At 36.0% G+C, this 243,249-nt stretch overlaps 1 long non-coding RNA gene across 1 annotated transcript; it reads right to left on the reverse strand.

The window, feature by feature from the left end:
- Positions 1-43,392: 43,392 nt before the first annotated feature.
- On the reverse strand, positions 43,393-173,616 carry LOC117244064. The gene is made up of 3 exons (XR_004496465.1): positions 173,531-173,616; positions 80,488-80,568; positions 43,393-46,846 (listed from the first exon to the last, which is right to left on the reverse strand). It is a non-coding gene; the product is annotated as an uncharacterized LOC117244064 (long non-coding RNA).
- Positions 173,617-243,249: the final 69,633 nt, after the last annotated feature.

Here is a 243,249-nt window from a genome sequence, read left to right on the forward strand (position 1 = left end):
AATTTTTTATCTTTTTACAGACTGCAGAGCTATCAGAATGCCATAACTAGATATTTCTAAAATCTTCCATCTACCCAAAGACGTGTCTGATGCTAATTATTGCAAAGTTTTGTTAGCATCCACCAAATAAGGCAGTAGACATCACAGCACAGAACAAGTAGATGCTGGCCTTAAATTAGAACATAAACTCTCTCTGTAATTGACAGGAGTGTAACTCTAAATCTGAACTTTGGATGGTCTGAATTCAGAAACTCTGCAAACATGATGGGAAAGGAGGTTTCAGGCAAGAAGGAAATATTTAGCTTTTCTTGGTTTTATTAGGAACCATAGTTGCCAGCGGATATAGAGGAACAGAAAAGCTCTAAAAATCTTGATTCTGGTCCTTGCTTTGCAGCTGGGCTTATAGCTCTTCTTGAGACAGTCACTTCTTCTATTCCTTTCTGTATCTGTTAATACAAATAAAGAGAATTACTCCTTTCACAAAGTAATATATGAACAGTGTTATGCAAGATCTGTTATTATCAGTATTTACAATATTTTCTCCAAAAATACCAGGGTAATAATTTAAATCATTTGACTAGGAAAAAAAAAAAAAAAGAATAGCTGTACTGAAACAGAATATATTGGCATTGAGAAGAGCACATCCTTCAGAGGACAAAAAGAACAGATTTGAGTCTCAACAGGGTGCTCCACAGGTTGCTTAAAACTTTCTAGTCTTGAAGAAAGCTTTCACCTGCTTCTCACCCCTCAGTTGTTCAAGGTTTCCTTTGTTTTGAACCACTCAGCCATTGCTACAAGACAGCCTTTGTACTGAAAATATTCTTCCACCCTTGCAGATAAGCTAATATTTAAAAGGCTCTGTTTATCAAGTGATTGGCACATTTATGCTTTTTATATAAATTAATCTCCTGACATCTCCAGATTAAAGTACAGTTTTTCCTGGCCTACATCTTCACACTTCTTGCAACATGCTCCTTGATCTTAGAAAATGCAAAGTGAAGCTAATTCAAATTTCTGTTCAGAACAAGGGCAACATTTTAGTCATGTTCCTTTTCAGTCTGTTCTGCTGCCACAAAAACAAAATCAAAGGTCAAAGAACACATAGAAAGAATCCTGCTCTTTTTGACTTCCCTTTCCAGACCTCCTGGAAGTCACAGTATCTTCTTGAGATACACATTAGGCACAATGTGGGAAATGGGACAATCCAGACTACTGAAGAGCATGGTGGTAGACCAGAAAAAAAAATAAATACTTATTGCATATCCTTTTACCTTTCTTAAATGTGGCCCTGAAATTTCCCAATGAACTTTGCAAATTTATTTGGTGTCACATCATGTAATTAAAATACCATTTCTTCCAAATTTTCCTCACAGTGACAGATCTCAGTCCAGAACTGTGCTCCTGTTCTTTACCCCCACTACATGACTGTTCTATCAACAACTTAGTCTTTAGCAAATCTGTTTGCTATATTATAGATGAATAAAGCTAAATGATGCAAAATATTGAAATAATTCCAGACCAAAATTTTGAGATATATCTTTCTTTTGTGCCATGCTTTAATCTGAGTCATTTTGATTACAAGTAGATTTTGATGCTGTTTCACTTCTTGCTGACATGGACCATATATTTGTAATTTTAGCTAAAACTTATGGTAAATAATTACAAAATTTTCAAAGTAGTAAAATTTTGCTGGATTTAATGCCTCTCATGTTCTTGAGATTCTCTTCTCCATGGTACACAGAAAATATTCTTTTGTGATATCTGGTATCAGAGAATAGAAGAGTCTAATACTTTATTACTTTACAGTTCTGTGATACTTTCACTGTACTATTGAACCAATCATATTCACTACCAGTATTCATTTTATATGAAAAACTGAAATGTCCCATGAGTAAGTTCTGAGACCTTTTATGTGGTTACTGTTGCTAAGGAAACCACATTCTTGATATCCATGTGTCCAACATGTCAGTCTCACTTTGCATCTCGCTATCCATGAGCCAACACTGCAGCATGGAGTAAAGAAAAAAGAGAAGTGAAAAGCAAGACAAAAGAAGCTGGAACCTGTTTCCTATCAAAGTATATTTGCATACCTGTTGAAGTTAATTCTGGGTTCTTCTATGTTACATCTGCCTTGTTTTTTTGGTACACAATACTTGCTTGTGAAACCGTCTGTAAAGGTGCAATAATGGTTCTCTTCAGGCAGGAAAATAGAATCTGTGCTAATCATCAATAGGCAGGAAGATGGTCCTTTCTGAAGTTCCAGAGAGGAGAATCAAGTCCACATAACTGTTCTTGAAAATGCATTTTGTACAACATTCCACAGCACCAAAAATTAGTTTCTGGCAGTAAAACCAAAAAACAATGCTTTCTTTAATTTTAAATTAAAAATTAACTTAGACCAATACTTTGTTATTATTATTTGTGGATGAATGTATGTACTCCCCTATCATATTTGCTTTACTTATAATGCAGTATGCCTAATTCAAATATACCATAGAAACTTTTTTTACCTGAAAGTCTAATGTTGTTGTTCTCTCTAAATGCCTCAGAAGCATAAGACCATATATATGAGTTTCTCAGAGGGTCAAAATGCAGATTTTTGTGTACTTTGTTCCTTGAAATTCAAAGAACTGGGTGACTAATATATATTTATAACTTCAAAAATCTCATTTTTTTTCAAATGTACCCACACTGACCAATGTGTCAAAGCACTGGGTCAAAGACAGCAGAACTAGCTCTAGAAAAGTGGCTGTATCTACACACAAAGTAGATGTGTCTGCCTATCCTGCCCCCATCCTTGGCACAAGTCCTCTGAAGAAGCGTCATTATTAGAAAAATAAAATTATATAGGTAATATAATAATATTATATACCTTTTAGTATTATCCTATGCTGTTTGGCTCTTTAAGCTCAAAGCATTGAATAAGATCTGTTTTATGCCAATTTTCAGTGGGATTGTTAGCATGGGTTGATGCTTCAAAGGCATCCTGTTAAGGGCCATAGCACCACAGGGAAATTCATTTTGGAAGAGACATCAGGAGACTTCTAACTCAGCCTTCTGCTCACAGCAGGGCCAGCTCTGATGTCAAGCCAGGCTGCTTAAGGCTGGTTGTGTCTCACCATGTCATGAAAACCTCCAAGGATGGAGCTTGGAGGCTGCTCTCCAGGCAGCCTATTTTATTACTTTACTGTCTTCATGGTGAAAATGATTTTCTTTATTTCCTCCTTTATTTGTTTGGGCCCTTGTCTCTTATCCTCCAACCAGTGTGCTGCTGTGAAGGATCTGGCTCACTTCTTTTTTCCACTCCATGGGCAGGGGCTGCTGGTCAGGCTGCTGAAGTTGCCTGTTCTCCACACTGGACAAATTGAGCTCCCTCAGATATTTTGCATGGAGTAAATGCTGTGGGACCCAAAACTGCACACACTTCTCTAAATTGCTGGTGTATTTTTACATAGTTATGTAAAAATGTAACCAGTAGGGTTAAGAATATGTAACCAGTAGGGTTAAGAATATTTTTTAAAAAATCACAACAAAATTTCCATTCTTCCAGTCTTATGTTGTGCTGTAAGTCTATCTAAACATCAATTTACTGATCAGAAAAAATTTCTTTTTTAATATTGCTGGATGGTCTGAAGTGGCATGGAAAAAAGAAAATCTGGAACCCATGCATAGTAACCCTCTTCTATGAGAAGCTGGCACAAGAATGCAAATTTAATCTGAAAGCTAAAGGAGTAGCTCACAGAGACTGATCACAGATCTACCAAGGTAGGAACTTCCGACTTGGCACTGGATTCCAAACTGATACCTGGCATTCTGCCATTATTTGTAGCTTATTATGCCCTTCCTCCAGTAGTAAACTAATGAAATTAAGGCCTGTCAATTAAATTTCTCTCTATGTCTCTTGTTAATTTATCTGCATGTCCAGTTCAACTCTTTCCTAGGCTATTGGGTTAGCCTGAGTGCTAGCAGGCACTGAAGCCAAAGACATTAAGCACAAATGTTATACATGTAAACAATTTTTTTTTAAAAAATAGGAAGTAAAAATAGGTAATATAACAGCACAGAAATTAATGTGATGATGTCAAAGTATTGGCACAATTTCAGATGAAGTAAATATGAAAATAATATTATTATAAAGGAAAGATGTGTAGCTATTAATTTTTTTAATTTAGAGGACTTTTTTGTTTTCCTTCTTATAACATGTTTTTAGGGCATGTAGTGCTAAAACAACTAGTGTGCTCTTGCTGTGGTTGAATATAGTAATTAATAGGTTCCTGTGTGAGGTGATTGTCTAACACACCACTCATAAAAGTTTCAGTGCTTTAACTGGTTAATATATATTCATACCTCAAGAACATACACTTAGCGTTACTGTTAAAACACAGTTTCTTTCCCTGGCTGCACAACACTATGCACAATGGTGTTTTACTATGTGATTAGGACTCCTGGGCATTATGATATTATAAATTATAAAACGCAATACAAAGGGCTTTAATGATACATTTTGCATAATCTTAGTTAAGCGAACATGAATTGAAATAGATTTTAATTTTACAAGTAGAGTCTTTGTTGACATGATCTCCATCGTACAAATCATTTAGTTATGCAATATTTCAATAAACTTGTTGTTTTGGGGTTTTTTTCCCTGCCAGCACCTCCAGAAAGCATCCTTTTCCCAAGATTGTTTGAAAACTTGTTTTCTCTAAGATTGTTTGAAAACTTTTTTTCAGCCTGTATTTATGTGAAACCTTTGTCCATCATACTTATGCAGGGGTTATATATGGAGTGAATGATGTCAGCATATTCCTGGAGATCAGTACAACTTTCAGACTGAAGCATATGCAGATGCTTAGCCCCAGGCTACTTTCAGGTTCTGCATTACTAAAAAAGATTGTACAAGAAGGACTGTTGAATAAGGAGTGAAGAAAGGTCTTCTTCAGTGTCAGAGAAATGTTAATATAAGGCCAAATGGTCAAAAAAATGGGTTGCGGTGCAGTAGCAGAAAAGTTGTTTTCCATTACACACACAAAAAGGTTTGGAAAATAAATACATCTACCTTTAGAGTCTTGGAAACTGTGTATTAAGACTAAATTATTTCTCTGAGTTTGCCTTGAAACGCTGGATGACCATGAAGATGTCTTGCCCTATATGTAAGATGCTGCATAAAGTTCTTTAGAGAAAAAGTGACATGATATGGCAAACAGACAAGTAATAACTCAATGCTTGCATCTTGGATGATGTTATTTGAATAGGCTCCTACCTCACCAGAGGTTTCATTTTGAGTATGAAACTTGGATAAGGCATTTCAACAACATGTACTTATAAACATCATGCTTTCTTTCATATTTTTGTTAAAACTACTGATTTATTTTGCTTCTCAGAGAAGTAATAAAATAATCATAGAACTTGCACCTTTAAATAAATCCTTTTTGAGAGTTAAATGGGAGTTTTTCCCCACAGTTTTGAGTAAAAGTGAAATGTATGTCCCATTTTAAATGGTTTGTTTTAAGCTCTTTGGGATACCTTTAAATTTGTCCAAAAAAATAAAAAAAAGGGAGCCAGTGAGCCAGTGGTTTTGTTTCATTCCACCTGGAATGCTTAGTGACCATCTGTCAATTGAATTCCATCCAGCACTCCTCCAGTAGTAAAATAATCAATAGCAATAGAAGTAATAGCTGAGTATCAAATTGAATAATGGCTTGTATTCTAACCTGATGACATCAGTATTCAGTAATTCTTGAACCTTTCAACTCAGACTGAAGTTTTCAAACTTCAACTCTTGGCCAATGTACATTGGGCTTTTTTTTCAGGATTTTTTCTCTTTTTTTTTTTTACTTTGTTCTACTTTGCATGTAATTTTCTTCAATTCTTTTCTGAAGTTTCAAGGAGAAAAAAGTTAGGGTTTTTCAAGCATGTAAAAAATGAGAAAAGACACTCTTAACAGTAAACAATTACCATGACACTTTTTTGTAATCACTCTACAGCCAAAACAGCTGGGGGTTGAAAGTTTAAATTTGGCAGGAAAACAGCACTAAGGAGAAGTGCTTTTGAGTGTTCTGGAGAAAATTGGTTTTGATGTGATTCAGTTATAGGCTTTTGAAACTCCATGCACTGAGCATGTAACTCTAGTTTCTCCTTAAGTTTCACAGCTAGATTTTTCAATGGACAATTATATTGGTTTAGATGCAAAAGTTTCACCTCGGGACATATTGATTTTACATAATCTCACAGAAAATCTCTGCAGTGGGGTATTCCCAGAAATGTAAGTTCATGTCAGAGATAATGTAACTTTACTCCAGAATGAAAATATCCATAGGCCAAAATAATGCTGCTATTCCATGTTATAATTCTGAGCACAATTAGCACCTTACTTTTGTGTCTATTACTCACCCAATAAAGTAGTGTTCTTCACTTCTGTACTTCTTTTGGGGTTTCAGTCTTCTTAAAAGCCATAGTTGACAGCCATGAGGGCTGTGTTTTGTAAATTTCAGTATTTTTTTTCTTTTCAGACCTGTATCATTCTCCAACTCCTGGAGTGTTCTTTTACGTAAAACAGATTGCTTGAAGGCACACAGATGACTTTAAATATTTCTGCACTTCACAGTGAATTGCTCATTCACCTGAGTGTTTAACTATGTCAGTATGTTCAACATTATCATATTTAATTGGATGGTTCAACAAGATAATATGCCAGTGCACACACAATTCAATGCATTATTGGCTCACAATAAATAAGGCAACTCTCAAATAAAACACAGGGGATTTAGCAAGAAGAAATTATGTATAATTGAGAGAGACATGAATGCATTGGTGATTTGCTAAAGGCTGATAACTTATCAATTCTTACAAATTTGAAAATTTGTAAAAAATAAGGCTGTGAAAGAGAATGCATTTAAAAACCATAATTAAGACGGGCAAATGCAGTCTCCGTTGTTACTGATCCGTTTCGTACCCCGACTTGCATGTGCAGAACATTTAAACTTACTCATTTTTGCTCCAAAGGTCCAAAACTTTATATTTTAAAGCCATTGCTCTCATCCCTGAAAGGTTCTTCTTGAAGGTGAAAGGTCCTCCTTGAAGGAGGATGCTGGCATCAGCAATGCAGCTATTTTCTGTTCTTCACTAGCAATTTGCACAGTCACTGCTGGCCTTGATGCAAGACCAATGCTGAACAGAAACCAAGAAAAAGGGGTGCTAAAAAACAATGCAGATAAGCAATCCCTCATTGCTCGTGGAAACTTTTTGAGAAATCAGTTATTACCATTACTCAGGGATATCACTGGATCTGCAGAAAATAAAGCACAGTCTTTAGGCTAATCAGTTTTGTCTTAGACTATACAAAAACAGGTTTTTAAACTTAGATGAGGAGCAAAATTTTAAATAGTATATTTAAGAAATAATTCCCTTTTCCATTCTTTCTACTGTTCAAATGGATCATTTTCATCTCAGTTAAATAAAAAAATGCAAGGAAAGAGGAATTTTTCAGCTAAATATCAAACTGTCCTGAAATTAAAAATGCTGCTTTTTTGCCCTTTAGGTAGAGTTTTGGGTGTTTCATTCTGCTTACCAGCCACTACTGAAACTCCCTAGTAACACTGCTGCAATTATGGACCATTTTTTTTTTTTTTCCTTAATAAGTTGTTGAAATGAGTAAATAACATCTGCATCAGGTGTATTATCAGAGCTGTGGACATATGGAGGTCCGAAGAATGAATAGAGTGTCCAAAAAATTTCTGCAATTGTATCACATGAACAAAGTGCTATGTTTGTGTATTTGAAATTCTGGCACAAAAAGATTGTGGGGTTTTCTGTACAAAATACATATCTTCCACCAAAAAGGTTTTTTGAAAGCATTTCTATGTCTAAAAAGAGCACTGATAGAAAATTCACAATAACAGCTAAAAATAAGACCTGTACTGTAATAAACCTGGACATGGGCCTCCAAAAGGTCCAGCTCACAGCCACAGATAAATGTACAGTGATGCTCATGTCATAGCTTTTCCTCTATAAAGTGTTATCTCATTGTTTTTTGTATAGAAGATATTTTTAAAATAAAATTTATTGCATATGCAGACAAGAATAAGACATGCTAGGACATGTCTTGGTAGGTTGTTAATGTTCTTAGTCAGTCAGAGGCTCAGTGATGAAATCTGAGTTGTGTATCATAGGATACTGATGGGAACTGAGCTTCCTGCTCCGTCCTCTGCACACTTTGGCTGCCATATGTAAATAAATCTACTGCAGACGTGAGTGTTTATTTATCTATTATGCCATGCCATCTGTGTCAGTTGTGCTGTGGACCCTCTCTGTCATTCATACATAAGTTTGCAGGTGAATGTCTCAGCTGCAAGACTTAATGGAACATTTCAAATGAAACCACTTCTGAGTACTTATAAGCAAATTTTATTGATCTCTACAAAGCATTTACTGATGTTTAGATTTGCCTTTTACATTAGATAGTCGTGGAAAAATTCCTTCAAACTGTCACATGTAGCATCTTGAAACTGAAGTTCACACTAATTCCATTTAGTTTCACAGGTCAGAATGCTGAATTTGCTTACTTTTTGAGGTTTGACCACATCATATTTTGTTCAATGGGTTCATTTTGTGCTACTGCATCTGAAAGTCTATGCATCAGAGAAATATTTTGAAGAGTTCTTTCTTATTTTACCCATGAAAAGTATCAGTTGTTACATTGCCATATTCTAGGTTAATCTATACATCAATCCAATTCTGAAGGTTCATTTTCTTTTTATATTTTTTTCTAACAGAAAACGTTGGAAGGGAATTTATAATTATCAAAGAAGCAAGATCTTGAAACAGCTTTTCAAGGGGACAAGGCAAAAAAATAGCCCCCTTTACAAAAGATTTGTGATCTAAATTAAGGAGTATGTTGTTGTAATAAAAGAAGGTAAGATTCATTGACGTAAGAAATTCTTCTGTACATATTCCTGCTGTGGATCATCTAAGTCATGTATTAAGACTTTTATCATGCTCAAAATTCAATTACAAGTCTTGTACTTTATGATAGAGTTTTTCTAAAACAGCTACCTTTAGCACTTAAATGCTCTATTGGTTATTTATCTGTAAACCATGAAAACCTTTTCCCTCTTTTCCATAATTTTCATCTATTCTTCTTATCTTTATCTGTTTAAATAAGTAATTTCATGCATATTTGAACTGTATATAGGTATGGGTTCTGTATTAGTTACAAGCATGATTCACATTTCTTCAGTAATAGATCCAAAAAGATGAAGTACCCTGTCCCAATGAAGCTAAACCCTGATATAAAGGCTTTCTTCTGCTTTTCTGTCTGACTTATTCTATTATCAGTCAATTGTATCATCGCTTAGAATATTCAAACATTTAGCAGTAAGAATTCAGTTCAGTGACTTGGATTATCATTAAATAGTCAGATGGATGCATAACTGAAAATCTGTCACAGTCATCTTATTTTAACCCTTTATTTTCTACATTTTTTATTCATCTGATATAAGTAGTTTGGGAGACCTAGGATGTGATTTGTAGATACCATGTAAACAAATAAAAGTTATTATTTTATGTCATAATTTTCACTACCTCTTTATCAGCATTTTTTAAACAATCATCTATCTTAAGGTCTTAACAAATAGATTAAAAAACTTTTTTGGGGAAATTGATAAGTAGACTTTTTGCATTGAAGATGAGCTGATGAGGTTTTTTCTTCTTAAAAGTGAGGTATTAAAGTAAAATGGTGTATATAGTAGTTTACTTTATGGTCTATGATATATATGGTATATATTTATTTATATGGTATCCAAAAATGCTGTCCTTGGTATGTCTGAAATGTGTCTGGCTCTGTAGCTGAGATCAGAGGATGCACTGAAAGTGGGAGCACTTTATGTGTGCTCATTTAGAGACCTTCCAGGCAGTCACCAAAATGCAGCTCATTCAAGAAATTAAAAAAGAGTAGGTGAGAGGAGGAAGGAAGGGGAATAAATTCTACTTCATAATCTAGGACTAGATATGATTGATCATCGCTTTCAGAAACCCACTGGGCACTTTTGATGTTTTGTCATAAATTAATAAATAAACTAGGCCCTATCTCTCAAACTGAAATTTGGCAGAAGGCAGTTAGTCTGGGTCAATTAATGTCAGAAAATGAAAATCATACAGTAATGACACACCTTTTAAAAGAACATTTAGTATGTGTGTCTTAAGCTTTTAAGCAAGTCAAGAATTCCTGAGATTAAGCAGATCTGATATTACCTTATTTTAATCAATTTTTTTTTAATATGCAGTATAGATGACAACTTCCCCTCTACATGGTTTCTACTGGTTTTGTCTCTTAAGCAGGACTTGCAAACCAGCTCCCTTGAACTACAGCCCAGAGCTATAGTTAGAGCTTCATCTAAAGCAACTTAAATGACTTATTAAAATATGTTATATAACAAGTTTATTCTTGGGAAGTTAGCAAGAGACATTTAAAGACATGAATGAGAAAACAGGTCAAAGTCAGTAACTTCATAATAATTTTTTCCAAAATTATTGTGGAACTGGACACCACCATAAGCCCTGGGTGAAAAGCAATTCTAGGCTACACTTTGGTATTCCTATTTTTCCAATATCAATATGAGGAAGCATAGGCAAGGGGAATAGCAGACTGAATCTTTAGACCAGGTTTCTGTTGGTATAACAGCATGGAATCAGCTGGCGTGAATGTAACACATCTCAACCCAAAGTAGCATATATAAATCTACATTTTCAGTAGGCCTAAATAATATATGGACAGACACAATACACATACCTATACCTATACCTATACCTATACATATACATATACTGTCATATTCACTTAAATACAAATAAAGCACATGGTATATAGGTCAGACATTTTCAGGACTAAAAACATTTAAAGTTTTAGATTAACATGTCCATCCTGTTGGGACTACTGGAAGTCAGAATTTGAAGAAAAGAGCACATGCTGAGATTTGGATTCATGGAAGAAATCCTGGATCAACCATAGGAAATATACATCATTAAGAACTCTGTCGTTATGTATTAACAGCATGTGGACATCTCCCTTTGATCAGCAGCCTGAGTGCAAATCACCCTCATATCAAGGTTTTAAGCAATGAAAATCTATGCTTCCTGTTTCTGAAAGAATGAATTTCAGTCACTGTGAATTAAATGGAAGACTAAAACTAACCTTTGTGACAATTCAGCAATAGAAAATCTGTTTATGTTACTTCACACCTCTGTAAGAGAGAGTGACAAGCCTGAAGTTAAGGAAGAAAACCAGCACTTTCACAAAAGGAAAAAGTTTCCCATCTAAAATGCCTGGCTCTTTAAGATGTGGCTTACTTGCTCTTGAATGCCATCCCAGAACTGTTGTTCCTCTCTTGCTAGAGGATGTCAAAGTGATGTCGTGCAGAATCATTTCCATTCTTGAAAAATGTCCTCCCTGTAACATTTTTATCCCTTCCAAATGACACTTATTCTTAACAACTCACCACAATATTTATCTCCTTGAGACTAAGATTATACCCTGGAAAATGAAGGCTCTTTTGAAAGCTTACCAGTTCCAAATCAACATGTGCTGTAACCAGAAAAAAAAAAAAAGAAAAAAGAAAGAAAATAAATTTGAGCTAAAGCCAAAGGAGCAACATTGGAAGGCTGAATCAGAGGACATTTACATTAAAGCTTGATTAAGTATTTAGTACTTCTTGAGCTTCATGTTGCCCAGGGCACTTTTTGTGTCATTTTTATTGGTCTCCCACCTCATAATTTATAAGTCTTTGTATTTTTGTTTTACCTCATTACAGATGCTATTCCTTATAATGTATTAACAAACCAACAAAGCATCTGCTAGCTACAGTTAGTGCATTTTTCTTTATCCATTAACATTTACAGTATGTTAGATCAAGCATTGCAGACACATGCACATAAATGTATAGAGAGAGACACACATACTTGTCAGGCATTCAGGAAAATTGAACAATGCAGAGTTATTGTTGCACATCTCACACTGGGCTCCTTATCTGCATTATAACGGCTCAAGAGATATGCTCAAAGATGCTCAGAAATTCAGGCTCCTTTTGCATTTTCAGGGCTTGCAGTTTGATGAATTTGCTCTTTTAGTCTCCTGAATTCCTTTGAAAACTGAAACACTAATATCATTCAGGCTTTGTATGTCTGAACAAATTTTTTTCCCACAGGAAGGTCAGGACTTGACCTATGAAGTCAATGGAAAATGGAAATTTCCTAAACATGTTTGCCAAGAGTGGCTGTTGACAGATACTTTAATTAAAAAAATAATCAGATGGTGGTACTCATCCATCCATATTTGGGATTGTCTGTCATAATTGCCCTGCAGGACCAATTTCAGGTACAAAAGAGGTATTTGACAGAAATTATATTTTCAAAAATTACTATTCTTTTACTCTCATATGAAGATCACTCACTTTTATTTTGTTATTGGACTGATTAGCTTCAGCTTCTGATATGCCAAAGTAGTACACAAATGTATTACTTACTTTCTAATATTTCCTGAATAGGCTTTTTGTCATTTAGTTTCAGTCATCCCAGAGCTGGTATCTGCTTCCATCCATGCTGCAGACTCAATCCAGCCTACATTGCATATAGCCAAGGCTAGGGGCCCTGGATCAGCATGTTCTACAACTCCACATTCTACAAACAGGGCAGAGTCATATAGAGGTTTGGATGGCATTCCACTTTCTTACCGTTCTTGTAGGTAGAACCAAAAACCCCTTCTCATCAGTTTTACAAACCATGGAGATTATATACTTCATTTCCTAGTTCTAGACTTTTCTCTCTGACACCCATATACTCCCCAAAATTCTCAGCTCTCACAAAATAATTAGGTTTTATTCTAAGTTGTTATTTTGGTTTCTATACTAATGATGTTACAAAGCCATTTTATTACTGTCCCAGGATCATTTCCAGCCTATAGACACTACTTCTCCTGGGGATGCCAAGACACTCATATGTTTGTCTTTTATTTCTCATCTGGGTTATTGTAATTCATTACTTGCTGGTCCACTTGTCACTTTTTGTTTCAGTTGCTTACAGCTGGTGCAAAATTTGGCTGCTTGATTGCTTATGAGATTTCTAATTACATTACTGCGATAATGAAATGGTTTCACTTGCCTCCTGTGAAATGGCAGATTGCTTTTAAGAGTTTACTCCTAACAAATAAATATACACAATAGACCATTTATTGCTCTCACCATTATAAAATGACCATTCCCTTGATTCTGACTGTCTTTTGGATTATGGGAATTTCAGCTATTCTTTTTTGTTGTTGTTGTTTCATATATCTGCAACACATATAACTTAGATTTTGCAGAGTCTTTATTAGACAAGTATTACTTTCTCGATTTCATGACCTATTTCTTCTCCCTACTCCTGGTCATTTATTTTAAAACATAGCAGGTACCAAAGAAAGATATATGTCCATATTCACTGATATTAGACAGTGAAACTTTGCTTTGATTAGGAACCTTAGATTTCCTTTGAAAAGGTACCAGAATATTTTTAACTAAGTTGATGGATGTAGTGATGTGGTCTATAGCCTATCACTTATCCTGAAATGTTCTAACAGAGCAAGGCTGAAATAGAACAGCACTGGAAAGAAAAAAAACAAAACAACAACAACAACAAAAAAAAAACAACAAAAACATTTCAAACAAAATTGGAAGTACATCTGATTAGAATTTAAGATTATTTTTACTTAATTTCAGATTGATTTGAACTTAAACTTACTGTAAAGAGCAGACTACAGCTGCAAAAAACCCAAGCAAGCAGTGCAGTTCCTAGGGTCATTTACAAATGAAACCTTGAAGAAACATGTAGGCAAGCACAGTGGCAATGCTTTATTTCACTTGCTTGCAAAAAGATCCCTGCAATATTTAACTAGTCAGTAATTAAGAAGCCTAGCTGTACTACATCAGAAGTCATGTAGATTGCAGAGGTTGCATCAAATTAATATAATCATGCTGGTATGCATTCCAGGTAATTTTGCATTTTAAATAATGTGTGAATTTATGCTCACCCCTTCTTTTGGTGCAGAAATCTTGAAAGGATGATGAGAAGATTGGAATACTTCATCACACAAAACAAACTTGGAGACTGACATTTAGAAAAAAAAAGGATAAAAACAAAAATATGAACAAGAAGGTAAAGAAGGTTCTGATGAAATTCTGTAAAAATAATTTTTAAAAACTATCTTTAAGAAAGAGAATGGGGGACAATCATTCAGCAATAAAATTGCTCACAGCAGGTATAAAACAAAGAAAAGGCAAATCTGTTTTCTGGAAAGCAAGGCAAACTACAGAAACCACTGCCACAGTGTATTTTGGAGGAAACTGCCAGCAGTCCAAGTGAGTTTCAATAGTCAGACCTGGAGGATGACTCCTTTGATGCTTCTTGAGCACAGTCATCCCAGTTGAAACCTTAGCTAATTTCTGATGTGCCAGAAGCTCAGACACATACCAAATAAAGAATTATTTTGGTAGTATCCTATTTCTAGCACTTTCACAAAGCATCATCTGGTAGACAGTACACATTTGTTCTGACTTAAAACCATTCTGTAGTTCATAAACACAGACACTCACTACTGTATGCAGAAGCATCAAGTTGTAAAAATGATTGTGACTAAGCCAGTGAAATAAAGCAAAAGTAATACAGTTATGCCTGCCATCACATATAGAAATCAGAGTGCCAAATTTACATTAAATGTCACCAGAACCAGGAGAGGTCAGACAGAGATGAGTGCTCTTGCAGTAAATAAAAATTGTTGTGCCTTCTCTCTTGTCAAACCTGGCTGCCGAACCCTTATTACACATTACAATTACTTCTGAGATGGAATACAGACTTCATGCATTATATTTATTTCACTTCATTTGCATGTTAAATACATAACATTTGCATTTCTACTAAAGCGATGACACAAACTTGTAACTCAAAAGATGTACTTTGATTGGAACTTGTAATTATAACACATAGCAGAAGTAAGATAAATTCTCAACGTACACTGGGAATTTTGTACAAGGGGGCCGGTGCTGCTTCACTGAATCATTTCTAAAAAGCACTGTGGAGGAGTGAAAATGAAAAGATATCCACTAGCCAAAGGGAGGCATAAGATAAAAAGCGCTTTTTAAAAGAAGTGGAAAGTATCCCAAAATTAAGCCTTACTGAAAAAGCAATCTCTCAGAAGTGCTCCAACTTTAAATGCTCACCTACCTGACAGGAACTGGACATTTAATCTCTAATAAGTATTGACATATAAGAAATCAATGTAGTTTTGAAATGTAATTACTGAGCAATTTACATGAAAAAACCTTTCAGTATAGGAAATCTATCACTTAGGTAACGTTCTTGTCTGCAGGAACTTTTAAATATTCTCAATTTGAAAGTATGTCTTAAAAATGCATTGTGACTTTGCAAAATATTTGCTTTAAAAACATGTTTTATGATTAGATTGCACTCCTCTTGAAAATAGGAGATGAAGAGGAGAGCAGTTTATTTCTTCAATATTTTTTTCCTCTTTGCTTTGAACAAGAGATTTCTACTAAGAATGGGGGCTACACAGAGAATACTTCTGTAAGCTTCTGAGGTCAGGGAACGTCCAAATGTGGGATCACCCAGCCTGGGGTCCCATTAATTTTAATGAAATTTTAGCAGAACTCCTATCCCATCCATTAATTTTATAGTCAATACAAAGAGGGTATGGCAGCAGAATCTCTTAACCTGAAAGTTTTGATAAAAAGTACTGCAGAGCCTTATAAATTTCCTTGAACACTATTATGTTTCATATTAAACAGAGTATTTGTATGAGATGTCATCTATCTAAATTGCTCTGTGCAGTCATTTCACTGGTAGCTGCATTTGCTACGACAGTGTTTAAAACCTTCTGGAGAACACTGCTTTCCAGAACAAGCTCCTCTCACGCTGAATATGTGCTGCTGTAGTTATGTATCATAAAGTGTAAAAGCAGAAGTTCTAACATGACTTACATACCAATAAAAATATTTGCTAGTAACCAAGGATGTGATGCTCCTTAGCAGATGCCTGTTCAGTGCCTCTCTGTAGGCAGAAGAGGCCAGAAAAGTTGGCAGTATTTTAACTTGCATGTTTTATGTACTTCAGTAAGAAATTGCAATGACTATTGCTCCTATAACCCATTCCATCAAAAATATTTATGTCAGCCATACAAAATTATAACAATATAGCACTCCTGGAAGAAACCTAAGCCTATGTATTTCAGCTGTCACTGGGAAAGTCACTGGATAGTCCAAAATAACAAAAGACAAGACAACAGGTCAGCGAACATATGGTGAAAATGGTCTGGATATATATGGTATCATAATGAAGACTGAATAATGAAGAAGAAAAGGTATGGATTTGGATTTCATTGTTTTTTATTTTGTTAGAGTTTTTTCTGCAGTACCAAAACTATCATATTTTCTGGCAATTCGGATTTGTTTTTAAATACTGTAGTTTGAATTTTACTTTTGTATGTGAAAAAACAGAGAGAAAAATGTGCTATTTCTTGGATGACCTATCTCAGAATTTACACTTTGTACATTCTAGCCAGGAACTTATAAATATGCAACAGCTATAAACAACCAAATCTCGATGTAGCTAAATAAAACTTTTTAAAAGCCAACAGAGACAACTACAAGGAAAATACTTATCCTGACCTTACTCCTTTCACATTTTGACTGAGTATGAACTATATTCTTACATTTGACATGAACATAGATGCGCTGTTGGAAGGATGTCTCCCACATTGTCTGCTGATGTATCAAATTGTTATAAACTATTTATTTATAATAAATATTTTAGTATTTTTGAAATAATTATTGGACATCTCCTCCCAAAAAAAGATTGAATGAAAAAAATCACTTCTGGAGAACAGGATAACTTTTGATCAGGACAGAGGTAGGAAGCAAAGAGCAGGTATTTTGGGACCTGCACCTCTATATTCTATATATCCTAAATATGTCCAGTGAGCACTTTTCCACCACTCTAGATTAAAAAATATTTTTTCAAGTGGACAAACAGATTAAAAATTCAAAGAAATAAAAGAAAACTTAGGCTGATGAGGAATAGGAAATTTTGGAAATGTTTAAAATATTTTGCTGAATATAAAGATTATTTCCTAGTCTGTCCTAACCTAAACAAATATTAGTCTCCATAATCTTTCCTGCAGCACCCATGTGTGATTATGGCAAATACAGGTGATGTCAAGTGTATAACTAAATGAACCAAAGTCTTGGGCATACTTGGGCAAAGAAAAATACAATTAACTAATTGTTAGGTATTACAAGGAAAATACAATTAACTAATTTTAATATATGATATAAAAATGAACACTTTTTACATATCACTAATAATTTTACAGAGAGTAAATGAGTACCCAGAAGAAAAATGGAGACTGCCCACTAGGCTTTGGAAGGGGAAAAAGTCTGTAAATAAAATTTATGGAAAATATAAGATGCTAAAAATTTCAAGGGAGATATTGCACTAAACGTGAAGCATTTCTTTTGCACAGGTATAAACATGCTAACTTTGGAATCATTAAATATTAGAAAGATAATACCAGTACCAGAAATATCACTGGAAGTTTAATTAACTAGAAGAATATATTTAATTGCAGCTGAAGTAAATAAGTTTCTCTGGACCATGTTTCTCTACTGATTTTTATGTAGAAAATATTTCTTTCTGTTTTTATCAATCTAATTTCCTGGAAATTACTACCTTCATAGTTAGGAATAAGCAAATCTAGAGTCAGAACTGGAGAGAACATCAAGAAATCATTCAATTCATCTCTTCTCAAGTACTATCTATCTGTTATCCTCAGTAAGTATATGGCTAGCCTATTCTAAAAGATCTTCAAGTAATTAGACTCTATCACTCTTCTAGATGCTCTTCTCCCCATTGCTGATGATCATTATTAGTAGGATGGTTTAACTAATGCCAGACCTGATTTTTCACAATTCTGTTCTCTTACTTCCTGTCCTAGCCTATCAGACTTGGAAAACTATTTAATCCTTTATATTTCTTTTTTTTTAATCATGAAATATCTCATATCATCAAAGATAGATATCATCATTCTTCCTTGCCATCCCTTTCTTTTCCTTTTAGACCTAATGTATTTCTTCCTTTTCTATCAAGTAATCTGGACATCTGATTATCCTTCTTGACCTCAATTTTTTGACATTTTTATGGAATACAAGGTCCATGTCAAGCACACAGAAGCTGAAGCCTGCCCAGTGCCAAGGGCAGAAGAGCCTGCCTGATGCAGAGAGGAAGAGACAAATCCTTCCCTTGCTTTGCAGGGAATAAGTGTATATATACACTACTATTGTTATAATAAGTGTATTAGCAGGCGTACACTGCAAGACATGTTTCGAGCTTTTGCTTGAGGGACAATGTGTTATTAACACATGTTCAATGTCTGACTTCTTTTATAACTCTTAAACCCTTCTGTACAACTGCTGCCTTGTTAGTTGTTCCCAGATTTCTTGGTGCAATTCTGAACTCCTTAGAACTGAATTTAAAAGTCCTCCTTTCTTGATGTTTTCTGCACTTCCCGTATCAAAATATGTTCATCAACAGAACTTGCCTCACACTCAGGGTCCTAGTGCATTCCCTTCTCAACATATACTCAGGCTGCTCAAATTTCCAGTGAGCAACAAATCCCATGGAAGATGTAATAAAAATTTGGGGATTTTTTCAGACAAATAAATAAAACTACCAAACGAAAACCAAAATTATCTTCCTTTTCCTTGTCTTTCGAGTTCTGTAGTACCTTACAGATCTTTTGATGGCATTCTCCTTCTTTTACCTAGGGACTTCAAATGTATTTATACCCTACACTATTCTACTAAAGGTACCATGCTCCCTTATTTCTTCCTAATATTTTCTTAACTTCCTATATTCCTTTCTCTATATTCCCTGAACCAGATTACATTCTTACTCTAATTATGGAAATTATTTCATGGTATCCTTTTAAATTTTCTATTTCCCACATATCTTGCACTTACAATTGGTATGCAGACACTCAAAATCTGCATCTCTGTCTTCCTCCCTTCTTTAATTCATGCTGTGAATAGCCCAGTACATTCTGTTTTCAGGATCTTTGTCAGTATTTTTCATATTATTCTGTGGCATTTTGTTACTCTTATGTCAATCTTGGGAGTAAACTTAATATTGTTACTCATTTTCATAAGATGTAGTTTAATCTCAGTCTTATTCCATATCATTGCAAGGCTGACTTATCCAGGTGGTCTGGTGTAACCATCTCTGTGGGGTGCTTCCTTCACTACTACAAAATTAATGTAACTTGCACTGCTATACCTTTAGTAATACTTTTTACTTTGAAATTTTATTTACCAAGAGAATTCTTCTTAAAAAAAAATGTTTATCCAGGCAAAGTTTGACAGAGCAACACAGGAGTTTTCCTCTAAGTGTTAAATTAGAGCTTCCAAATGAAAGGGTTGGATGAAAATCCAGCTGTGCCCCTCAGATCAGCTAAATGCTTCTGTAGTCATTATACAAGATTGATGAGAACCTCCTTGACAGATCCTCCTTGATTTGGACAACTGAAGTTAACAAGGCTTATACTCAAATTATTCTCACAGCACTAAATAAATACAAGCTTTTAATTGCTTATTATGCTTTAATGATCCAGTTGAACATGTTTTGGTTTAATTGTTTTTCTTCATATTTGACCTTTTTTTATCTCTTTCTTCCATTTCCAAACTGTAAATATATTTATTTTTTACTAGTCTTCATGTTCTTTAAACTTCTTAGATGTTCCAAAATAGTTCATGATGCTGAAAACCTTGTAACAGTGAACGTACATGGATTGCAGTTATCATCTTAGCTGTACTGTCAGAGTAGAAGTTCCTTTTACTCTCAGGCCAGTAAAGCCTTTTTAGACAGATGCTAAAACTGCTACTACACTGTCTTCCTATTACTCCTCAGCATTGAAGACCAAGATAGCATTAGGCTGGGGCAGACAGCCTGGTCAACTTTAGAACATACTCAAAGACATATCAAGCATGGAAGTTTTTTAGAGTCAACAGCACTTTTATGAAAACATATTAGGAACTGATTATAATGGATGACTCTGCCTGAATTAAGGTGCAAAAGAGACCATTTTTATTTATTTGTTTCTTTCTTTCCCTGTTTATTTATTTATTCATTTATTTATTTTTATTTATTGCTGAAATCAAGAGCACAGATTTTATTTAAGAGTAAATGTGAGCTACATAGATAGAAAGAAAGTGGGGTGGAGGAGTCAAGAATGTAGGGGAGGGGAGGTTAAAGAGAGAGAGAGAGAAGTAATAGATATCATCCCATGTGGATTCCTGCAGTGTCCCACTGGTCCTTCTTCACCCTGGCCTTCAGTGGGGCAGGGTTCCAGAGTAGCTTTTTTGGAGGTACCACTTCTGTGCTGTCTGGTCCTGGGTATCCACAGGGTGCAGGGGCTGTTCCCATAGCCTGAGATGGTCTGTGCAGAAGCACTCACTGCCTGTCCCACACTTTGCCATGGGGGGAATTTTTGCTGGGGTGCATTACCCAGATCTGCCCCACCAGGCCTGGAATGAGCATCTTCCTGTTGCTGCCTGCACTTATCTCAAGTTCTGCTGTGGTGGCTTATCTTATGGGGACAGTGTTTTGAGATATGCAACCACATTCTTTAAGTCCTCACAAAACACACATACAATAATATAGAGAGTATTTTTTTCTTCAGGAAAACTTCCTTTTTATTTGCTGTAATTTGAAATTAGTGAATTTTACTGTTATCTTCTGGTAAATCAAAACTGATTACACTTTCAGAACTAGCTTCAAGGAGTGTGGCTGCACACCTTTCAAAACCTCAACTGATTTGGAGAAATCAGTGAATTGTTTCTATATATTCAAAGGGAATAACAGAGACTGTTCCACAGAGTAATTCCATTACATATATCATTCCTTACAAACACACTGAGCCATAGTTAAATTAATGCAGCTGTTGTTTGTTCTTTTTCATTTTCTCTCCCAGAAAACAAACAAATACTATTTTTTTCTAATTCTAGTTAAATATATCAGACTGTAAGTTTTTGCATCAGAAGCTACCTGCTCATCCTGTAAAGCAACCAGTGTGGTGAGTTTGAACAATTAAAAAGACCTTAGAAAACGCTTGAATTGAAAAATTGTGAAATGATGACCAAATAAAATAAAAGTTTCATCAACTCATCTACCAAGCATGGAGACTAAAGGGTGTAACAACAGTTTTGCAGACCTAAAAATATAAGAAGAGGAAATTTTAGTGAATAGGCTATTACATGTATCAGGAAGAATGAACTAGGAAATCTAGCTAGAATGTGACATTTTAGTGAGGAAGAAAATAAAATGATTCCTTTAAGAACAAGAAGAGTAAATGTTTGAAAAGTGTCTCTGGGAGTGGGGTAGATTCTCTGTGATACACACTCTCTAAATCAAGTTTGGATGCCTTTCTGAAATACAAGCCTGGGTTCAGTCAGATGGTTTAGGTTTGGTGCAGAAGCTGCTGGAAGTAATTCCCTAGCATGCATTATGCAGCAGGATGAGCTTTAAAATCTACTGAGAAAATGTTTGGGCAAACCTAGCAGCTTGCACACACTGATATAACTTTTTAAAAGCCAGTTGAGTTGTATTGATTTACACCAGCTTCTGATCTTGCCCTTGGAATATAATTTACTGCTGTCATTATGCAGTAACACCCAGACCCTGCCTGTTTTCCACGCCGTAATAAGAGCAGCTGTCTTTGCGGTTTGGGGCCTGATCCAATTACACTCAATGGGAAAACTCCCATTTAGTGCAGGCACACAATTAGATGGTTACAAATTGGTCACAAATAAATTCAGACTGGAAATTAAAACTATTCCGTCTGAGATTGTTTTTTAGTTATCTGGTAAAACGCTGGAGTAGCCTTGCAAACAGATTAACAAGTCAAGGAACGTGTTAAAATTAAGACTGGAAATAGGGAAGGGACTGTGTAACAAACAGAAAAAGGGGTCTGCATGTATTTCCACTGTACCCTCCTTGTCTCTGCTAATTTGTAGCACACAGACAGCACTCAGCTGAGGCAGAAGGGAGTGGGACTTAGAGGTTTGGGGTGCTTGATGTCACAGTGTCTATAGAAGGATTTGAAATGTGCCTGTTGTTTCATAATACTTTTTAGGTGTTATTAGTCCTCCTGATTGGTTCTTTTTAGGCAGCAAAAAAACATGCAGGAAGAGCCTTCAAGGTGTGTAGTAGCTATAAGTTTTGTGTCTTTACAACTTTCCCAGGGCCTGGAAAGTGGCAGTGGTCCAAGGTAGACAGGAGGGTGGACTCCCCCTTTAAAACAATGAGATGAGCTGGGTGTGTGCTTTGGGGTCCTGCTCACTTTCTCAGGGTTAAACTATTTGCCAGATTTTATGTCTGCAGGAATTGCTTTCCCCGGGTCACTCATAGTTACTGTTTGAGGTTTTTTTTCTTTTGCTTCATAATATCTTAATTTTCTTTAATATACTACCTCACCACTTAGGAATTTGGTGATATGCTTGATCTTCTCTCTTCCTCTGGCATATTCTGGTTATGGGAGTTTATTTTGGTATTTAAATATGTTGTAAACAATTTTTAGGGAAGTGGGAAGTGTTTTGTTTTACACCATAGGTTTTTCTGAACCATTTATCTACTGTAGAGTTTCCTCTAGCTGTGATACAATTGCTGAAATGAAAGAATGAAAGAAAGCCTGTTTGGTCTTGTTTTTCTATTTATGTTGTCTACTGTGGAACACCGAGTATTTTATTTCTGTACTTTATTTCTGCCTTTTATTCCTGTCTTTTTTCTTTTTTTCATTCCTGTCTTTAAGCATTCTGGTTTATCTTTGAAAGACGAAGAGCACAGTCAGATACAGTCTCTGTGAAAGGAGCCCAGACAAATGAGCAGGAAGAATTCTGATCCCAGGTAATGGCAGGACTTTTCTTTATTTGACTTGCTTATTATTCTACCACCTCAAATATTACTGTTATTTCTGCCACACAAAATAGAAGCTGAAACACTGTAAGACCAGCATCAGTGCTTGCCCAGAGACAGCTCTTTGAGTAAAAAAAGGTATGTAATGAAAGTATATAATTAAGGTACCAGAGGTAGATTTTACCTGGCTAAATATAGATATTTATAATATGAGGTTAGTTATATCCAAAAATATATCCCTAAACATAAATCAGAGCTCTACTGACATGGAAGTGCCAGGCCACTAAAGGAATCTGGGGTGCTGAACTTGGACATGGGTATTGCTACTGCAAGCATTGAAAGTCAGGTTAGGTACATTTAATCCTAAATTCCAGTACTGACCATTTTAGGAGATATGAATATAATACACTGTGCTTAATATTCAGGTTCTTTGTTTTTTGTAGCTTATACAATCTGATGTTTAAAATAAATAGTAAAGATGACTTTTCACCATGTAGGAATCTGGCAAGGATGGGAGGATAGCCAAGGTGAAAATGTGCACTACTCTGAGGCGCTTTAATACTTGCCATGTTTTAAGTAACATGACCTGGAGAGTAAAAACATATACAGAGTACTGTGTTTTCCTTGTGAAATATCAATCACTTGAAAAAGTCACTCAGCAGAAGCTGGAATAGATTAAACTTGCCAAGCTGAGGGTGGGGTAAGAGAAATTTCTTGAAATTTCTCTTGAAACTTCTATCCCTGTCCTGTCAGGGAGGCACAGCACATGCTAGGAACAACTAAAAGTGTATGTTCACGTAAGACATGCAGAGCTTCAACTACATGTGACTCAAAGTGCTTAAATGGCAAGCATTATACACACTTATATTTGTTAATAATATAGAAAGATAAACCACTTGATAATTTCTTTTTGCATTGCTCCCATATTAATTTCCCAGCCTAGAAGTATCAGAATAACTGTAGATGAGAAGTAACAAAGAATGATTTCTGTCTGTTTCATTTTTGTGCATGAGGGGAGTTTACACAAAAATGCATCCTATTTTTACTCATTATGTATAATTTTACACCTATTTTTCCCATAAAATAATGCACATACATGCACATCTTGATGCAATCGCTTCCATTCCTCAAGCACCTATATTATCAGTGCCACAACTGCTACCCTTCAGATAGCTTTCCATTCATTATATAATAGATAAATGTGGCTGATTCCAGTGCAGCTGAATTGTTTCCATGGTTCGATTTCAATGGTAAGGGTTTATTCAGCAAGGCATTTAAGCCTGTGTTCAATTTAAAGCAATTGGGTACTCCTAATATATCCTGCAAATTAGGCATCTGTCTACATCAGTGGGAATTAATGATATGCCCACATGTCTTTTTCTGAATCAAAGTTTAAATTTAAGGATACTCAGTGAAATACTGGTAAGGATACTAGCAAAAATTCAGTGGTGGCCTCAGCAATGGCCATTGGAAACTATTGATGCTGCTTACAGAAGTTCCCAGAGCAGCTTTTTGTTTTGTTTTTTTTAAATGTATTTCCTAATTTGTGTTAATAAACGAACACATGATTAAAAAATAAAAAAGGTCTGTGAAAATAATACCAGGTGAAAATAAATCTTTCTCTAGTTTTACCTGCTAACATTACTTTAACTGTGATCAGTTCACAGACGTTACATTTCTGGGCAAATTGAAAACCAGCCTACAACTCAGTGAAAACAGTGACTATTTCCAAAAGCCAAAGGTGAGCTTCTTGCACTAAAACAAAATTAGATGATAGTTTAATAAATATAGTTAGCCATGTAGAATTTAAAAGTAAAAATGTCAGAGCACATACTGATTGAGAAATATGCAATATTCGGATTTTGACAAGCCTGGATGGCTTGTGGGTGCTCTTTTAATAAAGAATGGATTGTCTGTGGGAATCAGAGAGATATTAGGAAAAGCCCCACTGAAATCAAGGAAAAGGTCTGCTCACCACACGTAAGAATAATATATCACAAAGATATACATGATTATCCTCCAGAAGATTTGGCAAAGCAACAAAATATACATGGAAGTTGTCAGCCAAAGTTCCTGTGGCAGATCAGCACAGGAATTTGTATCCCTCTGAATCTTGTGCTGGGAGATGGGCACAGCCACAAACTGCAGAGCTGGAAAGGACAGGTGTAGTGAGGGCTGCCACATCTGCTCATTCCATTCCTACTTTATTTAGGTATGAATAATGGAAGAGGTAGGTGTTACAGCTCAGTCAATTAGAGCACAAATAGTCCCCAGAGACAATGCCAAATACTGCATCATCTCTGTCCCCAGCTGATGGTGCCTGGTACACCATTCCCACTTGAGAATCTGCCCTGTTTTATGGCTTTAGGCCTGTGCTGGCCAAGATGGGAATATTTATACAGAAACTATGGAAAGAAGATCAAAAGAGCCACTGAAAGGTTAGGAGAAAAAGGAAACTTTAATGAGACAATAGAAGTGCAAAATCCTTGAGATATGTGACCATTCAGAAACCTTAAAATCATTGCAAAAGACAATCCTAAAGATATCATTTTGGCTGACTGCTGAAAGCAACCTTTTATTTAATTATATATCCAGAGGAAACAGCTATATCCATACTTTGGAACTTCTTTATTTTACTATAATGTGAAATATCAGATTATTATTTTTAATAAACATTATTGGGGTAAATTAAATGCAGAAAACATATCCATATTCTGATAAATATAAATTCAACTTATATGGAAAAGTAATATTTGATAACATGTAACACTCTGAAAGCTTAGGCTTCATTCTACTAATGGTAGTGATCTAAAGGCACCTACCATTAAATAAAGATTGGTCAGCTATAGCTGTATCATGTCTTCATATGTCCTTTTCATTTATATATCATCTCTGATTTAAGTTCAGATTAAATATTTCTGAATTCTGGCTATATTGACACCTTCTGCAGTATGGAAGTAGCTTCAGTTCATTCTGGTCTTTGACTGGCCAAAACTTGAAGCTTGTTTTGCATTTACACTTCTACAGTTTCAGCCCCACCCAGCCTGAGTGATAAGGTTCATCAAAGTTACCCAGCAGCAGGTATAAAGCACCATGCCTGGGGATCCCCAGTCTGACTGAGCCCCCTTTTATTGCTTTTACAGCACAAACCAGAAATGCAGCCGTACTAAAGGCCAACATGATAGCACAGAGCATGACAGAAGTGACTGCTTTAAGGTCAAGGATCTGTACATGTGTATCTCAGAGGAAAAATATACCCCAAACACAGGGAAGGTAGACCCCAAATATTATTTGTTGAAATATTGGGCCTTCTATTTCTCTTTAAAAATGAACAAACAAAAAAATCCCAAAAAACAAAAGCAAAAAGGAAAAAAATTCCAGCCAAACAAACAAAAAAACAACCACTAATATTTCAGGAGGGTGTTTCTAGGGATAATTTTTTAATCCCCCAAAAAAATACAAAGTAGACTTAATTAGCAAAATATGATTTTTTCTCCTTCCTTTCTCTGACAGGATCATCCAGAAAGATCATTTAGTTGGCATGTCATAAAGCATGAGGTTTCCTGCTGAATGAACCAGAATAAAATCCCTTATCTGGTATTGTACCTCATTAATGTTATTCATTATAGTTTAATTTTGTTTTTACTGTACTTCAAGAAGTTCTAGCTTAAAAAAAAACAGAATGAAACTTCCTGATCCCAGAAGGACTTGCACATTAAAGGCAGAAGAAGGACAAGATGAGAACAGAAATTATTTGCTTGAGTTGGCCTGGCAAGGTCTGGAACCCCTGAATTATTGTGTCACCTTCCTAGGAACCTCTCCGGGTTCCCGATGCAGACTGATGAAATATTCATTATTTAATTTTTTAAAAGCAAAATTAATACATTCTTCATAATCCTTGTGTTTCTGGACTGCCAGAATATTCTGGTCAGAGAAAATAGATCAGAAATAAAGAGACAATATGTTTTATCTCAACGATATAAGTATTGACAAGATATCACTCTAGCCTGTGTTAAAAAGAACTATCACTGTAAGACTAGCCTAATTCTGTGAATAAATATAGGACAGAACAATTTTGCTGCAGTCAATAAAACTAAGACTAGTTAGTAACTTTGAAATCAGAAATGCAGTTGTTTGTGCTGGAGCTGTAATTTACTTTTCGTAAAACTACATGGGAACTGCTTTAAAAAAAATCAAACTTTAAAAAATCCTATTGGTGGTTCTGCATCCTGCCTCAGCCACACACAATAGCAAATACTTACAATGAGAATAGCTCCACTGGAGCAATACTAATACATTTGCCACAGCTCCCACTCTGTCATTATGCACAGGAGCCTGCACTTATCCCTTTTTAAATTGGAGACTCTTTTAACCAGGAATCCCCAGGATGAAACCGAACCATTTTCCTCACGGCAAAACAAATCCTTCTCTGGTGAATTTTGTTATTGTTTATTGTTACAGTGTTTTATCAGCACTAAACTGTATGAAGGCTTCAATTAGTTCTTGATGAATGATCCCATAAAATCATGTAGTTTCATTTCCCCTGCCACCAGATATTTCACTGAGTGTTATTAAATGAAATATAATTGGGACGGGATTCAAGAAACTTAGAGTCTTCCTGTTTTCCTTTTGGGCTTGAGCATTACAGTGTGCCTCAAACAATTCATTTTATTAAACAGGATGGTTTTTTGTTTTAAACTGACAAATTCTCTGCAGTTCAAAACAAGTTTTCTATGCAACTAGCAGTTAACATAAGAGTAGGAACATGCAGGTAGTACAGCCATTTTCTGCCCCTTTCTCCTATGTCATAGCTTTGTAAATTTTGCATCATGAAGACTAAGTAAGAGTCACTGGAAAAAAAATTCCTCCCAGCTCCTGTGAATAATAACAATATGGTTATATTGTATTTGTCTTGGATGTAACTCCATTGAATGCAACATGATTCCAGCAAGGAATACAGCGTTTCATACTACACATTGAACTTATGGTTCGTTATGACTTGTGTTCTGTTTTTTGAGAGAGTTTGCTTCAGCAGAATCCAGAGAGCAAATTTTCTCATCAAGTAGTTTAAATTTCCACTAATTTTGTCCTTTTTCTTAGGTTTCATACCCAAACACAGGAATTAACAAACAGAAGCATTAGTTACATCACTGTCTACAGTCACATTTCTGACACCTGGACTCCTTGAGAGCTTTACAGCAATGGAAAGCTTGCTCTGAACATAGTTGTCTCTCTTTTATCAAATTCTCCCACCTGGCATAATTGCTAGCAAAAAAAAGTTAGCAAAAGATTGCCACATCTGGATGGAGGGACTAATTGTCAGATCTCAGAATAGAAGGAAATTCTTCTAACTTGTTAAAGACTCCTTGCGGCCTGCCCAGAGCTGTCAAAGTATCCTTTGACTTGTCTGTTCACTTCTTACCCTCACACTGGCAAGTAGATTTAGCCAGTGGTGCTGCTGGATACACACACTGCTGCAACTATCAGTGCTTCACAGCAAAACACAGTTAGTCTGCTGATGGGATAAATGTTTTTATTGGTATCAGACCCAAACATCTAAGTAAATTCCAAACAGAATATGCCATTTTCAGTGAGGGAAAAAAAAAAAAAAAAGACAAATATCATGCTATTCTATTCTATCATCAAAGTGTAAAGATATTTATCATATGCTGCAAAAGACTTTTCCCCTCCATATAGTGGAAGATGAGGCTACTATCAGGCATCATATTCTTGGCACACATTTTTGGATCAGCTTAGTAGCAGGAAATCAAACCATCAAACATCACTAAACATAAGATACGAGAGGTTTAGATTTTACAGTTACATCAGAAGCTATAAATCATACAGCATTGTGAAAGAGAAGGAGCTAATAAATACATGAATGGAGCATGATGTTTTTGCTTCTACAGGTAAAATTTAGTTATTCCTGTCATTTAGTTATTCCTTGTCTTCAACAAGTCAGAAATTTTACTAGTAAATCTCAGCATTTGAGTTATAAATTCACAGACCCTGGAGGACAGGAAAAATTCTGTTCTACTTAGTTGTATTATTGAATGATGATGCAAAAACATGCAAAAAGCCTCCCAACTATTCTTCTGATTTGGGGACTCAGGTGAACTGACTTCAGTTACCAGTTTTGACAAAGGCACTTTTGTCAGACAAGCCATTCTCCACCTCAGCAAAGCAGGGCTCTTCTGCCTCCCAACAGCCCATGATAAATCCCCTGCTGCTTGAAGGACATGCCCACACCCATATCTGGAAAGGTACCCAAGGACGTTCATGCGTAGCCCAAGCCACCTTGGCATCTCTCCTCTCCTGGAGGCAGCTTCCCTCCTTGCCCAGCTTATCTGGACATTCATGGTGTGCCTGGAAGGTAATCAATCTGGCAGCTGAAAATGGCTTTAATGCCCACATTAGCTACCCCTACCCAGTAAAATTCTTACACAGAGGAGGAGGGTGGAGGCCAGTACCCCAAACCCTTGAATATTTATTTGAGAAAGTACCTCCTGAAAGGACACATGCAGCAATGCTACAGAGGTGATGAATGTGCTTCTTGCCAGAGTATTTGGACTCCCAGTTAACCAGCAGTACAAGTGGATAACTGTGCTCAGAGAATATTTCTTCTTAACTCTCGAATACTTTCGAGAGATCAAAAGAGCTGCACGAGCCAAGTGTTACTGGTGTATTATATTGAGATCAGGTATAAATAAAAGAAAAAGGAAAATAGCAAAGTCAAATTGTTTTTCTCTGTCATTCTTTTCTTTTAATCAATATTTGTTTTTAAAAGTAAGAGAGTTCTACAGGGCTCTGGTTAAATAAGACCCTTTCTGTAATTATAAATGTACACATGTAAGAGTCCTTTTAAAGGAAAATAATAGCCTACTGGGTATTTGGGAGAGAGGGCTTGTTCTCTTACAAATTTCCACAGTGCTCTGGGAGTTAGTCCTCTGAGGATTCATAGTGCTGGTGGGCTCCCACTTTAAAGAACTTCAGATTGCTGAGGGTGGTGTTTCCCCTTTGAAGACTGTTACATTTTTTAACAGATCCTCCTTTGAAGATATTCATATCTGTGGGGTTCTCCAAAAGAGTTGGGGGAAAAGTCCCCTGTTGATGCTATTTACCAGGTTAGAATTTCAAACTTGGGAAAAATAGCTGATCCCTGAGAGGAGGATGCTCTTTTTGAAGCAGTTCAGATGGTTTCAGCAGGCTTTGCTTCTGAAGTTCTTATTGCTAGAAGGTGTCTGCCTTTAAAACTTTATAGTACACAATGTCACAGCAATGCTATGGAAAAAGTAGCATTAATTTTTTTAAGGAAATATGAAATACACTGCTAAGAAAAACTTTTTAAAGGCACACAACCTCTTTGCTCATTTGACAAATGCATAATTTGTGTTAAGTGTAAGGATTGTGCTCTTTCTTTTGCAATAACGTCAGCAGAAAGGTTCTTAACATGCAAAATCTCCGATGGACAGCACTTGACAACTTTTTTAAAAAAAAGGAAGTTCTGCTCTTTTAAACAAACTGTGTTGAGCCTTACCTGGTTCATATTATTCTGGTTCATATTTGGGCAACCCAAGTAGTCCTCTGGCAGAAGCAACATGTAAAGATTAACACTGTTAAGGTGCTCTTAATAAGAACTTCCCAGAGAAATATTTTAAAACATATACCATACGGAGAGAGGGGTGATAGAAGGTAACAGAACAGTAAGGAAGCACAGTTTGAAATTTCTAAATGTAAGGAAGGCACACCAGATGACAAAAGCATTTTTTAAAAATATATGCTTTGTAAGGCTTTCTGTAATGTATCAGAAAAATACTTTGTCCTCCATGGTATTTCTAACAAACAACTTACAAGTTAACCAAATTCAAAATAAAAAGCTAGTTCTACTTATTTTTTTTTAAAAATACCAGACTTGTTACTACAAGCAGTCTACTGAAGTATTCTCCACCAAGGCCATCATAGCAGAAGACAATATTTCTACTGAGATTTCTAATATCTGGATGTAGTACAACTGAACTTGGATTAAACAAAGGTAAAGGACAAATTGATGCAAAGACAAAGTAAGCTCTTGGTTGTTGGAGGAAAGAGCAGAGCAGCGACACTGATAGCTGCTCCTTCAGAAGACAAGTACGGAGTTCCTGGAGCTCCTGTGCGTTTTCCCAAGTAGGTTCCAGAGGGAAAAACTGAGGACAATAATACAAAATATTTTCCTAGCAAAAAGTGTGGCTTTAGCTCCTCAGAAACATATGGATTATAAAGAAACTCACTTCTTAAGATCTCATCAGGATACACATCTCAGCAAACTGCATTGGCCATTCAACAATGAGGAGCTATGTTGCTTCTCTAAGAACTTGCATCTAGGATTCCAAGGAGTTTACTGATATGAAAGGAAATTTAAACAAATATCACTGTTTTATCCAACTAAGGGCAAGGTAGGTTTTGTAGGAATGTTCTCTGTGGGTGCTGTCATCATTATCTCCTGTCAAATATAAGGGCATGAAGGTGCACATACTCACATACAGAAAGAACACTTGAACAACACAATCCAACAACAAAAAATGCTAACTTCTTTGTGTTTTGACAACTATAAGCTTATGTAGACATACAGATGATACTCTGGTGTGGTATTTGTGTTAGAAAAGAATGATTTCTTGCCCTGAAATTAAAGAACAGAAAGCAGAAAAGATTTGTAAATGGTTTCCCAAATAACCTTGTATATTTGTCTTCTCTTTAAAAAGGCATTGAGCAAATAATGTTAGATGGTGAACACACACAGAAAAGCCAAAATGAAAAAAAGAAACCAGCAACAGCATAGTATATACTGATTAATGGATGCTATAGATATCTTACTGCTCTGTCTGCTTGGTTAGCTTTGTTTCAAATCTGATACAGATCTCATACTGCACAGCCGATCCTGAAATAGTCCGTGTTCCTTTAAATTCAGGCAATGCATCACTTTCTATTACCCTGTGTCACATCAGTCTATGACTGTAAAGGATGAGTTATGTGGACATGAACCAGCATGAGGGCCCAGTTCAGGCAAATCTTTCATGAGAAAGTCAAATATTCAAACAGACAAATTCTTTCTTTTTATTACAGCCCACATTGTTTATGTAGAAAAATTTAGAAAGGAAATTACCTGCTGCCTTAGATGTTACAGTCTGCTATGGGTTGTTGTTTTTTTTGACAAAAATTCCTTGGAAAGCATTTTCCCAGTAGCCATTACAGTTACATAGTGCCCTGCTTCCACTGGAAAAGAGAATCCATTTACCAAATATTCTTTAGTCCTTAGTTCAAAACTCAGAAATACATGATGGTAGCTTTGTAGAATTACCTCCTTGGCATTGAAGAGGTTTATTGCCATTAATACCAACAGCCCTCAGCATTTTTCTTGTGGTACAAAGAGGCACTAAAATGGGAGTGCTGACAAGGTTTAGTGGAAAAGGATCTCTAAGGCTGTGGTCCACATTAATCTTTTGTATTAGACCAGCATGCAGTTAAACCTAAACGTCCTTAGCATCAGTGTAAACTCATATGTTAGCACAAACTCTGGTTTTAGGCTACAGCACATCGGCCAGGTTTTCAGAAAAAAATTCTGAAAGACACAGACAGACCAGCAGGATGGAGCCAAATGTCTTCAGCTCTTTTGCCTGGAACTTCACTACAGATTGCAAGCAAGTTAAATAACATTACAGACCATAATTTAAAGTCTAGAAAGACTTTCCATGTTCTAATCATCAAGCACAAGAATTCCATTCTGCTGTCATCCTTAACTACTGTATTTATTGATGTTATGCCTTCAGAAATGGAATTTTGGGCCCCATGAAAAAGCACTCAGAAAGAGTAAGGGAACATAAATTTTCTAATTATGAAATATGAGTAGAATAATCACTCTTCTAGGAAATGGCTGATTTCAAAAAGACCAGCAAAACTACAGCAAACCCTCAGCAAGCCCTACAGCAAACTCACACACATATCTCAGAGGAGAAAAGGGAGAGGAAGAAAAGGGGAAAAAAGCCCCAGAGGAAAACAGTAAGGGTGGCTCCCCAGAAACCCTGCTTCCCCCCAGCCCAGCTGAATGTGCAAAATGTATCCAAGATGCCATCTCTGTTTCTCCCAGCAATCTTTCCCCGTTTGCTTTCTCATCTTGCCATACATTTGATTTTGCACTAATGTTTCATGTGAGCAGAGCCCAGCTGCTTTTCCTGCAGCCTAAGCCCAGCATGGGAACCATACCCAAACTGTTCACAAGGCAAAAGTGTTTCAGGGGCCTGTGCTGACCACCACTGTGTTACTGCAAGGAAAGCTGCAAGGCTCAATTCTCTAATGTTCACAAAATGCCTTGACTACAGCAGAAACCCATGGGATTCAAGCAACAAAAAAAGTTGGACTACTAGCCTCAAAAACAAGTCACCTGCACACACAGTCACCACACATGGTGTCATAAACATACATTTATTTAGCAAAAATGATAAAATTTGCTCTTGGTTTCATAGGCAAAGCTAAAAATAAAACAACAGAGGGACACTCTTCCAGGATATCTTTGTCTTGCAAGAGAGACGAGCATGATGAACATCAGCTAAATCAAAATGGATGAATTTTGGCTCAGTTTAACTGCACTCCCAGGCTTTCTAAAGAGATTCTTCTGTTTAAAAGTGGAATTTTGGACTGAATCTCAATTTTAATGTCTGCAAACTGGAGAAAAAATGGAAAAATTCTCAAAAACTCTTTCTTCCCTCTTGTAATAGGAAAATATAAATTGGGACATCAGTGATTGTAGCATTAAAAACCTGTAAGTGATCCTTTTTCGGATAATTTTTCTTCATTTCAGTTTCATTCACTGCAAGGAGATTCTGCTTACTTTTTTCATAGTAAATACATGTGAGTGTGTACAGTTCACAGGGTTATGTGAACTCTGTGTCCAGAGTTATTGTTATAATTCTGATAAATTATTTCATACCTTATTTACAAGCCCATATCTTTCTGTCCCAGGGATAATGAGATACAGAAGGCACCAGTGTTACTTGTAGGCTGAAAGGTACTGAGAAACCCAGGTAAGTGCTTCTTTGTGGCTAACTTTATATTCTTAAAAAAAAAACAAAACAAACACAAGTAGATGATAGCTAAGTGGTCACATGGCAGCATTATGGTGTAAAAGGCACTTGTGTTAATTTCTTAGATTTTTATCTGAAGCTGTTTTGCTCCCGAGGAAAAAAAAAATATGAGAGAAATAGGAAGCTGTGTTCTTTTGAATATAAACTAAAACTGAGGCCATAGCACTACACAGGGTGTAAATCCTCAGTCCGCTTCTGTTACATAGAACCATCAAACTTGCAAACTCTTCCTGCTCTTGTGTCATGCCTTCTTAACCAAGGGAATAGTAATGAAGGTTTCTGTGGCATTTACCACTACTAAACAGCTTACATAACTTGCCACCCCTCCAAATTCAGCTGCCTCCTAATGGGAAGCTGGTTCCATAAGACCCCCTCCTCAACAGACCTTGCTTCTTTATGGCAGCTTGAGAGCCCACTGCCAGGGGTGGGTGTTTTGCACAAACAAATGTCAGACTGCATCTGGTGGGGTGACAATAGCTTCACACGCATTTATCTGCCTTTCATTACTTTGTATCACACTCTCCAATTCTATTTACATTAGTTTTTATTTAAGATGAAATAAGGCTTCATTGATGCATCTTAACTGCGTTATTCAACACCCACCAACTCACTGACAATTGCACATCAATACATTTTAGTTAAGCATCTGTTTCCTCATTTGCTCCCTTGTCAAATTTGCAATTTATGTCTGCATAACTTTTCACTCTGTAGCTGCACTCTGCATGAAACAGGTAGAGAATGCACAGCAAAATGCTACGCTTGTTCTTCAGAGCAAATATGTTCTGCAAGTTCATGCTGTGAAGATCTGAAAAGTTCTTTAGGGTTACATATAGGTGTGAAAACTGTTGCGATACTCTGTTGAAGACATAGACTTAGCTAGGTAATAATTAAATCATTAAAAAAAATTAAATTAAAATTAAGAGACCTTAAAAAAGAATAAAATTAAGGCCTTGTATTCAGATAAGAGACTTTCATATCAGCAAAAAGAATTGTTGTTTTAAAAGAGAAATAGAGAAGATAGAATTTAATAAGTTCTTTATTGTGAAATTGAATATTTAATTGTTAAAACATCCTTCCTTTGTATCCCCCCAAGTAATTTCCCTCCTCTTTCTCCTTCCCTGAAGAAATCAGGTTTTTTCCCAAGTTTATATCAAACAAAAAAATATTTTTTCTTGTGGCAGCTGAAAAGCTTACTATCCAAATCCTGAATATTTTATAGAAAATAAAATTATATTTATTTTTAAGTGCATTCTACCTTCAACACAACTGCATCCTCACAACAAATCTATTGCGTTGTCCTGACATAGTTACTGCAAAGGTTTTTCCTTTGCTGTCCCAAGGGCCCAATTGATTTATCTGCCAGAAGCCCAAAGCCCCAAAATAAGATCGCTTTGAGTTTACAGAGGTCATTTTTCATTGTCTAAATAAAAATTTCTAAACAAAAATCTCTCATCCTGTTAACCGCAGGGTCCTTATCTCCCCAGAGGCTACAGAAACCTGAGAGAAGCCATTTCAATTCTTTTATGAAGAAAGATAAAAGCAAGTTTTCGATTAGAAAGCCAAGGAAAGGCTTCTTATTAAATGGTGGTAACAGTAACTAGTCGAAAAGGCAAAACCGTTCAAGGAAAGGGGGAAAGAGGGAAATCATTATGCATGAAGCAAACACTGCACATGAGGCTGCCAAGGCAATCTCAGGCAGTGACATTCGGGAAGGGAAGGGAAGTTCACAAGCCTTTGTAACTAGTTATGGTTCGTTCCCACCTATTTAAAAATAACTGTTTCATCGGGCATGTTTTCTTAATTGTGTGTCCGTAGATTTATCCACCAACATTAACTGTGTGCTGGAGCAGTTTTGTATGCAGACCCACTTTCTCTTGATCTGTCATCATTCAAAGCACTTACACAGCACTGACTGGCTCTTGAGATGGCTTGTGATTCCAGCCCTGGAATAATAGATTCTGCAGTGCTAAGCTAAAAGTGAAATTATTAGAAGTTACTTCATATTCAAAGTTGTGATAAAGTGAGATAAACAGAGACATTAATGGTGATGCACTGGGAAATGATCCAGACCTCTGAAAGGAAAAGATCTCTGCTGTTTGGAAAAAATTTCAGCATATATGACTGAGGTACCCTATTCATGTTTCCCCTTCTCCTTCCTACATAACAGAAGAAGAGAAATTAACAACATTTAGGACACTAGGTAATTCTTCAGGATGCCAGCTCTAATTATCTAACCTACCATTTAAAATGCCAATTTGAAAAACCCACTTATAATTCCTGATGAGGAAAAAAATCCAGGGAAGATTTTGAGAGCGCTTTACCCTTAATGAAGACAGGCATTCACAACTCTGAGCATTTAAGATTTGCAACTGAACTATGTTACTAAATGTCTAGGTGAAATCACCCCATAAATGTGGGTGATAGAGTCACATCCATCTCCAACAGTGCAAAAATCCACCCTTGGATTTACCTGTGATTGTCACTGCTAAAACATACCGACCAACACTCTCTGTAGTCACAGCATACTGATAGACAGCAGTTCTTCTTCATCTCTTATATCCTGAAAACAATTTGGAAAACTTAGGTGAATTTACCCACCCCTTTCCAGCTCTTTCCAGTACATCCTTGAACATGGTGCCTTTTTTTAAATGGGGAGAATATCCTTACCTATCCAAGATGAAACAGTGCTTCCCTGGCCTCACACATAATTCAACAGAACCAAAAGGGAATTGTATTTCCCTATTTCCCCACTTCCTTCCCCTGCATATCTAGGAGAGGATAAAAGGTAATTTTTCTGCCCCAAGTTTATATTTGCAACTGAATTTATGCTCTTTAATGGAGTAAAAGAAAAATTTAGTTTACCCAATTCAAATCAATAAGAAAATTTTACGTTTCTAAAGGCAGCACATCTCATCTACTTCAGTGAGGTCAGGATTTTACCTCTAACATGTAGCTTTGTGATGTTAATAACTTCAGCAGACACAATTTAATTTATGCAGCCATCTTTTTTTACCTGTATCTTACTTTTATGTATTTCTATCCTTACAATAGAGATATCTATCTCTAATTTTTTTTTAAAAAGCTATGAAAATTAGATTCCAACTAAACCACAATTTGCCATGCTTACTTCATTACTTTTCATATTTAAATGTATCATCTGTGCAAGGAACAGTCTTACTATTCAGCAAAGTCCTGATCTGACCCCTAGTGCAGTCGTTGGACCCCCCCAAACTCTGACTGCAGCAGGAGCTGGATCAGGTCTTAAATGTGGGGCTTCTTAAGATGCCTCTTCCTCGTGTACTCATCTAGTTGTTGAACTAGGTATAGCTGAGAAATGCATGACTGTTTCAGATAATGCAGGTGCCTTGTAGAGTAGAGATCACAAATTTGATTTTCTGGGGGTAAAATATGCTGTTTCCCAAATGTGCCTTGTTGCAAGAATATTTTTTTTTAATATTATTTTTTGATATTATTGTTATTACTTAAAAGTTCTCTGAATATCTTGTACACCTTGTGTATGTTGGGAATCAAAAATGTTAAGGTGATTCAATGTGTCTAAATTGAGCAAGAATGATGAGAGGAATTAAAGTTTTAAAATGCTTACCTTTCATTTTAGGCCTTGAGACAGTTTTCTTCTTATCAAGGAAAGAGTTAGAGAAGAAAGAAGCTGATCACACAAACATCAGAAACCACATTTAAAAGTTTCTCTAGTCTAAATAAGGCATGGTGAGACCTGATTTTTGGAAGACAAAAACAAGTAAATAGAAAATAAGGCGCATATTTATCATGGTAAGGACAATTAGCCATCAGAACAGCAGAAAACTCTGCCAAAAATTATGTCAAGATCCATCACCTTTCTGAAGGGTACAGCCTTTTCTTTGCAGTCACGGAATATAAGGTAAGGATGAATATCAGGATGTCCTACAGCCTCTGCTAAATAGGAGGTCTGACAAGACAGCCCCTTCTGGCCTTAAAACCCTTCAAAATCCAGGAAACCCAGGAACACTTTCTGCTGGAGCACATTTGCTACAACTGTTGTGATTCACCCTCCTTGCTAATCTCTGGGGCTCCCTGCCAAACACAAGAAAATAAGGTTTTAAGCCCAGAAGGATTTTTACAGTAACACAAGATATTGATCCCTGTGTTGTTTTCAGCAGCAGCTTGTTTTCCTGTCCAGGTTCCTTAGAATCCCAGTGTGCCCAGCAGGTTAATGCTGAGTAACTGTAAGATGTTAGGAAAACATGCCACACACTTTACTACAGAGTTATGTGATCCAGAGGCAGCACCAATGACAGTGGCATAGATTCAGGCCAGTGTTTGTGTTTATTAAAATCCGGTTGCTTACTGAAGTTCCAGTGGTAGCTTACAGTCGGCAGCACCATTCTATGCTAATTTAGGTTAGTAAGGGTTGTGCCACCCTCAAAAGGCCACAAAATGAATGGAGGACAGGACTGATGCTTGGCAAGCCACACAAACACAATAAGCTACATATCAATAAATGCAACAGGCTGCAATCTTACTGCTTAGAAAACAGAGCAAATCTCAGCTCTGTCATTTTGATAGAAAATGCTGTGCTCTGTTCTTCTTTCCTTGGGCCTGAGTAAAAATTCAAGACAGGAGAGAGGAATTGATTCTTCTCACTGCTTCAAGATACCTCTTGGTCTTTTAGTGATCAAACTGGTGCTCAGGAATAACATAGCTCTTTGCATCAATGAATTTTCTATCACCTATTAGCAATGAGAGTATCAGAGTGCTTTTAGACAGTTTTAAAAATCACTTGCAGGAACTTTTGCCTGATTTCTTCTTTCTTTTGAGTGCAAATAAAGGCTCCATCAAAATAAAAATTTCCTGAGCATCAGGAAACAGATATCCACAGTTATTCAGAGCTCTGTAATTTAGCCCAGAGCCTCTGCAGGTGTGACCAATACAAAATTGGTTAAAGGTTACATTACTTCTAAACATACCATGGCTCTGATGCATCTTTGTTATTTGTTATTTTTGTCATTGAGAAATACAATGTGAGTAACTTCCAAACTGGGCTGTTGTCAGCTGATACTGTTGATCTGTGCTTTTCCTCTCCAAAGACTATGCAATTGTTGTCATATAGGTTTTCCTAGAGCTGTAACCATTCAACAGAACTCCAGAAGTTAATCCTCTAAGAGAAAACTACTGTATGTATTACAAGACCAAACAAAGACTGTGGAGGCTGGTCTGTATCTGTTCTTGCCTTGCTGTATGGTTAAAATAGCAATGAAAAAAAAAATTGAATTTTCCATTTTGCATATTTTAGAAAAGTCTATACTATGAATCTTTAATATCCTATTGAGTTACAGCCTTTAAACAGTCAAAATGGAAAGGTGGGAGGGGGATTTGTATTTGTTACACAAAGGGAACAAGGCTGATACATGTTTTCTGATATGGTGCACTGTCTTTTTAATTTCTTTCTGGAATGTTTGACCATGACTCGCTCACATGTCCAGGGTAAACATGCACCAGGCTTACGGTTAGAGAGGAGTTTCCTTTCTGGTGAGTCCAGCAGGACTTCAGGGGGTGTCTGGAGCCTTTTTGCTGCAGAAAGGGCCACAGAGCATAGTCAGGATCATCTGGGCAAGTCTTTCCTAATCCATTTCTACTCGCAACACAGCCCTCAGGTTCTGCAAGAATCCTGATCTCCTCCTCCTGCTAGAGGAAACAACTGTTGTGTCCCATGACAAATTGACCTAACCCAAGTCTCTGGGCTCAGGGTAATGTTTTCCTGGTACAACAGATGCAGCTTGTGGTTTAGAGGATATCGGATGAGATAACTTGAATGTCCTCTGAAGCTGTGCAACTTGTTGGCATTTAAAAATCATAGACATATTAACAAACATCTGTTACGCTACACATCATAACATTTATTGTAACATACCCTACAATATGCTGCACCGTGTTAGTGATAATAATAACTATGATAATTACACGTACAAAAAAAAGGATGTGCAACTCAAAAGCATTAAGTAGAACCAAAATATAAATCTCTCTGACAGAGTTCTCATTTATAATGTAAAACCTTACATGAAAGAAAAACACAAACAGCACAAGACATCTGAATTGCAGCTCCGATTGAGATCCAAACAAACTAAAGTTAGGTGTAAGGGCAATGTGTACCTAGGGACATAAATAAATAAAAGGAAGCAAGAAAATAGCCTCTTTTTACATCCAGACAGTCCAGAGAATAATAATGTGCTAGTTTTTCAAATCCAAGTACCTATTGAAGATTGTAATGATTTCAGTCTAAAAAGCAATGCTGGAAAGCCTCTTCAGAGATCGCAGGCTCCCACTGTGCAGAAACATTGTGTCACTGCACACGGGTGTAATGGAGACAGACAAAAGAAATAGTTCAAGGAAAGATGTGGGGAAGCACTGGATGATGTACTTTCCCAGAAAACCGAATTACAGTTTTATCAGTGAAATAAAAAATAAAAAAATAAAAAAAGAAAAAAAGAAAAAAATAAGAAAAAAAAAAGGGGGGGTGGGGAGATGGGGGTTGGATGCTGGAGGGGGAGGACATGGTTGAATAATTTCTTGCCCTAAACTGAAAATGCTGCCTCCAAACTGATTACACTGCAAGCAGAGAAACTTAAGGTGTCCTTTTATTTTGCCAGAAGTGGGACCACCAATCTGTCATGACAAAGACCGCAACATGCTTTGTGATTTTCCACACCTTCTACAGTAACCTACTCTTCCAAACTGATCTCTGCAGTCTTCTCTACCGACCTTTCCATACAGAAAAAAACTGAGAAGCACCATAAAGGCTGTGTTAATTATCCTTAAACTTGTGTGCTTGCAGCTTGTTTTATTCCATGTATTTAACTTGCCTTAAAAAAATCAGCATAGGTTGTTACACAAACAAAAGGCAAATTAAGGTGAAATTACTCAGAATACTTTAGTTCATACAAAGATTTAATTCTGGATTATCATTTGAAGATGCTGAACATCATATAAAGCATCAATAGTAATTACATTTTATTTACTTTCAAGGGCTGATCCTATATAATATTTATGAGGTATAGAAAAATATTGTACTTTTAGGAAATTAAGTTTTTCAGGAATACATATCTAGGTTTCTTGTTTTTTTCATAATCAATTCACACAATAAATCCATTTGACTTCATGTTTTTAACTAAAATGCTGAGAAAAATCATGACACTTTTATTAGAGGTCAAAAGGACAAGAAGATATTTTTAAAGCCTTTTTTTACCATAAAAATATTAACACCTAAAGGGAAGAACCTATATAACACTGAGTTTAAATTAATCCATTTATATGAGAGCTGCAGAACAGCACTGACAGAAGGAGGTGTGAAAGGGGAAACTCAGGATCCCTCTTTTGTTATAGGAGGACATTCTCCATTTTGATAAATACAAGTGTCAAAGATTGATATCTAGGCCATTGTCAGACACCTGAGAAAAATACACTAAGAGGCTTCTTTCTATACTGGATAAAGTTATTCCCAACTCTGAACCTTTACTGCTTTGAGTACAGTCAAGGTCTTTGTGTTTCTTGACACTTTTCAGTCAATACTTTTTGTGAGTAAAGTCCTAAAGAAATGGAGATGTATTTATAGAAATAGCCACTGAGAAGTTCCCAAGGAAAGCAGCCAGGCTATTGCCAATACCTGGATTCCCAGGCCTAAGACACACATTTTGCTCTTGGCAAGCAGCATTGAAGGCAAACACTGACAGAAAGGAAACTTCTGGGCATCAATCTGTCCCACAGACGATGGCTGGGATGGAGGATGCAGGACAACCTCTCTAAGCATCTCAGCTGCTGAAGCAGGAAAAGAAGCAGCAGTAATTCTGACTTGGAGACATTTATAGGACATTGAAAGGGAGAGGAAATTCTTTCAAAGACTAACTTTTGCAGCCCTTTTTTTTGCAATGCATTACTTCATTTCAAGGTCGTGGCACAGAGCAATGATATTGGATCTGGATTACATGCAAAATACCACTACTAAAGAGGTTAGAAATTTAAAACAGAAGAAAAACAGAGGAAATTATACTGTGCAAACAAATGTGCAGTCATACTTTGTCAGTAATGCATATATGCAAAACTCTTCAGGTGCAAAAATCTTCCTTTTATAAGCCATGCTAAAATTGAATGCTCTCTGGTGATTCAGAGCTTTCACTTTCTCATCTGATGTTTGTGCCACACAGAAAGAGAGCCCAGCCTTTCACTTTTGCCCTTAAGTACCTTTCCTAAATCCCAGCTGGGTGCAGCAAAACTCAGACTGATAATCATATTTATCAGTACTCATAAGAACAGAGGTCTCTAACCTGCCACTATAATTCCTCCTGACTATAGGTTCTAATAATCACTATGAAATTTGGAACATAACTAAATAATTTTAATCCTAATAACATTAGTAAATATCTTATTTACACCCTGGAAACCATTCCAGCAATGTGTGTTTTATTTCATTTTCTCAGGATTCCAGAATAAATAAAAATATGAGGAAAGCAGAAAGTAAAAACAGAAAAAAAAATAGCAGGATGTTGCTGCCACTGATGTCTATGGCAACTGGCAGAAATCCCATGCATTTTAATGGGAGTAAGATTTTCAATTTTTAGTACTTGTGCCCTACATATCTTTTGCCTTCAGCTCTTCTCGACAGCATTGACTACATGATGTTCTGAAAAATGAACCTCCAAAAATGCAGTTTTGGCCTGTTGGAAAGGTTTATTCTTTTTTTTTTTTTCTTTTCTTTAACTTATGCTCAAATTTCAAACATGGGCATAAGGATTATATTTTTATTTTACTACATAAGGGGAGTGAACAAGTCTTGATGCTGACAGAACACTTTATGTGATATTTAGCAACAAAGAAGGAAACTCTGTCAGCCCAGAATTCACAGGAGCACCAGTTGGCTAAATTCATGGCACGGTGTGGGAAAATTACCTCAACACTGTCTACTTTTGCTGATTTTTCCTTATGCTGACACTTCTGATGCCCTGAAAGTTGCTGTGCTCACATCCTCTGCTGCTGGTGTCAAAGAACACTCTCAGTCTTCACATGCCAAGATGAGGAAAACCTATTGCAATGCCCAAAAGACTTAACTCCTGTCAAATATATTCATTTAACACAAGCACTCTGGTCTATAGCTCTGAAATCTAAAAGTGATGGCATGAAGCAGGAAGGAAGGGAAAAACAAGCAGTAGCCTTTAAAAGAAAATCTTCAGTTAATGGGTAAAGACACTCCAGTTCATTTTAAAAGGAAAAGATAAAAAATATTGGCCACGAAGACAGATCTAGATTTTCAGATTAGTGCTGTACATAAAGGATTTTACACAATCCCACTGAACAAAAGTAACATAGAAATAACTGCCTCACATGAAAAACAGCCTACTTGATTACACACTTGAAGATATATATAGACCTTCTTGTGTCCAGACTTCTCCCTGAAGACTACTTTTATTACTCGAGTTACTTTTTCAACATTAGTGTAGATTTAGTATTGTTAAATTTTGCATTAAAAAATAAAAATAAAAATTGTTGAGCTATTTGGGTGCAGTATTAACTTTTTTTTTTTCATTTTTGCCAAGACTATAGAAGCCCAGTGCATAGTGAAATTCCTTCACCCTGTGCTACAGATTCCCAAGGCTAAGCCACAATCTCTCTCTACTTCTTTTTCCTCTCCATTTCCTTAAGTTTACACATATGGGAATAAAACATTCAGAACAGGGCCAATAGCAATCCTGTCTCATCAAGCTCCTGACTCTGTGAGGCCATGAGAATGTGTTCCTACACATGTAAAGATTCCCACTGGTGTTAGCATTCCCTCATGTGTCAACAGAACAGAATGGAATATCTTGACTTGGAAGGATCATAGAATCCAACTCACTGCTCCTCACAAAACAACCAAAAACTAACTCAGAAGACCATGCAGGCCATTTGTTTGGTTTACCACATCCACTAACTGGGTTGGTTTTGGGTTTCATGGCTGCAAAGTCCCTGCCCTACTTCTTTCTTCATATTGCCACCCAATTTTACATCATCTTGCAGTATACACATACATATTAATAGAAAATTAAGAATAACCTCAAAAAAGAGTCAAAGACTGTGATGAGGCTTCATGAAAAAAACCTACAAACAACTGCAAGGCATATGAAATGATCTATCTCTGCAGACCAGGAAGTGTCACCTGAAGGTCTGCATGTACCTTTGAGCTCTTAAGTTGGAAAGAAGTGGGTTAGCTGGAGTTAAATCATCAGGCCTGTGAGGAAAGCCCAATGGAACTGCACCTGTTTAACCTTAGACCAAAGAAAATGGAAGGAGGCATTTGAACAATGACTAGAGTGTAGAAGATAATTATTTATTTGCTTAATCTGTTCTGGGTTAAAAAAAAAAAGAAAAAAATAAAAAGGAATAGACCTAAGATTCTGAAACAAAAAATAATTTTAATAAAGCACTGGACTAGCTTCCCTGTGCAACAGTGACATTTCACCCATTGAAGGTCTTACAGAGCAGGCAGGGTAGATTTGAATGATATAGGTTGACATTGATTGTACAGTGGGACCATCAAATTTGTGATTACACACAAAAATGCAAAAAAACACTTTCACCCTTATTATTTTTTAATCATTTATTCTTGAGAAGAAACTCAGAAAAGTTTTCAGTGCTCAGGAGGGACTGCATTGTCTCACATTCCTTCCCCTTTTGCCTTCTCATTTTCTTAAATTTTATTTTCATAATTTATTCCAGAAAAGCAACCATTTATTTTCCTTCACAAAGCACCTTAGGGTTCAGGTAAAATAAAAGCTGGGTCTGAATGACCCTTACTTTCACATGACATCACTTAATAAATAGGATTTTTGTAAAATACCTATATTTTGAGTCATTTTCCCATACAAGTATATATGTAAGGGTCCAATATTTTTCCACCCACTTCATTCACAGAAGAGTGCAGTGAAGTAGCTGGTAGCAAAGGAAACTTTCTGGAGATTGTCATTCAAACAAGGACACACACACAGCTTTTGTGTTTGCTTGAAGACTACCAGCACTTTTTATACAGCCAGAGAAGCAATTTTATAAGCAATGAAAGCATTTCTACTGAAAAAAAAGATTTTTTGAAAATACAACACATACTTTTTACTAATCCTAATAATATAGATAAACTTGCAGGAACTTTTGAAACAAGAACATAAGTGGATACAATGAAATGCATATGAGGAATAGAAGAGAAAATAATAAAGATATATTCAAAATGTATTATCAGAAGCAGGTAATTTTGTGAGTTCTCCAAGACTGAAGATTTGAGATTTGATTCAATCGCAAGTGATCTGTAGAGCTGCTGTGAAATTTCCTATTCTTGCTCACATCAAAAACTAAAATTTGCTTTAATAGGGGTTGAAGATACACAGAGAAAAAAACACTGATTCTGAGGGGTTATGCTGCTGGCATTAGACCTTGCTGCATTTCACCTGGGAAACACTAACAAGTGCTGCATTTCTTTAATATCTACCCTCTGCAAACAAAAATTGCTCATTTAATTTTAAATGTAGGATATGACCACAATCTTGTTTAGGTAAGGGACTGCCTGACACTTTAAAACATTATTTGCTTTACATAATCACAGTATTGTACCTCAGTATGTTTGGTTTTCCTCAGATCATCTTTGTAATCAATACACCAAAGGGAGTCAGTACAGCAGAGGGAATGCAACATTTCCTGACATCACCTATTTATCTAGCACAAAACTGGAAGGATTTGGAAGGCAATGAAAACAATTCATAGAGAGCAAGGTCTGGCCACTAGTTCTGCCCTGGCTATACGTGTTGATTCCTTAATTCACCAGGAATCTCTCTCCTCATCCTGTTTCTATGTGCAGTGCTGGATTTGAGCTTCTCTTTGCTATGTTGGGAGTTTTCTCTTCTTCTTGTATTTGTTCTAAATACTGAAGCATTTTTTTAAAATACTAAAAAGAGCAAACAAACATGCAACTAAACCCAAAAAATCAAGCATGGCACAGTAGGAGAAGAAAGCTTCTGGGGAGAGAAAGCAAAACTGTGTGACAGATGGAAAAGTCTCAATGGATGAATGGTACTACTACAAATAAGTAGCAGGCAGCCAGAGGGAATCAAATAATGATTATAGAAGAAAAATGAGGGTTAAAAATTGGGGTAAAAAACCTTCAGCACTGGCAGAAAATTCTAGAGGAGTAATGTACAATATTTGTATAAGGGAGGTTTAATAATATGCTTTCCACAAACAGGGAAAGCAGTAAAGACAAAGAAGCCAGACAGCTGACAAGCATGCCAGTGTGGACAGTATAAAAAGCTCAACATGTCCTTGGAGAGGAAGGAACGTACTCCAGGATTCGGTCTGGCATGCCCCCAAACCTGAACAGATTACTTTCTGACGATCAATACCTGTAACCACCAGAGGCCTGTTAGAGAGTTTAGAAAAAAAATAGAAAAAATCAGCTTCAAAGAGACCTGGTCCCAAGCTCACATTTTATTTTTGCCACTGGGTGCTGAGGTAAGAGCTTTGGACAAGGCTCATTTTTCATCTCTTTATAGGGCTGCGGATTGAATATGAAGTGTCGCGGCATGTTCTCAGGGCTTCGCTCCGTCGGTTTCCTGTCCCAAAGAGGAGCACTCTCAGGATGACACTCGACCCCTTTGACCAAAGCTGGTATCAGATCTTTCACAACAGCCTGATTAATGTCTCCTTTAACATCCATGACTCTTATCCACCTATAAAGAGAAAAAAAATAAAATCCTTATAGTTTTCTTAATTTAAGTCCCGTTTCCTTTGGAGAGAGACGGATAAACCAAGGTTCCTCATTTAATCTGAAATGTCACTGATCAAAACTTATTATAACCAGCTTAGCTATTTTAGAGAAGTACAGTGGGCTCTTTTCACATACTACAGTATACCTGAATAGAAATTAAATCTCAGATTTTTCCCAATAATATAATTTAATCAGAAGCATATGCTGAAAAAATGCATTTAGACATTACTATGAGTAGGAAGATATTCATACATGTTTCAGGAGTCACAGAGTTCTGTAGTTTGATGTGTCCAATTACAATTCCACCTTTTCCTCTCTAGCATTTACCTTAATTTTCTTTTGTCTTTCCCCCATTCATTTCTCAAATACTGCAAGGCAATGCATATTTTCCAGAAATCACTGATGCAATTTATTAAGCATCTACCTTTGTTTTTGTATATGAGTGATCTGAATAAGGGAAAACAGAGAAGAACAGAAAATCTGGCAGTTTTTGAAGGAAAAGGAAAGAAAAGGAAAGAAAAGGAAAGAAAAGGAAAGGAAAGAAAAGGAAAGAAAAGGAAAGGAAAGAAAAGGAAAGAAAAGGAAAGAAAAGGAAAGAAAAGGAAAGAAAAGGAAAGAAAAGGAAAGAAAAGGAAAGAAAAGGAAAGAAAAGGNAGAAAGAAAGAAAGAAAGAAAGAAAGAAAGAAAGAAAGAAAGAAAGAAAGAAAGAAAGAAAGAAAGAAAGAAAGAAAGAAAGAAAGAAAAAGAAATTGTATTATTAATAGCAAACTCCAGGATGATGAATGAAAAGAACAACAATATCCTTTAATCATAAAGCACTAACATTCCAACAGTGTTGGTAAGTGACTGGAGCAGTGAAACCATTTGAGACTTAAACAGATGGATTAGGAAAGGTTCCACTGTGGGTTCCTGGAGAGATTTCAAAACAGCAGCCTGATTAACTAATGCACAAAAAGCAAGTGATTCTTCCAATCAATAAGATTTTATGTAAGCATATTTGAGTTATAATATTTAAACACAGCAGACAAGTGGGGAATCAGGAATTCCTCATGTTGGGCTAGCAAAGCAATAAGTTTTACTTGAATCTGGAGATCTCTTTTTCCCAGCAAATCTCAAAGGGATTTTATAGCTAATGTTGTCACCACATGTTCATCAATATATTAGCATCTCCTGATGGTTTTGTGAAAATGATGGTGAGTTCCAAGTCCAAAAGATGCTATTTTTTTAGAAATATTTTTTATAATATTCCTTTAGGGAGAACTTAACCAGATTTTCATTGAATGAAGGAAACTACGCATAAAATTAATCTTTTATTACCTTTCCTAGTGAGTACCCTTTCGCCAAATAATTAGAGAGGGAGTAAAATCAGAAGCCCAGGTCATAGGGGCTGATTCCCTTCAGCATGATAACATTCATCCTAGGTAAGAAATGGAAATGGAAAATGATAATGGTTTTATATGGATATGTTTACATATCTTTATTTCAAAATATCTTTTACAGGAGGCTATAATTTTTAAAGGAATTACTCACAATGAATGCTATGTTTCTCTTAAGTGCCCAGTTGCATAGAAGTATGATATTTCATAAAGGTTTCTAAAAGTGAGCAACCGTAGAGCTTTATTTATTATTATTATTATTATTATTGTTGTTGTTATTGTTATTGTTATTGTTATTGTTATTTCTAATAACTTGAAGTTATTATCCAAGTTCTATCCAAGTACAGAAACAATCAGTTACAAGGGAAATGTCAGGTTTTTGTATGATACTTGGAGTTCTAGGCCATGGTCTCTAGAACTCTGTTTATAATATAATCAAGAGACATCCAAATTCATTCTGGTTCCCAATATAGGCTTCCCCATCCCAGCTGAGATCTGGCTACAACATATTTGATCTTAAATCTTACACTTATTCAGACAGGAATTTTTCTTATTTTGGATCATGTCATATCCTTTAAGAAACACTTTGATAGTTTTTTCTAAAGACTAACTTAGCATTTTGAGTTTTCACATATTGGGGTATTTAATAGGTTTTCAGAAGTAGTCCTTTTGAGACTCTTCATGTCTATCACCAAATTACATCCACCTATAAAAGTCAGAACCACGAGAACACTGTGGAAGTACACACTGATTAGGAACCTCAATGGAGTTTCAAACCACCCCCCCTCCCCCACTAATATTTGACCAAGTAAGAAAGAACTTTTCAGTTTTTCAAGACACTTCAGAATGTCTAAATTAGTTATAAATGTGTCCTGCATTTTTGCCAGTATACAAAGTAGTCATTACATGTGTAATATTTGTCACTGGTTTCTTGCCTGCAGGTTGTAATTGCACATTTTGATGTCTCAAGGACTTTACTCTGGCCTGAAGTATCAGACTTCTGTGCTAGGACTTGGCCCTCTCTGTCAAGGAGTTTGGACTCCATGACCTATGGTTGCTGGCTTTCCTGGCTCTCCTTTAAATTGCCAGCTAGGACCTCTGCTTAGTACATGTGAAGATCTGAATATATGTATATATTTGCCTCAGGGTTTACAATGCAAATGTTCTTCATTAATTGAAAAAGGATACTGGGGGAAAAAGTGCCTACAGCCCCAAAACAATAAGTTTCTTAGCCTGCACTATAAGAATAGTATCTTTCAGTCCCCAGGGTATGACCCTCACAGGATTAAATGTCATTCATAGTCAGGGTGACTAAACAGTTGACAGAAGCTTGTAGTAAACCTGTTGTATTCAGTAAAATCCTCTGGAGAAATCAAAGAGAGTTCCTTCCAATTTTCTACATGGGGTCTTCCCCTTTCTGAGAGTAAAGCCCTCTTTATCCTTCTCAGTCTACATATCACTTTTAACTGCAAAGTCTTTTTTCTTTTCCTCTTTACTAGTCTGAATTTCAGACTGAAGGTGGAAGAGGAGGAAGAGCATTATAAGAAGTTCTGCTCTTGCTTTTCCTCTGGGCCAGTTTGTCTCTAACTCAATCCCCACCATCAGCACACGTTGCGTGTGGTGTTTGGAGCAACAGCAGCATAAATTCTCTCTGCTTTTTCTAGTTTTTCAAATTCTGTGACATTTTGTGATGATCTGAGGGCATGTTTACAAGCAGTAAAAATATACTGATGTCATGAATAGACTAGAACCCAGATGCTATGATTCAACTTCAGCTGCCAATTACTGCTATTTTGAATACAAACAAATCTGAAAGTAAAAACATCAAATTAAGGATATTAAATATGCTAAGCAGATTTTGAAGTATTACCCCATTTCTACTTTAAAGGGAACTACAAATTCAAAAAAAGGAATGGAGTTCTTGCCCACAATTAAAACAGTAAATAGTATTATATTCTGTGTAGCTCTTAGGAGTTTGGTCCCCCACAGTTATCTGTGGGATGCTTCACACTGCCACAGTAGGGCAGTTCAACATTTCAACCTCTTACTGTAAAAATTAACCTGTTTTTTCTAATACATTTTGAACTCTGTTCACAGAAGCCCACATTGCATGAAATTCACAGGCCCCCACAGAGATAAAATAATTCTTCTTTTTGGTGCACCACTGAGGAATGCTAAAAATAGTTGAACATACCAGGAAAAAAAATCCTTTGGGGACTGCAATGTCTTTGCCACTCTGGAAAGGAAAAAGAATAGATAAGCATATATGTGTTCAATTATATCCAATTTCTGTATACTACACCAAGTAGTTAGTCTACATTCTGGAGATTCCTGAATTTCCTACCTTTCTAATTATTATACTTGTTCTGTATTCCAAATGTAGAAGAACACTGAATTAATCTTAATTGCTAAATAACTAATAGCTGCTGTTATTTTCATTTACTGTGAAAACATCTTAAATATTAACACATGTAAGAGGCATATAATTTTGTTTAATATATAGATATATGTGCACATATCTAAATGAAGATGCACTTACATGCAGGTATGTGTGTGTAAAATTCTTTGCTGTGAAAAAAAAAAATCCTCGCCATCTTGCCTTGTTGTCTGATTCAGATTTATTTAGGTGGAGTTTTTTATCACTGGCATGATACTTACACGGAGAGGTTGGATTGACATAAACCTGAGTCTATAAGAGGACAAAGGTTTTTCATTAAAACCTTGTTGATTAGCCCTAAAAATGACACTGGTGACCTTGGAGACAGCACTAGTTTTCTTCACTAGAAGCATGGAAGATATGAAACTGTTAAAGTCCTGATGTGCTTATACACACAGATCTCAACACTTTGATCTGCTCTACTCTCTTCTGAGTTATTTCTTGGAATATTTTTAAGGAAGATGTATCAGCAGTAAGACCAGTTATAGTACATTTCATCTTGAAATGTACCTGTATCTTACAATATATGTGAAAATCTTTGAAACACGTTTTTAAAAACAGCACTACAAACTTACCAGAAGTTGAATGAAGGATATGTTCGTTTACTGGCTGTGGTGAATTTCTTTTTGGATGCTATGTGTTTTAACAGCCATTTATTCCTGTCTATATGCCTCACTGAGTGGAAACAGTTTTATTAGATGTTGTGGCAGCCTTCAGATTATATTCACACAAACAAACAAGATATTACTTGGTGCCAAAACACTTGTATGGGTACTGAACAATCGTCATTAAAGCAGCCAACATTAAGCATTCAGAAATGGTTAACACTCCAATGCATTTAGGTAGATATAGGTTTTTCATTGTTTAAAAAATAAAAGAGGTTTTAAAACTGGCTTTCATCAACCTACGGATTTTTTTTTTCCTGTTTAATGGAAATATTCTGCTTGTGCACAAGATACCATCAACTCATCCTTTAAAAAAGGGGATATGTAAGAGTGGAAATGTTGAAGTGTCCTTTAACAATTGATATTAAATATTATCCCAAATTAAGAATAAATATAAATGACAACCCCTGTTAGATATTAAATCTATATGTAACACGCTTTTTAACATTCGCTATATATGAGAGTAATCATAATTTTATTTATGCAAATGTTCTTGTAGGAAGCACCTGTAGTGAACATGGTGTTGTAATGAGATATGTAGGTCATATCATGGAGAATGACTGTAAAATTTAGCCACTTGATGCACTTGCAGGTGTGAAACATCTCAAAGGCTCTGTTCTGATTAAATGAATTTCAAATTCTGTGACAAGAATTAACATGCCTTGTGCAGGACTGGGTGCTGAGCATGCAAAGGTATTTATAAATTCCTCTTGATGCTCTTAATATTAGGGTAATCAGTTTGCTCTTTCCTTTCCATTTGTAATATTTATTTCATGTAGTACAAGAGATTGCCATTTCAAACTACCTGTGTTTTCTTGGCTTAAGGAAAAGAAAACCTTCGGGGTTTTTTAGTACATCTGTACCCTAGTCACTGTCTTCACTGTTATCTCTAAATCATGAGGCTGAGGACAACACAAGGACAGAATTTTTATCTGCATAGTCTTTGTATAAGGTTCTGGTTTTCATAGTATTTTACCTTTTTTTCTTTTTTTTTTTTTTTTTGTAATTTTCACACCAAAATAAACTTTAACTGAGAGGTTTCAATATCATGCCCGCCTGTCACCAGACCAGTGGCCAGCAGAGGGACATGCTACTCCCAGCCTCTGCCTTCCATGCTCCAGGGCTTGCCAGCCTTTCATCTCCTTGCAGACCTACCACTCAGACCCAGAGCAAGGCTCAAGTTACTGCATTTCTTGCAAGATGCCTTCACTCTGTCTTAGTGCTCCACTTTTCTATATCTTAATCTGACTCCTATAAAGAGTCTAGAGTTACTCAAGTCTGAATGACATTCCTAATCCACCAGTAGTTAGAGCTGAGCCATGTCTCAAGGCTTTCCTTATCCCATAGTCCAGAAATGAAGCTTGGTATCTCTCTCAGAAGAGCCCAGGCTTTATCTGGGCCATCAAGTCAGCCACAAAACCATGCAAGTTAATTGGAAGCATTAAACTGAGAAGGATTCTTAATCAAGCCATGACCGCTATTAGCAACTGAGTACAGGGGTAAAGGTGGATAATAATTTTTCACTATACATAATGATTGTCTTAAATTTGCACATTAGGCAAATCTTCAAACAGTGCATGGGGTCACCAGAAATCATGCTCTGAGGTTCAGTAGTTGCACAAATACACAGAGAGCTTACGTGAACCAGAGAAATGAAACCTGTCCAAGATCCCAAAAGCTCCCAAACCGACATGCAGCTTTAAAGTGAGCAACTGTAAGATGATTTTTTTTTTTCCAGATCAAATACACAAAGTTCTGGATGTAATTCTGTTAAGCAGTTTTACATTTTGCCACAAGAAATTATTTTTTTCCTCTGTGCTAAGCTTTAATATCCTTTCTAATGTATTAATGTGTCCCTGGAACAGACACTTAGAGACTCCTGCACACTTTGAATATTTCCACTTTAAAGAGGGTTTTCAATAATTACTGAGATCTATGTACCACCTCTCTAGCGCCAGAGTTTGTAAAACACTAAAGAAAATGGCTCCTTGCCCAAACCATGTCCAACAAGAAAAATCTTGCTTCAGGTCATCCCTCAGCTAAGGAAAAAGAAAAGGTGGGACCATATAAAACACCTCTTGGAGATTAATGCAAATATTTGTTTCCTTTTCAGTTGATTCACTTCTCAGAGGCTTGCATTTGAATTTTAAGTATGAGTAATTCCTGTGTGCCAAAGAAAAGTTGTGGCAATACCAGTAAACTCCAACCAGATTCTTTCAAAAAGCTGTGTGTTCCCTTGCCTTCTTTTTTGTCTTTAAATGCTATAATGCAGCTCAATATAATGGTAGGAGTTCATGTATTAGAAGAGTTAATTTCAGGCAAACAAGATATGGCTTTTAGTAGAAGGTTCAACATGTAATATCTACACTCCAAGTCTGTGAATAAGCCTGAGTTCAAACAAGCCTCACATACTTTCATTTTTATTGCAAAGAATTTCCACATGAAATGTCTAAATAAGATTGCATGTTACCGCCCTATAATGATTCATAGTAGACAGATAGGGCTAAAAAAATGTCACTGTACTACTGTTTTGTAAAAGAACCTATTTATTTTGTAATTTGATCCTTTGGACATCTCTCAATGCTTAGTTGAGTAACTTTGGTTAGACACTTTGGTGCTTCTCAACTGGAAGAAAATCTTGAAAACTAGTCCTGCATAGAGCAGCAAATATCTTCTAGTGCTCTGATCACATTCCTGTACTAGCATGCAACTACAGAATTATCCCACTCGCTGCATGGATCTCAAGTGCACTTTCAAAATGAGTTCTCTCTTTCCTATCAGCACTGAAACTGCTTGGTAAATGCCTTTTACAGATCTATTGACATACATGCTTTTAAAATAATAACTTTATGGACACTCAAGGTAATAAAATAAGAGTTCATGCGAAAATGTAACTGACCATCTGCTTACTTGTGGGTCTGAGGTGGGCTTTACACAGAAGATGGCAAAATGAAAATGTGGTGTGCAGAAGGATGTGAGGATTGATTTTCTATGCAAACCTGATGAAACTCAATGGGGAATTTTGTAGTTTGATGAAAACAAAAATTAAAGTTAATAATAACAAAATAAATTGTTGCTTTGTGATTTAGTGAAACACGTTTAAATAAATTTTAAAAATCGTGATATATGAAAATTACATTAGTATAAATAAACCACAAAACCACCACAGCATGCAGGCTAAAGTGCAATAAGAGGCATATCATCCCTTTAGGTTGAATAAACCCCTCCCAAAAAAGACGAAAAAAAAAGTGCATGTACAGACTGAGTTGTGAAATCTGGTTTTTTTAAGGGATAGGACTTTCTAAGTTTTGTAAAGTGCATCTAAACGTGCATTAGCACACGGCATGAGGAACAAAGAAATTTGAGGTGTGCATGCTGTTGAAGGGCTAGGAACTCACTGGGATCACATGGTTGTTGTGGGATAGCTTCCACAACTGCAGGGCTGCAGTAGGTGGACACCAGACCTTCAGGAGGGACGGGCTAGGATGGAAAGGAGGAAGAGTTTACCTGTACATGAAAGCTACAGAGATGCCTGGAACTCTGCCTAGGGTGAACTCAGCCAGCTGAGACTTTGTGGGTCCAGAGTAGGGAGCAGGCAGACATTAGCAATGTTGCAGTGAGTGTCTGTTGCCCTCACTACAGTGCAGTGTTGTTTGGTGAACCCCTTTAGGTATCTATGACTGAAGAGAGATGCACAGGAATCCAGGACTTGGGATTTTGCATTCTATGCTGACCACAGAAAAATGCTCAAAGTGAGGACTAAAGACTTCTACTTAATAGTTTGTGCTGTCTCTGAGGCAAGCCAAAGGAGCTTATGCAGTAACTAAAGATAAAGCAACACTAGAAAGGAAGAGCAGAACTGAAAGTTTGTAGTCTATATTGCAAATAAGTCAATGTATTAAGGAAATGTAGCTGTACATTTCCTAGAGAAAAAACATATTTTTTTCTATAAGTTAAATTATGTTCCATGTTTTCTGGTAACATCTATTTTAAACTACACTGTACTGTAAAGCCAATATTTTAGAATGGTCTAAATTAGTCTATGGTGATTACCCACATTGTGCAACTTACTACTGTTTTATTAATGCAAGATTAAAGATAATACTTTATGGGAAGAGATAACAGCAGAATTAACCTCTATTTACCTTGACATAATAAAGATTTAATAAAACATGGGAAAATGTCAATGAACAGCATAATTATTCTAACATGAAATTTAAATGTAACTTAATTTTGTATTCTGCATGTTTATTGCTTTAAGATTAGTCATCATTGTTCTTTTCTCCCTCTTACAATGCATACTTAAAAATATTTCAAGCAGACTCAGACAACTTGCTTATTAAACGTATACTAATTTATTTTCAGTTTCAGAAACATTAAACCTAAAATCCTATTTTTTTTTGAAAGATATTCACCAAACCCCTGCCACCAATATATATCTCCATATCTCACCCTTGTCCAAATTTTTTACTATTGAATCAAAGAAGATCCTTGCAGTTTTATTATATCAGACAGGCATCAAAGGGGCAGAACACATAGGATTGAAAAATAACACAGCTGCACTTTGCAATGTAGTGTTCTGTATCTGGCCGTGTTTTGTTGTTCATGTAATACTTTTCAATAAACAAAGATGTCAATCAACTTTCTTTGCAGCACATCACATTTCAGATTTAAACCACTTCAGACACAGAGCTGCCCCAAGCTCACACGTTTAACAGATAAAAATTCAGCTTTCTGTCAAGGCAGAATACAGTATTGATTGTAGACTGTATTTAGGCTGGTGTCTGTTGGAGCTATATTACTTTCAAACTCATACAAAGTCCACTATAGAGACATAACACAAAAAGTGTTTTTTTTCTAGTGTAATTTTTTTTTTAACTTTCTACATTGATTAGTGGCAATTTCTAAATAAATGACAAAAAAAAAAAAAAAAGCAGCCAGGGTTAGAGTCTATCCAGAAATCAGTGATGGGGGAAGTTACAAAAACACGATAGTAATCATGAAAACTTTGATCACTTGATTTGATTCTAGTGCTTTGTAAATTAGCATAATTATTCAAACATGCTTCATTAAAAATCACGACTGTACAAGTCCTTCAGTTTAATGATCCAAGAACATACAGAATGAGATAAGCTTTAAATAAATACATCAACTTCATACTAGATGGCCATGTCAGAGACTGGTAAGTTATTTATTTTAAATAAAATACTGAATGCACTCTTGTTCCTTGCCCAGTGTAGGAGTCTGATGGTGCTAACAGGTGCAGCAGGTTAGCTAGTATATTTTACTGTTTATCCTCACATCCACCTCTACTTCTCCTGGGATCCCATAAGGGTGGATATCATGTCACTCCTAAGCTACTGGGAGATTGGCATAAAATCCTAGTAAATCTCCAACTAATTACATTTGAACTGTAGGTGTCACAGTTGATTTTGACCTTTAAAGTTTGGCAGAAGTTTGACAGTCTTGAAAATGGCCGCACACTCTGCAATACCTTCTCTGTCAAAATTTAAAGGAATGAATAGGCTGTAAAATTAAATATGCATAAAAAAGTAAACAAAATACCCTCTTTATTAATATACATTGTCACAGAAAAATCAAAAAAATACACTTATCCATGGCAACCAAAATCCTTGAAAATATTCTGACATTCTCCTAAAATTCTAGCTAACAAAACACCAGTTGGCATCATTAGAGGGTTAAGAGAAACTTAACGAATTTGAGAGAGGAAAGGGAAAACTAAATCCAAGTTAAGCACTCTCTGCTTAATTCCAAGTATATGTATACCTTGAGACATAGCAGGGCAGTTCTTGTGAGTGGCTGTGAGTCAGGTTAGATTGTTACTCTTTGGCTGTTTCGTTTCAGACTTTGCCTTTTTAAGTATTGGGTAATGGATTACCAACATTTTATTATATACCACAACAATTATCTCTGCAGTGAAGTATTATTTTACAACCCCACTTCCACCAAAACCAAACAAACCAACCCCCCCACCCCCTCACTAAAACCCCCAAACAACAACAACAGCAACCCACAACTGGCTGCCCAGTTGAAAAATACTACATAAAATCTTTCCCTGCTGGCTTTTCCAGCCATGGTTGCAAATGTCCTACTGTCCAGACTGAACATCCCAGCTGTCATCCAGAGAGTTTTAAAAACTGAAACAAAGCCATGTGTCAGCAATACTGATAGCTGGCTGAAAAACCTTCATGGAATCATGGAATTGTAGAATGGTTTGGGTTGCAAGGGTACCTTGAAGATCATCAACTTCCAACCCCCCTCCTGTGAGCAGGGACACCTTCAACTTGACCAGGTTGTTCAGATCCACCACATCTAGTCTGACTTTTTTATTTTAAAAATTCAAACAAAAATTTGCAAGTAAGGGAATGAAGAATATTAATGCTTTTTACATTTTAAAAATTGGCCTTATTGGTTCATAAGCATCTATTTAAATGAATATACTAAAATACTTTTGAAGGAAAAGGGGATGACTTTGGAAAGGGTTAATTATTTTTTATAGTTGTCTACAAATCATTATGTTTCTGCAAATTCTACATAGATTCTTTCATACAGTTTTGAATTGAGCATGTCTTAATCCGTTTTTGAATCACAGTAGCAGATTATTAAGATCATGTGTTTCATACTGTCTACATGTTGTTAGCTATTATTATTTGCAGAGAGGCAGTGTTTTGAAAACTCTCGAACTAAATGTTTTCTTTCAACTTTGAGGATTTGGTAGTTTAGGGGGAAAAAGACACAGTAGGTTATTGCAAACTCACAAATTGCGTGGGAGACATAAGTCTAAAAATAATAATGCACACTCTAGTATTGTCTGTTGCTCCTTAGGGAAGACTTCATGTTTATCAGGTCACTAATATAAAGAATTGGAGAATAAAAGATTGAGTTTACTTTTTTTTACAAAGAGAGGGTAAATACACTTAAGAGTTGCAAATAAGGGAAATTAATTTCAAAGGAAAGGTCAAAAATAAGAAAGAATATCTCTAAACTTATTTATCTGTTGAGGACTAGCTATGCTAATTATTTCACAATTCCAGCTACCCTGTGGGGTTGGCCACAAGAATTTACTGCACAAGACAGGACTGGCATTCTCTGGAGAAATCCTGGTGCGATGTACACTGTCCTCTTTTAAAGGCTACCCAAGCACTCTCCCTCCCATTGGAACATGAAAAATAATAAGAAATGAAAATGTTGATTACATTTCTTTCCTCCTCCATGCTGTAATTTCCAATTCCTTCTTTTCCTGGCCTCAAGAATGATCAAGCACTAAAACATCACATGGTAATGCAGAGGATTAGAGCATTTCCCACCACCCTGCCCCAACCCAATTAACCTCTTTTAATTAATATTTCTGCTGTGTTGCTTAATTTGCACTTCTTATTCTGGCTTTTCATGACTTCTTTTTCTCACATTCGAAGACACGCAGGTAAAATTTGTCAGTAACAGTCTTTGAAAACCAAATACTTTTGTAATAACAATTTTTAGATTATAATGGTTACTCTGCCATGAATTTAGTATAAAGACACACATGATGGAGAAATGGAGAAATTTACAATGAATATCTTAAATTCAGTGGCATGCACACATACACTCAGTTTATTTAGGGAGATCCTACTGGGAACACTATCACAGGTCTACAAAAGAAAAAAAAAGCCACAATAAAATTTAAAAGTCCTTCTATCATAGCAATGTGAGAGGTTTTCCAGTTTTAGTCTTTGGGCAAGATTTTCTTGCCGTATCGCAATATTTTTTTTCTGGCGACCACAGGGACAGTATTTTTGTTCATGCGGGAATCCTAGATCAAATGATAGCTGAGAGACTATTTTAAATTTATGTAGCCTCAATTTTCAGCCTACAGGTCATTCAAGCTCAACATTTCATTAAAGAAATGCTGTCAATATTTCCCTGATATTGCCACAGGTTGACATATGGCATTATTCCAGAGTAAGATTTTCACACATTAGTGACTGGAAAATCAAGAATATTCCCCAAGATACCTGAGGTATGATTAATTCTCTAATAGTCTTTCTGTATCAGTTTGAGAGGAAGAGAGGGATCTTCCAGGGAGGAAAGAAAGTGGCAACACTAGAAAGAAGACAGCCTTGGCTTCTTGCCTGACTTGGCCAGCTGCCCCACATGACAACCTTTGCCATCCTGAAGCCCAAATAAGATGCCAGCAGCAAGGCAACAGCTTGTAATGTACCCTGAGCAGAAATAATGGCAACATTATTCCATGAAACCATCCACGAGAAAGAGGAGTTAGTGCTGAGGGTAAAGTAAAGGTGAACGTGTTCTATCTGTTGGGCTAGGGATGGGAATCTGTCACTGCTTTTGAAGGTTAAAGCAAAGTTAGGGGAAATAAAGCAGTGGTGAAGATTTGATAGAAGAAACAGATGCTCAGGGATGTCTTTCACTAAGTTGAATACTAAGGCTAACTTTCACATATATGAAATAAAGAAAGCTGGACAGATTTGACATCTGAATAGGTCCAGGTCTGCTCCTGATCAGGTATGCAATGGACATCTCAGCAAAGGGGGAACAGTTGTCAGTGAGATTGTTGCTGAGACACCCAAATCCTCCAGTCTAGAGTATCTATTTTTGTCCTAAAATAATTGCCCTTTAATAGAATAGAACACATCAACCACACATGAACTGGCAGGCTGAAGAACAATTAAAACACTTCCAGGACTGAGCTTTGCAAAAACACCCTCACTTGTTTCCCATTTTCCCAAATTGTTTTGTATTTTTGAGACATCTGCAATCAAGGAGCTAAATGGCTAAAATAACCTAAAAACAAAATTTGTAAAATCATTTTCTTGCTGGCTAAGCATGCATCAAGCAGCACCACTGATGAAAAACAACAGTTGTTTTTTAAGCCCTAAAATTTGTAACAGAATTTGTACTGAACTGAAATTTGTAATGGAAATGCTGACAAGGCCACTAACCAGTGCAGATTTAGCAGTGCTGCTACAATAAACATAAAGTAAAGCAGTATTAGTCTTGCACACAAATTAGAGTGTCGAATGTACGAAGGTCTACTGCCTCCTTCTAACATGAACTTCATCATCAGAGAGTTGGTTTGGATTGCTAAGCACAGGAATATTCTTACAAAAATGAAAATGAATGTCAAAGACAGCCCATCCAACACATTAATTTCTAGTTTCAGAGAGACAGGATGTGCACAGCAAGACAGAGACAGACACAGAGAAAGGAGTCCTAGTATTATAAATATACAACATATATTTAACCCATCACATCTCTTACGCTATTTTTCAGTTGTTGTCAATGTGGTATAGGCAATGTTTTCATACCCCTGTGTATTTATATATGAGTTTCTCTTACTGCAAATTACCCTTGCTACAGAACAAACCTTTGCTCACGATGGGAAGTACAGCTTTGTTCCTTTCTGCAGTGTTTTTCCCATTCACTGTGGGCTCAAGATTGCTGAGCCAGTGGAAGAGCAGAAACCAATGCCTTTAAGTGCAGAATACTGACAAAGAGACAGAATGGAAACCCAGCTCTTTTTAAGTGGAAAATTCTGCTCTGGAAAAGAAGGTGTGTTGTGGTTTAACCACAGCTGTCAACTAAGTCCCACGCAGCCACTCACTCCCACCGCAGCAGGGAGGGGGATACAAACAGAAGAATAAAAGTAAGAAAACCCTTGTTTTGAGCTGAAAACAGTTTAATGGGTAAAGCGAAAGCCATGCACACAAGCAGAGTAAAAAAGGGTGATATCTCACTGTTTCTTATGGGCAAGCAGGTGTTCAACAATTCCCAGGAAATCAGGGCTCCATCACACCCAGTGGTGACTTGGGATGACAAACACCATCACTCTCAATGTCTGCCTCCATCCTTCTTCTTGCCTCAGATTTATATGCCGAGCATGATGCCTTATGGAGTGGAATGTCTCTTTGGTTAGTGGGGGTCAGCTGTCCCAGCTGTGCCTCCCCCAACTCTTTGTGACTGCCCCCCTCCAGTCTACTCACTGTTGGATTGGGGTGAGAAGCAGAAAATGCCTTGACTCCACACAAGCACTGCTCAGCAGTAATGAAAACATCCCTGTATTAACAACACTGTTTCCAGTACAAATCCAAAATATGGCTCATACAAGCTACTGTGAAGAAAACTGATGCTATCCCATCCAAAACCAGTGCAAAGTGTCTAGGATCAGCCACTACAGACCGTAAGGTCACCGATAAAAATAAAAGTTCTAAGTGCTGTCTGCCAGAAGTGAAGCAAACCAGAATGAGATGCACATTAGCAGACACAGACCATCTCATGGCATATAATAGATATGCCAAATTTCAGAATTTTGAATGGGAACAGTTGTAGAAGTTATCCCAGAGACTCAGTTGCACATCAAGTGCAAGGCCATCCCCTTCCCTCACCAATCTCCAGCACTCAAAAAGAAGAAGCTTGTGAGGCCATGCTGGGCCACAACATGATGTGAAACCAGAACAGCATAAAAACCTGGCAGAAGTTGCACACATGTGGCATACACCAAAGACAGAAACATATTCTCTAGGGTTCAGGAAAAAATGATCCTTAAAAGCCAGTGCAGCTTTGCTTGTCTCTTGAATGATGCCATTCTGGGCGCTTTTAAGCCAAAAATGATCAGTAAAACTGGTATTTGACTGAAATAAAATTGCAGTGCATATACAAATACAATTAATAACTCAATACATAATTTCATTGAAGTTGTATGAATTTTACCAATATATTTCTCAACAAGTATTTTTTCTGTGCAATGACTGAGTGGATGCGAAACATTTTGTACTTTCCAAATGAGCACCCAGGGTATATCCTCTTCGAGGTTAGAGGCCTAACTGTCTCATCAAAACAGCATTTTTCATGGTTTCTGCTTGTACTTTCCAGCAATGTTCTGATATAATAAAAGTATAGCTTTTTTTGTCATAGCACTTATTCATCCAGATTCAATTCAGTACATACACATTTCTGACGATAACAGAGATCAGAGAAAAAGATTGCCCAACCATATTCCTATTTGTCAAAGGAGATGATCTTTCTTTTTAAAGAAAATTTAAAAATAGATTTTAATTTATTTCTTCTCATTTTGATCACAATCAGAAATGACAACCAAGATAGAAACATAAGCCTCAAATTCAAGTTTGGCCTGAGCCCATATTCAAAGTTTTGAGATACTTCAGGGCGCTAATTTCAGGATTTTGATTTCTATCCTTGCAGAGATGAAGTCTCACCTCATTGAGCAGATGTAGGAATAAGGCAAAACTCCAAACCCCACAGGTCTTTTACATTCAGGGTGTTTGGGCAGATCCACAACCACAAATTTCTGTAAAATTGCATGTAACTCCATGGCCAGTGTGATAGTGTAACTGAATAATGTTCACAACTGATGCTGCCTAGTAACCAAACTGCATCAGCTTTTCAGATCAACAGAAAAGTTTCAGGATCTGAGCTATACTGAAAAGAAGAGCATCCAACCAATCTATAAAGTTCCTATTGGTCTTTAAAGCAAAAAACATCATGAGTGGGTTGTTAGACAAATTTAGCAGCAGGGAAGCCTGCAGCTCATCAGCTTTCTCTTCCTCAAAAGTACTTATTGCAGTCAAGAGGAATTATTGCTGGGATTTTCCAAGCATGGCGATGTTTTTGTTATAATAAAAAACTCTGAACAATGCAATTGCACCCCCCACAATTATCATTTTAGTTTCTCCACTGCAATGATGTACTCTTTATGATGTGCAAAATTTATACTTTGACTGGCAAACTACAATGCACGGAAAGAGACCAACATAATAATGGCTAGTATTGTTCACCAGATGGACAGAGCAAACCTGAATGAGGCACACAGACTGGGTGAACTGGTTTTCTTCACATACTTGCTTCTTCTCACATTCTTCATGGGAACAGCTTTCCCTATAGAAGCTTGTTCATTTATTTATGATGATCACAAAAATATGATCACAAGTTCATATTTTGCTTTGAAAGAAAAAGACTTTTGCAGAAATGCTGGTCATGCTGTTATCAACAGAACCCTTCTCTTCAGCTCAGGAGTATCTCAGCAGTGTCAATACTTTCACAAGAATTTTCTCAATAAGCTCCAAATAAAGAAAGAGGCCTGAATAAAATCTGAAGACAAAGCTTTCAGAAGTCCTATCTGCATGTGAGCACACCTAGATGTTGATGATCTATGACCCTGTGAGGAAATGCTGGGGAAATTTCCTCACAATCCTTGTAGATATTCGATCAGGTTTCGAGAAAAAACTCGTAGCCTCTACTGGGCATCTCTCTCTTATTCCTAGCCAATATGTGGAGTAGAAGGAAAGACTTCCACCAGTGCCTGCACACCACCAGCAGTCTTAGTGTATACACTCAGTTTTCACCTTGTTGGTAACTATTGTCACAATCTGTCTTCCCTACACATCCAGTAGGAAATATCTGGCCATCAGCACTGCTGAGCAGCACCATAAAGTAATGAATTGACATAATGATCAATAGTGGAAGGAAAATGGCTGCATCTATCTCTATAAGCAAAAGAAAAATAGAAGTGTGACACTTCAAAATTCAAATATTCCTTCATTACTTTCATTATTAAGTATCTGAGAAAGGTAGACAAGAAAAGTCAAATCCAGAAATGGTCATTTCAGCAGAAACAATTGGCAGTACAAGAAATAATCACACTTTGCCTCACTGTTGATTTGATTCTTGAATGTGCTTGGTGCGTAAAATAATGCAAGCCTATAATAACAGAAGACAGGTAAAAATATTTCCATTTTCTGTTTTGCTACTCCCTGGCTGGAATTCCAACCTCCAGATATTTTTTATTTACAACCTGCAAAACAGATACAATAGAAAAGAATCAAACTGTGATATTTAATTAATATTTGTAAAGCAATAGGACATCAGTAGACAATAAGAATTATGTATTTGCCAAGTATACATTTTGTTCCCCACAAAATACATCTGTCAATATTTGAAGGAAATGCAAGATGTCTTTTATTCTGCTCTTGGAATGAACCTATTTCCCTTTATAAAATGTGTTCCATTTTATAGCAATCTTCAGAGATTGGTTCCCCCTATCTTCTTGCTGATTAATGCCTGAAAAATGCTTCTGTGTTTAAAAAAGTGGCACAAATGGGGTGAGGACTGCCCTGAAAATAATCACTTTACAGGCATGTTATTCACATGATACTGATAAAGCCCAGTGTTGTTTCCCTTGGGGTAAAAGAAGCTTCCTCCTTTACCATACAAATAGCATAAAATATACAAATGAATCTTGCATTCAACAAGTCAAATATTCTGCATGTTTAATTCACAAGTTAACAAAATTCAGACCATTTTACAAGCTACAAGCACACCATAAAATAAAAGACGCAGCACATGGAAGATGCTATACTTTCTCTCATTGATAAATTATTTTCTAGAATTCACATTAACAACCACATTGCTGAAGTGCTCTCTAGCCCTCCAGTGTTACAGTTCAAGGTAATATGTGACAGATTTGAGCATCCTTAAGGAAGAAAATCTCCAGAGTGTGTAGATGGCAGCTTTGCTCACTGGGAAATTACAGTGGCTTTCATATATGTTACAAACCTGCAGTTACACTGATAACTTCAAAGGTGGAATATTATATATCATGCTAAAATTCTCCACCAGCCCATTATGTCCTTTCTTTGTTTCTTCTGTGCTTGTCTTTTTTTTTTTGCCTTTTTTTTTTTGCCTTTTTTTTTTCTTCATTTAGCTATTGCTGGCTTGCCAGAGATCTTGAACTTGAGAAAGGTTAGACATCACAATGCTGAAGCAGTTTGTGAGCATCAGCAGATTTAGCTTGTAATTTCATTGATCTATGTGGGCTTGCTGTTTGCAAACCAGCTGCTGCACTGTTTCCCCACAGCTACTGATCTGAGTAGCATTGATTTTTTCCCTTACATTAACATAGCATTACTTCTTTAATGGGCATTAAATGACTGGATGTAAATACAAACAGGGCTTCAACAACAAAAGAGAAAAAAAAAGCATTGGGTCTTTTTATTAAAAGAACTCTATTAATATTTTTCAGGAAAAAAAAAATTAAAGTATGAGGTATCGATCAAGATAAATGCTATTTTTAGTCTTGTAATTTCTACACATTTTTTTGCCAAGAAATAATTTTTCCCTCTCTGTGTTTACTCTTAGTCCAAAATGTTGCATTTACAAAGATTGCCTTTTTCCTCAGTAAAAATGGCAAAATAGATTTTTTCAAGCATCATAGAAAGCAACACAAAATTTCTTCATTGTGCTTATTCTAAAATTAGATGAACCCACTTCAGTTTGAAGGAGATATCATCTGTTAACTCTCACTGTTTAACTGTTTTTCAAAAATTAATGGACTTCAGTTTAGACAGAGTGGATGTGAAATCTGCAGCACACCAAGAACTGAGTATCTCACATATAACATACTTAATATAAGGTCATAGTCTTCCCATATGCTACTTTAGTCCTTTAGTGGGTGGTGTTTTAAACAACCTTACAGATTCAAAATTCAATGCAGTGTAGAAAAGACAGTAGGGAAGAAGACAAAGCAAATTATAAGACCCTGGCCAAACTCAAACCCCAACCCCCAGAGCCAGTTTGCTCAGTCGCTTATGAATTAACACAATCAGGCAAGGGCTCCAGATCATCTTTAGAAGTAGGTGACAGCCAGGAGAGGTATCCATACCAGAAGGACTGAATGCTGCTCCTACTGACACTTCATGCAGAAGAAATGGGATTGAGAGTGCTGGGAAGTAGCAGGCAAGAACTCCCAAAGAGCACCAATGGTAGGTTACAACCTTCTGGGCTGCAGATGACAGCAGGCAGCAGTGTCAGTGAAATAATTAAGAGTGCCTCTAAAGCACAGACACTCCAGCAAGATCTAACAAGAATGGCATTTACTTTTAAGTATTTAAGAAGGAGGATTTTTATCTTTTATAATAAACGCAGGTCCTGTTCTGGCCATGCAGCCTGACTGCCCTCAGGAAAAGGTCCAATGACCTGACAGAGGGGAATACCTCATTCTTATGTAACTCTGTCTACTCCTATACTTAGAGAGAGCAAATCATTCCACATGTCTGCTGCCGGGATATCTATTGTATCCTTACTCAGAGAGCAGGTGAGTTATTCTCAGTAGAATATGATGATGTAAAATATGGTACTGGAACTGAAAATAACCCATAAAATGAGTACCAAAATTTATACTTATACAAGGTAAAATATATGTGTTGTCAATCTAACCAATCTTTCCTAGTCTCACAGGTTTCTTGACTTGACAAGCTAATGTTAATGCCAGTTTTAGCAGATATAATTTCCAAATGATTAAAATAATATTAAATAACACTGGCTGCAATGTGAACCCTTAGAGCATCCTACTATTAACCTCTTTACACTTAAAGGAGAAGACTTTCAGTGCAAGTTTTTCTCCATCATTTACTCAGTTTTTAGCCCTCTGTGAGATTTTGCCCCTTACCTCAGTTATATTCTTCCTTTAATAGTCTTTTATGAAGGACCATTTCAGGAATTTTTTGAGAATCCAAATAAATTATGTTCACTAGGTCACCCTTATCTTCTAATTTATTAACTTTTCCAAGGCACTTTAGCTGGTTAGAGAAGTATGCTTTCCTTCTACCAACACTGTGCAGGTTTGACCCTATTAGGTTATACTTATCCATAAGCTGAACTATGTTATCCATAATTAGACTCTCAATCAGTTTCCCCGGAAGCAATGCAGAGTTCAATGTTCTTAATTCCCAGGATCTCTTTTTGGTCCTGTTTTAATAACAGACACCACATAAGACATTTTCCAGCCATCACTGATCTGTATCATATTCTCCTGCAAGTGTCTTTTTAATTCTGACATATATTCTGCTATCTGCATTAAATTATTTTCCATTCTAAATGAGTCTAAGAAATTACTCAGCACTTCCCTTGAAAAAGACTACAAATTTCACTGGTGCTGCTCTGCCTCTAATATATTTAGTATAATATATAATAAAGAACAAGGTGAAATTCTGTATAACTGTTGAACTCTTTTTCCCATGCTGAGTACATAAATATAGTTTTAGTTTGATATTTTTTTGTTGGTTTTAATTATTTTCCCCCTACAAGTACTCAGATGAGCAACTATTCACTACTTCCTTCAAAGTCATAAAATCAGTTTTGCAGCTTTGGGGGATTTTTGGGTTTTATTTTTGTGGATAGACATGGACCACCAATCTCAGTGGATTATTTTCTATCTTGGCTTTAAGCATTCTTCTTGGACAAAGAGTGAAAAGGAAGGATCAAATCCTAACACCACCATACATAACAACTGGTCACATTCACCAGCAATATCCAATACCAGGAGTTATTAAAACTGGATTTCATATAAATCCAACAAATGACAGAAAGAAAGAGGTTGTGAAAAGGTATAGATTTGTATTCTGGTCTTGTAGAAGATGTTCTCGGTCTATGCTTTAGGTACACAGGTCTTAATGATCAGGAAATATTGTTGAACACGATTTTTAGTGAAAAAGCATTGAAAATTCCCACTGAAATGTGTACATGGCTAAGTAAAGGTCAGTAAGCTATTGAGTAAACCTGAAGTGCTCACATTAGAGGATTAGAAACTAAGAATTTTCAGCATTCAGTGAAGTCAGTGGATTTTCCTCTAGAATTTGAGACATACTGTCCCTAGCAGTCAGATCAGAGTTTGAATGGATGAGAAAATTGAAAAGGAACTTTTAGTGAAAATTATGGGTTTGGTTATGAGCCAATATAAAGTCACCAAGTATGAAAGCCCAGGTTTCAAACTATGCCTTGCTTCTACAACAAAATCCAAAGGACATTATCTTCACTGGGTTTGAATTTCATTACAAAAATATCACATCGCTCTAACTCTAATTGTTAAGGCACATTACTGCTGCCTTTGTTTTCCTTTCAGATAGAAGTTTCAGTTTCATCTGTGTTCAGAGATTCTATGTGCTGCACTGTTAAGCACAGATTTCTGCTTAAATTATTATTCTATCAGCTTTAACATATGAAAATAGAACACATTTTAATGTGTGTGTTGAACATTAAATCATTTTTGCTTCAGGGAAACTCTGGTAAACAGTAACTGTCAAAAAATTATAATGACAAAAATTAAAATAATAGAAAATAGTCTGTAACAACAGCTTTTCTAATCACATTAACAGAAGTTCAGTTCTGCATCTTCTAACTATTCCTTTACAGAAAGCAGGAAGGTTGAGTAAGAAAAGCTCAGGTACACAATTTTACACCATTGAACAAGAAGAGCTGGAAATTATCTTTGTTACCATTCTTTTCTTGCTTACTGCGAAGTGTACATCAATCAATGTAGGAAAAATGGGACAAAATTAATACTGGTATATTTTTGTTGCTATGACAATTAGATTTTCATTCAGAAATTTTAATATATTAATATATTTTACACAAAAGTACCAGAAAATATAAAAATATCATTTAAACCCTGTAAACTGGACTAACTTCTGGAAGTCTGCATTAAGTGAGAAAGAAGCTGATCTGAAGAAATTAAACTGCAGCAGAAATATTGACAGGCATATAGATTGAATTACATGAATATGAGATACATACAGACTTGGAGCAGTTCTGCTTAGATCAATGTCAAATGAATTTCAAGATTACCTTAGTTTGGTTTTCATGGCTCGTTTTATTTTAGATTTTAATTTGAATTAGTAGTATGAAATAAAATCACTATTTATTAACTTTCACATACAAACAAAAAACCTCTAACAAGTAAAAGCTTATCTGAAGTTAAAACCTTCCATTTTGTGGAAGCCAGGTAATGATACAGTTTATCACTCTCATGACACACGTTACTTAAAAGCAAGAAGTAAAAACTGATTCTTAAATGTTTCCACCTATTAATGTGGCATATAACCAATGTACAGAGGCTTTATGTGTATGGTGAGGTTGTATTGCCCCCTATAGTCACTCTTTGTCATCTGGGAGGGGAGTAGGAAGAGAAAGGGAAGAGTGGGAAAAATTGCCAAAACTACTACACCCTCAATTTGGATTCATACTTTGGAAAGGGCATGATGGGGAACAGTGGACAAACCTTAACACTGCTATGCAATTCAATAATTTGAATGCCCTATTCTCCAAGCACATACAGATGAAATAAAATGTATTCTCAAATTCAGCTTAGAAGACCTCTGCAGCCCCTGTGGTCTGGCTGTGGTTTTGGCGTACATGTTGGATGCTGGTATCTGCAGCTTGTGCTGGTGGTGCACCAGATGTTCCAGTGTACCTGCCCTGTGGACTTAGAGGTGGTTGGCTTTGATTCACCTGCAAAGGCAGGAGGTCCCACGGGTGATATCTCTTTTCCTCTCAATGGGCACATCTTTGGATCTGAGCATAACAGGGCCATTTAACTCCAAGGTGCAAAGAACTCTAAAGTTATGCTTCAATTGTAGAGTAAACAGAGTGCCTGCCCTTTGAAGCAGCTTCAGCACAGGGACCAGAAAGAGAGAGAAAAGGCTCAGATAAAGGTCCCTCTTCAGCAGTGGGAGCAAATGCAAGGAGCACAGACAATTTGTTCATGCTGCCCATGGAAAGTGGGGTTGTTGCTGTTTTAGGCCTATGAGCCCGGATGGAACAGAATATTTCCCAAATCTCTGTAGAACCATTTGCTACTCTTGGCTACCAGCACAAGGACAAAACTGCATTCCTGATCTTAGATTTCTCCAGTCAAGCACATCTTTATTAACTTTGCTGTCAACTAAAAATTGTTATCTGTCCATAAAATTAATTAAATCTCAGCTGCTATCCTACTACTCTTCTCTTATGAACATAATTATGCACAGTATTCAGTATATATTTTAATAGGCACAGACACAATATAAAAAAAAGCATTAAATTCTTTAGGATCTCTTAAAAATATCTAATCAACTACTGGTGTTAGTGTGCCAAGGACTTTATAGAAATGGCAAATATTCAATAAGCTCAAGATCAATACCATCCTTCGTTGGGTGCAATACGCTGTTATTACTTTTCTTATTTCTGGGGACAGCTTTTCTACTACCACAATTCCAGGTAAAACTTCAGCTAGAAAAAGTTAGTGCTGCTCCTAAGAGCTGATAGCTCTCATTTTTTGAATCTCTTACCTCTTTACCTCTGTTGGCACAATCTTGTTCATAGTGACACAAGGGACTGATTAGATAACTTGTGGAGCTGAAATCCTATGTTTTGTCTTGCCATATTATTTTTAGTTTGGTTCAGTTGCTGAGGCTCACCATGTAGCAGCACAAGGACTTGCAGAAGGGATAGAAGAAAAAGAAATAGTAACAGAAGATTATGGTAACTGCCTAATTTTATGGAAGTGATATCTTGTGCCAATTGAAGGGGGCTTTTTTTTGTATCTATGCTTTCAAGAATATGAGTTGTCTTTAAAATGTCTTTATATTTCATTTGGTCTGAGAAAAAATATTAGGAGTGTTCCCATCCATGCAACTTAACAAATATTCTCCGTCTAGACAGAATAGTCTATAGTCCTGCAAAGTGGAGATGAACAACTAGTTTAGTTTTTGTGAATATATGCCCAGACAGAGTCCCATATTAAATCTTTATTTTACTATGATGACTAGAGACTCAATAATGACTAAGCTACTGATGAGATGTGATTGCTGCTTACCCAGCAGATCAATACTGTCTCACTGCCTCCTGATGTGGAGGGGTGTATCCTGAAAGTATTCAAATCTTTGCTTACCTTACTCTTCTCTGCAAGCTCTCTGAAGCAGGATCAGTTTTTTTGTTCTATTAACCCTGTAGCCAGCATGAATTCTACTACTCATGAAGGTATGAAGTTAAGCAGAAATATCTTCAAAAATATACCCCCTAAAATTGTACAGCATTCACCAGAGGAGTCTCATCTTCTATTTGTCTCACCTAGAAAACCGACCTCATTCTTGCACTTTTTCTCTCTCATTTTACTTTTCTTCCATCTTAATCTATACTGAAGTACTGTTTCTTACTAGATATCACTGTCTAGTAGTTCAGCTAGCACAAACTTCTAACAGTTCAGACTATGTTATTTTCTTTGCACTCTGTTTTCTCTCAGCTATGATTCTACACAAACACATACACAACCCCATTCAGTTATTTCACTGATTAGTTCAAAATTCTGTAAGAGTGATTGTTGCTCATCTATTACCTGTTTTCTTTTTGTCTAAATTGCATCAAACATTTTTCTTCAACCAACTGTGTCCAAAGGACATACAAACAGTATGTCCTGCTGCTCAAGAAATGGGAACATCCATGGTGCTGGCAGCATTCTGTGCCTTCATGTTAAAGAACCAGAAATCACTGTGTGGCACAGGCCTGGCCCCATAAATGTGTAACCAGCTTTCAGCTGCAGTGCACTACCTAACTGGTGCAGAAGACTATGAGACATTTGGGGAAGCAACATTTCTGAATGCCAAACATACAGAGATGAGCCACTAAATCTTATGAATTATCCATGCAGAGCAGACAGAACATTTGTTTTCAAGGTCAAATGAGAAAGATCCCCTGACCTGTGTGGTAAACTATACGTTAATATATTTATCCGTCTTTGGAATGTAAGGGACAAAGTCAACACAGAGAGGAATGAAGCAGTGGGGTAAGTCTGTCAAGCTACCAAAATCATTATGCCATCTGTTTTACTGGCATTTTTTATGTCTGTGCAGGGCATACTCAATGAAAAATAGACCTCTTATTCAAATTTGAGTTTCTTCCAAACTAGAATGCAGTATCAAATATATTTACATTCTTTGGATAACTCTTAATTGATTTTGTTTTATGTACAGCTTTTTCCATATTCATTTAGTCACCTCAGTCACCTCATAACTAATGCAACAAAAAGTAAAACAAATGAATACTAAATTTCTTAAAGGGAAATTGCAATAGTGTCCCTTAAATGCTTCTGCACTTTCCCCCAGCCTTCATCAGGCAGGATACTGAAACTGGCATGATTATATCAAAACAGTTTGTTTTTTATGGCGGTCACCACTAACATTCAAAGGATAACAATTCAGAAAAGAAGAAAGGTGGTCAATTGAATCCTCCTGAATACTTTGGACAAACAACACTCAAGTTTGGTGAAAATCCTGATGGGCTGTTGAAATACATCTCTTTGATGGTTAAAGAGAAGGCAATTGTACTACCAGGGAGCAGCCTAGAGAATGAATACTGACTGGAAATGTCAAGTTTAAACTGTTTAATAGTGCAAAGTATCTCAAAAGTTAATGCAAATCCATCCTAAAGCCCTTTACATTAGCAGAATAGGGCAAAAAGGTCTTATTGGGACTCAGAGAATCACAGTTCCTCTTGCTTTAATAAATGACTTGGCTCCTTTACAGGGCACTGTCCCTGCCTTGCATTTCATCAGCCCCGTCATAGGAAAGTCCGAATTTCTGACTATTCTTACTAGCCATTTTTCTCCCTTCTGCAGTCCCAGTGTGAGAGGCAAATTAATCTTTTCCATTCCTCCCAATACAGTATTTCAAAATCTGAGCTGGACCATGCACTTCTGTTAGAGGATTCTACCCAGCAATATAAAGGCTATGATGCATGGTAAATGCCATGTAGAAGCCTACATATATTACAGCTTTTCCTAATCATTGGGATAACATTAGATAAAAATAATTTTGAATATTTGCATCTCTGATGAATATAGAGTAGTAGGATCTTACAACAAATATTTCAGAGTACTCATCACTGTGCTTTTTGATACCTCTAAACAGGCAGTTAGTTCAATTTCTTATATATCCATGTCGTTTTTCTTTCATATTAATATTCCCATATGACAAGCACATTACATAAAACTGCTGAACTGATTTTCAAAAGGAATCTAAGTTTACATAAATTGTCACATTTCACAAAATTAAAAGAAAAAAAAAAGATTCAGTTCCATCTCTACTAAGGAGCATTGAGAAGTATACTAAAGGAGGAAAAATTATAAGATAGAATGAATCATGTTGTTTTTACAAGCAGCTGTGAAAAGATAGCCAGTAAAAAGACTGATCAAGAAAAAAAATCCAATAGCTTAATATATTTTCTCCTCTGGATGGTTCAAGTTTAGAAATTGAGCACACCCTTTAGAGAAATTGAAACTAAGATAACTGCACTTGTTATACCACAGGTACAGCATCTCCAGCATTAGTGAAAAATGTCAGTGGTCTGTCTGTCATAGAGATGTTTTCATTCTGGGGACACACACCAGAGAAAGAGAAGCACAAAGTACAACATTACTGATCAAAATTGTCAACACTGGGGTATCTATTGAGAATTTTAGATATATTCAGCACTTTATTGGTGCCTGCAACCAGACTCTTCTCATGCAACAGGTTCTCACCCTTTTCATTCTGTGATATGACTGCAATAAAATATTTCCTTTTTGTTTACTATATTGTCCTAGCTAAATCTCCACTACTGTCTACTTCATTGTGAAATCAGTTTTTATTTTATTTTGCCTTTAAATGTTGGGTTTCATTCTTGTCTCTCCTTTCTTCTTGCCCTTCCCTTCCCTTCCCTTCCCTTCTCTTCCCTTCCGTTCCCTTCCCTTCCCTTTCTTCCATTTCCTTCAGTTGCCACTGTCCTTCCTATGTCTAACTGCAGTAAAGTACATACTTCAATTTCACAAAGAAGTGAATACAGAAATATCCTAATTTTCCAACGCTTACCTATAACTCTGGGATATCACCACATGATTGTATTATACAATGTGCCCATGCCCTATAAAGCAGTCCAGTTGCTCTTTATTGTGTAGTTCAGCTTTCTTATCTGTTGTGTTTTGTTCAGTCTGATACGATAGTGCAGAATAATAAGAGCATTAAAATTGCATGATTGCAGTATTGGAAAAAGACCACTGCTGTTGGTCAAGTACTAATGAAAAATGGATGCAATTCCTCACCAAATTTGGACAGCCATTTTAAAAGCAGTCATCTAAAACCAGGCAGTGTTTAGAAATGCATGACTACAATGTTTACCCATGAAGAAAACAGTGTTTCTTTATAATTCCAAAGAACCATATGTCTCCTTTAGTGGATCATACCAGTTTCTTTTGTGGAGGCTAGTAAGGGTCATTAAACATCAATGGGTCTCTGAGTCCTTCTTCAGAGTCAATGACATTGTAGGCTTCACCAGGGATCTCATTTCACTTCTGTACAAGATCTTCAGGGCAAGGGAGGCAAATGAACTATGAAAAACATAATCACTGCTTTTACTGTAGCTTTTTTTCATCATAAAAATTCCATTTATTTAAATTCCATTAAAAAACACATTTGCTTCCTGAAAGCATAAATATATACTTTTGTCATAATTTTTCATTTCATAAAAAGAGTTTTATGATTCTTTTGGAGAAAAAAATTCTCAATAATAAATTTTTCACAAAGTTGTTATACAAAGTTTGGGACAAAGGAAGTGATTAACAAAGTAAATTCCTCTAGAATAGTTTCTCAGATGTGACAGGAAAATATTTCTCAAGAACATGAGGGAATTAGTAGTCTAACATTCCTTTGCAGAAATGACTCGAGCACCAAGGTTCAGCTTCTCAAAAGTACCTGGGCCTTTAACTCATATTTTAATTTAAGAGAGTTAGACACTCAAAACCTATGAGGATCTAGAATTCAGGATGAAAAGCCTTACAGAAAGTCAAGGGGATTTGAGTTATCAAAGGCCAGATTTTTTAAAAAGTACTTGAGGAACTTAGAGGCAGAGATAGGTGCCTAGCTGGTTTTTTTCCAAGTAGAGGGAAGAAGGGTTAAGTCCCTAACACTCCCTGAGATTAGTGTGTTCTTAGCAAGTGCTAACTACACCTTTGGATCTAAATACCTTTTTAAAAAGTTTCCTTGAACTGGTTTTGAAAGTGGTTTTATCATCTGAATGCAATGATTTATCCTATGCTTAATTCCTGGCCTCCCAAAGATTTCCACAGACCTGCTTTACACAGCTAGTTTTGTGCCACAGTCTTGATGGAAATGGACAGAATTGGAAAACAAAATTCTTATTTGAACAAAATTTAGTTGGCATCTGGATCCAGAAAATCATAAATTTTGAGAATTGAAAATAAAAGGCAAGCAGCCCACATCACCAGCACATCTGTATGAAGTCATACTGTTAGCAGTGCCAGAGTCTGACAATATGAATTACTAACTTGCTTTCACCGTGTTTGCCATGGGAAGAATATGAGGGATACAACGTACAAAGAATTCCAACACAATGCAAACCTGGGAAGATGCAGTTTCAGATTTTGATTTCTGAGGAAACAACTTTTTTTCTGGTTGCAATATACCATAGTTATCTGCAGCTCTGTTTTTTTAGACTCTGCCAATTTATTTCTTGCTTTTATTATTTACTCATATAGTTATCTAAATATAAATTTCCCTGTAAAACTTCTCAGTATTCACCCTTTAAAATGAATCTGCTCTTTAGTACTGAAAACGTTAGTTCCTTCCTGAGTCATGTTTGATTTTTTTTCCTGTACTGACTGGCTTCTGAACACAGTGCCTGATGGTAAGCTTTGTCAAGAGATGCTGAGATATAAAGAACAACAGGTTACCTCATAATCTCTTCTTGTTAATGCTTGTTCTGGTGAGCACCTGCTGTCTTTAAAAGGGATTTGAGTGACCCAAGATTAAGAAGTCTCCCTACAACAATTACTGTTCTTATCACTGAAGAATACTCATACCAATGTGACATCTTCCTGATGGTTTCAAATTCACAGACAGAGGGAGAGATAAGAGCCAAAGAACCATACCGTGTGCAATTATAAGAAGACATCAAACCAGTCCAGTACAATTCCATTTTGGAGAAGAGTAACGCTATTAGACTAATTGATTTCTGCCTGGAAAGTAACTATTAGGAAAAAACACCCTCTGATTTCCTTTAAAGAAATTTTAAAATGCAGTGGCGCCTAGAGTATTTCTAATCCCCTTTCTGGATCAGCCTTACTGGGCAAATAGCATAAGGGGCACAGGGACACTAAATGGATCACACGACCTAATATCAGCAGTGATTCAGAGAAGACATTAAACCTTGAGAGTACCACAGACTATTCCTTGCTACCTCTTTGTTCTAAAACATATAAAATATGGACTTCTGTTCTACTGAAGTCAAATTTGCCATTTGCCATTACCTGCCATGACACCCATCATAGTATGTCCCTTACTCCTCAAAACATTCTTCCAAGCCTGTTTAACCACTGAGCTCCTATCACCATCACTTGCATTGACGGTATTTGTTAAAAGCTGGTTCTTTGAAACATTATCCAATCATCAATATTTTGAAAATTAATGTGGGAGGATGACATTTTCAAGAAGATTGTACCCATTGCACCCATTGAATCCATTCATCTTCGCTTCTTTCCAACACTCTAGGCACAAAAAAAGGACATGAACTATAATTCTGTTTGTTCTCCTCTTCCTCAACTCAGGACCCTAGAGATGGCATCTTCAAGAAATAGAAAAGAAAATCAAACCTATATATCAAAAAGAACTGTTTCATACTAACTGAGAAGGTGAACTTCCTGGGAACCCTCCTTTCTCCAATCTGAGGGCATGTTGAGGTCTCCAGATGATCAGTCTTCTAGCTTAGAGCAGTAATGTTTACACCATCTAATTCATTTGCATGTTATATGAAGTAAAATGGAATTGACCTAATTTCATTTCCAAGCAAAGAAAAAACAACTAGCAAAATTCACAGACTGGTTAGAATCAGATATTAATTATTTCTAATCAGATGTAAATGATAGGTTTGCCAGCAGAAATAAGTGACACAAGGAAACAGTGAGAAAGGGTAATTGAAGATTGGCATTCTGGATTTCCATGATGGAAAGCCAAGATGGCAGTGTGGTACAGCTGAAGAAAGTTTTGGCTGTCCCAAGTCAAGAAAGCAAAATTATCTGACATTGATTTACTTTCGCTTGGTTCTGTTTAGGATACCTCCAATGGAAGAGGATACAGTTCACTGCTTATAAGCTCTCTATTTAAAAATGCATTAGAATATTTTTGCTAATAACATTTTTGCTATTTTCATGCTAATAATGAAACTTGAAGGATAATCTCAATATAACTCCAAAGTACATTTTCGCAGCTGTCTTCCTGACTGTAGAACATCTGATAGCCATTGATTATATCCACAGTGGTAAGGAAAAAAACACAAACAGCAACCAAATTAATTAGTAAGCTGCAGCATGCTGCCAAAAGCAGGGATGGCTAAACATTAACTTTACTGGGGTCTGTGCATCTACCATGTCAATGAATATTAGCAGAAATTGTGTCTGCTACATTGAAATCCCCGGTGATACACGGTGATCTACTGAAACAGACAGAGACAAGAAGGTAGACTTCTGTTTGTCTGCATTGGACACAGAAATCAAGACTCTTCCAGTGATCCACAGACCAGTTGCTATACAACAAACCCCACTGGCTCTGTCACAGCTTGCTCAGCTGTTGTGCCACTGTGTAGTTAAGAAGCCTTTAATCTTCAGGCTGACATAGGCGCAATGAGTCTACAGACTAAAATTTCATACACAATTTGGCTGAAAGCTAATTACTGCCTGTTATTCTAGCTATTTTCCTCAGAACAGAAGAGTGGGGGGACAAAATCAAATGCACTGCTTTCACTGCCTCATGCTTTGTGATATGAACTGCAACTGTGAAAATGTAAGTACAGAAATAAAGCCATTTCTATGTTTCAAGAGTATAAAAGATTGTCAGATAGTCATAAAATGCTGCTGGTCAAGATGTATCCCTCAAGATATAGGCTTAATTTACTCCAGATTAAAATTCTGTTCTCCAGGTTCCAGCTGAGGACATATTTTTACAATAGTTTCCAGTGAAGTGTGCATTTTCAGATCTAAGCAACGGTCCCTAAAATGGGGCTTTGTGATACTGGAAATGAGTCCACTAAAGGCAATTAGGACACAAAGCTTTATGCTCTTGTGTGTAACTCTTGAACTCCAGTGGGACTGCTCAGATTGTGTAGAGTGAGAAACATGAATGAGCCTTTGCAGGATGAGGGAGTTAGTGTAACATCAGTAATACCATCACAATATCCTATTTAAAATTTGAACAAGCATAAAGATTATTCTAAGTGAAAACTGTTGTTCATTAAGTATGGTAGATCAAACAGAATGAAGTAAATATGACAAGGGAACCAGAAAAAACCTGCAGTAAAAGTCAAGTATGTGGATATATATATAGCATGGTTTACCAAAGGTAAAAGAAAATACAAATAAGCTAGGAGATAATGTGTTTCAAAATTCAATAATCATGGAGAAAATATAAATTAATAAGGAAAATTAATCTTCAAAAAATAATATTTGTGATGTACAAGATATTTGAGTCACATCCATACATATATGTTTTTGAAATGGCAAATCACATTTTTCAACGACAAAAAGCTTTTTTCATAGACAATGGTATAAGAGATGTTCTTAATGAAACAGTTGCACTGTCTTCTGTCACAATATCCTTTGATGACAAATTGTGCTTCAAAGTGAGAGCAAAGTTAATTCAGATTCTTATTCTGAATTCCCCCATAGGAATCCATACCTTTTTCTTTTTTCTGACTATAGGCAGAGCCCAAGCAGTGGAGAGCCCATGAATAAAGCCCACACTTTCCAACTTCTTTTTTATGTAATACTTTTCTGTTTAATGTAGCTATTTATTGGACACTGATTTAAGTACTTCCATATATTTATTTATTTCAGTTTGGAAAATGACAACCATTTTGACACATTTTTTTCAAGTAAACTGGGTTTCAGCGTTTCTCATCATGTATTCATATCCACCACCATTTCTTAAAAAAAAATAAAAAATTAAACTATAGCTTTTGTGGGAGATTTCATTTATTTCCAGATAATCCATTAACAGTTCTTCCACACTGTACACTTGAAAACTGTTTTGCATCTGTATGTTATTTCCTCCCCAGTTTTTGTTCTCATTGTCGGACTAAATCAACTGAACCCAATCCAAACAATTTTCTAAAGGACGTTGAATTATAAAATAAACTCATTTGTGCATCATAGGAAACTTGTTCTATGACAGCCTCCTTTACACATCAGCCCCACCCTTTCCAATCTTAAAAAATATCTTTGGAATCAAATTTGCAGTTATATGAGTTCCATGTACTTTTGATATTCAACTAGTTTCAATTGTGCTTCCTATCTCACCATACTTACAAGGTAACTTACAAGTTTCAGAAAGGTCAGATTCACTAGAAAGCAAGCAGATAAGAAGACAAGAACACAATCATGCTGTTCTATAAATCCACCTATATCATTAAAGGTATCTGCAATTCCCACTGCCTTCTTTCAGGAAGAACATGAATGACAGTATGGAGAAGACACTACATCCTGAGCACTATTTCTGAGCCAGGGTCACTTTGGAATAGCTCTGATTTTCATAGCAGAATGCCAGAGTGCTGGCAGAGACATGCTGTTGAGCTGCTGGAACCCTTGGTCCGACCCAGCACAGCATCTCCCATGTGTTTTAATAATGAAGTTAGCCTCCCGAAATGACCAAAAGAAGCTTGCTATTCATTTATCACATTGCATCTTCACATGCATTCAGCTTTATTTTTGAGGCAGTAGCCAGCCATGGCTGACTGGACCCCAGGCTATTCTAAATTATACCAGGGCTAAGAACACTGTAAATCAGGCAGGAAACTTTAAAGCCACCCTTGGCCACAAGGACCATCAATCCTTTATCCTTATTAGTCACAACTGGAATCCAGCCCAAATGTCCGCATTGTTAAGCAAAATACCATCTCTGATGACCAGTTTCCCTCAGACTTAAACTAGACCAGTGACAAAACAGCTTTCCTCCCCCACAACCTATGGAGGTGAGAAAAACCAGAGAGAAATAGGATGTTTACCATAAAAAAGAATTTATATGCGAAAAAATGTGCTCCTGCTACAACCAGCAGTCTACAGTAGAATATTTTTAGGATACAGATAATTCTGGCTTAGTTCCACAAAATAAACGGTAGAGCTGCCTCAATTTAATTACCACCCCATGAAGAAATCTGACAGCCCCAATGCAGTGCTTAGTAAGCATTTTACCTCAGACAGCTTGAAGATGTATTGTAGAACTGAAATTACAATACATACCATGACTTGTTCTGTCATCCTACTTTGGGAATGCAGCTTGCATGTCTCTATAATGAGCTGTCTGATATTCACCCACTTCACCTGTGGCAAACAGGAGTAAAATGTAAGTAACCATAAGCTGGCATATTAGTTGAATGCAAGCTAAGATACTCATTTTTGGCAGATGGTTTCAGATTATTCTAACTAGCTCTACAAGTTTAATGCATAATTTACTTATATTTACATTTTGAAAACATTTTGATATTTCTAAATTATTAATTATTACAATCTGGGGGAAAAAAAACAAACCAAAACCAAACAACCCATAAATTCAGTTCTCTTCTTCTCCTTTTTACATTTCTGCTTAAAAAATTCCTGGAAAGTATTTTAGGGACATAATTCCTACTACCTCTAGAACATGATAAAATATGTATAATTTAAGAACAAATATGTGCTTCCTATTAAGAAAACTCTGCAAGAAAAATGTTTCTCTGCTACAGTCAAAAACCAAAGAAGAAAAACAATACATTAAAAACAAAAAGTAATACAACATTTTTTAAAGCCTACACTAATGCTGTTCTGTCTTACTTTGTAAATAAAAGTATTTATACTTAAAAGTATATGCTAGTCTGTACTTCTGTGAGTATCATGAAATTATGTACCTTAATTAAAAACTCAAACAAGGGATTCATTTTTTTCTAGCAGAAGAAAGTTTGGAATTTATTTATTCATATGAAGTCTTACAGAGAAAATGGAGAAGCTTTATTTTCTTTTTAATTATGCCACTACATCAGAATTGGACTGTGTCACCCTTCCTTTGGCTAAGCGATTTTTAGGATGGGTGTGGAAAAGCAGTTAAGCCCAGGCTAAATTTCAAAACACCCACCTCAAAAAACTATTCATATTTATAAGAAAGCCTGCCTAAAGCATCCAAAAATCAATGAGTTTTCATTGAATTAATCACTGACTTAACACCACTGTGAGTTAAGTGTCATAGACTGAATAACGCTTAATGCCATCTCAGAAGACAGCAACTGCAGAAAAGAGATGATTCTTATGTTTCCCGTTTGGACTCTAAGAAAAAGTCATTGCAATAAACACAGATAGAAAAAGACATTTTAAATCATATTAGAAAGATTGGAGTCCAGATAATGCTACTATGGCACTCTACACTACCTGTAATATAATCAGTGGTCATGAGTTTAGAAATTATTTGGAAGATAATTTAAAATTTAGGATTGAAATATCTTTATAAGAGCAAAATACTAACAACTTGTGCTATGTTCATTTATGCTTGGTCTTCCTTTTTCTGTTTACTGTACCTATGTTTGTTTAAGTCAGCAGTCCTTTCCTTGAGATTGCCTCTGAGCAAGTGATAAGATACTCAAAAGTAATTGTGTAGATCATACAGCAGAAAAAAAAATTTGGCATTGTATACTTAGCTGTTTCTGAAGACCAACCCCTCTCTAAAACAGCTCAAGTTAAGAATCTAAAAGCCAAAAGGTCAAGAATCCTAAAATGTTGAACTGAAACAAGGCAAGATAGATTACACAAAAAAACCTGATACTTAAAGGTCAGAAGACAAGATGATCCAATCCATTTAAAAGTTCAAATACACTTGAGAAAATCACTTCCTATATGATTTTTTTTTTATTTTTAAAAAATAAGTGGAAACATCTGCAAGATAAAATACAGTTTTGATTTGCCAAAAGTTGGCTCCCTTACAAACCCTGTGTAAAATTGATTGGATTTGTATCTTACCCATTATTTTGAGTATGAACTATTTCTCAAACTTTATTTTCTTTCTCTTACACAATATATTTGCTCTTTCAAAAATAGAAATGTTCCATCACTTTTCTTCAGGCTGACAGGGTTACAGAAAACAGAGGTACATCAGGATTTTGAAAGCACTTCCACTCCCAGTCACTATTACTTGAAAGCAAGAGTTTTAACTCTCAGAGGCATGATGTCCAAAAAGAAACAATACTCTGAAAAAAGATGAAAAATTGTAGATTACTTTCACAGGCTCTTATTCTACAGGGGAGAAAATATCCACATTCTAGCCAGGCTTCTTTGAAAAGAATATTTTCCTTTTATACAGAGATAAAAAGCAAAGCTTTCAGGTCAGAGGCTATAGGGGAAAAGAGCTAATGTCTCCCCTGCTTTGATGTTACAAGTAGTGCCTCGTTACAGAAGTGTATTAGAGCTACCAGTAAACTGAGCCAGCATATTTAATAACCAGTTTCAGTACGGGTGGCATATGGATCATTCTGTACATAACACAGCAAGCAGTCACGTGCATTACCAACAATGCACAGACCTTTACTTTTACATATTTACATTGCTTTAAATTATGGCATAGCTAAAAGGTAATTTTTGATTTACAGATCCTGTAGGAAGACTTCTTATAAGTGTATCTGTAGCAACTATGGACAGCAAACCAGGATTAAGAGTTCCTCTCTGGGTAACATGTAACACATATAATGGGGTTTGTACTGGTGTGTAATATCTGGAAATGGCACATTTCAGTCTGTGAGTACTCAACACAACAGTGACAAATGGTATTTGCTGTCTCATTTGCTTTTGAAGCTGAAGGACTGCAGGTTGGAGGAACCAGCCCAAAACAGCATGGGCTGGTGCCCCTCTCTTTCACAGGTTCCTGGGAGCTGAAGGACCAAATGCACCAACTTGTATTGGCACAGACTCCTCTAACAGAGCAATTTACCTATTAACTGTTGGAACAGTGTATCTCAAAATTCAGAATGTGCTAGAAGGACATCAATAAATATTACCTTAAAAATCAACCAAAAATTAAACCTTTGGTGTTATGTAGTACCAAGCTACCATATACTACTGTAATAGCCTTAGGGAAAAAAAAAAACAAAAAACAACAAAACAATGAATTATTTTTTATTTACTTGTTTTTGTACCCATGTAAATTGAAACTTGGTAGGAGTACTAATCCTCAAATTAACAAAAATAATGTTTATTCTCTTAAGTACTTGATATCCTCCAACAGACTACAACATACCATAAAGCATATTTTTTGACTGAATTTTCTATAATTTGGGAAATTTTGTTTGTTTGGATATTATTAGTGAAATACCAATTGCTGGGTGAGACTACTGATTATGCAAATATGAAAATTACATGAATACTTGTATACCCTGTAGTTTGGACACTGCTTAGTAGACAGAGAGATTGTTCATCAAAATCTCTCAAAAATCCCAGGTAATCAGAAAGCCGAAATGCAACGACTCTATATTTGAACCACAGGTAGATAAACCCTGGCAACTTTTCTTGTGCAGGGACTTCTGTAACATCTCTAGATTTCAGCTAGAAGTGAGCCACTGCAAGAAGGATAACAGGGGTTTGTGAAGGAATTTCAGTAGCAAGTCTCTGAGGGAAAGATGGAAAGCATTCAAAAGAAAAGGAAAACCAGTAAAAATACTGGGAATGGGAAAGTGAAAAGAAATATGAGTTCAGGGAAAAGCTAAGAAAAAGGGAATTAAAAAAGCTAGGTATATGAGGAGTGTGGATAAAGAAAGAAAACTGCAAAAAATAAAAAATGGGGAACCTTAAATAGAGAGGAACAAGGGAAATACCAGTTTCACTAAATGTTTCCTGGTATAGCAGCAAAGAAACAAATCACTCTCCCTATAGGTTCAGGTACCTGCCACAAAAAGTCCAGGAGGAGTTTTTGAGCATGATTATTCTTAACAGATTTCCAAATTACATTTTTAGCTTTGTAAGTTTTATTTATAAATATATTTAAGATGAATTATTCACTGGAAACATTGGAGAGCACAATGTCCTAAATAACCACAGCTTTTCTAGACTCGCTTTCCACACAGGTAAGATAGTTTTTAACTGATGATACTGACTTCAGAATGTTATGAAATTACACTTTCCCTCTGCTGGGAGCTACACCTCCAAAAGCACAAGTAAAATATGCTTTAAAAAACCCAAAACACAGGTGTCTGAAGGGAGCTCATCTTCCTGTCCCTCCTACTGTGAACCCACTGTTCCTTCTGAGGTCATATAAACCCTTCACCACATAGACATAAACATGTTCTGTATGGAAAAGAGGCAGAGCAGAAAAGGCTCACAAGCCCCACTACAATACCATCAGGAGCAGAAAGCTGTAAACTGGAACCCAAAACCACAGCAGCTATATTCATCTCCTGAGGTTCCTCAGAGCTTTTAACAAGGACAACAAAAAATGCAGATTTACTTTTTCAGTGGAAGGTAAGACACACAAAGACTATATTTTGTTTCTCTCAAGTGATTGCAAGTAATGATGTTGTGATGGACCATGCCTCTTTTTCTGTTTCAACATTTGTTTTGGAAACCACCAGATTTTCCAGATGTTTAAAGGCTAACTCTCTATTAACACAATTGTGAAACTCTTAAAAACTCTCTGCTCTGATCTGCCAGTTTTTCATCCTGCCTCCACACCAATTTCTGCCTTACTGCTGTAGTATCTGCAATGGCAGGTGGGCTCCCAAATCCCTTTTTCTTTTCATATGTTAGCATAACTCCACACCATCTAGATCAGAATGATTTTTTTAGATTAATTTTCTCCCCTTTCTTTTGGAGAGTGCCCATTCTAGGTCCCATAGCAGGACCAGAAGGAGCAGGTGAAGGTTTCCAGGTGGGAAGTAAGCAGGGTGATACAAGGAGCAACTCATAGCAAGGTAGGGTGCAGTCATAGGGATCCCCAGCAGGTTGTTGTGCTTTCTCCCCCTTTCCTCCCTCTTTTTTGCCCTTGTTTGTTCTCAATAATGAGTCACTGGGAACAAAGACTATCCAGTGCATGTTCTTGGGGAAAAGCAAAAATAAACAAACAAAAAAAAGTAAAAAAAAAATCTCTACTGCTGCCAAGAAATAGTGATGAGACTTTGCCTTAGAAAGCTATGTGACTTATAAACAATATGCGACTGCCACGTGCTAAAAAGGAACAAGGTCTCTAGTGAGAAAGAAACGAGGTGTTATTCTTAAAAGACAAAGTCAGGAGATACAAAAGGGCATACATCATTTCCCTCTGAAATTGTATGATAAAATGACAGCAAAAATCAGCTTAGAAGCAACACGTGAACTAGCCTTCTGTGCCTCCTGCTCTCTTCCTTCCAAGACTAAATGGATCTGTGTCTCTCTTTTGTCATATTGTTGTAACTTTCATTCAGTCTCCCCACTTCACCTTGACCGCATCTGAACAGTGACAATATGTTTCTTGTTCTTCACACTTTTCCCAGCAAGGATCACTGACAGCCTCTTACTTTGTATTTTCTCGGCTTTTCAGGCAGGGATTTTTTTTTTCCTTCTTTTTCCCCCAGCCATCATCACTGCTATTTGGAGAGAATTTGGTTCAATTTCCATTTTAAACATGAAATGTTTGAATTAGCTCATAATGTCTCCCAGCTTGCAGAGGAAAGAGCTGGTCTTTAAAAAAAAAGTTTCATTTTTTACAAAATAAAAAATGAAAAGCTGCAGAATAATCTTAAATCATTTTATACTGCACATAGAACTTCAAAATAATGAGACCTCTTCAATTTGAAAATGATTGGGGTTCTAGGCATATGAATCAGAGAGAGCTGTAAAATTATTAGAAGACAGCAACATCTTTCGTAAGCACTTCAATTCAGAGGTGATCAAAGATTCTGGACTTGCAGGGCAATTTACTTGGCATTTGCAGGAAAGCCTCACTCTTTCAAACTGAAGCACTCTTAACACTATGAAGAACTTCAATAATTTTAAATTGGCGTGTACCATACATGCCTAGAAATCCAATTCAGGTTTTAAATAAAAACACTATAACTTCAGAAGTATGAAGAGCCCACCCACAACAGAGGACTGTTCTAGCCTTTCCAATTCAGCCTAGCTGTTATTTCCCCCATGCTAGGTTTTCTGGCATGAGGAGCTGCTGATCATCAGAGGTGAGGGAGGTTTTTTTTCTTTTTATCCTTGCCTTCTGATTATTTATGAATATTTTCCTAAACTCAGTAAACTTTTTTGACAACCTTAGTTTGCAAGCTGATTTTCAAGGTGTGAATGCTAGTTTTAAACAGTTTTAAATATTTTAAATTAAAAAGAGAAGACAATGTTTAAGCCAAATCAAAGATGTAATATGTTCCCAACCAAAACTAATTATGATGCGTTTAAGTTTGCAAATTATATATATACATATATAAATAAGATTTAGTTGAGCTTAGGCTTGCAAATAGCTTAGGTTTGCAAACAGCTGTTCTTAAGGGAAACATAGAGTACACTGAGTTCTGAAGCAATATTGATAGAACAGGAAAATAAAATTAAATTTTAAAAATTAAATTTCAAAATGTAATTTTTAAGTCCCCTGAACAAGACAGGTCCTGTGTTGACCCAATAGATCCTTTGCTTCCATGCAAGTTGTCCTGCTATGTAAAACAGACTCCTGCCACCAGCAAACTTGAGATTCCTCTCAGTTTTTCATAGCGTGCAACCACCTTTCCAATCATACTGGCCAAACAAAAACCCTTCCTTGTGGATGGTCACATAAGAGCAAAAGTCTATAGAAACTCAAGGATTTTTTCTTTACTGACAGAGAGGCAGGGCAGTGTGAGACATATATGAGGCAGCCCGTGGTATTTCAGGAAATATGTGGTTTTGACACTCAGTTCTGAAAGTCATCCGTTCAGCTCTAACCACGTGCTAGAAAGACATCAACACAAGTTTGAATAGATCTTGATAATGCTAGGGACAACTGGTGCATCAGAAACAAGTTGGTGGAGGGAATTGATCAGATTAGGTGACCCCCAAATGTCTCCCTCAGGCTTTAGAACCACACAGAAGTTGTTTTGTTTCATGCAGGTGATGCAGTGATGGATGGAAAAGCCCCAGACAGCATAATAAACTTTTGTCACAAATTAATAAGACTTGCTGCCATTATTTTAGATTTTACCCCCTGTAAGTAGCTTCTCCAATATACAGCATACTAAAATACTTTTATTTGGGAAGGAACAGGAACTCATCTGCTTCCATCTCCAAATCAACAGAGAACCAGAGATCAGGTTGCTCAGGATTCTGCACAGTCAAGATCTGAACATCTCCAAGGATGTGGTTTTATAAATCACTAATTCTTCTTCATGTTCTTCCTTTTTTACATTACAGTATCCTAAAATTAGGAAATTTTAAATTTTCTACCTGAGACATTGATAGTCAGGCCTGTTTCTAGGGATAGAGCATCTCTATGAAATATTAATGTGATACAAACCTATGCAGGTGCCCTTGAATGTTTTTAGTTCTACTGGAGTTCATGTGATCTATGATAAGAATTCTGTTCTGCTCCCCATGGGTTATAGCTTAGCCTCAAGACTTAGTAGTGGATGTGTGACTTAGTGTGAATTTAGTGGAGACTATCATGTCTATAAACCCTTACAAAATCTCACACAAAAAAAAAAGGCATTAGCAGGTTTCTACTGAAAACTATGCCAGGCTCACTGTCAGACAGCAAAAGTGCTTACAAATATCCATCATAATGTTCTCAGGCTTATAAAATTAATTTAGCCCCTTGTGGTGCAGACTGACAGGAGCTAGTACTGAATGCATTTTAAAGAATGCATCCTCTTTTCTCAAAATTATAAAATTATACTAAACCTCTCCAGATTCTTTTAAATAATGAAATCTGAAGTATTTGTAACAGGACAAAAGTGTGACAAAGCTTGAGGACCAAACCACTGGACACAAGATTGTATCTTAAAATTGCATCTTAATTATTTCCTACCCAATTTGACTTTCCTTTCCTACATTTGCTTTCTGTGAAGTTTGAAAGCAAACTTGTTTTGGAAATGATAGGAGAAGAACTGTATTCATGGCTTCAAATGGGAAACTACATGTTCACTATTAAATGTAGATGCAGTCAGAAAAATATAAGACATTACCAGTAAACAAATATTTCCAATGCCTTAATTTTTCATATTTTAACTGCAGTTTTAAATGAAATTTAAACATCTTTAATGTATATAATTTATTTCAGGAAAAAACACCCACATTTTTATCTTGCAATAGCATTTAATGCTTTGATGCTTATCTATTGAAATAAACTATATGGGAGAGAAATGTGTTCCTACCTTCCATGAAGCTGTTTGGCACTGTAAGACAAGGTTGTTCAAATAAAAAAGTAGTTGATGTTACTAAAACTATTTTGCGTGGTAGCAAGATGACTCCTATAATTTTTGAGCCAAAATCTTGAAGAGTTCATGACAAGACAAAAATCTAGAACTCTTAATCTGTGGATAATATTTCAGCTTCGTCAGTGTTGAAGATTATAGTTGTGCTTTGAGCAGTTTAATCCAGTAATTAAGGATTCCCTTTATGCACACAGAAACTATCTGAAATCAGCTGCCTTCAGCTTTTCCAGAAGCCTCAGGCCAGGAGGAGAAAAAGGTAAATAATGTCAGAAAAAGTGCATAAGCTCAATAAGCTCTACTAATAACTTCATAGATTTCCCTTTAGGATTCATTCAACCTCTTAATGTTTTAAAAAACAAGCTGCCTAATGTCCTAAAGTTTTAAAATGTGGTAATAAAAGTTTTTAAATACTATTTTTCAGTACTAATTTGAGAAGATTTTGAATTAAGAAGAATGGTTTTCCAAGTCAAAACCAGCAGATCTCATTTGGTTCTGCTGTAGTTTTTTTTTTAAAAAACACTAATTTTTTGTTGTCTCCATGCTTGAAACAAAGAAAAGAATGAGAATGTTTTAAAAGAGTGAAAAAAACTAAAATAAGGCTGCAGATTTTCACAATTAATCAATTAGATGAGTTGTCCCCCTCATAAATAAATAGCTCTTAAGACATAATCAATGAAAATTGTTTTCCATTCTAAGTGGAGAATGTATTCCCCTCTTTACCAGATCAACCCATCAGATAACAACAGAATTTTGAAAAAGGAAGGATTGTGGTTTGGTGGGACCACCTGGAGAGAACAGTTCAGAATGGGAGATGAGCTGAAAAGGGTTTTCCACACATCCCCTCGCTGCAGAGGCTGTTGAATGCTTCCTCTGCTCTCATCTATCAGAGCTACACAGGAAAACGGCTGCCAGTGGGAGTATCCCCCTCTGTAAAAGGCATCAGCATAAAGCAAGGCTTAGTCTGCTCAGACTTTGTGCTTTTCTAAGGACTAAATTCCTCTTGAGTGTTGAATAATTAGAATAATTCTCCACTTATGACAGACTAAGAGAAATTACTTTAGATTTAAAAGAATTGAATTTTGTTGAATCTGTTCTTGGTACATGTTTGCACAATTTAGTCCAAGTTGAATGATCTTAAACTAGAAAAAAAGCATATATTTCTTCTTGCTAATAGATGATTTGCTCAAAGAAGTTGCCAAGTTGGATTATAAACTGGATCCTGAATGGAGTGATGGGCAGCGTAAAGTCATTTCTTACATTTCCAGTGCATGATCTCAAGATACTCTGGGATTTTGGAGAGTGTAATGCTGCTATTTGACTTAATTTTTACCTCCACCAGACCCTCCACCTCATACAAATGTAGAAAGAAACATTCTGGGGGTAGGAAAAAAATACAGAAGACCTTGTGTCCTGAAATGCCTGCTCTTGCTCTCTGGACTAATGGGTGATGTGAGGTCATTGCTCACCAGTTCAGCAGCTCATTAACTTGCATGGTGGTGGGGTCCCTGGGAAGCCAGGAGCCCTCTCTAGCACACCAACAGCTCCTGTAACCACACGGGCACATTCAAATTGTGGGAACTAATCCAAGGCAAGCAGCACTCCATTCTGTTTGGTTTTGATGGTCATCACTGACCCTCTCACAAAGCCAAGAATAACCCAGAGTTTGTGACTTTTCTGCTGTAACCAGCAGATCCCCACAGTATGGGAGATAAGGAGTGAGAAATGCTGGAGGGAGTTGCTCCAGAGATCTGATCTGAGGGCTTTCAAAGTTCTTCCAATCGTTCCCATAAGAGAGCCAGCAGAACAGTTTTGAGCAAGTTTCACGACGTCAGTAACACATTTCAAAATACATTTCATTTTCTCCCTGATGAAACAAGCAATAAAACTTTAAGGTCCACATTAAAGGCGGGGTTTTGTCTGGTAGATTTTTTTCATTCATATCACTGCAAGACACTTGCAGGTAGGTGTACAAAAACATAGAGGAGAAAGAGAATTTGAAAGGCACATTTTCCAAGGGTCCTGCTCTCCCTGCTATTGTGTTTCATTGCCATTCTCTAATTAGAAGAAGCCCTTTTCTAATTAGAGAATCATAGAGCCACAGAATTGTTTGATTTGGAAGGGATCTTAAAGATCACCTACCTCCAAGCCCCCTGCCATGTAAATCTTCTACTTAGACCAGGTTGTTCAGAGCTCCATCCAGCCGAGCCTGGAACATTTCCAGGGATGGGGCATCCACAGCTTCTCTGAGCAACCTGTTCCAATGTCTCACCACCCTCACAGTAAAGAATTACTTCCTAATATTTAATGTAAATCCCCCTCTTTCTTTCAGTTTAAAGCCTTTACCCCATGCCTTTACTACACGCCCTCTCCAGTTCCCTTGTAGTTCCCCCTTGTATCCGCCCTTTAGGCTCTGGAAGGTGCTACAAAGTCTCTCAGAGCCGAAGCCCCGGCGGCAGGGATGCGGCCCCCATGCCGGCAGCACACCATGAGGTATCGCTGGAGATGTTTGGCACCCTGAGCAGCCGGGACAGGCGGCGGCCGGAGCAGGCGGGCGGTGCCCGGGCGGTCCCCAGCGCCCCCGGGAGCGCGGCCTGAGGGAGTCTCCGGCCGGCCCCTCCCTGCCCGCCTCTGCCGCCGCCCCCCCGTCTGCCTTGGCCCCGCTCCCACGGGAAGCGGCGGCGCTGACAGCACGGCCGTGTCACTCCGGGTCCGGCTGTCACTGTGCCTCGGGCCGCTATTGAGGGCCGTGAGCGGGGCGGCCCCGCCCGGCTCGGCCGCCGATCGCTATCGCGGGCTGCGGCTGCCCCTGCCATGAACCTGCCTGCGGGAGGGGGCCGGCAGCGGGAGGGGGACGGCCAGCAGAGAGCCGCAGATACAGTTTGGTTTCTTTTCTTATTTCCCTCTCCTTTCTCCGGCGCTCAGTCTTTTGTGTCAGCTTTCAGAAATGCTCTGTTTGACTGGCAGCCTGTCACAGATCAGTTACCACCTAAAGCCGCTTGGCAGGGAGAGGTGACGGCCCAGGAAGGGATCTAAGTGGGTTTATCAGTGCTTCTTTACGCCTCGTGAGCTCCTTGACACAAAAGGAAAGGGTATTAAAGATCTAAAGCGAGCCCAAAAGCGTGAAAGCTCCTTATAGGCTGCGAGATGTGGATGTGACTAAATTTTTAAATATTTTGAGTTGATGCTATTCATTTTGCCAATAGAGTAGAAAGAATTTTTGTTACAGAAATGAGTGTATGTTCCACTTGAGTGAGATTTGGAAAAGGGAGGAAGTCCCTAAATATGTGCTTGGAATATTACAACTATCCTGTATTTACAACCATGCATCTGTTTTAAATATATATATCTAAAATCTGTTTTTTTGGGTTTTTTTTTTAAATTAAAAAGAAACAAATCCCCAGTCATTTAGCTTATAGAACGTTCAATTCCTGCTACTATTGCTAAATTCATTTAAGAGGGTTGTGTTTGTTTGTTTGTTAAACTTTAAATGTTATGACATATTAAGATAGGTTGGCAATTTTCAAATCCTATAAATGGTAAGCATGGAAAAGGTCCAGAATTCATTAGGTATATGGCATATCTCCTTTCAGGCTCTTTTATGCATGGATTATTGTTAAAGTAGTGTATTTTTAGCATGCCAATGGCTTCTTACAGCACATTACTACAACCATAATGGTTAGACTATAGGCAGCAGAGCACAAAGCCTTTTCTTTTGTTCCTAATTTAGCAGATCTCAAATTATTTTATTGTCTGTTTTCAATTAAAACAAATATTTCTATGGGAGACAACATTAGCAAGGTGTGTGATTTGGGGGTGAAGAAATACAGAAAAATCCAACCTACATCCTGGTGGCCAAAATAAACAGACTTTTTCGTGCTCTATGTTAAGGAAATTTTATGCATTTTAAACCTCACATAATCAGAGGGTCATATTCCAGTCTTGGTGAATGTTAATGAGAGCTATGCAGGGATCAAGAATTGTCATGTTCAAGATTACCTTTTCTTCAGTTACTCAAAATACTTATTATTAGATTATTTATTAATTTTATTTTTCATATTTTTATACATTTTGTTCTGAAAGGAAGTTTTTAAAGAGTTTGGGATCACTATAACATGGGAAGGGGGAGTTAAAATACAAAAAAGTAGTCTCAGTCCTTCTCTTGATTCTGTATAGTCACCCAACTTGTTTTTCACATCATTATAGCCCCTCCTAGCCTTCACATCTGCTGTCTACCATTTTCATTGCTTATAAGCAGCAGGTGAATGGCCCAAATGAAAGATTTAACAAGCCCTCAGTGGAGCTGCTGCCTTGAAATTTCACTCCCCTACGCAATGCTCTTTCCCTTTGTTTGTCTGAAATAAAAAGGGTTTTTCTCAGATCATTGTCTTGACTGTTGGCTAATATTGTCATCCTCTATAAAGTTCTGTATCTGGCTACAAATCTGCAAGTGAGTACTGTTAAAATATTTTCATGCTATTTCCTTAGATTTGTAAGGCAGAGAACTCAAATCATTCTTCCCACCCCGCTGTAATTAGAAACCTGCAGAAACTCAAGGAACCCTGTTGACTGGTGCAAATATTAAGCCAGCAAATTAAGTGCAATATGTGCACTTAGAGTTCTTATGCATTCTTTTCCAAGTGAACAAAAAAAATGAGATGTCTACTTGACCCATGAAAATGGAACAATTGATTTTTGAACAGTTCTGGTTAAATCCTGCAGCAAACAAAATTTGAAAAGTAATACATCTGAAAAACCAAACATGCAGGGAAACAAAATACACTTAATTGTTCCATTCACACCTAAGATTTAAATCTTTCTTCTTCTATTTTTTTTCCTCTGTAAAAATGATCAGACTTTGACTTCATTTCCAAATACACTTGCAAGCACAGCACCACATCTCCTCTCCACCAGATCACCCTGCAAGGACCACAATTTCTCAAGCTGCATCTACAATGAACTTGGTACTTCCTCTGCAGGGTTCACCAGAAAGACTACTAACAAGATGAACCTGTTGCCTTTGAGGCGGATTAAGGTAAACAGAAAATCCAAACTCATCACAACATTAACTGGGGTAGAATGTCATCAAAACAAAGCTTTTAAGTCTTAAACTGAGATTTGAAGTTAAGAACTTGCAAATCTAAAACCTAAACTTTAGATGGTATCTGATTTTATCTGAGATATTATATTATATTATATTATATTATATTATATTATATTATATTATATTATACTTTAAATAAGCTTCAGACTAGAATTAGGCTAAATTTATCAATGCAAAGAATGAGAGAAGGTGAAAGACTTGTCAGAAGTACACACAGCAGTTGCAGGCACTCAGTATGGCAGCTGGGGTTCTTTGGAAGAGCTGGAGATGAAGACCCCTGCAAATACATGTAGGATGTTTAGAGTGCCTTCAGGTGAAACTCATAAGTACTGATCATAATATTTTCTTTATAATATTCAAAAAATAAATGTTGACATTAATTCTATAAGTGCATACCCTTTCTCAGATTATTCAGGAACATCTAAAGCAAAGATCTGCCCCAGCTATGGGGGTGATTTGTCTCCTTTATCAGTCACTCTCACCTTTCCCTAGATAAACTGCAGTGGAAAGCAGTCTTGCTTAGCCAATATTCAATGCCACAGCTGGGCCATGGGAGGCCACAATTCCTTGTTTTCCATCAGAGAGGGAAAGAAATTTCAGCTTTCCAGTACCCAAGACACATTCAGGCACAACTGATTAAAAGTGGGCTGTGCAGCTTGGTCAATGTCAAAGAGGAAAAGGAGTCCACAGAGGAGGAAGGGAGGGAAGGAGATGGAAATAAGAAACTAGGCAAGAAAGGTGCTGATTTTAAACTCTCTTCCTCATAAACACCATCACTTCTTGAGCCACAACATTTAGCCTTTTAGCTGCTTCACATTGGCTGCTTTTTCTGAAGGCTGCATTTGAAAATGAGCTTTTTAGTCAGATGCTTGCTAAAGCAGCAAGTGGCAAGAGAGCTGGAACTCACAGCCTGCCCTTCACTGGCCACAAGCTGTGGCAAGTGGCATGGGGTCAGTGGCAGGAGCTCACTGCAGGGACTTGTGGACACGTCATCCCAGCTCTTCAGGGAGGGGATGGCAGGCAGGAGGACCCTGGTACTGACAAACCAGCACTCAATCAGTCCAGCTATGAAAGAGATGGGGCAAAGAAAAGGCAAGTGACATTATTTCCGTCTGTTTCAATACAGAAGCTTACACCACAGTAAATTAAGATAGCCACTTGATGTAACAGGGCATGCTGATAGAAACTTAACCAACCATTCTTACTCCAAACCTTTACCTGGTGAAGGCAATATCAGTTTTGAGGCTTTAAGTTTCTGACAAAATGAAACAGAGTATTGTGCAAAAAACATGTAGACTTTTTTATTGTCAAAAATGGGAATTTCAAAGACACAGGGTGTATTAAAAACCTGTGGTTTGGAAACAGTGACAACTACCATTGCTCAAATGTGAAAAAAACAGAACCCTTCTAATCCAAAAGTGCTACTTCTTTACCTTGATGTACCGGAACATTAATTTTAAAGGCACAAACTATGTAATAGGTATAAAGGATAAGTATAAACACAATAATATCATGCTTACCAGTAATTTTTTTAGACATGATTAAAACAGCTGGTATCTACCACACAAAGGCAGTTGTATAACAGAGGCAGAAAACCTTAATCCTGTCTGCGAGGCCTTTAAAGTTTCCACTAGGATGAAGGGTGCTATAAAAATATTTTTAAGCCTGTAACTAGCAAAAATTACTTCATTATGATCTCATGTGCTGCCAGAGCACCAATTAAATTGACTTGATAATGTTATGATTAGGCAGTACTTTTCATCAGTTACAAAGCTCTTGATTGAAGAAGAGATTTGCAACATTGAAAGAAATGACCTTGTGATGTGGATTTTTATCAATGACTTTTTACCTTGCTGGTTTCCAATTACATGACAAATAAATAATAGTACTTGCAGCTTCTATTATACTTCTGAGGATCCCAAAGTACTCTGCTGATTAATTAGCTTCACAAGAGCTGTGAGAGTTAGATACATGTTATCCCATTCTTATTAACAATTCAGAATTCAAATGTGATATCTTTACCCCATTCAAATAAATAGCAAAAATCCTCTTGACTTTAGGAGGGGTAGGATTTCACTCAGACAATTTAAGCAGTTTGACCAAGGTCAGAAAATATGTCTGCAACAGAGCTGGGACATTTCTCCTTTCTCACTATAAACCAGCTCAGGAAAAAGGTACCCAAGGAATTACACTCTATCCTGCATTTCCTTTGTCAAAAAGTCATGTTTAAAAGTCACAACATACCTCTATGAACTGAATTTTAAAAATAATTTAAGCAAATTTGTTTCTTGGAGTAAAAGAGAGCATATGTTCCACAAAGCATTCTTTCAAGTCCTTTTCAGCCAATAATATAGAAGAAAACACTTGCTTTTAGTATTTATATGAGCATATACATTGAATAAATGTGTATTTGTATTAAATATGTTCTAATATTTGTCTCAGCAGGAATTCATATAAGAAAATCAATGTACAATACAGCAGTCTACTTGGAGATTCTCAGCACGTGCTAAGGCAAAATCAAAATTAAGCAATTACATCATAATAAAGAATAATTTAGAAAAAAATCATTTGTGTTCCTTGATGCTCTAAAATGTGTACTTCCTGGCTACAGTTCTTTCTCAGAGCTAATTGCTGTTTAGGATACAGTGCTGTGGGTGTTCTACATATTGCACTGCAGACTCCTTTGAAGACTTATAGAAAAGAAGGAGAGATAGAATTTTTTTTTCCACTTTTCAATTATGGAACAGAGTTGAGACAAAAACAAAAAAAAAAAAAAAAAAAACCAAAAAAAAGTTCTGGACTCAGTTCAAAAAATGTGGTACTAGAGCAGCGACAGCTGCACTGTGTTACTAGTTGTCCATCAGGCCAGCTGCTTTCCTATCAGAGGAGGAATGGAATCTGAGCTACCTTCTTGTATTTGGAATGAATGTCACCTCACCAACTAATCCTTTGCTGAAAGAAAATGCATCAAAAAATTCCTCCTTTTTGGGGATTACAGACAAACTCAATGCCTATCCCCCAGTTTGAGCTAAAAGAATTGTGACAGCAACCCTAGCTCGTTGCTTCTTTCCTCTTCAAAAGATATTCCAAAGTTCTTGCTGTGAATGCAAAAGACTCATCTTTGATTATTAAATGTGGATAGAGTGGTGAAATTTAATTTCTGAACTGGTTCTTCTCTTGTAGTGTTGGTGGAAGCAGAGGAGACCCTGCTTCCACCAACCCTGAAAGGAAAAATGAACTATTGCAAGAGATGCATCTGTGTGGAGAATGGGAAGGTGACACTTTCAGATAGTTATAGAGACCTATGGGAGATAAGACACTTTTGGCAAAAAAAAAACCAACCAAACAAAAAACACCAAGCAACCAAAAAACCAAACCCAACTAAAAAAAAAAAAAAAAGGGAGAAAATAAATCCTAAGGGATGACTGCACAGTAACCAGTATGTCAGAAAAACCAAAGCTGAGGTTTGCTAAAACAACTACAATTAAAAGCAATTAATTAGATAGTGTGAATCAGAGCTGGTTAGTCTGCAGGGTACAATAACCATTATGTGGGTAGACTAGCCCAACTGGGCCCTGCATGGGGATTACAAGATTTCTAATGCTATGACAATTTCACAATTAATCTATTCTTTTAAAACATCTTTACTCTTGCAATGCCTTTTTATTATAATAAATTTACATTGTAAGTTTGAATTTTTTATATAATATGAATATATTATAATAAGTTATGTTATAAAAGTACCTCTATTATACAACCACGTAATTTCATTTGGTCAGGATGCAGTAAGTGCAGTAGTAGGGAGAGGGAAAGAACTTTACAATCAACATTTAATCTGGCTGTCAACTCAATAACAGAAAAAATATTGAAGCAAGTTTTCATGGTATCCACAAAGGCTCTAGGCAACGTGAACCTTGGATCTTAAATTAATGCTTAGAGACAAAGCAAAGCATAAGCCATTTTACAGTTGTACACTGGTGGCTTTATTGGTTTTGACCCATAAATGCCAAATTTCACATAAACTGTGGTGTAACATAAAAGCTTCCTTCAAGTAACCTTTTGCAGCCAGCTCAAAAGTCAGGTACTGTTCTCCACTGGATTTCAAATACTGGAATCACAGAGTTGTTTGGATTGGATGGGACCTGAAAATCATCTACTTCAGAACTCCCTGCATGGTCAGGAATGCCACCCACTAGATCAGGTTTCTTGAAGTCCTGTCTAACATGGCCTTGAACATTTTCAGGGAAAGGGCATTCACAGCTTCTCTGTGTAATCTCTTTCAGTGTCTCATAACCCTCAGAGTAAAGAATTTCTTCCTAACATCGAACCTAAATCTCTCTTTCCTTTTAAAACTGTTCCCCCTTCTCCTATGACTATCTGCCCATGTAAAAAGTCACTCTCTCTCTTTTTTATAAGCCTCCTTAAAGTATTAAAAGGCTGCAGTGAGGTATTCCTGGAAGACAGAGAAGATTCTCTTTTCATTGCTGAACAACCTCAGCTCTCTCAGCCTGTCCTCACAGGAGAGGTGCTCCTGACCTCTGATTCTCTTTGTGGCTTCCTCTGGACCTGCTCCAACAGGTCCATGTTTTTCTTATGTGGGGACACCAGAGTTGGATGCAGCCTTCCATGTGGGGTCTCATGAGGACAAAGAAGAGGGAGAGAATCTCCTCTTTCTCCCTGCTGGCCAGCCCTCTTTTGATACAGCCCAAGATAGAGTTTTCATCCTGCCCATGAGTGCACATTTCTGGCTCATGTCCACCGGAATTCCCAAGGCTTTATCTGCAAGGCTGCTCTCTCTAAGTCCTTCTCCCAGCCCGTGCTCATGTCTGGGATTGCCCCAACCCAGGTACAGCACCTTGCACTTGGACTTGTTGAACCTCACAAGGTTCTTGTGGACCCACTGCTTAAGTTTGTCCAGGTCCCACTGGATGCCATCCCATCCTTCAGGTGTGTCAACTGCACCACTCAGGTTTGTGTCATCTGCAAATTTGCTGAAGGTGCACTTGATCTCACTCTCTCTGTCACCGATGAAGACAAAAAGTACCAGTCCCAAGACAAAGCCCTGAAAGACACCACTCATTACTGGGCTGCATCTGGACACAGAGTCATTGACCACAACTCACTGTGCCCATCAATTCAGATCCTAGGTAGAAAATCACTGCTCTCCACCCTCCAAGAATTACTGTTAGGCAAAGCAAGTTCTCCATAGTTTCCACAATGGCATGTCCACAGGGCATTCCCCAAATCCACATGCATTGTATTTTAGTGGGTTCTAGCATATTACCAAATTGTTACAAGCAGTGTAGACTGGTTATGCCACAAAAAACTACCAGTACACACAAACAGGAATAAAACTGTTTTAAAACATTTTTTTTTATGGACACAAAAATGAAGACAAAATCTGGGAAGACTCTGTGCTGACAATTCACAATTAGGCTTTGAGTAAGTGGAGATGCTTTTATGACAGATATAAAAATGAAACAAAATCCCCACAAGATTTTCCAAAGTTTTTATTTATGTTCACAGAACCTGGAAAAAAATCTGAAGACATGCCTGTAGGAAGACACGTTACTACCTACTGGAATATTAGCAATAGGATTTATCACCTCGCTCCAAAGTCTCCCAGCAAGAAACTGTGTCCCACTGAGTTCGGCAAAAATAGATAAAAGGTTTGACCTCCAGTCTCTAATAACAGCAGTGGACACCAAACTAGATCATCTGGCTGGCAGGGTGAATTAGCTTGACCACTAAGTGGGTGTGATTAAAATCAGGAATGGACAGACTTTCTGATAGACAATAAGAGAAGAACAACATAGATCACTCCATTTCATGTGTCTTCTGGCATACCATGATTCACTTTTGGAAGAATATCTTGCAAGGCTGGACAAATAAATCATAAGATCTAGTTGTCTGCTAAGGCTGCAGCTGATGAAGGAAAAAACAGATTGTGCATGATTCTATTAAGACCAAAAATGGCTACTTGATTTATTTTTTTTTCCCCACAGGAAACTTCTATGCTGCAAAACACAGAAAATACTAAAAAAGAAGCAAGTAATTCACATGTGGCATATATATATATATATATAAAGCTTTTTTTTTTTTTTTTCTTGGATATTTCTGTCTCTTCTCCCTTCACCTGTACTCTTCTCCTTTATTGAATGCAATCTCCAAGAAGCTTAAATCAAATATACAAAGTCACTAAGTTCAAGCAGATTTGAAATTAGGTGAAGAAAGTTCACTCAAACTTACAGACTGTACTTTTGGCTTCAGCAATTCTGAAAACAAAGATAAGCTATATCCATAGGGGAAGAACCTGAAGCAACCCCTGAAATGTAGATAGTCTTTTCAAATGCAATTGATTTTAATAAACTTCTCTTAAAATGTCCTTTGACTTGCTATTGGTTGATAGGTGGAATGGGGCAATACAAACCTCAGGAATATTATCTCAAATAGTTTCATACTGGCATTCTTACAATAATTTCATTAATATTCAAGATTTGCTATCAAGACTATGGTTTATGAAAATGCTAGGCTCTGGTAGTTCATAAGAAATACTCTTTCTGTATTTTTTTTCTGTTAATTCTTACAGAGCATCATTTCTTTTAACCATCTACATCCCAGCTCAGATGCTGTTTCTCTTTCCAGCAAAGGATTGCATCTTTTATTTGGCCAAAATAATCTGATAATCCATTTTTTACTTCTAATATGAATTTGAAGCACTGTCTGCATCTTTAAAGCTTCCAAAAAAGGCTAAAATGTGGTTTAAGTAAGGATCATAGGATGGGTAGCATTCAAACAAATATATGCAACTGATGTTGCTATGTTTGCAATTAATATAGCACTGCAAAAGACAATAAAATTAGCTGAAGCACTCAAGAGCTTAATTCTTAATTCTGAATGTACACAAGTTTTAAACCTTGGCAGTTCATACAAATGCAAAAAATTAGTAACAATTAGGATATATAAGATGAAGCTTCATGACCCATCCAAATATATTTTGAAAAATATTTTGCGTAATTCATATTCTGATACTGAGTATTTTTAAGCTAAAGCATTTTACATTACAAAGAACATTTAGGAAAGCCTCTTTACTTAAAGATTCTCTCCCTAGAAAAATAGTCAGTGGCCCTTAACCATGTTGTTATTTCCAGCATATATGTGAATATATGTGCTGGAACTTCACCCTCGTTAGTAAAGAACTGCATCCTTAGGTCAGAAAAACATTATTTTCCCAGATGAATGGAAAACAAACAAAGGTGTGGGGAGAAAAGACAGGAAAAGGTGTATAGGTTGAAATAGGATGCAACAGGAATGCATGAATTAAGGATGTGAGGAGGTGGAGGGAGGAAAAGGGAAAAGAATATGTGCACGAGGCGATATTAAGAGTTAAAAAAGCCCTGCATGACATGAGGGACTAGAAAGAAGAAAGTCAAACCAAGAAATGGTGGGAAGCACTCTGGTGAAAAAACCATCTGGGGGCTATAGGAGAAGAAACTCCCTCTGACCTCACACATCAGTCCTAAGTGTAACCTGTTCTTAAGCACAGAAGAGAAATAAAACCTGAACAAACCAATGATGTTTATAAAATCCATAGTTTTCTATGGATACAAGATGGACTTTTGGACAAAACAGATTTTGTAAGTGAATACATAGCTACGTGTGAGCACAAACTTACCAAACTGTTAGCTTTGGGATTTCAGGTGCAAAAATCAGATATTGAGGGTGAAGGAACTGAAGCCTTATTTAGCCTCACAATTCTCTGTTGCCAAAGAGCCAGAACTTAAGTAGTTCACACTGCAGTTTTTGCAGCCCAAACTAAGCACAGACCAGCACTATTTTATAAAATCAATACAGAAATGTCATCTCCAAAATCCCTGCCCACCCTGCCTATCCCTATGCCAGGTCATGTCCATGATAACAAAATAAACTGCAGCTGATTCACACTGCTCCTGCAAGGGGGAGTATTTTTGCATCCAAACCTTTACCCTTGCCCTTTTTGTTGTTGTTGTTGTGGTTAGTGCAAACGGCAGAGAGAACTCCTTCTGCTTTATCAAATGGTTCATTAACAACCAGTGCTGATGAGTTTCTAATGACATTGCCCCAGTTGTCTGCAGCCTCCCTTCATTCAGGCCTGGAGGCAATAACACAAGTTTCATCACCATCACCACCAGCAGAGACACACTGGCTGTAGTGACCAGAATCATCAGGCTGTGTTAAACTAGCAAGACAAGGGACAAAGGGAGAAATCCTGATGGTCAAAAGTTCTACAAAAGACACTCCTGACACTCCTGAATCCTTGAGTATGTTGCTGTTAGATTTTACCTAGCATAAATAAAAGAAGTAAACATTCTCTCATAATCATAGTATGTTTCTAACAATCTTCATTCTTTCCAGCATTAAATGGGAGCTAAATGTTAGATACTAAAAGCTAAAAATTTATTTATTTGAGGTTTAATAATTTTTCTCTGCTTGTTTTATTATTTTATTATTTTAAGAATTTATTACAGTAGCTATGCTGCTTAGAGAAAAATTAACATTTTTTTCATCAAAAGAACTGCAAAGATCCATGAGAACATGGAAGAAAATAATCTCACAGGTACTAACCTTATACTAATCCACTACTTCATAGTCTTATGCAGTCTGCAGAGTATTAGAAATCCTTGTAAAAACGTGACAGCTTCAGAATTTTTTAATAGTTTTGTGAAGTAAATCTGCAGTAGATAAAGCCAAATCAAAGCTGATGTTTTTAACAAACAACGCTCATAATAAAGATATTAATGGGTTTATCCCTTTCCATATGTTCTTGCTCATTGTTTTTGGTTTGCTTTGAATTTAAATGTTGATGTTTTTTATGGAAGTATCATGAAAATACATACATAACAGTTTATGGGAAAAAACATCAAAATACTACATGCATCAACCTGAGCACAAGCACTGGAAGGAACATATTTATTTTTGAAAAACATGAAGATTGCAGAGGAATGGAATGTAATGGATGGAAGAGATGTCACTGTACTGGAGGAAATAGTATGTAAAAAAGTGTGTTCCCATGATGGGCACTCCCTGGCAGATTCTATCCCTATTTTCAGGCTAAAGAACCTTCACTAAAAGAATTCAGTCCTGTCTTTAAAGTATTGTTCTGACTTTTTTTCCCATGGGACCACCCATGGGGTCTCACAGGAGCCCCATCCCAAAGGTGCTCACCCACCAGGAGATTTGGAGAGCATGCCCACATCCTGGAGAACATTCCAACACTGTACATTGCTGGCACATATAAATAACAGTCTGTGCTCTGCTTTACGGTACTCAGAAACTTTGTCTTCAAGATTTAAAGTCAGATGATTATGTTCTCTTCAACTGATAACTACAAGAGTCTGAAGTAATCCAAAAGGGTGATGAGCAGCCATTGAACACCTGTGGCAAAGTTTATACCTGGCAGGGAAAGGTGCAGTCTTCAGCACTGTCTATAGCAGCATGAAGTTTCCTTTCCATTTACTTATCTAGGATTAGGAAACTCAGCTGAGCACTTTGACAGTCACAAGCAAATATCCTCTTTAGAGATGCTATAATCATTCCTAAATTCCTCAAAATATTTTATTTCCACCACTTCCATCATGCCCAGGAGGAGTCTAAGAGACTGTTCTTCCACTGAGTAATGTCAGACACAGGGGCATGTTGTTGGTGCCATTGTCTCTTCCTGACGAGAAGGAGAGTTGAGTGTGTCCGTACAAATAAAGTCACATACTCCAAACACAGGTACAGCAAAGGCAAGAGGAGACAAAGTTCTGTTTCACATGTCAGTGCTCTTTGCAAAGAGTAACAGATGGCTGTACTCCTGGAAAAGGACAGACCAGAAGTACTGCAGTTCAAGGGCTGTATGGAGGCTATTCCCAACACAAATTATCTACTACGCTTTGCACAATTATCAGAAATGCTGGAATATCCTAAAGATTCCTAAGTTGTTTAGTGATTTCCCTCTTCTCATCTGGGTGATATAAAGGAATTTGTAATATTCTTTAAATACAAAGGCTCCATTTGAATGTGTTCTTTCATTCTTCTCATTGTTCTTTCTTTTTTAAAGTGGATATTAAATACTTTGGTTTTAATTCTTGTTTTAAACTTTTATTTTCTAATAAAATTATTATCCTATAGTAAATATAAGCAGAAGTTGCCTGTTCAGGTTTCAGACCCAGTCATTTGACACCGAGATGGCAAGTTTAGAAAATCTGAGTATCATAAGTCAAATTATTACCTGTGGCAACTCATTCTAAATGTGAGACAGGAAAAAACTTTTTGCTTACTAAAACTTCCTAAAAACCAGATGGGTAACGAAACTAGCCTTTATGTATGAAGATTCAAATAATTTTATGCAATGTCATGAGTCCTCCTTAATAAATTACAGCGATTAAATTATAAGTAATCTAAAAAAAGTCCCCAAAAAATAAACCTAAATCCAGGTACTCAAACATAACTAAACTCTTAGTTTAGACATATAAATTTCTTCTTCATTAAGGAATAGCTTAGAATTATGATTGGTTATTATTTCAGGATCCAAACTCCTTTTCTTGCATGAATGTGTGGGGATAGAGGAACTTCTGAGGTTAGGAATTAACCACTGTAGATATTAATTACAGTACCTCAGTAGAAATTGTTCTATATTTATTATTAGTCACTAAAACATTATATTCCTCATTAGAATTAAGCTGTATAATTAACTTTTTTATTCTTAATACTGTGGTAAAAGGAGGCTTGACAGGATGGAGCATATTATGTATTTTACAAATAATTCATTCAGTAATTGGATTGCTCTGAAAATCCTTTCCCTCTAGTTTAAATTTAGTATTTATAATCACAAATCTTGGTAAATATAAAAATGCAGATGTCTAAGCCTAGGCAGAGTGCTTTTAGTTCCATTTATCTTTCTTTCCTTCACTCTTCTGCACCTAAGCGTGTTTTCCTTGAGACAGAAAGAGGGATGCAGGATGAATGCTGGACTCAATCTTGCACATGTTTTCTGGTTTTGTTTCCTCACATTTGCTTCTTCAGAATCCTAACGTAACACTTCCCTGCACTACCACATGTTAAAGGCACAGTTCTTGAACAGTTTTATTTGGACAGCTATTAAGATCCCTGCATAAGAAATCCTCCTCCTCCTCCTCCTCCTCCCCACAGAATTCTTAGCCCTCATTCCCCAATGTTAGTCGAGCAAAACTGAGTTTCTTTATACACACGGTGCAACCACCAAGAAATCAATTCTGTGTGTTTTCCTCCCTTCAACACTTTTAAAAAGGACTGTGATCAGTTTTTGTCTCTGTTTCTTTTGCACATCCTTTTCTAGCTTTAAAGCAGTGCTTGAGCCCTTCCCCTCTCCCCTGAAAAAAAAAAAAAAAAAGGAAAAGGCAAAACAAAACAGGTAGAATTCCTCTGTTACTATTAACACCTAAAAATATGATCATGAAACAAAAGCTTTGCTCCTCTGTCCAATTTGATGTCTTTTTCATGCTGCCTCAGTGATGGCCAAATAATTGGTTGTTCACTTGTGTCCTTGTCTCCCCCGACAGTTCCACAGATGCCCTGAACAATGCTCCAAAGACTGCTTTCAGTAGGGGCAAATCCTCATTAATCATTCCTGGCTGACAGCACAAGGGAACACCTGCATCTGGCGCAGGGACCAAGCAGTGGCTTCTGGGAGCATGCATTAAAAAGACCAACCAATTCAAGTTGTGAGAGTAGGCTTCTAATAGCCATGTGAAAAATCCCTCTCTCACTGGATTTTCCTTTCATTAAATAGCTAAAATTAGACCTGTGGCTCCTGTTGAGATTAAAATATCAATGTATTCTAAGCAAATCAGGAAATGAACAGTACTGTATGTTATGATAAATGGCTGCTAAATTCTTTATGTCTAGATCAAGCAATGTTAGCATTAAATACTGATGAACTGTCACATAATTTTCATTTAGAAACGACTGCACTTTGAGCTTCATGTCCTGTGGTGCTCATAAATATTTTCTCCTGCTATATTTCACAAATAGACTACACTGACTACACAGATATTTTTAGCATGTAGTCCTAAGACCATACTGTGTACAAACTGTTCTCTGTGTAAACACATCAACCTTCCCTTACAAAATGTTTATAGTGTTAAAAGGTACTGTAGCCACCCCGGTGCTATAAAGCCATGTTCCAGCTTTCTATTACAACAATTTCTTAGCAGAATAGTTGTCAGGTGGGGGTTATTAAATTATTTACATTGTATTTAGACTATAGGTTGGTATTTTCCTCCTGAGGCAAATGGGAAAGGAGTGAGGAAAGAAAGTATAAGTTGCTTTTTTTTGTTTGTTTGTTTAGTTTTCATAAAAATGACATGTTTTATCTAAACATATAGGGCCATTAAAACCTCCGGTAGGATTCCAGTTGATTTCAATGGGCTTTGGGTCAGGCCCTTAGGCCCCGCATCTGCTCTGTGATTAAATAAGCACATCTCTTCTCACATATAAACTGGAGAGAACCACCATGGGCTAGGGATTACAGACGACTAACAAGGTATTTTTTTTTGCACATATGACTGAGCACAAGCAGGCTTTGAGTCTGTCCATAAAATGTGTTCACATCTCAAACAAGCAGCACTCAGCTGACACAAAAACTGTCTTTTAGAAAGCAGTCAATTATCACCTATACACCATGGTGAAGATTTTAGCAAAGGTCAGAAGGGTCAGATGGGGGAGCAAAGGGAAAAAGCGAGGTAGGAAAAATAAAACCCTGCTGAACTCTGAGCATTAAAATGCCACTAGTATGAGATATGTACAGTTTAAAAGAGCATAAAACACATCTGGGCTACGAATTGAATATTTAATTTGAGAAATACTTTCCTGCAACCTGATACTGAGGGAATTGATTTGGGGAAAAAAAAAGAAACCTGAAACAGAATTTTAGAGTGTCTTTTATCTTTTTCCTTAACAAGAAGGAAAAGTTTGCATATTCATTTGCAAAGTGAAAGTGCATTTTGTACAAGCAAGAATAAAGTTTGCATGCAGTAGATTTAAAAAAAAAACACCAAAACCCAAACACTGGTGACCAATATAAAAACTATAAACTGCCACATTTGGGAAAGCAATAATTAAGTACTGATGCATATATAGCTTACAGACATTTTCATAACTTCTCTTTGTATGTTTAATTCTGTTTTTTTAAAGTTACTGAACAAAACTTCAAATATTTTTATTTTTTTGCACTTTGTTTCTGTTAGAAATAGTGACATTTGATAGAGAAGTACTTTATTTCTACAGAATGCAGTACCATCATCTGCACAGTATGAGAAATGATACCATCTAAATGCTGTGGGTTAAGGAGATAAATAAGAGGAGCTAGCACAATACAGACACATACCTGGCCAATTCTCTGAAAGCTACCAACACATGAAATCACTCTTCTCTACTGCATTCTCCTGTGCTTTCACAGAAGCAACAAAAGGATCTGTTCTTTCAAATTTCATGCGGGTGTGGTAGAAATTTAGGTTATAACAGATCATTTTCATTTGAGAATAATATTTTCATAAGCTCTTTAAAAGTCTCAGATCTTTAAAGTTCCTGTTGGGACGTTATGCAAATATGTACAGAAGCCAGGTAAATGAGTGACTGTAGATGTGATGTAATTATGTTCCCATCTGTTTGTAGGGGAAATGTGCTGACACATACAGTGGGCATTGGTATATCTCCTTAGTAATGTACCTTGGCTATAGATAGATAAGAACTACTGAAGGTAGGAAATCCCCTTCCAATTTTTTTTAAACTGAGATACTTTGCAACTTGTCACACATGCTGGAAGCTGGAATGCAAATTCTAACTGCCCTCAGGCAAGTTTCATTAGGCTTTCCAAAATCTTTTAAAATTTGCTGTGTAAATAATTTCACATATAACTTGACTTCTGTTCAAAAGTAACAAGTTTCATGTATACTTCAAACATAAGGGGTGGGGAGTTCTTCAAAGATACATAGTTAAGGCAAAAAACATGTAAAACATTATCTTAGTTGTTACTAGAAGCTCTGATTACTGTATCATATTAATGTTTAAAAATAACTTTGAAAATCTGTTACTTTTGTCACAAGTATCATTCACTTCTTTCAGGCTGGGCAGGAAGAGGAGAGTAGCGGGAGTCACACCGACTCCCACACTCATCAATTCAAACAAATAAAACTACCTGTACCTTACTTGCAGTTAAATTTTAAAATTTCTTTAGACTGCTCCAATTTATAGTAATTTTTAAAATCTCATTTCATCTTGTCTCCCACTTCTTTTAAATCTGTAATTAGTTGGTTCTCAGAGGTGAACTAAAACTTTCCATATAAAATTTTTCATGTCAACTGTTATACCAGTGTCAATGCTGGCCAAAAAAGTAGGCTCCTCATTCCCATGAGGAATAAGAACAGAAAGCCAAAATCCTGTCTTCTTCCCAGTCTTTGTCAGCCTTTCTAAGTTGTGTGCATAGATCATACACTGCCAGGGATAAAGTATCAGGATAATCACAAAATATTCGTACTAGAAATGGGGTGTCCACAGTCAAGATACAACAGCTTTTAGAAGTTGTCTCTATCTTAGTAATTACAGGTTGTATGCATAATAAACTAAATTTGTTACCACCCTTCCAAGTAAAGGTGGCTTCCAAAGATTGTGTCTTTCTTTTTTACTTCATCCTTATTCCCTAGCCTCTGTAAGAGTTATCTGGAGACAAATTTTTATGGGCTGTGTGTGAAAGGAATGAGGGTCTGCTCAGCTTAAATAATATTAGAGCAATTAGTGTGTCAGAGAAGTAGTTCTTGCTTTTTTTCCCCCTATATTCCTTTCCTATAATCCCTAAAGTATAAGGAATAATTAACTGAAATCCAATTAACATTGATTTAGAACACCTGTTTCCAAAATCCTTTGACTAACTTTTTCTTTTCTTTTTTTCCTTCCTCTTCACTCTGTTTTAAGATGAAATACATATCCCTATTCAGTTGCTCTTAGGAGCCCAGAGATTTGCATTTTCTAGACATGAAGAGAACCTGTTGTAAGAGAGCTGTGAAGATTTAAAAGACCAGAAGAGGCTGGTATGTATATTACAGCAGCAGTAAATTTAACTCTTCCTTTTCCAAACTTCATTCTTCCAAAAAACCAAGTTTAGCAATGCCTTCCCCCACACCTCCAAATTTATTTTTCTTTAGACCTTTGACACAATGATGGAGTGATGCAAAGATTTCTGGCTAAACACTCTTGCCACAGCCACCATGTCAGGATAGGTGTGAAAGGCAGCACATCCTGCATGACAAAACACCCACTACCCCTGAAAAAGGATTTTCCTGTGCTGTTCCCTGCAGGTCTGAGCACCTTTCTCCCCCATTAGCTAGGTGTCCTGCCCTAGTGTTCTGCAAGTCCCCTTGTGGATGTGGTGTTCTTTCTTTCTTTCTTTCCTTTCAACTACACCCATGCAAAATAAAACAGGACCTGGGCTGAAGAATGACTGATTTCTAAAGCACATAACTGCTCACCAGCAACATGGAGAGGTTTAATAGGATTTGTATTTATATATTGATTAGGCACCTGTAAAAATCCCCACCCTGACAGTTTAGACACAGTGAAGACAGCGATTTAGTGAGACACTTATTACCATAGACCTGTTTTGAGATTAGACATAGTAATCAACTCTAAGCTGTGACTGTAGAAGTATGACCTATTAAACACATTTTGAAATCAAAATATTTTTACAATTTAGGCGTGGTGCCATAATCCTCTGATGTTCAACTGAATGAAAGAACCCTTTCTATTCGGTACTCGGAAATCTTTGTGCAATATAGCTGTGTCTTAAACTATCATGTTTTACAGAGAGCAGAGGAACATAACTGAAGACCTCTTACCCCTCTTCTTCCCTAAAAGTGTTAGATTTCTTAGCTGAAAAATTAGACATCAGCAAATATTACTCAATCTTAATTTCTTATGTACTAAGCAATTTCTTATGAATCATGTAATGCATTCAAGGGATAAACTTGTGTGGATACCCATTAACTGTATCAGAGGGGCTGTCTCATTATATGTCTTGAGCCTTTTTCATTAGAGGAAATCTGCAAACAAACCTTGAGTGTTTAGATTATTTTGCACCATGCTGTATGTCTAGCCACAGATTCAGAAGATGCCTACTATTTTTAACAGGATTATAGAAAATATGAAAGGGTTCTTCCTTAAATATTGACAGCTGAGGGGGGAAAAAAAGATTTTTTAATACAGAATCTGAAAAAAGTGGCAGGAGGAAACCTTTTGCCCCTTTTGCAGGAGAGCAGCTGCATATTAAAGATCTATATTTTTGAAGAACCTTTAAAAAATTACCCTTAGCATTACAGTGTTTTATGAGAAGTCTGTGAAATTCAGAAATAGATGTAAAATAAGGAAAGAATGAACAAGAAATAAATAACATTACGAATAACTAAGTTACAAATCAGTATTGAATTATACAAGCTGTTAGAGAGATCAGCCAGAGGTGGGTGGGGAGGAGGGTTATATATTTCAAAGATTATCAATTCATTTCCTGAAAAACACCTGTGTCTTTACAAAGCTTTTTAGCATCCCTGATGGTACCTTACAGTTACTATGAATTGAATTAATACATTGCATGCGGTGGATAAAGGTTTCCTACAGTACAATATTTACTGCTATGATCTCTCTTACCCTTCTGCCTTTTGCTGTCTCTTTTGCAGTATGTGATTGGTACACAGTTTTTAGGGTGCTCTTCCTGCTAATGTTAAAAATGCACGCTGCTGTTAATAGTGGAGGGAGATCCTGGAGAGATTTATGACAACACCTTCCATGCCTCTATCTCCACACATGAGCAGGACTAGTGCAAGGCTCTGTGCATACATAATACAGACTTCACAGACCACAAAAAGGCCACCACATCCATCTGTGAGCTGCACACACATGAATGACAGATCCAGGCTGAACATGTTGAAAAGGGTCTACACACTGATGTGCATCTGCTACCACACCAAGGCACATTTCTAGGTGTAGGACAAGAGGCACATCATAGGTCTTTACAAGACCATGTATCGATGACAGACTTCAATTTGAACTAAAAAGCATCCTCTCATAAGAGAACTGCATGTGCTGAGACTCCATGGAATGAAACAAAGAAGGGAATGCCCCAATGATAAAAATATTTGAAAAAAGCCCCAAAGAATAAGGTGTCTGTCAGTTAAAAAAACTAAAACATTACTCAAATAAACAATGGGGGATGTTTGAGACTTAAAATGTATATAGAGAAGACTTAGGTACAGAATTTTTGATAAAAAAAAAAAAATCTTTAAACTGGTTTTCTTTCCCTGTTTTCTACAGGACTTGAGCTCTTCCAAGTGAAAAGAAGCAAAAGATGTCTGGGTATGCTGGTTTGATTCCCTGAGTCAAGTATATTCTGACTTTGAAAAAACTATATTATGTGTGAAGGGCAATTTATTTTTCTTTTATTAGAGAGAGAAGAATTTAAGAGACACACCTCTGTCTCACATAAACAAGCCTGAATATACAAGACTGAAGAAAAATGAAAAACCTTTTTGTTTTACAAGTCCTAACCAAACTCCCATTTCCACAGCTGTGTGTTAGAATGGGTTAGAACCTCTCACCTTTGGAGATGGTGGCAGATACATATGCATATCCTTAAACTGAAGGAAAAGGTAATTTCCAGCTGCACCTTACCGTGTGCATGGGACATAGGAACAGAGAGGCAGGCAAATAGGGGACTTCTCATCTCTGCTGTAAAGTTAGCTTTACAGCTCTGCTGTAAAGCAGACTTTTCACAGACTTTACATATCTACTGCCTTTTAAGAAAGGCTTTAATGCATGGAGGCAAGGCAAGGCAAGGCAAAGCATGTCACTACATTTGCATGAAATATTAAAGGTACACTAGCCAACGAATGAGCTAAAACTGAAATATTTTATGAAAGCTCCCTAACAATGAAACACACCAGGCAGCACAAGATACGTCTAATCATCAGGGTGCCAATAGATTAGGGAGTTAATTAGAGAAGGAGATCCTCTTGGGAAGAGCCTGGATAATCAGGATTCTCTTGTTTTAATATTGACAACGAAAGAGGGAAAGTTAATGGTAATGCAGTCACTTTTATTTAATGTTCTTCTTAAATGTTACTATTTCAGTGCCTGCTATCCAAGTAAAAAATTCTGTATGAATTCAATCGCAGTTCAGCACCTGCAGGTGCAAACCCCAAATAAATTACTGGGGAAGGGGCAGATGCTGACAGGATTGCAGTCTAGACTCCTCACTCTAAATCCATTTAGTGCTATTAACCATGACTGGGTGTAATAGCTTTGTGTACATTAGCACCAGGATAATTTTCCCTATTTTTCTAAATATCAAATGTGTGTATTCATACACACTATATAAAGAAAACATCAAAGAGAACAAAACAAAAAGACTAGCAAGCCTCTTTGCAATATAGTCTATATTTTCAAATGTTGACTAATGAAAAAAAAAAAAAGTAGACAGGGTTTCTTAAAATAAAGCAATATTATTCATGGACTTAATGGTGCTACCAAAGTATTTCCTTTTAATACAAAGAGATTTTACACACAAAGACTACTCAATTTAAAAAAAAACGTTAAGAAATGTACACTTCCACTGCATGCAAACAGTAATAGAAACCCGACACAATCAAAAGATAATCTCATTTAAGTGAATATGTTTGCTGTGTAACAACCCATATTTTATTGAGTTGCCCAACACTTTTGAACCCTGATAAGGAAATGGACCTGTTCTGAGGGCAACATAGATATTTGCTGCAGACATTATTCCTGTTATATACATCTACCCTTGTTTAAATGCAATGTAGAAAGGCAATACATAAACATAGAGAGGAAACAGAGGCTATGCTGAAAGTGATATTGAACTAGAGAGCCCTCCTTTGTGAAAGGAAATAAAGAACAAGATTATCTGGAAAGAAGAGAAAGCAGCACCAAAATGTAGTCAGAGCCAGGAGGTGCAAGAGAGGGACAGACAGAGAACAAAGTGGGTGTGTGGTGGCTGAGAGAGTCAGGTTGCACTCAGAGGAGGCAAAGAGATCTGAGGGTAAAAAGCCAATTAATGGATTAAAGGGTAAGTATCCAAGTTCTGAAACAGAGGGGTGATAATATAGGCAGCTAGGGAGAGGATTAGAATAAAGAAGTGATAACAGTATTCAGCTGAGAGGGAAAGCTGTCAAGAAGTGAATGGGAAAAGAAGGTAAGACAATGAAAACAAAAAGCTGTCATTTAATCAAGAGCTGTGATGGTAAGAGCCTAGACACCAACCAAAAAAAAAAAAAAAAGAAGAAAAAAACCCCACAAAACAACACAGTTTGGTTTCAGCTCAAAGTGTCCTGAAATCATTGTTGGGGTACAAAGACAGATGGAAGACTTGGCCATGACTGTATAAAATCAAGTGGGTAACAATGAATTCAGAGCAATTACCAGATTCAGTTCCTCAGTGCTGTTTCTCTGAACTATTTGCCACTAGGCAGTTGCTTATCCCAAGTGTATACAGCTGAGGATTTGCAGCAAAAATACAGTGTTCATTTATGGAGCTGGATAAGAAAAGGTGGGTTATGCATCTCTTGTAGAGGGTTCCACAGTGCCAAAGGGTTAAACGTTACTTTTATAAAAATTAATAATTTCCCAGATATGTATTTTCTTTCTATGCAGCCTTAAGTTCCACAGCATCTCTAACACTATCTCAAATGTACTTTGAACTTAGCTCTTTTTGATTAAAATATTTAAAATTTGATTAAAAAACTAGAGAGGCGTGGATGGGGACTAATTTCTTTGGAATTTCTATTTTCAGTTCTCATTTGCTTCTTATTCAGTCCTCTTGCTGTTTACACTTCACTGACCTGGCAGTATCTTGTTTTCTTCTTCTGTGTTATTTATTAATGTTGCACTGTATTCTATATATTAAATCTATTTAAATCTATTCTATATGCTAAATCTATGGGGATAATTTAGAGATAAATAATAGCTGTCACATCCTGTTTCTTCCAAGAGAACATTTAAGATGACTTCAGACTTGTAGAAGTTTAGCAATACTCTCAAGTGACAGCAGGATGATTTTAATACAATCTGAATGAGATAAAACTTTAGATCTTTTTACCAGAAACATATTTAAGCAATTATAGCAGTATATGAGAAAATTTTAATTGAATCCTTTTGATAAAGGAAAAATATTTAATAAACAGAAGTTCTCCCTTGGCTTTGAAATTTTAGATCCTTATAATGCTTTAACCAGTCTTAAAATCCATCTATTCATGTATTCCTTACTTTTTTCAGTCAATGGAGAAATGTTTATCTTAGTAAGATTCATATAACCAATCACAGAATGATTAAAAATGGTGAATGGCCACCATGGTTTGATTTTGGCTAAAGTTGCTGACATCTATCTTCTACTGATGTCACTGGCCCAGGGTCAAAATGAATACATAACTTCTGAGGATTACAGCATAGTAACCCAAAGACCACAACTATATTGCTGCACTTAACAAGTCCAGACTATTAGAATTTATGGAAACAAAGTTATTTTCTTCCCTTTCTAAAATTTCTTCCATTTAAAATCAGTAATGTCTGACCAGTCTTTACTGTCACTAAAAATATAATCATCATGAATCATTGTCCATTCTCAACCTCTTCCAGACACAGGATACTTCTCACTACATTTCAGGGGTTTTTTTCTTGCCTGTCGATCCTACCACAGTACTTAGGAAATGCTTTGGATTAGGCAGGACTGCCTATGCCTCAGTTTGGAACCACAAGTGAGACTGGATTTTGAATGCTAGCAAGTGTATTTTTGCTAAATGAGTGAATTTGATACATAAATTTCCATATTGAAATTTTTTTAACATACACTCACCCACCCATCACATACACCCTTCACTAACCAGAAGCTATCACAGGAATGGATGAGAGGAATTTTTGAGACACAAAGGTTGATTCTCTGCCTGGGTTCTTGCATAGCATGTAGCCCTAGTAGTGAGGAAAAAATATCCATTGCACCTCCCTACCCCCAGTCTCTCCCTTACCTTGGAAAAATCACAAGATTCTGAACAATTTCTGTGTAATCTACTTTACTTCCTCAAGAACTGCTTTTATTTTTTAAAAAATTTTGCTCAAGTGTAACCTTGTGAAGAGACTGCTAAAGTTCTGGGATTAATATCAGCCAACATCTGGGCACAGAAAAGTCTATTATAGAAAAATTTTGCTAAATTAAAATAGCTAGGTACAACATTTTATGAGTTTTACATAAATCCCAGGGTAGATGGTAAATTGTTTTTTCCCAGTCTGACAAAATATTTGCTTCCCAATTTGGAATTTGATGTGTGGTTTTCTGGAAAACTTCAGGCTAAAGAGAATCTAAGAATAGCTTAGCTGAAATTTTCTCTAGAATAAAATGTGTTAACAATGATAGAATGGGGTGATTTTCTATCTCATATTCAGAATAATTTGTGAGAAACTTCATTTAAATGCAGAAATTAATCAGAGATTTAATCAGAGATTATTTTCTCCTTTCAAGTAGAAACAGTTTCCTCAGTTTCAAAGTGATCTGAAAATTCTGAAATTGTTTAAAAAGTTAAGTGAAACATAGGGAAAACTGTGTTAAATTTTTATTGTTGCTATATCCGTGCTAAATGTTATTATAAAAACATTTATTTTGTGGAGAAATAACACAAATAAATAAACACTTCCCTGAAAACAGTATTATGATAATATATAGGGGGAGGGGGAAAAGCAATAGTACAATTATTTCTTGGCAATATCATTTTCCAAAAATAAAAAGCAAAAACCAAAATTTTTTAGCTTTTATATATTGGAAGCTTTTATTTACAAACTGAAAAACCCAAACAAAAGCCCCAAAAAAGAAACAAAAATAAATCAATAATGATTAAAATGCCATGTTTGGAACATTCCATGTGTGACTCAACTGAAGTGAGTTCATCTGCAGTTGAGAGTTTCCAGTCTTTGCAGCAACTCTCTGATATGAATGATTAAATAATAATGATTTGTCAGGACTGAAGTTCTGAACTCATGTGACAAGAATTATCCCAACAAACTTAGGCCTGTGACTTGTATTTAATGTAAGATATTTTTCAGGGTTGCCATACAGTCAACAGCAATTCCCCAAAGCAATATTATCCAGGCTTAAGTTAATGAGTTGAACGATCCTCTCTCAACAATTATTTTACCCTAAATTTCAAAAATTTCACAGCCTAAACCTACAGAATCTGAATCTCTTTCAACCATTTACAGAAGACAGCCCTGCATCATCTAATGCTAATATTAAAACTCAAAATTTCACATTCCTGATGATTGATCACTGATAGATGGCTTACAGGTGGATTATGAAGGCAAAATGCCATAGAACATTCCAGGAGACTATGAAAAGCATCTGGAACTAATAAATCTGGAGCTGAGTTTGTGCTGGAAAATCACTCTTTAGAAGGCCACTGAGAAATCTCATGACCAAGTTTATACATATTCACTATAGCAGGCCATTTTCTTCATGGAGCTTTAATTCCTTAAAGACTGAAATCATATGCCACAGACATCTATTTTCTGTCCACTGCCCGAAAGGCATCTGGATTGACTAGACTTCTAACTTTGACATTACAATCAAGTCTGTGTAGCTGGAATCCCCACATCCTCATTTTACAATTTTACATTGTAAAATAACCATCTAAGAGACCTGAAAGGACCTGGGTCACAGCTGGGATTGTTTCCACCTCCCCCCTCATGTTTAAGGTAACCTCTATATCACACAAGGATCAGAAGAAATTTTGAAAATTGAATATAGAATTAAAAACACCCAGCTACTAATCTAAAGGTATCTAATGCAGTCCTAAATTGACATCTATCTTTGTTAGGATATTTGATTTTTCAGGACAAAAAAAGAAAAAGAGTAGTTGTCTCGTATCCAGACAAGAGAAGGAACTGGCAGAGTGCCACAGCAAATTACTGGTGAAGTTGAAGATGGGAATTAGAAGAAAAGAGGTATAGGGGGAAGGGAACTAATTATACAAGACAGAAACAGGTTATAGTTACAGATTTATCCCTTGTCTGGGACTGCTAAAATTTTTCATGGCTCATTCTTGAGGCCCACCTTGTTTAATCAGAAAAGAAATCAGAACTGCTTGATGAAATATGCAGATGACAATGTTGAAGGTATTTTTCAATACAAAGAATTATAATATCATGCAAGAAAAAAAATAGAAGATCTCTAGGACTGGAATAATGGAAATGAGTGACATTTAACTGTACAGAGTGCAAGGTCAATCACTAACAGCGTAGTAAGAATTTTTGCATTAAATTTGGAGCTCATCAGATGGAAACAGCATAGGGAAAAAAAGATTTAATCTTTTGAACAATTAATTTATTAATGGGGAGCATTACAACATGGCTAACAACAACAACAACAAGAAAAAAAAAAAAAAGTGAAAAAAAACCCCTAACCACCAAAACCCAAACCAAATAACTCCAAAACCAAAAACCAAACACTACCCTGATATCCAAAAGGCACTAATGTGTTAACTGGACTGTGCTCTCAAACAGATTTGTTTCTTGATATGTTTATTAAAGCAAGAGGGAACTATTAACAGAGTTGATGAGAAGAACTGTTATCTTGACCAGAATAGTATGGATCTTATAAAAGAAAAATATGAGGCTGACTTTAAGTAGCACAATGGGGTCTGAAGAGCAATAAGTGGTCTTATTTAGAAAGGAATTCACCTGGGAAGACAAAGCAACACTTAAGATGAAGGTACAAGAGCAAAAGAAAATACTATGTCTGTGAGTAAGGTCAGGTTGGAAGCTGGGGAAAAAATTGTCATGTAGAATGAAGTTCTGCCAGCAATATCTCAATAAGACCAGTCTTTCTAAAGTCCCAGAAGGGATTCAATATCCTCATTGTTCCTAAGACCAGAAGTATGGATTATGATTCCAGAAGTCCCTTTTATTAGGAGAAGCCTTCTGAAAGCAGAGTAAGCCTAAGATCTAACAGCTTACTGTTTGTGCAGATGTTTAGACAACTTATTTAACAGTAAGAGGTACTTCCAGATGTATGTAGTCTACATGCATGTGGCTGAAAGCACATACAACTAATTCTTAAGTCCCAGCCTTACCACCTAAAGTGAACCTGCTTTCCCCTATGTGTATAGTACATGAGGAATAAAGGAGTGGAGTGTCTCTGTTTCTTTCAGTTAAAATAATAGCAAGACTCAAATGCAGTGGGCAAGGGGAGTAGGTTGTGCTGTATCCTGGAGCAGTATATCCCAAAGAATATTCAGCTGTTCTGAAGCACAGTTGATTACATATAACAACATTAAGGACAACTGAATGAGAACTTGTCTCAAAGAGGCTGTTCAGATAATCTTTGTGAGCTTGACGAAACTACAGCAGGTGTTTTAGTCTTGGCTCTGACAACCGCAGGCCCTAATACAAGAATTTGTCTCATAAGACTCTTCCAAAGTAAAGATCCAGACATAGATTGCCTTTGGAAGGTAGCATTTCACAAGGTATTCTGCACCTCTTTATTCTCCCATCCCTCCTCAACTTGCAAAAGCAACACTGAATTACCTAATATTGCAGAAAATCATTTCAAGAATGTAGTCTGGAATTTCCCAGTCATGACCTAATTGGCTGAAATGATTTAAGCCATCTATCAGAGTGGATCTTCTAGCAGATAAAACATTGATAAGCTAATTTAGTGCCAGTCAAGCCATTTCTAGAGACTCACTGTCTCATGATGCAAGGTGGGAAAAAAGTAAATTAAGACTTGTAGCTTTCATAAGGGCCAGAGGAGCTTCTATTCTTTTGCTTTTGCTGTTTTTCTAGCTTTCATAGAACCTTGTTCCTCCCAAAACTTGAACAGGTCTCTCTGACAACCAAAATCAAAAGTGAAACCACCATTTGCTGCAGAAGATGCTTATAACAGAGTATTACATTTCCCTGGTTAAGATGGTGAGAAGTCAGCAATTACAAAGCCTCAGGGCACAGAGTATCCAGAATCCTGACAATGTATCATTTGCTTTGCTAAATAATTCCCACATTTGGACAGAGAGGACAGTCAGTAAAGACAGTCACAGGTTTTGGCACATCTTCAGAGGTACTTATTAGAGTTGCACCATTTCATTTGCACAATGACTGTACTTTCTGTCTGGGCATTTAAGAGACAGAGCAGGAACAGAACTTGACAACCCAAAAAGACCCCCGATGTCTTGCTTCAAAATTTGGAGGGATCTGCTGAGTTTTATTCTGCAAAGAGCAACTGAAGATGTCAAATGATGTGTCTTCAGGGGACTGGCTGCTTTGTGACCTGGACATATATGGATAAGCATCCTGCCTGAAGTGCCAGATCAAAATATGAAGGAGGAAGAACAGCAGTCCGTGCTACTCATCTTGCTACCAAATCAAAGGAAAATTGCAATTTGTATGAGCTCTGATACATCATTTGCCAGCAGCTAGTAAGTTGCCTAAGTAGCTGAAGGAATAAATTTCAAGTGAAATAAAGGAAAACTGCCTAATAGGACACCGGGAAAGAGGTGAAATGTAGACTTACACATCTTAACAGAAATAATAAAGGTGTGGGCAAAGCTGTCAGAGTAACTTCCCACCGCCAGCGAACTGTGACTGAAGGCACTGATAAAATTGGTGGCGAATCAGAAGAAATATCTGGGCTTCATGCAACATAAGCAGTTCCTAACATGAAGCAGCGGATATTCTAGAAATGGAAGACAATGGAACACAAAAAAATCTGTATTTTGAAAATTCAAAGCAACTAAACATTTATTTGTTGAAGTAAAAAGGCCCAGGCTTTTCTCGTCCTCTGCCTTCTCATCACAGAAGGAAACTCAAAAGCAGGTTTCATGAAATTCTCTGTACTTCTCATCCCCTTGACGATGGAAGTTCAAAGAATGCAAAGAATAATAAAAGACATTAAATAAACAGTTTTTACAATGCTGTGCATAGGGGCTTGATCTCTTAACATAGTCACTGAGCTGTAAGGCATGCTTTTTACTGTCTGGAAGAAAAGGCTGGGTTGGACACCACCCAGATGCTCAAAGCTACTCAGGTCTGAGATAGATCTCACAGATTTACCTCTTCTGCCTCTCTTAACAGAATTTATATCCCCAAGCATCTTCTGAGAGGTTCTCTGAGGTAATTAAACTTCTACTATGACCATTTGATAAACGTATAACTTGCCACCATTTATGAAGCAGTTTAAGAAATCCACCAAGTAAACCATGAACAGGATAAAAACTTTTAAAATAACAACAAAAGTGTCATAGACAAAAGAAGATTTAAAGCAGAAAAAGCTTTACAGAATACATGCAAGACTAAGAAAGAGTAGGACATGGTTTAAATGCAAGGTGCATTTACCATGTATCCATATTTTACCACGTGTTCTGTCCATTGCAAAGCCATGGACACAGATGCACCTGAAGGGTAATGCCAAAGCAAAAGGACTCATTCACACCCACCGCAGGAAAACACATATGGAAAATCACCCACAGGAAAGGCAGTCATTTGAATGTCAATGCAATCATATGCACAGTTATATAAAAAGCAAATTTTTTAAAACCTGTAAATATAGCTAACAAATCCTATGCTGGATGGTAGAAGTGTTAAGACAAAAGTTGTATCATTCCTATCACCTACAGGAATGATATGAGTTGATAAAGCACCTTATACTCAGTGGGAGATAATTTCTACTAATTCAGAAACTGACTTAAGAAATCAGAAAGAATACATGCTGTTCAAATAAAGAAGGAATCCTTTAAGTTCCCACATTTGGAAGACGAGAACAGTCAATAAATAGTACAACAAATTAGAGGGAGATTTTAAAGCTGAGAGAGATGTCAATATAAAGGAAAAGGAGCAGGAAAGGTCTTTCTGTAATTATGGATAATATTTTGTGCTGTTAAACTAAACTGCATATGTTCGAGGCAAAACAAAACAGGACCAAATTACTGAAATCTGAATCAAAAGAAAAAAGTTATAGTTTTCACTACAAGTATCTCTTCTCATAACTAAGCAGACACCAAATTAATCTTCAAAGTCATTCTCGGGTTCACAGAACTAAAAGTGCTAATGCTCTTTGCAGGCACAAAATATTTTATTATTTTTTAATATCTGTGGTGGAAGTTTGAAGTTAGTGAACTTTACAGTCTGTTAATGTAAAAGGAAAGCATGGAAGGAATTTCAGGATTTGTCTCTCAATAAATTCCAATTAGTTTAAAACCTTCCACATATGCTGGAAAATGCAACTGTATGACTATCTTTTACCTTGTGTCAAAATAATTTTACATAATTACTACTTAGGAAGCCTTGGGTCAAATTTTCCTTTCACTTAAACCAGTGAAATGAGACTTGAGCTAAGTTTCTTTGCTGTCTCCAAGAGAATTTTGCTCCCGGTCTTTTCATTAAGTGCTGTGTTTAAAATAAAAGACAGCACGTCAGGTCATATAAACGTAGCCATGTCTGACAGTACTGTAGTCATTACACAAAATCAGAATCTAGCTTACTATCACAGCTGATTGTGAATTTTTAAGTAGTATGATCAGAAAGGAATAAATTCACTTCTACCATCACTTCTATCATCACTAACAGCATACAGGGTTTTTCCTCCCATCTTTCTACCATAACTTTAAATAGTCTTTTTTGCTACATATGATGTATTAGTTCTTTTAAATGTCCCTGCAAATGTCACAGGATAATGCAGAGGCTGAAAGTCTTATGTAAAATTTAGGGCTCTTGTTGCCTTATTTCTTTTAAATGGAAAGGAAATAATATTTGAATGCAATATGAAATTTATTTATATAAAATTAATAGTACTTGTGGACATACATTTCAACAAGAACTTTGCCCTTAGCAATTTTTTGTACTAAAATACACTGTTTTATCTGCACCATCATGTAAATTTCTACATGTAAGTTCTCTGCACACATTTGGATGGACCTATGTGAAAATCATGCATAAGGAACACAAATGCTTTGTTTCCATTTGATCTTTTAAGCTTTCATAACTATATACATATATTAGATACAAAAATGCTTTATTTCTTCTTTAGAAAATCCCCCTAATTCCATTGTCATTCTCCATTGTTATGACAAAATCTCCTTATCCTATTCAGCCACAGCTCAAAATTGCATGCACGTATTCATACAGATACAGAAACACAGTAAGGCATAAGATAGCTTTGGAAATCAGTGCATAAGGCATCTCAAAGCAAGCACAGCCAAGCATGTCTATGAAGTTTTGCAGTGATGACACTGAAGAAGCTTCTGGAGCTACACAGGAGCATCCAGCATCACCTCAACATCCCCGTCCTCAAGGCAAAGGTAAGTTCCCAGCCCAGTCTTTTTCTGCCTGGTTCCATCTCCTTGCTATTAGCTTCTCTTCTTTGAGCTGTCCTGTTGCCCATGGCTTTAGCCTGTGTAGAGGTTGGCTTCTGTGGACTGCCTCTCACTGACCATTGCCTCCAGAAAAGTGAGCTCTGATCATCTCAAAAGAGATGTTCAGGTTGTGTCTCTTCTCTTCTTAGCCAACTGTTTTCACAAAACTTGTAGGACCCTCAAACTTCTAAGGTGTCCAGATTTTCATCAGAATGTCCAGTGGCTGGACATTAATAAATCAATAAATAGATTTATTTACCAGCAGGCTATTGGAAAGCATCCTTAGGACACAAAGCTAAAACCAGAAATATCCACATATTCCTGGAATAGTGCACATTTCAGGTAGCAATGTTATTCCTGTTTATATTCTTCCTACATTTCCAATGCAATGGAAATTTGCCAATGGAAAGTTAATGAGGTAAAATTAGTGCTGCAGCAGCATGACAAAGGAAAGTACTTAATTACAGCTACAGATCTCAGCTGATCCATTGCAGCTACTAGTCATCACTTTGTTGCCTAGTTCTGCATTTCCCCTACCCCAATTTTTGCTCTTTCCTTCAGACCCTCAGAGCTGCATATCTCACATTATCTCTCTTCTGCTACAAACCTCCCCACACAACTGAAGACCCTGCAGGAACCACCTCATCTGTCTCAGTGCAACCACCTCAGCTGTGTGACAGTGCAAACAAAATAGCAGCTGTCCGCCTCAGACACTCACCATTCATAACAGTGTCGTTTCCCAGGAGGTCATTAAACACTAAATATTTAGGTTAACACTCTACTGAGAATAAAAAGGAAATCCACTCAGGCTAGTCCTCAGATGTAGAATGAATAGTTGTTTAGCACTTGATACACCAAGTATCTGTACCGAGAAAGACACTGCATATGTACAGTATAGAAAATTACAACATAACACCTTTCCTATGCATCATGAAAATGCAGATACTCTCATTTTTCTGTATGCCCAGCTGTGGGGATGGGTGGAAAGAGGTGGAATAGGTGAGAAGTGTCTTTTCCTTATTTTAACTCCTGTCATGTATAAAGGCAAAAAAGAGTATCTTTTTATCAGAGATAAATCTGCGGGTTTAGCAACTGTCAGGACTAAAGCATGTTCAGCTTTGCAGAGCATTGAAAATTATGCTCTGTAAGGTTCACACATTACCACTAACCTTAGTTTAAAGATAATAAAAGGTTAGGGAGGAGGCAGAGATGAGGGGCTTTTCCCTCCTAGCTAGGAAACAAAGCAAAAACCAAACACGATGCTTGCAAAAAACCTGTATTCCACAACAAGTCCTTAAGACTCCCATGTGCTACATCAGCAGCAGTACATCCTCGATTTTTATTGTAATCTTGTGGCTTTTTATTTGTAACTTATATGAAAAGAATCACATTGATTGGGGCAGATTTAACTCAGTAAAACCTATTCTACTGAGATTGTCTGTGCTAGGTGATTTTATCAAGTTCTCTTTTGGTTTCATTTTCTTCCTCATCCCTATCCCCAGGGGAGATTGCAGCCCAGCTTGCAGAGCAAATTGCCCTAAATTGAGTTCTTTCTCTGCCATATACAGGCCTGCCTTTGGCTCCTCAGCTTGAAAACTTTATGCATTCTTATTTTTCTCCATCTTCCTTAACACCCTCCTTCTCTTTCCAATTAAAATGGAGAAGTTTGCACCGATACCTGCTCCCAATTAAATGAATACTGCATTACCAGCCACACACTCCAGATCTCCTTTACCCTCCCTTCATTAGTCCTATTCCTCTGAGGTTTCCTGGCTGTCTGCCAGGGACTTATGGCAAGAATTCAAAATCTTGTACACTTTATCCCCTCAAAATCATTCTTGAATTTAAGCAGCCTGCTCCTTGGGCCCAGCATGAGAAATGCTGCTAACAGATTCAGAGGGGAGGGGAGAAAAGAAAGAAAATGATTTATTTAAAAGGTTAAAAAGCTCCCATAAAAGAAGCTAAGCTAAAGGAGGTTAAACTTCCGGGCTAATTGGCTTCCGTTTCCTTTTAAAAATTCTTTCTGGAAGACAACAAATGACAGGAAGGTGTTCCTGTTTTATTTAAGTGTATTCATGCCTACAGAAAACGCATCATTCTCTTAACACCTCAGGCATGTTCACTACTGCTCACTCAAATTATACACCCAGCACAGAAAAAAAACCTAAGCAGTCAGAGGCTTAAGCAGCTGGGTTGTTGGGGGGTTTTAGGCCTTTTTTTAAAAAAAAAACACCATCTAATTTTCCAGCAAATGTGAGCACTGCAGTACCATGGCATCAGCCACTCTCATCTGACACTTTAAATAACTAACATCATGTCAAGCTGTCAGTAACGATAGCCACATTGGCAAGTCTGAAAAAGCAGAGGGAAGTACTGTATCCTCACATTACTACTTAAAACTAGATAAACTCTCCTCATAGACCATGCAACTTTGCTGCCTTTATTGAACGCTAATTTTTCAAATGCATAATGTAGTGGCTGAAGGCCCTTGTGTGGAACTATGGTTTTTCCCATGACCTGATTTGAAGCAGTCATTTAAAACCTTTAATGCAAAATTCTGATATTAAGGGTCTGATGCTTGGTGATTGCTTGTCTCAAAATCATACTCACAAAATCTCCTTCCCTGTAACTCTAGAAGAAGCTTTTTTAAAAAATCTTTTAATATGTTACAATATATTTGTAGCAACGTCGTAGTCCTCACAAGAGAGATTTTTTAGCAACCTATAAATTGATTTACCCTCTCTAGTAAAGCCAGGTAAAACATGGGGTTTGCAGCACCAAATTACTGCCCTCTCTTAGCTGACCATTTCTCACAAGACAGCTTCCCAGGAAATTCTGAATTGGTGAGATAGTTTGTAGGAGTTAAGGGGTGTGTGTGTGTGTGTGTGTGTGTAGGTAGGTGTGTGGTGGTTAAAAGTCTGCCTTGAAGGATTTCTGTGACTTGGAGGCTTTTAATTTTCTCCATCTCTTCATTTCTCAGCCAATATTTCTTGATGCAGGATGATTCCTGCCTAAAGAAAACAGTCTCCTTGGAATTTTTTTTTTTTAATTGAAGGAGAAAAAAGATCTATTATTTGTGAAAGCCACTTCTGATCTTGTTTTTTCCCTTTAATTAAAGGCCTCTTTACTAATTACTGCTTCTCATTCACATTTACAGATGGAAACAGAAAAGGGTATTGTAACTGAGATCTGGCTGTAAAAATACCACATTGTAAATAATACAACATTTAGGTGTTTCAAATCTCTCTGTAATATCTTATGGCATTTACTCAAGCCATGTGTACAAGTAAGTGACAGTATTCATCCCTTTCCTTGCAGACAGGTAACAAACAGCAAACTGTGCAGGGTCAGAACCAACACACTGAGAGCCAACAAAAGGAAAAAGAAAAGTAGCAACTATGTAAAAACACACAGTGCATATATAGCCCTCCAAACAACCTAAACAATACCTTCTATCAAGTTAATAGAATATAGTCTGAGAATTCACATGAACACCATAAAATAACAATTACTAAATTAAACAAAATAAACTCACTATGTCTATACTAGAAAGTCTCAGAAAGTAACAATAAATATCCAAATGCTAGAGTACCGTTGGGCTACATTCAATATTACTAATAGCTTCTGCTCAGGAAAGGCCACAGATAATACAAGCCAAGAATGACTGTACTCAAGGGCTGCAGGTTAAATAATTCATGGATAAGTAGCATGGGTACATTGTACTACAGTACTTTGTGGATATTTGTGTGACCTGCAAGCACCACCAAGCTATGGATGTTATGTAAAGTGTTGTACAAACAAAACAGTAATGTTGCATTCAACAACCATGCTAATTTAAATATGGGCCTTCAAAAATATTCAGGTCAGGATTTAAATCTTGGGGTCTTTGTTGTTCCTTTTCAGCAGAGTCTGTCACTATCCAAGAAAAAAAATATAATCCTCAAAAAATATGTGTCACTCTGGCATTTTTAAGTTTGATGCCATCCGTCAGCAAGCAACAAGACCATGACCAGGAGGAAATGTCAGTGTTTAAAAGTTAGCTGCCAAACTGAGATAATTTTTATGTTTCTGATTCTTGGAGTGAAATCAAAAATCTCTTATTCAGTTCCCAGGTTCCTTAAGTAGTATATGGGGAAAATGGGGTATTTTAGAAGAAGCCAGTGAGACCCTGAGCTGTAAGCTATCTAAAATTATTATATTCCACAAACAATTGCCTACAATGTATTTAGGGAGAAAAGACCAGCCCTTTACCTATATTCTCAACCCTCCTAACTCAGGAACTCAAGCAGTACATCTGCCTGTAAGAGACCAAAGCCTTGAACTTTATTGCTGTGTTCTCACTCCTCAGACTGGAGGCGTCTGTCTTTGACACAGCAAATCTGCTTTGGCAGTCCCAACAGCAAGAGTGGAGAGCACACTTTCCATCCAGAGTAGCCTTGCATCTACCAGTGTAAAAGACAGATTTTGAACAGAACTTAAACCTGTTCAGCTAAAGGAAGGAACTAAACCCAAGTTTAAAGATTAAAGAATTTTTTTAAAAACATGTCATTCTAAAAAATAGTAAATTGTTCTTCTATTAACTTATTTTAGGAGTTTGATACTAATTCAAAACCCACATTTTGGTAGGAGAATACAGGAGTTACCATGCCATACAATTAACAATTACTGTGAGGTACATTTTCACACTGCCAACTGATTCCGTTTCTTAAAATTATACACTGAACCCAATTGTCCCTGAACATCACCTGGCTTGCATCTGGTGCAGACTCCCAGTTTCAACATGGTCAGTATTGGGATGGTCCTGAAAAAGCTCGCTAGTGCAATTCTATGTAGCCAGGGCATTTCAACTTAAATAAGAAGCCCAAATCTTCCTACTTAATCCAAAGGTTAGATGGCAGCTAACTGCGGACTTTCAGTTTTAGATTTGGGTATTTAAGTTCACTTCAGACCTGGGTATCTAAATACCATCTTTCTTTTGAATCTTACAATTTTTCTTTTTGAATCTGCACTGGTTTTACTAAAAGTTTTCCAGTTTCCTAGATAACGTCACACTACAGATGAAATCTATATTTACCAGATCAAAATCTTTGTCATACCTGTTAGCTTCTCATGTCAATTTCTATTTTTATGAACAAACTTAACTTCTTCTGACTCAGGAAAAAATACCTCTATTTTTAAATAAAAAGCACTTCCTGCAGAGTACTAAAACTTAATTTAAAAAGTTGGATTGAGAGAAAACAGACCACTGCCCTACCTTACCACTGTTTATTGAGAAAAAATGTTACTTAAATGAAGTAACCTTCATTCAAGTACTTCCTCGAATGAAGTAAACCAATTTTTCCTTACTCTGAGAAAATCATCATTATAGAACTTCCAAGTCACATACAATATGTGTATCTACAATCCTGGTAAAAAAAACCATACAAAAATAAAAGCATTTTCTTTCAAACTCAGAGATCTCTGACTTTCTATTTTGAGACATGTTTACCTTCAAAGGCTAGATGAATATATTTACAATGCTCTTTTAAGGAACAGTAGAACAAGTGTTTCTATGAATTTCAACTCTGACACACTTTTTCCAGTGTCAGTTGCACCATATGTTTGGTTTGTTACTTGTCTCAATCTGCAAAAGGCCCTGAATATGCTCTTAAAGACACTCCTCAAATGTTGAACAATTGAATTATGCTTAATAGTTCTAGATTTTGTTGGCAAGTTCAAAGAGAATGAATCATATCCGCCCTAATCTCATCAGACCCTATCAACAGCAGAAAGGAATAATTATTTGTTGATTATGACACAGTAAATCTCCAGCACTGTGGAAGTATTTCATCCAACAGTTCTAAAACAATCTCCCTTCCCCTCCGCATGCTCCCTTTTTACACCTACAAAAAGATCAGCTAGAATATGTAAGGCTGCGGAAAAAAAAATTAAATAATCACAATACATTACAACTATTAAGAAAAAGCAGTGAAAAGAAAATATCTACTATACAATTGAGAGTACAATGGTGAAGACTTCAACAATTTAATCTTCAAAAAGCATGGCAACTTCCTCTGTATCACAATGTTCTATTTATAAAACATAATTATAATCCGCTGTTGCAATTATTTTTTTTATTCTAGAATCCCTTTCCCTTAATACCGTGTTTCCCAATACAACTACTATTTGAAGGAGGATCTAGAGAGAGGAAAGCTTTGAGAGACAGGAGGATCTAGAGAAAGGACCATTTGACATGGTCCTCCACAATATCCTTCTCTCTAAACTGGTGACAGATGGATTTGATGAGTGAACTGTTAGATGGATAAGAAAGTGGTTGGACAGTCACATTCACAGGTGATCAATGGTTCTGAGACCAGTGGAATCACTGAGAAGTGGTGTCCCTCAAGCATCTGTGTTGGGACCAGTGATATTTAATATCTTCATTAAAGACATAGAAGAATCAACTGCACCCTCAACAAATTTGCAGATGACACTGATTCATTGGTGTATCTGACACACCTGAAGGGAGGGATGCAATCCAGAAGGACCTGACACAAGGTCAAGAAACCTTGTTTCTTAGGTTTAACAAGATCAAGTGCTGCACCTGGGTCAGGGTGGTGCCCAGTACGATCACAGGCTGGGGATGGACAGATCAGAGTAGTTCTGCTGAGAAGGATTTGGTGGTGCTGGTGGATGAGTGGCTGAGCATGACCTGGCAAGGTGCACTCAGCCCAGAAAGCCAAACGTGTCCAGGGCTGCATCCAAAGCAGCGTGGCCAGAAAGGAAAGGGAGGGGGTTCTGCCCCTCTGCTCCACTCTGAGAATTCACCTGGAACCCTGCATCCAGCTCTGGGCTCTCCAGCACAGCAAGGAAATCAACCTGTTGGAGCGAGTCCAAGGGAGAGCCATGATGATGATTAGAGGGATGGAGCACCTTTCTCCTTTGAAGAAAGGCTGAGAGAATTTGGTCTGTTCAGCCGGGGAAAGAGAAGGCTTTGAACTGACATCATGGCAATTTTCCAGTGCCTGAAGGGAGCCCACAAGAAAAATGGGGAGGGACATTTTATGAGGACGTGTAGTGACAGGATGTTGCTGTTGGACACGAAGTAAGTCACACAGATGCAGCTCAAGGTATGATGAAGGAAAGAAAGACTTTATTCCTTCTCTCACAATTTATAGGTTTCTGACCACAGCCAGGGATTGGATGGTCAGGATAACACTTTCCCAACCGCACTGGCTGTGAGAGATGTCCATCAAAAGACGTGTATCAGAAAGAATGTACTCATATCTATGTTTACAGTTACTGTCCTGGGAAAGTCTTTAGAAACTATGTCAACAAGCTCCAAAAGCTGAGTTTTCAGGGCGACAACAGGACAAGGGAGAATGGCTTCAAATTGAAAAAGAGTAGGTCTAGATTAGATACTAGGAAGACATTATTCTCTGTCAGAGTGGTGGGGCACTGGAAGAAGTTTCCCAGAGAAGCTGTGGATACCCCATCTCTGGAAGTGTTCAAGGCCAGAGTGGATGGAGCTGTGAGCAACCTGGTCTAGTGGAAGGTGTTTCTTCTCAGGGCAGGGGTTTGGAACTAGATGATCTTTAAGATCCCTTCCGACCCAAACCATCCCACAATTCTTTGATTCTTCTTACAGTAGTGTGTTACTGGGACTACCTTCAAGTATATCAGGTTTTCTAGTAAAGCTTCTTTATTTCACATGCTAACTAGTAGCAAAAGTCTCTTTGATGACTCCAAGAAATGCAATTACAGACCTTTGTCTAATATAAATTAGTAAAAAATCTTACAGTTCTGTAAGACATTTCTGTATGTATTGGGTTCATATGAACTTTCTTAGAAGTCTGAAGGTACTTTCCATTTCCTAGTTTGATAATTAATCGTTATTATGACTATTCTTAACATCCCCAGGGGAAAATACACACTTCATAGTACTAAAAAATATGACATTTCTGCTACAACTGTTATGATCCTTTCAGAAAAGAAAACTGAGGCATATAGTGAATAACTTGTTCATGGTCATACATCAAGTCTGCAGCACTGACAGGATTGAAATTTCAGGTTTTTGAAGCTCTGGACCTCAGTAACCAGTATCCTTCTTATGATACATTTTATGTCATAGAAGGTATCGAGAATACTCAGACATGTTATGAAGCATATAAACATATAAAAAATAAGCAACAACAAAGTAGCATTACATGAACCCATAATAAATAATGTCACTGTGTAATGTTAGAAACATTTAAACTTCTATTCTCATAATTCAATCACCAGGTGTAAAACTCATGGTGCTACTTACCTCTTGAACCTGAACCACTGGACACACTTAAACCACAAAGATCTCTTGGTTCTACTTGTGCATTGTGTTCTCAAGTGAAGGGCTGCACAAACAAGACACAGCATGCAGCCTGGGCAAAGAAACTCTGCTAGCCAAGGAAAAGCCAGCCCAGGTACCAACACCACAATTTTAGAAATAACAATGCCAGGATAAACAATGCCAGGACAAAGCAGTTCTTATTAGCTTGGCCTTTTAATTTTCTGAAGAGTGTGAGTGCAAAAGTGTGAGTGGGAAATCAGTGTCAGACCTGTGGCCCTACCAAGGCACAAGAAAAGTGCTAGAAATGGATTGCAAGTATTTCTGGACAAAGTGTGAAGGTCTGGGCTCACTGGGCACAGATAAGTGCATGTTTTCTGGCTACTAGAAGTCTGGGATCACTGTGATTTTACTTGTCAACTGTCACTCCACTTACCTACTTATTATTAAAAATTATATATTTAAAATAAGAAATCAGGAAAACTAGCTTAAATCTGTGTTTATGGCTAAAGAGTAAAGTGCTAATATAATACAGAGAGAGGCAAGCCAACTGGTCAGTGGTACTTTTGTTCTGAAAGAGACAAAACCTCCTTACTTCTGCTGATATCCTCTCATCACTAGACAGCAGCAACTTACAACCAGCCAACACTCAGCAAAAGCTGTCACTTCACAAACAGACAGCAAACCAGTTTCTCTATACAGGGAAACATTCCTGTCTGATCTGCTGAACTGGAAAGCATTTTTGCACAGAAGCGAGATAGCACTACTGATCATCTGACCACTGGACTTCTCAGGGAAATAACACTAGCGTAAGTAAAACTAAACCAGAAACAAAACAAACTTGATGGTTCTCTCCATTGTTAGTAAATTGAATTGCCTCAGTTCAAGGTTCAGCAAGCACCAGTGCTTTCAACAACAAAAGGAGACAGAGGCCACCTTGCCACAAGTAAAAGCTGTGGAAGTGGAGGAAGGAAATTCTGTTACTGAGAGCTTTCAGACTTAGCTGCTTGCAGAAGTGTAGTCAATGGCTTGTACATCTCCTATTTTCCTCACATTGTTGGTTGAGTTCCTTCAGATTTCATAGAAGTTCTTTTATATGTAGGTCCTCAGTAATCAAGACAAGTTAAGAGGTACACATTAACTTTTAGTGGCTCCATTGGATTATTCCCTTGAAAAAGTTATAGACCTTGAGTATGCTCAGCATTGTTTACAACACTCTAAAAACATTTCCATTTATTCTTCTAATTACTACATGCAATTTAGTGCTTTTTTTTTTTTTTTTTTACTACTGGAAAAGACTTATTCCCCCTTCAATTAAACAAGTATAAATCCAGAGTAATTCCACTGAAATCAGTGAATTAATTCAAAATACGTTTTATGTGTTAAATTTCATGATGATAAAACCTGAATTCAAAATAAGAACTCATCATGAAAATATTTCATGGTAGGATTTTATAGTCTCTGTTGTATTCATAGTCTTCTACTTACTATTTGAATCATATATACAAGTATTTTAATCAAACAAGCTTTGAATTAAAGAAATACATAGCTTCAGAATCAGCACTGGTCTAGATATTCCATTTCAAAATCTTTCACTACCATTAATAATTTGCTAGTTTTTCTAGAAGAGAGGCATTAAAAAAAGAAAAAAAAGAAGTGTTTAAACAATGTAGATCTATCATGAGGCAACTTTGGGGTGTAATCATCTTTAATCATTTTTCAATTATTTACTAACCATAAAAGATGAGTCACAGTGATCTCTGAGGTTACACACAGCTTAGAAAGACTGGTAGGATCATATAAAATGTCAAGGAAGAGAGCACAGGTATGTCAGCACAGTTGTTTTTCCTTAAGTGTTTCTTCATTTTACTAGATCCAACTGCTTGAAGATTACATGACCTGTTCATTGTGGGAGAAAAGAGCTCAGGGCTAACCATAGTTTATCAAACCACATCTGTGAACATCTCTAAACAGAAGAGCTGTTTCAAGTCAAAAAACATAGCACAAATGTATTTCTTTTGACATGGCTTTAGACTATGGCAGTGCAGCAGGATCAAAATTAAAAACTTTTGCATAACTTCTTGCAGAGCTCATTTCTGAGATGCAGGATGTCATTTCAAAAATTTATCCAAATTCAGAAGATGAGAAGCCTTCACTCGATCAGTTTTCACCATACCACCAGATGTTGCCACAGCATTGGCAAAAAACAACAGGATCACAACATCAGTGATAATTTAGATACCAACAAAAAGTTCACATACCTATCTGTACTACTAGAAGAATCAATTGCCCATGAACAAAAACCGAGAAAGCAATTTATTATAAAATAGAGTAATTGACTAGACTAGTTTTGTTATTTCATAATGCATCATTTGTAGTTAAAATAGAGGTGAAAAGCAATAAAATATTTAGAATTATAGATAAATCACATAGCAATAACCACATATGAAACTCTTATCAACTACATGTCCTAACTTCTGCTCCCCAGATAGTAATACAACTTTATTTGCTTTGATAATAACACATGCATGGTGGAAAGGAGTGATGAATCACTCGTATCCTCCATACTTCAGTGAACTGACCAAACCTCTCCAGGGAAGTGAAATTTTGGTCACACATCTTTAGATCACGCCTCAATACCAATTATATTCTAATGCATTTCTTGACACTTCTGCTATAATAAAAGGGGAGTATGCTCAGGGGGTTTTTTTTGTGTTTTTTTTAACAAGTGCTTCCTCACATAAGTGAATTAAAACATCCAGAAAACAAGTCATTAAATGACCAATGCAACGTAAATCTTCACAGGGAGCTGTGACCAACTCACAGACAAAATAAACAAAAACATTACCTTCTCCCAGTCTTTAATAAGATATGTCATAAAAATATTAGAATGCAGGTAGTTATTTAAATTTTGTTATTGAAGAAAATGTGCTGTAAGGAATAAATTCTCCTGCTCTACAAAATGAAATCAATATAGATTTCCCTATCGATATTGAAGTGCCTATGTGGAACTCTAAACAATGTTTAGCCAGCATATCAATGACTGTGAAATCTTGGCATTTAATGTCTAAAATTAAGCTAATCCCAAATGAAACACCAAGAAAATAGATGAGTGTAAAATCTTCTGTTTGGGAAGGCTGGGTGTCTTTCCTTACAGGTAGCAAGTGCTGCTTGAGTTAGATTGTACTCATCTTGGTTTGGGATGGTGAATTCAAATGGCATTATTAGCTAGAGTACTTAAAATAATTACCCTCAGGAAATGCCTGCCTCCCTCTGTTGGCAGTAGGGTGAAGTTAAGAAAGCTAGGATCCTCACCTAGAAACATCTAAGTACTCTGTGTTTACAGATTTTCAAATTAAAGCAAATTTTGGTTCAGTATAACATTTCACTTCTCAAATGTAACTGCTGAAAGTGAACTCACAGAAGAAATATCTCTGTTAAATCCATTTTCCCTATTTTGTAAGGAATTAAAATTGATGATCCATTTGCAGTTCAGATGCAGTGATGTGGAAAGCTTCCATTTTTTAACCGAGCCTTCCTGAACTGAAATATGACTTAATGCAACACAGTACCCTCCTTATTATTTTATTAGTTACAGATTGAAACACAACCCTGCACAAAAAGAACATTTCAGACAGGTAGCATGATTTGGGATCTGTGCTTTTAAATGGTTCAGCTTTGGGAACAGTTTTGTTGTGCAGATTATTTGCAGTAACTGCATACTATAATACACAGTGCTTGGAGACCCTTATTGAGCAACATATAAATAGAAATTGCAGAACAAGAGTAAATGGTAGTGGAAGAGTACACAACTGGAGAATTTAAGATCTCTGGTACACAATTTGAAATAGTTCTGGAGAAGAGAATACTTATTACTGAGTTAAAACTGTGTCAAGAAGGTCCAGTTTTTGACAGGTCATTGAATGAAAACAACTGGCAAAGGGAATCAGATTGTCTCATTCTGCATTTGCAATCAATGCCAATTGCCCATGTCAGAGAATACCATCAAAAAATAACCCTATTACTGACAACAGCAGATTTTAATGCATTTCATGTGCTCAGTAATTTTCAGCTAGCTCAGATAAAAGATGCCAACTATGAAATTACATTACTAAAATTTGAGTACTGTCCTGTCTTCTGAGGGGCATATATTAAATAGAAAGTTACCTAAAGAAAGTGTAAAGAATTTTCACTTTATTTAGATGTTGTCAGTCTTAACTAATGCAGTCTGTGATAAAGACCAGATTGTTAATAAAATTTGGCAAGAGGAAGAAATTACGGAAAAGGACCTCAAACGCTAGTTTTAGGCCAGGAATTACAGTGGACCAGGGACCATTTTCTGGTCCTATGGTCAAATGGCACAGTGTGACTTGCATCCATACAGCTTCTCTAGGTCTAAAACCAGACTGGCCACATGCAGACTGCCTACTGAGAACAGAGCTTGATTCAGGCTACTCACCCTTCTACAGGTAGGGTTCAACTCTGACAGAGTCCAGTTTATCATTTAATTGCAGGGATGAGCAAAGGGGAGCTTTCAGGTCCATGCCCCAACCCTGTGTAGCTTACTATGATAGGTGGGAGACACAGATTAACCTGGTATCATAAGCAGAATGTGCTAAGCAGCAGGAATCATTCCCTCAAGAATAATGCTTATGGAAATGGACAATATCTTAAAGTATAAATAAGACTGAAAATCCAGACTACAGAAGAGATACCTAAGGCATAATAGCACAAAATCAAAGCCACTTCGGTAGAGACCACAGACTTACACAGTCTATGAAAAATAGCACAATATCTGTCAGATGAAAAAAGATTAAAAACATGCACTCGTTAATATCAGTGTGTGGAAGTTTGCAGGCACCAGTCAAGTATGCACAGCACAGCCAGAGAGGCTAACTGCAGCATGACTTCCTTGGATGTTTTTTGGGTTTTTTTTTTTCTGGCAGTATTGCCCATCATCAGAAGATAAATAGACTGTCAACCTGAAAGTAAATGGGACATTTATTAACTTTAAGCTGAGCATTAGAGCACTGAGACAGTGGGATGTCAAAGACAGTGTTACCAGCATTAAAAGAAAAGAAAGAGGTAATAAAATGTAATTAAAATATCTGAAAAACAGAGGTGAAGTTAGTAAACTGCTAAAGAAAAAATTGCAGCAGTAATTTGCAGATACAAAGCCTTCTCTTCATCAAATGCATGACATTATTGACGGGTGAAGGAGTCTAAATAAACACAGGGAAGTTTGAAGATTTCTTAGGTACTGAGAAGCTCCAAAGAACAGAGAGCAGCTGAAAATCTAAGTCCACTGTTCAGATTCCTATTAAAGCTTGACTTAGGCAAAAGGAACCAAATTAACTGAAAGAACAGGCTGCAAGCACTGTTTGGAAAAAGAAAGAAGGGTGCTTTTTTCCCTTAAATTTAAATACATGAAACAGTAAAATGTCTACTCCCAGACTAAAAAGACAAAGGTATCATTGTTTCATTTCATTTATTCTATTTTTTTTTAATAGAATACCAGGTTATTGAACTAAAATCTTAAACTCACCACTGTGAAGAGCTGCAGACCCAAGGAAACTCAGTGTAAACTAAGCTGATTATACACTGGTCAAAGGAGTGAACTGGCAAAATTCTCATAAAGCAATAGGTCTCTCTTTACTTTACTCACTCTGGCCACTGACAGAAGTTTAGTCCAGTGTAAATAAATTGTGTGTGTGTTTAGTCCACAACAAAAAGATTAATGCCTTTATAACAGAAGACCATAATGCCTTTATAACAGAAGACCAGTTTCAACTGGTAAACAATGCAGCACAGACCCAAGACCATCTTAGGAAAGCACCACCCTGAAAGTATGCCTACTAATTTTAAATTAAAAGTTGATGATTTTCAAACTAATTACAAGCTGAGGGAGACTTGGTTGCTGCATGAATATTTTCTAGAGCATCTGATAAAATTTCATTGGAATAAAATCCAAAGTTTGAGTTACTATCAAACTGATTTTTAAAACTGTCCCATTACAGAAGAAGTGTAGATTGCAGCAGTTCAGGATGCTGATATAATTGTTAGTAGTACAGCCTAGCCAGAACAGCATTTTACAAGCCTTGAAACAAAATCAAGGCTTGAATTCATACAGGAACTTCAAATTATCAAAATGGGGAGTTGGAAATGTTATTGAAAAAATATTTTAAAACAGATAACTGAAAGATAAATCAAAGGACTGAAAAATCCCAGAGACAGACTAGACACGTTTGATGTTGCTCCTGAATAGTGCCATTGGAGAATTTATTCAGGCTTTGTCACATGTGCAAAAATACAGGCTCTGACAGTCCAAAGAAACCTATATGGTGGGACAGAATAAATTGTCCCCTGGAGTAAAGTAGTCCTTGATTTACTTAAACTGACTAGGGATATGTTATGTATTAATTCTAGACTATGATTTAAATTTTCCTGAGATAGCATTACTAGATTCCATTGCAGTTGAACAGGTGATTATGCAAATGTGTTTTTGCTAGACATAGAATATCTGACACAGTGTTTAACACTGGGCCACAGTTTACTAGGGAGGACTTGCAACAATTTACAGTGAAGTATATGACCAGAGTAATGATCTTTAAAGGGCTATTTTAGAACAATCTGGATATAAGGAACATGAATATGTTTAATTTAAGCCTTGTTAAGTCTGCCTATTCCCTTCAGATTCTGTTCTCTTAACAGTAACAGGAAAATTATTGTTTCTTAAAAGAGTTAAGCATCCCTAGCCAAAATTTACTTTTTGTGGAAAAGTCAGCAGTAACTCCTTTGCTTGTTTAAGAGCCAAAGAAACACCCTAGGTTTGTAAAATGTACCCTGGGTATGGCAAGAGACTACACAATTCTTCTTGTGCAAAGCACTGGATAAGAAACTGCTGTTAATTACCAGGGCCCCTGAAGAACAAACAGAATGATGGGGATGACATAGTGAAAAGGTAGATCCATTAAGGAAATTCCCCTGGGTCATGGTTATCAGGACAGTTACCTGCTTGTTCTCTTTCTGGCTTGCTTGATTTTACTCCTCTGAGCACCTACCTATTCTGGCACTAGGTTAATAAGTGCTCCACTTTAAAATTAGATGCTTGGCTACACCATCTCTCTAAAAATTGTAATAAAACAGTGGGTAAGCTGAATTTTGGATATTTGATCCTATCAATACTCCGTGATCATTGGAACCAAATGACTTGGCTGGCTTCTTTTGAGAACAAGATATAGTCTTATTTTTATGCTTATGCTATGTAAAGGCTTAGCTTCCCCTAAAAACAACAGAGGCAAGATAAAATTATGCATTCAGTCATTTACCAAAGTTATCTGTATTAGCTCAGTTTTCATAAAAAAAAAAAATTTCAAAAGAGAAGTTTTATTTATTTATTTTTTAAAATCCTTCAGGTTTCTTCTCACTTTAAGCACCTATTTGTACACCAAACTAAGATGTCAGAAGCCATAAAGATAGGTGGGTTGGTAAAATATTTATCAAAAGCTTCTGGTTTCTTACTTGCTTAAGAAGGAGACCAAATGGGACAGGCAATAGACAAACCACAGTTTAGAACTCCATGGTTGTGTTAATGCATAATTTGTGCTCAAGTTTAAAATACTTGTGTGAGGGTGAAGCATGATATCACCCAACCTGCCAAGCAGCCTGTTGAGCTGGACACCCCCCTGTGAGGTAAAATGTTTCAGTCTTAAACCTGTCAACAGAAAAGGGAAAAAAAACAGATCTACTTCATGTGTGTAAGATGAAGTTACTAGGTTGTTATGAAAAAAGTGGATAGCAACACCATGGCTACTGCCACCATTCTTTTAAGTAGAAGCAGAAAATTTTTCCTCCCTATTCAGGTCTGTGCTTTGGACATACCTATAACACCTAACCCAGCAGAGACCTTGCAGGATTAGTAATCAGTTTTCATAAACTTTAGTAAAGACATATCTATCTACCTTATTCATGGGAAAATAGAGAATCTGGAAACTTATATCATGTGTTTGACCTGCCAAAGTTATCATGAGAAGTAATTAAACCTTAAGGAGGTTGCATTACTTCTGCATACAACCTGACTGGTTGAATGCAGGCACTTCCACAGTTAAGCTGTTCAGAGAGGAAATGTCTCTGAATCACCCTGAGGCTTAGGTGCTGGAAGAGTGCACCCTCTAGTACAGAAGTGCCTGAACTTCTTGGGTTTGGTACAATAACTTAGATAATGAATGAAGGATAAAAATAAAAAACACTATAATTTTTACACTTGAGAACTACAGGGACATGGTCATAGTGCTACATAAATGCCATATCCAAGGGCTTCACTAGGCATAGTCAGAAAAAAAGGGTTTATTTCATTTGGATTAGAAGTGTAAACAAGCAATAATGTTAAATTTTATTCTGACCAATTGGTATGATCCACTTATAATGGATGCTTCTCCCTGAAATGAAGTCACTATTGTACTTATTGTACTATTGTACAGATTTTATTTAAGAGTAAATGAGAGGTAGAGAGATTGAAAGAAATAGGAGAGAAGAGGGGTGAAAGAAAGAGAAAGAGAGAGAGAAATTAAGGAATAGACATCATCCCATGTGGATTCCTGCAGTGTCCCACTGGTCCTTCTTCACCCTGGCCTTCAGTGGGGCAGGGTTCCAGAGTAGCTTTTTTGGAGGTACCACTTCTGTGCTGTCTGGTCCTGGGTATCCACAGGGTGCAGGGGCTGTTCCCATAGCCTGAGATGGTCTGTGCAGAAGCACTCACTGCCTGTCCCACACTTTGCCATGGGGGGAATTTTTGCTGGGGTGCATTACCCAGATCTGCCCCACCAGGCCTGGAATGAGCATCTTCCTGTTGCTGCCTGCACTTATCTCAAGTTCTGCTGTGGTGGCTTATCTTATGGGGACAGTGTTTTGAGATATGCAACTGCATCCTTACACCAATCTATCTTCTTCTTCCAGAAAAACAGAAAAGCTGAAATATTTAAATTTTCTCAAGACTAAAAATAAATATTTAGCTCTGGGGTTGTCTAGCTCTTGTGTTTATGCTTAATTTTAAATTAAAAGTGTATGCTTGAAATAGAAAATATAAATGCTTTGTTTTTAAATACCAAAAGTAGCCAACATTTCCACTGCACAGATTTCAAAAATAAATACCTGCTTTTTTTTTTTTTTTTTAAACTGCTCATGTTTGGTTTTTTTCACCTGAGGCTATGAGGCATAGTCTTCCTTTTAAAATAGAAATCTTTTAACTTACTAAAAACTCAAGTTTTTGAGCAAATTATTATTATTTGAAAGAGCCTTTTTCTTGGATCTACCATTCCACTGCTACCACAAGATTGTCTTTGTAGTACTGTAGCTGCTAACAATAAACTCACTTTTTGTACTAAAAGTCTTAAGGGAGCTATTGCAATGAAAAACCAAAACAGCAGATGTTACCCAATACAAGTACTGGTAAGTATCAACTGAAAAATAACACACAAAAGAGAGCACAAGCACTCCTAAGCATTAGGAGATACAAATAAGCACAAAAGTGTATGCTATTTTCAAGAAAATATGGTACCCAAAGGCACTAATAAACTCTATGGACTAAGTAATGTATTTAGCAGTGTGAAAACAAAGCCTTTAGCAACTTACAGGAGTACAAAAGAACATCAAATCTCACTAGCTCTTTTTCTTTCCACTAAATAACAAAACTGATTTAAAAAAAATAAAAAGAAAATTCTAGTCTGATGACACTCATGGTACAATTTAAAAAAATATAATTAGTGACAAAGAGTGAGAACAAATTTTAAATGAGAAAGCCTTAATATTCTCCTTATGCCACTGGAAAAGTTTTAGCACAGTAATAGTCGTATTGTTGCTATCTAATGGCTTCAATTCATGCCCAAATGAAATTCTTGGAAAACTGTAAGGTAAAACTCAAGATTAGATTTGCATGTTTTTTAAAAGTATAATTACACTGAAATTATGGGTAGAGGAACGATTACTGTAATGACATTCCCTTGGTACAGGAACTGTAAACTGAAAAAAAAAAAAAAAAAAAAAAGAAAAAATAATTAAGATTAATTAAAGTTTTGAGACTCATTGTTTTCAACAGAAGACAGCCATGACAAAAATCAGAAATCTTAGAAGGTGGCTCTTCTTCTGGCAAATGACTGATGTAGTTCCATAGACCTCATGTTGAATATTTACCTTCTAGATGACCCTTGTCCAGGAGATGAAACAGATATAATGTATTTGGAATTTTGAAGGGGCATGTCAAAGACGAACAAGAGATTTCTTGTGTCAGAGTGTCTTTCATGAGAACATGAAAGAAATTTCTGGGAACCTACTTTTTTTGTGTCCTTACCACAAAGTTCACACTGTGACCAAAGCATTTCCAAAAAAATTATAGGTAACCCATTCACACTAAAATTGATGCATTAGGCAAAGACTGTCCAAGGCCTAAACTCAGAAATTTGTCCTAATCTTTTTTTAAAATACCTTACCCATGAGAATTTCTGCTCTGTGTGCAGGAACACTGGTGGATTGGCAGTTGCACATGAAGGAAGTGGAGAATGAATTAGAATAGCTATAGTAAAAATATGCTTGGGAAAAAAAGTATAGGAAAAGAAACTTTTTTAAAGAAAGCACAGAATATGGGGAAATCAGGGGTAGAATTAGAAAATTAAAGAAAAATCGGAATTGCTTCTTTTGCTCTTCCTTTTGTTCCTTTCCTCCCAAAAGACAGATATTCCTCATGGCTTTGGAATGTACCCACTGGTGATGGGCTGTAAATGGAGGATGATGATCAGAGCAGGCTGGTCCTTAGGCTGAGTACTCATTAAGGACCTCTGACCCAAATGGTTTAATTGGTTCAAAATGTTTAACAGAAGTATTTTTCCATGGACTGAATTTTACTGCTGTTGAATTTACCTCCTGTTGAATATTATGAGCATAAGAATATGGTACAAAGTCAAAGGGAAAAACTGGAAGCTGTTTCTTGTGAACTGTGCTCAAAACTGGAAAAATTAACAGGAGGAAACGAAAGAGTTTTCTCCCTTTCTCCAATTTTTTTTTTTTTTTTATGTCATCTACCTTATGCACATTGATAAAACCAGCACTATGAGCTTGCATACCCTTGCCATATAAGAGTTTTGGCCTCTGACAAAAAGTGAGCAGCAGACTAGGAAGGAACATGGAAGATGGCATAAATGACGACTGGCTTTTTTTCCATTTTCCTATTCGGTAATTCCCTGTTTTAAATAAACACTGTTGAGTAACTCACAGAGGCTTCAGAGTACGTATGAGAATGGCTTTCCAACAGCGACAGACAAGATACAGAATGAAAAATTTCACTGCCAGGCAAGAAAAATTTGCAATAATTTTCTGTAATACAAGCAGACTTTTTAGCACTTTTATTGCAGAAGCAATTCTAAATAACAGAGCTTGTCTTATAATAGCATTTCTATAATAATGGTGTTTTATAACAGAAGTGCTATTATTACAGAAATGGTATTATAATAGTAGTATTATTATTGTAGAACCTTTTCCATAACAGGAGTGCTAAATAAGCCCATTTGTACTACAGAAAATGATTGCAAACTTCTTCTGTGGTGCTGAAAATGCCTAAGTCTTTATGTCTAATGTGATCCAGATTTTCAGAAGCTTCATGGAAGTCTAAAAAAATTCTTTCAAAATGAGTCTATTCTGCAGACCAACTGAAAGCCTTGGTATGGCTCAGCAAATGGTATATCTGTCACCAAATTTTAAAATCTAACTCAAATTCCAAACCAAAAGTGGTTCAATGCAGAACTTAGCAGAATATATTTTTGGTAAGACTAAAACATTTTCAGAGCTGGAAGCACTAAAATGTTGGAATATCATCTGAGGTGATAAAAAGATGTAATATTCAATAACAGTTACACAAAAAATGCTTTGGAAGAAATTTTATTTCTATATCAACCACATTAATATAAATTTCCTTCATCATTCAATAAAGTATATATTGCTTTGCCACATACTTAGAAAGCATTCATCTAAAGAATTTAACTGTATATATAGGAAATGAATAAGTAAATTTTAGTTTATAAAATCCAACCTCTTTTTATTAAAGTTATCTGGTAATACTTCAGTGCTGAGATTCTAGTGCTGTATAGAGACAGAAAGAATTTAAGTTCCAAAGCTATTGACCTTTTTAACATTAAAATAAAATCCTATATACTTCTAGGTTGATACAATCAGATTATACTATCTGGTTAAGGTAGAGTCTATGAAACAGTAAAGTAAGAAAATTCAATAAACTCATATCCTCTGCAGGCATTTTTACATTTTTTAGACTGTCATGAAAGCTTTAGATGTGTGTTTGTATGAAATGAACTTATTTTATTATTGATTTCAGGCAGAAAGGAGTTTTGCTGGATCTTTTTTTGCAGCCTTCATGGCTGCATAATTTTCTTTACGGCAGTAATACAGCTTTTAATCACAAATGAAAATTTTCTTAAAATATCTTTTTTTAAGAATGAAAGACAATTTATGACACAGAAAGACCTAGTTTAAAATGCACATTTAAGATATAATTCTAATGTAATAAAAAAAATAAAATTTATTGATTAGCTTTTCAAAGTTTCAAAAATACACATTCTGAAACTTGGCATACTTAGAACCCACAGTCAACAGAAATTATATATTCACTTCAAAAATAATGATAAGAGATTTGCAAAATGTTCTCAAAAAAAAGCCACAAATCTAACCCTATCTGCTATTTCCTCTGGGTTTATGATTATGATGCTTAATCACAGGAAAAAATATTTTTATGGTAAAGTATTTTCCCTCCACCACGGTTTCTTTCCACACATACTGAACTGAGGATCACTCAGCCACTCTGAAGGTTTATTGTAAATTTTGCTGTATATCTAAAGCTCAGCAAAGTGTTTTTTCTCTCTACACTTGCATTTATTTCTTTCTCTCTGTGATTTTTAATTATTTCCACTCACTACTTAGGTTCCCAACAAAGTTCATCCACATTCTGCCTTTACTTCTTTGCTCCTACCGATATTTTATTTCACAGCCTTCCTTGTTTTACACTGCCAGTTTCAAAGTTAATACAATGTCTGTATAACTTCTCCTTCAAATCACTGTGAAATCCTGTGAAGTACCCTATGTCAAAATACTACTGATGGGCAGAATTACTGATAATATTTTCAAATGTAATTGATAGCAGGTAGAGCTTTTCAGTGCATCTTGTTTTCTTGTTCTTTACATTATATAGGCTCTTTGTGACATGGAATACCTAATTCTTTTTCACATAAAAGAATATACATTTATTTGTAAATAAAGACAAAGAGAAAACAGGGAAAATACCAGAATGGCACACACTTCCTAAACAGCCTGTTGGCAGCACCTTACATGCAGGGAAGTTTCTCAGGTACCCACTCATGCCATGCTTTCTCCTGCCAATCCACTCTTGCTCTACTTAGCACAAAAATCATTGCCATTCTTTTCAGTTATCCTGCAAAATACTGTCCTCAAATATTTCATTTTGTTTTGGCATGTCTTACATGTCATTGTCATACATACGTGTCTTGTACACTTGACTGCTGTAAGTCCAGTCCATGCCTAGCTTAAGCCATGTTCATACTTAATTTAAGCCATCATTTTATTATTGCCTCATAATTCTTTTAAACTCCTGATACATGAATTTATAAATTAGGAAATGAAAGTAAATGCTTAATTTTTTTTTTTCAGTTTGTTAGCGTAATATTAACTACCAAAACAATATGCTCTCCCTACCAGGCTTCCTATGCCCCATAAGCAAATCCAATTCAAAATGAGATCATGGTACAGTGACCTCATTCTGAATGTTACCTTATGCTTTTGGCAGTCCAGAAGAAAACACCCCTAGCTTTTGTGCTGTGTTTCGATCTCTTTGAATTTCTCCAGGGGGTTGAATATCTGCTGAAAAGCTCTCTGCAGCTCTGAATATACCAAAAGAGGAAAGGGAAGCAAATACGGGGTGGGGGAGGAGAAGGGAAGGGTGCGAAAAGTGAGGATTAGCTGATGTAAAAATGTCAAGCTGCCTGCAGTGGAGGCAAGAAGGGGTCGAGGGTAATAAAGCCAGTTAGCAGAGCAAAGGATAAGAAGCCATATTTGAAATAAAGGAGTGATAATTTTAAGCAGCAAGGGTGAGATTAGAATACAGAACTGCTAATGGTATGCAGTTTGGGAAGGAGATGGTGGAGTACTGGATTGAGAAAGACAAGGCAAAACCAAATACAAACCCTAACATTTTCCCTAAGTGCTTAAATTAATGATCCTTTCTTTCTGTACTAGCCTCCATGCTGAATGATGCACAGATTCCTGATTCCTGTGCTTTCTTGCAGTAAAATTCTTGCACATATGAATATTTCTTCCTCATTTCCAAGCAAACTCTTTCCTTTGTCTTTTATAATAAGCTGATTTACTGGAATTCCTCTTGACTAATCTTCTATTTTGCATGGTCTTACAAATATTCAGTGTCAAGTATTACTTTAAAATAACCCTATTTTCTATTTTGAAGTACATCCTATAATTACTCATTTTATTTTGTAGGCTATTTGCTGGCATATTACTAACTTGTTTCCATATTTTACACAGCTTGCTACTTGATAATAACTGTGCATAAAGGGCACAATGCAGAATTTAGGCTTTATTTAGATTCTGATTATATTATTCTTTCTTTTTTAAATACTTCAGTCACTGAATACACTGGCTTTGCTTTTTCAACAGCTTTAGTGGCCTTAAAGAATAGAATATATACAGAACATCCCAGTCATCACTGATTTCTAGAGCAGCTTTGAATCCTCACACAGTCAGTTTATGTCAGGGGCAGACCTGTAACATAGATCATCAGCATTTAAATACCTAACACCACCTCTGTAATTACTGGAATTTACTCACATATCTGAAAAAATATGTTTGTAAAAAAAATAAATTTGCATCCTGTTTTGCTGTGTCCTTTTTCAGAGATAACTGGATTGAATGTAAACAACCAAGGATTCCAAGCACAAATACACAGTATTTGTCAGTGGATATACACTAAGGCTGAACTCTATATTCCTAAAATTAAAACTCAGATTGACTTCAGAAAGATCAGCATTCACCCCATGAATACAGCATCTCATGTTCATTAGAGAATCAAGAAGAAAATTCTTTATCACAGTGATTCTTTGACAGGGAAAAGTCAAAAGTATTATCTCAAATTGAGAGAAAGTAAAAGGTATTTTGAACAAATTGGTTAGTTGAGTAGCAAAAAATCACCATGACTTAGGAGTAACCACATATATTATTAAAAGAATTCACACATAAAATTGCTGGTATATTAACAGTGGTCTTTAAATGTCTGTTTAAATCTGCTGTTGTACAAAGGAAAGGAAGATGGCATTTAATAATGGCAATTCATTAAAATGTCTCCAGAGGTGATCTGGGAACTAAAGACTAGAAATTCTGAATTCTTTATCAAACAAACTGTTACAAATTAAAATTATGTATATGTTAGTAAACACAGGGAGCACCAGAAAGCATTCTTTTTATAAATGGGTGCTTCATAAATCATTTAGAGGATTTTGAGATGTATTATGTGGTTGATCTCTTGGATAGATGTTCCTCACCAAAGGATTTAAAATCAAACTGCAAAAATTGGGGGATAAAATAGAAGATGCTTTTAAGAATTCATTATTGATTAAAAGACAGCAAACAATATTCCAAATGAAGACAGGCTTTCTTAAACTAATCTTAAAAATGGGGTAAATATTGAGGTGAAAATGCAATGGGATGACCCAACATTATTCCACATCGTGTACCTATTTTTTGGCAAGAAATAGGTACAGAAAGAGTACAGAATTTCAAAATAATTTAGAATTAAAGGTCATCTATTCCCACTTAAAGCTGCACTATTTTGAAGTCAGATCAGGTGGGTCATAGCTTTTTATGGCTGAATTTTGAATATCTCCAAGAATGACAGTTACAAAAATTCTTTGCAGCCTATTCCAGCATTTGTTTACACTTAATGGAACAAAACAAAACAACTTTTCATAGTCTAATTGGAGTTTCCTTTTTCCCAGCTCTGATCTTTTCACAGTGTACCTCTGAGAAGTCTCAGGCTCTGAGACTGTCACTGACAATGTCATACTGGTTGTTCAAGCCAGTGGCAAGATCCTCCCAGGGCCCTCTTTCCTTAAGGCCAAATAAACTCACCTCTCCCAGCTGTACCTTCCGTGTCATGTCCCCTTTAGCAGAGCATAAAATCAGGCAGGGCAGCAGCAAAAGTGCTGAACAGAAAGAAAAAAATACTTCTCTCCACCTTTGCACTATGCAATAGGCCTTCATTGCTGTGAGGGTACCATGGTGACTCATATTCAACTTGTCCACCCAGATCCCCAGATATTTCCTACAATGTTCTTGTTCATCCTGTCAATACCCAGCCAACAGACAACAAGGTATGACTCACTGATTCATCAAGAGACCTACTGATAAAACAGCAGATGGATTTCAAAGCACTTGATATAAAGAATGCAGGTCGAATAGTCAAAATAACTTCTTGGTTGCCACTCAGGAAGGATTTTGAAGACATTGCAGACAGTTCAGAGAATCACAAAACTGTTTATGTTCTCTTCTTGAGATCAAGCAAACAACCTTTTAGCCTTTCTAAGCAGCATGAAAGGCGCTTCAATTCCTTAATGATCGAGAATTGGACCAAGCAGTCCAGATGTATCTCACCAGATGAGTAGACAGCAAAGAACACCTCTCACAGCTTTCTGATAATGGCCTCCCTAAGGCAGCCCAGGATGTTCTTAATGCTATGGTTTAGTTGACAAGGTGGTGATTTGTCAAAGGGTGGACTCTGTAATCCTGGAGGTCTTTTGTGACCTTAATGATTCTGTGATTGGCCTTCTTTGCTGTGATAATGCATTTCTTGTCAATGAGGAGCTTGCTGTCCACCAAGGCACTAATGTCCTTCTCTGCTGAGCAGCTTTCCAGCAGGCTAGCCCCTAGGGTGTACTGGTGCATTGGGCTGTTGTTCCCCAGGGGCAGGATTTGCCATTTCCCTTTGTAAACCCTCACAAAATTCATCTCAGCTCCATCACTTCAGCCTGTCTACTACACACCATTCAGTTTCATACCCTCTGCAAACTTGTTGAAGGTACACTCTGCCCCATCATCCAGGTCACTAATAAAAGTGCTTGGCAGCATTGGCCCTGCTACCAACCCCAAGTGGACCCACAAGGTACATAATTAGTGACTTGCTTCCAGATGGATTCTCTGCAACCAACCACAATTCTCTGCACCTCTGAACTAATCTGACCTGCACTTTGACAACTTGGCTATGTAGAGACCATTCCAAAAGCCTTACTAAAGATAAACATCAATTGTTCTCCCTTCATCCACTAAACTAGTCAGGCAGTGACTTGAACAGACTGGCAGTGGTCACAGAGAAGGTAGAAAAATAAAAGAAATTAACATTTAAACAAAAGACATCACCATGCACTATTCAAGAAATATCTCTACCTAATCAATATAACATATAATTTTCAACTGCCTTTTTTAAGAAAAAAATAAAATAGCAGTAGAAAAGTAGAAAAAGGCAACAATAGTCAGAAGCATGGTAGTGGTTTAAAAGAGAAAAAGCTTAGCGGATAGGACCTGACATAGACAGCATGACTGAGTGGCCATATAATAGAAATCCAAAGTCATAAACAGAGGGAAAAAGAGGAGATTGGAATAAGTCATTATATCTCATAGAACTAAAATTACAAACACTCAGTGACATCATCAAACAATAGATTTTTTTTTAAAAGAAGTACTGCTTTTTACAGCACATAATAGGCTGTGGAGCTGCAGATATTCTTTCTGATCCTCTAGCAGCATAAATGACTTCTGAGAAGAACTAGACTAGTTGACAGAGAATAGGTACATCAGCAGTTATTAAACACAGCAGTTCAACTGACACCTCTCACTTTTCTAAGCCCTAAAGCACTGATTGCTGAAAATGCTGGAGTGAAAGCAATCCTGTGTGTTCTTACTGTCTTCTTTAAGTATCCACTCCCCATCTGTGTAACAGACAAGGTGCTGTGCTAGATATACTTTTGATACAACATATTTTGACCATTCTTATGATTATTTCCTGTTAACTAGACCTATGAGCTACAGAGAAAATAAAAGTTACAGTATCGAAACTCTGACTATATTTAGTAAAGCTGCTTTTAGGGCTGCTCCACTGAATAAAACTGTCTGCCTTCATACAGTGTGCCTGAAAGTATAGTCTAAAATTAATATGGTGCATGCTGGCTTCTCTGACAGTAGGTCCTAGCCCTGGTAGCCATACCAGAGGTTTTGTTCAGATTATCAGTGGATAAAAGAAACAGGTGAGGGATGGGCATTGGAGAGGGCTTTTCACAGCCATGGATCTGCACCATATAGTGCAGGGCTCCAGAGCAGAATAAAAAACAGATTCTATGGAAATGTATGTCTGTAGCTAAAGCACTGTCTTCATTCACCCATTATTTTCAGCTACTTTATCAATGACCTAACTTTAGAATAAAACTTGGTTTTGCTTTGGACTTGTGCCGGGTTCAGATGCCAAAGGACCCCAGACATGTTCCATATACTTTTTTTTACCCATTCTGATAATACTCCCTATTTGGTGGCTACAAACCCTGGGGTAGAGAAACAAAAGGAAATGCAGTGTACATATGACAGAATGTTCTGCCACCTATTCCAGGGGAATGCAGTCCCATACAATTTAAACTTGTAAAACATTGGAATAGTTTGGCTGAGATATGTCTATCAGAATACTTGTTTCAAGATGTTGATATTGAGGAAAATTTCTATACCTAATACCTAAAAAAAAAAGTCATAAGTACAAGGACAAAACTGTAGTATAAATCCTAAGAATTTGATGTTTTATAGATTTCTCCTGATATAAAAAATAATGGTGGATTTTTTTCCTTGCTCCCATAAAATTGATTTATAATATATAATAAGATCCACATTTCATAGTCTGGCAGCTGGCAGATAGTTCATGGAAAAGCTCTTCTTTGGGATTTTTTTTCTAGGGCACTCTATTCTTGTTGACAAGCAGGCTTCAACTGCAAGAATCTGACTGTTCCGATTTTGGAAGGGATTTACAGTACCTTTTTCAACCAGGTTCCCTTCAGCAATTAGTCTGCTGTAGAGTTCCTTTACTTCATCTCCCAGGTGCAGTTCACAGTCCATTTACAAAGCTGTTTCCTCCCTTATTGTGCAAAGGTAGCTTTCTCATTTTTCCTTATCACTTTATCTTCTATTTATGGCTAGAAAATTCACCAGTTATTAGACTTCTCTAATAATTATTCTCTTATACCAGTCCACATGAACTGGAGAGAATGTGTGCTTGCCAGCATGATGATTTCCTAGCTTTATTCAATAGACTCCAAAAGTCATGCATTAAGATGCCAAATCTACTGAATGCATGTCAACAACTATAGATAAAATTGATGTATTAAATTGGTTAAGGAAACTGCACCATTTGAAGCTCGTCTTTGGAATGTCTGTGAGGAATGATGCACTAGAGGTATTAAGAACATACAAAATAAAAGAATTTTTAAATATTGTCCCTTTTCTCCCCATCTGAAAAAAAAAAAGATGGCTTGGTTACTGAGCTTGAGAGGAGTGTGACTCCTCTTGAGGAAGGTATACTACTCAGACACTATAAAACTCTATTGTATTCCATTTCCTTATATTGTACTTTTTTCACAAAGAACTTCCCACACCCTTTCAAAGCATGTTTTTAAACCATTGATTAATCATTAACTTTTCTTTCATTCTAAGCTGCAATTTTGGTGTTGAAAAAACAATTTTATATTTTTCAGTGTTTTCTTTGGCATTTAAAACCTAGCAAAAGAGACCATTCATTTCGTATTTCTGATATTTTCATACATAGCTTCATTTCACTATTATCACTTAGAAACTCAAATATGACAAAGACATCAGTAGCTTAGGTATCATGGTAATTTTATGAGGATTCCAACCACGAAAATGATGATAACAGTTAGTGCTTATTGTTTATACTAGATCACATACCAACATGAATTAATTTTTCATGCATATGGCTTTTTTAAGATCTTTGATACAGGTGTTTCCACAACTTCTTAGAAACACCAGTAAGGCAGTAGTGAAACATTGTCTTAATATTCTGTGATGATAACAGGGAGAGAAGAGGTGGCAGCTCTTTTTTCACACTCAAGGACTCTGGGCTTCTTGTACCTAATCCCCAGCAAAGTTTCCCACATCTTAAGAAATTACACTTTCCTTGTCAAACTAGTCAGAAGGATTTCATGCAAGTACAAGATCATTATTTTAGCTTCTCTCATCCTGCAAAGGAATCTTTTTACTGCCTGCATGTAGGAAGGCAGTCTGTAGAGTAGTTACACAAAAGCACTCAGCTCCCTGCTTTGTAGTACATACTGCTCTGTCTTGTTAAAGCACAAAAAAATAGGGCTCAAAAAGCATCTGGGGTGATCAATCTGGTCACTCAACATAAAAATAAACGGATTCTGTACAGTCCATTCATAAATACACCGAGTTTCACACTAGTACTGTTTATTTCTGTTATTCCCATGGTCAGTAATTCCTGAATTGGGGTCCCAGAACTACACATTTAATAATCAATAATTTCCTAATTAATAACCTCATATTAATAACCTAATAGTAGCCTAATAGTTTCCATTTTAGATTTATTAAAAAATAGAAAAACACATCTTTAAATTTCAAATCTCAACTTTTATTGCTAAGTTTACAAGGCTAACTGGTTATGTGAGCACACACCATTCATTTACTGCCTTTGTTACAATGCAAGAAAATTAAAAGGGAAAGAGGCTGTAAATAAAAAGGCTGTTATAGATGGATGTCTTCTAAGTGATATATATGATAGAAATGATTAGCATTAACTGATCTTCGTAAAAGAATGTACAAGTATAATTCATTATAATGGCTTAGAAGTGCAATTAGTGAACGATAGTGTAAATGACACTGTTGTTCATAGACCTACCCATAAGAGTAATTATATTTTGAAAACTACTTAGTGAAAAATTGATTGCATGGGTCCTATGGGCATAGATAATTGAGATAAAAATATGTAAACAAATGCCCATTAATAAGTTTTACAGCAAATTTATATATTTACATGTTTAGCTAGTTTGGAAATACACATAAAAAATGAGAGTTTTCTGGTGTTTCATTTTGAAAGCACATTTAAGTGAAAAAAATATTTTATGACTTTGCAAACAACATTATTGGATTATTCTTACATTGCATAGATTCATTTACATTTTTCCCTCACTGTATCCTAATATTTCATAAATAGTAAAGTTCAGGAAAAGAACAAACAAACAAACTCAACTATCCTTAATCATTCATTTTCAAAGATTTTCTAGCTGTGTAGCTTCAGAGTGGCACATACCAGGCCAGAACAAAACCTTCCTAGTGATGATTGCAGTTATTCCTTGGGCAACAGGAGCTATATTTGGGGTATGATAGTAATATAAACTATAGTTTTTACATAATAGTAAGTTTGACAGTATCTAATTTAGTATGTATGTTTGAGAACTTACTGAAAATACCTCATTGGCCTGTTTCTATTTCATTAACAAGTACTAATTTCCTGTACTTTTTGAGATTTCCAAAAGCTTTTATTTGATGCTGGCACTTTGCTCGGAGACTGTTTTTTCTGAAGCTCTTAGTGAATTAATGCGCAGATATTTGGTTATTATATAAATGAGGTTTAAATTGAGTTTGAATGCATAATACCATATGATGTGCTTTTTCCCCATGAAAATGTATTTATCTGTTTATTAGGCAGTGTTTTCAGCTTACAGCTTAACTTACTCAGTTGCTGAATATAGGAGAAAAGACTACATCATCTAAACATATAACTTCAAGCATTAATTCCAAGAATGAACTTGACATGGGAGGATATGAGACTGATCAAGAAAAAACTTAATGCTGGATAGCAGTGGCAAAATATTTCAGTTTTATGCCCACAGGAGCTCCAGTGCAAATTGTTCCTGTGAATCTAAACCTTTCATCAATCAGATGTAAATTATAGCATGCATGACTGGCTGCCTTTTCCATTCTAGAGATCCCTACAGAGAGCAGGAGAGCCAACTGCTACAGAGGCTCAACTAAACTGCAGTCTTTTTGCTCCCTAGAGCTTATATACCAACATGTCAGAAGAGCTATATTCACTTGTATTCCACATCAGGAGATCTTTAAAAATCATAGCCAGTGAGTCAAGCCAATATATTCTAGAAAAAACTTATAATGCAGGGAACCAGGAAGAGGACTATGGGGGAAATGTACTGATACAGCACTAAAAGATTTTCTCCTAACAATATTTTTCTAACTACATGTCAAAGCTTTGATAACTGGCTCAGAGAAATTGAACGTAAGAGGCTGGATTCTCTTTTGGTATCAGCTGGGAGAGAGTTCATTTTCTTCTTAGTAGCTGGTACAGGGATGTGTTTTGGATGAAGTATGAGAATAATGCTGGTAACATACTGATGTTTTAGTTGTTGCAGTCCTCAGGCTTTGCCAATGAGGAGCTGCACAAAATGCTAGTCAGGATCATGGCCAGGACAGCTGTCCCAAAGTGGCAAAGGGATAATCCAGAGCATAGAACATAGAGCATAGAACATACATATCTGGAGTATGTAAACTGGATGAAGTGGCCCATGAGGGGCCAATCACTGCTTGGGGATGGGCAGGGCATCATTTTGCGGGTGGTAAGCAGTTGGGCTGGTTTTATTTGGCTTAGTCCTCCCACCTTTATATTACAATTGCTGTTGTTGTTGTTGTTATGTTTTTGTTTAGTGGGATTTTGATGTTTGGGGTTTTTTTAACTTTATTTTGATTATTAAAGTGTTCTGACCTCAACTTATGAGTTTCATTCTTTTTCCCCTGATTCTCCACCCCATTTATCAAAGTGGGGCAGTGAGCAAGCAGCTGTATGTTACTTAGTTGCCAGCTGAGGTTAAACCATGACAGATAGTCAGAGAAGGATAAATTCTTAATAAAGGATAGAAGCATAATACTTGTTTCAAGTATTCACATGACTGTCATAGACTTTTACAAGTAAAAGGAGGGACAAAATCAGATTTTAAGGACCAAATTAAAAATAAAGCATCAGTGTTGAACCACTAACACTGAATACCTGAACTACCATGCAGGAAAACATTACTGTGACTGAATTTCAGCCAGAGAAAAGAAAGCTGAATTTCTTGCTGTGCTTGCTATCTACACTCACCTAATTATAGGCAGAGTTAATGTATGAACAGACCGTATGATCTGTAAAAGCAAACCACAAATGTCAAGCTTTGTAAAGTAAAAACAGAAGATGACTAGAATATTTGAGAGAAGGTGCAATATAATGTAGTATTTCTCAAACTTCCTAGCAAATTGTGACCTCCTTTTGTCTCACCAGTTGCCATAAAACTTTCTGAGTCAGCAGCAGCTCAATTTCTGCAGAGTAAAGGTTGCTAACAACTAGCTGAAAGTATTTACATTAACCTAGCTGTCATAGAGCACTTAAATGGCTGCTTAATTATAGGTGGTTAGCAGATAGGTAGCCAAGGTAAACAGTTCCACTTTGTAATTGTCTCACCTATTATCACTTCTCACTCCCAATATGAATGCTTCTGTGACCTATTTAGGGACCAGTAATAGATGTTGAATGTGGAGATGATAAAGTTACTGCTCCCATCCTGTAAGTCATGTGACCCTTTCACATGTTTTGTTTCTTCTCCAGTCCTTGTTGGACTTGCCTATTTATATAGTAAGCTTTTGAAGAAATGAATTCTTGTACATAGTTCCTGTGACATGAGATTAGCATTCAATGTTTCTCAAAACACACTAATAGTACAAACAGCCTCTCAATAATGATGTTTTGTATAACTTTAGTTATTCTAGATAACAAACCAAAATGCAAAAGTTTTAGAAAGGTGGAAAGTACTTTGTTTACTTCTATGCCTTCTTCTATTTGTCCTGCTAAATGCTACTCATTCTTGTATTATAACTCACTGAAATATAATATTGCCACCTGGTAACAAGACTGGGAACTGAAATTTCAATTGTTGTTAGGGTATTTAGGTCAAAGGCCTGGCATGAATTATTCAGTTTTTGAAGAAGACTTATGCTGAGCCACCAACAAACCTAATTGCAGAGACTGAAGATACGTTTAATGTTTTCTGAGTAAAAAAAACCAAAACCAGACACCTAAATTTTTCTCCTTTGTGATTGTTTCTGAATACTGTGGACCTTTATCTTTGCCTGGCAGGTGGCTAAGAGCCTGTGTGATACACAGTGGTTACTGAAGCCCAGTTGCTAGTGGGCCAACATCTAACTATTAAACTTCTATTCCAACTAATGTCAAAATTGGAAGGACTCTGCAGGAAGTCAATTATCTGAAAAAGGAAGAACATATGAAAGATATTTGCAACGAAAAGCTGGAAAGCTTTAGCTGTCACTTTCTTTACTGCCCCTCCCACAGGCAAGTCTACAAGCTCTCAGCTACAGATCAGGCCATTTTCCTTAGAAAAATCCCTGCCATTTTCCTGTATATTTGACCTTTCCAGGTGTTTCTATCTTTTTCAAATCAAAATATTAATTGCTTCCTAAGTCTTCCTTAAAGTGAGGTGACAAGAGCTATCTTTCTGCGGGGATAAGCAGTATTCCCAGAATTCAAATAAGTGGCATCTTCATGTATTGATTCCTCCTACATTTTCTTTAACTAGGGAATACCTTAGAGGCCTCCACATATTTGAGTAATTTTCTGCACTTCTGGGATGTTTACTTCTCTATTTATTCACTTTTTTCTCAAACGGAATTAAATTCTGTATCTGTGACCCCATGGAAGAGTAAGAGATTAAAGTTTCTGTTGCCTTAATGCTTTCTAGTGAAAATTACACAAGTTGATTTTTTAAGGAACATTTTAAAGAAATAAAATTGTGACATACCTATTCCTTATAAAAATAATTGGATTCCAAATACAAACTGGAACTCTGTGAAGTATGTATTAATTGAAATTCCTTTGTTCCAAATCCTAAAACCTATGGCCCTGTGTGAAGGTTTTAAAACAGAACCTCCCTGCAGAAAACAAACAAAAACTTTAAAATTCTGATAAATTCTTTAGGCTTCTAGAAAGGATCCTAACACTTGAAAAAGAGTAAAAAGTTTAAGTTTTGGTAAGTTTACTGATATATCCTCTCTGTTCTCCCTTTTAGCTGACATTCTAGAGGCTCAGTTCTGTCAGGAACTCTGATGAAGTGCTATTCATCTCTTCTTTCCTTCCCACATACCTTCTTGCTCCTCTGCAAAATCCAGCCTGAAAGTCATTGCAAGTTGTTTGGTGATGAAGATACAAATCTTCGGCCTTTGCATTCTTTCAGCTGTCAGTCTAGACCCACACTGCCTTCTGAGTAATACAAAAAGCAGCAGCTCATGAGATTCAAGTCCATATGTCCCACTTTTGATGTCTTTAGCTAGCTCTAAATCCACTTTGCTCTAATTTTACAGGTTAAATAAAACTAAATTAAATAGGATTTTGACTAATACCTAGAAAAAACACTTCCAAAATATAATAATAATTAAATATTTGCAAACAAATTGAATAACGTATATAGTCCTCGTCAGATGTAGCATCAACCTGTGATGTCAAAACAATTTTTAATGATCAAAAAGAAGTTGTACAGGAGAAATACTCTTCCTTGATTTCTTCTAAAATGTTATCACCAAAGATTCTCTTCAAAGGCTTATATAGAGCACATAAGAATAGCTTATTGAGTTCAGAAAATGACTTTTTTTCAACTTTCCAATCCTTTGGGAAAAATATATATGTATTCCTTTAGATTTTCCTCTAAGGTTAGGAACTCAACAACTTTCTCTAAGTTGTTCAATTGCTTTTGTTCAATTGTATGTGTATCATGCTGATCCTCTTCAGGAAAACCTTTGTGTCAGAAGCACTCTTGAGGGCATCAAACCAATGTATTACAAAATCAACATTTTCCAAATATACCAGAGTTTTGGTTTTGTTGGTTTTTTTTCCTGCAGATTCAAAAATTGCTGGTAAATGACTAGTCATTTTGCAAGGGTTGATAACATTTTCAGTTTTAAGCAGACTACATGAATTAGGCAAGAAATGCAAAGAATATATAGCAAGTGTCAACATACCAAAATAAGAGAATTTTAGAAGAACTGCTTAATCATATACAATCCTATACCCTTGTTTCCTTCCCCCTGGACAAAATGTATTCTCCCTAGAAACCTAGCAGAAGGCCCAAAATCAAAGCACAGTACTGGATCAATACCTCTGACTTTAGAACCACAATTCCTGCACTTGCAGATTTCACTCAAAAATCTAGTTGTACTCACTAACCTTTCAGAAGTTATCCAAATTCCAGAGGTTTTACCAACAGTGAGAGAAAAATGGTTATTATTGAGGAGCTCACTATTACCATATCTTTTTGATGATGCTCAAATATTTCAGCAAACCATTTCTTTGTCAGCTCTTGACAAAGTAGCCAGCTGTAAGACACAGTTTCATAAAGATAACCCTGAATGGATTGGAATGAATTCCCTTCATGAGATCTAGGAATCTAGGTCAGCAGCATCTAGGTTATGTAGAAAATCACCCACAATATCTTCCCTATGATGCCCACAATCTAACTGTGTTTTCACTGGGGAAGGGGTTTAAAATACCTCTTTTTTTTCCTTGCATTTGGTTTAATGTGACTCTGATTTTAGGAATTTTGTAACTGTTTACTTTACATTTTGCTATTACAATACTTGACACTTAAAATTTCAAAATTCTTGCAATTGACACTTTTATTCATACATTTTACCACAGACTATATCTTACAAAATTCTACCAGAGACTTCTGTTTATGAACCATTCTCAAAATTAATATTACATTTTTGAAAGCCACTCCATTATGATCAACTTACATTTGCTCTTGGTTTAATGGCATATTGTTCAGGATAACTACAATTCTAAGGATACAAGAAACTATAAGAATAAAAAAATACAGAAGCATGTGGTTTTACATGAAAAAAACAAATTAATTCCACTGCAATTTTTTTTAAGTAAGAAAAAATGTTAAAGTTATGTTTATTCTCATTGGGGAATAACACAAGAAATCACAGGGATGGTACATAACTGTGAGACCAACAATCTGAATAAAAATTTTGTGCACAGTTATCACAAACACAAAGTTGTTACAAACACTCCTCTCTCTTTCAGCTTTCTTCCACTGTATCCCTGCCCTGAAAGAGACATCAGCTCAAATGAAAATCTATACAGAGAACATAGACCTGGAGTCACTCAAGTACACTTCACTCAAGAGTTGGATGTAAGCCAGCTCCAGTCTGGAAGCAATCTAAGCACGTTCATACAGTGTTGCATGCAGATTTATAAGCCCTGCCTCTCAATGTTGATGTTCCCCATGATGTTCACTAGAGGCTTTGCTACTGTTATTTATTTTATTTGGAATGCACTCAGATGCAATGGTGATGAGCCACAGAACAAAACCCTGTGAGAGAGAGTGACAGAGTGTGAGACAGAGATGAGAATGAGAATCAAAGCACTTTTATTACATTTGTCTCAGTTTGAAATTCATAATCCTGAAATTCTCTGAACAATGGACTTAAACTACAGTCAGCAATTCAAGAGAAACAGATTCCTCACATGAATCTTTTGGTGTGGTGCCAAAAGGTCAAAAACATTGAATACTAGTTAAATGTGTAAGTTGAGACTCTGAAGAGAAGCCACACATTCTGAAGTGGTGTGAGAAATGACCACGAGCCCTTTTAACACTAGTTTCTGTCACAAAGCAAATCTCTAACACCAATCTCCTGATTATACTTCTCTATTCCACTAGTTAAAAGTGAAAGGGAGGAAACTGCATCTCTTACAGCTCAAACATTCTCTGTTCTGCTCTCAAGCGACCTTAACATATCCAGCTTTGGGCACCTAATTTTCTTCCCTTACTTTGGGATGTTGCAAAATTGAGAAATAAATCATAATAGTATATATTTTACTGTAGTAAATGCTTTCTTGATCTATTCCTTTCACACATATATATAAGTAATATACTCCACGTTTACATTCTGTTTCTCCATGTGCATAAAATTGCCACAAATACAATGAGAGGCACCATTTTTTCTTTGTATCAGATAAGAAAAAAGATTTAAACCTTTTTATGGAGTGATAAAATAGAAACAAATTTTATAATTTATGGTTCACAGGATGCAACGATTGACATTATATAGAAATTTAATCAGTCTTGCAGAGCTCACAGACATATCACAGTAGGAGGTTCTTTTGACATTTCATGGAGAACTAGGCAAGATGAGGTACAATATGTCTGCATATTTCAGTATGGTATGTGTTTTCTGAAGCTTTTATCCTTTCAGCAGTCACTGTCATTTTGAAGAATTCATTCCTTCAAAAAGTTCTAAATACATGAAAGACAAACTCAAGATTTGTTTTGAGCAAAACAGTGTTACAAATACTTGCAGGGGTAGCCAATTCCTTTCTGATACAGACTTCAGAGAACTGAGACACTTCTTTAACACCTTTTCTATACCTCTTGAAATCTGTCAGGTGCACAGCACCTGGCTGTAGTCACATAATCAGGCTATAACCCTAATGTCATACAGAGTTATGACTGGGAACATTTTGCCGCAAAGTCTATCAAGGGTGCAGGATGGAAAAGTCAACTCAAAGCCTTACCCACCCACAGCTACCTAGTTTCTACATTCTAAGCAACAAAGAACAGAGACAGAAGAAAGGGCTATTAAAAAAAAATATAAAGCTATTACTTTCATGCTAAATTTTAAAACTCTTATTAGCAGTATGCTGGTTTCTGTAATGAAGAGAGAGTGCCATAATTCTACTTCATCCAGCAGAGTTCCATTATTGTTGATTGAAACAACTTTGCCTATGAAACAATTTTATATCAGAGTGCCATAATTACATTTATAACTATTTAGTAAACCTACTTATACCATTATGATGTAAGTGTTTGTTGGACAAAACATCTGAAGCCGCAGATATTTTATCATAAATCAGTGATTATGACTGTTTTTTAGAAATTCTCATTAGGAATGTAGGAAGATACATAAACCTTTTGATAATGTTATCTGATACATTATTGAATGTTTTGCTGCTATTATCAAACTAATAACCTAATTTTTCTCATTCCCTACCATTTTTTCTCATATCCCAAAGTTTTGGGTTAAATATACAACCCACAGAATTCACTTTTTTAATGGACTCAAATTCCGACTTCACAGAGCTACCTTAGGAAACAAAGTTAAATATAAAACACTAGAAATAGCTCAAAATATATATCTGGCCAGATAACCAGCTTAATACAGTACTTTGCTATATTATTAGGTAACAATCTTTTTTGAGAATTTGAAGTAGAAACAAGAATCACAGTCATAAAAGACTTTGATTGAAACCGGGTGAAACTTTTTTTAAAGAAGTTTTTTTCCCAGTAAAAATATTCATCATTTATTTCTTTGTTTTACTTCAAATTAAAACTAAGTTTTTTAATTGCATGTAGAAAATGTATAAACCCTGTAAAGAGCCCAGTCACAGTAAGCTAATGATTAAAGGCTGGGCTCCCACTGACTGATGGCTGGCTGGAGAGGTTTTCATTGCTATCTGCTCTGTTTTCAAAGTTATCATGAGCCATGGATAGAGCCATGAATATTTCAATAAACCCACAAACACAAAACCAAACCTAAGTATAGTTATGTGGTAAAATTCTGGGTTAAGTTATAGCAAAGACAGAGTTACTCTTGAGATTTCAAATGTAAAGGTCTAGTTGAATTATTACATTCATGGATTAGATAACTTTGTCCTTTTATATCCTTCCAAGTACTGTACGCTTATTTTATTATAGATAATCAAGAAAATTCCATTCTAAAATAAAACCCCAACATGGTCACCTTTTTTTTTTAACTTATTTTTTGGTTCAATATAATTAAAAATTTGTCACCAAACTACCTATTTAATAAGCATAGAAAGCAGGCATGATCTTAGAAGTACTAAAACCTATAAAGCCTAACTTTTTTCAAGCTAACCTGCTCCAGGATAAGATAGCAATTCATTTCAAAAGTTTTGTGTGGCCTATAAAAGTCTACCTCTGGCTTCTGTAAACAATTTTTTAATTTACCATTGTTAGACCTGGGAAGTTGCAATTTGGGTTTGCATGTCAGTATTTGTCAACAAAGCACAAAACTTCATCTGGAGAAATAGAGCATGAAATCACTTTCTCACCCTGCTTCTGTGCATCATACCTAACAACACTGCAACTTCAAAAAACCCCACACCAATATTTAAGTGGTGTAAAAATAAGTTGTCAGATTATTTTCTCAACTCAATATCAAATCCAGAAGTACACACACTTCTGTTAACAGCTAGAAATCTGAACACTTCATTGCAACTGCTACATCACCTTTACCTTCTATTTTTCATAATTGAAAACTAAAGCTAAAAGAACCTCTAAAAATTAGCATGTTTAAAATCTACACATCTGTAAGAGCATAGAAACAAATAGAGACAAATTTCAGCTGTCTAAGGATGAATAGCCACTTATTAGTGAGAAGCACTGTTGACCACTGAAGACTTAAATTTGAGTAAAAATACTATCTGGCTTCTGAGAAGAGAGAGCTAAGCAAAACTAACAGGGTTTAAAAATTCATTGGGAGGTTCATGCAGGTTTCCAGAAGAAGTACCATTCCTCTTTCTACAACTTTGACATCAGCAGGGCCTCATCAAACTAGCCATCTTTCACTTCATGTAGAACCTCACTTGTGATGTAGCACAGCATAAGTAAATAAACGATGAAAATGTGCTGTGTATAAGGCAATACTTTAATTTAGGAAGAGAATTATTCACAAGGTTTTTGGTTTAAGACATCAGATATACAATTACAATAAAAAAAATAAAAGCAATGTTTTGAACCAACTTGAGTAAGTTGTTGAAAGATTATTCCAGGTTTTTTATTTAGCAACATCCTGTGACTCATAGTTCTCCATTTGCTCATCTGGCAAGATGCAAGTGTACCAAGGGAAAGCCCATCTTAGTTTACTCCTTTATGTGAATATTACAATATATGGAAAAATCACTGGTCAATCCTTTCTTGCTTCTGCTTCTTATTCAGGACTTCATATCAAGTCCATCTGGTTTAGGGAAAAAAAAACACTGAAACCCCCAAATTACAAAAGAAACACACAAAAAAGCCCCACCAACAACAAAATCTAGCCACTGAAGAAACCTAACTATTCAAAGTTATTCAAAGGAATCTAGGACACTTAAAAGAGATCTAGGGTCTGCTTACTATAGAAACCACTTAAAGGCTTTCAACCACTCTGGAAGATTTTTCAGGCAAGCAAAGAAAAGGTCTCAAATGAAGGCTCCTCTCACCCTATTAAAAGGTGACCTAAAAGGTTACACTTAAAAGTATAAATTTAAATTAAAGTTTATTATTTTTTTCATGGTTTATTCAGGCCTTCTTTGATTAGCACAGTTGAAAAGAAAGATATATCAGTCAAACAGCTCTGTTTTTGTCTTCTGCTTTGTATTCAGGTGTCCTCTATCCGGACTTTTTCCTTTAGCTCTTTGCTTTTTCTGTTTACTCCCTCTATCTTTTTCATAGTTATTGAAGGAAAAAAGGTTTTAGGTTTTAATCTCTACTCCATGTTTTCCTAAAGTAAGAGGGAAATTATTGTCAAAAAGGGATAGAGACTGGATACTGTGGCTAGCTGAAAATTCTTGTCATCTGCTCCAGAGATGGAGCCATAATTGTTATTGCTTTTTGCCTGGAAGAAAGGTATAAAATTGTGGATCTTTCCTGATGCCTCTTGCATCCTTAAACAGACTGCTCTAGTCACCAAGGTTCCCAGGCTGGACCCATCCTGAATATTTAATTCATGTTTAAAGAGGGAAGCTCTAGCACAATTGTAAACACAGCTAACATTTTTGTGGGGATTTTCAAGTTAAGGTGTTCACACGTTGCTTCAAATCCCTAATGTAACTTGGAACTTGTAAATTTTGAAGGAGATGAAAAGATAAACATAGGAGGAGTTAATAATACAAAATTCAGGCTCTTTGCATTGGATCATTAAGCACAATTAGTTGCAGCGCCCTTGTTACAAGGCAATAAGAGTAAGCACTTCAGATGTAATAAAAGGCAGTACATCACTGATAACCAATCTATATTCAGCTTACTACCACCTGTAAATGCAAGCAATATGTTTCTTTTAAAGAGGCTTGGAAAGTGCTTCCCAGGATACCTTTAGGGAACATGTACTTTTTGAATTAATTAATCACTGGATGTCATCACTGCTCCACTCCACTGCATATGAAATAGCACTTCTCTGGCACTTGAAAATCTTAGTCAGAAGGAGGTTCAAGTAAAACAGTTTAAGATAAATATAACTTCAGTGCAAGAGAGATTAGCAGGAGTTAATTCCAAATGGAAATGGGGAAAATATCACTGCAGCTTTTATATTGCAGATGAGTTTCCTTCATTCTTTGCATTATTTTCATGCATATCAGCTTAGAAGATTTTTGGTTTTTGTCCTTTTAGCAATATATTGAGTGAATGCTCTTTCAGGGAGGTGATCTTGGCAGACACACATTGCAAGAATAATAGTTTTTAAGTTCTCTACCAATGTACATTGGCCTAAGATCGTGGTCAATAGAGCATTTTATAGTGAAGAAAGACAACATTTTTCCAAATAGGGGGTCTTTTTTTGTCATATGTACAAATAGAGGTAGGATACCAAAGCATGAATTTTCACTAGTGACCCTAAGGCAGAATGTGAACCAAGGTGTCCAGAGGGGAAAGGCTAATGCACTAAACTACTGCACCACCAAGTCTCCTTCACTTTCCAATTATCACAGAACCTCTCCTACTGCTGTGACATTCTCCTTGCCATACAGGTCAAAAAGTGAGTTACTGTCAAAAGTGATTAATCTATCGGCTGGCTCAGGAATTCCATAGACTAAAAAGAGTGGTGCTTGTCCCAAGTATGGGTGCAATACTACAGATTTATTTTCAGGCTTTTTATATCTGAAATCATGACTATTTTCTCATTCAGATGTGTTGTCATATCAGATTTAGAGATAGCTTATAAGAGGAAAAAACCTCCATGGTATCTCTTTCATAATTAATTTCAGGTTTATAGGTCCTACAAACCAAAGACCTCTGCTGAAATCCCTTTATTGCTAGTGCATAAGATGATGTACTTATTGAGACTTTGTTTCTAAATATGTAGCCATATTATAAATTTGACCCAAATATACTTTGGGGCTTTTTTCTAGCACACTTTTTAGTTATAAAAAGTAAGCTACTTATGATCTCAGAAAAGCAACATATACTTAAAACTCAAAAGGTCATAATAGGTTTTTCTTCCCTAACTTTCCTATATCCTGCAGATCATAAAAATAAGTTTCAAGTGACCCTCTTCAATGATTCACAAGACTAGCTTGCTTGTACAAAATCCCCAACATTCATGCCCTGATTAAAATCATATTTTCACACTTAACAGATCTAATGTTGAAAAGTCATTTTCCCAAATACTCTTTCAATTATATGAGATTTCTCTTCCTTGAAGGATTTAATAATTTAGTACTAGAGATTAAACAACACTGCATGGTTTCACTTGGTTTCAACCTGTGAACCTTTTTTGCCTCCTTTTTAAGGTTATTGGCTTTATTTTGTCTGAAAGTGTCACACAAGCTTACAAAAGATGCTAAATATTTATGAAGTTCTGGGCCTCAGTGGTATGAATCGGTGAGTACAAAATTAGGTGTTGAACAGATTAACCAAAGTCTCAATTTTATACCAACAGTTAGCTGCAGTTATTTTTGTGTCTAAAGACTTTCCTTTATCCTAAACTTAAAGACACCTTCCAGCACTACTTCAGGGAAAAAACAAACTAACTAAACCAAACCAAATCAACCAAACAAACAAAACCCCAAACACAGCCTAAAACATATACAGTTTAACTTCAGTACTTTAATACAGCTGATCCTTCTGACTGTTCTGTAAATAAGGTCTGTAAGTCAGAATCCTGCATTAAAATTTGCCTCCAGCTTAAAGAAATATTTCCCACAGGACTCTACCAGCAACATTGATCCTACTGCAGTGGTATCAATGCAGTGTCATCTCTGCCCTGCCAATTCTTTACATTTGCTTCATGCAGACTTAGTGGGTATATAATAATGCTTATAAAAATATTCATTTGCTTTTTACCTAAATACTTCTTCAAAAGAAGTTCTGTAAATTTGCTGGGTATTGATCAAGCAGACGTTTTACTGTTTTACCTTTATATCTGTTCTTCAGACATCAACTAATGAAGTGTCGCTAAAAGAAAACACCCAGCGGAATCACAGAACCATTGAATAGACTGGGTTTAAAAAGACTCTAAAGATCATCCACTCACAGCCCCTATGCCATGGGCAGGGACACCTTCCACTCATATTATGTAATGTTGATACATCAATCTTTAAAAAACAGTATTTTTAAGGAAATTTTAATTTTATGTATTATATGTTGTTTACAACCAAGACTTCACTGCAAAACTGATTCACAACAGAAAGAAAATTAATAATTTCTTAGACTAAAATAACACAGTAAAGACCTTAGGTGCAATTTCCTTGAAATTCCATCACATTTTGCTTTAAAATATCTAATGCTAATGTTTTGGTCTGAAAAATATGCTGTAATTAGCTAGAACTACATAGTAAAATAACTTCTTAAAGAAGTTCCAAAAGCTACTTTTTTTTAATCAGTTGAAATATGTAGATAATATGTTGTTTTGATTGCCTGTAATATTTAGCTTTCATCAGCTGCACAGAGATTTGCTGTGATTTAGAATCCCTAGAATTTCAGCTAACAACATGGAGTTTCTTTGGAAGAAGGAAAACATTTTAAAATAGCAATTACCACCATAATTGCAAATACCTGAAAGTTTTTGAATTTTTGATGGTCTGATCCTAGGCTTGATTTGCAACATCGTTCTTGATTGCATTCCTCTGTAAATCTTCTGTTGACATTCAGGGTTTGTTGTGGGGGGTTTGTTTGTTTGTCTTGTTGGGTTTGTTGTTGTTGTTTTGGTTTGGGTTTTTTTCTTTGGTTTGGCTTTTGTATTACCAACATTGGTAGAAACTCTCATCCAAAATTCGGGAAAGAGTAAGTGAATAAGGAAGGATGAAGGTAAAGAATTAAAGGACTTTCACACGAACATTCCATTTTTTTTTAAAATGGTTGTAGATTATATTCCAAAGGGTTCTTCTAAGCAGATTTTTAAAGTTACCAAATATTTTTAGTGGGAATGAAAATATCAATAATTTCCCTAATAGTTTCCTTTTAACTGCTATTCTTTATTTAATTTCACTTCAGAAGTGAAACAAAACAGAGCTAGATCTCCAGCTCCCTCCTCTCTGCTTCTAATCCAAAGGAAGCCAGTTCTTCCTCAGGCTAAATATCCACAGTCTTAAGGGCATACTGCATAACTGTAACTCTCCCTTGATCAAATTTTTGGAAAATCTAATTGCTTGGTACCATAAATTGCATTGATAAGAACCATAAAAATTACCATTAGCAAAAGGAGATCTGTGAAAGGTTTCACAGTATTTTGAAAGGACTTTGGTATCACTAATAGCATGCAGTTTGTAAAGCCCTTTCACATTTGATAGCACTTTATATTGCATTTATATTTTATATAAATGCATTTATATTTTTATTTCTCAGAGAGGGTAACTACTTATGGGGTAGTGTATGCCAATTTAGCAAGAACAAAAACTGACTATTCCCAGTGTTCATAATACAGATTACAAAATAGTATCAATATACATATAGAGTATACATTATATTTGACAATATTTCAGTACATAATAACCATGAAGAAACTGAGGGAAATCATAGAATGACTAAGGGCATGTCAGAGACAAAGATGAAACTATTTTGGGATGTACAGTCTGATGAGTCATCTTTTATGACTGGTTAAATTCTAAAAAAATTACTTTCACTCTCCTTTTTAGCCTATTTTTTAAGCACATTCACATTTTTATATATTTTCTCTTCAGACATTAAAGAATTTTCTGACAGAAAAAGACAAAAATGACATCTTTCAGAAGTGAAGTTTCAGTGTCAATATCTTGAATACTTTTCTTCTTTTTTTTGTAAAGTTTAATGTAAATGCAATTCAAAAGTTGAAGAAACTTTTTTAATTGCCTCACCTTCAGATTTGTAGACTGCATGTGATAGATTAAAAATCAGTTCTTTGTTTACCCTTACCTGCAAGGACAGGAACTTACTTTTTTTTAAGTCTGCATTGGTAAATTTGAACACAGTTTTGATCTTCATAACATTTTGTAAGTGCTTTTAGTACTTGTCCAAAAATCATTAATAAAAAACAAAAAAGGCAGAGAATGTCACCTGTTTTGAAAGTAAGGACAATATAAGACAGGTATACTAATTATTATCTTCAGGTTATGAAATTTACTGAGCATATGGCAATTTACATTTACTTAATTACATGCAGACTTAATTGGTAAGTTTACCTATGCATTTACTAATATTTGTTCTTAAAAAAAAATCAACACATTAAGGGTTAAAATTAGAGCACAATAGAAATATATTCTTTGACAGGAGAAAACATTTTTTTAAAATCCTAGTTAAGGGTGCTTCTTACTATTATAATTATTTCTAAAGATGCAAAGGAGCAGCCTAAAAGACTTAAATGGTTTACCAGCTGGTAGTGGATGTTTATAGAAGGACTTTCACGAATCACACATTTTCTGAACTGTTGCTATTAAATGTCTGAAATAGTTATTTTAAAACTGGAATGCTGTAAAATGCCCAGAACACAGGCCCTTAGTGGAGTGCATTGCCCCTCATAAACTTATTTTGTAAGAAATAATGCCTAATTCACCAAAATTTTGAAAAAAATCCTTTAGATATGCCTAAATTCATTGGGATTATATAAAAGAGGCAATCCCTCTTTTAAGAAGAGATCACGCATTTGTACCAATTTCACCAACTGCAGAATAATGAAACAGATGTAATTGAGTGTGGTTGAAGATCACTAAACTTTTAATGTTCTCATGATCAGATCAGTACTCGCCTTCTTTGGTGACATAATAATAAAGTCCTTGGTTTTTTTCCCAAGGAACATTTCCAGAGAATCACAAATAAGATTTTCTTATGCTTTACTCATTCGTGTAAAGTTTATAAAGCATCCTGGAATCAAATATGATTTGCTTCTTTTAGTCTCTTACATCTATCTAGTTTTCAATCTTTTCCTCTTTTGTTTTCATAATTTTATATAGGTTTCTTTTAGTTTATATGAATATACAGTATCTAGTAAAATGGGATCCAGATGGTAATGAATTTTTCATACTAGATAATAAAAAATAATATAATAACACCAGTAGCATAACAGAACCCTCAGTCAAAACTGTTAATTCCTCTTTTCCTTGAAAAAGGTGCTTGTATTAATTTTAATAATGTAAGAGATGTATTTTGTTAGCTAATGCCCTCTGTGGACAACTATATACAATTAATTCAGCACCCAATTACAAAACTGAGAACTTTTCCAGCTTCTTCACCTGGAGACCACACTAGAGCCACAGTCCTCTTGGCTCTCTTCACGAAGATCTTCATACACCTTGCATGTGCAGTAAGGCAACTGGAATCCTTTACTTTTAATAACATTCAATCTGCCTGTCAAATCAAATTATTGTCTCAGTGACAAGTCATAAAGACAGCTTGAACACACTGTGAGTCAGGAGTAATAATTGATATTATTCCCATGCTATGAACCTGGTGCTTCAAATGAGCATATCCCAACTATACTTTAGAAAGATCAGGAACTGCCACTTGTAAGCCTGGCAACTGCACTAAACTCATGATATAAGTTTATATCTAATTCCTCAGAATTCCTCACCAATGCACTTTATTAATGTGATTAAATCACATTCTTTGTGAGGCAGATGTGTAGGTGAATTTGTATTTAGGTTAGCAGCAATTTGGATGCTTCCTTCAAATAATCCACACTAGAAATATTCACATTTTCTTTTGACCTAACCAAAAAACTTCCTTCTATTTTCATGATGAAATTCTCATTCAATTTTAAAACTTCTTCTGTGAGATATCACAGACATTCATGTATTTTTATACATTTTTTCCATTTAAGAAAAAGGAAATACCATGTCTAAGCTTCTGAAAAAATATTAGTCCCTATATACATTTTTCATGTTCTCTTCCAGAAGTTTTTTCATGAAATTCTTAAGCAGTTCATAATGTGATTTGTAATTTTCTTTTATAAATTGCATGTCTTGTCAGACATGAATGTGAAAGACATAAAAATTAGTATTTTTTATTATTGAGCTGTTCCTTTCCATCATAGGAGGAGAAAGAGACATTTTTGGCCAAAAGTCAACATTACAAACTGTTTAAATGTGCACTTTATAGAAAGGAAAAATCTTGCTGGCAGGTTTCTTAAAAAAAAATCTTCCTAGGTGAATTATTTCTTTGCTGGTCTTTTGCATAGAATAGTGCAGGTTCCAAAAAGCCTCCCTGAATATTCACTCCTGTCCTTCCTAGAAAAAATTGAGTCTAAAATAATTATTTTTTTTTTAAATAGATAAAAATAAGATCAACCTCAAAAATTCCATGAAAACAAGACAATTTGATAGTGTAGCTCAATGAATTCTGGCTTTCTTTAGGCAGGATTAAAAATCAAATTAGAAAATTAATTTTTCTAAAGAAATAACAAAATGTTAACTCTGCTCTTTATATCCTCTAATGGGCACAGCAGACCACTCCCAAGCAAAATAGTCAAGATTGCTCTTATGATAAATAAAAAGTAATTTAAAGTGATAACTTATATCAACATGCATCTTTAGATAAAATAAGAAGGAAAGAGTAAGATTTACTAATCAATTGAGGCATCTGAAGTGGGACTTGGATCAAACAGTGGTATGTAATGTGAAGACATAAAAAGATATACATAAGCTTTTATCACCAATACACCTAAATTGCCTAGGTTCTTTTTTCCATGCACGTCTAAAGCTACACCAGACCAGCCAAGGTGAGTACTTTGTTACCTAAATCTGACTTAAATTCACAGACTAAAAAGTGCCTTGATGTATCTTCACTGGAGCACACAAGTTCCCTCACCAGACATTTCACAAGGAGCCCTGGTACCTGACCTGCTGTGATAGATTCCCACTGAAGTTCTCCATGTATGGAACTTTTAGTATGCCATGTGGAGACTCACATGGTCTAAGTGCTTTCACAGCTCCAATGCCCTGAATAAACTCATACACACACATATTCCAAACAACCCTAAAAACTTTCAACACAGCAACCATGAGAGATTCTCTTTTAAGCAGCAAAATGTGAGTTAGAGTGTTGGCATTTCAGTCATCAATACCAACCATTAATTTCAGACGTGTTTATTTTTGTGCTATTATCAACATCCCCTATATTCATAGACAATAAAAATAGCATTTAGGCTTAATGGGAAACAGCATATTTACAGGATATTAATTAACTATTGAGAAAAAAAAAATACTATTGCTGACAGAATTCCCCAACACCATCACAAAAGGCACTATCAAAATATGCAAACAAGCTCAAACAGATTCCACATTGCTAATATGGAACTAGTTTATCCCACAAATACACAGTGTCCCCTGCTGTGATGAAAGGAGACATGTCCCACACATTAAAGTTGAGCTGAACAAAGAAAGAGGTTTTAAGAAAAAACCCAATTGTTATAAAAAGAACAATCTTAACAGCTCAAATGACTACCAGGGAAAGCAATACAGCCTTGATATTTAAATGCACCGTCAATTTGATAATGAAAAAAAAATGCATAAGAAGGAATCAGTGTCATATACTGAAAACTATATTATTTGCTGATGAAAGTAACCATCATAAGAGATTTTCATAACCATATTCAGTGATTTCACAATACACAAATCTGCAACTTGTACAAGAAAGTACAAGTACAGGGTACAAAACTTGTACTTGTACAAGCGTGCATAGCCATGCCATACAAACAGAAATTACAGCTGCTCACTGAATTAAAGTCTCAAGTAAACAATAAAATACACTGCTTAAGGAGGCTGTTGAAAGACCAGCTGATAGGGTACATCAAGAAAACATCACAAGGAAGTGGGGTAGATACAAAAATAATTTTATATTTCAAAATATCATCCTATTGAAATAATCAGGGGAAAAAAAACCTATAAACTATGAAAAATTCATATACATATAGTCAGTAATTTAAAAACACTCCAAATATTTTTGTATTGATTTGCAATTTTTAGTACAAATTAGATGATTCTGACCAGAGGGTTTTTTTAAAGCTACACTTAAAAAAAAAAAAATCACTTTTCAAACTTTCAGTTATCTAATTGCAAAAATGTCAAGAATTCATTTCCAAACTGTATTAGGGAAGTTCTACTGTTAACTCATACTAATGCCACTTCTAATTTCAAATCATGAATTATTTCTATTGAAAAATAATTTTGATGGAGAATTACAAATCAAGTTCTACCATTGGCTCTTCCGAGGCTGAGAATAAATTTTAACTGTAATTCTCAATGCGTTAATACAGCCTTTCCTTAAAAATTATTAATTTCATAAAAAAGAAGAAAAATACTAAGCCCTAATTATCTACCAATAATATTTTTCAATTGAAAAAAAGAACTTTTTCCATGGCATTGTTACTTCAATTTAGGAAAAAAAAAAAATCAATCAGAATATTTACCATCTCTGCAGAAATTCTAGTTTGCTAATTTGTGCAAACTAGGCCAATTGAAAGCATGCAGCTCAAATTTTTCAACTTATTTATGTCTGACTTCTTTTTTACCATGTTTCTCCTATTCGTTGCAGCAATAGGATGTTTAAAATGTCTTTGGAAGAAAACAGCCACCAAAAAAAGGTGGAGAAAAACGTGGAGAATATGTTCATTGTTAAATACCTTCATTATTACATATTGTGATATCTATCACAAGAAGCCAAGCATAAGAAACCAAATAGTAAGAAATTTTACTTCAAACAAGCCTTAAGAACATATTAATCTAATTATTTAAATGAAGGTAAGTCTCCACACAGCTGTTCAAGAACTTCAAGTAGTTAGAGGAGCATGACACATCGGAAACAGCAGCATTCTCTCTTATCTTGTTCTGGAGTTTGTATTACTATTATACATTTCCAGGATTGCACAGCTTTGCCAGTTCTGACAGTCATGTCTGATTCTTGGTTTTGCCTCAGCAGAGCTGTGGTACTCATGAGTAACCTTCTCCCCCAGTTCCCTACAAGGGTCTGTTTCTTGCTCCCTGGTGACACCAGTGGTGGCCTCATTGCCGTGGTGTCTGACTCTTCAGGCAGCACTTGCTGCTCTAGCAGCTGCTCCTGGCTCCTCAGGGAAACCTCGGGAAGAGTATATTGATTCAGCTAATTCATTTTAGGATAGCAAACGATTTTAATGGAGGAAAGATTTGTCATGATATGCATGCTCAGTCTGATTGGGGAATGGATTAAGGCCCCAGTATCAAAAAGAGACTGCTTTCAAGAAAACCTTTTTTTAAATGGCATGACCCAAATTCTCTGTTCAGAAAGTGTGGATGACAAGGCTTTCCCTTTGCATGAGCAATGATTTCACTAAAAGCTTTGTTTTCATATGATCAAGAAAAGGAGACATTTCCAGCTTTAGAATACAACATATAGTAATTGCAGAAAGACTAAACCAATAGTTTTCTTTTAATAAGATGACTGATGTGCTTGAGGAAATATCCATCTGGATTTCAGCAAGGTATTTCATGAAACAACATGCGTGAAATGTTAGTTAAAGTTGAAAACACTTAGGCAAGCAGTGAAATTGAAAGGTGGATAAAAGATTGACTAAAGAAGAAATGACAGTAACTTGTTCTGAAACATAAAACATCAGGCTGAAAGACAGCTACCAATCCAGATGCAAATTTTGGCACAAGACATTATTTACAAATTGGAAATTAAAAAAAAATAAATTGGAAAAGCAAATAAGTCTGTAGAAAAAAGTCCAAGAGAAGATTCCTATCAGAAAAAGCAAAAACTTCTAATATGGACACTGCTAAATTTATGATGCTAACATGAGAAAATTGGAGACCAATTTTTTTGGCCTTGGGTTTCAAACATTGTCACTCCTTCCATTCTTTTACCAAAGTTTATTCTTTTAACCATCAGTGTATCATCACATTCTGAGTGTAGCCCATGCTTTCTTCTTCTTTACCCCTAAATTACCTGATTTGAATTTCCCAAACTAATAATCTTAAAATCTATCACTCATGATCCATTGTAATAAGGTCCCTCACTCTCAAAAGTCCATTTAAGCCGTTTTCAGTGAAAAAGTAATTAGAGCAGTCCTCCATTTTCTCTAGGTTTACTGTTGTGCCTTTTCCCCTCTCATTCTTCCTAGTTGCCTTCCTTGATTTTTCATCACTTCCTCTTGCTTTGCTGTTTTTTCTTAATAATCATTCATATTTTTTAACATCATCAGCAAATATGAGGAATGCCAAGCACAATAATTCTTTTACATAGATTACCTGACAGATTCACAGTTCAACTTTGCTTTTTAAAATATTAGCACTGCAGATTTGGGAGAAACTAAATAAATCAGAAGTATGTTTAAGCCTTTTTCCTATGTCCTCACTAACCTGAGGGGAAAAAAAAAAAAAACCACAAAAAAAACCCACCCAAACCACTAAAAATATAGTGGAGGACAAAATTAAGGGGTAAATATTCTGGTATTGTAATCTCCATTTGCATATTCTGGGTTTATCTGAAGTTCATCATGCCTATTTCTGGACTTACTGTATATAAGTAAGACATGTATAATCAACCCTTAAACCAAATTTCTTTCCTGCTCCGTGGGCAGGTGTTCAGCAGGCAGCTGTTCAGCATGTGAACTAAAAATTAAAAAATATCCTTACCTTTTAGGTGAATCTGTGATAAGGCTTCACTCTGCTGGAAATTGCTCTCAGAGACATCATGCACAAGCCTTACAGGCTAAGAGACCAGTACCTAATAAAAAATTCAAAGTCACTGCACGTAATAGGTAATGAAGTGCTGGTTCTAGGCAGTAGCACAGGAACTTCAGGTGTTTGCTTAATATTCACTAAGCATATTCTGAAATAGTCCATGCACATTTTCAAAATTTTCTTTCACATAATGCCTCACTTTTTTCGATCCTATAAAAGACATTTGTTCAATAATATCCACTAAGTAGCCGGGCCTGGGGAAAAGGTATCATTTGCACAGAAGTATTAAAAAGATATTTAGTAGAAAATGACGTATCTTTGAATGCAGCATTCCAGATTACTATTACGCAAAGCAAATTAATTAGTTTGCATTACTTATATTTCATTTGCAAAAGAGAATTTGAATTATTAAACATATTTAAAGCCTAACTAGTGCAGACAAGCACATGAAGAGGTTAACATGCAATGATCATATATATACACATTAAAAAATGGAGTGCACTTAGTGAGCTTCTGAAATAGAAAAATAACACACAAATAAAATAAAAGACATCTTTGGTTTTAGCAACTATTTTTGTTTTTCCATTTTGATTCACTTAGTTTTCACAATTTTTTGCTACCAAATTTTTTATATACTGTAAATTTCTAATGTATGGGTAAGTATAGGAAAAGTAAAATACGGAAAGAAACTTTATCATAGGAAAACTATAATATGAAAGAAATTGGGCTATACTGATTTTCTGATCTCCCAGGAATAATAAAATCTAAATGTATGGCTCAAAATTTTAAAATGGTCATTCACTTCCATAAAAAATATACACAAAAATTCACTTCTATCTAAAAATATACATTGGTTTTGTTTATAGAAAAGTGTTTTTATATAAAATAGCTCCCTGAAAAAATTATTTCAAAATGTTGAAAAATAATATCTAAATGAGTTGGCTGACTCTGTCATTCTAACTCTGTGAGAGCAGTCTCCTCCTTAGTAAGAAACCCTCTAACAGGGGAAAGTCTACTTTAGAGTCTGTGAGCAATGTAGCCTTAAAATATCTTTAGGACAATGTATAGTGCACACCTTTCCTCATAATCCATACTAAAATATATGAAGACTTGGTGTAATTCTGTTCCTCTCACACAAAACTAAGAGGTCCAGGAACTATGTTTCCTTCCAGAACACAATGAACCTTCTCATTGCTCTCTCATGTTCTTGCATAAGCAAGAAATTTAAGGAAATACACAAATGTGCATGTGTGTCCTTGTGGAGGTGTCTGAGTAAACCTCAAAGGAGACAAAATCTCATAGCAAAATAAGAAAAAATTAGAATTGATTTGGCTTAAGAATATTTGGGAAACAGAAGGACTGATCTTAAACTCTTGGATTGCTTTCCAATGTCAGTATTATTCCTCACTTTTTCTCAAGGGAAAGTGAAAGAATTGACTATTTTTCTTGAGATGTAGAACTTTGAAAGACAGGTAATGACCATTGTGACGCAAGAGCACAATACCACAGACTCCAAAATCCTAATATGTAAGTTAAGCAAAAATTTCAGGGATACTAGTCTTGAAAAATGGTTATGTTCCCCCATCTTACTAGGACATCTTTCAGTGCTAAGATAAACCTAACGTTCACACAGGTAAGCCTCATACAGAAGAAATGCCATAAGAGAGAAAAACGGGAGAAAATGGAACATATCCATCAACAATCAAACATGGGCCAGGCACAAAAAATATACCCAAGCCAGTTCAAATACAGGTAGAGCATTATTGTAAGTCTATTTTTGCATGCCCGTTTAAATTCTGTAAGCCTCCATAAATGCAGTTATCATTACCATTGTTGCCTTATCATTCTCAGTGATTGCTCTCTTTCAGTCAAGTACAAAGGCAGGCTGAATATAAATGTTTTGTCATAAAACTGCTATTCAAACAATAAAAAGGGTTATAATAGTACTAAAAAAATCACCCCCAGGGCTGCAGCACAGACTGGTAGTATGCATATTCAGGCAGCACAAAGCAGTTCTAGTCACATACCTCTACCCATAGGAACCCTTCCACTGAATCTATTCTTAATATCAGTGTGTTCCCAAAAATGATCCAGATATTACCAGATAGTCAAGATACACAGAACATTTTGGAACATCATTCAATTAGAGGAACACAGTTAACTATTACAGTGAATTTGTGTTGAATTCAGCAAATAAAACCAAATTTAGTTAAAGTCTTTAATTTTTAAGAAGAAAAATGCTAAAATTATGCTTTCTGCCTTTACCCAAAAAATGTTTTTATTGGTCCCAGATCTAGCCATGTAGTGCCACCCAGGGGCCAACTGCAACATGATTCAACACTGCCATCTTGCCAAATAGCCTATAAAAAAGCGTTATGCAATACACACCCCAGACTGTCTTCTGCACAGGCATGAGTATTCTTTTTAAAATATCTTAGATGTTATAATATATTTTCTTTTTCCTTTTTTTTTTTTTTCTTTTTTTATTTGTAGCATAGGGACAAGAGAGGTAGGGTCAGGTCAGGCAAGGCAGGGTGAAAGAATATGTAACAAGCCAGGGACCACCAAAACAGACTAATTACTCCCATAGAGTGACTGGGTGGATATCTGATCAAGAAGGAAAAAAAAAAAAAAAAAAGAAAAAAAATGAAAAAAAGAAAAAACCCCACAGGTAGAATTTAAAACAAAAGGTTTATCAGCACCAAAAGCCCAGTGCCCTGGGTAAATGTGCTTCCTTGCAACAATAAAGACAAATAAAGTACTAAAAAAGGATAAAGCAGGAGATTACAGACCTAGCTGTGGTTTGATAAATGGCACTCTACTCCACTCTGCTTATTGTGTACTTCATACCTCGCTCTTGAATATGGAAGAGAATTTTATTAAAGATTTAGCCACGGTGGTGGTGGTGACTGGCTCACAGTAATTTTCCTACAAAGTAGTTTAATCTATCACAGGGCAGACAGTGCACCTTCTTACCATGTATCATATCTGTCTATTGAGTAAGTGCTATCCAAATCCAATTTCTTTTCATTTTTGGAACCTGTGATGCATATTCAAGATACATTTTCTTTTTGTCTGTGGCCTAAATTAGGTGCTTTATAAAGAAAAAATAAAAAAGAAAAAAAAAGTGAAGTAATAAAAAAGACTGGACATTTTCTTTTTTTTTCCTGAGATTCACTACAGTGCTAATGATGCAAAACAATGGGCATGTATGGTTGGCTGTCACTGCACTCACGACACTGTCAGCGCACAGCCCCACCTCCAAATCCTGGCCCCAGCTCTTACAGGTGAAACTTATAAAATCATTGCAATAAAGCCCTAACCTGTTATGATATTTCAAAGTTCATTTTCTATATTTCTGTATTTAATTAAAATAGTGATTAAAATTGTTGTAGTTTTTTTATTGAGTGATCTGAGGCTGTAAAAGTTGTTGGTTTAGGCAATAAAAAATGGAGCATTTAGAAATTAAGATTTTTTTTTCTCTGCACAACCAAACCTAAGATAAAGCTTCTAACAGTTTATTAATTTTAATTGTAAATGACTCTAGGATTCACCAAGAATCTAAGAAATTAAGTACTTCTGGTAATTTCTCAGTTCTGACAAGTATTTCCTCACAGTCTGTGGCTTTTGGTTTGGGGACTGGGGGATTTTTCCATTTCCATACTTTTGTGTGTCTGCTGAAAGTGTTCGTCAAAATGAGAGAGAAATTAGAGCTCTAATCCAAAACTGTTACATCTTAACACATTTCTTTTGGAAACTACTGTTAGTATAGAATATAGTAGTTTTCCAGATCTGAGCATGAAGCACATCCAAGCATAAAATATACAGGTAGTTCAATAAACACTTCAGGGGCAACTAAAGGTGACAGAGCTGGTCCTTAGTGATTTGTATCCTCTTGTGTATTAGAGTCTGATTAATTCCCTTTGTTAAACCACTACATAAGATCAGTGTATGTATTTCAAGGTGATAATCAGAATATTAAATCTAATAATATGTTTGAATTTATGCCTGCTACAAATATGGGTGATTACCAGAAGTTAAATTTACTGTGCTAAGAGAAAATACACTTATCTATATGACTGGATTTTACCTAGAGTAGCTTCCAAAGGGCAGTCTCGGAAATGTGAGTCTTAGCCCAGAACTAATTTCAAATCTATTCCAGCTTTGGTCCCATGGAAGAATCTTTACAAGTTGTATCAACAAGAATCTTTCTTTCAATTTGATCTTCAACATCTCTGACATAAGCAACAGGCTGAAACAGCTATCTCTAACATGTTTTTTTTGCGTGATACCCATGATACCATATTTTTCCTTTGCACTTTCTGTTTCTAATCTCTGTCTTCTTATCACCGTATTTTTCTTTCATAATTTAAGCAGCACTATCCTAGCACCTATAAACATAGTCCCATTCAGGTCTGAGACTTCAACAGCAAAAAGTACCAAGAATGGTGCTAATGTACTCAATAGTAGTGATTTTCATTACTCTCTACAAAAAAGTGTGCATGACTAAAAATTTCAGTCCATATTTCACCCTAGACAAGGCTACTGAAAAAGCAAGTTAGGTTAGTGTACTCTGAGTTTGTGGAGATCTTACTATTTTCCAGCAATTGTTTCCAAAGTCTCTCCTAATCAGGTCCCCACCTCTACAGGGACCAGATTTGAAGTCAGAGATTAATTTAAAGGATTGCCAAAATTTTTAATTTTATCGTGCGATTCCATCCCAGATTCCATTAAAGATTCTATTTTTGTCTACTGAACAATACACAGTTAGCATACACTTTGAATGAAAAAGCACCACCTCTCTTCTCTGCTATTTTAGTTTTTCCTGTAGTGTTAATAGTACAGAATATCATTATTGCTTTTGTTCAGACATAAATCACTCTATGTCCTGCTTCTTCCAAGCTGACAGTCATCTTTGACTGCATTTTCCACTACCGATTCTGTGAGGGTAGCACTCATGTAGGGATGTCCTATGAGAGCCTGAAAATACTGAAATTTTAAAAATTCAAATTGAGGCAATTCCATTCATTCAATTTTTCTCAAAAGGTACACTTTTCCTGGACTTTTTATCTTTATGAGTGTTACAATTGTGGTGCTTCCTTTGGTTGCAAATGCTGTTCTGCCTAACATATTTTATACAGAACTGAAGACCCCATACTGTACCCACAGCATCAAGGTACTGCCTACACTCTCTGAGCATCTTCCTGGCCTCACTTAGGGAAATAAAATTTGAAGATTTAAAATTTGGATTAGTCAGCAACTTTCCAAAGTCTTGTGTCAAAGGTCCCAGACCTATTAGGGTCCCAGAGAAAGCACTCAATTAGGACCCCACCTATGCAACATTTAAGCTTGCCTTTAAATAACTCCCACAAACTTTTAGACTTCCATCTTTAAGCATTGTAGAAAATGCTTAGAAAAAGCATGTGGTTTATATTTATATGGAATTGAATACTCTTTGAATTTCTCTAATACAAATAGTTACATATTTGTAACTATACAATAATACAATAGCTGATTTAAGTGAGAACTGAAAACAACATGAGTGTTATCCTATCAAAAGAAGTAACACCACCACTTAACATCTTTATTATAAGATATCTATTTTCTGCAGTTACTTATTAAAAGTGCTGTTTAAGCCTTATTCTGGTGTCCTACATATCTTCAGAGAATTTGTAATGAGAGGAGCATTAACAAATCTCCTTTTTCATCAAGGATATTTTCTCTATGTGGTATTTTATGTCATTTCATGTGTGGACTTACATTTTCTTGAGGATCTATGAGTTCAACAGAGGCCTGTGCTTTTGTTACTTTAAATTCAGTCATTCTCAATGACACACTACTAGGCGCTACACGCTAAATAAGTACAGTGTGTAGTAGGGCCTTCACAGCTACAGTTGCACACAGACAAGGCCAAAAACATGTGGACAGTCTCATGGGCAAGACAACAAAAAAAAGACATTACACAATCACTGTCAGTAAGGATGCTGTCCAGATTATACAAGCAATTGAAAAAAATTGTTCAAGCAATTTTACAAGCAAATGTGAGCAAAACTAGACTTAAATCTCTGCTTACATGAAATGTCACAGCAATAAGGAAGAATGCTCAGCTTCTATGCTGGAAGGAAAGACCTAATTCAAGTATGCCACTAGCCTGGGAAAGAGGACACTGGACATATGAAGATACTTTGAACATGAAAAGCAACAAAAGTAAAATGAGAGCTAAATAAATTAGATCCTGACTGTCACATTACATTGGTCTATGTATTTACAAAAATGATAAAAGAAATAAAGGTGATAAGCCCCAGAGTATTTCAGAAACAACAGAAGTTTTGAAAGTACAAAGCCACAAAAATTTTGAAAATCTGTCCCTTTGGATATAAGAAAAATGTGATCAGACATGAAAGATCTATAAGCCTAGATATATGCAGAAATAATTTGCTGCAGGAACACTATTACAGGAATGTTGAAAGTCAGGAAAAACTGATAGAAAGCATGAAGGGAAAAAAATGGCGAGGTATCTCTTGGAACTAGTTATGTTTTCATTCACCACCACATTAAGCATGTTACATTCATAGAAATGAGACAATATCTGACCAGAAAAAAAAAAAAAAACCAGTTACAGAAAAATCAGAAATCAATAATATGCGAAAGAAAAGTCTTATGGTACTTTAGATTAGCTTGCAAACTGAATGATCAGAAAAACTGATTTGGCTACACTGCCATAGTATGAACCTCTATATTGAGTCAGAAACATATTTAACATGCACTTGCTTTGTTGTCAAATGCCTTCTTTGATGTATTCTGTTAGAATCACTTCCATTTCTGAGACAAATTAAAACTGTATTTTTCATTTCATAGAGAGGTTGGGCATTTCCTGAGACATCTGTATAGCCTTAAAATTTTAAATTGCAGCTATTGCATACCCCCACATCTCTGGCTTATTACACCTTCATTGGCTTGAGAAAAGCCCTGGCTTCAGCCAGACTGTGGACTAATCCCTAAGGCCAGATCATTCATTGACAAGAGCAGGAAGTACTGTCCTAGAATATTACTTTGGGCTCACCTCCATATTTCAGAAGGCAGATCATATATATCTAAGAATAAGGTTTTCCATCCCTTGAGATGACAAAAAGCATCTCATGCATTTACCTATTCATTTTGTTTATCACTTAAAGATTTTTAAGTGACTTCTAGGTTTCTTTTGGGAGTTTTTCATTGTAGAGTATTTAGAACATTTCTTTCCTCACTATTATAAACCACCATACAGATTTTGGTCCTGACTCTCAAGTAAAACAGTACATACTCCTCTCATTTCGATAAATGGGTCTAAAGAATAAGTTGCATTACCTCTTACTTGACAGAGGACAATATGAATTAGAGCAATAAGAAACTATATTCCAGTAAGAAAGTAAGATTCAGGTGAAGGAACCTCAATACTACACGTGAACAATCAATGATATAAATTTGTTATTTTAATACAATATAAAATTAACTATTAGACATTAGATCAAAATTCAGATGAAACTGAAATATATACATATGGATGTCATTTCAATATAGAGCCAGGTTTTCATGGCATACATCCATAATACAATCATTACTGATGTATTACAACCTCAAACAACACAAAACTGATTTGATTATTTCATGAAGTATTTACAGGCAATAGACCAAATCCTGTAGTTCTCCCAAATTAAAACAGCTTGCTTAAAATCTAGGTAGCAGCACAGACAAGGACACTAACTGAGAAACTAACCAAGGAGAATTTTTCTTATAGGTAAAAATTATCTTTTTAAGGACCTGGAATAACAGGAATAAATGCAAATGGCTGTTAAATTTGTACTGATTTTTTTATGTAAGCCAAAAATATTCTCTGTCAGAGATCTAACTTTGGTGCAAGGATCAATGGATATGGCAGATATATCTGGACAACTGGCTTCACACCCTCCTTTCCTTCCTCAGCTACCAAGTCAAGATTTATATCAAGTCCATAGCAAGCACTTACTTCTTTAGCTCCCTCTGCAGTCTTTGGTTATCTGGGCCAGCAACACCGAGTAAGACAAGCAAGATATTCAGCATGTGGCAGCTGAGCTGAGCACTGCCTTGTGGTGAGGAGGGTCCACAGTGCTCTCCAACCTGGATACCTCAAACTTTCAATGAATGTTTGGAGTGTTTAGTAACCAAAGGTTCAGTATAACTAAAGGAACAAAAACTAGTCATTAAACAACACACGCAGCCTTCACACTGAGATGATACTCAAACATTATGTGTAACACACATACATGGTCCCTTTACATGTGTTTGGCACACATGTCGGACTTTTCACCATTTGAGTAAAAACTCAGAAGAAATTTTAAAACAAAAATATGTTGATGTTTCTTAGACTCTTCCAAGATTTTTTTCTGAGATTTTTTACATGCTTTTTTCCCCTACAAAGAGAACATCACTCATTTACACAAGTAGCTTCAGCCGATTTTGTTATATATGGTACATACCAAGTAAATAAAAAGAATGGAAAGAAATTTATTCTTGTTGAAAAAACTAATAAAATCTAGGAGACAGTCACAGATGCGGGAAGTTTCCTTTATACTCATTGAGTTCGTTAAGAAAGTGAATAAGGAAATTGCCTCTTCTACCTATGTATGCAATATCAGCTTTATCTAGAAACAGCATGGTTTCATTAGTATCTGTCACAATATTAGCACTATATAAGAAATTGTTTGAAGCCAATATCCCAGGTACAACAGTCCTAAACCCTGGGAAAAGCCACATAAAAGCTATGCAACATAGAGTGTCTTTGCATTTTATGAATGATGGTTTACTGCTGGAAAAGTTTACTCTTCTTTCTTGGTCTCATCTATCTAGGACTTTTTCATATAACCCATGGCTAACTATGTATTTTTCTAAGCTAAATTACTGAAGACATAATGATATTCAGAAAGTAAAAAAAAAATAAATTTAAAAATCACTGAATTATATTATTGCTCAATATAAATATTTGCCCAGAAGTGTTTCTCTAATCAATATTTAAAGTGAATCAAAGGAAGTTTAATAGCTAAATCTTGCTCTCATTATATGTCATCATCCTTTATCTGATATCTTCTGAAGCTATAGACCCCTCAGAGGTTGGGAGAAAGCAAACAATTAATTTCACAAAATTTTCATAAGAAAAAACTGCTTATTTGAAAAATATGACAAAACTGGATTAACATTTTCATGCATTCAAGAGGGCACTAACATAATGCAATAAGTTCTTTAATAATGGCATATGCTTTGATCCTATTATATGTTTCAGAAATAATTATATCTTGTCAAAGCACAAAAGAAAATGAAAATACAATTGGTTCACAAACAAAAATAATTGTAAATCATGAGCAATATATGGATATCTATTAGGAAAAAGACTGTACTTAGGAACTGTGTGTGTATTTGTGTGCACATGTGCTCATGCACATATTGTTGTGGTGCCTACTAGACACGACTCCTGATCTGGTGTCTGCTATTTCTGCCCATATGCCATTGTGACAGCCCTGTGCTGAAATCCAAATTAAATCTGTATTTGCACTACAATTTTCAGTGTACCAATGAATAAAACATTGCTGTTTTCTTTCTGTTATGAAGATATCTTCTATTTTGTGAAGTGTTACTCAACCCTCCCATACAAATGTGATATCAAACCTTTTTGCAGCATAAGTCACTGATGAGAACAAGCAACAAAGAATGAGATGACAGACACTTAAAGTACTTAATAATTTACTAATGGCATATTTGTCTCTTATAATGACAGTTCTTACCTGAGAACCAAAAGCAATAGGTGCTACCCCTGACAATGACCCAAAGAAAAGTGTCTCCCCAAAACATCTTACTCTGAAAGCACAAGACCGACAGTAATTCCACTCCTGAGGAACAGAGAGGAATGCTATGGAAAAAAAATACTATCAATGGAATCGTCAGTAGTCTCTAAATAACAGTTGGATTTATTAATTACAAATTATACCGTGAATGTGCTATTTTTAGGCTGAAAAAATGAAAGTTGCCTAGGGAAATGAATACCTAATTTCTGCAGGAGCTCTGTATCCAAATCAAGTTTTCTAGGTAATTTTGCATACATCAGTTGAATTTCTAGGTAAAACAGAAATATTTTCTCATATGAGTGTGATTCATGTCACTCATTAGTAGATTAAGTGATTTTAATGTGGGGTTATTTTAATTCAGTGCAAAAAACTTATCTGCATTACCTCTTCAAAATCTAAATACCATTTTAAAAAAATGTTTAGGACTGGAAAGTTCTAGATAATGCTATATTTTCTATATAAATCTTGATCTGCTGTGGCAAAATATCAAAGATAATATCAGCATATCATATCAGCAAAAATCAAATGAGCATTTTTAATCTCAATGGCCTTTTGTCATGAAGCTGGGAAAAATACATTACCACACAGGTACAGTTTCTCCACTGCTACCTCTGCTATCATACTGGTGCTTTGGATGACTACAAGAGTCGTGACAAGCTTAGCAAAAAGATGAGGCAATCAAGAATTAGGAAAACAAAATAATTAGAAAAATATCATGTCAACTAAAACTAAATGAAAAAAAAGCCATTATGTATCACCAATAAAAATAATATAATTAATATGTTCTGTTCTTAGCATTTATTAATTATAGCAAGTGTGGAAAACATTTTAAGAAAAGCTTTCAAGTATCTTAAAATAAATAATCTTAGAGAATTAGGATGGTATACGAGTGATGCTACCAGACAGGAAACCCAGAAGGACAGCTGACTGCTCTTCATATTTTCACTATGTTAAAACAAATCTCATCTTGTGTTCCCTAGTGAACGTAGCAGGTTTTCCCCATGTTTTAGCAAAACAATCCATTAATTCACTCTTACCTATAACATGCTTTTAGATGTTCCCATTAAATATGCTTCAAAAACCTGGATTCAATACACTACTAGACTGCAGCATCCAACATTGTATTACGGCCATCTACTTTACAGCCATCTTTGACCTCACCGTTTCATTTTCCATTGCCTCAATTCTTCCCCGCCAATGGAGAAAATACTTGCTTTCTCTCTACTTCTTATATGTGTTACAAAGATACAGATATAATGGCATCATTCAGCCAGGGCTTTAGCATTGTTAAAGTGGATCCCTGTTCTGTTTTGGACTCTAGATAAAAGTGAGAAAAATCAATATTGAGCTTAAGTACCTCTGAAAAAGCACTCCCAACCTTTTCAAGCTAGTGCCACCTAAAACTATTTAAATCTGCATATCACAAATATTAGTTATGTTAAACTTTTATTCAACTTGGCTTTTGCTGATATTTTCCAGTCTGATCACAGATTTCAAACACCAAAATAATTTCAGCTGTCTCAATTTAAAATACAAGCCACAAGGAATAAGAAAATACTATTTTTGCAATGTATAGAAGGATTACACACTACACAGCCATACAAAACGTACTAATAACGACAAGAACAAAGTAGGGAGAAGAAAGGTAAACTTAAATTTTTAGTACTGTTGTTAAATTTGGTTTCCAGAATCTAAGCACCAACTGACCCCAGTAGTGAAGAAGGTATGTGAGACAAGTCAGAAAGAAACTGCCAAGTGGCAGAATGGCAAAAAGGTGTCTGGCCTCAAACTGTTAATTAGCAACTAGCAAAGCTGTACCACATATTCAGTGCTCCAGCATTCCTCCTCCAGAGGTTGCTGCTAGTCTGCCTTATTATCATCTGGATGGCAAACAACACTCTTTCCTGGGAGTTCACTGCAACATTCTTATTGATTAAGTTCCCACAGTGTTAAATCATTCTGCAGCTTTCACTCCGTTCTCCCCACCTTCCTAGCCCTGAATAATAACAGCTTTGGTGGATTTATGGGGGTGGTGCAGTAGATGAGGAGCATTTGATAAACACGATAGCATAATATAGTTTCTATTTATGCAATGCCCTTAGCTTCAGAACATTTCACATGCCAAGACAGTATTTAAAAAACAGAAATAAACTAATCTGACTTTGTTCTTACTTGTATATTGCTTCTGCTACAACTTACGAATCTCTGACAAACATCCAAATGTGCTCTTTCCTGGATGTAGTGAATTTGAAATAACAGGGAAAAAAGAACTAGTAAGGCGATGATTGCTCCCTTTTCAACATCTTTCATGTTGGAGCAAACCAACAACTTCTAAATATAATTTGTGTTATTTTTTTCAGTGGCATACAACTGAGACATGCAAATCTATGTAAGATAATTTAAAAAAAATAAAAAAGTAAGAATAAAAATTTAATTTCTACTTGAAATAAAACTGAATTATCCCTCATTGTGAAATAACCTATCCAGAATTATGGGTCCTTACATCACTGGAACAATGAAGCTCAGGTTTAAGATTACTCTAGGCTTGGCTCTGATTTTGGACCTGAAAATAACTGGATATTTTTTTTAATGGGTCAGACAGTAAGGACACACTATATGTTAAGTTTTCTTAGAGGATCCAGAGTAGATACAACTTTTCCAAATGGGCCCTGAGCTATCCTGAGGGGAAGCAGGCTGACAAGCAAGTCTCAAGAGATGTTCTAAAACTGTAAAACTTACTATTCTTATTGTTGTTGTTATTATTATTATTATTCATAAGAAAAAATAGAAAGTAACTGAAACCATCACTTAAAAAAAGATCAAAACAAACGAATGTTTAAAAGAAGGAAAGAAAAAATGGTGCTTGAACAGCTTTTTGGCAACATGACCAAGTGATAAATTTCAGTTGGTAGGGATTTTCAGGTGAAAACATAATATTTCACATTCAGAAAAAAACCCAAGCAAAACCAACCAACCAACCAACCCTAAACTAGCATACAAAAAAACCCAAAACAAAACAACCCACCCCACAGTGTCTGTCACAATATCCAATCACTATGGCACTTCAAAAATCTATAAGAGGAATTCTTCTAATGCACAGAAAAGTTTTCTTCAGAAAAACATTAACAAGATTTTGTTATTAATTCAAATTGAAAATGGACCATTTTGAATTCAAATCTGCATTTGTGAGGCACAGATTTCACAAATTGTTGCATGGGGATGCAGCGGAGTTCAAGGTTTTTGCTATCTATTTCATATTAGTGATCATTAAGGTAACAACCTCATTGATTTGCTTGTAATCTTTTCACGGCTGCACATTGTGTGATTTCTACTACCTTACTGCCAGTAGCAAGTAGATTGACTCCTTCCAGACAAACAGCACAGCATCCTTTTTCTTACAATCATTTTTGGTCAGACATGTGCCTCTTAGGCATGCCCAGCTGTGGGAGACCAGTGACAGATGATGCTCATCCCATGGACTCAGTCCTGCCGTGCTGGGTGTTGGGAGCAGCCACCAGGACCTGAGCCTGGAGCCAGGGAATGTTCTTTACTTCTGTAACCAAAGGGATACTTTTATTTTCTCCATTTACTTCTGCCTGGATATAGACGGAAGTAAAAAATATTCACAGAAAAAGAGGAAAGAAAAGTGCTGATACTCTAAGCTACCAGACAATTGGATTCAGCAAGTGAAGGGTAGCACTGCAGGAAAGAAATTAAATATATACTCTGAAATTAGTTTAATATGAAATTTGACCTTTATTCACCACCACCATCCTTGTATTATACCTGCTTCATTAGCAGTTAAATTTTAACCAGAATATATGTAGATAGATAGATATACATATATACTATATACATATATACTATATATCTATAGACATACATACATACATATGGATAGATAGATAGATAGATAGATAGATAGATAGATAGATAGATAGATACTATATATATAGATATACTTACATCTTGTTTGCTTCTTGGTATTGTTTGTGAGAATATTTTCTTTCCCACCTTCACGGAAAGCTTTAACTTATCCCACAAAAGTTCCCACTGATTTCAGTCCAAATGCTCACAGAGTAAATTACTATACAGAACTAGTGAAAGCAGAATTTTTTACATTAGCTTATGCATTTAGCTTTAAAAGGAAAACAAAATGAAATAGAGGTATATTCTGTCCTTCTTAGTACTAAACATACATTCCTCCAGCATCTACAAAAAATGTGATTAAATTCATTCACTGGAAATATTTCAAATATTTTGAGTCATTTAGCTACCAAAATATATTCACACTCAGTTCTTTATTTTTTGAAGTAATATTACTGGGAAGATGGTTCTCCAAACTACAGCTGTACCAGTGATGAAATATTTTCTTAATGAGTATGTCTCTCCCTCTCCTAAAGCTGTTCTCACAGAAGCAGAGTCTATGGATCAGAATCTATGATTCAGTACAGATTTGTCTTGGGAGTGATAATAATATTCAGCAAAAAAGTTCTATAGCCCAAACTGGAGATTTCAGCTGACCACAATTTAGTAAAAGATAAAATTTACCAGGAGACCATCCAATAATTAAGACATGAAAAAGTGCCATAATAAAAAGATACAGTTTCCATAATTATATTCTAAGAATAAATATGAAACTGAAATTTTCTATTACTCTGCGGAACTTAACATAATATCTGCCATATAAAAATATATTCACTTGTTTCTCAAATAAACAAACCAGGAAACATAGATACCCCTTTTCAAACAAATTGACATTCATCCCATGTAATTTTTCCCATCTAAATGTTAAATATTTAGCATAAGTTTCCAAGATCTACTGAGAACACAGCAAAGAGAAACATGAGTGCTCAAAGAGCCCACACTACAGTTTGCACACTTTCTGTAGGATATGACTAATCTATTACCATTTATCTGCTTTCACCTTCACTCTTGGTCTTCTGGAGAAGTTACAGAAAGGACTTTTCTTTTTTGGTTTTACTTTTTTTTTTTGTTCACTTTCTAAATTTAAAATTTGATAGCTTTCCAGTTGGAGTTGGTGGGATGGGCTGCCCTCTCAAGATGCCTCTCTCACTCAATTGCTTGCCTGCATGGCTTAGGTAAAATGTTTAAATTTGGATAAGCCACTAAGTTGTAGCTGATCTGACTCACTGTCAGGTGCAACAGGTCATCAAATAGATCAAATTATCAATATGAAATGGTGGGTTAAGTAAATGCCAAAAGAAACAGTTAAGAAACAGCTGATGGCCACATATCACATTATTTTTAGAAATAGTTTTCAGGAAGTTGAGCTAACAGAATACAGAGAGGTCTGTAGGATGATAAACAGTGGGTTGAGTGTAATTGAACTACTTAGCTAAAGGGCTGAATTCTGCAAAATGTACAGTTACAAATACAGTAATTTATATAGTCTAATGCAACAAAAGAGGTACCAAAGCAAAACCCCACAGTTTTCTTTGAAAAGCAATATTACAGGAAATTATAAATATCTATCTCAGTCTAATTTAATTTCTTCATATAGTGCTTTGTCACTAACAAAATTTTCCTATACCACAAAATGGAAGCAAGAAAGAGTATTTCCATGTGCAAAATTTCAGTGAGACCACTCTTGTAACACTTATTCACACTGCAAAGAACGTGTGAAGTACAAAACTTAGAAGCAAACTACATAAGTGATGCAAGATCCTAAAAAAAAGGCAAAAATATGGGACCAAAGTTGCTTCAACTAGCTTATCAAAGGGAAGGTCAGAAGTGTGGGCACCCATAAATGGAAAAAAATACATCAGAGAAATTGCTTTAAATATACTTCATAAAAATTTTGAGGGACACTATTTCATGCATATGGAGTGGAAATAAATTCTTCAAGAGAAATCAGGCAAGCCAGAGATGAAAAGTTAAGGAATAGGAAAATCATCATTAGTGTGATGCCCAAATGTGGGAATCTAAAGCTGCAACCAAGTTGGGTTTCTCTTTAAAGTTAACAGAAAAAAAACAAGCAGCTTCAGAGGACAATTCATCTCATCCTATATAAAATAAAATCCTGAAATTACATGGAATGCATCTGGTCATACCTGTTTCTCTCCTCAGTAGAAAGGCCCAAAAACAACTAGCTCAGACTGAGATATCTATGCTTTTTACATCCAAAGTTAGGTGAGATGTATCCCAGGATGTATTGCTTTTTAGAGCCAGACTGTCTTCAGGAGTTGCACTGTTATCACCAGAAAACTGATAATCTGTATTTTTCTTTCTCCTGGGGAGGAAACCTTATCCCTTTGCCTGAGAATGAGTGTAGAGGAGAAAGAAAGAGGGAAGTAGCTTAGGGCAGTAGTGCATAATCACTAGATTTTTCATTTCAGCTTTCAACTTGAAATTACAGATCTAACTTCCATTTGTGACTGCTATGACTGTACTGAGATTAGCATTTACCATATCACTTTCTACAGCTGGTATCAGTGAAAATATTTATGCACACAGTGAGAGAAGAAAGGTATCTGCCAAAACCTGTGGGTGCCACTAAAAACATTTATTTCAAATCTGTGGTTTTTTTACAGTGCACAGCACAATGGTATTCTGCTTACAGTTGGAAATACCAGGCACTTGCATAATACAAAAAAAATAATAAAGTAAAAATAATTTTTGCCCTGTAGTAGTAACTGCCCATAGCCCAAATTAAGCATTATAATTCCAACAGAGCATCAGTTATGCCACCTCAGCAGTGTGAGAGATCTAGACTTTCTAATGAAGCCCCCCTGTAACAGACGTAGCTGTAAACTCTAGTCTTAACTTTAAGCTCCCTTTAGGTTTTCAATAAACAGATAGAGTGCACATGAAAATTAAATCAAATAAAATAAAATACAAACATGCAGAGCTCCCTTAGGCCAAGCTTACAGATAGGAAACCAGCACAGAGTTTCAAACACTGATGGTAACAATCATTCTTAGGTACTTTATTCACTCGGAGATGATGGGGTGCTACCAGAGCCAGACAACTGAAAGCCAAATGGATTGTGAAGACTGCACCAGGTCTTCTCAACATAAATTTCTGAATGAGCTGCTCCATCTCACCAATATTTGGCAGACAGTACCTAGGGGGTTTTTAATTGCCACTGGTATGAACCATAGAAAGGTTTTCTGAAGGTGACGGAATGCTGACCTCACTGAAGAAAGACCAGTTTTACCTTAGTTAATGAATAATAGTTGCCATTTTCTGTAATCGTCCCCCCCTTTACTGTCACAAATGGTCTTACAATAACAATCATAGTGCATAATCTGATGCAAGTGCTCTTAAAGAAATTTCTAGTAAAGGACTGCAGCCTCTGTGGGAGGTAACTGTCAGAATTATCTTAAACCACTACCTGTCTTCCAGTACAATAGAAAAGGCCTTTAATCGAAATAATCCTTTTTCAAATGAGCAACTTTTTTTTTTCCTCTCTGCAATTCACTCATCTTAAAAAAAGCACTATAGCTTTTGTGCATAACTTAATTCATTCTTCAAGACAAGTACAAAATTTGTCACTGACATTTAGCGCCAGCCGTAGGCAATGGATAAAATGAACTAGTTAGCAATTTAACCTGTAAAAAAAACAGAGTGGGATGAACAATTTTCTGCCATCAAAGCAAATGGCTAACATTTAGCAAGATTTTATTTTTATTTTTCAGCCCTTCCCATCCTCAAGAAGAAAGAAGTCAGGCTAACATTTTTTCTGGGTCCTAAATCTTCCTCTCAGCCTATTTCTTTAATGGTTTAAAGTAAATGACTATCCAGAGGATAATTAGGCACTGTGCTGTCGCATCGTGTCAGGTCACAGCTGGATTTAGTCAGCATTAACCTTTGGGGAGAATTGGAATATCAGTATCATTTAAAATTAAAGACGTGTAAGCAGGCATTTCTGGAGATGTTAGAAAAGTAATTGTCTGTAAATTGTTTGACCTTGAGATTTAATTGCATGCACAACACACATTCTAGCAAGAACCCTGGACTGTGTTCATTCTCTTTCACCTCCGTACCTCTCACTTTGCAGAACCCATTAAGCTACCTGTGGATTTTTCTGTAAAATATTAAAGATTGTTTTATACCAAGAACAAAAGCTTTTAACCAAGACCTCTTACAAACAAAACTGGTAAATAGCTGTAGTATAGACCTCACCTATTTGAATTTCAGTCTTTTTATAAACTTAGAAAGGTTTATATATACATAGTAAATACTCCTGTTAAAGAGCTATGCTTAATTTTTATTATTTTTTTTTTTTTTTTTTTTTTACTAACAAGTTTGCATATTATGCCTTACTCCCTTTTCCCTAATGAGACAGCTTATGCTTTCAAAGTCCCTCAAGCTAGGCAAATCTCTCCACTGCTTCCACTGTTAATAATGAAACTTCATAATTATACAAATCCAAGGTGGCCAATCAGCTTCTCGGGCTGAGCCTTCGGGTACCTCATGCATTATTTATGTGGCACTCGGGCCTGTGAACTCACTTTCTTATATTAGAAGCCTAATTAATATTTAATCACATGTAAAGGGGGCACAAAAAGCTGTGCTAGTCCCCAAAAGAAGTGCAAGTAAAACTGTACACAGGTGCTCATTGGCTTGTGTGTGTGTATGCTGCAGTATGCACACTCAGACACACACACTAATTAGAAATACAGATCAGGAATGATACAAATCTTTGAAGATGCTAACATATGCCAAAAATAGACAAACACAGTTTTGATCCTGACTGCAAAACAGCTATCTCAGGTGATGCTGAAACCAGCTGAGATTCTCCAGGAAGATTTCAGCATATGAAAACCAAAGCCAAGGAAAACCTTTTAGGTTTCTTGGTTCTTTGGTTTCTTGCTCTTCCTACACGCCTAGAGACATGCTCTATATTTTTCTGGGGAGAAGCTCTCTATTCACACTGGCACTGTGTCATCTACTGCAAAGCAGTTATTACCACAGTCCATGAGAAAAAGTAGTAACATCTGCAAGTACACTCACATTTTGTGCTCATGTCATAATTGCCTCTTCAGTAGCACTGAAATGCTGGATAATCCCAGCTGTTATCACAGCAAAGAAAGTTCTTGAAAAAGCCTTATTCAGGATGATGGTGATGATGATGATGATGATGATTTAAAGTGTAGAAGATGGCATTTGTTACTGGATTTTTTATCTTGAAAATTTTCATGTCTGTTGATGCTGAAATATTTTCATCCTTACCTATTATTGCACCTCTACCTGCAAAATCCTCATTTGCCTGTTGCTTCTTTTTTTGTCTACATACTCTGACAGATCACATTACATTAGGAAAACTTTTTGATAGTAAGGAAGAGCAATCCACATATAAAAAACTCTCTGAATTCACTGAATTTATTCTCTGAATCAAAGGATTATCACTGTAAATGATAATGCCTTATCACTGTAAATTCCACTTAGCTTAACGTAGTTTAATATTAAAAAACAAAGTTACATCATATTTATACTATTATTTCAACATTTCCAAAGGAGTACTAACTTTTCGGAGGTTTATCCTCTCAAGACCACTGCAATTTCTCCCCACCACTGTCCAAACTTCCTCTTTAAAATTGTTTTGATTTGTATTTTCACTAGCATTGTGTGAAAACCCATAAGCATCAGCTAACGGGACTTATGGACTGCATTGTCCATCATTAGCTATTAAAGCATTAATGTGTCCTTGAAATTAATTGATCTTATCAATATACAGAATGGCTGTGATAACCAGAGCTGGAAAAACGCAAGAAACTTTGGTTTGCAGGACACAATAAGACATTTAGGAAGAAGGAGTGAAAACTCTGGGTGAGGAGACTGGTAAGGCCATACGTGGAGTGCTGCAGTTCTGGGCTCCTCAGTAAAAGAGAGATGTGGAGCTACTGGTCAGCATGCAGTAAAGGGCCACTAAGATGAGGATGGGACAGGGTATTTTTTCTACAAGGAAAGGCTGGAAGAGCTTGGACTGTTTAGCCTGGAGGAGAAAAGGCTTTCCTCACTTTTTGTGTGAAGAAAAAGGAAAAGAGATCAGGCTCGTTTCAGTAGTGCCCCATGACTGGACAAGAAGCAATGGACACACATGCTGAACACCAAGAAACACTCTTTTCACTATCAGAGTGACCAAGCACTGGCACAGGCACGGACTGGTTGTGGAATCTCCATTCTTGGAATTAGTCAATATCATCCTGGGAAACTGGAGTCTATGTGGCCCTGCTTGAGCTGAGGGGTTGGACCAGATGAGCTCCAGGAACTCCTTCTAACCTCAATTGAGCACCAAGCCTACAAATTTTGTAGAGAAAAAAAATTAAATAAATTGTAACATTTCTGCCTAATATATGGGGTTTTTTTTTCTGGTATGTTTTATTTTTATTTTATAATTTCCAAAGATATTTACACATTAAAAGATTAATTTCTGGTTTGCTAGGATATTTCATTTAGAAGAAAACACTGTGCAAATTTCCTTTACCATATTGAATGAAGTGTGCTACACAAATAAAAAGTATTGTAATGGTTAAACAATTAGGTGAAGTACAAAAGTCATTGCAAAGACCGTTCAAATGAAGCAATCCTTTCTTCTTCTAGTCTCACTTCCCTCTTAAAAATCTGTGTTCCACAGCTTAAATTTGTCACTACATCAACTCACAAAGTAAAGCAGCCTATCAATGCAGTCCCAAAACTAAGCTGGATCTCAGTAGTGCAATTTTTTCTCTAGAAACAACTTAAAAGATGCAGAAAACTGTATAACTTCAAATCCGTAGCATCAAAATTCTTAAAATCAAACTGTTCTTAAGAAACCATAAACCTTCCAGAGTAAAATTTTAGAAATAAATAACTTGGCCCACCAAGTAGTCCATACATACATGGAACCCATGTAATATATGCACACACAATGAATTGACATCAGTTTGGTAAACACCTTTGACAATAATAAAAAAATTACATACTCATATATTAGCTTACTAATAAGTTTTAAATTTAGCCAAATTCAAATTTATCTTGGCTTTTTTTTCTCTTCTTTCAAGAAAAAAACAGTGAGGCATTAAATGTAAGAGAGAAATCCAGTATTAAGCATCTGGAAAATTTATAGAGTTTTGCAACCATTTTCCAGTGCTACAGTCCCAAAGGTACATGAAGTGAGAAGAAACAGTTTTTGTAGTTCCAGGGAGAGCTGGAAATTTCATCATTTTATTTGAGATATTTTCATTCAAAAAAATTAAACACTGGCAACCATTTTGTTTATATTATTTCCTTACAATGATAGGCATCCAAAATTTTAAATTAATATATTTAATGGGAAATGTTCCTTCATTAGCAAGACCTGGTTAAATTACAGTAATTTCAGGTGTTTCATTCATCTTTCTTTTGCAATGTAGTTACCATTTTAATACCAGACCAGGTAAGACAAACAGAAAACAGATGACTTTTCAGAAGTCATCAAAAAGTGTGTTGTTTCAGCAGTAATTTGAAAATATATTTTCTAATATATTTCCACATTGTGGATGTTTGCTAAATGTACCATTATGCAACCAACTTCAAAGGTTAAACTTGATTTAAGACCTGTCTACTAAACAGGACAATAGAGAGGGAAAAAAATTAAAAATTCGTCTAATATTACATTCCAGTTTCAATATAGGATTGTTCTATTAACTGTATTCTCTAACAGTCTGGTCAGCCTACCATTAAATTATTCAAATAAAGATGAGGGACCTGATTCTCAGCTGGCACATATCAGTGTAGTTTCATTGATTTAAATAGGGCTATACCAATTTACATCTCCTGTGAATCATGCCCATCATTTCAATCAGAACAATTAAATGATTACTTTCCTTGTATATTAGCATAAATTGGTAATAACTAATGAGTGCTCATAATTCTCTGCCTTTTTGTAAAGTCCTTCTCAAGCATAGGAGCATTCACCTGGTAGAAGTGAGAATACATTACGACACACACGCAGCTGGAGAGTGATGCACAGCACAGACAAAACCACGGGAAATATGTACAGTCCTTCTGAATCCACAACTTTCAATGGTCAAAATATTCTAGAAAATTTTCAGCTCAGATTACAAGAAAAGATGCTGCCACTTTACATTTGTACCAAAAAATAATGATGCAACTGGCTGAAGAGGGTATTAATTTTATATTATATATAGACTAATGTGACTTTCTTTGAAAGCAAGTTTGACTCCAGAAGCAGAATATTTGAGGAAAGTATTATTTTTTTTAACAAAAATAGGATGAATTAGTAATTACCATGCTAAAGAAAATATTGGCTATAACATTTAGGTTGGATATTAGGAAAAGCTTTTTCACCCAGAGGACACTTAGGCACTGCAAGGCTCCCCAGAGATGTGGTCACAGCATCAAGTGTTTGGACAATGTTCTCAGGCACATGGTGCGACTATTGGGACTGTCCTGTGCAGGGCCAGAAGTGGGACTTTGATGATCCTTGTGTGTCCCTTCCAATTTAGGATATTCTATGATTCTATGATTGCATATGTAAACAAGGGAAAAACAATAAAAGCTTATCCTGTAATATGTCTTACAAACCTTGATGGTCTTTTCAAATCATCACATATTCATCAGCTGTGTTAACAAACAGCACCACCCAAGTTGTGCTTTTCCCCAGTCACTATTATTTCAGACTTAAGTGTGAAGTCTCAAAGTGAGGGATTGTTCTTCACTTTGCCAAAAGTGGAACAAGAAGACTTTCTGGACACTTCAGTAGCTTCACAGGATGCCAGAGAGAAGAGTAACAAAAGTATCTCTCACAGTTCCAGAACCCTCCTCCTTCTAAAAAACTGTAGATTTTCTTGCACATCAGTTCAAAGCAAAGGAATTAACTATACTGATAATCAAAACCCATAAAAAAATATCTTTCTCCTCTGCCCATTTAAAAAGCTTGGTATATCAACCACACATGGAGAAAATAAAATTTAAAGTAGTAATTTAATTTTAAGATATTATTTCTATATAAATAATAGAGTGGGGGGGGGGAAATGAGGACAAATGCCCATCCCATAACTTACTCTGAGAAAATACAATCCATTAAATGTGTGCTGTAAAACTTGAAAGTGAAATAATTGATGAAAAAAATTGCCCATAGTTAGGTCATGTAAATTAACAGTCATTCTTGAATGGGATCTGTTAAACCCGTATCCAGCTCAGCAAAAATAATTTCCATAGTTTCCTTAGATTTTGTGTACTTTGACTTTTAAAGGTCCAATAATATTGAAGGGATATATCATAAAATAAAAGTAATAAATAGACTGAGAAACATTATGTTATATCTGCTCTGCTTACAGCTTGCAAAATATCCAGGGAAGCTTAATAAGGAAAATACAGAGTTTGGGAAACAGAAATGATCATGAAACCATCAAAAACTTCTCTGGACTGGAAAAGGAAATTTAAAAAGGAAGAAGAATCAAAGAGAAAGATTATTTATTAAAAGAAAAATAAGAAAAGAAAGAAAAAATAGGGAGAGAAATATGAAACTAACCTTGCTCACAGTCAAAATGTCATTCAGAATTCTTGCTTTCATTTCTAGAAAGTATCTGTATTAAACCCATTTTTATTAAAAGTGGGGTTTGCTACCCAGCTTGACATTACCTTCTGAATACATATATATATATGTACAGACATACAATCAATTTTTGATTCATGATCAGAATAATTCATTTCAAATCTTCATTTTTTTAAATCAAAGACTTGCTTGGAGTTTCTATACAAGTTTAGGAATATCAAGACCTTCAACTTCACTGCAGATATTCCCAGTGTTTCAAGAACTGATAATACTCAAATATCGTGTGCCTATTATATCATACTTTCCAGAGTTTTGCTGATGAAAAATAAACACCCAGTATATATAAGAAACTTTATGGAAAATTAAATTTGTAATATATCTGCATTTATACACTTAGATAAGTATATACAGGAGGTGTGTGTCCAAACACACACTCATCTATGCATTACACTTACGTGTGTGTGTGTGTGTATATAGATGTATATGTATTTACCAAAGTCTTCAAAATTGATTCCTCAATTAAACAGAGGGCTTTAAGCAATTCATGCATAAGTAATATAATTATCAGTAAACTTTATTTCCACCACTCTCCAGCTTTCCTAGTTTCACTGGGATGCAAATTCACCATTATACAAAAATTTTTCTAATCCAAATCGAAAAAATAATCCACCCACAGAAAATCGTGACTTTTACCTTTTATTAGAAAATTGGCGCTCACTTTAAATTTTCAGCTAAGAGAGCTCCCAATTGAAACTATTTGTGTAGATCCTTGCTACTTCAAATAAACAGATCATAAACTGATCTTAGTTATAGCTTCCCCAGTGTTTCTTCATGTTCATGTATCTGCACAGCAACAAACTAGACAATAGGATACCAAAAATACCACTTTGGGGGGCTAGAAGATGGAGATAAAATTGGCAGTTTTTTCACTCTGTTTTCATATGAGTCTCTCACATTTTAAGTACCGGTGATATTTGCTGCTTTTTGCATAAAAACGTTTCTTCTTCTAGTGTACCTTGAAAGTCAATGTGAGGGTTTCTGTTGTCTTCATCAAGGTAAGGATGAGGCCCTATACAGCCCAAAAGAAAAATACTGTTCTTGACGAGCCACAGTTGTTGTACAGGCACTACCTTTCTAAGTTTTACTCTTTTGCCACCTCCTTCCCTCTGAGGCTAGAGAAATGCTATAAAGTGTTTCTTCTCCACAACCTCTGTCTTAAATAGTGGGGAAAGAAATGAGAATGAAACTGAAGTAGCTGGCTCCATAGCCCCTATTTCTGCCACCCAGCAGTACCATAAACACTCCTTTTTGCAGTAGAGAAAACCTGTGTGCAGTCTACATTACAACAGTGATAGAAACAAAGAAATTGGGCTGACTCAAATTTCAACAGAGTGAAAGAATCCTAACATACATTTGATTACAACAATGTTTAATATCTGCTATCTTCTCTAATCTTTACTAAGTGCATTGCTATTGCCTGGAAATGCAAAACTTAGAACCAAAGTAAGCATTTCTTTGCAAAATATTTTGATTAGGTTAGAACTGGTGAGACTCTCCTACATGCTGGGAGTATCTTCACACCTAATGAGTGTTTTGATTTACAGAAATTTTAAGTCAGTGGTTTTAAGAGAAATCATAACAGTAAGTTTTAAAAAACCTCTTCTCTACACTGTTTTCATTGGTAAGTTAGAGCTGGTACAGAATATGAAATGAAATGCTATTGCAACCAATGTCAAAAGTTTACCATTTTGGATTTCATACACTAAATGTCATTCAAGAGTGTATTCCAGTGTGATACGTAATTGGTAGCCTTTTTCACACTTGGAATTTTCCTACTTTGTTGCCAAGCAGCCGAATATTAATAAATAACACCATTTAATGAGAGAAAAAAATTCCAACACAACACACTTAACTCATTGCCTTTATCCACTATATCATAGTAAAAGTGAACTCTGATGCCAAAGGGAAGTTAGGCCTTTAAACTGCAAGTCTAAATTGCAGCTAACATGCTGAAGCAAGGATGTCACAGTTACACATAATTACCATTTCTACAGGAGTCCGTTTCCTGTGGTGACAGTAGCATATTTAAAAGATAGCATTTTCAGTCTTTGATGTCACTTTTCTCATACAAAACTGTTTTTTCACCAAGAGCCCTATTCAGTAGTCCAGCCTTATCCAGTAAAGCACTTAAGGATATGTCTAGATCCCATTTAACTTAGGCACATGATTAGGATTTTTTTTTTTCTGAAAACGGATTGAACTCAAGTATGTGTTTCAAATGCTTTGTCATATGGGAACCTAAAATAGAAGCCTAACTCCTAACTGCAATACTAATACTCCTGACTACCTAGGAATTTTAGTCACAACAAATTTTATCGTGTTTTACAGGTTTATTTTTCCAAATAATATTTTAGTATCATCATGTCTTATCACATAGCATATGCTGTAAGCTTATTAGAAGCCAACAAAAAGTTTGAAAAAATATTAAGCTTAATCATATTTGAATCTTTAATACTCTACCAGTGCTCCTCATAGCTTAAAGACCATAAGCTTTAAATACCACAGAAGCTTTTTTTTTTTCCCACGTTTGAAATAAGAATGCTTAGAAAGGTATCTGCTTATAGAACAGGTTGTAAAATGGAAATTTTACAGGAGGAAAACCCTTCCTATGTCTCCTGAATTTCTGTCTCCATTTTTAGCTTTTTCTTATTCATACTGGAACAAAAAACGTGTTTTCCTAGATAAATATTACAGAACAAAGAATACAGTGTGACTTCCTTTGTTATACTACCAAATATCTTCCCATCAACCTGGCTATAAATAGTGCCCTGATTATATAGCAACTGAAACTGTCACCTGTTCCCCTTGTACAAAGTACCTCCATGCTACTCAAACCCTGAAGAAACCCTTTTTTGCAAGGCTACCATTGAAGATATCCTTTAAAGAAATACTGTCTAATACTTCAGTGTTGCTTGTTGGCTTTTTTTTATTAACATCCTCAATACAAAAGTCTGTGGCAATTTTAATATTTTTACTCTAAGGGGAACCCACTGGGAAGGTTGTGTCATCGTCTTTCTAACAGAAAACTGGGTGCAGTTTCCCTGGGGGCCCTTCAGTGATTTCCATGCGTAGGGGAGATCATAGTGGCTGTTGAAGTACATGTAATGCACTGGCTCTTCTTCATAAGCTCATTACATTTTCTCTCTTAGGATAATTTCTTACAGCTACAGCACAGAAATGAAAATTTAGAAATGTTTTTTTCCATTTCTCACTGGGCCTCAGACTTCCTGTGTGGGTCTTGAACAAATTGTTTTACTTACTCTACCTCTGCTTTTCACATCTGAGAAGTAGAGATAAAAGCAAAAGGAGCACTTCAAGGCTTAATTCATTAAAATTGGCAAAGAACTTTCAGGTCAATGAATGGAGGCTGCAACAGATTAACATATTAAAAGTTTTAATAATTTATTTGTGATCTACTTCAAGTGATGCAATGCACCTCTAGAAGCAACAGGAAAATTTAACACTGTGTCACTGGTACATATGTCCAGTTTTGCAGACCAGTAACTGTAAATGAAAGATATTGATGTGTTTCTTCTATTTGGGCTGTGTCACAGGGTACTAACACACAGCTCAGGAATAACCTTCTTTCAACAGAAAGTTAAAATAAAGCTAGATATAATATAAATACACACTTCATGTTTATAAACACATACACAGTACACATACAGAAAATATGTACATTAAGATGCTATTCCAAAGGAAGAAAAACATATTTCCTTTATTGTGTTATAAGGCCATAATTTCTCAAGCTCAGTGATAAATACTGTAGAAATGGTAAAAAATGCCTGTAATTAACAAATATGTGATTTTATGTAAGATCCTTTGTTTAATATATGTCTTTATATTAATAGACTGTGATTAAAAGAAAATGAAACAGTTAGCAGAAGAAGAGAAGACATACTTTTACTTTTAAAATAATAAAATCTTCTTTATTCCAACAGCATTTTTCCTCTGGATTTTTTCCTTTTAAAAATAAAAATTCCATTTTCCTGTCTGAATTCAAAATGATTGACTGGAGCACAATATTAAGTAATAAATAAAACAGTCCCAGTGGCTGAAAGACTCTTGAATAAAGAGAAAATTATTTTTGGATTTTCCTTCTGATCAGATATGAAATATTCTGAAACGCCACCTCTATAATTTGATAAAAAGCTTGATATCCCCAAATGAAAATAGGATTCAGCACTTTCATTTTTCTGTCTCTAAAGGAACCTCTAGGTAAACTGATTTTAAAAAAATGAAAATCTCAAGCATAAAGGTGGGAGTAATGAAGCAAGTTTAAATATGCGCTGACCTTTGAAATGAACTGCATTCCATGTTGTTTGGCCAAGAAGCTGGCTGTGCTGCTGTCTCCATCAATTTCCACAGCATAAAAGATGTGGGTTTTGGAGCTGCCCTGCTCTCTGGTGGATGTTGATAGGCATCGCCGCAAATACACCAGCGCTGATAGTAACAGCCATATGTTCATTGCTCTGAAATATTAAAAAGAAATCCACAAGGCATAAAAGTGCAAGCATCTTCTTTTGTTGTTGTTGTTCACAGTAAGGATTTACCCAGAGGTGGTTGTATTTTCTTTTCCTCTTCCTTGGATAAAACAAAAAAGTCCTAGATTTTTTTATTTTTTTTTAATTTAGTTCCAATATTAAACTAAAAAGATAAAAGCAAAGCAAAACATTATTTTGGGAATCTAAGAGGCTTACATTGTTTGACAGTATCTAAAAGAAAAGTTATATTGTACCATATAATTTTATTTGTACAAATTCAAAAATTAAAAAATAAACTACTTTGCAGCTTTACTTACATTATAATTTTCTTTTTCCATTCCTGATTTATTATACAAGTTTGACTAGTTTTATCCAGTGGTTTGCCAATCTCAAGCTGTTCCTTAGACCTGAAGGTCAAATGGCATTCTCTGAAAAATTTTTGTGTTTGATATCAAAATGGAAGATGACCACTCGAATGCACAGCAATTTTAATAACAATTACTACTCTAAATATATGAATATCTGGTCTAAGTTCTTTTGTAATATATTCTATGAAATATCACTTTAAAATGGAGTTTTATGATCATAAATTGCCTAGAAAAATGAATTATAAAAAAGATGACAAAGTCAAGATTATGCATATGAGAAATACTACAGGTATCTTAGCTAGGCAATACTAATATCTGGTTGAAAGTTTATTCTGTTCATGCTAACTCTCAGGCACTAGATCCTGGCTTTAAAAATATGGCAGCAGCAGATAACAAAATCATCCTGAGTAATAAGATGGTGTTGCATCTGTGATGAAACAAGAAGGATATCTTTTAAGTGGATGTGATACTAGGCAAAAAAAGTGGTAGAGATCCAATTTACTCCTCCACCCACATTCCCTTTTGTTTAGTCATCTGCTAAGACCTGTACAACATCAGAATTCAAACATTAACTTTGAAATGTACAGGACAACATAGTTTTGCATGTTATGGGTGGCCATGTTAATTTATATTCTTGTAGTGTTTGCAGCATTTATAATTCTAATAGTCTTTCAAAACAGCAGTTAGATATAAATTAAATTTGAATATATATACTTATGTCTTTCCTCAGCCATATCTTTCAGTTGCTTCTTGAAAGCCCAAGAAATAGGACAAAGCAGCCTGACTGAATTCCACTCCACACCCAATAGTAGATCTTTTTAACATTACGTGCAAATTAAGGTGCAACAGGATAAAAACAATTAATCTCATATTTTGCATTCCTCAATAACACAAACTTATAATCTTTATTAAACACTTCCATACTTAAAACAATATATTTAAGGTATCTCCACAGTTAGATCTAAAAATTAGATTTTGAATGAGATCCTACCAGCTAGATACTTCTGAAAAGGTCTAGTAGAGACTATCACATGGAACCCCTACTAATTACATTAAAGTCTTTCTGGATGCTGATTACTATCTAAAGCACAGACAAAGCCTTACAAGGCATTTTTATAGGCAGACATAAGCAATCTGTATTTCTTAAGTCCCTCCTCAAATCTTAATTATGCAGTATGGGCACTAGCAATTTTCCACATGGTGTTTTTTGGAACTAAGGATTGAGATGATGGGAACTGCAATTTATTTTAGTTGTCTAGCTAAGCAATCAGATTATAGCTCTATGAAATGAACTCCAGTAATCAGTGGAAAGGAAGCCATGAAGATTACTAAAGATTAAATTCAGTTCCCACCTGTAAAAAGATGAAAATTTCATCAAAATTTCATCAAGTGTTGTCCAGGACAATGCATGAGGTTAAAGGGTATTTGGCTTGGTATTTCTCCTGATAATGCCAGTCTACTTTGTATGGGCTATTTACTTAATGGTAATTGAATCCGAACAAAACAAAACAAAAAAGACATTACTGTTCAACCTAGTCTAGGCATGATTCAGACTGTATCTCAACTGAAGTCTTTTCCTACCAATACTAATGCAGTCTAAAGCCATTTTGATCTCCGTAGCCAGGTAAGGGCAATGTAGTTGGCCTGTATTTAAGGTAAGTCAAAGGCTGAGGAGGATATAGAGGAATTGGGGCTGCAGAGACAATTAAGAAAAGAAGCCAACAATTTAATGATGTATATCCACCCTGCATAATTCATGCAGTATAAAACATTTCCAGAACAAAAGATCAAAATCAGTCTACCTAGAACAACCTAGATTAGCAGAGCATTCTCTTAGAGAAAGGAAAATACAGGTTCATTCCCCTGCAGAGAGATGTAATGGTAGAACCCCCATATCCCAGGAAGGGACTGACAACACTGAGGTATTGGTAAAAGTGTTTTGGAGATATTTCTCTCCTCTGATACTATATTCCTTAACATTCTCTTTGCTGTTTTTCAAGTCAACTAGCTAGTACTAAATTAGAGATCTGCAGAATTTACTCATTTTTTCAAGACAAAAATTTCCATAAAAATACTAATTCAGTAGATTCTTGCTTTCCAAAAAAGTATTCATCTATCCCAGAAAGGAGAGTTGGTAAACCCATTCAACTTCAAAGGAAAACTCAGCAATTCAGGGAATATTTCAGGTACAAGTAATAATCTGACAACTTCAAATATTTCAGGTACAAGTAATAATCTGACAACTTCAAATTACACTGAAGCAAACTGTAACAAGTGTAGTTTCACCTACACAAATTATTTGCTCACAAAAAGAAAGTGGGTGGGGGAAAAATATTATTTTAACTTTAAAAGAATTCTGTCTACTTCCTTCACAGAAACTTTTGGGACTTGATCACAGGATCACTGCATATTCTGAGTAGGATGGGACCTCCAAAGATCATCAAGTCCAACTCTTAAATGAATGGCCCATATGGGGATTGAACCCACAACCTTGGCACTATTAGCATCATGCACTGACCAACTGAACTAATGTCAGCATGATATGAAAATTTACCCAAACCAAACTGGCCACAGGACAATAAGGTTTTGAAAACTGTAATCACAACAAGGGCAGGAGAGACCTGTAAAAGATGAAAACTGAACTTGTGAACAATCCCACCTGCACAAAGTAATCACCACCCCAAGATTTCTCCTACATGTCCCCTAAAAATGCACTTTTTTTGCTATATTCCAATCCATATGTTGGGAGAACAAAGAGATTGTCTTCCCTATACTCTCTAAAGCCAGTACTAACAGAGGGTAAATTGCAGAAGGATCTGTGTGTCAGTAGAATGAAAGAAAGACCAGAAAGAAAATAAGTAAAATTCCTGATTTATGTTAGAGGCCTTTGATTGACTGATTAGGATGACTAGGACTGACAGCTAAGCACCAGAGCAGTGGGACTATTGCTTGAAAGTAAAAGAGGGTACAGAAGAATTACCATGCCATGAACTGAGAGACTGAAATAAAGAAATTATTTGCATAGGTGGACTGAGTGGGACCTCAGCTGATAAAAAGTCAGTTGGTTCAAGCAACTCGAAGCACAACTGGTTAAACAGAACAAAAAAAGAAGTGTCAGGAATGATAGTGACTCCATTAGATTACTTGGGAAGGGACAGATCAAAAAGGGAAAAACTGAACAAATGCAGGAAATGTGCAATCAAGATTATTGAGGTAAAAAAAAAAAAGGGGGGAAAGAAGGAAGGAAGAAAAAGAACAAACTATAAGTAAAACTCAACCAGGCTGTAAAGAACCAAACTATAGACTCCATAACCTTCAGACTAGCTGTTCTCTACAGCCTGGAACCAGATCCTTAGTTGGAATCTCACCATTCCACTGAAAGTGGAAAACACAAAGGAACCAAATGTCTTAATTCCACCTACTGGGCCACAGTTAAAGCTTTGTTCTTGGAAGATTGTAAATTTGTTTCTTCAAAGAGCAACATTGTCTTCTTTAGACATAACCTATGCCAACCCTATTCCATGAGGAAATTAGCAAGCTGCCACAGGATAGCATTTCCACTCAAATCACCCTGTTAAGAAAACTCCCACCATGAATTAATCATACACAGAAAACATTACATTAATAAAATTTTCTTGAATCCAACATTTAAAAAATGCCAAATTGAGACTATTTGTCTAAACTGTAAATAGAGGGTAAGACGTATTTTTAAAGGCTAGGAAGAAGGATGGTAAAAGTCCTGGAAGTAGTCAGGATTCATTCAGGATTTATAATAATAAACTCATCCATGGCTGATTGTATACAACACATTTTCTTCAGCATCTGCCTTTATTCAAGTTTCACAGTAAATATGATATATTCTAAAGTGGGCTCTTGAGGGCTAGTAAATAGTGACATCCATTATTAATGTTGTACAGGGTGAGAGATCCTGTACAGGTCAGTGCTTCAACCTGCCTTAATCCTCTGTTTCTACAAGAATGGATTTTTAAGAAAATGCTTTATTTTCACCAGCAAAGATTAAACTTCACTTATATACACTGGAAAACAATTTAATTTCACTAACCTATCAAGAAAAAAGATTCATATTTTTAATAAATTCTACTGGAGGGAGGGCAAGGATGGATTTAAGTTTTTTCTTTTGATGTTACAAATACTGTAGTATAGTGCAACTGAAATTTCACAAAATGAATGAAAACCTTATAATTTTTAAACTGCATATATGCAAGAACAGAATAGGTTAATTTTTAATAGCATGATATATTTAAGAGCAAATAATATCAGTTAAACAGAAAATATAATTTAAACACACAATTTGTTCTGTTAACAGAATCTAATTATAAAAAATAAAAAATAATTTAAAAATCCAACTCTACTGTTACTTTGGGTGTAGGTTAGGAATATGAGACACTATCATATAATAAAAATGACACACAGTTTCTGTATTAAACAAAAGGGTAGATAGAGGACTGATACTGGATTTGTAACAAGTCTTTACTTAGTAGACCAACTAGGACCAATGCTATGGAAGTAGTGTTTCTATCACTAAGTACTTGTCACAACAAAAAGCATTTTAAAACAGTGCTGAATCTTTTCTACAGGGTCAGTAGCAGATGAGTATCATGTTCAAAAATTACTAGTCTTGAAAGTGGCCTGGGTTTGTTACAACAGAGATTTAAGTATATATTTTCAATATGACATAAAATCTACAACAAATTTGGAGCTTCCTGATGTTATTACAAAATACATGCTTGTGTCTCCAAATTGTAATTTTGCTAGGTAGGCCCATACACACAAAAAAAAGATGGTACTGGCATTTAGTAACATAAAGAAAAATAACCAGACAAATACATAAATTTCTTGAAGTGATTGAAGCTAAATATAGTTCAATAATATTTAATAGTAAAAACCAGTGAATACCAAGAGATGCATTTGCAAAAATGTTGGGAAAAAACAAAACCTAAAAAGAGAAAAAAGAAAAAAAAAAAAAAAAAAAAAAAAAGAGAAGAAACAGTAAGAAGGTGTTAATTAAAAGATTTGGGGTTCTTCTCCTATCATCTTCCAATGAGAAAAAAATTCAACCCTTTAATTGTAATAAGACATTCTTTAATTCTAATAAGATATTGAATTGTAATAAGAATTATTTTTCAAGATTCTATAGATCTTGAAAAAACACTGCAAAATAGCTGAACCACTTGTACTACTTTCTGAATTATGAACAGTTTTCTTACAGGCTTTGTATCTTGTGCTGACCAAGCCCAGTTTTGCTCCAGTTTATGAAACATGACAAGACACAGATAAAGTTGATCTATGCTGCAGGCTATTTGTGTTGTCTACTCAGATGGTATGTCATAATGCCATGAGCCCAAATACTATACCTTCTTTGTTTTCTTTCATTTGTTTTACTGAAGTTTTATAAAACCAGAGAAAGGCGCAAGATTCGAATTTATGACATTGTTTTGCCCATCTAAGAATAAGCACAAAACCATGAGGGTGTATTCAGAAGAATCTCCTGTGATGTCTGAGACCTGCAGAGACAGCATATGCTATTAATTTTTGGGGTTTTTTCACTGAGGAATCTCTGATGTGAAGAGTATGTAATAATGCACAGCATTTTATTGCATTTTTTCTGAGTGATTTTTTTTTTTGTTTCAAAATTTATTGGTACTGGCAACCACTATGTAAAGGATTGTCTTAAAAAATTTCAGCATTTCAGCATTTTCCAGCTTTATCAAGCACTATTGACTGTATTAGAAACTGAATAGAGTTCTGTTACTGATGATACAGCTTAAAGTTTACCACCTTTTTTGGAGGATGTCACTGAGCACCAAGAAATTAGGAAGTTGTGTAGAGTGTTTTATCTTGGAAACAGGTACATTGGTGATTGAGTGATTGAGTGCATTTTGCTCCTTTAGTTGCCTCCATTTTTGTTGGAAAATAAGAAACAGGAAAAACACACATCACTCCTCAGCCAGACCAGCCTCAAAATGTTTTATAAACCACATGTACAATAACACAAGAATAATAAATAGAAAATACTAAAAATACAAAAATATAGCTACCTAGGACTTTGGACAGGTGAAACTGTTTATTAAAAGACTGAAATACTATACAATTCCCAAAAACAAATGGGAGAAATTAGTTATATGTAATCATCACATTAATGTATGTTAAGTGGTACTACTCTAGCTTGTGTTATAACAGTACAAATACATGCAGTTTATATAATAAGTGTTGCTATCTTCTAGTAGAGTAAATTTAATGTTTGAGGCAAAAATGACAAGCTTTCAGGTATTCAAACCTTTCCTCCAGCCTGAAGTAGAAATACCAATATTTCAAATTAAATAAAAGTTAAGAAAAAGTGCTTTGGTTTTAATTTATTCAAACGAATTGAATTAACTAAAAGATAAGATCGCTCATAAATATGAGGCAGAGAAATATTACAAAGGGAAAGACTATACATTTGTTTGCTCCTATGGGACAGAGAGATGGAGAGGAAAAGAGACACAAGTAATTTATTGTCTGTGCAGCATGGAAAGGTTATCCTAGGGTGGCAAAAAATATAATGTGCCATAAAACCAATGTCTCTGTTGAGTCCATGGTTTTTAGTGCCCAGCAGAGTTATGAATTTTAGTTCCAGAATTATCTTTTGAAGGTATTTTGTATGTTTCCCTTGAGCAGCAGGGCTGAGAGGTCGAAGATGAAGTGGCTGCTCTGGATTAAAGCAAATGTGACACAGCTATGCAAGCTGGAATTCAAAATCCTATAAGGTTTGTATAGCTATCTTACTTCAAGGTTCTATTTAATTGTCAAGAGTGGGCACTCCCAGAAACAAAAGTGATGCAAAGCCCCAGCTTAAGTAATTTTCAACAGTTAAAATAGTGTGAAATAGCCTTAAGTAAGTCTTAAATGATAGCAGAAAACCGTTTAACTATGATGGTGATACAACCAGTATAGAAAATGGAAAGCTTATACCCAATATTGAGAAACTGTCCTCTGCTCTGACAAAATAGAGAGAAAACTCAGAAAAAGTCTTGAGACTTAAGTATTTTCTCCAGCATAACCTAAATAACCTCCTCAGTTTGTTCTAAAGGACTTTCAGAATAAATATTAACCTCAGGGTCAAGAAAAATGAGGAATGGCTCAAAACTCTGTTTAGAAGAACATTTTCCCGGTGTACACAGAGCCATAACCATTTCAAACATTTTGAAACAGTAGGTTGAAGGCTCCAAGATTTCTTTACTGAAGCATCACAAGCAGTGTTTGTACTCAGGAAGCATTCCAAGCTGAAGTTCTTCAAGGGATCTTTTAGGGGTTTTTAGAGAGTAAATTTCAGCTGCCAAACTGTATGTCAGACAAGCTACATCGTAGAGATTTAACCACTCACTGGGTGGTTATGCCACACTTAAAATTGCCCAAATTATGCTATCACTCAATGGATGATATAATAGATAAATTAAGTGTTCTAAATTACATAGGCTGTCACACTTCTGTGTGCTTCTTTGCTAGTCAGTAATAAGATTGGAAAAATTCCTATGGAAAGGATACAGATATTTGAGGATACCAAAGAGGGGAAACAGATCCTCCATGACTATGCTACTTCAAGAAATGAGAAGAAACAAAATTGAAAAAGGTGACACCAGACAAATTAATATTACACATTTAATAGATAGAAAATACATTTGAAGGTTTTTAAGTAAATATGAAAAATAAATCAGAATAAACAGGAGGCATAGTGGAACTGTACAAAGACATTATATTAACAGTGGGAAAACACTTAAGTGACTGAGTCAAATGCCTCAAAAGTTTCTAGTGGGCTAGAATGAAACTTCCCAAGACAGTTAACCATCCTATCCAAAAAATATATTTTCATGAAGCCCAGCAGTCTTTTTACCCAGATGAACAACTTAAGCACTTTGAAAGAAACCTTTTTGCTGCTAGACCAACAAACCTCTATCTGGCCCTCCAAACAGGGTGAGCCAACCCAAGCCTCTTACAAGGTACTGTTCTTAATGTCAACTATGCTTAAATGTCAACCTATATGTAAAATATGTTTCCCTTTCTGCAAAGGCAACAGATTTTTGATCTCCTTTATAGTAAGATTCAATCAGCCTGGCACCACCTATTAACTAGTTAAGAGCTGCAAATTACTAGGTTGTTTTTTTATCCCCTTAAAGTGATTCAGAAATACCTCTTTCATGTTAATACTTATGGTATTATGGTACATTGAGCAACAAAAAAATTCTACATTTGAATCTCTTGGGCATTCATTGTCACTGCCAAGACACTTGCTGGCATGAAATTGTATCACAAGATAGTCCACCTACAAGTTTTCTGCCCTTCTGTGAAAAACAACAGATACTTAAAGCAACAGCAAAACAGAAATTCAGGATGACTCATACAATACATTCTCCCAGCGTCACCAAACAAAAAATGTGAAGCAATTCTTAACACACTTATTTCTCTTATTTTATTAAATCTTTAAGAATCAGTCATTCCACACAATTTTGTGTTTATGCCCCATCCACGGAAACACTGAAGGCCAGGTTGGTCATGGCTACGAGCAACCTAATCCAATTGAAGATATGTTCATGTGCTCAGCAGATATGTTGGGCAAGATGACCTTCAAAAGTCCTTTCCAATCTAAAATAACCTATGATTTTGTAGCTCACAGAAAACAGAGCCTGTGTGATACTGTAAAAACTGTGTTAAACTTCCTAATCTGTCAAGAGGCCTTTGTAGCATGCAAAAAGAATGAACTGTCATTATGAAAACTTTTGAACATATGTAAATCAGAAAGCATTTGTTCTTAGTTAAAAAAGGAAAGAAAAATAATAAAATGTGATAAAATTAAAAATCAAAATGTGAATAACAAAACATGATGTAAACTCATTCTTCTTTCTACACAGAATGGATGGGAAAAATGTTTTGTTAAAAAAAAAAAATTCTTTTTTTTTAAATTATTGACTAAGAGAATTAGTAGCTCAGAGTGTTAGGCGGTCTGATGGTTTGCCAAGCCTTTCTCTTCATAATGGATTTACCATTATTATGAAAACAAGGGTTTAAGATTACCAATGATGAAAATTATCAGATATGCAAATATTTAGCATCTATTCAATTTATTGGAACAATGTAATCTTTATTATCATTGCTAAGAAAATTTCAACCAAATGAATATTCCTTTCTCATAACAATAAAGAAAAAGGAAAAACAACTTATATTTTCTTCAATGGATTCATTACTACTGATCATTCCCCTGAGAAATATTCCATACAATCACAAAGGATACCAAAATCTGAATCTTGCCTAAGAGTCAAGAAGAGTTGGAAGGGCTTCAGAATCAGCTTTAGTTCAACAGTGATTTCTTACAGCCAATTAAACAGTGGAATTGATGGACTCTGAGAATGCCATATGCTGCCCTCTGCTGAAAAGATGATCATTATGTCTTGAGGTCTTACGGCTGGAAGGTCTGACAGACGGGAAAAATAAGCAGAGGATCCTCTGATTTCAGGGATGTGGATAATTCCTTTAGGGAGAAAGGAAGATTAAATGCTCACCTGGGCAAAGAAAAATTTCACAGAGCATATGGTGTATATATATATATATATAAATTATCCTGACAAGAACATGAAGTCAGCAAATTGGTTATTAGAAATATAAGTATTGAGAATTACATTGATTATATTCATAAAAGTCTTTAAAATGGCTACCTGTCAAGCTATTTAGATCTAACATGTGACATACTTTAAAGACATTATAATGTAATGAGGAGAGTCTTTCTGGGTGGTTTTTTTTTTTTACCCTGTTCCCTCTGTGGTTTCTGATTGGTGCATATATATTTCAAAGTTACTGTGAGAAATTTAGCAATCTCTGTTAGATTAATTTAATTTCTGTTAGATAAAAAAAATCTCTGTTGGATTAATAATAAAATATTTATGCTCTGAAACATTTTTAATTTTCACAGACTGTAACATGTTAAAATGGGTGGGAGGGAAAAGAGCAACAACAAAAAAGGAGATTGGGGCATTTATCTAATGCTTACAGTATCATTTGCTACATCACCAAAAATATTTAAATTAAAGAGGATTCTACTACATGACAAACAGGGGAAAATTGTTGATGGATCACCAGCAGCCATGTTTGGAATACTGTTGTGTTTAATCATCTGTAGTGATACAGTTTTGGTCAGATAAAATATTTATATATATATGTATATATGCTCCAGCACCTGGAACATCTCTTCCTCCTCCTCCTCTTCCTCCTCGATGTTGCCTCTGCTGTTTCTCTCACTGTTGTCACTGTTTTTCTTCCTCTTCCTCTCTCTGTTTGGTATTTTTTACCCTTTCTTATATATGTTAGTATAGCTGGGGAGTTGCCAAATACAAGTTTTGTTGGTTTTGCACAACCTGGTTCTTGGTAGTGGGGGAACCACAGTGGTGGCTTCTGTGAGAAGCTGCTGGAAGCTTCCACCAGGTTCAGCAGAGGCAATCCCTGATATCTCTGAGGATGGACATGGTGCTGTCCAAGCCTGGGCCAACTGGAGATGGTGGTTATGCCTCTGTGATAACACATTTTAGAAGAAATCCAAACAAAGTTTGAGGCCCAGTTTAAATTCCAGCCTGAATAGGAATGAGAATTTGTGAGAGGAGAACAACATACAGGCACCAAGGTCCACGGAGAAGGAGGGGATGGAGGTGTTTCAGACACCAGAGCTGAGATTCCTCTGCAGGCCATGGGATGACCATTGTGAAGCAGCTGTGCCCTGCAGCCCATGGGGATCCATGAGGGATGCAGAGATCCACCTGCAGCCCATCGGGGAGGTGCTCACATTGGAGTGGGTAGATGCTTGGAGGAGGCTGTGATCCAGTGGGGGACCCATGGAGAGAGAGGGAGAGGCCCTGCTTTCAGGCTGGAGCAGCCTGTCCTGGAAAGACTGCACCCAGTGGAAGAGTGACCCATGCTGCAGCAGATGGAGGGCTACTGCTGCTCATGGGATGGACTTAGGTTGCGGCAATTTTGGGAGGGTTGTTGCTTGTGAGATTGGAGCCACTCTGGAGAAATTCACAGAGAACTGTCTCCTGTGGGAGGGAACCCATAGTGCAGCAGGGGAAGAACTCCTCTCCCAGGACAGCAAGAGAAGCCACAGGTGATAAACAGACCAAAACCCCCCCACCCCCCGTCTTCCTGCACAATCAGTGGGAAGGAGGGAGGAGTTGGGGGGAAAAGGTGTTTTCAAGGGCTTATTTTATTTTTCATTATCCTCCTCTGGTTTTGTTAGTAATAAATTTACTTAATATCTCTAAGCTGAGCCTGTTTTGCCCTTAGAGTGTTTTCTCCTGGTCTTTATCCCAACTCATGGACCCTTCATTAAATTTTCTCTCCTCAGCCCAGCTGTAGCAGGGGAGGATGAGTGAGCAACTTTCATGGGTGCCTGGATTTTAGCCTCTGTCAAACCATGACACTTGTCTGTATAGCTGAGCTTCAGACAGTTCTGGGTTCACTGGGGAGCTGTGTAGGAATACTTTGTCAGTTTTCACTGTAAAAAATTGTAGTATCTTCCTGGGATCTTTATTGCAATCCATGCTGCTCAACAAATTCATAAATTATGTGAAAGCTGGAAGTTTATAGAGTTTATTCACTTCTGATGGTAAGGTAATGATTGTTTCAAATATCACAATATTATCTGACTATTTGTCTGGCAATTAAGAAGCAGACAAAAATTTGATATAGACAAATATAAATTCACAGACCAAATGAAAAATAATTCTGGCTTTACATACACAGTGATAGATTCTGAAGTATATATTCTTAAATAGCAAGACCTTTAGAGTTAGAGCACTCTTGGGAAATATGAGGAATATGCTTAATAGTAGTTTTAAAAAAAGCAAAGAGAAAAATTTTTATGATTACTATTATTTCCACAGAATACATAAATGGCACAGCTGAATCTAAATAAAACATATAAAGTCTGGTGGTCCTTCTTACCACAAAAATGATGAAATATAATTGGATAAGGTACAGAAAAGGATAAAGAATGGATCAAAGTTGACAGAACTTCTGTACAAAGAATTACCAGAATTATTTAGCCTAGAAAAGAGATTGTGACATACCAAAGAACATACATTAGATTGTGCCATTAAGATTGTGAAAGAAAAACATTTTTTATTGTCCCTCCCCATAGAAGCAGTAGGAAAAAATAAAGGAAAATAGCTAACAGAAGATTCAAAACAAACAGAAGAAGATAATCCTTCAAAAACATCCACGGAACCAGAGATGCTAAATTTCACACAAACATTATCAAAATATTCATGGGGGATGACCAAGGTCTATAAAAATTAAAAATCTCTAAGAAAAATATAATTCCCTAATTCAGGACATCTCTACGCTCTGATTCCCAGACCAAGATCTGTAAAACTTAGATCAAACAGGTACATCTGAAATAGAGAACTTTGACTCAGTGGCTCAAACACAGATATTTCAGACACCTAGGGTATCTGAGACCTGGGGCTAGCAGACATGAGTCTAGAGGAAATCTGAGTCCTTCTGGTGTGACAGCTGGAGGTGTATGTGGTAAGGCATTTCAAATTGCACTAGACACTTCTATTTTGATTATTAAATCCTACCTTATATGTTGAACTAAGTATCTTAAGCTTATGAAGTCTCAAATGTCAGTTAAACATTTCCATTTACAAGAGTTTGGTAGCCAATAAACACACCTTCTATGTCAAAGCATGCTGTTGGTGCCCGAGTCAGAGAATCTCAGATAATTAATGTTTATTGTCTAAGTCCTGCTTATCAGCAAACAATAGCAGCTGATTTTTTATAACAATTACATCTAAACTACATACATTTGCACTGTGTAACACTCTACTTATTTTTTAAAGTCCTCAGCATTTAATACTGTCACTAAAGGACACAAAATGATTCATACGACCACTCTCAGTGTCAGAACAAAAACCTGTGACTTTATTCTCTGACTCCAGTATTTATAGATTCTCAACAATGACCAGGGATTGGATAATTAAGTTACCACCTTCCCAAGCACACTAGTCATGCAAAATGTCCATCAAAAGACATTTCTTAGAAGGAATGTGATAAACAAGTTATGTTTACTGGACTTTCATGGGAAAGTAACTGAAACTATGAAAACATTATCAGAAGGCTTAATTTTCAGGGCAACATAATACTTTTCCAAATTTTATGTGAAGAAGAGAGAAGTAGTTATTTATCACAGATGAACATTTCAACTTCAGCTACTACAGTTACCTTGATAAATTAATACAATGCTATTGGGATTACATATCATACATTCAAAATAGACTTATATCCACCAACCCAGAAGCAATTCTGCCTCCCTGTACCTTTGACTAACAACACTACGGTACTTCATGAACATTCACTATTCTTTCCCAGGAAACTCCAGGTTCAATTCATGCTCAGGAGGAATCTGCTCTGATAGAAAACCATGGTTGTAAGTAGAATTTTTATTTCATTTGCTGCAGCACCTGGAAATTGTGTAATAAACAACTGCACAATTGAAAAGAAGGTATCATGATCAAAACAAGTGATAGCTTCCCTGGAAAACTTGGATTGTATTCCCCTGCTGCATGCCTTAATAACATTGATAAGGCACTTAAACTGAGACTTTCTGAGGCATCATTAATTGTGCCCACACATATCCTGCTCCAACTTATTCCTTAAATATCTTTTGCAAAAATGCTGATAACATAGCTGTAAATGTAATCCAGAGGAGTTCTGCTTTCAACAGAAGTTAATATACAGCATATAATGTTAAGTAGTCTGAAAAATTATGGTGTAAGGTTTATTTTTTTCAATTTGTATGTCCTGGATTATTTTATATGGATAAAAACATTTTCTTTCCTCCCTCATTTCTCTAGAATATTATAGAAATAAAATAATTAAGATTATGAAGACTCAGACATTGAGCAGCATGAAAACGCAGTAATTCAGACCAGTGCAAAAATGAGCAACATGGAAGGCAGAAGGTTACATGTCAAATGACAGCCCAACAAAATTGAAATACAGTTGGAACTGAGACTTGTATTTAATATCTACATATTTAATCTCAATTGCACAGATTGCAGTCAGAGGATAAGCACTGGAATTCACTTAACTGTCAAGGAGCAAAGAGTTCAAGAGTGTCTGGTCATGGAAAAGTAGTGGATGGACATGAAAAGGAGTCTGGAAACAGCATTCTGACAAAGAGGCAAAGAATGAGGAGAAGCCTAAGAGTAGCTGGGCAAAAACTGGAAAAAAAAGCCACAAGGAGAAATGAGATTAACACTCGTTGTATTGTAATACCTGTATTATATCAGAAAGCCTCTGCCACATGGAGAGTAGGGAGGAAAATTTGCTAAGATGTTAGCAAAAGGTGAGACTGGACATGGCTATGAATAAGACTAAAAACTGGGAGAAGTATTTGGAGCAAGAACTAAAGTGGCTACATAGGAAATGTGGAAGTGTATATGCAAAGCAGAAAGGAAATTTGACTAAGACAGTGGATACACAGGCAAATGAAACTCGTACTTCCCATCTCTGAGTTTTCAGCTTCTCAGCCTAAACCTACCTTCCAAAAAAGTCTTTTTCACAATTACTTTCAACTTTATCCTTCAGTTTCCATTCAGTTTCTCTCTCAATCTTTTAAGACTCAGCAGACGTGTTGTTTTTAACCTCAAGCCGATCCAAGCACCAGCAGCCAGGCTAAGGCTCACAGTGGCCCAGCTGAAAAGAATTGCATTGCAAATCACAGAGCTGATGCCTCATTGCTATTCTGGCTCAGAACTGCTCTAAGAAAGAAGTTTATTATGAGTCAGAACTAGTTCAGTAGGAATGGCCCAGGTGCTAACTGATGAGACAACCACATGTCTGGGGTGTATGCACAAGCTCTTATTAGATGTAGGAGATGCAAAGGGGAGAAATATATTCATCTGCCAGCTCTTACAAACTATGAAAGAAAAGAGCATGCTTAGTGATTATGATAGAGTATTAGAAATTAAGTTCCAGAAAGTCCCTGCTAAGTATACATGCACTGAGCACACAAACCTCAGTTTTTCAAAAGATAATAAATCTTGAAGGAAGGAAATGGGGAGGGAAGAGCCAAGTGTGGGAGCTTTGGGTAGAATCTTTTGCAACTAGTAAACCAAGTCATACTCCTGATGTAGCAGCTAGTCCCATGTCAAAGCACAAGAGTCACGAAGTATTTGAACTAAAAATAGTTTAAAATTTAGTTTAAAATAAAAATAGTTTTAAAAAAAAATATTTTTTCCTCTTCATTTTAGTTTCTTTTTATTAAGTGACTGTGCCATTTTTGCTCTAATGACTTTTACAAACTATCTGAGGAAGACATCAGCATGAAAATTTTTGCATCAAATTTTTAAACTAAGGCAAGTTTTAAATTAATGAAAATAGGCCTGTAATACTACTGATCCTATATCCATCCCTGTTACACTCTTCCTGGGGAAATACCGTTCCTTTGCAAAGGCCAAACTATTTGTAATTATCATATGATTCTATCTTTTAGAAGGAAAATATTTTAGAAATATTTTACCATGATACATAATAACTTTATCCTTAATGCCATCCATTTTTAACTTCACTTCAATGCCTGTCTGTAATACTAGCATAAACTACAATGACGATCCCAGAGATGGCTTATTTGTACCACAAAGTAAGTTTAAAAGTAATTAAATCATGTTCTAAAAATTCTTTAATGTCTACCTTCTGGAAAATGCTTAAACATTCACTAGTCACCAAAAGAAAGAACACAAATGTGAGATTATTTTTTTCAAGAAATAAGGAATTCTTTTTTAAATGGTAATTACCAAAACTGGAAAAAACTTGCTTCATCATTTTCTTGGCGGTCAAGAGTTTCCATTGAGAAGTCAAAGTGATTCTTTGTTCTAGTTAAGAAATTAAAGAAGATACTCAGAAGTACACTGATGAATTCTGCTTTACATGAAATACTTACACATTCATGCTAGCAGACATTAAAAAAAACACTTTCTCTCTATGTAGTAAAAAGTACTGTCATGGAGAGTAGGAAAAGCAAATTTGTCTTTCCTGACGTAAAGGAAGATAGTGCACTAAGATCTCCCACATCTGAGCTGAGTATTCTAGCATGTGAACCCCCACACAAAATGGGTAGGGCAACACAAATATCATTTACATTATCAGTCCAGTCCTTCCCTTTCTTTTTAATTTTTTCTACTTTTTCTAAAGGCTGTTGTTTGGGTAAGTCCATCCCAAACTGTGATTTGCTTTAAGTAAAGCAAAAAGCAGAGACACAGACTGCATTTAAGTAAATGAAAAATGCAGTAGGTCTCTGATTTTTTAAAAGAAAGCTTCTCCCAGAATTAGTAGCCTAAAAAAGGCTTAGCATCAAGGAAGAATGCAACAATGTATGATTTAGTGTCACTAGAGGTGACAACAGAGCTGTAAACTACAAACACCTAAAAGCTTACAATACAAGCTGTCAAGCAAAGAACTCCCTGCAGGTTTAGACCATCTGGATAGCTCCAAACTTTTCTTAATCTCAGTCAAAAAAGAAAATGAACTTGGATGTATAAACAGTGGAATCTCAAAAAGGAATGGAGACATTACTTAGTATCAGCTACTTTGCATCTGATTTCTGCATTCACAAATCAAAAACAGCGTCAGTAAGTAGCTAAGTATTCACAATATAACCATCAAAGTATTCAAAAACATGACCTAAAGTGAGAGAACCAAGAAATTTCACCTTCTTAGTATAATGGATAGCTATATTACAGTCTATAAATATATACACAGGAAGACAAAATTCATTTCAATCTCACAGACTGAAGTATAACAAGACCCAGGGGCTACAAACTGAAGACAGACAAACTTAGAATTAACATCTTAATTACCAATGATGAGTACCTCATTGAAAATTGTGACAGACACTCCCATCCTTGAAGTTTGCTTTTTAAAAAGAAAGGTAGAGAGGTTTTTATCTTTAGAGAGACATGACCTAGTTCAAATGGGAAGAAACTAAGACAGCCATGAGGTCTCTGTTGTACAGTATGCCAGGCTAGATGATCACAGTACTCCCTTCTGGCTTTTTAATCCATGAAACTGTGTACATTTCCATTTCAATGAAACTGCATCTTTCAATGAGCATTTTTTAAAGGAACAGCTTTCCAGTGAGCTCTAGTTATGCCTTGAAGGCATAGCACTCTTTTGGTGGAGGCTTGTGAAAAACTTCTGGATAGCACAATATGGTGTTACTCTGAATGGAGGAAGCATTCAGTCCTTTCTGAGGCAGAGCTGGGACCAAGTACAGAATACAGTAGAATCTGCTTTGTTTAACATATTAATTTGAAAATTAACTCTTTGCAACACCACAATGAATCAGTTTAAGTCCTCAGTTCCACCATCATTTCATGAATTCGACAATTGCTTGGCATAACCTAATTTTTTGATTGTGTTTACCAGATACTTTCTCTTAAATCAGCATAGAATGGGGAGGTGACGGGGGGGGTTCTAATGTAAAACTGTTACACTGGAATACATTTGGATCGGGACTTCTGATTTCATTTCTTCAAAAAGGAATTCTGTTTTCTTGTATCAAAATTCATGGAAACCATGAACCAGAAAAAGACAAATGGATAACACTGGGCAATTCAGAGTATTTTTTATTGCATCAAGATAAATCACTAGGGCAGAAACAGCCTTCAGAGACCCTCTGGTTATGGCAATCTAACCAGTTCACTATTTTCCATCTGAGTTAAACCATCACTTTACAATATTAGATAATAAAAGATTTCTTTATTTAAATCCACCTCACTATAGGATTTTGGAGTTTTGAAGTCACTTATTTTGACAGTTAGCAATAAATTTAATCTGTTTTCAGTACGAGACACAGAATGTTACTTATTCATATCTATTTCATTTTCGTACAGCACTTTCCATTTCATTAATATGTTCTTGTAATTTTTATTATCTCATTTCAGATGTGTAAGGAATCAGCCAAAAAAAGTAAAGAAAAGATGACTATAATTCTGACTGCTGACAGACAGAAGTAAAACTATAGACCTTTACAAAAAATTAATTTTTTATGCAGGTAATACAATGAAGTGCAGAAACCTTCAAGTTCAATGACATAATAGCAGCTTAAATGCAGTTACCCAATAAACATAGTGCATAAAGACTTAAAATGCAAGCATGTCTTAAAGGTAGAAAGGATAATCAGAATAGTTTACTACCTTCTGAAAATATCTCATTATTTTGTGAGTCAATCTCTGACTGCAATTTGTATGTGTGCATGCACTATAATCACATTTCACCTTGAGAAAATCTTGCATCTGTTACATGCTTTCAGCAGAGACTACTTGCACTAGTAAGTCTGAAAATCTGATCTGACTTTATACTTCCTGTGATGCCAACAATGCCTCATGCATTTTTCTTCTTTTAGATTAGTGTTTCTGAATAACTTCTTATGCCAGCTATTAGTTGTTATCTTTTTCTTATTACAATATTTTTCATCATCATGTCTGTAGAGGTCACTGTGATAGAAAGGGTAAATCATATAGAAAATATCTGTAGTCATAAATAAAGAGTTTGAAAATAACACTACTTCTTTTTCACTGTTTCATTCACAATGTTACCTCTCACAGTCTGACCTCAACTGTGCAACAATACCCGATGAGAGAGCGTAAGAATAGCAACCACATGTTTGTCCATAATTGCTGTTTGTCAGCCATTTCTTCAGCATTAACAATGTTCCAGACAACTCAAGGTCAACTATATCTTATGCTAAGGAAAAGCAGCCGTCCTATCAAAAGAAGCGGGCAAGCCAACTAAATCCATTGCCAGCTTCCAGATGAGTGCTTGATTCTGGCTCAGTTTTGTACCCACAACTAAGGAAAGCAAAGCCATTGAGTAAATTCTGCCAATGTAAAATGGCAATCAAAGCAACTGAAAATATTGCCAATACCTTTTTTCTCTTTATACTCAACTCTGTTTTTTGCACAATGTTTTAATTCAGAAAGTTAATCTAGTGCCCTGAGACGACCTTCTTTATAGATCTAACCTTGAAAGAGTTCTAGAAGACATTAATGTAAAGACAGTTCTCTAACAATTTCTAGTGTATATTAAAAAGTATAAAATTACGTATCACCAATTGTCCACCTTCAGTGTTACTAAATTTACCATTGAAACTGATAAGATACATTAACCTAAAAATAAATAAAATAATATGGTGTTACAGATTTGATTAAGACCTGTACTAGGCACACAAGGGTTGAAAAATTTAACCATGTATTGTCTTAGTAGAATTGCATGCAAAAGAAACAGAAATAGGATTAAAACAAGAGAGAGAGAGCTTTGCAAGGAAAGTAACCAATTACAAAAATATAGTATCTTCAGGATGTAAATAGGAACTACTGTTTGCCATGTGGACCAAGTGCTAGATAAAACTGTATGAAAGGAAGTGTTCTATAGTTTGATTTCTCTTATACTAAAATCAATGAGATTTTATTAATTTTCCATAATTAGACATTTCTAACAAAAAAAAAATAGTTCTCAATTTTTTACAGGAAAATGAAAATAAACCCATGAAAAAGCTATCAGCTCAGGTTAGAAAGCATAAAAGAATATTGCTTTATTCAAAGATGCAAATACCACTCTAGAAAAAACTTTAGATTATTTTTCATTAGAAAATTACTTTAAAATTTAATACTGGACTATTCATCCTTTCTGTGGAGTACTAAAGGACAAGATTAATGTATTCTAATCTTTTGATGGAAGATTTAAAAGAAAGATTTAGAAGGGTCTAATGCCATGAAGCATTTGGCAAGAGTATCAGTTGACCTTATGCACCAATTGTTTCATGTCTTTTGGCACTGAAACTGTTTTTTCTTCAGCTCCACAATATGACCCTGTTTCACTGCCAAAGCAGACCTTGACATTAAGAAAAGAAATTCTGGTGGCAGCAGATTTTAGGGCATCAAAAACGGCAGATTCAACATCATCAGTCTCATGAGAACATTGCAGTGTGCTGATGGAATTTTACCCAAAAAAATTGTTCAACATCAACCCACAGTTGCTCGTAAAAATTGTGTCATCTACTTTTCTGTTGCAATGCCATTCAGATAGATAAATTCTAAAACTTGCAAAAACATGTCTGGGTTTTTTCCTATGCAAGGCACTATTGGTAATAAAGGTGCATGTCTCAACAGGCAGACATCAACTAATGAAGCTTGACACCATGCTAAACACACTTTTATAAGTAACCTATGAAGTTTTACATAGATTAAGTGGTAAGTGCCACAAGCTCTGATCAGTCCAAGTTCCAGGTTTAGATTTATGATGTGCATTAACCAAATTTATTTGGACTTCATACAACAGGGTTTAAGTCTTGTCATTATAATAATTCAGAGTATGATTAAATGCCAGATTAACTCTTAGCTCAGTCTCTTCCATGTATTAAACAAAAAAAAAAAGACAATCTGATGACAGAAAATCTAGGTGTAAAGGTGTCATTATAATTAAATCATGTAGCACAATAGATGCGTAACATGTGAAATATGTTAATTGAATCTACCTGTTGCTTTATTTGTAAAGTGACAGTCTACCTACACATCCCAATGTTTAGAGCTATTTAACTGACCATGTAATCACTGAAGGTCTCAGTGTTATGTGTAAGTGAATACAAAACTTACAGAAGAGGAAGGATCAAAAATTGATCCTTCACAAACTGAAGAGAAAAAAGATTTAGAGACAATATAAATATAAAATTTATATAAATATAAAATTTAATGATTTGAAATTTTATATATCTACACAGTATTCAGGGAAATATAAGCCTTTAACTCTACATATTTTGACTGTATCTCCTCTTCCTGACATGCTTCTGTTTGGGTCTCAAGCTCAACACTTAATTTTAATGTGTGTAGCTCTAATGAAATCACAATGAGGTGTTTGGTATATGGATATCTTTAGTATGTAAGTTTTCTAAAGGAATCATCATTCCACATCTTTATATAAACACCTCCTAGAGTAGTGGTTTAGTGTGGGACATTCTGGCACTTATAAGCTTAATTCAATAGTTTAACAAACTAAATGACAAGAGTAGTTTGTTTACATTATATAATACTGTTAATCAGGTATAAAAAATAATATCTTCTATAAAGGACAATTATTACCTTTTTAAAACCCTTTCTAAAGCAGAAAAAAGATTATCCAAGACGTTTGTTAGATTTCTATTGAAATTACATTAGAAAATTCTTTCCAAAACACTTAATGTAATGCAGCTATTCTAAATAGGAGGTACTTGCTCAGCAGGGTGCTAATACTGCTAAGGGAATACAGATTTCTCTACATTAACTTTTTCAGCAATCTTTAGAAGCACATAATACAACTACCTGGCAGCATATATACCCTATTCAATATTTTGAATGGGATGAACAGAAAAGTTATACAACTCCAAAAGTGTGATAAAGTCATGTGATGCAAGGGGGGTAAATTGAGATGGTAAGTGATAATGCCCTTTTACCTAAATTTTCCTTTTGAATTTCTTAAGCACAGTAAGGATGTTCCAGAACTCTTCCCTTGTCTGCCCCTTCACAATTACAGCATAATCACAGCATTTTAATCCTAAAAGTATAGGATTAGATCTTTCGTCTTCAAATGTCTTGCCTTTACAAATTTATTCTACAGCTAGGCTGAGGCCATAAGAGAGACATGTAAATCATCACTAAAAACACCTTGGTGCTCTTATTGTGTTCTATGTCAGCTAGGTACCAACAAAGAAGTCAACAATAAATTAAGTATTCATGCTTTTATTCATAAGCTACACTGACTTACAGTAATCATTAAATAATGTTGATTTTATGGAAAATATGCATTGGAATTAAACTGTACACTTATTTTTTTTCTGAAATACATCAGAAGTATGAAGCAGATTTACTGCTTCTATAGGAGTCTTTTCAAAGTGGATATGAAGAACTTAATTCCCCTCTCAGCAATGCTTAGCTAAGACAGTAAATAAAGAACAAACACACCTTAGGATGTGTTGCATCAAACTTTCAGTATGAATGACACTGGAGCTTTTCCTCTGCTTATTTACTCCAAAGGAAACCATTAAAAAGACATTTCTTCTCTAAGCTAATACAGCATTACTTCACAGAAAACACAAGTTACAATGCCATTTATTGCCAGTGTTTGTTATCCAATATTATTAGGAATACATGATCAGAAATAATGAGTTTAATGGAACATGTATTAACTTTAGCTGAATTTATAGGATCACAGAATGTCTGAGGTTGAAACAGGCCTCTGGAGGTCATCTGGCCCAACCACCCAACTTAAGCAGGGCCATCTGTCCTTCTATTGCAGTCATGCAACCATCCCACTACATCTCAATGACCCCAACAAGATAATATCCCTGCAACTGCATGTAAATCTCTGATTTTCCTCATATTTATTCTCCACAACACTGTACAGACCACCATAGAAGCACACCAGCATGCCAATTTCTCAGAGTCTGGGTTGTTGGGTTTTTTCATAATGGCACTTCCTTGTTTACACACAAATGCTTGAAATGCCCCCACTTTAGCCTTGTTTTGTTGATTTTTATATGCTCTCTTTCATTCACCCCAAACTTTTTGTAGTTAACCCCAACTTCTCCATCTCTGGTGGTAACTCTTGCCCTTGTTGACCTGAGTATTTGAAAGCCCTAATTATCAGGCCTGGCAAAGATACCAATGGCCTGCTTATGGGGGTGGATTCCAATCTTTTTCAAGCAGGTGCTGGTCCTCAAGCAAGGTCCCTTGGTCATAGAAACCCAACCTCAGTTGTAACCAACAGGTCCATATCCAAACTCTGATGCTACAGCATCCTTACAGCCCTCTCTTTCCTTGCAAGATCGAGAACAAGAAGTGGGCCTCCACATTGCTGACTATATCCTCCAGAGCTCTGCAGTCAGTTTTGATACTCTCCAGGTTGCCACTAGCAGTATCATTGGTACCCACAGGGAAGAACGTCAGGAGGCAACAGTCACAGGCCTGGACAAGCTTTGGCAACACAGTCCTAGATCCAGTTCTCAGGCAAACAGAAAACCTCTCTAGGTGACAGGTTGGGCTGGCAAACAGCTGCCTCCAGACCACACTGTGCAGAGGTTCCCACTTCTACCACTCTCCATTTTCTCCTATCAGCTTGCATAGCTCAGGGTAAGCTGGCCTTTGCTTTGCTGGAAAGCATATCTGTATCCTCCTCAGCTTTGAAGAATCTCTTTTTACTCCTGCCAAAGCCTGTTTTTGTTGCTGAGTATCCAGTGTGCAACCATATTCTTAATTCCAGAACTAGCAGTTCCAACTTTACAGATACTGAGTAGTTAATTCCTATAGAAGGCACAAACCCCTGCATTTTTCTTTCAGGGAAACTACATCACACATTATGCACATGGAATATATTTAATTTTTGAACATTATTGATTAAGAGGGTGCTAAAAGGACACTTCTTGTACTATATTGATACTCTGAGTTACATGATTTATTATTTCTATGAAAGGGCTTTGGTTACCAGACAAGCATTTATTATGAGGGTGTAAAAATAACTGAAATAAACAAAGTACTTTAAGTATATTCAATATTGCAAACTTAGTTTTGTGTAGTGGGTATTCCAAAGACTTAATGTTTGATATATGAGCCAATTAGACAAAAAGAACCATTCAATTTACTTTATAACAAATACATTTTATTCAAAATGCCCTTGAAAGCAACTATCCACATCCTGAGTGTATGGTGTTCCTTCCTATGTACTCGCTAATCTTTGCCAATGAAATTAGCCTTTATTGATTTCGTAGCTCACTAACAAAAATGTCAAAAGAGAAGAGATAAATGAAAATAGCACTGACCTCAGTTCCTCAGTTTTGTACTTTTTGTTCCTCTTTACATATATGACAAGTTTATTCATAAAGTCACTTTTTGTGCCTTTTTTTTTTTTTTTTCCCAGATGTTTCAGTCTGTCTAACACAGTATTTAACAACATCAGGCTCTCACTACAGTTTTTAGTATTACCTGCTGAGGCTTATCTTTTTGTTAATGCATTTTAATACTGCACAGGCAAGTGTGGAACTATCCTGCAAATTTTACGTTCATCTCCATCACATGTAACCTGGACCCAGGTCACTTGGCCTGACTGAACCCCATGATATTCCTATCGGCCTGCTCCTCAAGCTTGTCCAGGTCCCCCTGGATGGCATCCCATCCTTCCAGCATGTCAGCAGTGCTACACAGCTTGGTCTCAACTGCAGACTTGCTGAGGGTCTACTCCATCCCATTGTCTGTGTCTCTGATGAAGACATTTAATAGCACTGGCTCCAGTACAGACCCCTGAAGGACACCACTTGTCACCAACATCCATCAGGACATTAAGTCATTGACCACTTTGCATTATTCATGTACTCTGTCATGTCCCAGTGTTGGGACTCAAACTCCTCCATTTGCTGCCAACTCTTTTTAAATTGCTGAATAGTTGAAGGACTGAAACTACTTAAAAACTGAAAAAAATCCCCCATCAGAAATGAAACAAACTCCACTTTATTCTTATTTTCATTAAGGTGTTCTAAGAAAATCTGTCGTTTCCTTCAGTTGCATTGTTTTGTTTGCTCACAAATCTGTGAATTTTAGAAATAAAATATTCAAGGAAGTTTGTAAGATCTTTCAATATAGCTCTCTTTCAATATATCTTTCAATATAGTACTCTTCAGAGCACTCCCTCTCTTTTATAACTTTCTAGCAATTATAGATTTGGTCTGGTTTTTTTGGTTGTTTTTTTTTTTTTTTTAATTAAGAGTATTCTCCACTGATCAAGAAACTCATGATATTATTTGAAATTTTGCTTGTAGGTCATATGGCTATTAATTAGATAAGAAAAGGAAGAAATATCTTGTAAAGTATTCTTGAATTCCTTAATTTTTATTAAAATTATCGATTTGTGCAAAATTAGCTTAGAGTGCCCATGCTTGGTAATGTAGAAAGATGTGCAAATAACAATAGGAAAAATATGTGCAATTATTCTTTGAATTTTAATGCTGCCTTTGAAAATTCTTCTAATTTTTGATCACCTAAACACACACAAACAAAAAAGGTAAAAAAAGAGCAATTAAATGAACTGAACATACTTGAAAAAAGTCTTAATTACTTATCTATTACATAATTAGGATGACGTTGAAGGGGATCAGAGCTCTCTAGAGAACAATAGTGTAGCCAACTGAACACAAACATATACACATACCTACAAATATGTATACTCATGCATATATTAATTACATATTAACTACATAATTAATACAAAATCAGCACATTCCTATACTCCTGCATATACCATACATTTGGAAAAAACTAAGTCCTGCTACTTTTCCACAAGACCATAGCAACAGTCCAGGTCAGACCCGGGACCTCTACAACAAACAACTTTCAAGTTGCTCTTTAAAATGTTTCTCCTTCATGTACTACATTTTTGCTAATATTGTATCAAATATAGAAACACTGTACTTAAAGTACTTACCTAAATTCACAGAAAAATAGCTAATCACCTTCAAGATAAAGGCCTGGGTACTTCTACATCCAGTCTCAAGTCTATTCCAGTTGTTATGGTATTAAGACAACTTAAAATTTAACAAGTTATACTTTATAGAATCTCAGGATGGGTGAGGTTGGAAGGTACCACATTGGGTCATCTGCTCCAGCCTACCTGCCTGAGCAGGGTCATCCTAGAGCATATGGCATAGCATTTTGCTCAGACAGCTCTTGACTGTTTCCAGTGAGGGAGACTCTACAACCTCTCCAAGCAAACTGTTCCAAGTGCTCAGTCACCTGCACAGTAGAGAAGTTCTTCCTCATATTCAGATGGAATTCCCTGTGCATCAGTTTCTGCCCATTGGCTGGTTGTCCACTGGACAGCAAGTCCTTCTCTGCAGAGCTGCTTTCCAGCAGGTCAGCCTCCAGTGCTGGGGCTATTCTTCCCCAGGTGCAGGACTCTGCATTGCTTTTCTACAGATTACTTTGTCTGGATTTGCAGAACCATTTCACACATATGTGCTAATGAGATTCAAGAATGAAATCTGAAACTGGATTTGAGTATTTCCCCTTAGTTCGCAATTTGTGCACTTTTTTTTCTCCATGCTGTTCCTTTTGATTAAAAAAAATATAGACTTTAGCAGAAAAAAGATGGTTATTTATTTCTAGGTGCTGAAGCATTTGAAACAATTAACATCCCAATACACATTAAAAGATTTATTTATTTTACTTTCCAGTATATTTGATTTTCAAGCCCACCACGAGAAGTCAGGATCGAAGAGCCAGAAAAAAAGGCATTTGAAGATCAAAAAGAGTAACTGTGGCAAGTAGACAACCTTAAGATTCCTTAAGTCATACCATCAAAATGATTTCTAAAAAATAACTGGAAAAGTTGGAAGTCATAAGATGGAAATAACAGAAAGCTTAGATTTTCAGTATGTAAAACAGAATCTCCATTACACTCATTTTTTAGAAAGAAGTGAAAAATCCACTCAATGATTCCCAAAAATAAAAAAATCTATCAGTCACTTTTATTGATAAAAGTGGTAAGAAGTTTCAGTCACACAACTGTCACAATCAGAAAAAGATATCACAAGAAAAGTCACAGAAATTTATATGTATGTAAGAGTCCTCTTTTTCTTGGAAAATTAATTTCAACATATATCATATAAAATACTTCCCCAAAATACACTGTAAAAGCCTGTGATACTGTAAAAGGAATATTTCATTTAGTGTTCTTTACATGAAGAATCCTTGAAAATTTAAAGAATCTGGAATATGAACAGGTCTTGCATGTAGAGTTTTATTACTCTATAAAATCTGCACATGCATGCATCAGTGAATCCAATTTAAATAAATGTTTTTCTGCCTTTTTTCTCAGTGGTACATTGTAGGCAGTGCCTGAATATTTACCTGTATAATTACAATGCTCCCTAACTCTGAACCATTAACCACAATGCAAAACATAGCAATACAAAGTAATGCTCAACACAAAATCTTTAGATCTGCTAACATGTATTTCTGTGTGTGTGGAGTCTAATTCTCTTTGATGGATCATGACTGGTACGTGAATTTCCATTCTAGACGACTGTTAAATTTTTTGACAAGGTTATCAGATTGGGGCATTTAAATTGAGCCAAAGCAGCAGATGTTTTGTGTTAGTTCAGTGGCTATTCATGAGCACATATAACAGGTACCAGAGGAGTTGTTATCGAAGATGATTCTATTAAAGTACTACTACCAACTGTCAACTTTTTAACATTTATCACTTCATGTTTGTAGATATATTCCAATGTTTTTTCTTTTCCTAGATTAAGAAAATTGATGGCACAGACAAAACATAAGATGACATAATTTTAGCTAAAATTTCTAAAGATTTTTAAAGCAATAAGAAAGAAACCTGAAGCTTTTTAAAAGCTCAGAAAAATGTCTACCTGGCAATAATTGCTGATTTTTGTCCTATTGATTATGAAATAATTAAGGAAAATGAATGGATTATTTGGAGCTAAGAAAGTGAATAATCCATTGCAAATTTATAAAATTATCACTTGATAAAAGAAAACAGTGAATACTGTAGACCATAAAATAACACAGATATGAAGAGCAGAGGACAGTAAGGAAATAGGAATGCAGGGCATGTGGTTCAGTTTTCTAGGGTAAGAGTAGAAAGAAACATCAGTAATAGCTTTCCATCAGAAGCTCTTACTCCTAAAAGCCTGGCACCTGACCTGATTCTTCAGGATATGGATCAGGTTTCTATGAATAAGAAATAATGAGTATATTTAAATTAGTTTAAATGAAAGAAACACCATATCTTTACTAAGACACCAAGCTTGGCAGCATTTTTTGTAGACTCTGAGAGAACAAAAAGCTCCTTGAACCAAAGACTATTGTTCCTTTTTACATGGTTTCCTGAAAAAAAAAATGAGCTGCTTTGCTCAGCTCCTCTTGATCACTTCCAGTAACCAATTCCATGTAAGTCGAATACATGGGAAAAGGTCTCAAAGATTTAACATTCCTACAAACTTTGTGAAAGCAGACAGCTGTATGGGGTGTCTGCTAGCTAAATGAAAATGCAACATGAATGCAACTTTTACTTAGTAGTGCAAAACTCACTCCTCAGTAAAGGCCTCCCTTTCAAATTGATTCTCTCTTGTTTAATACAGTGTAAGCTTATATTAAAGCCTGAGTATTACTCAATTAAAATACTAACTCACAAATCCAGACCCATATGCAATATGGACTCGTCTTACAGGACTATTTCTTAAACCAAAATTCTCTAATTCAAAGCATAAAACCAACCAATATGCTGCTCATTCCACTCTCTCCATCTCTTTGGCATGCAGCCCACCACTCTTTCTTCTTCTCCCTTGCACTAAGAATCTGGCATTCCTGTCTGCAGTGTGGCTCAGCACCCACTGTCTCCCCCAATCATCCCTCTCAGACTATTGAACAACCTGGTAGTTAAAACGTGCTACATGAAAACACAGATGTGATCACACTTAGGGATTTCTGCAGAGCTTAGTGCTGCCCATCTGCACTGAGAGCGTACCAAATACCTCTCCCAAAACATATCAGACACCTCAAAAGATGAAGGCAGCATTTCAGTGCCACCCTTTTTATCACTGGATTTTAACATACATTGAGGAAAAGCAAGAGTGCAGTGGTCATAGTGGGTAGCTAAATGCAAGAACCTAAATTTAAGGGGAAATTAAGATTATAGTAATACGTGCATGTAGAGTTTAAGGGATATGCTGGTTTAGACAACTGTAAGAGCACTGATTTCCTGTGCCATTTTCTAGAATTTATGGATCAAAATTCCAGAAATCTCATTTTAATAACCAAGACACACAATCTAGCTCTCACTGCTCTTGATCATCAAGAAACATGCACATTAACAATGTCCAAAAATGGTATGGAATTGAAGTATCTTATACATCTACTTTTCCTAACCCTGCCAAAAAGTGCTGCAAATAACTAGTGAAATGCACAATGTGAAAGGAAATGTACATTTTGCTACTATGTCACACTGTTTTCCTTGCAATAGGAAGCTCATCTATTCTTTGGATGAGACTTTAGATAAAACAGTTGCTTTAAGAACATTTGAATGGGATCAGACCTCAAGTCCAACTGGTTCAGAATCCAACATAGGTTAAAAGCAGAAGTTGGAGAACACTTAGTAACAAGACATGGATCATATAATTTCTGTTATTACTGTAACTTGACGATGCAAAATTTAAATGGGAAAAAAAATCTCCTATCAGACTGCTGTATGATACAGAGCATCCCACAAGAATTCACTTGGCTTTATTAACAATCTTTACAGTTGAGCTGGAATGAGAGAAAGCTCATAAACAGTGTTAACACTGGCAAAATAAAATACTGCTTTGTCTTGTCAACTGATAATATTTTGAGAAGCATTAACATTTTGAACCTCAAATTTCAAAAATCTACTATTCAAAATGAATATGGAAAAAAACTGCAATTTGCATTTGCAACAGTGTACTGGGGAGACATCCCAAATATTCGTTCAGATCAAGGTATGTCCTGAAGCAGAAGCAGACAGCAGTATTGCATCACCACAAAGCTATGTTCAATTTAGCTGCTGTGTTAAGATGTACATCAGCTCAGAAAAAACCAATATGCTAGTTTGGTAATATTATTTTTGAGATCCTAGTCAGTGTATTTTCTCTTCAAATATAACACAACAGGCCTGATTGACCCTCAATTTAGGGTCAGGAAAAAATCTTGTAGGTTAATTATCATACTGTTTATTTATAATGGATAGGTGACTTTTGTGTAGCTGTGATTATCTCATATATTTAGCTGATTTCTTGCTAATAATAGCTGACTCTAAGAAGTATTAAGATACAGTATTGATTTCAAAAAGATTAAACCACTGTGCTAATATACAAGAGATTATTCAATTAGTAAAGATGACTGGCAACATCTATCTAAAAATGCTCCCTGCTCTATGGTGAATATCTAAAGTATAACTTAGCTAAATATAGAAAATCAAAATATTTGAAAGCAGTCAAAAATGTGAATTCTAAAATTTCAGGAACAAGAAACAATTTCCAGAAAATAAAGGTGTATAAAACCTGATCTTAAAGTATCTCAAAGTGCTGTTACTAAAAAATCAACTGTTATTTTTTTAAACTCTAAAAATTCTATTTTGAATTAAATTGCCAGATTTTCACTGTAAAAATTGACACATTCTGTTCCATAAAGCTGGAAATTTTTTGTCGTCCAGCTGCTTTACTAAGCAGTTTAAAGGTGTTCTCTATTGGTAAATAGCCAAAAAATTGAATGACAGTCAAACAGTGACATTCATTCTCTTTTTCAAGTTTCTCCGTGAGTTTCCTGTTGGCTTTCTCTTTAGTGGCTTTTGCACAATTTATGGTATCATATCTTCCATTAAAAAATTAAGATTCAGCTTAAATAGCCTCTAGATGAGGTCAAAACTATTTTCATCATTTCAACCAACAATATTGTCTCTGGTGTTCATTATGCCAAACAAACAAACAATAAAAAAATCTCTTTTTATTAGTGTAGGATGAATTTATTCTCAAATAGCTGTCTGTTCAAGTGTCTGCCTTAGTGAGCAGCTATCCATCACACTGAAATAAAACTGTAAATTTTCATCACTATTGCAAATGGTCAATTCTTTTGGTTTGTTAGTTTGTTGTTAAGAACCATATTCATGCAACAGGAAAAGGGACTATGCAAGAACTTTTCCCATCAAAGTGCAAGGGTCAGCCATATGTGCCCAGAGTGGTGAGGGCTGCTTGTAATTCATCCCTTGGTGAAACACAAGTACCATTCATTCAATGCACATCTGAAAACCCATTTTTTTCCCCAAATAAATAGTGATAAGGGAGGTCCATTGCCTCAGTTCTTCCTCTAAGATGGGCTTTCAAAATCTCCTGGAATGTTCAGCTTGAATTTGTACTCAGTGTTGAAGTGGGAGAGGTTATTTTTCTACTTTAGTCCACAAAGGATATCCATATACTGAAAACCACATCAGTCTGAGTAGCGGACAAATTACAATATCTTTGGAGTGTTGTTTTACTGGATAAGGTTGACTAAAAGCATCTAGCTCTAAATGTAATTACAGCACAATTTTACAGCTTTTACCAACCTACTTGAAATTATTAGGTCTAATCTGTTATATGACACCATTGCATAATTTTCATTTTTCAAATAGAGTGGCTTCCTTATTTTGGTAAGTATTGTTAAATCTATTAGAATATGCAACATGCAATTAGGTACGATTCATTACTTATGCCCAGTAGTTAATTTGAGACGCATTTTCCAATACAGTTTTCATGATAATGTATTTTAATTTCTCTAGTTTTAGCTTGCTGTGAGACAGCTGTCAATTTATTCTCATTGCTCTCTACTTTCATTGCTCCAAGCTTAAACTTCACATGTCAGACTGACAACAAGGGAAGTTTAATGTACTTCTAAGTCTTACAAGCTTACCTGGCAAATTACAACATAAAACCCTTATCAGGAAACCTGAGAAATCTCTAAAAATATATATAATTCCTTTCAGCTTCTGTGTGTATGTTTACTAAAAATAGTGAAGGCAGAATAAAATTTAAGAAATTTTACAAAGGGGAAAAATACTTCAGATACACAAACTTTCTCTTCTCTCTTGCCAGAAAGACATTTCCCTCTGGAGATTTCAGATCTAGGCATCAAACATCATCCTCACCCTTCTATCTTATATCTAACCTTTCTATGCCAAAAGGATAATACAACTCCTGTTCACATCCTGCCGTGGACATCTGGAGACAAGATCACCACAATAGCATTATTTGCAGTTATCATACAGACTGAGGCCTTTGGAGGTTAGATACCAGATAGATGAACAAAACTCTTCTGTTTTTTATCCATGAGTGACAGACACTGCAGAATAGTTCCTTTGTGCAGTCATGTTAAAGTTTGTTATTATGAACTCTTCAGCCAGAATGCCTGTTTCAGCTATATTTATTTAAGTCATTGCTGTCAAAACAAAGATTACATCATTTTACACCCATGTTTTACAAATTAGGTAGCCAGGACATCTGCAAAATGAAGGGTAAGCTCATTTACTTTGGCAAAGGGTTTGATATCAACTGATAGAAGCAGTATCTGTACACAGTGTTCTTAGTGTACTGGGTAACAGCTCATATTTGGACTACCTGTACTGATTTCCAGGTACATATTTAAAAGTTTTTGGTTTTACTGCTTCCTGTTATGCTTTGGAATGCCTTCAAAGAGGAAGGTCATTCTTTCTTCACTAATCACTTTTTCCAAGGGGAAAAAAAACAAACAAAACACAAACCCCACAAACTTAATAGGAAATAGTTTTATAAATATATTTTTTGTGTACGTAGGTAAAAAATAGTTTTATGACGCAGTTTAGACAGCCTTATCCCACACATTGAAATAAGTAAAATAAAAAAACCCAACAAATAAAAAAAAAAACTTCAGGGCTATAAGATGGTGTTTCTACCAAGCTCTAAGAAACAGCAATGGGAAATCATATTAAAGGTATCCAAAACATGAACACAAAAACATGACCTAAAATACATAAAAAGCAAAATAAAACTAAAGAACACAATTTGAATTTGAAGGCTTTGATTCAGAGCTCCTTCTAATAATTAGTATTTTGACAAATTTCTCTTGCAAAACTTGAAATAGAGTTATAAAAAGATGTTTTAAGTAAAAGATGTTTCACAGGCAGTATATTAAATGACCCCTTCTGCAAAGTATTTATCATTTTAAAAATCAACTCTTTCTCCACCTCCTTTCAAGAATCTCACTACACAGATGTTCAGCAGAACTCCTTTATGATGACCATTAGAAACACTTGTTAATCTCTGAACTTGCTCATACCAACCTGTTTTTATACATTTGCTCAAGTCCTAGAGTATCTCGGAGCCTCCCAGTGTCTTTAAACAATTCTACAATGTCACTGGTGTGCTTTAATGACATACTAAGAGACAAAACTGCATGAAAATTCAAACTGTCCAAAGAGATTTGAACTGTAAATTCTGTGAGAGGTTTCCTTTTCTATTACACAGCTGAGGAATGGAGATGCAAGAATGAAGTGAGCTCCTGAAATCATGCAGGTGAGCTATGTAGAATGAGAAACTGTGTATGAGCCATCACCTTTGAATCATTTTTGCTAATTATATCTCTGTTTCCTAAGTTGATAAAGGAGAACTTGAGATACACAGTTTCTTCCTTCCACTATATAAATATTACTGTAATATTCAGAGGATAAAAAAAATCAACATTTTCTAAATACAAAATCTTTGAAGTTATGCTAAGTATCCAATAGTCATCTGACTTTTTTTTGTCAGGTTACATTGAAGCAAAGAGCAAAAAGCACTGAGAAAAGGGAGTATTTCTAAGATTGCATAAGAATGGACAAAATAGCGTGGTGTTGGAAACAAGAGATCCACTTTCTTGAATGATTTCTGTAATGACACTGGTCAAAGCTAGCTATTTTGCTTTTTAAACACATCTTTGTATATAAACCAAATATGGTTTACACTGAGTGCCTTTGTATGATATCCACATTTGCATCCACACAAAACATTGATCTGCTTTCTAAACTTCCAGCCTCTGGACAAGTCAGGAGAAAGAGCTTTGCTGATTAGCAAAGTGGGAGCCCAGCCTTTTGTCCCAACACTAGACAGTGCAAGGTGGAGAGTGATAGCTGGACTCAGAGAACTGCACCATTTTCAAATAGCCTTCATTCAAATACTGTCAACTGAAAATCCATGCAGTGGTGGTAATGCAAATATTCTGGTTTAAAAAAATTCTGCATCAGAAAGTGTGTGATATGGTTTAGTCAGTTTCCTCCTAAGCTTCATATTGGACTGCACAGTTGTGCATTCCACTTCCCCAAGTATACCTTCATATTTGATACTACCAACACAGTACACCAAAATGCTGATAGACAGCTGGATCAACCACTCTCAGCTAAAGCTATTCCTTCTGGAAAAAAAATCCAAAACACTCATTCTACAGCTGGACTGACACAATCCTTCATCTGGACCAAGAGAGTCTGTATTGTCACTGTGTACCACACACCAGAAAGAATTTATGTACCTGAGAGACAAAAAGCTTTCTGAATAGTTTTATTTGACCTAGGGTCTCTCTGATGAAGTATTATATCGGAGAAGCAAAGATAGTAAACAGAGGGCATGGAACAGAAATATTTTGAGGTTAAGTTCTGTTCTGCTTGTTGGTGGCCCCTTTATTTTTCATTTTTCTTGCACCCTAACCTGTCAACTTCCCAAAATCCAGATGAAATTCTATTTTGAAGAAGTTGTTAAGAGTTGAAAAGCCTGTATTACTAGGGATTAGAAGGATGGCAGTCAAAATTATTAACTTCACACACTTTTAATATTCCTACTATTAGAAAGAGTCTAAACCCCCTTTATTTTGTCCTCTCTACAAGCACAGAAAAAACCCCTTGTTTTCACTAATGATCTTGTAATCTAAATACTGCAAGAGACAAGAAATGGGATACTACAACAAAACAATGAAAAAAAGATATGTGTGATATAAAGATTTCAAGGACTCTTGCAAACACATGCAGAAACAAAACAAGAATTTTATGGAGGGATGCTTTGGGAATAGCAAAAGCCTCATGAGCTTCAAAAAGAGCACTGGGAAAAGCTTAAAAAGAAAGGCTGAAAAATTAGCACACAAAAAATAAAAACTCAGGTTTAATGAGGACATGAAATAGTTCCTGGGATGACAGTCAGTACAGAACATATGTATAGACGATAACACAGAAGAAAAGCCACTTGGAAGCAGCACAGTGCTTTTGTACAGTGTTAAGTATTCCTACTACTATTTTTTCCAACCTACTACAGATACAGATAAGAGCTGCAAAGTTTTATGGATTTAAATTTTACAGAAGATTGATTATTTGAACTCATTCAGTATATTATGTTATTTCCAGCCTGACTTTGTAAAAAAAGCCCAAACTGGTTTATACTACGAATATTTCTTGCTATTCTATTTTACACAATATATACACGTATATATACACATATACACATACACACACACATATATATATATATATATTTTGGAATTCTTATTAGTGGGTCAATTATATGGAATTTTACAGACTAGAATGCATATGTTCTACTTGTGAAATATTTCCTAGAAAGCATTAGTGAATATAAATTAATTTGAGATTTCTGTCAGATTTTCTGACTACTGTCATTCTATTGGCATACGTTTCAGTGGCGAAACAGGTAAATTTGGAATTAAAAATATTATCAATAACCTTCTTTCCACTTTCAGAAAATATTTCCTTTAGTCAACTTTCTTCTTTGTCAATCAAGTTAAAACAATGACTCAAAATGAAGACATCTTGGCATATGTATCTTTTATTCTTTCTATAATGTAGCACTCCCACTGGCTTTCATGGGAATTATGCATATGAAAAGACTGCATTATTAGGCTAGATTAAGAGAAGACATTTAGAAATACTTAACACATCATACCACTTCAGAACCTAATATTTATAGTGGTACTTAAGCCTGGAGCAATAAAAACAAAAGTACAAAATACAACTCCTGGAAATGTACTATGGATGGATTTCTCTTAACTTTTTCCAATAAAATTTTACTGAGTTAGAACTATTTTTCCTGCTTTTTGATATATGAACAAATAAAGAAAAATGAATCAGATCACTCCAAAAGACTTGCAATATTCCTAAATGAAAGAAATCACATGTCAGTAAAAGGGGACAGTAAAAGGGTTACATACCAAAATATGAACTAGATCACTGTGTAACCACATTAAGGTCCTTAAAATTTTTCTTGGTCCCTATGTCTTTTTTAATATATTAAATCTGATCCTCTGTAAGCATAGGCAGTCATCTTTAACTTTTAAGACACATACTTTCCATTTTGACTTCATAAGTGTTGTTCTCCTCCCATGCCACAACAACTCAAGGATAATATGAACAATCTTCCTCTGACCCAGGAAAGATATTGGGCCCTTCCTTTCAACTAAAATTGAATGGTTCTCCACTTTAACAGATTGGGTACACAACAATTGGCCCTTCCCCAGATGCATAGCTCAGATGTAGAGACAATCTTCTAGGCTAGTTAGAATGTGATAACTTTCTAAATGTTTCTTCTTTTTTTTTTTTTTTTTTTTTTAACCTAAAACATACTGCTTCACAGTTAACCCTGGAGGGTAATTTTTGATTGCCAATAACACTCTTGCCACTTTTGTAAAAAATTATTCTCACCTGCCTGTAATAGTGCCTCAAATTCAGATTGTCCAATCTGACTGGAAAAGTTCAGATTTTAACTTCTAGCCACCCATCTACTTTATAACAAGGGCATTGTTATAAAATTTTGACTCTGCAACAGTACTTCTACAACTTGAAACAATCCTCTGAGGATTGAACACTTCAGATATTCTTTACAGCTTGATACCTCACATCTGGACATCACTAATCAGGTCAGTCACAGGTACTTATCTTGTGAGATAAGGATATTGGAAACAATAACTATGAAGACTCCTGATAGAAATCATAAATCCTTGAACTAAAGACCTGTTCAAACACATGCTGCACCTTTTCCAGTTAACTGTAGATACCCTAGACTGTATCCTGGGTTAACAGATGTCTTTGTACCCACCATGTGCAAGTCATTGTGTTAAAATTTTCTTTGGGAAACTAGATATTCTTAAAAAGTGACAAACCACATTTCATTAAGTGAAAATATAGAAGTTACGTGGCATTTGAAACCATGTCTAAGTCCAAAACACTGCATTTCAAGAAAGTAGAAATAATGAGAGTCCAGAGCACAGCAACAAGAATTAAAGGAATACAAGAAAAATATTTTTTTTCTATTAAGTTGAAAACAAAAAACAGGGATTGTTTAAAAGAATAACACAGTGGAAACATGACTGAGAATCTCAAATATATGAGTCAGGGGAAAAGAGGAAAAAAGAATCCCTGTCACTACTAACTAACAAAAGCTCATGGGTTCAACTAATTTACTTTTAGCAGGTTAAGATCAGAAAGCACAAAAAACATTCTAATGAGAAGACTAGTGAAATCTTGGAATAGATAACTTACTTAGGTAAGTAATCATAACAAATCTTTAGGCAGGCAGGTGCTCACTTAAAAAGACAACTTTTATTGATTGTGGCTTTGGAGGAAGAGTGAGGGGGCAGATATGACACCTTTTGGGAATAAGTTTCAATTGTATGATTCCACACTGAAGTGACTGAAGAAATGTGGCTGTGTAGTGACCCACTTGCTGTGGGATCTTGACTTGGAAGTAAAGTCTTTTTCTGGAAAAGACCAAATCAAGTTCTTCATGTATACAATCACTTGGATTCTGCTACAATCTGCAAATCACCTAGTTACATTGATTCAATCTGCAGCTTCCTAATTCAACTGTTTAATGATAACGACTTTCAGGGCTGGACTATATACAACCAATAGGATAAAGGATTTTGCTTGATAAGAGGAATTACTTAGCAACACGTCCCATGGCTTTGAGGCCAGACAATACTAGAAATAGCTGCTAATAACACTGAATTCCAGATGTAGACTTTGCTGAAAAACTTAAAGAAATTAGTTTTACAATATTTTTCTTTAAAAATCTAGATGTACTCCAAATTCTTATTCTCATATATCTGCTATTAAGTTGGGATCTTTAGTGTTTTGACTGTTTTTAATTTCAGCCCAAAACTTTACTGGCAGATCTACTATCATAATTAGAGTCACAATCCTGTACAAAGGCCACAAGCCTTTGGAGAATCAACACTAAGTAAGGAACCTTCTCTAGTCAGTTATTTTGTTTCCAATAAAAATGTCTGATTAATGGGAGAACACAGGACAAACGTACAGTTTGCAGTCTCCCAGATTAGCAACTAAGTATGGAAAAACTATCATTTTCCAGCTTCATTTGAATACTCTTGCCTATCATTCTATAATGTAGAAGCAGGAAAGTTACACAGCCATACTTATTCCCTACATTTAAATCACTTGATCTAACACCAGGTAAACGATCCAAGGAAAAAATCAAGAAACCTGCATCAGAGTTCATCTTTTGGATGGTGAGAACTAAACTATTAGAAAATAAAGTTTTTAAAACGTATAAAGACCATGACAGCTGTAATAGGTACAACAGCAATATAGCAAGTAACAGATGTTCTCAAAGTTTCTACACATAAAAAGTAGCTCCCACTCAAAACACCGTAATTTGACTAAGTTACGAACGTCAGTGCTTCAAATAAAATCCTTTAAAACACATCTCATCTATACATGATTGCTCTCTGACGGTGTTTACTTTGCTGCCCTTTTCACAACCACTACAAAGAGGCACGAAACGCAGCTCCGCCTCCACCCTCCGCGCAGTAAAGTTGCCAAAAACGCGGTCCCGGAGTAAAGCGAGCCCCCGGGTTGCCCATTCGGGCTGTCCGCGGCGTACTCACCATGGCGGGCTAGTTTGGAAGACTTTCTTCCCCTCCCCCTGCACCTACGCACAATGAGGGAGAATGGAGAGCAGTTTCAGCATTAAATTTGAACTTCCCTGCTTTTGTTAGCATGAGTCACCACCTTAACATTATCTCAGCTGTAGACTTTTATCTGTGAATATCTAAGCCCTGTCTTGTGGAAAACTAATTACTGAGCCACTGAGAGGCTTCATAATGTCCTGCATTTAAGTCCTGAACATCATACATAATGCATAGGAAGCAGTCGCTGCACTCTGATTACAGAACACTGTCATTAAGAGAGCAAATTAAAGATGTGAATAATTCACTGGCTGAGCTTATTGTCAGTGCTGCATTGTGAAATTAGAATTTCTAATAAGTACTGCAATTTTTTTAACCCAATTAACACAGAGAACATCTTGAGTCTGATTAGTACAATAAAAATTATTACCTTATTCTTTTGCTTCACAACAGCCAAATTAAATACTGTACTTAATTATGCAGCATTCATCGCTTCTGTGCTAGAAATAATAATAATAAAAAATTCTCACTATCGCTTTAATAAGACTTCCAATATTTAGAGTGCAACTGAAAAATAGAGCATATGAATCTTCTGCACAATTTCTTATCACAAAGTTACTGGCTTTTTTTTTTTTACAGACTTTGAAAATAGGGTTTAATATCAGCAGCCGACCATGATGTCACTGCTGAAGTCTTCTCTGGAAACAAAAAGGTATTAAAAAAAATCCCACAAAACGACCCTTCTGAACAAGCTCTGAATATATATTGTGAATTAACTTTCTCTGGGTTGATGTGAAGGCAGAAAAAAAAAAAAAACCAAACCACTCACTGCCTTGAAATCGAATACACAAATATACAAACATAGAAACATGTATATATACACACAGACACACACACACACACATATATATATAGGTTGTTTCAGAAAAGATGCTTAGGAAATATAGTAGAAAAAAAAAAGGAGCTGGATCAGCTCTCTTACCTCAGTTCCCTCTTGGCACGGGATAGATAACATCCTTTCATCCCAGAAAGGATAAAAGTCCGATTCAACATCCAGCATGTTGATTTTTCCCCACACGATGCCTGCTGCCATGTTAAATAAAGAAAATGATCACTGAGGATGCAGCTTTTGTCTCCAAATATTTGAATACTGCCTTTTAGTGACAAGGACCCCAGGAACCTTCGCACATCTGGCAGCAGTCACCACTGGCTGCAGCTGCTGCAATGGGATTTTTCCTCAACCCTATTTCATTTCCAGCTCCTTTTTCTTCCCCATCCTGAGGAAGTTTAATCACCAAGCATGGCTAGGGAAGAAAAAAAAAGGAGGAAAAAAAAAAAAAAAAGGAAAGGTGGTATTGCAATCACAAGCTTTCTTGGTTCTGTCCTAGAGACAGGGACTGCAGCAACCACCTTGCATCTTTGTCTAGTTATTTTAGCATGTGCGTGCAAGAGGAGAGGAAAAAAAAAAAGACTGAAAATTATTCAGGCATAATGCAATAGACATAAAGAGACAAAAAGACAAGGAGAGAAAGAGAGGGGAAGAGAAAGAGGGAGAGTGAGGGAGGGAGAGGAAACAGAAAGACTAAGAGAGGGAGAGGGGGCTGTCAGTGCAGATAAATCTGCATATGGAAATCAGGGTTATCCTGGGTACAGTTTTATTTAACCATGATGTACTGTTTTTTTAATTAGACAGGAATTTAAAGAAGGAAATGAGAGATTCTTACAGACACAGGAGCAAATGAAGCATTTTAAATCACAGCAAAGCTTTTAGAGCAAGCTGTAGTAGCAACAGCAAAACTTTTTATAGCAACTTTCTTACTAGAAGGAAGTTTCGTGTACTGCTGCTATTTTGCACCCAAAATCCAGGCAAAACTGGAAAAGCATTCATTTTGAACCGAAATCAAACCACAACAATCCAAAATAATGCAACACTTTTTTTAATAAAAGAGCCAAAAGCCACTAGGTGCACAACGTGCACTTCAAGCTAAGTTATGCCAGTCACAGGTTTTAGGACTTTTGCCCTGGCCACCATTCTCTCACCCAATGGAGGTGCTGCAGTAAATGATAGGAGTGATAGCTAGCTTGAATTACAAACGCACTAAACACCTCTTCCCAAGCTTGATGAGAGTTGTGTTTGGGGATGCAAACATTATCTGATAGACATAGGAAGCTTGGATCTGAATCTGGATCTGGCATCAGGAAAGACCAGGAGAACCTCATGCCTATCTCTGTGAGGGAGCATGGGAATGAGTGAACTGAGAAGGCCGAGGAGAAGGAAAATGAGGTTCAGTTGAAGTCCAGACAAGAAAGACACCAGAGAAAGAAAGCGGACAATTGCAGTGCAAGGAACGATGTACAGGATGTTACAGGAACGATGGGGCAAAACTGTAACAGCATGTAGTGACAGAACACGGGGGAGTGGGTTCAACTTGAAATAGGGTAGGTTTAGATTAGGTATTAGGAAAAACATCTTTACTGTGACGGTGGTGAGGCACTGGAGCAAGCTGAACAGCGATGTTGTGGATGCCCCATCCCTGGAGGGGTTCCAGCCAGGCTGGAGGAGTCTCTGAACACTGCTGTAGTTGAAGTCACCACAGGCGGTTTGGAAGTAGATGATCTTTAATGTCCCTTCCAACCCAAGCCATTCTATGATTCCATGATTCTGTGAGCACAAGGGAGGCAGCTGAACAGCTGTGGCAAGATGGTGGCGTTCACATACAAGGTGGCCAGAAACCACTTGGCGCTGTCTGGCCCGCCGACGGACGCCCAGCGAAGCAGGGAAACCCGATGGCCTGGGAGGAGCGGCGGGCGGTGCTTCGGCCTGGAGTGGGCGGGGC

This window comes from Parus major, chromosome 3 (genome assembly GCF_001522545.3).
Source record: "Parus major isolate Abel chromosome 3, Parus_major1.1, whole genome shotgun sequence".
Taxonomy (NCBI): Eukaryota; Metazoa; Chordata; class Aves; order Passeriformes; family Paridae; genus Parus; species Parus major.